This window comes from Amblyomma mixtum, chromosome 6 (assembly GCF_055824585.1).
Source record: "Amblyomma mixtum isolate Tamu chromosome 6, ASM5582458v1, whole genome shotgun sequence".
NCBI lineage: Eukaryota > Metazoa > Arthropoda > Arachnida > Ixodida > Ixodidae > Amblyomma > Amblyomma mixtum.
This window is the reverse complement of record NC_143017.1, coordinates 108724078-109012435: the sequence shown is the minus strand read 5'-3', so window position 1 is coordinate 109012435 and position 288358 is coordinate 108724078. Positions and strand designations below refer to the sequence as shown.

The 288358-nt window shown below is 47.7% G+C and overlaps 2 protein-coding genes, 1 long non-coding RNA gene and 1 pseudogene across 5 annotated transcripts in view; 2 read left to right on the top strand and 2 right to left on the bottom strand.

The window, feature by feature from the left end:
* The window catches only part of LOC149339991 (uncharacterized), a 3436-nt gene extending 1597 nt beyond the window's left edge, over window positions 1-1839 (bottom strand). The window contains exons 1-2 of the mRNA XM_089551038.1: window positions 1114-1839; window positions 1-338 (exon numbers count right to left, since the gene is read on the bottom strand). The exon at window positions 1-338 is cut by the window's left edge and continues 1597 nt beyond it. Of these exons, the coding sequence (XP_089407164.1) occupies window positions 1-338; window positions 1114-1839 (1064 nt within the window). The remainder of the gene's footprint in view (window positions 339-1113) is intronic.
* Window positions 1840-55907: 54068 nt separating this feature from the next.
* LOC149339988 (CUGBP Elav-like family member 4) lies at window positions 55908-218431 on the top strand. Its single transcript, XM_089551037.1, has 2 exons — window positions 55908-56202; window positions 218292-218431. The coding sequence occupies exons 1-2, from the start codon at window positions 55968-55970 to the stop codon at window positions 218429-218431; spliced, it is 375 nt and encodes a 124-aa protein (XP_089407163.1). The 5' UTR covers window positions 55908-55967.
* On the bottom strand, window positions 182175-197047 carry LOC149339989 (uncharacterized). 3 transcript variants are annotated; one of them, XR_016283578.1, is made up of 3 exons: window positions 196901-197047; window positions 192841-192894; window positions 182175-192771 (listed from the first exon to the last, which is right to left on the bottom strand). It is a non-coding gene; the product is annotated as an uncharacterized LOC149339989 (long non-coding RNA). The 3 variants fall into 3 exon arrangements; XR_016283579.1 differs by lacking the exon at window positions 196901-197047 and having other exon boundaries at window positions 182175-185343; window positions 188048-192771; window positions 192841-196557; XR_016283577.1 differs by lacking the exon at window positions 196901-197047 and having other exon boundaries at window positions 192841-196557.
* Window positions 185940-190176, top strand: LOC149339990 (uncharacterized; annotated as a pseudogene).
* Window positions 218432-288358: the final 69927 nt, after the last annotated feature.

The window sequence follows — 288358 nt, the reverse complement described above, 5'->3', positions numbered from 1 at the left end:
GAGTCGCCGTCTTCCGACATCACTTTCGCTAGCCGGGAGATCCTACCCAGCACGGCCTTGAACGATGCCTCGCGCACGCTCAGCTTGTTCGCCCTGTGCCAACCGTCGCAGACGAAGCGCGCGAAGCTGTCGCACGGAGACACGCTCTCGTTGATCGAATTGCGAAGCCGCCGCGAGAATTCGTTGCAGGCGTGGCTACGGCACACCTCGTGACCAGCGGGTGGTCTCCGCCTGATGAGGGAGACGGCGAGCAGAAGTACGAGGCTCAGTCCCAGAGCTGCCACGCACGATCCGCTCCAGAAGGTGAGCACCAGCAGGTGACTGGCCGTCTTCGTCTCCTGAAGTCAAAAAAACAATAGCAGGCTTAGATGAATAGATGTATGCTAAGACTCGCCATTGAAGGGGGATGGTGACGCGTGTGACCAGTCGTGGTATTTCTTAGGTGCCTATATTTTTTACCAATCTTTCAGTATAAAAAAGTACTATCTTGGAATTTACCTCTCACAAATACAGATTCCTGTGACTTTTGAGCAATAACGATATATGTCTTGAACTTCCAGCTCCCTGCCCTGCTTTTTAATTTATTGCTTTATTTTTGTTTCGGCTCGTGTATGCAAATACCAAACTTTGCGTACTTCCGGTGTGTACTATTGTGCATCACAGGTTTCTTGCGCTCAAGGCTATACAGTTGGCGTGTTTTTACCAGCTTTAACTAAAGCGGGGCGCACGGCAAGCCATGAGAACTCCCGATTCAGGTATTTGCTTCTCCTAGGGCTCGTTGACGGAGTGTGAGACCCAAGCACACAGGCATTTTTGAGTTTCGCCTTCACCAAAACAAAGTCACTATGTACGCAATTAGAAGGTGCAAGAAGTTCTGAGGTGTGCAATGTGGTCTCGCGATGTCACAGTGGCGGGTACTCTCAAGGAGAAGGCACATATTTTTTTTTTCACATTAGTCCCTCTGTGTAGAAACTACGATACTTTTGTTTTTTGCAACACTAAATCCGCTGCAGTTTTTCTAATATAAGAACTATGGCGTTATTTGACGGAAAGACCAGCACTCTTATATTATGCCCAATCGCAACAGCTCAAAGGCTTTAGGCTCGTACTCACCCTGTTACTAAGCTGTCTGCGGCTCGAACTTGTAGTCCCCGGCTGCTGTAGGGTTCTGTTGATTCCTTTCCCCAGGACTTGACCTGACGCACGGGCACCATGAAGCTCGATATTTTTCGCTTCTGCAGTCGTCCTTTCTTCGTTAACCGGAGCGTCTTTCCATATTCCGGGTGAAAACCGCTTCTGAGGCCCTTCCTTGCGACTGGATTCGGACGAAAGAAACTTTCCGGAGGCACTAGCTTCGCGCTCCTTATGCTGAGATGCAGGGCACTGCCGATGGTTGTAGACATCGGTTCTCTTATCACCCAACAAGGAGAACGTCCACGCGTCCTCCGGGAGTGTCACTGGCCCTGACGAAGGGGCGCTGCAAGGGGTCTTGGTACCATGTGGAATCTCGGCAAAAGCGCTCGCTCCCAGTTCGTTCTCAGAAAGTTCTGCAGCCTCCTCATGAGCTGGAATGCTGCCTGCGGCCGGAGCTTCCCCAGCGCGAGCAGAAGAGGGGGGCGAATCCCCCTGGCTTCCAGATGACGGGCTTTCTGAGAATTCCTGGCCGACATCCTGGTCATGACCTGCCCGGGAATGGTCATGCGTCTCCTCGGTGCGCACTGGACATGTATCCGTGGACGGCTTCTTCTGCACGGCCTCCGGTGACTGGAATGAAGCTCGTTTCGTGCCAGATTTCTTGGACGCTACCTTCGAGCCGAGTCCAGTCGACTGGTCGTCCATGGAGTTTGCCCCTTTCAAGACCGCTGACAGAGAACCTTTTCTTCTCCAGCTTTCTCACGCGGCCGGCGCGTGCCCTCCCTCACGAAGAGCACCGCTCTTCGCTTTCTTCGGTTCAAGATTTTAACGAAAATCACTCTGCTCAAAGTTTAAATTCAGGGGTACGTTAAAATCTTTGTATCGACATTCGCAAAACCCACGTACATTCTCCTGCATGCTCATAATTAACACCAGACACTTTTAGTCTGCGCTTCTATCTAAGGAAATTTAACCCAAGCCAGCTTGAAAAGGGAAGCCTGAGCTGTAGGCGGGTGCGTGAAAGCTGCTGGTGAAGCAGTCGCACTGTATCACGCTGATTGGTCAACGCACTGTTACGTCACCGATGACCTCACTGCAAAGAGCCATGGCACGGCAACGCAACAGGACGCAACCTCACGCAACCTCACGGAACCAGTGACGGACTCCAAACCAGCATGCAGAAACTGCACAAGAGGGAGGATCGATAACATCGCCAATCATAATCTGCACACGACGAGAAGACACAAAAATGCTAAACATAGTATTGTGTGTGTTTCCCGGACATTAGGGGATGAGGGGCAACGTGGCAGCAGACGAGTTAGCTCGAGGGTACGTCAACCGAGCAGACTCAACACTTTGCACAACGGGCACCTTTGACTCAGTTACCCCCACGTACTCAGATATACTCGATCATTACAGGGGTCAGTGGAAACGCTACCCCTGTTGAAATGGAACCAAATGGGAGGGTTGAAATGGAACCAAAAATGGTGGGGAGGTTCCTCGAATAGGGCTATGGAAGTAATTCATTAGAGTGAAACTGGCCGGCATTGAGATTCGGACCCAGGACCTCTGCGTGCACGCAGAAGTTTGAGCATAGCTCTGAAGGGCCGAGATCCAGTCCCTCCAGTAATGCCCGCTAGACTTTAATGCTTGAACGGGAACTGCAAGGTATTTGACAGGGACACCAGACCATTAAATTCCAGCATAATGATTCGGCATTGATCCCTATGAACCGAACCACAGACCCGAGCTTTTAAAGCTATTCATTTGAGCGCTACAGACTATGCCAAACAACTCAATATTGGTTATAGTCGAAGAGTCGTTGGTTCGAGCGCGGTAGAGGGGCACCTAGCCAACGCGTTGTGGTGCGTATGACTTAGTAACGTGTGTCCGGGATGTGTGCTGATGTTGTAGCAATAAAAAAAAGTAAACCCAAATCTAAATACGCTAATTAGGCGTCAAAAATTGCGTGCAATGAAAAGGCTGTGTTATGGTGCTTCATTGTATTGATACAAATGGTTTTGCTGCGTTTCAGTATGCCGGGGCGTTGTATATCGTGCAGTGTAACGTAGATAGTGATTGATGATTGGTAATCGTTAATTGTGATTGGTGGTTGAGGAGAAGCCGCTATCGCGTCTACTCTTACGGCGAAGCTTAAGCGTCCTCCTAAATTTTTTTGTCGGTTGATGGGGTGAACTTTTCAGAATCTGCAGAACCTAAAAACGCTGGACAAGGTTACTAGTGCATTTTCGCCTGAGAGCACCGTTAGGTGAAAAGGAATGTGTTCATTGCCAAACAGAGTAAAATAATGTTTTCTCAGTTTTTGAAATTTAATACCTAAAAATAAGACATGCGCGAGTTCGTCACCACATAGTTCGCACAAATGTTTGCCGTATTTTTCACAAGAAGTTATGTGCAAGGTGCACGATTGAAAACACTGAAAAAGCGAAGTTGCTCTGCTACAAAGGCTTCCGCCCACCTGACCTCATCACAATTACCTTCTGAGTTCATGATTAATTTACTTTGAACAGCAGCAACCTGCTGAAGCCGAAGCTTCTATTAATAGTTGGCCAAGATGATTCAAACAGAACTTGTACGGTCGTCCACACAAGTGCACAGAGCACTAGAGCTGCGATGCTCCGTTGTGCTTCGCAGCGCTCGAGCGACGTCTAGCTGGAGCGCCTGGTTCGAGACAGGGCATCTCTGAGGATAGTGTTAGCATCAGACAGGTCTATGGGCAGGTGTATGGACGACTGTACGAGTCACTAGCTACGAGATCATTGACCAAGCTCCACAGATGCAGACGAGGATTAGGGTTCTTGTGCCAGCACTGGGTAACTCTCTACTACGGCGTCTCTCATAGCCTGAGTCGCTTTGAGACGTTAAACCTCATAAACCAACCAACCAACACTCTCCTCAGCCAGCAAGTCAACGAGAGTTTCGGTTAGGATACACGACGACGCCAACACCGGGTACTCTTGATAAAGCACCTTGTACGGCTATAGGCGAAAATTCAACGAAAAGAAAGAGCAGGGAAAATTTCAAGTAATAAAATTGCGTTCTCTCCTGTTTTCTTCAGAAAAATAGCATTGGTTAAATTTTACCAAAAAGATCGAAGTTAAACTTTTTTTTTTGACCTAGAGCATTTCCCGTTTGATCTCCGGTCGTATTTTACTTACACAATTCAGCGCTGCAATAAAGTGATTTAGCTTAGCGGAGGTGTACCGGAGTATACACATAACGGGTTACCGGACGCCGGGTGCGAACGCGTAGAGGCTCGGCCTTGCCCCACCCTTACCACTCCGCGTGCGCAGGAATCGTCCCGTAATCGGGCATACATGTCGGCTAATATATCTCCACTATGCCAGATCTCCTTATTGTGGGCGTCGTAATATCGCTGTTCACGGTTGAGCAGATCAACGTAATGTTTGAGTGCGTGTGCAAAGATAACAGATGTTGTCGACATGCGTTGCACAAAGGCGTAGGAGAGAAGCAAATGCTCCAGTTAGCACAAGGACCGGCACAATTGTGTCGCCTCGGGAGAGGTGGAGACGGGCGTACAGTATAAACTAAGAGTCGCACACTGAACAAGTTTGTAGCACACCAAAATTCATTCCACCCGTACAAAATAAGGTGGGACAGCACGAACGTTCAGCTGGTTATTTGGTCAAGTATGGTGTCATTTATGTGGCCTCTAGCGTAAGCAGCACATGTATGCTTTCAGCGGGTCGTTAGGCCTAAATACATATAAATTGGGTGGCGTTAAGCCGCTGCTGCATCTGCTGAGTTCTTCTAATAATTTTCATCGCCGCGACTTAAAGTAGGCAAAGTAGTGTCTGGTGCCGGACAGAGTTGGTCGCGCTCAGAATCGGGGCAAAGAGCCGCGCGATGATTATGGCAGCCAGCCTCGTCACTCACCGCAAGTCGCCGCGCTAAACGACTACTGGTGGCGGCTATCGATAACGGCGGCCCGCCGTTGACTTACTGCCGCTGCTGGGCGCCGAGAAGGGATGAGGGCGAAGCGGCCCTGATCTCTTCTGCGTCGGCGGATTATCGGCGCCACGTGGACGCGGGCGCATCCATCGCGCCTGACACCCTGCTCTGCAGGCCCAAGGAAAACGATCGGGGATGGCTTCTAGAAGCCCGTCATCAAGTTGTCCCCCACTGCAGTTGTCGCGGTTGTCGCAGTGCCTTTTCGTGCATTTTTTGTTGGTGCTATTGGTGGCGTTCAAAACGCGTAAAAGCTCGTCATTTCGGTTACGAATGGTGAAGGAAGATTACTAGGCAATTGCTAGATAAACGAAGGACGCTTACTGCGCGGTTCTAGAGCGCGTACTCCAAGTTTGTGCCATTTGGTCGACATACATAGACGAGGCCCTTTAAAAATGGTTACTGCATCTTTCGAGAACTGCTTTGAGGAAAAGAGACTACAAAGATAACGGTCCATTGGGAATTCGAGGTGGTTAATGGGACAAAATGGCCAGTCGCAAGACAACTTGTAATGGCGTTTGTGTGAATACAAAACGAGAGTGGTCAATATATTCAAGCACAAGGCCTGCGCCGCTACCACGAAAATGAAACCAGAGTCATTGACCGTGGTTGCCTGGAGCCTGGAAACGTAACCGGTACGAGGTGGTAATTTTATTAAATAGCTAATATACGCGATGAAGATATATGCAGCGCTTGAAAAAAATGGCAGAATTTCAAAGCAGTGGCTTTAATGAAAGCACGTGCGCTCTGAGCAAAGCACCCAAATTTTAGTGTCCGAAGCTGAAGCACATGATTTGAATATCCCGAGCCTGCACTTTTGGATTACAAACTTTTTTTTTTCTCAGGATATGGAACTTTGCATCTACTATAAACCTTTTACATGCCTCCATTTATCAAAAAAAAAAGAAAACAGTTTTATACGAAACAGTGTTGAATATCTGGATGAAATGAAGGTTTCTTCTTGAGCCGTAGGTCTCTGCACCTTTGTTTGAAGCCCTAAGCTCAAGGCACGTGGCAGCTTAGACGCAGGAGGTCAGTTTATAAGAGCACCACACGTACCAGAAGCATGCGGCTTGTCTAGGCACCTAAAATCCAGTGCTGTCTCTGCTTCAGGCTGCTTGAAAATTGTGCACCGTCCGATATACTTACTTGCCTTCGTATATAAATTTACGGAGTGTCTAGCGTTCCGTCCAGACGGAACATTTGCTGCTGCTGCAGTTCCGTCCAGACGGAATATTTACTGCAGCTAGAGTTCCGTCCATACAATAGACAGTTTTAGTTTCACGTACACAGAAGCTTCACGTAAGTAGAGCGCTTACGTGTCACCAGTGCGCATGCGCAGAACGTGAAGTGTCTGTGTGGGTCGCACGGACGAACGTGAGATTGGGATCTTTGCGTTGCGGTCTTCACGTTGCTTGCGTACGTGGCGTTGGCAAGATGGCGGCGCCCTGCCCGCCCGCTTCACAACGATAACAGCTTCGTCGCTAATCCTTCGACGTGGTATCGTGCTGTGCTGTATTTGCCTTCAGTTGGTCCATTCTTGCTCTCGCATGACGTTTTAGGTGAGAACTAGCTTTTGTTTTCCAGATAGAAATCCGTTTCAGCAGCTTCTATGCCTGACGGAGAAGCGTTTGTGGTCGTCATAGCAACGAGTGTGCCGACGGTCTCGCGAGACCACGCGAAGCTCAAAACCTAGCGGGATATCGCGAGACCCTCGGCACAGTCAGCGGGAAAAGCAAAACGGTGCACGTTTTGGCTCCGTACGCAGACGTCAACATGAGTGGGACACCAGCGCGCCTTCGCTTCTCGAAAAGCAATGATTTAAATATGATGCGGGGCGTGAAAGAATGCCATCCCTTTGAAGGTAACATGCAACATACAGTTCGGTGGAATAAAATCGCTCAACGTTTGTCAGAAGACAAGGGGGAAGGGTTTACCGCCCGCACTACGGCTTGGCCTGGCTCCGCTCCAAGCAGCTCGACTAAGCAAAATTAGTTTTCTTTATCTGTACTAGATGGCGCGGCTCAACATGATAGCGCATTTTTTAGGTTCTATAGGGAACCGCAGCTCAAGTTTGCCGTGTCGACTGCAGCGCCTTAACACACAGCATAGCGAGAGGAGCAAGCAGTTCTGGGGGCGCTCTTGGTGCTATTCCACGCCACCTTCCTGAGCTTATTGGCGTGAGCTTCTGCGCGCTGTCGAAGCCACACGTGGTGCGTGTCAGTTATCGGGGTTATGTCTACAGAAGCGAGGCAGATAGTGCTATCAACCAAACGCGGGCTTCTAATCGTTCAGAATGTGCCCTCGCGTTTGTAGCGGCCCAAGCGACTGACGGCAGTAGTTTTTAGACGAACAGTGGAATAACTGCAGTGCCACCTGGGCAGCGCACGTTCCCTATGGCAAATCTACACAGTTTGCGTCCCGCACGTGTAGCTAAACTGTACGAAGCGACACGAGCGTACGCTACATAGACTGCTCACGTTTACGTGCGTGAAGGTTCTACGTCTACAACTGTCTAATGTCCGTACGGCCCATGCTATTCAAAATGGGTGATTTCTACCCACATAAAGCATTCCTTTGCGTCTGGAATAACCAGTTGACCAAACTGTATCCAGATGTTCTCTCTACGTATGTATACAGCACCAAAATATCTGTCCGCGTACTGCGTTTAGTGACATCCTCGAAGGTATAACTTCCGTGCATGCATGCAGGATCAGGAAAATGACACTGCTAGAAGCAGAGTGCAGAAACTCTTCGCGAAGTGATGTGAAGCAATGTCGCTATTTGTGCTGCAAGATGACGTAGCGCGAAAAGACTAAGACGTACAAAAACGGTCAACAAGCATCATGCGAACGCACCAACAAACCCAAGCCAAAACTCGATCTATTGCCATTTCTCACTGACTGCTTGGAAAATAAAATGATGCAGCAGAATATCCTGTCACACATTAGGCGGAACAGGATTGCCACTTTTTTAAATGGACATGCAAAAGTCTGCAAGCAAACTGGTTTCCCAATCCCTAACGCCAGCTTTAATTCCGTCTTGACATAACTCTTGTGGCAGATAATGCTGGACGGAACTGTATGGTGTCAGATACAGTTCTGTCTGGACGGAACCCCATCGGTACATGCAGTTCCGTCTGGACGGAACTTTGGCGCAAGTTGTAGTTCCGTCTAGACGGAACTCTAGCGCAAATCGTAGTTCCGTCTGGACAGAACTGTAGCCACAGCCATAAATTTAACGAGCCCTTCATTTCTGCTGTTCCGGCTAGCACGTGCGTGTATGCTTTTGTGCTCACACTGTAACGATCTAACCAACATTGAAATTCCTACTTTCCGCGTGTTTCTAGAATAAATCATGATCTGCGGTTATTGTAAACTAATTACGCATTAATAAATAAACTTTATTTCGGTAACTTATTCCAGTTAGATTTTTCTCTCTCTTGTGGAAAAATTTCAAGCAGCCTGAGATTGTTTTGCAAGTGAAAAGGATGAAAACTCGTAAAATTTAACGTTTAAACATAAAAAAAAATAGTGAAGTGAAATAGAGTGACTAATTTTTGGTCAACAGTTTAATTCATATTGTAAGTGCTATTTCAGTTCGGAATCCGCAGGATCTTTTACGTAGTTTTAATGTGTTTATGCAGGAAAATAATTGAACCTTGGAAACAATCTCTCCGGTTGATTGCTCAGAAACAGTCCAGATGGAGTTCGCATAATTTCCCGGTGGCGTACACCGAGATTCTCTCCTTGCCCGTGCATCACTTAATCAAAGGAATAAAATACAATGCAATAGACTACCGTACAGTACAGTACAATACAATAAATTAAGAAGCAATTCAATGCACTACGATATTTATTCTCCATAAACAGCCCCACTGGCTTATGGGTAGTTCTGAGAAAAAAATGTGCGAAAGCAGTTTGGCAGGTCCTAATTATCCAGGATTCTCACCTACTTGCAACATGCCAAGCACAAGCCAAGCACTTGAATAGACCAAGGGAGGGAAAAGCATCGCCATGCACACAAGCATGTGAGGTAGGACTCTTCTGGCATCAGGGATGCAGCTCGAAGAGTAGATTAGAGAGGGCTGTACTTATCGCAAAGAGGGATTTTGACACACTCAGCAACCTTGGAAGAAACTGGGGAAGTTGGAACTACCTCACGCAAGAAGTTCGACGCGCCAAAGAACTTAGTAGACGGAGCTGGTGCCTGCATTCTCCTCTTCCTTGCCTGTCCGTCAATACATGAAGTCTGTCACTGCGTGCATCAATCTCTATGCAGTGCTGCCCTCTTACTGAATGCTCCCAATATCCTAGGAATTTTATCTATGGTTCATAATTCTCTTCTGTTTCTTATCTACACTTCATGAAAGGATCACTTGCCATTCCGACGATTAAAGCTATACAGTTTCCGCACCAAAGTATCATTCAGTTTTCATGCCGCAACAATTTCTTACTACCGCATTGAGCAACTACGGTAAATTCACGGTTGACTTTTGTGTCACATTTTCGTGGAATTCATCGCTATTTTATTGGAAGCAGTCATCTAAGAATCAGACTTCCAAAAGCAATTTTCAACCTTTTCTTCAATCACGCTAAATAACTTTTCTTTGACAACAGCATACGGAGCGCTCACTTGAATTGTTTTCTTCAATTTATAAATTTATATCATACTTATCCAAAGTGTATTTCATTTAGAGTTTGCGTCGTTTTGTATGTTTGCGTATTTATAAAATCCTTTGATGTAAGAGTTGAAATTAGTTTTCCACTGTTTGAATTTAACATTTTTATGCGCCCTTCTAACAGGACATCCCCTGTGGAGCCGTTGACTTTTGGACCGGCTCCTATATACTGTACGAAATGGGTGTGTGTATACATCGTGGTCGAGTGTCATAATTTTATTCTGACTCTGACCACAACACCTTTCAGCGGTGGGAAGCGTAGCAAGAGACAAGGTAGAATAATAATTATTTTGTGAGAGCCCATGACGCTGTACCCTGCTTTGTTTCTATTTGACTGATGCGCACGAGTTGTGTGGCTGCGTAGTTATTTCCCTTGCCAAAAATGTTTCTGTTCCTAGTTGAGCGCTGTCTCTTGTCTTTCTTGTTGTGGTCCACTTTGTCAAAATACCTGTTTTAAATATCCGAAAAACTATATCTGGCTCGAAACGTCATTTAGTGTCACTAAAATCTTTTTTTAACTGTAACGTAGTTGTCTATTCTTGTGACTCTTCGGCGTCTTTGTCTTCTTCACTGCATAGACCAGGATTAAGGGTCGTTATACCAGTCTTGACTGATTTTCCACGGCACGTTGTCTTTGGCGGTGGCCCGAAGTGTATACCATCTCATCTAACTAGCAAGATCACCTTCCTCACTTTTATAGCTTACTCGAGCACAAAGTGTCTCGGATCACTCCCTCTGTGCTCTTTGGTGTAGCTGGCTACAACCCGGCAGCTCCACCTCTCAGGCTTCACACCCGTTCTCGAGCAGAGAAAACTACTACTCCTTCACTTTCCGTCACCACACTAAGCAGTAAAGTACTCACAGAACTGTAACATGAATCACACATAGTATCCCTAATGTATCTGCGGCAGTTTCGAAAACTGCAACCTTTAACGTGGCAGCGGTAAGAAGCTCCTGTCGCATAAAATCCGGCATTGCAGAAATCCGGTGAAGGCATAGTTAATTGTGAGCGAAAAATGCACGTAAAATCTCCAAAGAAACAACGCAGGTGGTAGGAGAGCCACCTAAGTCACGAGACCATGCAACGTCATCAAAAACTGCCCACCGGATTGTGAGCAAACTGCACACCGTGGCAGGTGGTACATAAATTAATGATTGATGGATCGGGAAGAGCAGCCTGGGTCTTACAAGGTCGAACAGTAGCAGCACCTTCCATCACAGGGCAGTGGCGCATCAGTTAACCGCTGCACCACTGCGTCAGGAGTCGATCGAGAACTCCCAAGGGACCAATAAATGTGGAGAATGAATAATTCTGCATATAAGAGAATTTACTCATTACGCTATCGCGTCATACTCTTAAGGCAGAGCTTAAGCCTCCCCTCCAATTTTTCTAGAAACTTCTAAGGTACAGAAAGAAGTGAAGTGCAACCCGCTGATTAACACCGCCATGGGGACGTCAGTGAAATGTCGCCAGCAGTTTCACGCGAGTATTTGTAATTGTTTTCTTGGCGCTTTCCTTTATAATTTGATGTGGTAGGTACTGCGAATTGTAACGGAAACTCCGCAGAACGACGCCCGCACTGCTTCGAATGGCCCTCTGAGACTCGGGCCAACGGGTGAGCTCTGTTTTTCCGCAGCTCGCCTGTACCGCGCTCATGAGAACCTCGCAGGTGCCAGGGCCGAAGCGGCAGCCCGGCAAGAAGACAGATTTAACCAACGCCTCGAGTGTGGGGCTGGGATTCGCCGAAATTGCACCGGATGTCGGTTTCCGGCTGGCGTGATTTGGGCCCAGGCACGCCAACCAGCTCACCGTGAGAACCGCGTTCGGCCCGCGAAGCTGGTGTGGCGTGCACCGGTCACCAAGCTGCCTCGTCTGCCCGCGCTCCCTTGGAGGGCACCAATGGAAGCGGCAGAGTTGCACTGCGACCGCGGGCCTGTGCTTTGACCGATACACGATACCCATTGCCCTAAAATAAAACGCTCTATCTTTTCCTGCTCTGGATCTGCTGGCAATGGCCTCGTGTGCCTGTACCGTGTGCGAGCGGATCCCCGGCGGTCACTCGAGACATGGCTCGAAATAGCGACAATATTTAAAGCTAACGCGAGTCGCGATCATGCCATAAGTCTCGGCTGACAGCGCAACGCAGGTCTTGTTTCATCGCATTTGTGTTTGTGCCTTTGAGCACGCAGAGAAACGAACTAGGCGGAGTTGTATTTGTTATGACTTGCTTCACCTGACGCTAGTACAGAGATCTTTAAAGCGAACATGGTAGCATAGGTAGGACTACGATTTTTTTTTTGACTGCGTGGTGAGGAATGTGTTACTGTTATGAGAGGTTTTGGAGAGATCGAAATAGCGCAATATTTAAAGCTAACGCGGATCACGATCGTGCCACGAGTCTCGGTTGACAGGGAAACGCGGGGCTTGCTTTTGCCTGCACGGGTGATGAAGCGACAGCAGCTGCGGTGGATATCCACCCTCCTCACACTACCTCTCCCTCCAGACACGTCCCCAGAGGCTGCTGAGGAAGCCGCCATTGCACTTGCTATCACTCGCACGGAAGCCCGGTATATTTTAAGTTAATGTAAAACTCCACTTATAAATTTTGCTCGAGGCCGAGTTCATGTCCCTGCTTTTGAAATGCTGGACTCACCCGATGCACCCCCGCCCCGCCAAGTGGAGCTGATATGGGTGCCTGCGCACTCCGAGAATCCTGGAAACGAGGCCGCCAACCTTTTAGCCCGAGGTTCTTTAAACCGGTCTCAGGTGGCCTCGGATCGGGGATTCACGAAAGAGCGCATGCACTCATTCAGTGAGCTGACACAGGCATACAGAGCCTCAAGCCAGCTCTACCCCCCGCCCCACCCCTCCCTAGATAACAGACACGCAACACTCTGGCGCTGATTACAGACACACAGTCTCCCCTCGCCCCTTACCCTAACCCACTATCATCCCTCCTTCCCCACTCCTGCTTGCGCCCTATGCCCAGAACCCTTCGCTTCTTCCCTCCACATCCTTTCCCTCTGCTCGGTGGACCGTCCCCCGCGGGACCTAGAGAACCTCAAGACCTGGGAGGACTGGGAGACCCTGCTGCGCTCGGAGGACCCGGCCGTGCAGACCATCGCCACCGGCCGTGCTGCCAGTGTTATGGACCTTAGGAACATAAACACTTGAGTGCAGTGGGGTCGTGCGGGAACCCTGGGGCGTGCCCCGAATTCCTGTTGAAATAAAGTTTTTCTCTCTCTCTTTCTGAGCGCTTTTTTGTTTGTGCCTTTGAGCACACAGAGAAACGAACTAGGCCCAGTTGTATTTGCTATGACTTGCTTCACCTGACGCCAGTAGAGAGATCTTTACAGCGAAAGTGGTAGCAAAGATAGGACTGCGAATTCTTGATGGCTGCGTGGTGAGGAAAATGCTACTGTTATGAGAGGTTCTCAAGACATCAAGTATAAAAACAGGAATATGTTAAAACAGATTAGAACAACAAAATAAAAATAAATTAATAATTATACCTACTTCATACGTTGGCCTCTAGGTTATGTGGGCGTTGAATGCCACTCTTGTATATAGAGACAGATAAATTTCACTTAAAGTGCTCAAAGAGAAACACCCAGATCACACTTCGACAGGCTAGTGAGCAGACAACGTAAGGAAACTGAGGAGTTCGTAATGACATATATGTGAAGAAAAACAAGTCTCTGACTGCATGAAAAACATCGGGAATATATTTTTTTAGTTTCTGGCGCTGATCAATAAAAAATTTGTTACACCGTGAATTTTTGCCTGTAAGATAATTGATTGCAAAGAAAAAAAAGGCGAACACATGCTGCCGGTTATTTCCGAACCCACGACTTGCGCGAGTAACGTAGCGTGCTCCATTAACTGAGTTACGGCGGCGGCTCTCCGACCTTCTACTTCCGAGTTTATATTGCACGTAACTTACCATTGAGAGTGTTCAATAGCGCCAATCTCAGCCACTGCGGAGAAATAGCACTACCCTTTAGTACCACCTGTAATACCACAATTTCCACGAAGAACATGATGTTGCGGTGAGAGCGAGAGTTGAGTTGTGCAAAACCCTCTTGTACTACCCATGGAATCAAGACTGCCAGTACCGAGGCCCTCGTTATGATCTTGAGTATACAACAGTAGGGAAATTAGGTTCTCGTTATGATATACATAAGAAGGAACCCAATAGTCAATCAACGCAAGCAAAGCATAATGATTTTTTTTATTATATTGATCAATGAGAAGTTAGTCGCGTAATCATTTTTTTATCGAGCCGCCGCGGTGGCTCAGTGGTTATAATTCTCAGCTGCTGACTCGAAAGACGTAGGTTCCACACCGGCCGCGGCGGTCTTATTTTAGGTGGAGGCAAAATGCTAGAGACCTCTGCACTTTGGGATGCCGGTGCACGTTACAGAGCCCCATGTGGTCGAAATTATCCGGAGCCCTCCACTAAGGCATCCCTCAAAGCTTAAGATGCCTTGGGGCGTTAAACCGTATAAAATCAAAACGAAACTAACTATTTTTTACCTGGAAGATAATTTTTTACATGGAAGATAATAACCCAGAAGACACGACAACCACATGCAGGCGGTGGGATCTGAAACGCCGCCCTCCGTTTTGCAGGATCCTCCTCGCCCATCTCTATGGTCGAAGGAGGCGGTGGGGAACACTCTCAAGGCTACATTTCACGCAACATAAATGCTATCGAAGGTAGAAGCTTGGACAATCGTTGCCGCAGCTCAGGTGGTGGAGAACCATAGGCGACACACAGAGGTTGTGGATGCGGATGATACCAACGGAAAGCGGCTTTGTTTTCTTCTACTTTTTAAGCAGTCACCTTTTAGGTAGACAATGACTATGCGACTAATTTACTATTTATCTGCACAAAAAATTTGAGAAAGAAATTCTCCAATGCTTTTCTTGCATTTCATTATTGCTGGTCTCCTTCCGTGCCGTTCGGCTGGCGGGCATGCCTCGGTTACCGATGCTCTCAGATGTTCTTCGCTACCCGCCATTGAGCACCAACGCAACCCGTATGACATAAAAATGATTTTTCACTCTCATCGCAATCGTCACCATCATCAGCCCAAGCACCTATACCGTCGGACAAAGGCCTCTCCTACGTGCCTTCAGTTGATCCTGTCGTATATCAGGTGAAGACACCCTATGCGCGTAAACTTTATCTTCTCCGTCCACAACACTCTCTGCCACCTAAAGCTACTTTTGTCTTCGCTTGGAGCCCACTCTGTCACCGTAAAAAGAGAAAGCAGACGTGCCACGTGTAAGCCTCACTATTCCTTCTCTTCTTGCCGGTGGCAGATCAGGCGTTTAAGGTCTAGGCTTGCAGTTGAGTCTCGGTGAAGAAGCGCGTTGTAGGCGCCTTTTCAGTGTTGAAGTGACCAACATGGCAAAGAAAGACGTCAGAATATAGCGAGGAAGGCAAGACGTCACGTGTTCACACCTGGACAACTTTCCGACCACGTCATCCCAGGCATCATTAAGAGATTACAGAACACTACAGGCAATGCCGGAGGTGTTTTCCCCCTCCAAACACGGCGCTAAATAGGAGTCAGGCGACGGCGTGGAGACGCCTGCAGACTGGAGTATACCCAAACCCAGTACATATCCGATCGGACTGCGAGGATGATAAATGTAAAACGTATGGGGCAAGAGGAAACCTCGACCATATAATTTGGGAGTGCCCTTACTCCCCAGGCAGGGCGCAAAACATTAGCAGTAGGGAAGCCTGGGAAACCTTGTTGTGGAGCTCGGACCCTGAGCTCCAACTCACCGTCGTCCAACTGGCAGAAGAGGCCGCCGGCGAAACCAACCCGGCCAGCATCGAATGCGACCATCCCGTGCGGCTGGGCCGCTCTTAAGTCCCCTCCCCCGTCAAGGGGGGTGGGACAGAGCGGCCCAGGCGGTGTGGTCCTTATCTGTTGGAAAATAAAAGTTTTCAACAATAACAACAACAACATGAGGGAGGGGTCATCCTGATGCCGACGGAGGCCGAGTGCACTTGTTTTTATAGCCGCAGCCACGCTGTTTTGCGTCTGTAGGCATGAGTTCCACCCAATAAAGAGTTAATTTTAACGCTGCACAAGTCTGTCCTTCTGTCATAGCCGCTGTCAAAGCTACGTGACAATATTTTCATACCCTATGCGTTCTTTAATAACATGAGACCAGTGACAATGACGCGGGTGAAAAAGATTTTCGTCGTCCTCCCTCCATTTTACAATTCTGCTCATACAATTCTTCCTGTTTTTATCGGCAGGTCTCTGTTTCTAAGATCATTGCTGAAAGTGTCGCAGTGTAGCAGCAAGTAGCGACTAGCTTTCATCTGTAGGCATTACTGTATAACCACTTTATTTAAACATCTTTGCTGTACATCGTAGCAATAACTCTTCCGTTCATTTTTTAAACAATTAGTACATTATCCTCGAGGCCCTTTACCATGGGGGCTAAGAATTGGGCGTTCTTGAATATGCGCCATATAATGTAAGGTGATGCGTGTGGCCTAACGGTATACACGCCTGATAGCGGGCCTTTCCTGGGCAGGGCGAGGTTGCTGCGCAGTTATTCTTATCACATGCTTCTATCGAACAAAGGACCGCTTTTTCGTTTTTTTTAGCAGCAGGTGTGTCCCACATTGGCAAATAAAATAATTTACTCGTAGCTCTCCTGCTCTACTGGGCAGCAGTGAACGAGGCGACTTCATGTTCGTTAACGAGACTGAAACTGCAACACCACTGCTGTGAAACGTTTGAAAAAATTACCATATATAACCACGGGCTGATGTTGCACGAAGGTCGTTTAAAGCGGAATTATAGTTAAGAATTGAACATTTCTTTCTAAATGTTCATTCTAACGCAAACATCGCGCCTTTTCACACTCCAAGCTAATCTTACACTGTACAATAACCAACTAAGTCACAAAGAAAAATAATCTTTATAAGCGCGCCGTAGCTCTTCTGGGCATACACGCTGCCGCCGTGTCCCGCGTAGACGTGCGTTATGCCGATTTGTCGATTCATCTCCTTGCCGTGACAGCAGGCGGAGTCCGCGATGAGGCATTAGCGTGCCCGCGCGTTGACACGGGAACAATGCAAGCGCCTTTTTCGGCCCGAGTGGAGAGACGTAGCGTCAGCAACTCCGCGTCGCCGATCGATTTGCTGTCGCCGCGCAAGGCGACGTAGCTGTGCCCGTGGCAGGTCCTCGTTGGCTGTCCCGGGACGTATTTCCCCTGTGCTAACTACGGACCGATTCGCGCACGCAGCGTATGAAGGAACCAGCATGGCAAGTTTCGACACAGCGTTAGTAATAATAATAAAAAAAAAGGAATTCCAAGATTATATTTATTTTAGGAAGCTTGGTTTAGTTTTATGAGGTTTAACGTGCCGAAACGACTCAGTCTATGATAGACACCGCAGTGAAGGGCTCCGGAAACATCGACCACCTGCGGTTCTTTAACATGCACTGACATCGCACAGCACACAGGCCTCTAGAATTTCGCCTCCATCAAAATTCAACTGTCGCGGCCGGGATCAAACCCGCGTCTTTCGCTTCAACAACCGAGCACCATAACCACTGAGCCACCGTGGGGGCTGCTGTAGGAGGTGACCATAACCAAGAAAGACTTCAAACACGCCACGTTGACCATGCACCCGGGTAATTTTGCTGTTGAACAAAAGGGTCTGGGTTTGACACTCGACAGCGGTGAAAGGTGTTTACGATTTACGCTAAATTAAGGCTCAACTCTCCACTGACGTCTCCCTTGCTTGCTCATCGCTGTGCCCCAGCTCTTCCATTTCGGCAGCTGCCATCAGCTCCTCCCCTCCATACCGTCTGTCTCCTACGGCTCAACGTGCGCTTATTGCCTGCTCCCAACGCCACCAACAGGCCTCCGGCCTCTTCTGCGGGTACCGAAAGTTGGGAACGTTCGGTGACATACCTGGTTTTAAGTAGCGTGAAGGGAAGCGTTCATCGCCTGCCATTCGCGCTATTTTTGTACGTCCCTGGCTTCTCGATGCAATGCGTGGCCAGAGTGTTCCTGCGCCGAAGCCGGTCGCTAAATTGTGCTGGTATTCTTATTAACCCTGAAAAAGCTCTCTTATAAATTTGATTGATATAAGCAATGTACCGTAATGAATAATAGTTAATGAGGTGGAGGCTCGAGAGAAAAAGTATTTCTATGGTGTCCGCCAAAGCAGTTCGCAGAAAAAGAAGATGGATATGTACGCTCCATCTGCCTGAACAAATACTGGCTTGTTAAGTAGCCAGGCAGCGCGTAATTTTATTTTCTGCACAACTGCATGCTGTGCACTCGTGTTCATGACTACATCTGTGCTGGCAAGCGATGCTACAGTGTTGGCAATGATGGTATTTCTATCGGATCTTTTGCACCGTCTTGTCTTGGCCGCTTTCACCTAGCAAATCTGGTTGGAGCGGTTAGGCGGGTGTAAGGAAACTGTGTAGGATTAGGGTCGCAATCGTCATGATGCAAGACAGCAAGTTGAAAGCGCCCGCTAGTTTCAGAATTCGTTACAAATCTGCAGCAAGTCTAGATCTATCAACTCTTTTTTTTATGTTTCAAAAAGTGAAATTGTCGCATTCATGATGAGGCAATTAAAACAAAGCATGGCCTTTACCTTGTCGCTCTGTTTCATGTAATACACGCGAGTGCAGACCTATAAGTGCGTCATACGTGCGCTACTCTCTATGTGCAAGTCCCATGGCGATCACAGTCTTGCCTGGTATGGCGCCCGCCGGCGCACGCTCTGTTATTCTAAGTATCTGAGGAAGAAAATAGTCCTATCGAGCGTCACTGCTGCAATTTTACGTCATCACAGGTGCCCTGCGTTAACTTTAAATTGTGTTCAAAGGGAGCATCGGAGCACCTGCGTTATCTTTAAATCGTGTCCAAATGGAGCATCACGTGTGTCTTACGCAGCCTGATACCGGAGCCCAGCAAAAGAAAATGAATTACAAAATAATATCGAATGAAGACCACTCGAAGTGTGCTGTCATTAAGAGGGGTAGCTGTTCAAGGCAAAAGTTTAGTTGAGGGAGAGGCATGTGTATGCCAAAATGGGGACACTAACCAAAATAAATTACAATCTTTAAGCGCTCCAGTTTCCTCACGAGTCCTGTGTGCTTAATTTCTTACAAAGCTGCAGCTTTGTTCACAATGCAAAACGAGTAGCTGTTACTTTTTTCTAAAGGTATGTTGCCGTATAGCGAAGACCTCCAATCTCTTAATCGGCACGCTTGATGAGGTCTCGCATAAGTAGCTGGAGCTCATATGGGAATTTTTGTCTTGAAATAAGCTTAAATATGTGGAACAATGCTCCAGATAGACGTCGATATCGGGAACTACGTTCCAGTTCAGTTAATCTTTATGTGGAATATTTGTTACATGTGCGTATCTAGAGCACCGTTCCAGCTATATTACGAAAGTGTTTCTGGAACTGCAATCTAAGTGGCCTGCTTAACGGGTTCAGCCTCCACGTGACCTGACGTTTCCCTGCCGTGCGTTGGTACTGGTATTGTGCAGGTGTGCCTGACCATTCTTGCAGTTTGTTGTCCTCACTTAGTGCTGGCGACGTTCTGAGCACCGATTCTTTGGCAGTATTCGGCAGGGCTCAACTTAGCTACAGCTTTGTGCACGGAGATACGTTTTTAATTGGTTGACGATAATTAGGTTAGAATACCGTTCGAAAACCCAGTGTTCGAACGTTATTACAGCCTGTGACCAGGAATGATAGTCCCCGCATTACGGTACATCTCGTGGTAATTTTTTGTAGCAAGCTCTTAATACATATATGAATCGCTCTGAGTAACTAGGGCGTGGACTGATACTCAATTTAACACACTGGTGATAAAGTACTTACGAAGACCAAAGCAGAAAAACATAATCAGAGTAATATAAATTAGAACAAAACGGGACGCTGTAAAACATTACACCACTCGTCCGTGTTTATGTAAAGAATACATATTTCAGGACCAATATTTTTGAGATGAAAAGAGAAACGAAGTTTCGAACATTTTTAAAGCAGTTGTAAAACAAGTAACGTTCCTAAGTTTGCACTATCACACTCGACCATATATAGTCCGACTCGGAACCATTATCTTTACACAGCTATATATTTCTCACGGGTGGAAAAACGGTCCTCTCCAAGGCACAAACAAAAGAGTTGACTCTTTTAGACAGATTCGATCTGCACTTCACGGCTGATGACAGGCGTCCTTTGGGGGCTTGAACTTCACACGATGGCGTTTAATTTCTCCTAACGCAAACATAAGAGGGGCATTTAGTGCATCCACTTGGAAACGCTCCATGCGATTTGTTGGTAATTTTTGATGTCTGATTATATCGCGACGCTAAAAAAAAAGTGCTCTAGAAGAGCAATGCGAAAAACATGTCTGCCCAATAAGTTTAAATGGAGACAGGCTAGCTGACACCGCTGCTAACCACGTAAAGAGGGTGTTAGAGGAACACTGGTAGATGCAAAAATATCAAAAACCACGACAAGTCTTTTGGGAAATCGTCAGTTTATAAACATAACCACCTTTGTCCAGCGACCCAAAAGAAGTGAAAATAGCCTTTGCTTAAACCACTTACTCTTCACGGACGCCAACATCATACCGTGGAGAAGGGACGGAATCAATTTTAAATGTCGAAAATGTTGTTTATATCTTCACTTCAGTGATTTTTTCGGCTCTCTAACCTACATTGGAACTATCGACCACGGAAAAACGTTGCTCCATGGCGTATCTGCGTGAGTGGTATATTTATTTCAGAAATTTAAAAATGTCATGGCATCATTGTCAAGAAAACTCCATTTGTGTGTCTTGCACTTTAACACCATCGAAATTCCGAGCACCTGCTAAACAAGCGAAGTTGGGCAATAAAACTCGAGGGGACGCTTAAGCTACACCGTAAGAATTTCAAGCGATAGCATTAATGGGTTCCTTCAGCGGCCTGAGCTCCTTTTCGCCCAGCACTTCGCAGACACGGACACGTCTTTCTTTCACCATCGCATAACGCTTAACCTACCCTTAAGAGTACAGTGTGATAGCATTGGGGATCCCTCCCATGCAGTTATTTCTTCCATGTGGCCTGTCTTCTGCCTAGATGCATATACTACACGCGGAATTGGTCATTCTCTGCTTTACATTCATAGATCGCGGGAAGTCCTCGTACCATTCCTGGCCATGTGGTGCACCGGTTAATTGATGCGCCACTGCTCCGATAGGTGGCTGTTTCAAACACTGCCACACCGGTGAGGCTTGTGAGGCCCTGGTTGCTCTCCCCGAACGACCTCTCACGGCCAATCATTAATTTAACGGCAACGGGGGGCCGTTTGCTCACAATCTTGTGGGCAGGTGGCATAATACGGATATTCCACTCACAACGCCGATGGCGACGACATCGACAACGCCGGATTTTCTGCACAACAGGGGTCTTCTCTCGCGCTAAGACCTTGGACTAAGACTGAGGACTCTGCCCGAATACATGGTGCAAACGACAGCTGACCATGAGGTGTAAATTCATGGCAGCTTGGCCAGCTGTAAGTGGTGGTTTACCAATGCATAGTTGCGTAAATATTCAGGCAGCATGCAGTATCGGAACCTCGTGCATGTAATGCCGCTTTCCTTGATGAAATGCAGTGGGCAGACGTGAACTGTTGACAGTTCTTCACTACTGGTAAATTCTTGGCGGAAAGCCGCAGTGAGTTCTTCCTGAACATAGGTAGAGGCCTTCCACCTCTTTTTTTTTTCCTGACTTTAGGATGACGCTCCGTTTTATCTGAAACCGAGCAGCCAGCTGATTGAACTGCATACATGAAGTATATTTTAATTTAATTTTTTATTGCACAGATTACGTTGCATGCAGGAAAAACATTATAGCAGGCATACTTCCCCCTACAGCTCGGTCGAAGGTGTTTCTGCTGTCGGAGTTAAATTTTTTGCAGTAGAAAAAGGCATCGCAAAAGAATCCTTCACAGTCGTTTCAATGAGGGTAAATTAAAAAAATAGAAACCATTTGTCGCTGTGCGATCGCATTTGTTATGCTTCAGAAAACAAATATATATATAAATCCAGCTGCTTTCTAGCCAACAATGAAATCATTTTTCTGTAAAGTCCAAAGCGCCAGCCTATCTCGACAGTGGCAGCAGCCACTACCACGATAAAAAAATACTGGCAACAAATTTCAGATATCCCAAGTTTCACCTGCCTCACGCTGAAAGTTTGACAAATACATATACAAAGGGGAACCTCCTTCGATAAGTTTGATGGTAATTAAAGAAAGACCTTAGAAGTGCAGCGATGATTGAGCTTCCCTGTAGTCGGCGAGGAGCAACCTTAATGCAGGAGAAAGCAGTCTAGAGAATTTTGGTACTTTACAATAAGTTTAAGCGTCACTTATTTGCCAAAGGTATTTTTATCGAAGTCGGTCTTCGAAGGAAATTTTCACGCGAGAAGCATGTGTCTCGTCGTAGGCACGCGTAGGTACCAGTTTGAATAATTTCTCTGGGCAATGCAACTCGCTCAAACACTGCGAAACTGCATCATCGAGCTCGAGAAGAGCATCAAACAACATCTGCCTCGCGTAATTGCAAAGAAAAGTCAATGTTTTACAGGTGAACTAAACAACAGCCGTGCCGAATTGTGAGCTGCAGTGCAATGTAACAACGCCCTTAAATGCAATACTAATTTTTGTTGCAGTGCAATAATTATACACGTCAGCGGCATTTGCTATAGAATCCTTTGTTTGAATTTGCAGCATGCTGCTAATTTACCCATGCGCGTGTGTGGTTCGCCGGCGTCAACACTAGATGCTGTGCTTCGGAGTAAAACACTTGAAAATCTTTCACTCACTTATATGCGACATTTCTGATCATGAGATGGCATGCTTTTCATCTCATTTTAAAAATGCAGCCTTAACAAGACAAAAACTATTTTTCGAAAGTCTTCTCACATGCCAGAGATGAAATCGAGTTAGATTATCTAGATACACCTAAGGAGCTTTCACGATAACGACTCAATAAAGCTTTGGAATGGGTTCAAAGATGTTATCACTTACTGTGTTGAAGAATTTATTCCAAGGAAAAGTAAGAAAATAGCTCGAGCTATTTCGTAAAAAGAAAATAGTTTAGAAGGGCACGGCAGAAATGTTGAAGTTTGCCTGTATCAGGACTGCCGCAGTGAAATGGAAAATATGCTACTTTCACTGAAAACGAGTCTTGTTAAACTAGGAAGGCAAAAAAAAAAAACTAATTACAAGTGTAGCCATCATTGGCCAGTTTAGCAAGTAAACAGCAGTGCGTCGATATCGTTTTTTTTTATGGATACCAGAGGATAGGCTGTACCGATTTCTAGATTTTTACTTCACAATAGTGGTAACGGAGTTCTTTTCGGTGTGGACGTCAGGGGGAAAACATTGTATGCAGTTTTCTCAGCAAAAAGTGCGACTTCTACTGCCGGACAAACTCAAACGCGGCCGGAAAGAGCCGCAGAAGAAATTTTTACGGAGAACAAAGTGGATGCAGTTAGGCCTAGTGTCCCTTTAAAACGCCAGAAAGCCTCGCACATCCCAAATCAACGCTCAAGCTACATTAAATTTACCTGTTCAGTCCACTATATGGCGATATTTAAATCTCATCTTGACGAAATTTATTCGTACTGCACCGAGAAATTCTGCATATTTATGAGTAAGAAAAACAAACTTCCGTAACAAATAGTGGACGATGCCGTTTTTGTTGAAGAAAAAGAAGATATTGCGGAGCATCTCAACGCATACTTTCATAGTGTGCTCGCCAGTCTCAACGATTTTTCACTTGATAATTCATTAATGTCCGACGTACACTTTTTTTATGTCTCTGGTGCAGTTCCTATGCACTAATCTCAAAATTAAAGTTGCCACTGGGCCCAACACATACCCAACGTGCTTCTGCGTCGACATGCAGAAATACGGTCTCATGTCCTTATAGTAATATTTCGTGCATCATGACCCACAGTAACCATTCCTCTATGGGTGGCACGTGTAGTTCCAGTGCCTAAGAATATTGACCTAAAACAGATATATCAGTGTAGGGTTACAAGGATATATCACTGTAACACAGTAATATCAGTGTAACTATCGTTCAACATCGTTAACGCCATCCGGCTGTAAGATGTTTGACACTGTTATGGCCAATTTCATAATTCGTAAGTGATAATTTCGCGCTGTCACTTGCGCAGCAAGGTTTTCGACAACATTTTTGTGTAGTACCTCAGTTAATATCAGTCATACATTTCTTTGCAAGTAACCTAGACAACTCTAGTATAGGAGGAGGAGGAAGACGAGGAAAGGCAGCGAGGTTAACCGGAAAAATATTCGCCCTTCTTGCACTAGTAATTGGGTCGCCGCGCACCTCTCTAAGCGAAAACCCTTTATCGGTACCGGCAATTACTGCTCTTGCAGGCTTTTTGTTTTTAACATGTATTGTTGTGAACGATATTACTGAAGACGTTAAAATCACATTATTTGCTCACGATTGTCTGCTGCTGAACGAAGTATCCTGCTGCCAAGGTCAGAAAACTCAACACAGGACTCCTCAAGTTGTTCCTCCCTGGTGGAGTGGCTAGAATGTAAAACTAAATGATAGTATGGAAGAAACTAAGAACCCAAAAAATTTTTGTTTTCCTTACACTGTTGTTTCCACCATTGACTCAGAGAGGGAATACAAATATTCTTACTTTGTACTAACCAAAAACCAATAGTATAGAATTCAGGTTTCCGACGTATGCGAGTCTGCCTTTTTCAGACTTGGCCTTCATCATAAACTGAAACAAACCCTCACTGAAGCTTTCAAACTACAGCAAAAGTTTAATACGCACGCATGGTATAGAACCCTTACACTAAGACTAGCATTGCCGGGCTGCACAAGATTAAGCATAAAGCAGTCAGGCTTCTTTTTTCGAACTTCCGCATAACTGATTCCCCGACTGCGCTAATCAAACATCACGGTATTCACACAATGGAAATGCGAACTCAACTCCAGTGCTTAAAATTTCTTTTTCTTTGTAAGCATACTTTCACCCTCTGCCCAATCTCGATTTTTAGGCAACTTCCCAGACCGAACACGACACCTTCACGTTGACTCCTTGTAGCAATAGCACGGGTACAAATATTTTCATATATTTATTTTTGTCCAGTGCACACTACGGGCTAGAGCGATTTGCCTCGCTATTTACTAACCGGTATTCATTTCACTCAATTTTAGAGTTGTTGACACCATAGTTCTGTTGTAAAGTATTTATTGCGTAACGCTATCTGTGTTGTTCCTATGCTTCGCTCAAACTTTCTCTTTGGTTCACTGCTGCGTAAGTCTTTTAATTCACATATTTATTTATTTATTTATTTATTTATTTATTTATTTATTTATTTATTTATTTATTTATTTATTTATTTATTTATTTATTTATTTATTTATTCGGTGTGCCTACATGGCCAGTAAGGCATCATTGTAGGGGGGGTTGAATACAGGGGGGGTCACACAGTGTCAAAATGTTTGCCACTGAGTGGCGAACTTTAATAAACACTGAAAGAAACAGTTCTCAAAAAGCAAGCAAAGAGTACTATAACTTACAGTAAAATAAAACTTGCAACACATGTTAATCGGTTATGGCCGTATGACAGGTCTGTTAATGAATTGCAAAATATTTATTTCGTCAGAAAATTCAAATGCAGATGAACCGTGCTAGGTGGCATCAGCCCACGGCTGACAGCGACCTGAGTAGCCAACTCAACAGCCCGGGTTTGAACGCCCAGGTCTGAGCTGAGCAACGCGGCCGCCCATTGCTCGAGAGTAGGAACTTGTATTAGAGATTCCGGTGGCGGCTTCTCTTTAATGTTAATGACTCAATGTCGTCAAAAACAAAACAAAATCTAAACAAACTTCAATTCAAAAATGCCAAAAGTTTCAGTGATCTCTTTCGGGCCTATCTTCCAGGTTGCATATTTGAGTGGTTTACTGTGCATTGCGAATGTTTTTATTCTTTATTATATTTGGACGCTGTTTTTTTTTCTAACGTTTTCGTTCATACTATTGTAGTCATGCTTTCTTGATATTTTATGCATCTCCAGCTGAGGCCCTACTAAAGCCTGCAGTATTTTACGAATACAAAATAAATTAATCCATAAACCTGGACGGGTCTTTCACGCCCCTGGCGTCTCTCGTGTGTTGCAGGCTGGGCCATGGGCTCTTTGCTCTTCTCCGGCAGCTTCCTCCCTCCATGTGAGCCGCTCAGCGCGGAGCTTTTGCCGCACAGCCTCCTCGCACTGAGGGTGAATCTTGAGTATTCTCACTGTGGCGCGCTGGCATGAAGTCAGCAAGCCTCGCCCAGGGTCATGCCCACGGAAGCAAGAGCTGCTTTTGTGTCTGTCCGCTCCACTTCCTGAAGCTAACTCCGGTAACCCTTGAGAGAAAAATATCCGAAACTCTCCTCTGCCAGTCGTTCGAAACGGTGCTAAGAGTTCGGGGAGATTCACTTCTCCTATGTTTTACTTACCTCAACACGAAGCGTATCATACAACGAGGTGCGGTCGTTGGGAACTGTAGCTTTGCAGTAAAATAAATCCAGCAAACTTCTTTTTCCACTCGGCTCACAAGATTTAGGACAAGTGAAGCCGGCCAGGGCACGTGCCAGGTCAATAGCGCGCAAATACTACCGCCGCACTACTTTCAGCTTGACCTATGTGGATTCGCCTCTACGGCGCGTTTTGCGCTTCCGAAGACAGCAGTACTCTAAAATGGCATTTGAACTCGGGTTATTCTATGCGGAGAGCTCCAGCGAAACCGGGGCAGGCAACGCCCGCCCTACTTTTCATCTTGCGGTGTTAGCCATCAGTGAAAGCGCTAGCTGCCCTCGGCCATCGACTATCGACTGCGCACGACACAGCGAATCGAGCTTGAGGCAGAGCAGCGGTGTACATCAGGGCGGATGCATAAACTTAACGAAACTAAATTTTTTCACTCAGAGAGAGTGGAACCTATTTGCTGCATTTGCTAGCAAACAAATAAAAAACCACTAGAGGAAATCAGGCTCAAGCTGGGTCTCCGAAATTTCCTTAACGCCGTTTGTAGTTAACCGCTGCTCACAGTTAACACACATTTAATAGATCAATGTACTAATGTTTCTCATTTGCACTTTTTCAATTAGTTAATTTCATATTACCAACCTTTCATCGACTGGTACTCACTAATAGAAAACGTCTTTGCTATGCTCGCCTTAAGTATATCAGTATCTACAACTTTAGCGCAATTTGTGATCATGTTATTCGTGGTACATTGGGGTAGTAGACGGCGGAGCTTGTCCAGGAACGCTGTCTTGAACTCTCGGCGGCAGGTTCAAAACGTCAGTCATATGTGACCGAAGGCCTAAGGCGCGATAAGGAAAGAGGTAGTATCTACAACTTCAGCGCAGTTATTGATCACCGTAATCGTGGTACCTTGGAATCGTGTAATACAGCATCTGGCTCGTATTGAGCCCTACGAGTGGGCCTCGCCGTAAATTTGTATCTGTAGTTTTATCATTAAAACAAGTAAGTGGACAAAACAGCCCCTAAAAGAAAGGAACTTTGTAAAAATTATTCACTTTAAGAAAAAGAACACGTGCCCTCATTCCCTCGTGCACTTTCCTTCTCCCTGATAAGGCCGCCACGGTGGCTCAGTGGTTATGGTGTTCGGATGCTGACCCGAAAAATGCGGGTTCGATCCCGGCCGCGGCGGTTGAATTTCTTTGGAGGAGAAATTCTAGAGGCCCGTGTACTGTGCGATGTCAGTGCACGTTAAGGAACCCCAGGTGGTCGAAATTTCCGGAGCCCTTCACGACGGCGTCCCTCATAGCCTGAGTCGCTTTGGGACGTTAAACCCCATAAAACCAAACCAAAACCAAACCTTCTCCCTCATAACTTACGAGATTTGAAGAGGTGTCTCCTAAAAAAAAAGGCTGGGATTGCTCTTGCACCGTCGGTGGCACGCCAATGGCGCTCTCCGGAAGATTCCGGTCCCAGAACATGCCCGATGTTTTCTATGCCGGCTGCAGAGGTGGATGTTCGCCATCTACTATAAACTTGTGCAGGGAAAAATGCGTCAAGGATACCAGGATTACAGGAAGTGTGACTCAGAGCCACAAGGGAGAAAGACTTCTCCAAGTGTCTGACGGTCAATAATAAGAGCAGGAGCCTGGTCAGGTTCCTGCATGAACTATGTGGCTTTCTGTAGTATATAGCCAGCCGAAAAGTATGCCTTATGGCCACTATTCGATTAGAAAGAAAGAAAATATTTCGATGGCATTAAAATACAAGTTTTAGCAGGCAAAAGTTCTTGCGGTAATAATTCGCACACGTTAGAAATTATGAAAACTTTTTGCCTTGAAGTTTGTGCATTGGAGGCTGTGCATTTTGCACATTTCTTTGTTCATCGCTGGCTCTGCGTGCAGTTGTCGCATATGTTTGTTTTGATCCCGCCGTATGGCTTCAGTCCTCGTCAAGCTACTCTGTGAGTGGCGATTCCCATTTTCAGAAATATAAATGCTGAGAATTGGAATATGAGAACCGCACAATCTTTTCTTCTCTCGGCCTCACCACTTTATTTTTAAGAATATATGGTTATGGCGTGCAAAGAGGTAGTAGCGCTATTTTGAGCTACAGATAGCAGTTACATGCTTAGCAAGCGCTGTAGTTTAATGGAAACAGCGCCCCTAAGGGCTTATAGTGCCTCGGTATTAAGATATATTTGGAATAAAAAAGCACCTTAATAGATGCAGGTGAGCCACCCGGTGTCATTTCATGTGATTTGTGCTCTACTGACACTGCGCGGGCTTCCATTGAGCCCTAGCGTTAGTCACTGCTGCTCATATGTTCTTCAAAGCAAAAATAAAACTGCACATCTTTCTTGACATAGTAAACGGGTAGTTTAGGGCTTGTTAGTCACTGCTCTCCCAAAAACTGAATGCTGAGGCTTCAAGTTTGCCGTTTTTGCCATATAATTATACTCATCATTTTATTGCTAGTTTGCCAATTTATGTTCAGTTCTCTTGCTTGTGGCATTGCGTTAAGCTTTTCGGCAGCCATATAGAACAGGGCGTAAATTGCAGCATGTCAGCACGATGGCGTTGACGTAATTTTTTTTTTCGCGAAACTGCAATTAGAGTTAAGTAAGCCCAAACGTTGTCATGAGTACTGCAGGTTTTGCTTCCCAGACTTCGCTAAAAAATGCGGCCTCCTCTGGAACACAATTTTAACGTTTTGTGGCGTATAACGGTAAGTGCTTTCCTCCTCATCCTCCCCCCTCCCCCCCTCCTCCACCCCCTCTACCCCCTTATTCGTGCATTCGGTAGCTTGTCCCTTATCCTGCCTTGTGTTCTGCCGTTTTTTTCGTGCCACAATGTCGTCGGTACTTGTGATCTTACTTCAGGATAATGTCGATGGCAATAATAATAGCGTCTTTTAATGGGCCTTGCGCATGAGAGGGATGTTCAATTTGTTCAGGGAAGCTTTAGATACTTTCGTGAACTGAACGCTGGGAAGAACAGTAGAAAAGGAATCCATTCAAATAATTACTGCCTTCGCACCCCGCCAGCTTGGAATATCTGTTTGAATTCCTGCTGTTATCAGGAGGCTTGGAAATGCAAACCGTAAGCCTTGGAGCGTTGTATGTATGCCTAGCGGAGGGTACACCCGTACTTCTCACAATGATCGAAAGCTTGAGGCTTGCAGGCGTAATGAGACAAAAGGGAGTAGGAGACGCTCACCAGGTACTAAAATGATGCCCCTTTTGATAACGAAGATGCTTTTTTCTTATATGAGCAGGCATTAAAATGCATTGTATGCAGTTCAAGTTGATGACTAATTTTTCTAATATTTCGAAACCAGTTTATGCATTCGAGGAATATAAAATGCATTGTTCCGCACATGCGCTTTTCTCTTCATCATTTTTCAGCATCGTCAACGCCTTCCACGATTTGACTTTGGCTTTTACGTGCTTAATAAGAAGCAAATAGGCCATACTTTCGTAGGGCCATCTTCTACGGGCACCGTAAACAGTTCATTAAACTGGACGCACGCTGCGGCTCAAAGTGAGGCCAGCTCTCGGTAATGAACAGTGAAGCGTGGGGCGTACACGCGCGACCACCTTTTCATGATTGACGCGTTGGTGAACTGATACAGCGTGCACCAGCCTCGCGGTTGACCTCTGCGCCGGGGGCGGATTTTTCCACGCGTCCGGCCGCCGCTTGGCTTTGGCTCGGCCACGGGATGAGTGTTTGTACACACTGGCGGCGACTCTTGTTGTACACACACGTCGGCGGGCCTGCCCAGCGCAGCTGTGCCCGCGGGCTCAGACTGATCGATGCCAGGCTCTGACCGCTGCTTATGGAAGAGCTGGGCGGCGCGCTAATTTAACCGGACCCGCAGGCCGCGAGCGCTGCCAATCGATGGCCCGCTGCCGCTTGTGTTTTGTCACCGGCCACGTCGTGGAGAACCCCCCCCCCCCCCCCCCCCCCCTCCTTCTCCATTAGGCTCTCTGCGCCCGATGCACTCTTCCGTCGTGTGACTTTGCTCACACGTGCGCGGCTACGCTGTTCGTCTTTTTCGTCTCTCGCGGGCCGGCCTGAGCTTCGCTGGGAGGAAAGCTCGAATGATTTTTACGCATGAAACTACTACTTTGTTCACCAACAGTTGTGTTGAAATATTTTGCTTTCAAATGACAGAAAACGGTGATTTTTTTCACGTTTAAGCGTGAGACACTGTTCTTTATAGCGCACGACAAGATAGATGTACCACCAGTATAAACGCACCGCCAGTGGTAGAAGCATGAACTAAATGGCAAAAGAAATAATTCCGGCAACGGAAATTATGCTCCCAGAGAAGCACGTGAGGGAACTCTCCGTCACTGTCCCTTCTGAATAAGTATTTTTTGCTTTGAACCAGGTGAGCATGATGTCAGTATGTTATCTGCGTACTACGTGTTTTCACATCTCTTGCTTTTATGTGTTGAAGTGGCATTATCTTTGTTCTTGCGTCTTTTTTTTACTGGTCCGGAGTCTTTGAGTCAATAATGGCGCAGTCAAAATGATTTTAGTTCAAAGTTGCAATTTGTCTACTGCGTATTTCTTTCCTCTTCATGATGTGCTGCAGGGGCTGTCTGTAGAGTTTCAACTAGGAGCAATTAGTTTCTTCAGGATTCGGGATTTAAACTGCGTGATTAGTTTCATTCATTAGGTTCCAGTTCTGGGCCAACAACAAACCGGCCGGTTCTGCAACCTCTTCAAGCAATCCTGGGCCTGGTGCCAAAAATTTTTCTGTTGCAGGGGAACCTGGTGCAGGTGTAAACTGCCCACAGGGCTAAATAACTTGATTTGTAAAGCCCGGTATAAGCATCGCAATGATCAAGCATGTTGGTTATGCAGGTAATGAAACACAGCTTGGCTTTCTAAGTGACACTGTGAACATTACCTTATTTCGAAATGAAATAATATACAATACATTTATGCATACTCGCACCAATATCTAAATGCATGAAAGCTAGCATTACTTCTCTGAAGGCATGAAAAACAGTCTACGCAATGAAGTTACTGCAACTACTTCTGACTGCTAAGACCGGTAATTCACCATCTTCCGCATCGAGTGCAGGGGAATTGATGAAATAGATGGCAATAAGTTGAGGGTTAGAAAGGGCTTATATTTCATTTTGTTTTATCGCTTGCCTAATATTGTCTGTGATGAGTGGCCTTTCGCAAACCTATCGTTTTACGGCCTACAACGGCGCCAACTGCGTGTGTCTTAATGTTCGAAAGTGAGATTACAAGGCAAGTTGGTCCTTGTAACCACCTAATGTCCATGCTTCACTTCTTAGAAACTTCGCACGAGATTATTTCTGCGCAGCAATCATTTTGAAATTATTCTTCGATATTTACCCACAAGCTACATGCGTCCCAATAAAAAGAACTGGTTTTTGTTGAAAGCAAATAAGAAACCAGGGGTACTGAAAAGAGACGGAACATCAGAAGGCGAAGCCTAGTTGCTGCTGTCAGGAGGAGCTCAATAGACGGTGTTCAAATCACCATATTATTTTAAAATGAAGAGTCGATGCCTTGGATACCTTGATGAAGGACATTTCTGGTAGTTGGCAGGTTTCGTGCATCAGCTGCAGATGCACGAAACCTGCCAACTACCAGAAATGCCCTTCATCAAGTTATCCAAGGCATCATTTCGTGCGTCTGCTGCAGATGCAAAGTCCTACGCATGATTGGTTGGTTTGGTTTATGGGGTTGAACGTCCCGAAGCGACTAAGGCTATGAGAGACGCCGTAGTGGAGGGCTCCGGAAATTTCGACCACCTGGGGTTCTTTAACGTGCACTGACATCGCACAGTACACGGGCCTCTAGAATTTCTCCTCCAAAGAAATTCAACCGCCTTGGCCGGGATGGAACCCGCGTCTTTCGGGTCAGGAGCGGAGCACCGTAACCACTGAGCCACCGCGGCGGCTCCTACGCATGAAATTATGAGGGAACTATATGATACAGCACACAGTGGTGAAAATGCTATTGCGCTGCTGAAATACTGTAGTAGAGAACCAATATCATCAGATCGGGTACGATTGAAGATTGTAAGTGGCTTAGCCTAAAAAGGGTCAGTCATTTTAGGCTGGTTTCTTTGCATGAGTTTTCCAGGCGGCTCGCCTTGAAGGAAAGAGATTGGTTCAAACTTCAGCTGACATTTTTGTGCGTCGCTTCCATAGCGCACTGCCTTCTCGGTATTGCATCCATGCATTATTTCTTTGCTTGACTCTGCGCTTAGACAGGGATGCTTGCGAACAAAAGAAAAAAATAATTTACTAAGGGGCTGCATTAGCGGCAAGCTTAGTCTTGGCACTGTGCTTGGTCACTCTCTAATTGCACTTCTTTTCTGGGCTGCCCTCCTGCCGTCTTCGAGAAACGTGCAAGTTCCCAAAGGCGGTCGCCTCACTCAAGCCGGGGTGGTTCGAGCGGGGTAAGGTTTATGCAAAATAGGCCTCATTAAGGCAGCTGTCCGCTCATTATTCTCGCCGAAAAAGCTGCTCAGGTTTCGGGAGATAGATTTTCCCGCATACCTTCTTCGTCCACAAAGTGTCAGAAATGATAGATGGACGCCGCCGAGCAGCAAAACGGCGGAAGCGTCTACCGGAAACTTTTAGGTTTTGTCCTTGTGCTCACAGTGGCCTCGCGAGGTGCCCGCAGGCGGCTGGAAGAAAAGACGGCTGGCACTGAACTGGAGAGCAAGGAAGATAAAGCGTATGCACGCCGACTATTAGTGCCGTGCGGGAAGCCATCGTATCAAGCGATTTGCCTTTGACCGAACTGAGTAGCATGCTAGAACCAGCGGACGATGAGAAACAGTGGAGTCGCACAAATTTTTGCAAAGAAGGCGTAGAACGCACCTCATGATCGTCGCTTATTTTTGCTAAATACAAGGGCTGCTTTCGAAATTTCATCTGCGTTTAGTTGCGGATTAGGAATCAAAATTATTCCCTTTGGACTAAGCCCTGCCTGTCAAAGGCAAAACAGGTTTCAGTCAGCAATTACCTCACTTGCTCTTCCATTGCCGAAAACGAAAGATAGGGTGATATAAGTAATACTGTTTTTTAATTACAAGCGAGAAAAAACTCTTTGTTATTAAATGTTTCATGCCGCCAGTATTAATGTTTTATTTGCCATCATACATATTACATGGGCGCACAGTCCCTGGCTTGCTTATTTTAGCAGAAGCAGCTCATCAGCACATCAAAATATGCACAAAATCAGCAAACAAGTGAAATATATCATAAATGTAGTAATGATCGTATCTCGCCCACACACAAAAATTCTGATTACAATACAAACCTCGAAATAGCATGCAACCACAAAGAAAGGAGGTATTGAAAATAAAGCACTGTACATACGGTGAGAGAGCGCTAAGGAGAAGAAAATAAATCAAAGCCATCTAATCTGTGGGCATTCAAAAGAGAGGGTAACGATATCCTATATGGCATTAATATGGGGAGTAGGAACTAACAAGCTTTTTGCATAGCTAGTTGGATAGTTGGATAGCGTGGTAAATTTTCTTGAAACTTTTCAAGCAGGCGTTAAAACTAAGGTTTTTCTCTATTTCCGATCAGAACTTGACGCTCAGAGGGTATTTATACAAGCTATGTATACTAATTGCTTTGGGATTGCTAAAAAGTTGGGCAATCTGTGATCGGTATGGTGCATTATAAACATGATGAATTCATTTTTCATGCAAGAGATTAATGGGTTGCAGCTAGAGGATAATGAGGTCCTCTATAACAGTTGGCAGTAGTTGAGAATAACAAAGCTACTTATGTAAGGTGATTTTTGAACGTCACATATTTTTATTTTAAACACTATGAGAGGTACACCGGGGAGGTCTGCAGGCCTGGATTGCACAACGCAGACATTGTGTACCTAGTAGGGATCAATAATTAATCTATTGTTTAACTAAAATTAAATTATAGACTTTATACTTTTGATTTTGGTAGCAAGTTTATGATGCTAAATTTGTGACCGTGAACATAGAAAGTAAACTAATTTTCTTAGTCGGAAATGTGGTTCGAAATATCAAAAGTCAGAAATACGCATCTGGAAGCTCGTTAAGTTGGCTTTCTCGTATTGCATATTTATAAAATGCCGTATCTCACAATTCTTATGCATGAAATACAGGCGCATTTGATTATACAAAAGAAGTTAACTTCATTTCTGCATTGATACCATGCGAGGCGAAGCCATTTCATAATTAGGTAATGCGAAAAAGCCAACACTACAAGCCTTCAAACGGGAATTTTTTATGTTCGGTATTTCGAACTACATTGCCGATTAAGAAAAATTAAAAACAGTGCTCACCTTCAATGTTGACGGCTAAAACCATGACCCCTAAAATAAAAAATAACGAGTATATACGTAATTTAGGCTACTTATTTGTCTAATTCTGATTCATTTGAGGTAAATAATGTCCGCTTTGTCAACAGACGAAATTGACGTATCTCCCACACTTTATAAAATAAAAACCTGTAAAACTTAAAAAAAAAATAACCCTGTATTAAATCAGTTTCGTTCGCGTGGATAGTTTATTAGGCCTACCAAGCCAGTGATTGGAGCTAACTTTGCTGTCAGATAGTTTATATGGTCGCTCAAAGAAACTTGAAAGGAGAATATTACTCAAAACATTATGAACTCTTTGAAATATCAATATTACGATGATTCTGTAGCGAGATAATTTTGTTTGCTGGCTGGAAAATGACTGCCTTACTTTTCTGTTCATTTATGTGCATGGAGCTTGATGTTGCCCATTTTCGTAGCGTTGTCAAGGTATCGTTAAATCCGAATATTATTTCTGAAATACGAGTATTTTTCCACAGAAAAAACATGCTAGCATCATCCTAAATAATATTGAGCTGTTTACGGTGATTTGGTTTAGAAAATATAACCTCACCTCATTAATAACACTCTCCAATGGTACAAAACTCTATATAAACTGTCCACATTAAAGAAAGATGAGACATAAATGCCTCCTTCGGGAAACACTTTGTACTTTTTAGGTGGTTGGTTGGTTTATTGGGGTTCAACGTCCCAAAGCGACTGAGGCTATGAGAGACGCCGTAGTGGAGGGCTCCAGAAATGTCGACCACCTGGGGTTCTTAACGAATAAACAGCTTTATTGGGAGATTAGAAAGGAGGATGTTTGGCGGGATCCTTATTTCGGGACTCCAACGGTTGCCACTTATGTTCATGCTGGTGCTACGAGGGTCGTCTGGGTCTCGAGACCAGAGCTGGACAGGAGGAGGAGGAGCAGAAAAGCATTTATTTTGTAATGTACAGAGAGGTGCTCGGGGAGAGGCCCCTAATGGGTCTCACCCCTTACAATACTAGTCGGAGTCCCTCATTCCGGGATCCCGTTGGTCGAGACCGCTACACAAGTCCGCCGAACCAGGGCCTGTTGGGCCGATAGTTCCTGACAGCTGAGCAGGGCCGCCTCCCAGTCCTCTCGGGTAGGGGAAGGGGTGATTGGGGGGAGAGAAGGATTTTTTCTGCATGCCCAAACCATGTGGAAGGTGTCCGCCACCTCCCCACAGAATGAGCAGCGGCCGTCAAAAGAAGGATTAAAGTGCTTGAGAACCGCCGGGCACAGCAGGGTGTTTGTAAAGAGCCTGAGGAGAATTCGTTCGCCAGCTTTACCCAGTCCTTTCATAGGAATTGGGTATCGCCGGTGTTCGGCACGATAGTGCTCAGTAATTTCTTTAAAAGAAAGGAGAGGGCTGTGGTCTGGGTTAAGCTCCTCCCAAGGGACGCCTGGTGCCCGGTGAGTGAGTGCGCGGGCTGCCTCATGGGCGGCTTCGTTACCTGGCATGCCTTGGTGACCGGGGACCCATATGATTGAGCGATGAGTTGGATCGCCGTCGCGAGTACTGCGGTATAAAATTAGGTGAGCGAGTGGAGTGATCCAACCGAACTCAAAGTTACGACAGGCTCCGCGAGAGTCTGTGAGGATGAATTTAGAGTCGGGATGGGAGGCTGCGAGGGCGATCGCCACCTCCTCCGCATGCGTTGAGTTGGGCGCTCTGAACGAGAGGCCGTCCACCTGTTTTCCCTCGTGTATGACTGCAGCCGTGTACCATTCCCCCCTGGAGCGGTAGGGGACTGCAATGTCGACGTAGAAGACGTGTTTCTTTGAGCCATAGTGGCGGTGCAGGGCATTCGCCCGCGCCTGGCGCCGGCCATTATGGTCCTCCTTGTTCATCTTAGTCGGAAGGGGCCGAACGTAGAGGGCGCTTCTCCACAGTTCTGGCACTCGAACCCGTTCCATGGTATGGTGATCATGTCTGATATGTAACGGGTCCAAGAGGCGGCGACCGGACACGGTCTGGGCGAGACGCGTGTATTGGTTAACGAGATGCGCCTCGCGGAGTTCTCGATAGGTGTTCACCACCCCCAACGCGAGGAGTCGCGCGTTGGAAGTGGATATCGGGAGGTCGAGGGCTCTCTTGAAAATTTTGCGGAGTACAATCTCCAAGTTATCTTCGTCATGTTGCCGTAAGCGGAGGTAAGGAGTCGAGTACAGTACTCGACTAGTTACGAAGGCATGCGCGAGCCGCATCGCATCCTTACTTCGCAACCCTCCTCGCTTGTTGGAAACGCGGCGAACCATTCGGCCCACCTGGTCGCCGACTTTGCGGAGTTTGGCAAGAGTTGTGTCCGCCTTACGATGTTGAATAATGAAGAGACGAGTATTCGTAGCTCCTTCGCTTCACGGATGGGGCCGCTTGCGAAAGAAAGCTGAACGGAGATTTTGCATTTCGGAGAAGATCGAATATGCACAAATTCAGACTTGGACGGGGAGCACTGGAGGCCGCAGTACGTGGCATAGTGGTCAACTATGCTCGTCGCTGCTTGCAGGCATTCCTCCATCTCTCCTATGTTTCCCGTAGTGGCCCAGATGGTGATGTCATCGGCGTACAGCGCATGCTGAACACGGCCGACAGCCGCCAGCTGTGCCGGGAGATACATCCCAGCAATGTTAAAGAGAAGCGGGGACAACACAGCGCCTTGTGGTGTGCCCCGCGTTCCCATCTCAAACGGGCCGTACTCGGTCTCTTGTATACGTATATAGGCTAAGCGGTCTGTTAAGAAATCTTTGATGTAATTGAATGTACGAGGACCACAGTTGATCTCGCTAAGGTGCTTTAGTATGACGCCGTGTTTAACATTGTCAAATGCACCCTTGAGATCGAGTGCTAGGACTATTTTGTCGTTGTGTGTGTGTTCTATGGGTTCGAGAACCTCGTGATGAAGCTGTAAAAGGATGTCTTGTGCGGACTTACTGGGTCGGAAACCGAATATGGTGTCAGCAAAGGAGTTCTTGCTCTCGAGATATTCTGAGAGGCGGTCACGGACCATCGTTTCCATCAGTTTTCCTACGCATGAAGTGAGGGAGATGGGCCGGAGGTTGTCTGTGTTTACCGGTTTCCCCGCCTTTGGGATAAAGGTTACCAATGATGTCTTCCAATCCGGTGGCAACGAAGTGTCCCCGGTCCAAATGGCGTTAATATATTCGAGTAGGGTTTCGTATGCCCGATCAGGAAGGTTCGCCAATAATTTGACTGTGACCTTATCCCTCCCGGGCGCCGTCCCCCTGCGCATTTTGGCAATAGCCGCGCGAAGGTCGTGAAGCTGGAAAAATTGATCCAGTTCCGGATTATCGCAGCCTGCATACGAATAATCCTGCCCGCGCGGGTCTTGATCCTGATTGAGGTATTGTGAGCGCAAGGTGTTCGCTAGCTGCTTCGTGTTTCCTTGAAAGTTGTGTATCGCGCGATTGATGTGTTTCTGTGTTTCCTAGCGTGTTTGTGTGGGGTCTATGAGAGTCCTGAAGAGCCGCCAAGTGTTGCGGCTGGACATATGTCTTGCTGCGCTGTTGCATCGATCTACCCAGTTAGTGTCTGCGAGCTGGGCAGCATACTCGGCAGCTTGCTGGGTGAGGTCAGAGATGCGAGCGCGGAGTTTACGGTTGTGTTTCTACCGCCGCCATCGCTTAGTGAGGCTGCGGCGAGCTTCCCAGAGGTGCATCAGGTGGTTATCCACGTCAGGTGCACGCTCCATAAGCTGGATATGCTTTTCGTGCGAACGGAGTGTTTGTATGAGTCCGTGTACCCAAGTGGAGTAGTCCTGCTCCATGAGAGAAATTACTGGGAGGGCCTGGCGGAAAGCGTTCCAGTCGGGAAGTTTGGCTTGCGCAAGGGGGCGACGTAAGGGCCGAGTGTAAATGACAGTGTTCAGTATGCAGTGGTCGCTACCGAGGGTGTCCTGGGTGTTGATCCACTCTGAGTGTTGTATGTGTTTCACGAGGGTAAGGTCGGGGCAAGTGTCCCGAGTGACGGAGTTTCCTACACCTGTTGGGTGGACCGAGTCGGTTAGAAGAGTGATGCCCAGCGTAGATATAAGTTTCGCCAACTTACGACCACGCGTCTCTTCCTTGCAATAACCCCACATGAGACAGGGCGCGTTAAAATCGCCCACTATCATGAGGGGGTCGCGACCCGCGATCCTTAGCGCTGCGCTAAAGATGTTAGAAAAAGTGATGTTTTTGAGTTTCGGGGGGCAGTAGATATTAAGTATGTGTGCGGGGCTATATGTTAGCCGCAGGGGAAGGACAGAGACCATCACGTACGAATATTCCAAATCTAGGTCGAGATCAACCTCCTGCGCTGTGTAACCCTTATGGACTAGGATACAGGTGAACGGGTCTCGTTGAAAAGTGTTATAGCCCGTGAGCTTAACCGCATCTGCGGTTTCTTGCAACGCAAGGACTTCGGTGGGGTGTTCGAGGTTGTCAATGTAAGCCCTTAAGTGGGCGCGTTTGGTCCTGTTTTTGAAACCCCGACAATTCCATTGCACAAGGGAAAAAACTTGCTGTCTTTGCGGGGGGCGGCGCCCTTTAGGGTGTTGGTTGGGAGGGGACGCAGCCATGTTGATTTGAAGGGAGACTGCCTTGGAGAGCCGGCACAGGTTCCGTCCCCTGCGGCTGGATCGGTTCCGGCTCTTCCTTGAGTTCGGTTAGATCGATGGGGCGGTTGAATATTGATGGGCGGTTTGCGTCTTTGAGGGGCCCCATTCGGCGTAGAAGCCTGGGGTTTGACTCCAGCCACGTCTTAATATTGGCCGTCACGGTGGCCGTAACCGTGGCCGTGAGTGACTTGAACAGGTTTTCTTGAATTTGGCCGAAATTTGACATCTGATTCGCTACTGCGGCAACGGCGTTTTCGAGGGCGGCGAAACGCGCGTCAGAACTAGATGATGTCGCGTCCACCGGCACTTGTTGCATCGGTTCCGGAGCTACCTGGGAGGACCGAACCGTTTCTAGCGCATGAATTTTGGCCTGGAGTTGAGCATTTTGAGCCCGGAGAGTCTCGAGCTCACGGCGGAGGTCCGCAACCTCAGAGTTAAGGGGGGGGGGAGGAGGAGGAAGGGTTGGTGGAGAAGAAAGTAGGGGAGTGCGGGCGGACGGAGGAGGCGCGTCTCGGCTGCCTACCTTTGGCTGTGATGTCTTCTTTGGTGTGCCAAGCGGACGGCCCTCGAGAGGCGGAAAATCTCCGTTCTGGAATACGGGTGCGCCTGGATCACGTGACGACTTTCGGCTTGTTGATGGAGGGGACTTGGAGACACGCCCGGGCAACGCGCCCGCCGGTGGCGCTGGTACGGATGTGCTTTGCACCAGCTTGTTGCCAGGCGGGGGAACTTTTGGAGTAGTGTCAGCTCCCGGGGGCACTGCACACTGACGTTGCTTTCGTTGACCGGTTGGGTTTCCCGGTCGTTGCAGCCGCCGGAATTTTGCTTTGCAGTCTTGCGAGCCCGTAAGGTGGCCGCCACCGCAGACGATGCAGGAAGGGGTGCACTCGTGGGTCTCCAAGTTGCCGTCTTCGAGGACTGCGACCGTTTGGCCGCAGTGTCCGCAGCGATTGCGTTGAGGATCCGGGCATAAGTCCACACGGTGGCCGATGGTGCCGCATCGGAAACACGCGGGAATAGTCCGCTTGTATTCGCGTACCAAGGTCACCACACTGTTATAGTGCACGTAACGTGGCACTTTATGCCCCACGAAGGTGAGCAGGGCAATCGTCGACTTCCCCAGCTTGCGGGTGAAGGCTATCTCTCCTCCGCGCCACTGGACTTTCGATTTCAGGGTGGTAGAAGTTTCCTGCTCATGGACGGTAATGATCCCCCTGCAGACTTCACCGTTGACTTTGGCGTGACCGACCATCGGGATGGAGCCTTTGGAAGCTTTCAGAGTAAATTCACGAGCGAGCGCGTTCGCCGCATTCACGTCTTGAGTGGTGGCGATAACGATATTCTGGTCCCAGATGGGCCAGATACTAAGAGTGTCCACCGAGGAGGCATTAACATAGGCGGAGAGCAAAGCACCAAGCTCACCGTTCTGAAGAACCGTCTTCAGGGAGACCGTCATTCTGGGCTTGATGACGATCGTGAAGTCTTCTTTGCGGAGTCGAGGCATAGCGGTAGGCCGCCATTTCGTCGATCCCGCTGTTTGCGAGAGCTGATGGTTTGAACTTGAAGTATTTGGATGCACAGAAGCAGGGGCACTCACGGAGGGTCCGTTCACTGCCGAGGTGTTCAGGCGCTGCTGGCGTTTGCGAAGTGCCACCAACGAGAAGAGGCCTTCATCCACGATCTCCTGCGTCGGAGTGGAGGTTTCAGGAGAAGACGGTGCTTCTGCGACGACTTCAGTCCATGCCATCGTCTCGGGATCGTACCCGCGGCGAGCGGAGGCCGCCATGGCGTCCGCGGAGAACGCTGGAGACCGGCTGCTTGGCTTTAGGCCTGGCTAGGGCTCCCACGGGATGAAGACATAAATGGGCCTAAAAGGCCCAAAATTGGCCCACCCGGTCGAGAGCGATGTCTTCGGGTGCCGGGTGATGTTAACCGTCGAGTACAAGCAAAATTTTCGCGGTCGTAGGGAATTTTTCGGTAATCCGGACGAAAATTGTCGGAGCCGAAATGAGGCGCGTCCGCTCGAGACGCGGCCGGCGATCACGAGCTGGACAGAGCAGCCTCCCACCCATCAGTAGTTGGCACTAGTGCACTGCACGGGCTCGGGCCGGCCCGAAAGCCCGGGCCCGGCCCGGCCCGTGGGCCGGGCCGGGCCGGGACATGATTTGTTTTGCCGGGCCTGGGCCGGGCCCGGGCCTGAAGTTGCGGGCCCGGGCCGGGCTCGGGCTTAAAGCTGCGGACCGGAGCCGACCTTCGGTCTGTACAGAAACGGCTGGTGTCTGACTATTCATTCACTATTGCAGAGTGAAGTACACAACTGCGGCATTGGAGCAGCGACAGGGACGAGCTATGGGTTATACTACGCGCTGAAAAAAAAACTAAGCTTTATTCATTGACTTATTTATTTCCCTATTTCCGCGCCGCGGTGGCTTAGCGGTCATGTTTCTTGACTACTGAGCCGGTGAACCAGGGTTTGCTCCTAGCCTCGGCGGCCGCATTTCTATTTAGGCGGCAAGCATGACAGCCATGCACTTTGTAGTATCATTGCTCGTTGAAAAAACCCAGGCGGTCGAAATGATCCGGAGCCCTTTGCTTCGGTGTCTCTCACAGCCCTAAAACATAGCTTTTATTTTATAGCTATATTTTTCTCCTGAGAGGAAATTCACAAACTAAAGCGCGTTTGGTTTTCTTTTTGATCAGCTGACCGGAACATCTCGTAAATTAAATAGCCACAGAAGCTCGCGAAAGTTTGTAAATCTCATCTCATAACCATATCTATCGCTCCTCGCTTCTTCAGCCTGGTTGTCATGACAAGTGTTCTGCCCTATAAGTTATCACGTGGTTCGCGCGTTATCTTCTGCTCCACCAGTAAGAGTAAAATTCAACCTGCCTTAATTGGTCATTGATCGTTCGTCATCCCAAAACATATCTATACACTATTAGAAATGCATTCGGGAAGAACATATAAGTTTAGGACGCTAATAGTCTTCAGATACACACCGCGAAATACTCAAGCCTTTTAGCTTTTCGTTTCTGCTTAAAGGCGACCAGTTCGGCTATGAGTTCAACCTGAGAGATCGCGTTCACTGAAAAAATGTCATTCGACTGCTTGCTAGGCAGCTTTAATGTTTATACTTCGCGGGCGGCAAAGTATAACTGATTAAAATCATGGGGGAATGAAAAGTAGTCTATTACGCTCGTATGCAGCCCTTTTTATTTGGCTCTCGGAACTTCGGAGTTTATTTTTGGGCACGTACACGAGATCACTGTCCAAAAGAAGGGCCTGGCGAGCGCTACTCTTAATCACTTCCTTCTCGGTTAAAAAGAACCAACTTTCTTCAAGCCAAACTGTGGTTTCAGAACCTTTGTCGGCGAGTTCCTTATCGGTCTAGTCGCAGTGTGCTTGCCCAGAGTGAGCAGTATACCTCAAGCGTTACTGTGATACGGGCCGGGCCGGGCCCGGGCTGGGCCTCACTCCGGGATTCACGGGCCGGGCCGGGCTCGCTAGAGCGATAATTTAGCGGACCTGGGCCGGGCCTGGGCTTGAAGCCGCGGGCCTGGGCCGGGCTCGGGCTTCAGGTCTCGGGCCCGGGCCGGGCTTGGGCCTCAGATTGTGGCCCGTGCAGTGCTCTAGTTGGCACTGCGTTTGGGTCGTCATCTGAAATATTTTGGTCCCACAGCAACCTGTACCGTCCTCTCCGCTCTATCTTCGTCAAAGCTAGCTTTGCTGCAAGGCCACCAGTGCAGAGGCAGAGCCGAAACAACAAAACCACATGAACTATCTTTTTTTCTTTCTTTCTCCAACACATAGACTAACAAAACGAAAATAAATTTGTAAATAAATAAGGCTAGAGTGGGGCATTGACGTCTGCGTTCCGTCGTACTTTGTGGTACTTGCGGTCACATTCTTGTCTTCAGTGGAGGTGCGTGCCTTCTATTTAGGTGATCATGTGAACTCCATAAATAGTCTGAACGAACAGCGGCGGCTCTGTTCGTGTGATACAGGTAAAGAAAGGAGAGCCGCCTCTGCTAATCAGCCGTCGAGGCGTATCCGATAAAAGGGGCCGCCAGTTAATCAGTGGTCGTTCTTTGAAGCACGAAAAGCACAGAGGGAAATTTTGTTTGAGCAGAGAACAAGAAACATCGATCACAATAGGTGGGGGATCAAATCCTTCACGCACTTCAGCAGTAAAAAAGTGGACACGGGGCGGAGGAAAAATGACTACAATCTTACGAAAGAGTACACAGGAAAGAACGAAGGAAAGGAAGTTAACGGGAACATAAAACGCAAAGTTCACGAATTCGATACGGCTAAACAGGGACAATAAATGGAAACAAAAGATTCATTGCGTGAATTCAGGGCCTGAAAGAGTGATCTCTGAAGCTTCGTTCTGCTGTCTGCTTCCTGCACAGCTTCCTGCAAGCAGAAAACTCTGCTTTCTGATGCTATATGAAATTGACTTAGAACGAGGCAATATAAATCAAAGTATGAACACAGGGAAGATATTTAAATGGCATGTAGGAGCAGCGCAGAAAACATGAAAGAATTTCAGGTAGGCTGTAAAAGTATACATTCCGATATCAATGAGGACGTGGTCATTCTTCCAGAATCATTGTGTTTTGGGGGTAGATCCTCTAAAGTTAATCCGTCAGGCGTAACAACGAGCAAGAGAAGAATAGAGTAATAGTGGATTAAAAGTAAAATGAGCAACTTGCACGAACCATGACTGAAATCTAAAATATTTCTTTCAGAACACAAAAAGGCTTAGAATGGCAAATAAACAAGGATAGAATTAAAAGTTAAGAGAGAGAAAGTTTTGAAATAAAGAAAACACTCATTATAGATAGGAGCGGGCCAGGTGGCGCATGATTCTGGAGACAAAGTGCACTAAAAACAAACAAACTCGACGAAGACTATGAGAAGACATAAACAAGCGCTGACTAACAAATGAAGATTTATTGCAGCGCTCCAAATAAATAGCGAAATAAACAGTCAGAAAAAAAGAGAGGCCCTGATTTGTAATTTCTTGTCATTAATTTGCAAGATATTCAGTTTCCTTCCTTGTCGAAGCCATAGATGTGGTTGTTACATTTGTCGCACCGTTCTTTCCAACGACGTAGGCTTCATATAGCTCGCGTTCGCGCTAGTGATTATACCTGCACAGAGTACTGCAGCTTCCAAGGTGTGGTGCGCGGTCATATTCAGACAAATGGTATGTCAGAGGGCTGCCCTGTTTCGCGTAGATAACAACGTTGTGTTATCTTCGATGGCGACTAACACAGCTTTCTGTCTGACTCACATAAGACGCTCCGGTATACAGCGGAATATCTTAAACCACATCATTGTCAGAAGGCGCGATTTTTCATGCCGGTTTTCACGTCGCATTATCCTTAGCAGTCGCTACTCACCACCTTGCATTGCGTACAAAGCGTTTTGGGCGTTGTCAAGAATACATTTACGCCAGTCCGTCCCAATGTTTTCTTCAGCGCATTGCCGATGCCGTGCACATGCGGCATGCCAGATGTATTCTATACTTCCTTCTGTAGCCTATTCGGGTGGCTCGATTGGCGAAGGTGTTTAAAAAGCATGAAGGCAAGGCTTTATGTCAGGACATCCGGGAAACCATCTTCGTATAAATGTTTCAGTTTCGCTTCAGCGCCTACTGACTGTGATGCCACGATCGCTTAAGGACATTCTTTAGTGCGAATGTAGCCACTGCTCTTTTCCCCATCCTGGGGTGTGATGACGAGTATGGTTGAAAACCTTTCTTTGGTACCTGGCATAGCACAAGCATATGTGACCCTTGCGTGTGAACAATCCCAACTCGAATCATTCGATCTTATCCTCACTGGCACTTCTTGCGCCAGTTTAAAGTCTCCTAGGTTTTCGGGTATGATGTCTTGCATATACATCGACATCCACAAAAGAAGAAGGTCGCTTGCTCCAAAAGCCATGCCACGAATGCGGCTGTGTTTGCTGGTGAAATTATTTACGGGATATCCTTTTCCTGTGGTTGCACTCAAACAGTCCAAACAAAATGCTCAGCGAACGAGGTACTCCAAAGACACAAACTGCGTCTAAGATGAGATGCCGATGGCTACATTTGGGACCCGTGTATGTGATCAGGTTACACATAATAACTGAGCAATGTTAGGGCCCCACTGTGTGGTAGACACCAAAGTGAACGAAGAACCAGGAGATATTCAGAGCAAGAAAAAGGTGCATGACCCCAGATTCTGTTTTACGTTGAGATAAAGGACTAGTCTTTATGCGTACCTCTTGTGTCTACTGCCTTTTCAGTCAATCGTGCAGTTTATAATGGCTGGCTTTTGCGTTTTTTGTTCTTTTTTACCATCGAATTTCGCTGTACTGTTTGCTATACGGTTGGGCTTGCTTTTAACACGACTCGTTTACGTATCTGCCCAGTTCTTAGGTCGGTTTTACTAGGGAGTTCATTGATTTTTTCTTTGCTGCACTTTTGCAGAGAATAACCTTATTGTAGGCGCGCCTGTCACGCGCTCTCTGCTCACTCGCCGCTCCCAGTCGGGCGCTGCGAAAGGGTCATGTGACCCTCACACCGCTGTGTGAAGTGCGCTCGTAGGTGCGGCTCGCGCTCTTTCTGGTCGTGCGGTTTCAGTTTCGGCTCTGTGCAGCTGCAAGATTGCTTACGCTGTAGCGGCAAAGAAAATGGCTTTTTCGAAAATGTAAGTCCTGGTAAGAATATTGGATATTGCTTACAGTGGGCTATAAACCTCTCAATAAATAAGGAGCCTAACCGTAAAAGTTACAAAGCTAACTATTCAATAATAGTTAACGAGACTGCTAGTAAGTGCGCTCAGCTTTATTGTGACACACTCCAGCGCTGACAATGAAATTACCCCCCTCCCTCTCCAAATAAAAAAGAAAAAACCCTCTTGTACTTATAATACCTATATTTAAATATCGCTGAATGACTTAGGTGAAACATCCTGCATGCTTTTTTGTGTTTGCTCTCCTTTTCTAGTTTCAGCTTGCATGTGCGTGTTCTGTATTTTCATTTTCGACTAGATGCCTGTCAGCGTTTAGAATATTTTTTTGTTTAATTATGCGATAAATAAAGTAAGGAGCCCATGAAACAGTACTGAAAGCGGATATAAAATGAGAGGAAGTTATTGGTGCGAAAGCACTGTTCCAATGGGTAAGCCCCGAGAAAGATCTTGCAGACACGTACAAGCGCTAAAAAAAAACACGGACAGAGAAGAGACTTGGACAACACGAGCGCTTACTTTCAACTGAAGGTTTATTGATACACAAGCACAATTTTATACACCTTGCTGCATGACATCAAATTGATAGCTCTGCCGACATCACGTGGCTGCTCCCAAAAACATTATTTCCTTTTTAGTCAGTGTGACAGATGGTGCGCTGACGCAGGATGGACCGGCTTTTCTAATCAAATCTGCCTCTATTAACTCTCTCACATCCTGACAACTATGTTTGGCCACAATCTTGCATGCGCTGAAGACAGGTTTACATGGCTGTTTGTGGGTGTGCGCCAAGTCCAATGTACGATGTTTGTGGGCTTGTGCCAAGTAAAACAAATAAATATCCGCGGTGGTGCGAACAGATCAGCTTCGCTGGCCACTGCGCATGAGCGCTGGGCTATCGCCGCAGCCGACCACGCCTCGCGTTAAACTTCACCACACTCTCGCGCTGTGCACTGCACATCATCATTTTCATGAATTTATGCTACTCTCAAGCTATATATTCAGGCCTTGAGCGATGTGGTGGCAGTGAGAGAGAGATGTGCGCTGCATGCGTTGGCGTGGACAACGCTGTGGCAGAAACATGGCACTAGAGCAATGCGCGTTGGCGTTGACAACTCTGCTGCTGAAACGCGACACTGGACCATAGGCCGCCGGCGTACATTAGGGTAAATTGGCTTAGATGACGAAAAAGTTGAAGACGCGCATAACTGTCTCCCTGTGCCTGTGGACACCTCAATCAGGCTTTCAGGTATGTACGTGGCGGTAGTGTCCACCTGGACAAACCTGTGCATTCGCGGAATATTTTGAGCTCAGCAATGCTGAAACGCCATAATTTTTTAGACTAAATTTCATTGAGCGTTTATACCGCGCACAAGTCCTCAATAATGAATCGGTTATTAATACAGAATTAATTATTTTAAAATTCGCATTCCCAAGCTTCGCAATGGCGTGCGGTGCTCGGATTTCGCGCGAAACATGGCATGCGACATCGTGCTGACAGCGTGACGTAATTGTCTGGCCAAATACCACGACGAACTTCGTAGACGAAGCAGGCAAAGAACACCGGGCCGGCATGATTGACTAGGGACGGCGGCGTGTCGCTCACCCCCAGAATCTCCTTTATTGCTATGCCATAGCGAGGGAGCCAACGGCGAAAGAAAAAGTAAACAACCCAGGCGGGGGTCGCGTTCCTGCGTGAAGCGTAGTCCCAGCGGTGTGTCTATTTTTACGCCGCGAGCAGTGAAACTGAGCTCTCATTGGGCCTTCGTGTTTCATGGTCCGTAGAATGTGGTAGGTGTCTGCAGACACCTGTCGCTAGACACTCTAAACATCATTATCAGCTCTAAGACTCTAAGCATCATCATCAGCAGCAGTAACCTGACTATATCCGCTGCAGGGCAAAGGCCTCTCCTATATCGATCGAATTAATCCTATCGTGTGACAGCTGTGGCCAGCTTATCTCCGCAAACTTCTTTATCTGATCCGCCCGCCTAACTTTCTGCCACCTCCTGCTACACTTGCCCTCTCTCGGTATCCAGTACGTTACCCTTAACGACCATCGGTTATCTTGCTTTTGAATTACATGCCCTGCCCAAGCCCATTTCTTCGTCTTCGGCTAGGATGTCATCAATGCTTGCTTGTTCCCTCAGCCACAATTCCCTCTTGCGGTCCCATAACGTTGCATCCATTATTTTGTCTTCCATACCTCGCTGCGCTATCCTCAATTTAACTTGAACCCTTTTCGTTAGCCTCCACGTTCCTGCATTGTAGATGAGTACTGGTAAGAAACAGCTGTTATATACTTTTCTCTTTAGGAATATTAGTATAATACAATTCATGATGAAGAGAACCTACCATTTATGATCCAAACATTCTTATTCTTCTAGTTAATTGACTTCCATGATCCGGATTAGGGGTCACTACCTGCCCTAAGTAGACATACTCCCTTGCTACTTCCAGAGCCTCACTGTCATTTGTAAACTGCTGTTTCCTTCCGAGTCTGTTGAACATTTCTTTTGTTTGATGCCTATTAATTTTTATACCCACCGTTGTTCTCTGCCTATCTATATTATTGATCATGGTTTCCAATTCATCCGTTGATTGACTTTGCAAAGCAATGTCATCAGCGAATCTCAGATCACTAACTCTTATTGCCAACTATTCACAATCCAAGCCTCAGCATACCTCCTGTAAACAGGCGATAAATAGCAGTGGCGAGATCGTGTCGCGCTACATGACACCCTTCCTTACTGGAATTGTATTGCTTACTTCATGGAAGACCGTGGTGGCTGTGTAGCCGTTATATAGTATTTTCACATAAGGCTCATCTACACCCTGATTCCGTAATGCCTGCATGACTGCGGAGGTTTATACTGAGTCGAATGCTCTCTCGCAATCTATGATGGCTATACATAAGGGTTGGTCATATTCTGCAGATTTCTGAAGCAGTAATGCTTAGTGGTTTGAGCATCAGCCTCGCTAGTGGGAGGTGTGGGGTTCGATCCCCAGTGGCGTAGGTTGCCCACCGGTGATGGATTGGGTACAAGCTTTCTCCTGGCCAGGTAGGTGCTCGGCTTCTGTTTTGTGAATTGCTTGGGAATTGGGTCTTTGACCTCACCTTGAGTAGACGAAAAACACCTTGTGCCATGGCGCTCTTTGGCCACAGATGCCCTTGGGCCGTATAAGTTCATCGTTCTTGTTCTGCACAGTTCTATATCGCCTGATCTATAGTGTGAATATGGTCTATTGTCGAGTAGCATTTACAAAAGCCTGTCTGATCATTTTGATCATTGAAGTCTAAGGTTGTCCTTAGACTTCCTTAGGCTATAAACGACGAAGCTCAGATCTGCAGCACAGTCGTCTCCAGCGCTCTGAAATCAGAAATATCGTTCTTTTTTTCGTTCTCGGTACAGCGTGTATTCTGAATCTGTATTTGTTACCAAGGGCTGATTTTACGAGCTAGCTTCCGAACAGAGGCTAAAAGCGTCACGTGTTTATTGTCCATATTCACTGTACTACTAATGACAACGCATGGCAAAGCGACCCTCCTTGGTGCAGTTAAGTTGGTAGCCAACACAAAGAAAGCGCGCATTATTCTAACTGCGCTTGGGAGCAGCTGAGCTTCAGTGAGACGGTATCTCCACGCCAGCGCCGCACTCGCCTCGCGCTGCTTCAGTTTGAAGGAAATCGAAACTACCGCAGCAGCAAGTAGCAATGGCAAGACAAAGGCTCTTCGTAGCGTTCGTTGCCATAGGGGGCGAAGGAGCAATGCCTACACTATCGTGAGCAAAACTAAGAGACCCCTGCCAGCGCGTGCCTATCCATGCCAAATTGCATGTGAGCTCTTCCCGATGAAGCACGCACCCCTGGGGCCGAGACCGGGGCGCAGCAATGCGCAGTTTAGCCGGTCTCGGCACCAAGAGTGCGGCTTTGTCCGAGAAAGTGATTTTGATAAAGAGCATACACTCGGTGAGAACTCACCTCAGGAATCAAGTCCCGCCCTAGTTTTCACTCCGTCCAAGAGCGGTCACCACCATTGCATGCTGCACTGGACCTAGACTGCGGCGACCGTGACCGTCTGCGCATGTGAGTGCTCGGCCTTCTCCGTTTTTTGTTTGCAGCCCGCGCGAACTCTGTCTCTCAGAGTGTTTTTTCTGTCGAACAAAACGCGTAGTCGGCCGTGCATTCGGGATTTCAGGCGGCAGCAAATAAAGTCGACAATTGGAGGAATGCTTGAGAATCATTGGGAGATGTCTTCCTATGTATATGGTATTGTATGTGGAACGTTAGCGTTCAGCAACCGAGGTTCGTAAAAGCATGTTGTCTTGTGGTATTGGGAGCAATGCATGGGGTCACCATTGTGTTAATCATATCGAGAACCACCTTACGCTTATTACTGGTCGCAGCCTGAAGGTATGTACGGGTGCATACGTATAATACAAGTTCTCTGACAAAGTGCCTCAAGGTAGTCATTTAGACAGACGGTGTCGCACTCAGCACAAGACGCCGCAAAAGCTACGTTTCGCACTGTGACGGAAAAGTGGATAAAATCAGTGCACTTGTTCTGTGTTGTGCCGCACAATTACACAACACGCCTTACAAGAGGTAAGCAGCAGTTAATACAGTTAATGCAGCGCCTCTGGCTGCTTCAGCTTGGCGAGTGTTTGCGCAGGTGCCGCCGATCAAGCAGCGCCCATCCCTATTGAGGCTCTGCAGCGCTCGCACACAGACACGTTCGCTTCAACGCTGCCGCTCTTGGAGATATCCTCGTGGCCGGCGAGGATCAACAAACCAGCAGAACCGCGCTGCTGATTTAATTATAGCTGTCTTTGATTTCCGGCGAACAAACACGAATGGCCGCTCTTGCCTCAACTTTCTGGGAACCACTGCGAACGGCATTGGGACTTCCAAGTGCGGCCCTTATTTACCTTAGACTTAAGCACCTAGATATCAGATGCTCCTGATTGTGCTCGGCGAAGGCTATCGCTCGAGGCGTCACTCTTTCGGCTGGTGCTACGCGATTGCTCAGAATCCGAATAACTGTGCAGCACTGCTTGCCCATGACGCTTGCAGGGCTAGTTCTGCCTGCCCTGGAACCAGTGTGGACTCCAGTTGTGGCTCCTTGAACGGAAGTCGAGTCGCACGCTAAATCTTCACTTCTTTTTCTTATGGGTGCAGCACTGTCAGAGAATTTATTGACGGATCCTAAAGCTCCACTGAGGACATTATTGTATGCAGATGTGTGAGGCAAGTGCATGAATAGACCTCGTCTTGAATAGAACATACCGGCTGTGCATCATGCGCTGCACGTGGCTCTTGTTCTCCTGAAGCGGCAGCCACCTAGGGTTCCCAGTGCTGCCAGCTTCCATTCCGGTAGAATGATTTGAAGACGGTTCAATCCCGGCTAGATGTGGGATTCGGCAAGGGTGACAAAATAGAGTAACCGCCACATGCAGTTGAAGGTCAGCCTCGAGTGAAAGTCAGGGAACTGTACATGATGGAAGATGAGCGCTAACTTCAGAAATGGAGAAATGTGGTCCTTAGATGTGGCTTCAGAGCCATCATTTAGCTTAGTAGTCATATAAGTTGAGAGCTGCGGCGCAAAGCTTTGCATTACCCGGTGAAGGGCTGCTCCATGAACGTGCGAACGAGGTCACTTCGTGAGAAAATGTACAAAGGATGAGGAGAGTTATCAGGACCGGTCTGTAGTGACTGATAGAGAGCTGTATTGATCTCATTCCATTTCAAAACCATGAAAACGGAAAAGGGCAGCTCACCGAGTAGTCATCGTTAACTTAGAAGACAGTGGGGTATTTATCGCTCCCCGGTTTCAGTCAAACAATCGAAGAGAGTGCAGCAATGCATTTTGGCCAGCACTTCCGTGTTCTCGCATCTGACGTGATTCGTGATAAGTATAGGAGCCTGCATGGTGAGCACCACCTGGAGAAATAGCAAAGGCCTCGGGCCGTATTATTTAACAAGCCATTTCATGTACAATTCATTCGGCCCTCTGCAATTGGTCACTGCTCCTACTGACGCATGTCATTGATCATGACGTCACGATGGTCGTGGCTGGAACATGCCCACCATGTTCGATCTTCTTTATGCATATCTTGTCATGTGCACAGTTAATCAAAAAATCGCTCACTTCTGCTACTGTTCTTGCCTCTTGGAAGTCGGCGAAAGCGCTCCCTTTAAGTACGGTGAGAAACAACTTCTTTCAAACTATAGATCCATTTTCCTAAAATCTTCATCATGAAATATCTTGGAACGCATGATTCCGACACGTATTATAGAACAAATAACATCTAATCGAGCGTTTAGCATTGTTTCAGACGAGGGATTAGCGTCAAAATACAATTTTCTGCATTTGTTTTTGACATTTCTTCCAATCTAGGTTTAGTTAATCAACTTGATCTAATACATGTCGAATTCTTTAAGGTCTTTGGCATCATAATTCAGTATAAGTTCCTGTTCAAGTTTAAGCTCATATTAAAAATGCAAGTTTGGTAAATTAGATATCTAGTTTTTTCTCTGCCTACTTTCAGTGTGTGTAGCGTGAATTTCAAGTGAATTATATGTGGCCCCGGTCCTTTACGGTGGGCCACAATGCTTAGTCTTAGGACTCTTACTGTTCTTATTTTACATTAAAAACCTACCGAATGATATATCTAAGATTCTTATGTACGCAGAAAATAGTGTTCTATATGACATCATCCACTAAATTTAGTATCGTTATCTGCTTAAACAATCACTTATTACTTTCTGTGCAGGGCGCAATAACTGGCAGATGCCAAAAATTTTTGCAGATCTGTTTTCATGACAATTTCTAACAGCTCCTCACTCTCCGTTTTTGCCGACCAACTTGTATTGGTCGAAGCATACTTCTTCTGCAGCAAAGCCCTCATGAATATAGGATATTTAAGACGTACTTCGGCTAGAAATCCAAGAAAATTTAAGTTAATGGTGTATAAATCATGAATCCGTCACCTACTTTATTATGCTTGCGTTATATGGAACCTCAAAAACAAAAACAGATATTGCCAAAATATTTGTTGCCACAACCGCCGAGATCTGCCTCCTATTTCGGCCCTTCCTTCATTGCATCTAACAGTATTATCAAATCACCGGCATTTGAAATCATTGAACTTTCTTTACTCTGTTGTTCATGCACATAATCGACTTTCATTCTCTAGTTTTACTACTCCAGGTCAACCCACGACCACAAAGCATCCCCATCCCCATGACCTTAACCTCTTCTCTTAATTTGCTCGCAACAGTGCATCTAATTAGTTCTTCCCGCGTACCACCCTGGCCTCAAGTATGCTTCACAGCTCATTTCGGTCCTTTGTATTGCACAAGTTTCTTTATGTAATAAGTCACCGATAATAACTCATTTCATTAACCCCACTCAATCATTAGTAAATTTCTGTTTTATTTGGAGGTTGCTTATTTTTTCCTGCTCATTTTAGTCGATTGAAGGATTATCTAGCTTTTGTTTTTATTTATGTACACCTTCGACTTCTGCTATATCTGTAGATGGCGATGCAGTATTGAAAAACAAGTCATTAAAATAGGAGGGGACACTTAAGCTCTTCCCTAAGAGCATATCGCGATAGCGTTAGCGGGTTACTGCCCATATATGCGGTATCGGCCATTCTTCTCGACTTCAGATCCCTAAGAGTCCTCATACCACTCCTGGCGCAGTGGTGCAGCGATTCTACGATGGCAGCTGCTGCCACCGGTGGCACTTGAGAGAATCAGGTTACTTTTCCGGAGCAAGGTCTCGCGAGCAATCATTAACTTATGGTGTCTTCGACTGGTCGCTCCCACGATCCGGTTCGGATTTGACAACGTGAGAGCCGCTCTAGCTCCGAGCGCACAGCGAGACCGGTCAAGCCGAATGGTCAGCAAGTTTTCAGAGCGAAAGCGCAAGAAGGAGGGAAAGGACCTAACTTCCGGAATCGCCACACCGCAGTGGCGCTGCGGCTGGTGTCAACGACAGCAATCACACAGTCTGCACCGCCCACGCCGCCGTCGCCGCTGAACCTGTATCGATGCACCAGCAGTTCTTCGTCTCCGGCTCGCGTCGAAAAAAAAAAAAATTAGTGTCCCGTTGTACCACTCTGGATATGCCGCGGCAGCCCCCAGATGTGACAGCAACACAGACGGCGTACCCAGCTTAATGATTCGTCTGCTTTTCGACATTTCCCCTCACAGAGCCACACAGCAGGGACGTTTTAACTGCGTCTAATACCTAAAGCGCCAAAACTTGCTTCTACGGATGCGTAAGAATGCCTCGCCAGACCGGTCGTGATGTGCCCTGGTTACCCTGGCTTCGCATCCGTCTCCGCGAAACGGCGGAAGTGGCTCTGTCACGTGAACACATCTCGGGGCCGCTCCGACTTTTTTCTCGGAGCGCCTCAGAGTGCTCTGAGCTGGAGGCGGGCGCTCCGAAAGAACCAGCCGAATGTAGTCGGAGCGCTTGATTTCGACCAGCCTAACGTGCGGCTGCATCTCAGAGCGCTCTAGAGCGATCTGAAACGACCAGTCGAAGACACCATTAGAAGTGCCACCTGCCACGGTAGGCAGTTAGCTTACAATTCGGTGGCCAGGTTGTGATGACGTCATAAGGTGACGAGACCTAGGTGTCCAGCTTCCACCTAGGCTGCTTCTCTGGAAATTTTTCATGGATGTTTGGCTCAGAGCTAATGATGCCAACGACAACGCTGACTTTTCTGCGGCAAGTACAATAGCATTAAAATATTAGAGATGTCCCCTAAATTGCATAAAAGCGCGCAATACTCAGATCAGATGTGCGGACCGGCGCGTTCACCGTCGAATGAAAGCGCAAGACCACGCGTTTAGGCAGGCATGTCGAGAAGAAACTGGCTGTAAGTTCTGCGACTAAGTGGCGCAGCGTGGTCCGGGGAGCTCAGCCGGACGGGATGTGGCGGCAGTACGGCGGCCAGCAGCTACGTTGCAACCAGACCGGCCGTACCTCTGAGTGGCCTTTTGCTTCTCCGCCTGCTGTTGCTTTCGTCTTGATTGACATCACAACAAAATGAAATGGGAAAGAAATGCGTCGTTACAAAATATAGCGCCTGCCGGTGTGCGTGTCGAGTATTAAACTTGCAACAGAGGCTTGTTGAATATTTGAGCTGAAATTGCATACGCCTGAAAAGATGTAGACGAAGAAACGGAAGTCTTATAGGGGTCGTGTTTCTTCCTGCCGTCTACGTCGAACTACATTTCTAGGCGGCAGGATAAAGGAACAGGCTCTTTTCCCCAGCAACGGATACACACTGTTGTCAAGACCCATTAGCAACAACAATCGCAAAAAAATGTCAACGAAAGTGGTCACCGTTTTCCACGAAGTAACTACTTGCCCGCCTTGCAGCGAGGGAATAAGAAACCTAAAGACTCTGAAAGCAGGCGACCTTACGAAACGCGATGTGCAGTCGAGGCGCTCGGACGCCGATAACCATGTCAGCGCACCGGGAGCGCCAGCCTGTTTTCCCTTCCTCCGGTTCGGGATGCGGGGAGAACACCGCGCGAAACTCACCGCGTCCCGCGCTTCGAATGATGCTGCTCGGCGCGCGACGAAGGGAAAGACAGAGTCGGTAAAGTCACGTGACCTACTTTCGACCAATGGGAGCCCGCGCGGCGTCCGTGCGCGCATGCGCGCGCAGCGCCGGCGGCGCGCGGCCCCGTGCGCGCGGCTCGCGGACAGACCGCGTCGAGTTTTTTGCGAGCCAAGTGTGTGCGTGCGAGTGTGCCGCTGCCTGCCGCCCCCGCGCCTCCACCGACGGTCGCATGCATGTTGTGCTGTGAGTTTCCAAACATGGCGCTGCACAACGGAGTACTGGATTCGGTTGTCATCCACAACGGCAACGGCGAGCTGGCACCCGTCAAGGACCACGACGCCATCAAGCTGTTCGTGGGCCAGATTCCGCGAAACCTGGATGAGAAAGACCTACGGCCGCTCTTCGAGCAGTTCGGCAAGATCTACGAGCTCATCGTTCTCAAGGACAAATACACCGGAATGCACAAGGGTGAGTCAGCGGGCTTCGCCGCCGGGCAAGCGACGCCCGCGCTTTGTCACGCTGCAGCGCGGTCGAGGGGCGAAGCCGTCCTCGCGTTCTCCGCCGGCGCTTTGTCTGGACCGCGTGCGCTGCTCGGCGTCGGCAGCGCGGGACGCTCGGAGCGTAGCGCCCCTTTGTTTCGGAGGAGAGGCCGGCGGCGGTCGTTACGTCACCCGGGGTCGGGCCAAGCCTCCTCCCTCAGGCGGGCACACCTGCGCCCGGCTGTTCTCCTTGGCGCGGGCAGACTCAGCTGACTGGCAACGCAGAAACTAGCGTGCCTCGCTGGTTTGCTCTGACGCCTTTGCGTGCAGCCAGCTGGCAGCCGCTTTTACGGGGCTGGCTTTGCGAAGGAAAAGCGAACAGCTAGAAGAGCTCTTCAATGCTGCGCACTGCGTGATTCAATCTTTTATTCATTTAGTAAGTACTGCAGGCCCGTGTTCTGGGCCTTAGTGAGTGAGGATGCCGAACAAACACCAGGTGCAATAGAAAAGAAAGAGCGAGCACGCAAAATGGTATGCGTACGTACAGTACAAAGAATGCCGGAAAAGATAACGCGGAGCCATCGAATATTTTGTCGAGCATGAAGACAGATGCACGCCGCATGTTTCGTTGAAGCCCAGTGATAAGAAGTCGGCTGTCTTCCACTGACAACATTTGCAGATGGGACACACTTTTTTCACCATAAAAGATAATAAACAAAATAAAAACGACGGCTTCAAAACAAAATTTGCAGGAGAACTCTGCAACTTCTCTTCGACTCTTAGTACGCGAAAGGCAGCGATTAACAAAATCAGTGAACGGGAAGGTAAAAAAAAGAGAACGCCACATTGAAGACAATAACTCTTTTTATGTCTTCACGAAATATTTTAATATGTTATTGGTATTATTCGCCTCCAGGAACGCTCTTTAGAGAGACGACAGAAGCGTGTTTGTCGGTAATACTTATGGTGTAATTTTGGCTGAATGTTCAAAATATATTCTTTTCTATAAAACCGCCTCTTATTCTTTATTTTATTCTAGCGAACAATTTTACATTTCACATTATCCACGCGTTTGCACATGCAATAATGCTTTGTGTTTGCTAGAGGAAGGCTGTAAACAAAGTGAGCAGAAGGCCATGAATAGTTTAAAACAGTTCTTTGGAAAGTTCACAAAAAAATTCAAAAAAAATTATTGAATCTCACAGAACTTCTTGCGTTCGGTCCATTACTGGGAAGGAGCTCGAGTCTTTTTTTTTTTTGTGCTTTGGCCGGCACCAACGATATGCTCAATTTTAATTCATAGTTGAAAAGCGACCGCAAAAAAATTTAATGAACAATGTTACTGTAGCTATTGGGCCCCTGTATCGCTGATTTCTGACTACAAATTTTTTAAGAACCCGCGCTGTTTTCCTTTCTCTATATTAGCCATATTCAACCTAGTTATTCAAGTAGGTTAACTGCATTTCGCAAGCTTCACTGGTTCCTTTCGAAATCTATAATGCGCGCTTCAACATTCATAGTAATTTCGGGATTGAAAGAGACACCCCGTGATCTTCGGTAATAAATTGTGTAGTAAAACAAGACGCGTATGTTCCTTTCTTGGGAATTTAAGGTGCCATGCTCCTATGTGGTTCTCCAGAACACTTTATTGTGTGCTTATTTCAAGAAGTAATCCGCGAAATAATGTATGCAAGGAAAAAATGAACAATATGCGTTGACCGAACATGAGAGGTGCTTTTTATCTCCGATTACCGGTCCAATTTTGCGCAATAAAGTTTTATACTACTCCATCTCCGATTACCAGCTCCAAGGACCCTTATAATGAGGTTCCCTTGTGCACGCTATGAATTCCGCCCAGCAGTATATTTTGCTCGTCTATTCGTGGAGGAATGGCTGCGATATCTATGCTTGAATAATCCTTGTCCGGTGGGTACTTTCCTCACGTCGCTGGCTCATAAACTACGGCTGAAAAAACAACAACAACAAACTGCCGCCTTCACGGACTGCTTTTCTCGTTGTCGCTGACGCAAGCAACAAGGAGGTAGATAAAGAACAATCCTAAATGCTCTTGGCTTGCTGTGTGAGATGCTTCTGTTTATTCGCACGCTTACAATCGTTTACAATTAGATTCAAAACATAGCAGTCAGCCTATAATCTTCGCCCGCAGTTCACTACGACTCTCGTGAATTTTATTTTTCTACCTGCAAAGCTCCTTTCGTTGCCGCAGGAAAGTCATGTAAGTGGCAGTGGTGATGGTGATGGCTCCTACGTGCTGGTGGGACTAGCTTTACAGTGGTCTCTCGGTAACTGCTCTGCCTAGACATCTGAAGAGTCACAGATCCAGAAATAACTTCTTCATATCGCCTAGCGTCGACCACGGCACTCATAATCTGCATTTAATATTGGTACTGAATTCAGCGGAACCGGCCATAATAAATAGTTATTTCATTTGAGCAGAAAAAAGTCTCTTAAGAAACGGCGCCTAATTTACTCGTCAAAGGGAAACTAAGATTTGCCGTTTCCTACTTATTTATTCGCTCCGACGCCCCGTGCTGAATACTGAATGAAGTGAATTCAATTATGGAAGCGGGACTTCAATCTGTAATGCAGGTGTTTAAGTAAACGGCTCGCCCCACACGATAGATTCGCCTATCACACAAGAAAAGGAATTTAGATTTTCGCGCATGCATGAACAGTGAAAATGTTGATAATACATAGGAAGCGTATTAAGGCTGGCCTCATTTGCAGCTCCTGTGGCAGCACTGAATCGTAAAATTTCTACAAGCCAGGGTGCGTGTGGAAATGTGTACCGTCCGGGGAGGTCGATGCAAACCATTGTATTGTGACATCATCACCTTCCATCTGTACTCTGTCTTTTCCTTTCACTTCTTCTTTAGCCTAGTGCGCAGTAGCAGACTACGGTCACGTTTCCAGCGGCCGACCTCTCCCTCTTTCTTGTCGTTATGGTTTTCATTCTTTCTCGCTATTCTAGAATTTCTACTAAAGTAATAATAAAGCGCTCTTATCAGAATGTATATGCTCGATCGACGAGGCAAGCGGACACCATTAAGATTTGCCGATTGCTTGCATCAAATTTAGCTAGGGATAAAAGATAACATTGATGTACACATATTACATGCAGTCAAACGTTGGACGTAATCTCGCCTGGCGAGAGAAATTCGTAGCGGTTTGAAAAAAAAAAATTCACTGACTACAAGCTGCAAGGAAAAGAAATAAAACTGTTTTTCTTATCACAATGGGCAAGTGAATGTTTTTGTCAAATCACAAATACATACGTACAGAATATAACAGAACTTCTCCCGATGTCCTTTCACTAATGACTGCCTTCACTATCTGTAAGTTCAGCCAGGCGTTCGATAAGTCCCGCAGCGACGCACAAGACCTCATGCGTGCAGGCGTAAAACACACTACACAATTTATCACTCTCCGCTGGTATCGATGCAGCATTTAGGGTGCCAACGGGCATTTCCTATTAGTTCCGGAAGCCCTCGAATGACTGCCATACAGCATTGTCCTTATCTACTGCCCCCGTTGCCTTGCCTGCGATATTTTCATTCCTCTTCGACAAGATGAACCCAAGAGCCCCAATCGCTGTTGTACCGCGACAGGCAACATTCTAGACTTCGTTTCATTGCGTGTCTCCTGTTCATCCGAGACATTGAGAAGTAAGAGTGAAATGCGTCCTGGTGATGCACGGCTGGCACATATATTCGCCCTGACTCTATCCGCGCCCAAAAAAGTAGCTCATCATTATCGAAAATTATAATTATCGCAATCAGAGTGTTCAATACCTGAACTCCTGACTACCCTGTCCTTGGTTTGCAATCACAACGATGATATTTCATACCGCTCCTTGCTTGAGAAACAGCAGCAGGGAAAAGCAGCATGACCACCGAAGAACACAGGAAAAAAACAGCACTACAGAGCAGCGCAGCGCAGTGCGATGCAGTGCTGGGGGAGGTGTGTACTATCACAGCGAACTACAGTAACAGTAAACAGAAAACTAAAACCCACACGGCAGCGGCGTCGATAGGTTAGGCTAGGCTAGGATGTATTGCTCAGTACTTAGGAAGACACCTTTCCTCTTTGTCACTGTTTTTTTAAATGGTCTTTGGAAATGCTTTGGGAATTGGTGGTCTAAAATACGACAGCACAACCTCCCATTTAGGAATCGTCTAGAGGCTCGAGTCGTATGGTTAATATGTAAGCACCAGACTTCATTACTATTCCTGGTACCCGACAATAACTGAGGAATAATTGCGTTGTCTCGATGAAAATGAGTTCACCAAAATTTACCCGGCGAAGTGGGCTAGAGAATGGAAGTAAAAAGAGAATGGCAGCGCAGAAAATACGATCCTTAAAGACTAGCAAGTAGGACCGCATAACCACTAGTTCTGCCCTCTACAAGCAAAGCTTGCACCATACGGCGCTGCGCTGTTCTGTCGGCGGACCGTTTTAAGGCATGCTGTTTTTGCCCTGCGCTCTTTCATCGCTGTGCTATTTTTTCGTGTGTCGCTATTTCATGACGCCTATTCCGTTCAGAGTGATATTCTCTTGTGGGAACACTACTTGCGTAGCTTCCACGGCATTGCATGCTAAGTGTGAAAAGGGGTATAGCACTGTGATTGTTCAGAATTCTTCTCATACAGAGCGGACACAATTACTGCGACGGCTCAGTTAACTCCACCAGTTATGCATGGCCTGTGGTCATCCCGGCTAAGTCCATCTTGATCAAGGTCAAAACAACTTACCACACTTCCTCGACGGGTGCAGAACTAGCTGCCTTTTAGGCTGCCGTTCAGTTCGTAATTCAATAAAATCTTGAGTAATGGTCCGTTTTTCTGATTCCAAAGTAGCCTTCCAAGGTTTAGAAGCTGCACTGCGCCGACGATCGCATGTAGAACTGTTTTCAGAAATCTGCAAAGTTTACGGCGGTGCAATCAACTAAGGTCATGATACAACTTTTTAACGGCTTCCAGGGCACTGCGGCATCATAGGAAACCACCGCTCGTGCGAAGTTGCCATATCTGCCCACAATGACGGACTTCACGTGACTGTTCCTGTATCAAGGGTTGATGCAGCTGGTAGACTTCGTAGGCCGGCTCGAAAGCTCACACTTACCGCATGGAACACGTTTCTTAAACGTCCTCTGTATAGATTGGGCAGTGTACCGCGTCTTCATATTCCACCTAACTTACCACAGCGTAAAGCAACATTGTTGATGCGTTTACAGAGCAATATTCATTCCGCATTGGCATGGGCGACAGCCCGTCTTGTGTCACATGCACTCTAAATACGAATACGCCTATATGGGAGTAAAAAAGGGCGTAAAATTGTCCTCTAACGCACTCCTTTTCACAAAAGGGAGTGAGCTAGAGGACAGATTACTCTTTTTTTACTTTTTTTTTATCTGAGTGTGTGGCTGTGAGGAGACAATCGGACGTCTACTGTGTGAATGCCCGTTTCTTCAGCACCTAAAGACATAGACTATGCTGGGCTTTGCCGCCTCGATGCTCGCCCTGTAACGAAGGGTAACATACTCGGACCATGGCCACAGCAATTGATGGTCCTGAATGCCTACTAAACACTGTTTAATTGCCTGAAAGCAGCATGCTTGCGTGACCGATTGTGACTTTGTCCCTCGCCTCTTCCCCCTTTAAATCCCTTCATCCCTCTTCCCCAGTGCAGGGTACCAAACCCGAACAACGTTCTGGTTAACCTTTCTGCTTCCCTTTTCCTCTCTCTCATTTTGTCTCTTTACATCATTTTTTTCACTGTATGCGCCTTAGGCAGCCTTCCGTCTTTGAAGCAATACTCGTGTCATGAGAATTCTGGTTTTGATAGTGTATCCATCTTTCCGGTGCTTTGCATTGGCTTCAGAGCAGCGCCAACTTGGTGGAAGCGCACTAACTTGTTTTCAGTACAACTAATGGAGGATGCGTATCACGTCTTTATATGGCAAGTAACATAAACGCCAGTAAACTCGGCACGGACCATATACTGCTCGGAACGACTACTGGTAGTCACAGTGAACTATTTATTATATTCGTGCACAAGCCTTCAGAAACTGAGAAGGAAGCACTTCTTGCGGTTTTACTTTGAATACATTGCTTTCCACCAATGTTTGTTTTAAGGAAAATATTTTTCATCTCTCCTTAGGTTCCTCGAAGAAATTAAGGTTGTATAGAATCTGTAACTTAAGAAATTCTTACTTGTCTTTGCTGAACAGAATAGCAAAATTAACCTTGAGTTTGGCTCATGATAAACATGATATGTATGTTAGAGTCACTGACTCTAACATTCATAAAGTTTATTCCTTGACAGAGGCGCGTAACTTCTACGCAACTCGTGCGTATTTATTCAAGTACGCTGATTTTCTTAGCCGTCCTAATAAAAAACTATTGTTTTTTTTTTACTCCGTTACTTTCTTGTTTTCATTATACAGGTTAAGAATTACGCTCAGTGTCGCGATAAACACTCATTGGTATAAGTTTTTTGGCGCTCTTATTTACGTGCGTGAATTCTTGCAATTTTGTGGCCCTTACTGGTGTTTTCTAGGCAGTGCCTACTGTTGTGAAATGCGAAACAAAGATTGTAGATATTTCTGGACAAAAAAAAAAGTGCGAGCCTAGAAGACCATGAAGGCCAAGCAATCTTTCGCCATCGTTCCCCCCAACGGCTTCAGCAACAATTTGCCGAAAGCTGTCCTGTAATGGTGCTCTAAAACTCTGCCGATTCAACAAAGGGTGGATGCTCAAGTCGAGTGCAGTACTTGTCGGAACACTAGCGCATAGACGGGGTTTGCTAGCTCGTACATTTTAGCTGCTCCTCCTAAGCCTTTTTACAGCTGTGAAACTGTCTGCATTTTAATACAGTTATTTTTTAACGTGAGTATCCCGGCTGCGTAAAAATTCAAAGCTTTTACGTCAAATGGAACTGGAAACCGAAAGTGCGTCACATTTGGAAGCCTGGCTCATGGCAAACTTGAAAGGCGGTAAATTGTGAACTGCGCACTGATGCTGAGGCAACATGCATGACCTGTACTCTCCGACCCTTTAGAATCATTAAATGACGAAATTGGTTTCCTGCTTCTTTTCACAAGCGCACTTCAATCTCAGTCGCATAGATCGTCGAATGAAGTGCGAAATTACGAGGGACTTTAAGATCCTCTGACGGATATCTTTTTTAAATCACTTGCTTAGTTTTGTTGTCCAATAAGTAAAGATGAATTCAAGTGAACAGATATAAAAGCAACATGCTCAAAGGGTAAACAAGCTTATGGATATCTTTATTTTAAGGATGTGTTTATTATTTTTTTCTAGTTTCGACGCAAGCATCGTGTCTTATCGACTCGGCGATAAAAGCGACGGCCAGGAAAAATATTGCTTGTGTTGCGCAACTAAACAATTTCGTTGCGCCTAAACTGGCGGAGCGCTTTTGACACTACCGCGCTAAGAAATATGGCTGTAGAACACATTGCGCAATAAAAGGCATTTCAGCCTGCCTGTTTAGCAGAAGTAAACATGAAATTGATCCAAGCCGGATCTGTAACTGTATCCTTTGCGCGCATCCATTGCGTATTCGTCGCTATCATAAGAATTTCTTGCTGTGAAGCAAAGCAATTTGTTCTTATGACACTGAACGCATACCCAACGATAGCTTCAGCACGGCTAATCGTATACTGTCTTTGATAGGCTTGCGGCAATTCTGGCGCGCTGTAATCGAAAGGAGGCGTAAACAGAAATATGACCGGTCGTAGGCTGTCCTTGCAAAAGACTCCAAGAGCAGCGATACATCGGGGGAGCATGGCTGACGAACGGTTTACGTCATCGATGAGCATTTCACATATGAATCTAGTCGGACGGATTCCGGAAAGGTTGGACGCTGTACGCGAAAACTTACCTTGCCGAGCGATAGCTTCAAGCTGAATGCAGTTTTCGTGAAATGCGTTACGCCGCTTTTGGCTTGACGGTGGCTAATTTCTCTGGGGCGTCAGGATGCGCTGAACTAATTGTTGCAAGTAACAGAGAGCGGAAGCAGATGAGAGCTCATTGGTCGTCGGAGAGGGGGGGGGGGGGGTGAGGGGTGGCATGCAATGATAGAGACTGCACTTTATTTGTTTTTCAAGTCACATGTTGATGACAACTTATTAATGGGCATGCAAAACTAACCCCCATGAGATTTTGCGGGATGTGCTCCTACTGCATATTAGGAAGATACTGTTGGCAGCTATTGACAAGCTTGTTTCAAAGAAAAAAATACGGGGGGGGGGGGGGGGGACGTGGTTAACGAGAGGGGCAGAAAAGCAGAGCATTAACTGGGACATTCACTGCTGCTCGAGTGCAAAACATGCAGAGAAATGCACACGTAACTACACTTAACGATATGGTTGGATTATGGGCATGTAAGGCGGCATGTGTTGAATCACACGCACATCTAAGCCTGCGTGTGTACACAACTGCGCAAAACAGAAAGTAGGCCTAAGTTTTTGTACGGAGACAAAACCATGGCAGCGGAGACGCCATGGAGAGCGTTTACGCAAACATTAATGCGACTAGAAAGTAAAACGAAACAGATTTTAAAAAGATAGTATTTATTTTTGTACGCCAAGAAAGCATGCTGTTGGAATGTTCGAGAGCCGTAAAAAGCGCTTTCCTGGGAAGCGACGAAGTACTCGGCGTTAGTCAAAAGAAAGCACCAGAAAAGTGTTTTTCTGTTGACATTTAAACTAGAAAACCCTGTGTTGAAGAGGAAACAAGATGTAATATAATGGTTATTTTGTGCCCCGAGTTCCATCTGGCAGCCGAGATAAAACTGCGCACATTTCGTTGAAAGCTCTTTTGCAAAAAATGAAAAAACGCCCTCCACATTTCGCATTCCAGCTGACCCACGAAACTTAAGCAGAAGGGTAAAGCTTCGATTAATTGAAGAATATAAAACTAATCTATTAAGAAATTTGATTTTTCCCCCGTGAAGAGTGTGCGCAAACTTTGAGGCAGCTATCTGAACCAGCGTCCACTGTCCTCGTGCAGTGCGTGATGCAAGTAGGTTTGGTTTGGTTTGGTTTATGGGGTTTAACGTCCCAAAGCGACTAAGGCTATGAGAGACGCCATAGTGGAGGGCTCCGGAAATTTCGACCACCTGGGGTTCTTTAACGTGCACTGACATCGCACAGTACACGGTCCTCTAGAATTTCTCCTCCAAAGAAATTCAACCGCCGCGGCCGGGATCGAACCCGCGTCTTTCGGGTCAGCAGCCGAGCACCATAACCACTGAGCCAGCGCGGCGGCGATGCAAGTAGGATAAAAAATCCATGATAACTTAAGTCGGCTTGAAAAACTCTCACTACTCAGCTGCACATGGCAAAGCTGCGCAGCCTCTTCCCGGGATATCGTTGACGAACTCTACACTGTTGAGACCGGGAGATGCACACAGGGACTCTATCGACAGGCATTTCGTGGATACTACCCTACGGCCACCACAAAGCGCGATAATGAGGCTCGCACTATACTCAGTACGGGCTCCCTTCACGAACCCTAAAACACAGCGACTGTGTATGCGAGGGCGGCTCAAGCAGACGCTTGCTCAGGACAATATTCACACTTTGCCCATTATGCGATGATGTGCCACGCGGAAATCTGCCTCGTCGGCTCTTAAAATCCGCCTAAACTCAAGACACTGCAAGGTGCCTTTCCGCGAACATTATCGACAAATAAGTCGATTTGATTTGATTTTATAATCAAAAGGGAATAAAGAGGAAAGCTGCTGTTAGGACCAGTTGACTAAGCGTGCATGTTGTGCCGCACGTACTGAGCTCACCACAGTCTTTCTTGTTTCATTTTCATTTCATTTCATTTATTGAAGCCTTAAGGGCCCGTGGGCATTACATAAGGCGGGGGCAAGAACAGTGTGTAACATATGGTACCAGCTCAACAAAAACAAAAAAGCAATGAAACGAAACAGAGCAAAAAAAAAAAACCATTGAAGCAGACAGTAACACAGGATCAGATTATTTGATGAAGCCGAATACATCACGTAAGACACAGTTGATTTGCTAATTCAGTGCGGAAAATTGCTCGATCTGTGCAAGAAACAATATTATCAGGCAGGGCATTCCATCGGGCTATTGCATCTGGAAAGAATGAATCATTCATAGCTGATGTGCGGCCTTTCATGGGAGCTATGGGATGAGTGTGGTTTAGGCGAGGGGATATTCTTGATGGCGGCTGCAGTAAAGGATGCCTGTTAATAGGGCGGTAGAAAAAGGAATGAAGGAGGCATAGGCGTGATACGGTGCGACGTGACTGGAGACTTGGGAGGGAAAGGGCTCGTTTTAGTGCAGTGACACTACTATCACGCGAGTACTGTGACATGATAAACCGTGCAGCTCGATTTTGAACGGCTTCTAATTCATTTGTAAGGTATGCTTGCGAAGGGTTCCAGATGGATGAGGCGTATTCAAGCTTTGGGCGTACGTATGTCTGATAAGCTAGTTGTCTGATTTCAGGTGGTGCTGATGTTAGGTTCCGTCGCAGATAACCAAGAGTGCGTGAGGCCTTGGAGCATATTGAATTAATATGAGTGACCCATGATAAGGATGATGTCAGGTGAACGCCAAGGTATTTGTAAGAGGAAGTTCGGGCAATGGGAGTTGAATTAATATGGTATGTGCAGTTAATAGAGGTTTTTTTACGAGAAAAGGACATGAGTTGACATTTGTCTAGGTTAAGTGGCATGTGCCATTTTTCACACCATGATGCAATTGTGTCTATATCATTTTGTAGCTTAATGGTGTCTTCAGGGGCATGGATGATGTTATAAACGACGCAGTCATCCGCAAAAAGTCGAAGTTTGGTTATTGTGTTAGATGGGAGATCATTTATGTAGATTAAGAATAACAACGGTGATAACCCTGCGCCCTGGGGGACACCTGATGTGACGTCAGTATGCGATGAGCTGCAACAGTTGGCGAATGTAAATTGCACGCGCCCTTTAAGAAAGTGCTCGAGCCAGATAAGTAATGTTTGCGGGATTCCAAGTAAAGCAAGTTTAGCTAGCAGATGATTATGCGGAACACGGTCGAATGCCTTAGAAAAGTCGAGAAAGATGGCATCAATTTGTAGGCGATTGTCCATGTATTGAAGGATGTCGTGAGTGAATTCGGCGAGCTGTGTTTCGCATGATAGTAGTTTTAGAAAGCCATGTTGGTGCGGGTAGAAGTAATTTAGTGATTCAAGATGAGCGATTAAATTTGATGCTATAACGTGCTCAAGGAGTTTGGACGGGATGCTGGTGAGCGAAATTGGTCGATAGTTGTTTGGTTTTGACCGATCTCCTGATTTGTAAATAGGAATTATTTTTGCTTTTTTCCAATCGTGAGAAACTTCGCCGGTACTTAGGGACTGTGAGAACAACAGGTATAGTATTTTACTTGATAATGCGGTAGTATTCTTCAACAATTTGGTGCTAATTTGGACACATCCAGCTGACGACGATAGTTTGAGGGAGTTAATTAAGTTGGCTATTCCATCGGCATTAATTTCTATTTCTGGCATTGAAGTCACTGGAAAGTCATGCATGGAAGGGACAATAGCGCTAGTGGAAGAAAACACTGATGAAAAATACTTGTTAAGAGCCGTCGCGCATTGTTCTACCTCGACCGGTTGGTCTTCATCTCCTGAGAGTTCGAACTGCTTAGTATGGCTTTTGGGAGAAAGAATTCGCCAGAATTTACTTGGGTTTGACTGTAATATTGATAGCAGATCAGAAGAACAAAATTTCTTTTTCGACGCCTTCAATTCTTTAACATAATTATTTGCACTAAGACGGTATCGCTCCCATGCCGTGCAGCTATTAACTAGTTTCGCGTGCCTGTAGTGCCGTTTTTTCTTGTTAAGGAGGCTTTTAAGACGGTTGTTGAACCATTGGTTGTTTAAATCAGTCTTTATAAGGACGGTGGGAATGTAAGAAGCTTGTAAATTAAGCATCATGTTTTTATATAATTCCCAATTCGTGTTGACAGAGCGAGATGAGTATATAGTACTAAAGTGTTCATAAAACTGTTCAAGTTCCCGGTTAATTGCTTCAAAGTCCGCTCTCTTATAATCAGTGATAAGCTTTTGGGTAGGGGATCTCTTTTTGATTGGTAATGAGATGCATATATGAAGTAGGCTATGATCGCTGAAGCCCGGTAATATGTTTATGCTTTTAATGTCGTCTGGATTAGATGTCAGTAAAAGATCCAGTGTATTGTCGCCTCTTGTTGGGCATGTTATTACCTGATGTAAGTTGAAATCTAGAACTAAATCAAGGAACTGTTTTGCTTCGTTTGATTGTGATTTGTGAGGTTCTGATAGCAGAGGCCAGTTGATAGTCGGATAGTTGAAGTCACCAAAAAGAAAGAAGTCACCAAAAAGATTCGTTCTGCAGTCAGCCTCGATGCGAACTTACGGCGACCGAGGATGACCGTGAATGTCTACTTTTGTTGAGTGCAATACGCAGTTTGGGTTCTTTTGATAACGAAGCATTCTTTTCAGTTCGTCTTTTTGTGCTTGCATGGCAAAGTGGTCCCTGATATGGAACGAAAAGAATGTATGCTTCCTTCCTCATCTGCATATTATTAGGCTTGCAACAAGCTATAGGCAGACGTGACAAATATGCATCGGCAGTGGACGAGCCTTTCTCATACTTTCGCGATACGATATTGGTCCCACAGAGAACCGACGCTTCTCTGTTGTCTCTTCATGATTTTGCTCGAAAGGTTGTTGCGCCGTCGACGCCTATTTGCTCTTGGTCTGGTGTCTCGTCGAGCCTCTTAGAGGCGCCGAAGCCACGCTTATCTCCTATTTCCGCCGGTGCTGGATCCGTCGGCAGCCGACACTTCTCAAATTGACTCCCGATGTGAAAAGCGAGCCGAAAAAAAAAATGGGCGAACAGCAAACAACTCTCCGGGATGATTGCCAATTCTTTCGGGCAACAAGGACGCTATCTCCCTGCGTCGCGCGGCTCTCCGATGTCGCGAACAATCTGTTATCCGCTTTAGTTGTCTCTTTGCGACTCTTTTCTTCAAGACAATGACAGAAGTTGTCTTTCTTCGCATTCAAAACGCGATCAGCCAGTGATACAGTGCTTTGTGCTCTGCCCCTTTCTGGCCGCTGAGGTTTTCATCGCTTTGTTAGTGTCTCATAGTGTGCCGGGGCACATTGCTTAGTTTCCGCCTTTTATTTTATTCTTTGCTCTTCTATAAGCTACTGTTTTTTGCTCTGTCTCCCATTTTAGTTATGATTACTTTCAAATGTGCCTTATTTTCCGGCAAAGGAAAGGAAGAATTTAAGACCATTAAAAGAAGATATTTTGTGCTATTTCCGACTTAGTCACTTGAATGTTTTTCCTTTGTATTAAAGATTAGAAGTTTGTCGCTTTTTGCTTTTTGAATCTTTTTTTTTTTTTGCGGGAACGACAGGATGACTAATACTCTAGCAGATTATCAGAAGCAGATGGCACCCACTCCTCTGGCCCTGTGGTGTGATATACAACTGTAGGACGTTCAATAGAGAGTCTTATTCTGACAAGACAATTCAACCACTAAGCTGTTCGCGTTGGTATAACGGCAGTCTAATAGCTGCTGGCAGATTGAAGATTGGCATACAGCACAGCGAACAGAAATTCTCATGAATTGGAAACCTGTTGTGATGTCCGCTGTAAACATTTCATACTTAAACCTTATGCAGTGAGCTGCGTACTACCGAGAATCCAATTACTGCGTAATGGTCAAGCCGACAAACCTATTGAGAAGTTAGAAAGTGGCAGTATGTAATCATATGTTGGCTGCTTGCACAATGCCATGAGCGTATATCACTTCGGTTCTCCCTCAGTTCTGTTTTTTTTTTCTCTCTTCCATTGCTGTCCAGCATACATCTGTGAGCTGCTTTTGTGAGGGGATGAGCTTGCGTAAATTTAGGTGCAGAAAAAGTATTTTCTTTTTTTGACAGGCAATGGAGGTCGTTGTGTAGTGAAAGTAAGAGTATTTACTTTTCTTCCACGAGTCGATTATGTAAACTTAACGTCGTTCGAAATGTAATTTTAATTGCTGCTATAAGCGATGCTCCGCAGCGTGACCTGGCTGAATGTAGTACCTGGAGCAGAATCCATGTTTACTTCATGGTACAATGCGTCAAGTAAAAATCTTGCACGGACACTGTCGGGCGTCGTAACACTCTTAACTGCTACAAATTTCTCCTTATCGTAGGTTTTTAAGCGCGGCTATGCTGTTTAAGACTAACGTGAAACAAAGAATTGCGCTAGCGCGTAAACCTTAATACAGAACGTGACAGCGGCAGTGCGTTATCTTTTTCTATTTTAAGCAGATGGGTATCCTTCATTGTCGAATAAACTACTGTACTCTACAATTCTGCAGCGTTTCTTGGCGCGATAACAATATTTCCTCAGAACTGTTGTCTGGAACTATTTTCTACTGCCATGTTGGTATGCAGAGATTAAAAGCGGGACATACACAATGATAATCCCACGGAAAGGGATAAGCTGGCACGCAGAGCCCTCATTTACAGCCGGCGTAATGAAAGCCGTCACCAGGTAAATGCTGTCTTCGCTACCAGCTCTCTTAACCGAGGTTGAACGCTGAGGTAATTCGCAGTATGCGTTCTCAACAATAAGGAAACACCCCCTTGTATTACCTTGTATTACCTTGGAGGACAATTCATTCAGTAAGGGCGCAGCGCTTATGTTCACTGACGCTTGCTTGTCCTGGCTTCCTTACCGACCATCTCGGCTCGCAGAGTTAAGCGCAGACATCTGGGTAGCTAAACTGGTCTTGAGTGCTTAGGAGTAACTTCGAAAGTTTGCTTTTTCTCGCATTAATTTGTTGTTTCTTAATTTTTAATGCTGGCGAGGAAAAAGTAATAAGCACTTCATTATTTTCGGCCGAATCAGATTTACGCCAGCAATAACAGCTCGCTCGATTGTCCTACCCTCAATTTTATCAAACCGCATTGAACACAGTTAAAAAACTGGCTTTGAATCATCAAGCGCACAAATTTTCACTCAAGCGATCATACTTTGTACCGCACGATAATGAAACCGCCTTCCCGCAGAAGTCATAAATATTAACGGTAACCAAATTTTCCGTGCTGCTTTAGTTAACGCAGCGTATTCAAGTTCTCACTAATGTTATATATTTTGTAGAGTACATTCAGTTTTCTATATTCGTCATTTGTATCTTTCTTTTTCACCACTCCTCCTCTGTAATGTTTATGGCTCTTAGGGATAAAAAAAAAATTTTCTGATTTACATTTTACCGGGATGCGCTTATACTATACTTCGTCATCTTCATTGTCCAAGCCTATGGCCGTAACAATATTGCGAGCAAACAGAGGCTCCTGCAATTTTGCTCGCCAGCAGTTGGTGGCATCACACTCTGCGCAAGCACCGGAAACATGAAATTCTCGCTCGTGTTAGCGTCCGCAACAGAGCATTGTACGCCAGTGTCCCGACAAAGACGCATCATTGGAAAGGTTCTTTAGGGTATCGTGCCCCAAAAAAAGTGTTTCCAGCAGCCGACGGAAAACACTGGCACATAATTTTGCTAATGATCCATGCGTGCAGATAGTCTTCGGTGAACGGACCCTCTTGCAGCGCTAACAAAAATGTGCAAACGACGCAAGAAAAGCAGACTTCAGGCTTACAGATTCCGCACTGTGATCGAAGCGATAAGAAAATCTTTATTAAATAGAGGCCGAGGAAGTGCACCAAGGGGCGAGAGAAGCCCGCCGGGGGACTCTTAACCAGATTTAACGCATTTATGTACGTTAAAAGTTGAGCGTGACACTATCATCTCTACTAGCACCGCATCATTGATGGTGAAGATGGACAGACTCTGGAAGAGTCTTGCTACCTTTAAATACACACTGCATGACCCCACTTTTCATGCTCTCTGTGGCCCAATGGTTTGAGCCAAAATTTTGCTTATACGTCGTGTGCATAGGCAAGGAAGTTGACAGACTAGTATGCGCTAAAAAGTTTACTAGAATTTGTTTTATTTAATTACAACACTGTCGCAGCAGAAATGATCAGCAGTTTACAATAGTTGTAAGTTCCGTCTTCTATTTCGGCTACCAGCGGCGATGGCCAATCGATAGCTGCTAATTGAGTCAAATATTTTGTTTCGACGTTTGCACAGAGTGAACATATTACGATGCCTCCGCTGTTTCTTCCATTCAAAAACCTTGTATGTTCCTTAAAGGAAATATGAAACCAAATATTTTAGTTTCATATGACTACGGTAGGGAGGAATTATTTAGAAAGCATTCTTGTAAGTTACAACAAGTGGTCCTGTGCCACCGCAAATTCTAGCTTACTGTACTCAAGAATCTTCCTTGCCAAGCGTCGCACAAGTAGGGAAGGGACACGTTCGTTTGTGATACGTCGGTTATTCTCTTTCAAAGAGAACTGGTGTTGTTTAATTAGAGGTAATATCGTTTGTTATGACGACAGCGTTCTTCAAGTATTTTGCTTCTGCAACAGCAGCGATTCTTCCTCGTTCGGCTCATTTCGTGTGTGTGTGTATTTTTAACTCTGTTACGCATTTTTTATCTCGTAATCACGAGTCTTCCCGCTTACATGTCTGGACGTGCGCGATGCTTTCCTCAAGTCTGTTTCTGGAAAAAAACCTTCAGCTGCCAGTTAGAGTTCGTATCACTCTTCCTCCCTCGTCCTATAATAATAATAATAATAATAATTCAGCACTCCAACCGGCACCCATAATAATTTAAATAAAATTTTGACGGCTTCGATGTGTGCTCACTCTTTCCGTCTATGTAACCTAACAAGGCCCCTCGTCCTTTCACACTTACCAGCTCAACGGCGTCCTTCAGCAGTTAATATTTTAAGCAGCTCAGACATTCGCGTTGCGTTTTGCGATGAACAAGACTTCGCCACCTTCGTGTGGCGAAACGCGAAGCTCGGCCTGCGCCTCGCCCCACTGAGGCTAGTCTGTCGGCCATCGGCAGCTCATCATTATTCAACGCACCGCAGTGGGCGACGCGAGGGGCAACAAAGTGCGGATGCGGTTCTCGGTGGCCTGCTCGGTGCAGCAGCAGCAGCAGCAGCAGCCTTCTCTGGGCGCCCGCACCGCTTGCCATGCAGCTGCGGTGGCGACAGTGTCCCGCCGCGTCGTGGCCGCGCGAGGAGGGTCCGGACGTGCCCCCCGTCGGGTTGCGGGCGGCGCGGGCGTTCGATTCCGTCCGCTCTCCCTTATTGATTAAGCCGCGCTCGTTCATTGTTCTCGCAGAGCGCCCACTGCCGCCACCGCCGACGGTCGCGTGTGGAGAGGAGGCGTCGTCTCCTCGGAAGACGGGGAAAAAGTTGCCGCTGTCTGGAAAGAGAGCGAAACAGAAAGCGCCCGGAGACCTTAGCACGGCATGCCAACCTCCTCGTCCCCTCTGGTGGGCGGGAAATGTCGAGCGCACGTCTCTCGTGCTACCCTCTCGCGTGGCACTTTTCTGCCGTCGCCGAGATGATCTCACTTGTGCTTCCCGTTTGCCTTTGGGCGCTTTCTGTGGACTGCCTCATTCTCTGTCCTCGCGCGGCTTGTTTCCGTTCTGAGCACCCTTGCCCCTGCTTCGTACTGCAGCCAGGACAAAGAGCGCCGAAGTGCGGAAGGACCAGCCCTACAGTTTCGGTCGTCAAGGCTTGATTGGTTGGTTTTGTCGCTATGTGGCGGCAGTTAACACGAATCCATCTCCCTTCCTCCCTCTTCTTCTCGTTCTTAGTGGCAAAGAAAAAAGATTAAGAGACTAGTGGAGGATTTCGATTGCGCAAGGGTATCTATTCTGGAGGCTCCCGGTCGCCTTCGCATGCAGACGATGGGATCAACGGCTAAAAGGAAGCAATTTGATGGCTGGCTTCGGGGAAAGACGCTTGCTCAATTACACGACATTCAACGCAGACTGGCGTGGGTTGGGGAGCCTCCCAACCCGGGAATTAGAAAGCGGAGTAAAATGACAGCTTGGCCCCCGCTGTACTTGTGATGTGTGGCTTCCGTAGTGTACGAACTGGAAAGAGAATGTAAAATTGCAATTTTCATAATGTGCAAAGTAGAATGTTGGGTAAGAAAACCTGAAATAGGAAAGAACATCGCTGCAGTACGCATACAGTCTGAACTTCGAGCAAATCACCGTGACACGTACTGCGATAGCAGTAGCACTGGAAGGATATCACTGCATGGTGGATGTCGTTAATGAATTCTCGAAACCAGCGACGCAGTTGACACGGTAGTTCGGAGGTACAGCACCTGCTATTATGCATGTGACAACGCTACCGTATGAGCCATTCCTTGAATACCACGGCGTCTGTTATGGACACTAAGTTGTAGCTATTCCACAGTCGAACTGCTCGCTCAAAGTTCTGGGATTAAATCTTTAACTTAAAAACAAAAAACATAAGAGAGTCGAATGAGGTGTAGCTCAAGGTCTCCCTGCTGCTGAAGAAGATGACACCAACCTTTTGCCAGCGGGCAAACAGATGTAATTTGTAAAACTAACCTACGAAGGCACATAAGTACACACATAGACATTTATGCGACGATGGTAATAAAGCCATGCAATACAGTAAAATTCTGTCAATGCCGAAGCGGGAAACCAGGCGAACTCAACGGATGGTTGAGTTGTAGGCCTACTGGGACAAGCGACTTATTTCACTGGCCCTGTTTTGCTGTTATTTCTTCTGGAATTCCTTGCTTCTTCTTTGTTGCTCTTAAATAGGTATCTCCGCTGCAGTTTTCATTTCTTGTGATGGCCTAGTATTTAATTACCTACCTAGTATTTGCATTATATTGCTCTTACTCTCGTGTCTTTGTGTACGTGCAGTCTCAACTATTTCAATTGTACCACCATGCTATCAGTAGCTCGTTGATTTTGGGTTTTTGTAATTCTTGAAGTTTCTAATATTACACTCTACACTAGCCTCTCCCCTTTCCCACCTCCGTTCCCGTGCAATACTCTCCTTTAGTGTATCTCAAATAAAATAAGAAGAAAAACGTCCAACACCGGATAACATGCATATCACACGAGACAACATCAAACGCTGCTTGCCTTTTCTCAGTGGGCTCGCACTACAATACCGGCTGTGCATTCAGACTGTAGGGTTGGTCAGGGTGTAGTTGCAACTTTTAGGAAAACGTCTGGAGTCCCGATTTCACTTGGCCGGACAGCCAGATTCCTAGTTCGGACACCCTTGGACTTAAGAAAGCCGACTGAACATGCTACAAGCACCGTGAGCCAGACAAGTCTAACGACAACACACGCCATATCGCCCCTACACAGTCCAGCATGCAACCAGTATAGCCACGCGAAACCAGTGGCGTTCATTAATTTTCCATTGGGGAATTTTCGCTTCGTCAAGGAAACCGAGTGGTAAAATTTGGCGAGACGGAAACTTTTAGAGCGTGAGTGATGAGGGGCTAGTTGGTAGTACATGATTACAAAACATGATACTGAGCAGGGGACAGGAGACAGGAGAGAAGCAAACAGGACGAGCTCACTGTTTTAGGAAATTTCAAGAACCAAATTTGTCTCGGTTCTTCCAAATTGACTCCGTCCTCAAGCTTTCGCAGGAAAAAAAAAAGGCTAATTAGGAGAATTACCGCCTACGGCATGAAACATCAGTGGTGACGTCACGCATTGCGTCCCTACCGCAACTGTAAGCCCGCTTTTTTTTTTTTTTCGCTTTTCAAAAGTAGCTCGTGTAGCGAAACTCCGGCTTTGCTTTTTTCACAGACTTTGTTGCCGTGTCTACTTCGGCTGTTAGAGCGCTCGCTGTTGATGCAAAGGTTCCTGAGCAAAGCGTTCCCACGACGTCGTTGTCAAAATATGTCACTGCAGCCCAGTGTTGCCAGGAGGAGGGGGGCACCCGCACGGGGTGTCGCTTTACGGTGGCGCCATCACCTGACTGTACCTGTACACTGTGCCGGTGCCTGGGCCTCGCAGTAGCTTTCTCGTAACGAATATTACCTGGAAAGGCATGTTGGGGATCGTGGACGTTGTTTTACATCCCTGTAGCCGAGCGTGGCCGAAGGGAGGGAGGCAGAAGCGATAGTCACCCGCACCGGCACTTCGCACGGGCGGTACTTTTCTGCGTGCAGTCATTATCGCATGCGAGCTAGCGCTTATTCTTCGCGCTACCAATTGTGTACTCGCCATTCGTTCTTTTTTTTTGTTTGTATGCTGTGTTCAAAGAATCTGATTTGAGAACTAGCTAAAATATGACGTGAATGACGCTGAATGAATGAATGAATGAATGAATGAATGAATGAATGAATGAATGAATGAATGAATGAATGAATGAATGAATGAATGAATGAATGAATGAATGAATGAATGAATGAAAATTTTATTGGGTTTCCTTAAGTGCGCGGTTGGTCATTCTTAGTCCCGGGTCCCAATGGCTGGGCTGCTTCTCGGGCTGGGGTGAGCAGACTGCGCTGCTGAGGGAGACCCATGTGGGCCAGCACCGCCTCCTACTCTGTTTGGCTAAGTGCTCTAGTGTTACGCTTGTCTAATTGTTCTCTGCAGTTCCAAATCATGTGCATGACATCGGAGATTCCTCCGCATGGGGTGCATTTGTTGTATTTCACAAAATGAGGCTGACATGAGAGCCAGGCAGAAGAATCGAGTGCGCCCATTGGTCACGCGGCTGTCGGACGAAAAAAGGGAGGAGGCACCGCAGTTTGCCGATTGTAATTTCGGTCATTTTTTCTCGACACAAAGCTGTGTTAACCGACCGCCAAAAAATTGTATTCAGGGCTAAAAATCACCACATAGCGGCAATAAAAAAAAAATATATTGCTAGCGGCGAAGCGTTGTTCTGCTTGAAAAAAAAAAATGTTTTCCTTTTCACCCTCGTCTAGGATTTGTCCACTGATGAGTTTCCATGCTGAGAACAGCTACTAATAGTTTTATTTCCCTCGCTGCTCCACTGAGAGACATTTCAACACAGCGTTCGCTTTGCATGTCTTAGTATTAATTTATCTCGCGTCAGACAATGCGGATTCGAAGCTTTTGAAAGGACTTCGTTTATTTCCGTTGGGCGCCTCCTGTAGTAATATTGCATCATTGTATTGCCCGGGCGTCTAATAATTCCGATGAGTGCTTCACACTAGTACGTTTCTGCGTTCGCTATCCTTGTCTACATTCTTTCTATGGCGACGACAACGTCCTTGAAGTGCTGCTACCACGCAAGCTGATTGGCTGGACAACCTCTCTGTTTCTGTGCGCAGTAATGACTTCAGTTCCAGCCCCATTTTCATGCGCATCACTTCGCTGCAGCCTCTAGTGCTGCTTATCCTAGCCTTGTTCGCCTGTCCATCTGAATGTTATATTGCATTGATATGTACATATATGTTGTGTGCTTGCCACTGTTTCCTTTGTGCTATTGTCCGAAACAGTTCTCAAGCGAAGCCAAAGTGAAGCAAGTGATACAGGCTGCGTGAATGGCTGTCGGAGTTGTTGCTGAAGGGATGGAATGGCACACACTTCCTATGCTTTTAGAAATGTGGTAAGGAACCCGTCATTACCGTATGATACGAGGCGCGCTTCGTTAACGCGTCCACGGCTGTATAAACGGTCACTCGGTCCGAGCGGGTTTCCACGTGAAGTTAAGGGACGACTGCCGAGGAATCCCAGTGCGTGGAGTACTGCAGTACGAAGAATGTACAGACTCCGGGTTACTTTTTGCCGGTGGCGCGTCCTGTGCTTGCATGCTTTGCGCAAATACTGCTGCTTCTAAAGCCCCGAATGCATTAAGTTGTTTAATGCGTCACAATTCATTGAGTACTTTCGCGGTTCTTACGGCTGACGATGCGGCGAACAAATTACACCATTTCAGGTATGTCGACCATTTCTAGTGCGGACTTTCCGAGAAAGAAAATTCATCTTTATAACTCGTAAATTGAATAATGCAGGGCGTTCATATGCATTGACACGTAAGCCACTTGTATGACTGCCTGCGCGTTTAAATTATTTGCACTTACCTCTTCTAACCACTACTACCTCGTTAAACATCGATCTACTGAAATGCGTACTCATGCGTTCTTACTCCAAGACTGTGCGGCGAACATTGGTCTTTGACTCCGATATCATCTTGCGTAGAACCGAATGGCGTTCTATTTTTTTCCTATCAGGCACAAGCGACCACATTAAATTTCATCGCATCGGTGTAGCTTTCATAAAAGGCAGCGGCGGTGTCTATGCCTGTTAAGAAGAAATCGTCAGCTGAGCTGGGCCGCTACACGTAGGGCCCGGCCGCGGTGGATCAGTGGTTACGGCGCTCCGCTGCTGACCCAAAAGACGCGGGTTCGATCCCGGCCGCGGTGGCTGAATTTCTTGAAGGCGAAATTCTAGAGGCCCGTGTGTTGTGCGATGTCAGTGCACGTTAAAGGACCCCCGGTGGTCGAAATTTCCGGAGCCCTTCACTACGGCGTCCCTGATAGCCTGAGTCGCTTTGGGACGTTAAACCCCAATAAACCAATCCAAACCGCTACACGTAGGCGCAAAACGCCCGTTATGACTGCACCTGCAAACTTGAACGCGCCCACGTGCGAGTGACAGTGCTTAGGTCATTGATCGTTGTATTTCGCACATGCTGCTCGAAAGGACGAGACAGGCCGGTCCATAACTTTCCTTATCAGTTCGGCGCCCGTAAACGGAATACACGCATCCCGCTGGAGCGCTCAGTCAGTGTGCTCCGCCGCCCACTGCTGACAAAGCAGCGGTCTGCGCGCCGCACCGAAATGGTGCCGCGGCCGCTCCGCAAATGGGGGAAGTCACCCTCCTTTTTTGCCCCCACTCCCTTCTCCCCCCCCCCCCCCCTCCAACGGGAACAAAGAGAGGTTCGCTCCCCAAATGCCCCACCACCGAGTCCCTATATACGCGCGCCGACGGCTTGTTTGTACGGCGTGTTCCTCGCGCGCGACTCATCGTTCGCTCCTTTATCATTTCTTTCTTTCCGCGGTGAGCTTTATTTTATTTCCGACGCTCACTATAAACGCTGTTCAACCCTCTGTGTCTGCGCTTCTCTGTGTTTTCTTCTTTCTTCGCCGCTGTCATTCGGCCCGTGGCCGGCGACCGCACGTCCTTTGTTCCGTGTGCGGCGCCCATTTGCGGTGGCCCCAACGCCCGCTCGTCAAGAACGCCGATTAAGAGTCGTTGTACCGTGCAACCGTCGCCCTGTGCGCGCACACTGCACAGACGGCTTGCCGCCTTGCGCACGCGGCGTGGGTCTGCTCGCTGAGCGTCTTCCTGCGCAATGTTTAACCAGCATGAGTTCCTTGCTTCGCAAATACTACCTTGCCCGGATTTTCTGGCCTCCCCTGTTTGCCGCTTGGAATTAAAAAAAGAAATGAGGCCGGTGCTAACGATTTTTTTCTAAAGAGATGATGCGGGAACGTGCGCCGAGGTGGGACGCTAGGCTCGCGTCAGGGCGGTGTACAAAAATTCTGAACTCTTTCAAGCCATTCGTGAAAATAAGCTAGCCCAGAAGAGGAGTAGAGTGTAAATAAATGTTTGCCGCACTCATTCGCGTTATAAAAAACCACGTGGCGTAATACTGCCTGAAGCAAGCTTAGTAATAAAAATAGTCATGAAATATTGGTCGCAAAAGACAGCTCTGTTTGGTAAAGTGCAGAGTGCGACTGCACGGTTTCGCTGATTCCTGAGTCAAGCTGTTGAGGAAGAAAATAAACTTTTTTTTTCGTTCTTCTCTTTATACCGTCTCTTCTTCCTATGAGCGGCTGCACTCTATATAGGATGCTCTTAGCAAACAAACCGAAACTGATATTCAGTGCTGCATTTTCAATGCTGGATAGTTTACTTTCGAGCTGCTTTCCTTCAAAATAATCCAATATGGTTGTGCTGCACGCGCTTTCAAGTACTGAATTTATTGGAATGTTTGAGGTTGAAATTGGTACTTATTGACTGCATGTGTAGGTCCCATCGTGGGGCGACGTTTTCAGGGGTTTCCTCGGGTGTGAGAGTATGAGAGGAATGCGTATGCTGACAACAATAGTGTTTCCGGAGCACGCTACCTTGCAGCGCTAAGGATAGCTTTTCCATTTTGCGCAGGCATATCATTTGCGTGCTTCGTCTCAGGGAGTCATACGCTGCGCAGTTGTGAAGGATCGATGGGCTGAAAACACGGGTCCACTCGATCTTTTTGGGCACACTCAATGCGCGGCCAGTTTCTGTCCTACTATTGCTTCTGATGCGTTGTTTGTTGACGTATGTGGCACAGCAGCAGCATGCAACTGATGTGCGCGTATGCCTTTCGGCAGCCAGAGAGCCCGATTCCTTCGATTGCTGGGAGCAGAAAACAAACGGAAAATTAGTTTGCAACGAGAACCTTAATATAACATCGTGGTTGCCTAACCCAATAATTACGTAAATGACAGTGTGCCCCAGTGCACGTCACTTGTTCAGAAGAACAATAATTAGGCACGTACTCGCAAGCCAGCCCTGCCCGCCAAAAGCAGACGCGAGCCTCTCAGTTCATGGCGTACCGTTGCTCTTTTCGGCTTATGCATTTCCGCCTTGATGAAAGTTCGCAGATTCGGTGCATGCTAAGGTAAGCAGTAGTGATTCGGGGCTTATATTCTAATTTTAGTGATCTAGTTTTCGCTGAGCTAAAACGCCGTTAATGAATCTATTCCAAGCAACAGAAACTCATTTGTCGTTCCTGCTTCGGTATAATGAAGCGGCTATGCGAGTTGCGCACGCGTCTATACTTGCATTTCGGCATGAAACTATCCGCGTATATGGGAAGGAAGTCCCGATTTTCCTCTCTGTTTGTACTCGTACATGTTTTCACCGCATTTTGTAGGACGCATTCAGGAATTTATTTGTGCTCATCGTAGGCTTGCCTTGTTCAGCTGACTACATTTTTGAAGAAATAATAGCGCAAAAGATACGCACGGAAAGGCTGCGAAAGACACGACCAAACGCTACTCACATCCGCCGGCACCATAAGGCATTTATGAAGGCAGAAGGCAGTGTATGTATTTTGCACTGCATGTTAAGACAACAATAAAGGTAATATACATGCTTACTTGAGACGATGAAGTTGATGATTCACAGGCAAAACAGCCCGCATATATTAAGAGGTAGTCGAGCAAAATTTGTAGGCGGGCAAGATAGTGCATAGCTTTTGGAAGCATCCAAAACTGCAACGCCAACAACGAGTTTTGTTTAGCTAGCTATATGATGCTATTGTAAAGAGGAAGATCATCAGCAGTCAGAGCAGCAGAACCGAGGCGAGGCGCGAGACGAGAAGACGACGATCGGCAGCTGAAGCAGCAGAGTCGACGCTCGGCGCGAGACGAGAGCGTGAACTGTTCCGGGTCCGGACCTGTCCTTGCTCGCTCTAACCGGCCTTCACAACTGTCAATAAAGGCCGTTACATCTTGGTGGAGGCTGCGGGATTCCGTCCTGGAGCTACGCAACCGGACCATCGCTACCCCCATGCCTGCCAACGCCCACCAGCCAGCCGGCTCTTCGCCGGCACCCGTTGCTTGCCATGGTGCGCTCCGCCAGCGCGACCCGGCCGTCTTCAGCGGCACGGACGACAACGACGTGGAGGACTGGCTGTCATCTTACGACAGGGTGAGCGCTCATAACCGATGGGACGACAGTATGAAGCTTACCAACGTAATCTTCTACCTGACCGGCGTTGCCCACCTTTGGTTCCAAAACCACGAATCGGACTTCACCACTTGGACCGAATTCAAAACCAGCTTCTCTGACATCTTCGGCCGTCCGGCGGTACGCAAACTTCGAGCCGAGCAGCGTCTTCGCGTTCGTGCACAGCAAGGCGGTGAATCATACACTAGTTACATTGAAGACGTCGTCAATCTCTGCAAGCGTGTCAATGCGTCCATGGCAGAGGCCGATAAAGTTAAACACGTCCTTAAAGGAATCGAAGACGACGCTTTCAATATGCTTGTGGGCAAGAACGTCACCTCTGTTACCGATATATTCGACCACTGCCAAAGCTACGATGAGCTTCGCCGACAGCGCGTTTTCACTCGGCAGCCGTCTCCACAGACAGACACAGTTACTAGCCTCAGCATGACGACAGAAGACAGCTCGCTACTGCTCCAGATCAAGCAGTTTGTCCGTGAGGAGGTTGCGCGGCAGCTGTCGCTTCTTCCTGCTGTTCCGAGTCCTTCTAACCTAACTCCGACACTTCAGCACGTCATTCGGGAGCAAGTGTCCGAAGCCCTGCCATCGGTTTCCTCTTCGCCTCCCGTCGCTGCGCCACTTACCTACGCCGAAGCCGTCAGGCGTCCCCGGCCAGAAACGTTCGTTTCGTACCAGCATCAACCGCAGTCGACACCATTTCGTCCTGCCCGGCCACCACCGCAACGTTTCCGTCCATGGCGGACACCGGACAACTTACCCATTTGTTATGCCTGTGGCATTCCTGGTCACGTGATGCGTCACTGCCGCCGCCAAGTGTTGTCCCCTGCTGCCGCTCCCGACCCTCGAGGTTACGCCTACGCCCCTCCCCAGCCTTTTCACCGCACTATGCCTTCTGAGACCACTGCTTCCTCCGATCTCAGCCCGTCTAATCGCCGCCGTTCTCCATCTCCGCGTCGCCGCTCGGTTTCCCCGATGCGCCGTCGTCCCTCTTCCCCTTCGGAAAACTAGTGCCCGCAGTTCCGGAGGCAAGAACTGCGTGCTCGTCGCCAAGCTCAAGACCTCGACTTTCTCCGACAAATTTGATCGCGGTTTCTGTGGAGGGCACCGATGCTTTCGCGCTTGTTGACACCGGTGCTGCTGTATCTGTACTCAGTGAGAAATTGTGCCGCCAGTTACGAAAAGTGATGACTCCGCTATATGGTTTTATGCTTCGCGCCGCTAATTCGCAACTTATCGCGCCTTTGGGGGCATGTACAGCCCGAGTTACTATTCAGGATGTTCTTTATATTGTTGAATTCATCGTCTTCCCATCGCCGTCTCACGACGTCATCTTAGGCTGGGACTTTCTCTCCCAACATGACGCTGTCATCGACTGCACTCGTTCCGAAGTCGCCCTTCTTCCATTCGGCGACGACTCGGTGAACGCTTCCACTAACTTGTGCTCCAAGCTGACTGTGGCTGATGACGTCATGATCCCGCCGTGCTGTGCTGTGCTCGTCTCTGTTCATTGCGACTCTGCATCCAACGGCCCTGTCATCTTCATCCCGTCCGACTCCTTCGCTTCTCGCCACTGTCTACCCCTGCCATTCGCCGTGCTTACCGTCTCCGCCGGCTGCAGCGCCTTGCCCCTGACGAATCCATTCCTGTGCCCCTCTACTCTTCTTCGCGGTGAATGCCTGGGACGTGTCCAGCCCTTTGCCTCCGTCGTCACCTGGGACCCCTCTGAGGACGACTCCTGCCGCCTGCAAGTGTCGTCACTTACTTCTTCCCCACCGTCTCCTGATCCCGCTGCCGAGGCCGTCTTCGCGGGCTCAATCGACGCGAATCTTTCGCCATCGGAGAAGACCCAGCTTGCGACCATGCTAGATAAGTTTCGGTCATCGTTTGACTTCTCTCACCACCGTTTGGGCCGCACTTCAGCTGTTACCCATCGGATCGACACAGGCGCCCATTCGCCGTTGCGCCAACGCCCATATCGCGTCTCGGCCACCGAACGCCAGGTTATCGACACCCAGGTGAATGATATGCTGCAGCGTGGAGTCATACAACCATCACACAGTCCTTGGGCTTCCCCCGTCGTCCTTGTCACCAAGAAAGACGGCTCTATCCGCTTTTGCGTTGACTACCGGCGCCTCAACAAAATCACCCGAAAAGACGTCTATCCGCTGCCCCGCATTGACGACGCACTTGACTGCCTGCAGGGAGCTGAATTCTTTTCATCGTTAGATCTCCGTTCGGGGTATTGGCAAGTCCCGATGGCCGACGATGACCGCCCTAAGACAGCCTTTGTGACGCCTGACGGGCTGTATGAATTCAACGTCATGCCCTTCGGACTATGCAATGCCCCTGCCACTTTTGAGCGAATGATGGACACCATACTGCGCGGCCTGAAATGGAAAACCTGCTTATGTTACTTGGACGACATCGTTGTTTTCTCTCCAGATTTCCAGACGCACCTCGTTCGCCTAGAGCACGTTTTGAGATGCCTCGCGGCAGCCGGGCTTCAACTCAATTTAAAGAAATGTCGCTTTGCTGCTCGCCAGTTGACGATTTTGGGCCACGTCGTGTCAAAACAGGGTGTTCTTCCTGACCCAGCAAAGCTTCGTGCTGTCTCTGAGTTCCCGAAGCCCTCTACGATGAAGGAACTTCGCAGTTTCATCGGCTTATGTTCTTACTTCCGACGCTTTATCCGAAATTTCGCTTCTATCATCGCACCTCTGACTGGCCTTCTTCGTGGCAGTAGCGACTTATCAAGCTGGAGTCCTGCCTGTGACGAAGCGTTCACCACGTTGCGCCGTCTACTTACTTCTCCACCTGTACTGCGCCACTTTGACCCTGATTCTCCAACTGAAATCCACACAGATGCCAGTGGCGTTGGTATCGGTGCTGTTCTTGCTCAACGGAAACCGGGGTGTGCGGAGTATGTTGTTGCATACGCGAGCCGCACCCTGACGAAGTCAGAGCAAAACTACTCCGTCACCGAAAAAGAGTGCTTGGCCATCGTTTGGGCAATCGGAAAATTTCGACCTTACGTATACGGCCGGCCTTTCGCGGTCGTCACGGACCATCATTCCCTATGTTGGCTGTCCTCCCTCAAAGACCCAAATGGCCGCCTCGCCCGATGGGCCTTACGCCTTCAGGAGTACGATATTCGTGTGATCTATCGCTCTGGCAGGAAGCACAACGACGCCGACGCTTTGTCTCGTTCACCTCTAGCAGCCAATGAATGTGCCTCTCCTCCCGCCATCGACTGCGCCCCCTTGTCATTGGACGATATGCCCAACGAGCAGTCCAAGGACGCGTGGATCACTTCTCTTGTACGTTATCTTTCAGACCGTTCTGTCGTGTCGGTACCGCGTGCAATCCGCCGTCAGGCTGCCCACTTCACTATTCATGATGGGATTTTGTACCGCCGAAATTATCTCTCTGATGGCCGCAAATGGCTCCTAGTGATCCCTGGACATTTACGCTCAGAAATATGCGCAGCCTTTCATAGCGACCCACAAGCTGGTCACGGCGGTGCTTTCAAGACCTACAACCGGCTTCGCCTCCGCTATTACTGGCGCGGCATGTACAACTACGTTCGAAAATTCGTCCGTTCCTGCCCTGATTGCCAGCGCCGCAAGCTCGGTCATCATCATTCGACCGGCCCTCTGCAGCCTTTGCCTTGCCCATCCAGGCCATTTGACCGAGTTGGCATTGACCTGTATGGACCCCTTCCGTACACTGCTGCAGGAAACCGCTGGGTTATCGTCGCTGTAGACCACCTGACACGGTACGCTGAAACAGCCGCCCTCCCAGCTGCTACAGCGCGGGATGTTGCCACCTTCTTCTTGCACCATTTCATACTTCGGCACGGAGCACCGCGTGAACTGTTGAGCGACCGTGGGCGGGTGTTTCTGTCAGACGTCGTTTCATCTCTCCTGCAGCAATGCAACATTACTCGCCGCACCACTACTGCCTATCATCCCCAGACGAACGGCTTGACTGAACGTTTCAATCGAACATTAGGTGACATGTTGTCAATGTACGTGGCGGCCGACCATACTGACTGGGACGTCGTCCTCCCCTTCGTCACGTATGCCTACAACACCGCTACGCAGAGCACTACTGGTTTCTCACCATTCTTCCTTCTGTACGGCCGTGAACCATCCTCGCCGCTCGACACTATTCTTCCTTATCATCCTGATTCGTCAGAAACCACAACCGTATCTGAAGCCTCCAGACACGCTGAAGAGTGCCGCCAGCTCGCCCGGTCATTCACGTCCGACGACCAAGGGCGCCAGAAATACCGCTTGGACCACTCCCATGGCACCGACACTTTTCAGCCGCAATCCCTTGTTTGGCTCCGTGTGCCGTCTGCTGCACCAGGTCTCTCTAGCAAGTTGCTGCCGAACTACCAGGGACCCTACCGCGTCCTTGAGCGCACTTCTCCCGTCACTTACGTAGTTGAGCCCGTGACGCCATCACCCGATCTCCGACGACGTGGGCGCGAGACCGTCCACGTTTCGCGATTGAAGCCGCACTACGACCCCTGCGTCGTGTTGACCCCCTAAATCGCCAGGATGGCTCTTTTTCCCCCGGGGCCAAATGTAAAGAGGAAGATCATCAGCAGTCAGAGCAGCAGAACCGAGGCGAGGCGCGAGACGAGAAGACGACGATCGGCAGCTGAAGCAGCAGAGTCGACGCTCGGCGCGAGACGAGAGCGTGAACTGTTCCGGGTCCGGACCTGTCCTTGCTCGCTCTAACCGGCCTTCACAACTGTCAATAAAGGCCGTTACACTATTTTCTTTTTATTTGTTCTAGGAGACGAGACATTACGTAAACACACGGTTACTCTTTCGTGGGTGTGGTGCTTTAATAACGGCATTGTTCGTCAAGTTTCTAGGAGCTCCGACACGCCTCTCGTATGTTGAGGAGATTCTCGATTTATCTCTGAATGTTTCCTTCTCGTGGCACTGCGAACAAGCTAGATGGTACACAGTGGCAACCCGGACCTCACCCGCGTTCATCGCTCATTGGTGCGCCTGTTTGCAGCGTCTTCTCCTAAAATCAAAAGCTCTTTAAGTGAAACCTCCAGCAAATCGCTAAGCGTGTGCGAAATTGGGTGAGGGTGGAAGAGGGGAACTACAAATGAGGGAAAGCACGGTGGAAGCTGGGAGATGAGGGTGAGGTTGCGTGGGCATGATTTCAGCAGTGGTGGTATCAGCAAATATCATGCGAAGCCGCAAAACATACACAGCGCGCAACTGCAGTTCAGCTCTCATTGAGTGCAGGAGATTAAGCGGCAGGCCGTAAATTTTGTCAGCTTCTTGAAGATATGCTAATGAGTCACCCGCAGTCCTTGCCTCCTGTACATGATGACACACCAGAGGGGTCACTTTTCTTTTAGAGTTGTCACAGAACCCGTTCCAATATAGCGTTATAATATAGCGTATTCTAATATAGCGTATTAGTGCCAGGAGATTGAAAAAAAAATCAATGCGTCGGCCAAAAGTCTCAGCCAACACGGATCGTATAATGGCCAGGAAAGCCTCTTAAGCATTTATCTAGCATTCAAAAATAAAGTTATTGTTGTCATCTCAAAGAAATCTAACAGGCTTGTGGTGAAAAATGCTGAAAGGCGTTGCTGGGTGTACTACATCAAATGGCTGCCCATGCCTCTTGAGCACATCGGCGTAATAAGCGAGATTTTAGATGCAAGGCTCGTTGTACCAAATTCGTTGTCCAGCCAGTGCGGCTGCATGCATTTTGGATGAAGTGGTATTCAGCATATTTTGATGCACGTCTTGCTTGCATCGTTCTGTTCCCAGCAGCAGAGCTCGAGAAACTTTTGAAAGCTTTCGGTGTCAACCTAGTGGCATGTTGCGCAGATATCATGTTTCATTTGCGTCATTACTTTCGTTGAGTATCCCTTCCTAACATTCCGTGTATCATGATGTGCACGAAGGAATCGCCTGATAACCCACTAATCTTTTTGAAATTCATGATCCCGTTTTTTTTTTTCGCAATTTCCAGGAGCCGTATTTCCTTCACCAACGGTATACAGTTACGTTCAAATCATAAACAAAATGTGCCGCAAGAAACAGAATGCAGTTTTATGGTTGCATTTGTAAACAACCGGTAACTGCTCGGGTGGCCTTTACTCGGACATCGACGAAATAAAATAATCACGTACGAATACAAATTCGGCAGAAACATGTAAGACTGCTTACGGGAGGTTGCGGGTTCGACTGCCGCTACTGCGGGCCCACCCAGTCGGTTTTTTCTCAGATGGGTACTAGCTAGTGCCTCTCCCGGCCAGGCGCTCGGCTTTCTCGGGGTGTGAGACGATTGAGAAAGGAGCCCGCGCCTAGAAATTCCTTCGCCATTAGTGAGCATTCTTCGTCGCCGTGGTCGTAAGCAGTAAGACTGCTTACGTGTGGGAATGCGAAAGCGTTGATGGGTCACTGTTCACTGCACGAGCACGCACACTACCGGCCACAATGAAATCCAGGGACGAAACTGCGCGCCGCAGGCAGTGCGCTCCGCTGTCTGCGCCGTTTCCGGTGGCGCGATGCATGACACCACCCGGAAAGCTGTACGACGAACGGTTGCATCACAAATTTGATATGACAGTACGAAAAGGCCTACAATTGGACGTGCATATGTCGTTCGTTCGAATCGCTGTCGTGCGTGTGTGCGGACCTCCTAAACAGCCAAACGTATACGTCTTGCGTCCACGACGTGCTAACTGAGCCAACCTCATCGCCGTGCAGCGAGAGGGTCCGAACGTTTGCAGTCTCGTGCGGAACCAAAGCGCAAACACAAACTCGTAAAAAAGAACTTTAATCAATCTACAAACATTAGGCGTGGCATTGTACCCAAGGAGAGTAACGATTTCTCATTCGCACACGTCAGCAGTCTTCAGTCGCTCTGCCTAATTTTTAATTTCTTGTGCATTCTCTCGTTTCACCATTTTACGATACCTCATGCTCTCATGCATGGTAGAGGCCTTTGTCTTGCAGCGGGCATAGTAAGGCTGATGATGCTCTTGCACTGACGGCACAGGCTACCGCCTGACGTTCCCACCGCGGCACTTCTGTACAGAGCCGTCGTTTTCGTTCTCGCTGTCGTTATTTTCGCTCAGAGCTAAAAGAAAGGTGCTCTGCGTCGGATGTCGCGGCGGTTCGCTTCCACTGATGGCGGCGGAGCAGTGGCGTTTCCCGTCCGACCGCCGTCAGGGCGTCTCAATATCCGCGGCATTGGAGCGTTGGTCCACAACACACGCTCGTCTCTACGGCCAAGGATCCCCACCTCACCCCCCGTTGCCTTCCTACCGCGGGGACCCCAACGAGGGGAGCCGATCGAAGCGATCCTCCGCGGAGAGGGGGGACACCCAGCAGAGATTGAGCCGCTCGGATCAGCTCCGCAGGCCCATTATTTTCCGCTGGGCCGAAGGAAGCACCCCCCCCCCCCCTTCCACCCCCCCGCCGTCCGGTTTCCTGCCTGTATTTTCGCGTCCTTTTTTTTTTTTTTGCATTGCGTCCCGCTCCCTGCGAGCTGCTCACCGGGGCCAATGTTTTAGAAGGATTGATTAATGGCGCCGTCGAAGCTAAAGCGCGAGCAGAATGAGTAGGCAACCGTTGGTCTTTCTTTCGGTGGATCGCTCCATTCTTACGTATTCTGCTCGCATCCATCTCTGTTTCCTATTTTTTAAAGGTAATTTTTTATTGCTGTTTCCCTTTAAGATTTCATTAAATTTTGCTTCATTCATTTCTTTCTTTCTTTTCTTCCACTCGGCTGTGCTCTCCGCTTCTGCGACTGCCTTTGTTCATTAATCTTTGAACAGTGCGGGTGCTGAGATGCAGAGCGCGCGTTGGTCGCCGTTTAACGGGCTGGTCTCCGGCCCATTTATATACTTCCGCAAGCCTGGGCCACTGCTTTGGCATCTTTGATCACTGTCAGACCTCGCAAGCATAAATTTCGGGCCTTAAATGTGCGCTTTCAGGTTGAGTGGTGCCAGCCGTGAAAAGTTCGGAAAGCCGAAAGGTGTCAAGAGAACTTTCAGGGAAGCGCAAAACTCAGGGAAGAAGCCGGCTGAAAGAGCGAAAGCAGATTTTGCACATCTGAGGCTTTCATTTTTGAACAATACATTTGAACAAAAAAAGAAAGAAAGGAAAGCTGTGAACGTTTTGCTGCATTTTGCGGAACGCTGAATACATTTTCTCGCACACTGTTTACTTGACAGTGCAGTTGAACTTCCGGTGCTTGATGCACTTAAAGTGAATCTGCGAAATACGATTGGACGTTTCAGTTTTAGAGCTGCAGCTCGTTTACGATATTGGTAACACCCACAACAGCTGAACTGCTGAAAGGGTGATCTAACGCTCTGCTAGAACATTATTACGAGGTAGGAATCACGACTGAAATTTGTGATTAGCCTACGGTCAAACAAAGCATGAGTAGAATAGTAATGATTTTAGAGTGAGCGTCGTGTAGACAGTGCACTGAAATCGAAATGTACCGAGGAAGGCATAGCTTGCATCGTTAGTTCATTAGCGTCAGCTCCGTTCCAGCAGCATTATCGCGCAAGCTTCATCCGCCACGCCAGCATCTCGACGTGTGGATACTGCGTGCTCTGAAGTACGCACACATACCTCTTACGTACACCGCAACGAAACAGGGACTGTGCGTCGTTGTGAATTCACGAACACTAAGCTTAGATAGTACGCGGATCACTCTTTTTTATCAAAAAATAAAAAATAAATGGCCTCGGCATGCATTCTAGATCAGAGACGCTAAGCTCAGGCTTTGTAATGAGGGAGCGCATCAGCGTGTTTCCCTACATCAGGCTGCCGCCCCACACCGCGAGAAGGCTCGTGTTTTTTTTTTTTTTTACGCTTTTCAACGCGCGGAACGTATTGCATCGGATGTGCACTCACTGACACGCATCAAAAGCACGTTATGTTCAGAGCGCATCGGACAAGAAACCTGCCCTCGTCGCCTGCACTGCGGCTTCTTTTAGGCACGTAAAAGCAGAGGGTGTTCGCTTTTCCATGGGGCAGCTGTCCTCCTATGCGCTCTGTTATATCTCGCCACGCGGTGAAAATCGAAGGGCGGCAGCCCTTCGATTATAACTTTCGCGAGTGGAGGATTAGATGCCCGCGCTTTTATGTGAAAGGACCCTGTGAGTCGAAGTTGTTGATGGTTTTACAGTTTGCATGCTTACAAATTTAGTTAGAGACTACAGTACAACTTGATGCTTGCTTAGTTGGTTCTGGCGTTTTTGGGGTGTTCTGTCGTTTTTGTGTCTTTGTGGTTGTATGAGATTGCTCTGGTTACTACACTGTTACGACACGAGCAAGCCTAACGGCAAAAATAAAAAAAAGGGCTGCAGTTAAGATTTGCCTTAAGGTTATGAAGCGACAGCTTACTTTCTTTCTTAATTGTTACCTATTTTTAGTTCCACTCATTAGAATACATCAGTAGGCATACTGAACGACGTGATACACCACAAGACACACAAGGTCCACCTTTAACCAAGTCGAACGAACGTGCGCCAAAGTCCTAATGCCACTTTCCGGTTTTCCTCACTGCACGGTTTTCCTTGCAATTTCTATACAGTCTATCCAGAAGACAGATGGCAAAAATTGTGAATGAGACGTTACTTGTACCGATGTATTGGCAGCCTTACCTCTCTTTTCTAGACAAGTGTATTAATGCGGGCGCAACGGATGTGTGTTTAATCGGCCGCAAAGACTTTATTTTCTACACTTCAACGTCAACTTTACGTGTAAAAACGTGCCTTCTTGAAAAAGGGACTTTTGTGCCATGGTCTGTGAACTGTCGCTTGGGCCAGAAGCAAAGAACTATTGATCATTGCTTTGTGTTTTGTCGTGATGCCGTGTTTTTTTTTTTTTTTTTTTTGGGGGGGGGAGGGGATATTCTTCAACAGACTGCCAAAAAGGACATCGAGATTGCGCCCAATACTATAAGATTTTTTCCTGCAATGGAAGATTCTAAGGTTCCATGTGATATTTTAGTGCTCATAGGACTCTTTAGCCTGTGCAAGGCCACATGATAGATCGCTCCGCAGAGCCGCCACGTACAGTCTTTGTCAAAAGTAACCAGGCTGCATGGTTTGCTTCTAGTTTGTATAGTGGATCCCTTGTGGCTTTCCTAGAGATCAAAAGGTGCTGGAAGGTAAGGAGACTCCCAGTCCTCACCTTTAACGACCATTTCAGCATCAGGGGAGCTGTAAGGGCTGCACTGTACGAGCTAGAAGCAAACCATGCAGCCTGGTTATTTTTGACAAAGACTGTACATCGGCATCTCTGTTCAGAGCGCAGTGGGCTATGGTGGGGGAGGGTAGGGGGGGGGGGGGTATATGCTTCGCAGGATCGACCTCCTGGCTGGCTCCTTTTCCTGGATGAATGCGTATGTATCCCAGATTTTCGATGTGCTGACAAAGTGTGAGTTGGATGCTGGTGTGATTGTGTATGACGGGTTGCGTGATGCGACCTGGTTCAGTCGGACTTGAAGCCTGTCAGGGTGGGAGTACTTCGACGCAATAAAAAAAAAGTCGCCAAAGGCCTAGGGGCCGCGTGTCAGACTCGCAACCCAAGGGTCATGGGTTCGATTCCAAACTAGTTACCCTAATTCTTCTTCCGCGTAAATGATTTGCTTTACGTTCTAATAAGTCACCATAACATATCATTTATGCTACGACCTAATAGTCGCAATGTAGTAACTCGAGTTTCTAACATTTGCATTCCACTGCTAAACGTATGACGTCTAAACCTTTTCGACCAATCTTGAATTAGTGTGACAAACGCTCGCCCTAAAGCTGTCGCTTTAAAAGAACAGGCCGATTGTTTGGTTGTATTTTCGTTCCCGGTATTGGTAGGCAACAGCCCCACGGAAGGACGCGTCATCATATTGACGTAACGACGATCCGCAGTTTTATCAAGGACGTGGCACGAATCCAGTTGAGTGATTCATTGAAAATACAATCTGTCAAGAGGTCTCCAGAGAACACAAACACACAACTCTCCTCTTTCGAATGTTATAGACCTGCTGTCTACCAGCGGAAGAATACTGGCGCAAGGGGCACCATATGCCAAGGCGCTACTTGCGCTGCATAACCATTAAAGAGCAACATGCAAGTGATGTCCTCTCTCGTTCTATAGTGCGGTGCATTCAATAATTATTTAATATTACCACTGTATTAATTATTCCGCATTGTTTGCGATAATGCAGAGAAGTTCCACTATTTAATAAAGGTAAAAAAAACTGTACAAATTACCTCCTTCTCGGCCATGCATGCATTAAAATACATATTATCGCGATTTATATTTGTTTTGTTCTCATTGTTCCTCACGATTCACACAAGACGCAGCATGATATGAGTAAAGAGCCACTCCGGTCACTAGGACTTTCAGTTCTATCAAAAAACATTAGGTTTGTTTTCAGAATATGCAGCCAACCCTGCTGCAGGCTAAGGCTTTCCCTTGCTGCACCATCTGTCACCGCCAGAATCGTTTAGCGCAGCTAATAAAGGTGGAGCTATCGCCCGCTCATCGGGAGACAATTAGCGAAGTAATTCTGCTTGCACGTAAATGCTCTTTGCATTTGGCCCCTTCTTAGCTTGTCGCAATAAGATATCCTCCAACGTTGCGCAGTTTACAATTAGCATACTCCGCTTGAGAAACAATTGTATTGCAACCTGCTGACAGCATCGTCTTTCAGGTTGGATTCGTGCAGCGTATTCTCGGGCTCTGTCTTACATTTTAAGTTTCACGTACTCCTGGGCGCATTGCCTGTTCCACTTTCTGATGGCTCCTTTTCTCCTGAGCAAAGCGCTAACATCCGGGTCTTGCAGACACAAAGAGAAACACATAATTGCCTTGCTTTCGGAAGTGGCCGCAGATGGGTGCTTGTTGCATCATTCAAGCGCACCAAATCAGCAACGCAAAAAAGAAGAGCTGCATTTTTTTTTAACGCTGTGATGAAACACCCAATCTAGTCGACTGCATGTAGGATCAGTGTTTCATCGTTCCCGCTTGTAACCTGCACATTTCTTTTCCCGTGATTCTTGGAATGTTACGCAAGAGAGCGATGTCAGTGAAAAAAAAATAGCAAAACAGTTTACAGCAGCTTATGCTGCTGTAAACTGTTGCTGCTTGTGAGTTTAAAAAACGGGCATGTAATTTGCAGAAATTGGAAACTTTTACTGCATTAGTAAATTTTTCTTTTGACAGGTCAGTTTTACATATACAACGCTAACTTTTTATGGTTGTAACTGTTGCGATTACCCCGTCAGTAGAGAAGTTATGCAATGGCTATTGCTATTTTCTGCGCAAAGTGGCGACAAGTCCAAAGTGTGAGAGAGAAAAACGTCATCAAGACATAAGAGAATCAAAGTGGTACAAGACAAAGAGAACAAAAAGCAAACGAGGTTAATATTACCGCTGCTATAAGTTTTTTCTCTCCCTCTACTTTTGTACTTCTCCTGCCGCATTGTTTTCCAGTTATTACTATAACAACTCGATCAACTGGCTTGATTACTGGCCAGTGCGAACTCAAAATTCCTGAAGAAACCCGACTGAAATCTCCCGGGACTGACACACTATCCGATCGCAAATAATTAACAGCGATTGAAGATGTTTTGAGGCGCGACAATGTGTCATTGCTACCAGTAAGTTTGGTTCGTTTGGTAGTAGTGGCATAGAATCTTGAATGAATTCTTGCTGGCGTACCCCAGCAGATCGAAATCAGAGTTTCGCAGCTTCTCACTGCTCGCGTGACTGCATGGGAGTGAAGGCGAGACTGAACAATGGGAACATACGCCAAGAGTTCTTTCGTTATACTAAAACAAGTCGCACTGACAAGAACTGCTGCATTTCACCAGCTGCACTCAACGCAATCCCCGGGTTTTATTACTGAGCACAAGCTCATGCGCTCACTTGCCGCAGCGAACAAGCAAGGTTCCGAGCTAGGCCTGCGGGCATAAACGCATTGTGCGCCGCGAAGAATAGGCTCTTTAGCGCCTGCACGCGTGGTCTTGCAATGTAGGAAAATTTCGCAATGGGCACTGTTCTTGAATTCGACTGATGTCACTTCCTCTTGTCATTCCCGTTGTACCACTCGGCCAGGACGTCGTTTCTTGGCCCAAGGGGGACGTGAGAAAACCCTTTTTGTTTTCGCCATCCTCGATTCGTTTTCGACTTTCAAGTTTTCAAATCAAATAAAGCAATCGATCCTGTTTCTCCCAGGACCGGGTAAATGGCGACGCGATAAGCTGTCATTACAAAGGTGCAGAAAAACATGCCAGCTTTCTCCTCTGTCCCCGAGCGGTTATTTTCGCCCTGTTTTGGCAGAGTAGGAAACGTTGTGCCTGTCAATGCGTGTTTAAGAAATCTAACCATCTAACCTGCGTTGGGAGCCCTACATCAAATCCATTTGCTCTAAAGCAGAAGGTAAATTACATTATTTAAGGAGAAAGCTCCGTAACACGCCGGCTCATATTAAACTCAGTGCCTATAAAACTCTTATAAGACCTACCCTAGAATATGCGGATATAGTCTGGAGCCCCCATCAAAAAAGTTTAATCAACAAATTAGAGCGCATCCAAAAACTAGCAGTGAGGTTTGTCTATTCAAAGTATTCACGTCAAACTAGCGCTACCAGTCTAATAGTTCAGTCAAATTTACAAAGCCTGTCACAGAGAAGAATCATTTCAAGATTAAAGTTTTTGTTCCAACTTCTTCACGGTCACTTCGAAATAGCCAATTCACAATACTTACACCCGCCATTCAAACACTCGTCTAGAACAAACCATAGTAAAACACTTCGTCAACCAGTCAGCCGTGTAAATATCCACAGGTACTCCCTGTTTCCAGATGCTATATCATATTGGAATAAATTGCCTGAAGATGCGGTGAAGTGTACGTCCGTGGAACCATTTCTTAATTATATCGAAAAAATTGACTTTTCTGTTTAATTCTCTCCTAATCTTTTTGTGTTTGGGTCAGAGAACATCTCTGTATTTTTGAATTTTTGTTTTTTACTCTGTTTGATCAATGATGCATTGTAAACACTCCTGCATGGGCCCGAAAAGGGCCTGCAGTATGTTCAAATAAATAAATAAATAAATAAATAAATCTCAAGAGGCAGAGTAGATTTCCTCCGCCAAGCTTCCTGACAAGACAAACAGCATTAGCGCAGTACTGAAGCTATAAAGGATAGCTGCATTTATTTCTACGCTCTCAAAGGTGAAGAAAAAGTTTTATGGCCGGAGAACAAACGCCATACTTGGGAACTTAATTTTGGCAATTCAGCCCTCAAAAAGACTCTCCCATACAAGAAAAAGGTAAAATAAACAAAGAGCTTGAATTCATCACGGCGTCAGACAAGCGCGTTTTGGAGCGGTCTGAAGGTTGCGTGCTTCAATGCAGGCAATGCATGTTGGAATATGTGCTTTTCCCGTTTAAATAAGCTATGTATAACTCACATTGGCTTAATTCTGAAGAAGAGCGAAATAGCCTCATCCAGCTAACTAACTCTTCAGAGCTATGACAACTCAAAGGGGGAGCCTTTGGCACAAATACGGCGGTGTAATGTGGAGTGTTTTGACATGCGGGCCTTGTACTCACGAACTCTCGGCTAGTCCCACCGTAAAAAGAACAAAGCCAAAGAAGAAAGCTGGTGTTGCCCAGTTATCGGGAGACCGAAGAGGCGATGCGAAAAGCACAGCGCCGCTTTTGCGAGGCCGAGGCCGACGGAGAACAAAACTAAGACGCTCAGCAGCAAAGGAAAGTCCGGACAAGCGCTAATGGAGCGTCGGCGCAAACAAGAGACGCAGGGTTCGCCGACGTCGAGCGAGCACGGGCCGCGGCCCTGGTTAGCCCGGATGATGAGTTCTTATAAGCCTCCCCATTTGAATGAGGCCGGCCCCGTTGCTTCATTACCGAAGCTGCGACACGCGCACTCGCGCGCAGTTAACATCGATTTTCCGATATTGAGCGCGCGTCGCGAGAACAGAGCGAAGTTTTTGTTTCCCACTGCGGGGCTGCCTCGAAGAGAACGAAGGAGACTGCTTCGCCGCTGCCGCTGGTTCGAGAGGAGTCCCCGACTCCTTCGCTGGGTGCCGGCTGTGGGATCGTCGGTCAGCGCCGCATGCAGGAGGCAGTCCCCGATTATGGGCAACTTTGGGGACGAAGCGGTCCTAATTGCGGATTAGATTTCACGAGCATTTTCAAAAAAAGAATATAAGGATCGATGCGGTTTTCTCACAGAAATACTGACGCTTGGGGAGGGCGGTAATCTCTTCCCGCAGAGGAGACGGGACAGCACTGATGCGAAGCACTTATTTGAATGGCCCACCCCTGCTTCCGACATCTTCACAAGGAGGATGTAGGATATCAGGCTTAGCTTCGTTTAGCATCGTTTTTCCTCCTTCTTTGTGTCGTCTTGTTGCGCTTTTATTCTTGCCAGCTATGAACCAACATGCCCCGGAGTGTGTTTTACTATACGACGGCACGTCGGACTAGCTACTTTCGGTTCCGATGGATAGCGGTGCCAGACACACGGTTCACAAGACAAGAACAACACCCGACAGGCTCCACTCGACAGTCCCCAATCGATCAGTCGCTCAATCAATCGGTATTACTCATGTTCCCTTTGTCTTGGCGTACCATATTCTAGTGTTTTAGTTACGACGTGTTTATTCAAAGGGAAAGGTTGGTTAGACACCACGCTATTAAGCCTTTCCTGGCACAGCGCCTACTGGCTTTCGCTCGACATATGCTCTAGGCGTCGACCCGAGCTGTTCTAGTTCATTCTTTTTCCCACCACCTTTCATGAATTAAGCGTGAGGGAATCCCCCACGCGAAGACTGAAACACTTGCAGTACCACTGCTCGTTGAACTGACGGCTGTCCCGGTTTATTTTTCTTCAGGGTGTCCTACTCTCATTTAAGTCTTGATTTCAACTTTCGCGCACCTCCTGTTCGGTTCCAGCTTCGAGTGTAATGTGCTCATGGAAACGGGTAGTTTTTCTTTTCTTCAAGGAATTAATAAGCAGTAACATTCCTACGAGTAATGTCTCTTTGCATGCAGACGTCAGCGAGAATCATTGCCGTGCTTGTGTTGCTCTCTGCTGCGCTCCTTCGACGTTTGCATTCCGCGTCGCTGGTACATCTCCTGCCTAAAAGTTGAGCGCAGTACTGGAGGCCGCCGTTCCAACTGAGCTGTATGTGAACTTCCGCTGCCCGCTGTGAACTGGCTAGAACCTGCGCGCTCTAGCTGTAATCCACTTGTGCTCACCACGTGTGCCGAACACATGTGCAGCGGCGCCTAAGAAAACACCCGTGCTTCATGAACGAAAGAAACAGTAAGCGCAACGCGAAGCTGCGATGTAACTACACTGGCGCTTGCTAAAGTAAGGCTCTGTAAGTTTGTGCACAATCGCAGCTCTAAATCTTTCCAGCAAGCGAAAACTATGCTGTCAGAATCCACGAAGTCTGGTTTACTTCTGAAGGTACTTCACCTCTACGACTTCACTCTACGAGCTTCGTCATGTTGCCAAGTAGCACTCCCTTCAAGCTAGTGTGCCATAACCTTTGGAGGAACTTACGTTACCGCCTAAGTTGGACGGCGACACCAGTGATATGTCACTCCATCGGTTCGGAACCTCGAGATCCTTGCTCAGCCAAGAATGGCTGTTGAGGTTACCGAACCCCTTTAAAGCTTTTACCATAAGTCACTTTTAAAATTTTGTCTTATATTTTTACTATGCACGAATTAACTTTTTAGGCCCTTTACACCGCCGTTCATTTAGACTTTTGTATGACATCCTACATAAAACAATTTTCTGTACTTTGAGCTTGGCGCATGATAGCCTCAGTCGCTTATGCGCCATTAAACCCAACACAACACAACACAGTGATATGTCACTGAGAACCGCCGCCTACGCGATGCTAAGCTGTGTGTATGCTAAAGGGCTGTTTTCCATAAATACTGAGCCTAGAAAACGGCAGAATGATGCCTTAAGAACACTGTCGACCAATACCTTATGGTTGTTGACGCACCTGGAGAATGGGTCGCATTTGGCTTCCTCAGCGTCGCCTTGGCAGGTACAAAGCCCTCATGCAGCGTGCCGAGTGTTGGCCACCATGTGACCACGTCGGAGGTACAGCGTGGTCTCAGTTGACACTGCTGGCCACGCTCCGAGATCATCCCTTCCACATCGATGGGAACGTTCTCTACCGGACTCTTCATACCGTGCTGGCCCGTATGGGCAAGGTGCATGAACCGACAGAGCCGTGTGAAGAGTTGGCGCTGTCTTATATCTTGGCCCGAAGCGTCGTTCTCGTTCATGCGCTAAAGCATCCCTTACGGAAATGCGTAGCCACCCACTAGGATTGTACATAATATTTTTTTGATTCGTGATGTTTGCCTGAAGGCATAATGTAAAATGGAAAGAAAGTTATAAGAAGGAGTGTAAACAAGCCTCGATTAAAAAGTGGCAAAAGTTCACGATAAAGTGATTATCATGAGTCCACTTGCGATAGTCGCTTGCAACGTCCCATAATATGAAACGTGGCGTCTCATTTTGCCGGATATACACAAAGCAAGCTAACACATTGTTTCTATTCTCAATCGTCACTTGGCCTTTCAACCTTGATGCGCAGCAGCTGCGGACTGCTGGTGACGTCGCATGACTCTGACGCAGCATTGAGCGTTACCGAATGCACCGGTCGGTAACGGGTGGCGCATCAGCAGCTTGGTGTGCAAAAAGACGAATGTAGTATTTTTTTTTTTAGTCCAAAGGATCACACTACAGTCGAACCCGGGTATATCAAATTCGAAGAGAATCGCAAAATAGTTCGATATATTGACAATTCAATATATAAACAACGGATATAGAAAAGCCTAAATTATTCAACAGCTGCTGCTAATGGGTCCGTACAAGTAGTCTTTGTGCACACTATACGGGTAAATTTTGAGTCTAGCATTCAGCGTTTTTATGGCAACGTCAAGCATTAGGGGTTCTGAAAGACCTCCAAATGCTCCTCTCACACAAGTCCCGCCACGTGGCATTCCACGTGAACCGCCACTTTAGTTTACTAGGCAAGGTAGCGCTCGCCACCGACCCAATTCAAAGAGAATGCAATAACATCCATCGATCGATTCATGACCATATAAGGAAACGCTTCCTACAAACTCCACATTTTCAGGCAATGTGCCGCTGCCCTCTCTCGATGGAAAGAGACGGAGAAGAGGCGGCGGCCGTACTCCGGAGGCCAGTGGCAGAACTCGAAGCAAGCTGACCGCAGTCCAGTGGAGAGAGCGTGGTGCCTTCAAGCGCCGGCAGCGGCGGCGGCGGTCGATAGCGCAGCCGGATTGCCGACGTGTAAGCTTCGTCGGCGGAGCAGCAGCCTGTGGGGATTTGGACAGCCTTCGGGCGCGCCGACGTACGTGCCTCGCCACCCTCGCCACAGCAAACTGCCCTCTCCCCCTTTCTAAGCATCTCCATCCCCGCCTTCTGTAATCCGGTTGTTGTTGTCTTGGCAGCGATGACCTGCCGAGACGAGAGGCAATCCGCGATTTAGCGTTTGCCCTTTGTTCTAATTACGACGTCAACGACGTCGGCTGGAACTCCGTTCTCTGCTGCTGCTGCTTTCTGCAGCTCATTTGCGGATTCGCCGTTAGACCTCTCCACCAGCGGCCCCTTCAGGGAGCTTTTTTTTTGTTTTCCATTTTTTTTTTGCACTCAGTCGGCATAGCAGAGGAGGCTCGCATTAGTCTCGCGTGTGGTGTGCTGGAGTTTTGTCTGAAGCCGTGTACATTCCCACTGGTGTGGCCATCCGTTATCATTAACAGCACGGGCGCGAACATTCAGCTCTTGCCGGTGCTCTTCATGGAAGCGCAGATACAAGCTGCAAACATGCAGAGGTGCTGTGCCCTTATGTGCAGCAAGGTAGCGTTACAGGAATGAAAGCAAAAAATAAAAAAAAATTGAGCGTCAGGTCGCACGAAGCACGAAAGCAAAGAGACGGACGCACGAGTCATTTCTAATTCAGGCATGTTTGTCTATCATTGTGTTCCGGTCATTTGTACCGGTTCCGCCTTCACATCGAAAGCAGTGCAAACGCTCATAGTAGAGATGCTATTCAACTAGCTCGCGTTCTGTCAAATAAACAGCATCACCTTGTGCTACACGCAATGTGCTTCGTATTATTACAAGAACACTTTGTTCCATATGTGTATTCTTGTGTAAGAGTCACCACAGTCTGAAGAGCCAATCAGTCGTAATGGCAACAGAAAGCCTAACGCTATTGTCAGGAGCTTAAGCGGACAAGTTTTCTTACTGTAGGCCCTTTCGGTTTGTAACCCTTTTGCAGTGAAAGTTCACGAAGTCATCCTAAAGTTCTCTCGGGGTAATACTCGTCGGTAATACTTCACAGGGATAAAGTCATGCTCTGAATACATTTTTTGGCTATTTACGTGTGGTTTGCTTCATGAAAGCAGCGTGGATTCTACACGAGACATGAACAGGACGGACGGCTCACAAATCGGCTCTGTCCCTTCTTCTGTTGTGTTTGATACAATCTGCATCCATGGGCTCTAGTCGCACCTACAGTCTGTCTCACTGAAACATGGCCGTATTGTGAGAGTGGTGGTAGTGGCGTCAAGGCTCAAGCGGAAGTATCCTTACATTGGTTACATAGGCTTTTGCTCCGCCTTGATGACAAAACCAGGGGCGGAAAGAACGCGCAAAGGAGAACGCTATGTGACTGTCCCGGGACCTGGGCGGTCGGACGCCCAGCGCACTGCACAGCCTAGTTCTTGAATAATCGCGGATCATTTCACAGCCACTTTAATCTGTGAAGGACGAGAATGCAGAACGCAATTTGAATTTGTTAGTGCCAGCAGTAGCTGCCACGGAGCGACCATAATTTAGTAGGACGAAGTACACCGATTATTTAAAGACAAAAAAAAAAAGCTAACTTTAGATAATAGGACTAGTTTTATGTCGCACTATGCCCGAAGACCACCACACCGACCTGTTATTTGCACTCTGCTCCCTACTCTGCTACGGCACTGTGGATTCGTTGTCACATCAGGATTGCCAGCAATTTGCTGAAAAATCAGCTCGCTCGTGTGGCTCTTTCCCGGACACCGGAACTTCCCTGCACCTAGTAGGACTCCTTGAAGGACGCCTTATTCTGCAGACGAGGCATCAAGGCCCAACATCTCAGAAAGGCTCTCTGCGCATTTCTCTCTGTTTGCCCGGATCTCACCACCATGCAAGTTTACATTCTGCGCGAGATACAAACGTCACCATAGTAACTGATGGTACTCTTCCTTTTACGAAACCAGCAGTCCTTGACGGTCAAGTACGCGAACCTAGAGTGCTGTCCCTTGCATATCTATTCGCACTTCCCTCTCCCTCGCTCGGCATACCGTATTCACTTCGTTTTGGTTTTTGTGAGCGTGTTTTGCTAAAGTTTCCTATTTAAATTTCTCTTCACATTTGCTTGGTATTCAGGCCCACGGTTGGTCGTATTCGCTCTTACTGTGTCGTATTTTTGTTTTGGTACTCACAGCATGGAGTGCTTTGAGATGTTGTGGGAGAAAATAGTAGCGGAGAGTCTTCGGTGCGTTTTGCGAAGAGAAACAGTCCTCTAGCCAGATCAACCATTGGCGACCGTTTGCTGGGGCCATCTTTCATACTAGTATGGAAAACTGGGCATGTGTGTGTTATGTCTGTCTTGTCGCAGAGTAAAAATACAGGGGGAACCAGGACGTCCTTGTCTAGTCTATCCATCATTCGTCCTGTTTTCTGCGCTACAATAATCCAAGAAAAACTAAGAACTATGTCTTAAGAGCGCGGTACGAATTCAAAGGCATAGTATGCATTGCGTTGTTGAATTTTCGCTACCATGCTTTCCAGCAGAATTTTTTATATGCTCCGAACTTTAATGAAAATCTTGGTGTGCAAATTCTTTATTATAGAGCACATGCGTTCACGCTGGCAGCATCAGCCGCATCCATCATCAGCACGCGGCTGAACACTTCATAGTATTCGTCTTCAGTAGTAGAGTTCATAAACGATCCCAATATACCTCCAACAACTTCATTACGCTACAAAACAAGTGAAGATAATGACAGCTGTCTTGGAATTTCTTACTGAAAAAATTTGCGCAGAAAAAACGAGGACAAAGCAAGACGAGACAAGGACGAGCGCTAACTCACAACTGAAGATTTATTCCGAAACACAAGCACATATAAATAGGAAAAACAATACAAAACATACCAATCTGACATCAAGAACATCACATGTCACTCCCTGTGTACCCCAGTGATTTTGCCAAAAAGCGGAACTCCCTATCAGAGAAGCGGACAGAAGTCTGGCTGATGCATTTATCTCCGCTGATACGCATATGAAACGCCTCCATGAGTTCCCGCACAAGTTGGTCCCTGTGCCTGAACAGAAATGTTGCTTGGTCAAAGAGCGTTTTACACTGCAGCTTCTTATCACCGGCATCACAAGTGCGGCAATGTTTTGGGAGGTTGTCAAGGGAATCTCCCCTGAGTAATCTTCGGTGTTCACCTAATCTTTCGTTGACGCATTGCCCTGTTTGGCCGATGTACACCGAACCACAGGATAGCGGCAGCTTATACACAACTCCCCTGGCACAAGGAACGAACGGGGCTGTGTGCTTGATAGTGCACTCATTTTTTCTTCCTTTCCTTCTGCCGCCTCCTTCCTTCCGGCTGCTCACCTGGGAACAGATTGAAGCCGACTTTTATGGATATCAACTCTTATGCAATATGCATATCAACCAACTCGCCCAGCTTTCTGCTCTTCTAATTGGAATTTCTTCTTTCATTATAGTCCTTTCGTAATATGCACAACTCTTTTTGTGTCCGATTTTACTCGGACGAAAGCTATCAAAGTTTCAGAAGACGCTGACGCAGAAGTAGACCACACACAGCTTTCAGAGGCCGCTCATCCCTGTCGAGCATCAACGCTTTGCAGGATCCCACCGCGTTCGCGCGTTGTTACACCGCTGACCGCAAGCATCCCGACTACCGTATTTCACCGCGCTCATTTAATGTCTCTGGGCGGTATTTTCAGGCAGCGCGTACTGTGTCTTCATTAAACGCGTTTCGTGGCCCCGGCTGTGCCTTGTATAGCAAGGCTTTATCGCAAGGAACCTTGCAAGCCCTTTCTCCCACCCTCCACTCGGGGGCCATATTATGGAGCGCGAGCTCCCTTCGGGACGGTCCCCCGGGTCGCTATTATTAAGGCACGCTTTTTCGCTTTTGCCCGGAGTGCTACTGCAGCGCCCCCTTTTCCTGCACGTCGGCGGCCCACACTGCCTGGCGCAAGGTGATTACACCACCGCCCCTACACGGCAGCACGAGGTTATACCACAGCGCCCTCTTGTATACTTTACGCGCGTTCGCGCCCGCACGCTTTATTAACCCGTGTGCTATTCGTAACGTTTCTTGGTCCTCTGCATTCTTCACTCTTTTTCTTCACCTTTTCTGCCTCTTTCAATCTTGCTGCATGTTTGCGGCTGCGGCCATGACGTCCGTCGCTCGTCCGCTCAGTGATTTCTCGCCCACAGTGGCTTTTCCGCGCAATGAAATTTAGCCGCGTTTTGTTTGCCTCAGCGGCGCGGCATAAGCAGCGGCGCGCGCTCAGCTTCGGCTTGAACGAAGCTGCGGCTTGCGCGGAGCCGAGGCGTGCAAATGACGACGCGATGCCGCCGTCCATTTAGGCTGGGAGCGACGTTGTCTTTTTATAATTCACTGGAAGGCGCGCTGCGCAAGTCTTTTCGGGAACCGAGATCCAAGTCTCAGCGCTGCCGGTTAAATCGTGCGGGTCGTTTTTAATCAAGCGTTCTCTCTCGCCTTTTATGTAAACTGAGATAATCACAGCCTTCAAGATCAGAGCCTCCACTCGACGTTGAAAAAACAGTGGTACGAGGAAGTAGTCTCGCGGCATGGAGTACAGGCCGAAACTCTCTCTTTCCCGCATATTTTAAAAAAGTGCATTTGTTTTTCATCTAGTCTACTGGTCTGCGCTGCGCTATAGGGATTCTTACTTCAGAATGTTCATTACTCAAGTGCATCACAACACAGCTGCGATATAGTAGAACAGGCAGTACCAGTGTTCTTAATTTTCCAGGAAGAAGCTTCCGGCTCTTGCGTTGCTTTGGGCACTTCATTTGCCCAAGTAAATCCCTGAGGTATTGCATTTGTCGTGGCTGCAAAGTGAGTTTCTTCTACTCTTCCGCCTTAGCCAACCACGGACAGTGTCGCACAAAGCGCGGCCCACTTCAGAAACTTTTCCTACTCGCACCGCTGGAAACAGTAAACCAAGCCAAAATAATTTTTTTTTAGCACTGCTGAGTAATTTTTGTAAATTATTGTCTAAAGGGTTGATGCTTTGGTGCAAAGTTTCGTTGTTATCTTTGATAGCTCATCTCGAAGCTTCATGAATCAAAACGCTTGCTGCTGACACAAAACGTTACACGTTGTAGGTCTGTTGGAGTATGTTGCGTTTGATTTGCGTGAGAGTGATTTCCCAGAAGCAAATAATGGAAATGCATTACACAGGAGATCAATTTCATGTGGAAAGTACAGCCGGAGGCAATGCGCGCACGCACAGGGGTCGCAACTAGTGGAATTGTACTCAAGAAAAAGGTTACTGCGGCATAAACACGTCAAATGTGAACAAGGCGGCTGAAGGGCTTCGGAAAAATGAGATCTGAGGGCGGTGAAAGAAAATACTTGAAGAAAATACTCAGCGCCCGCTGCTAAAAACTAAAAACGCAGAAGTGAGTTGATATGTAATACTCAGAACCTTGTCCACGTCTTAACTACATGAGAGTATAAATCCCAGATGCGAAATACTTTTTTTTATGCGTTTGTTCCATATCATAGAGGTTGGGGTATAGTCTTCGTCTACATCCTGCGCTTCAGCTGCGCTTTAGTTTTGGTTTGCTAGCGTCGGATTATTGCGGAAGAGGAAATGATTGACGCTGCAGCTTCAACGTTCTTCGTGGAGCAGTGTTGAATTCACTTTTCGCTCGCGCACTCGAGGCACGTGGCTTACGGTGCCTATATAGTCAATAAAAGTACATTTGCTTTCAGCAGGTACCATGTTTTGCTAAGCCCAGTTATTAAATTTGTTTGCGAGACCTCTAGCGAACTTCTGATAGATGCTTTTAACGCAAAACTGGTTGCATCGACAGACGCGGTTTTGGGCTTTGAATCACGTTTATTCGCTTTCAGTGGCCTCGTTCTGAGTGTATAATGCGAGTCTGTTTGTGACTGCAAAATGCTTTATTTCTTCAAGGGGGTGAAACGCTTCCTGTAGGCTCACAGGCATCATATTGATTCCCTTTTATTCCTGGTTATTTTCATCTCAGCTCGCTTAATGCGCTTGCTGTTGAGAAAGCATGTTTCGAGAATAAAATCAGGCGACGCTGAAAGTCCCGATAAAGCGTCAACAACGCAAGAAAGAAAGTATTATTCGATGCGAAGGGAAAATGAGAGGAATGAAGAGAGCGAAAGGCATGGGCCTCATTCGATCTTCACAGCACCATCCATTTTTCTATCCGCGGAATTAACTGAGGCTTCATTTCCGCGGCGGACGCCTCCCCGTTCTCTTTTTCTGCTTGTGTTTAAACCACTCGTCGGAAATTCGTTTTGTAGGCGTCGTTTCTGTTTATTCAGTGTTCGTCGAATGAACAACATCGTTTGTCGATACTCATCGCATGACGCATATTTAATCCCGAGCTCGGCTCTAGAAGAACTGTTTCTGAGGCAGCCTAAGGATCGCATGACCGGTGAGCGCCGAGCACCTTGCCAAACGCCCTCAAGAGATCGGGTCCGCAGGCCGCTGCTAATATTTCAGGCAGGAAACGGGCTCACTGAAGTAAACCTTCTATAACATGTAGCAACCTTGGAGGCTGGAGGCGTTCATTAAATACCACAGGAACGAGAAAACGCTTTTAACCTCGCATCTATAAGAAAAACAAAAATGGTAGGTAGTTAAACCGAGTAGGCGTGCGAAAGCAAGTGTTCATTCTTCACCTCCTCTTTCTGGCATATGGCCGCCGCGGTGGCTAAGCGGTTATGGTGCTCGGCTGCTGTCCCGAAAGACGCGGGTTCGATCCCGGCCGCGGCAGGTGGAATTTCTTTGGAGGAGAAATTCTAGAGGCCCGTGTACTGTGCGATGTCAGTGCACGTTAAAGAACCCCAGGTGGTCGAAATTTCCGGAGCCCTCCACTACGGCGTCTCTCATAGCCTTAGTCGCTTTGGGACGTTAAACCCCATAAACCAAACCAAACCAATCTTTCTGGCATATGCATGTGCACGCACCGGGTTTCTCTCTCTTCATCTTCACACCCTCTTTCCACTCGGCGGCAGCTGGCGCGACGCCCTCCTCCCATTGGCTGCAGCTGGCGCGACGCTTCTCCGAACTTACCCGAGCTTCCTCCCATTGGCTGCAGCTGGCGCGACGCTTCTCCGAACTTTCCCGAGCTTCCTCTCATTGGCTGCAGGCTGCACGATGCTCCTCCGAACTTACCCGAGCTTCCTCTCATTGGCTGCAGGCTGCACGATGTTCCTCCGAACTAACCCGAGCTTGCGCGAGTTACTCCGAGGCTACAAGATTCTTCCTTGGTTTGGCTCCGTTAGGTAGTGCTTTCGCACTAAAAAAAAAATGGCTGTCGTGGTAGAATACTAAGAAGTTGTAAGAAATTGAAGGCGAAAAGAAGCCTCCGGCGCCGCTGTCAGTCTCTCCTTCGTCGGCACACAAGTTCGTGTAAAATAAAAAAAAAGAGAGACAATTTAGTGGAGGCTTGTCGACTGGCAACATGATGGCCACTTTCACTGCCTTGTGCAGATGGGAGATGGAGAGTGGAATTGGGCGTGTGGAAAAGGGAAAGAAAAGAAGTAATTAGACTCGCGTCACAGCACACAATCAGATCAGGTACCACCTTCTCTAGCAGCCTTGCCTTCCATTTACCGGGTGGCACAAAATATTGTTGGTCGAAATCTCCGGAGCCCTTAGTCGCTTTGGGATGCTAAAACACAATAAAGTAATAAATCAACCAACCAAAATATAGCAAGAATAATAACTGGGGCCAGCACGAAAGTGGGTCTATTTTTTTTTAATCCCTAGAAAGGTTGCCTAAGCTTTGTGGAATCAGACATACCTCCAGTGAAGCTACACTCATTACTGCGTAATGATGCACTGTAACAGTTTCGTATCATTCGCGGAGTGTGGTGAATTCTTCTGACATATGGCAAATGTTGAAGGCCACACGAGCAGGTGTCTCAACAACGGTTTCTTCAGCCTAGGTGCTATGCTTACTGCATGCACGACGGGCATCTAGCGGTGCACTATGAACGCTGTGAGAGCGTGCGACGTTTTAAAGACAGCGAACCACGTGTACATCAGCTGAGGCCGTGATGACCTAGCCCGGTTAATAGTCAGTGCAGAAAACACGGAGAAATGGAAACGCTGGTGTCATTTATCCGCCCAATAGCTAGTTGAAAACGAACATCCTTTTCTACAAGCAGTAAGGTGATGGACCTTCAGTAGTGAAGACGTATTTTGGTTGTCTGCAAATCAAGTATTTCCAAGCGTCGCTCGAGTTCACCACCCACTCTATCTCCGCTTCCCTACGAGCTCATTTGTTCTGCTTGGCACAATAAAAATGAAAATAAGCTCTTCGCTTGAGTATCATTGAGCCATTTGAGAGAAGTTGCCTTCGGGGAAATACCCCCAGCGGTTAGAACGTATCGCATACAGTGAGATGGCGCAGGTTACGGTACTGTGCTCACGCTGGTGATAGGTTATAGAAGCGGGATAATACCCTCGTGTTAGGCTGACAATATATACGTACTTCCATTATAAAGGGACACGTGAAAGTGGTTCGACGCAAGCTTTTATGTCTCCGCTTTTCGGAAGTAAGATCATTGAACAATCCGTGAATGGCTTCAGGTGTAAAAACTCACTTCCTTTCAAAAACACTTGACTATTGTCACATTCTGTCAGTTATCTCAAGATTACTGCCATATGGAAGAGGACAGGACCTATGTAACGGAGTCTGACACATCGGCTTTTGAGCTTGCATGAAAGGACAACTTCGACATTCCACACAGCAAAGTCAGTGAATTTTCATTTTGATTGCGTTACTTCGGCGTAACAAATGCCAAATTGTGCTTCACCAAGTTAAAGCTCAAGTTTTGGAGCTTTGTATTGTTTCTATGCCGCCTTCGAGAAGGCTGACAGACAGAAAGTAATTTAATGAAAAGTGGAGAGGTGGGCTGGCGGACCCTTGCTCGGTACTTCACACTGGGGAAGAGGAAAAGTGAGAGTAAAAGGAGAGTAAGGGTGCGAATGGAGGGTGGTGTCACAATACAATGAACTGCTTGGTTATAGAGTTATGGGTTATAGAGGAGACTACGCACACATTAGGTGGCAATCATCTGGCAATCATCATCTTCCACATGCAGCTCATAAGTGAGGAGGCTGCTACTTGCTGTCAATGAGGATATGCAGTAGTGTCAGCTAGACATTTAAAGGTCATGACAGAAAGAGCTGTGAACAGCTTTTTTAGGGATAGCTTGGATCAAAATAGCTTTTTTCTAAGTTGTCGAACCCACTTTATTAATTTAAACAAACTTCACGATACATAATGCAGTGGTGGTTCGATCAAAGCAGCCTACATGCCTTCTCCAGGTATTTCACTGCACACAAGGCCAACCTCACAAGAACATAAAAGGTTCATCATGTCAGCAGTCATGATGTGTGCAGCTGCGACGAGGCTTCAAAAGTGTGCGTTAGAATTTTGCATCAGCAACGAGAAAAATCTAAACGCAACTATATGAGGACCTAGCTTCTTTCAATTTCATTGATTGATTGATTGATTGATTGATTGATTGATTGATTGATTGATTGATTGATCAATTGATTGATTGAGTTGTCAATCTGTTATTTGATTGCCTGACCAATGAGGGTCGAGTGATTACTGCATGGGTCTCGATGAAAGATAAAGCATTTGTGGCTGTTGTCGCAAAGGTTTCCAGAGTGCGGTCGACCTGGCCAAAGAAGAATCCACTCTAATTTTCAATCTAGAGCAGTTTTCTATTGGATCGTTCTGGAAAGAACTGAAAGAAAAAACGCTGCTGGTTACTGGCACAGAAAAGAAATGCTTATTTTGTCTCTCAATCTAAAGGGGCACTTCATTCATACAGACTTCAGAGCGAAAGACATCGGCGCCACGAAAACCGCTCGCAGCGCGCAGAAATGAAGAACGAGCACGCTTGCCTCGCCGCACTCGCTCTGTCTTCTCTTCCGCCGTCTGCTTCCTTCCTTGGAGGCTTCGGCCGGACGCACAAAGGGCAAAAAAGAAAGATCGGACGAGGCTTCCTCCGACATGTTCGCAAGTGGTCAGTTGTTTTCAACAATGGCGCCACGGCGAGGTTTGATTTATTCCCCCTGCCCAGCCGGCCGAACTAGGATTGAATCGCCAGCGAGCCGCACAAAAGGCCGGCCCGGTTGCGCAGCCTGGGACTCGGGGCCACGAGCTTTCCAATAGGTACGGCGCTGTTCCTTCTTTGTTGCCTGCGTCACGTGCCGAGCGGCGGTTCGCGGGCACAGAGTGCAAATGAAATTTCCGAAGCCGTCACTGGCGGCGGCTGTGATGGAGTAAACGTTGTGTGCGGGCGCGAACGCCGAAAGCCCAGCACCGGGCGCGCGACTCTTTGTATCGCGTGCGAATTTTGGGAAGACGTCGCTGCGCTATTTGGCGTGAATGGGAAGAATTGCGCTGTACTCCACCACCTGAAATACAGGTGATGGAGTGGTGGGAAGTAATGAGGTGGCAGGTATACGACATTATCGAAGGCGAGCGTAGCGGTTAATACAAAGGAATCCTACAAGTTCTCGGGCGGATACAAACAACCGACCCTTTCGCCCTGAACCACAAGACATGTGTTGGCACCATCGCTTACGTGCCATTACTGCCAATGTCCTCGCCAACTTCCGGGATGTAGATTTTTTCGTTTGTCTCCTGAAGTTCATTAGGTGTTCCGAGCGCTATGCGATAAGCGCGCGCGCTTCAGAATTTTTTATAGTAAAATACATCCAAACTTTTAATCTCGAAAAACGTTAGCAGAATCGAATTTCCTATGTTTCATTACTGCTGGCCCCTACATTGCGAAAGTGTAAAAAAATGCAACATTTAATTTCTTTTAAAAGTTCTAAATATGCAAATAAGAATAGCTAAGTATGATAATCCCTTTGCTTCTGAGAAGACTAAAACTGCGCACAAATATTGAAGGGTATACAATAAATGTTAGACAATTTAAAACCGTCATCACGTGTCAGTGCAGCAGTTACCCCGTTCCAGTTGAATTTTGCAGTCAGTGATCTTCCAGCAGCCTTCTGCAACTTTTGGGCTGAAATATGTCATTCATTTCTGTTAATTAAAGACAGTTTGTGCAGTAATCTCAGGAATTATACACCCGCGAGCTTATATAGAAACAATTTGCCTTTTTGCAGTCTGTATCTCACGTGAGACGCGGAACTTTGCATTGTTCAGCGGAACCAGGCATCGGCTATTTTTGTACTGGTTACTGATCAAAGTCGACTCTCTCAGGCGGTGAATCGCGTGCATGTAGTGTGCCTTTAGTAAATGGGACCGCCATTTTGTTTCCTCAGTATGATGACTCTCGGATGAAGGGAAGCGTCCTCGTGTCTCTTCAATAACCCGCAGGCCTCAAAAAGCGCGGTACCAGTCTGAGGAGCATCCATGGCTTTCTCTAACTGTGATGAAGCGCCGACCTACAAATCGAATGACCGCCACACACTCCGCGCCATCGGCCGTTCCAATACTTTGACGAGTAGCGAAATCTTCTCTTCGAGGTTATACAAAAGAGCGCGGGGCAAAACTCGGAGCCTGGCTTCTCGATGAGGCCGTTTACGTGAACTCCCGACGGATGTATGATTAAACGGGGGCCACCGAATGCGGCCGTAAATCTCGACGAGGCGGCATCTCCTGTCGATGGCCCGGCTGCGACGTGACTGCAGCGGCGCGTCCGCTCTGGCTGCCGCCTCCGGGCGCACGTGACGCCATTCGTGAGCGCCAAATTGCGCGCCGGATGCGAGGCCAATAATTCCGCTGCGGCTTTGTTGCCCCTCCGCATTGATTGTCTCCGGCGAAGTAAAGCACGGGAAAAGAATAATCACCGCCGCTCGAACGTCGATGCTCTCCGCGACCTCTAGTGCTTGGAGTCTCGATTTTACGTCAATGACAATACGGATGCTCATGAGAATCATGTGGAGCTCTCTAATCTTAAGCCGCAAGCGCTTGTGTCATTCAGCAATGGGATAAGAAGAAATTAATTAGATTCAGCGCTTGTGTTGTGTACGCAGGTGTTGCTAAAAGCAGAACTATTTTTCATCTTCGTGTTATTGCAAGTGAAGGGTGATGACATGACATTCGGCGTGATGAAATTGTTAAATGCTATTGAATAACGTGCAACATGTCTCATTTGACCGGGAGAAGAAAGAAGCAGCAACTCTAACGCTATCGGGCACAGGTTTCGAATTCATGTATGTACAGTCTTTGTCAAAAGTAAACAGGATGCACGGTTTCGCTTCTCAGTCGTATATTTAAACTATTATGGCAGCCCTCAAGCTCTAAATCTCTGTTTGGTAAGGAGAACCCCTGCCCTCACCTTCAAATGCCTTTTCGACTTTATGGAAAACCGTAAAAGCTCTACTATACAAACAAGAAGCAAACCATGCAGCCTGGTAACTTTTAACAAAGACTGTACGTAACGCCACGCTGAAGCAACCTGACACATTTGCACAGAGCATCTACAGAATGGTCCATTGTCCGGCACTTCACAGGGTTCCTTTGATGAAGCGGACAGGAAGGGCAGCGCTTGTCACTGCAGCTGTCTATAAATGCGATGATAAATACCGCGTTTCCCCTTAACACCCTATAGGCGCTATCAGCAGCCTCTGTGAGAGTAGAATTTCTTAAATTACTGCTCACAGGCAGCTTCTATCGCGGTAAGAAGTCTTCACTGTAGAATATACGCGTTGAGGTTATTTTTCCTCTTTTCGTGCGGTTACGATGACGTCATGTGTCCGGAACACATGCAGCCAAGTGCAAGGAAGGACGTTTACACTTCGGTTGTAGGCCTTTAACTTTAACATGCGAACCGCATTTGGCGCTGTGATGGCACACAGATCAGAAATTTTAATCTTTTCAGATACAAAGTTATCGGGAGTTGCACCAGATCGTCAGCTAGTTTCCCATCTCAAGAGCAATTGTCTTCATCACCAAGCAGCGATTACAGGAGTATAACCTAGTTTTAGAGCTGATTGAGAAGCTGCCCATTAAATACAGGCAATATACGGATTCGTATGTTCCCTGCAGTATCTATTCCTACTACTTCTGACAGCATACTGCGGGCTTTTGTTGAGAGTAATGGAGTGGAAAAGTTAAGCCTATTTTTGTAGCGGCAACAAATTCCTGTGTTACAGCTTCACGTTTAGTCACTCTGAATTTTATCGAGACCTGCGTTGTCTTCCATAATAGTTACAATTCTTAAGTAGTCAGAACGTTTTATATAGCATATCGTCACACTCGACTAGAAAGACCAGGAGGCAGCACATAACACTAGCCATGTTCTTATCACCACTCTTTCATAACCATGTAAGAATGAATGACATATAGGTCAATCGAAGCAGAAACTGACACCCACTTCGTCAGGAAAGCTCTAAATGTGCAGAGTTGAAGCACATTACCCGTAATAAAAAAAAACGATTTATTCGCACTTACCTGTCACTGTCATTTTAATCAACGATGCTGCGTCGCCACAGCCACCTAAGTGACTTCACCCAAAAAATGTGATTACCGCGAAGATGGCACCGCTGCTTGTGTTATTTTTCTTTTCGCGCTCTTTCGGGGCGAGCCGCGGCAAACTGAGCAAGCAAAGTGATCGGACGCCGCGTTTCAGTCCGGGCTTGCGGCGGCGGCGGCGTCTCTCGCGGGCCCAGTAAAGGGCGATCCGTCTGGGCACCCAGCGGGGCGGCGATCATTCACACGGTGCGCGTCGCTTCTGCCGTGAGAAATTGAGATAAGGCATTGCCGGCACAATGCCGCCACAGCCGGACGAGGAACGCACCCGCATTGACGGCACCCCAGCGACCGATACAACCGGCTCCGTCCTGCACCGATTGTGCGCCATCCGGGGCGAAATAAAAGCGCACGAGGCGATAGCTTTGGCCCCGCAGAGCGAAAGAGGAAGAAACGGGTCTCTGCTCGAACGTACGAACGAATGTGCTGCTCCGAAGAGAGAGAGTGAAAAAGAAAAGTTGGACAGGTTAGCGCGGCTTGTAGCGTCAAACTCTGTCGACCGGTTAGGGGGAAAGAAGGGGGGAACAATACAGTAAAACAAGAAGAGGGCCTAGCTGCCGAAAGCTCTATTTGCATGCTTGTGCAGCGCAGCCCTTTACGACTCGTTCGGGATCCGCCTCGCGCGAACAAAAGGCACAGAGAACTCGCTCCGACGCGTGTCAGCGCCCGGTTCCCGTGAATTTTCTCTCGTTTCGATTATGAGCGTGGCTTTTTCTGGCGCGTTTAATTCTGTCTTTATTTTCCTACAAACTCGCGAAGCGCAGTTTCCTCTCGCGAAAGCTGACGGCCGACGGCCGTAACTGCCAACAAGCAGAGACTGTTTAATTTCCGAATGATTTCGCGCGATCGGTATTGACCTTTAGAACGCGTCCTTTGATATTATGCTGTCTTATGGCCCGTTTTTTTTTTTTTTGCTTTCGATTCTGCTGCTTTATGGCGTGTTTAGTTCCTGCTTTGCGCCTTGCGATCGTCCACGTCGCGGTGTTAATCATCGTTGCATCCGCGTAAATAGCAGCATTAAATTCGCGACCATGCGATAATAACCCAGTGCAAGCCCATTTTCTCCTTAGGAATGTAAAAATAACAATGTTACCGAAGAATGTTTTAAAACACACATTACAAACGTTAATCTCCACTAGCACTTGTTCTCATGCGTTCTCTTTTGAACTCCATGTACCATTAGTTTGCTGCAATGTGAATAGCTGTTTGCTTTCGCATTATAGTCAGTTCTTTGCTCCTCATAGTTTTTTTTTTCAGCATTTTGTTGTTGGGGAATGAAAATGCAAAACACCACTACAAGGTATGAATGTAGACTAAACTGAAAAAAGGAGAAACGATTATTCGCGGAGGTTTAGGCAGCTAATCTCTCGACTAATTGTTTGTCGTCGTGCACTTGCAGAATATTTTTGAAAAAGAAACTGCTGGAAAAATGTAACATTTCAAATTGTCGCGAAATGTCAATACATCAAAGGCATGTACAATATACAACATCCGCGCAGGTTAGGTGGAGGAGTCGTTGAAAAACGGCTACATATTAAGCACATGCTTAAAAACAATATTTACTGCCGTTCCTATAATATCGTAACGACATCATAACCTGCGATGACCTGCGCATGCGAGCATAATCCTCCAGCTCCTCGATCTTTACATTGGTCTACTGGACAGGCTTGATGTTCACGGTGGTAAACATAAAGCCTAAAAAAGGGCTTGAGAAATTCTGGCGGAATGACGCAGGGCCGACAGCATAAAGTGTGTGCAAGTTGCAAAAAAACGAGCAAAACTTTAAAAAAAATACACACACAATATGCATGTTAGGAAAAAGGGACAAATTCGCGAGGCAAACGTGTTATTCTTACTGAGCAACCATGTTAGCTGCCTCAATAGAAGTAGAACTAAACCAAGTAAGAGGTTTCGAAGTCGGAAAGGTTGCGAACAACAGCCTTGAAATGTCAAGGCGGTCCTGTCGTCCTTGGCCGGTGAGCTTTCATGGGCTCCGATTTTGGAGGGCCGCCTCTAGTGAAAATAACTCCCCCCCCCCCCCCCCCCCCCCAAAACAAAAAAAAAAAATCTGCGGCTACTGCGCCCCCTGGACATCCTGCAAACTCAGACGAAAGACGGCGCGTCAGACGCGCAGGTGGACAGCGACCTTCCTGCTGCCAAGGCTAGCCGTGCCGTTTCAAGCACAAAAACAAAAAATTCATGTCGAACGAATTCGTTCAGTTTCCTGCGTCACAGGCGCGAGGAAGAGGCAAAGGCGTTGCGTAGCGGCCTCCGAACCCAAAGCCATCTCTTCTTTGCTTTTTATTTCTTTCTTCCATGCATTGGCCAGCGACAGCTGAACCAGAAAGAGGTGTCCCTAGAAACATATAAGACTTCCTCCGGTCTTCGAGGCGCTTGCCTCGAAAATCCTTATTTGAGCGCGCCTGTCCGGTCTGTTCAAGAGAAAAGAGAACAGAGAAAAAAACGTCACTGTGTTTTTCTCCCTCTTGCTTTCTTTTTCTCGTTTGTCTGTGTCCACTAGAGCTTTGCACGAAAGATCAAGCGCGTGGGCCAGAAACGTCCACCCAGTATGCAGAAGATGTCTCGTTCTGGCGCCGGGCTGGTATTGAATGCTTCCGTCTTCGCGACGGCCTTAGCGGATTTTCCCGTCATTGTCTGTTTCAGGCAAGTCGTCATTCATCTACTTAAAAAGAACCAGAATATCCTGCTCTTTCGTTCCAGTTTTCACTTTGAGGATGATCACGAGGGTTCGTATCTTAATGAATCACCTATTTTCTTGTCGTCAATAGCTTTATAAAGGCAGTCTAGTGGAGCTTTTTCCAGAGGCGTATTTAATACAGGAGCAGGGGGACAAGCGGCCTCTTAAGCGAGAAATCTTCGGTTCAAGAGGTACTCTTAAATAGTTACTTAGCTACTCTTAGTAAAGCTAAAGCAAGAAACTGACAACGATTGCGACTCTCGCTAGTATGAGTTAACAGCGCAGCTGATTCGAGATATTGCTCGTCGACAGGTGCGATATGTTGCCTTTGGTCACCGACTGCAAGCACGACCGACGGAACTGCGCCCACGAAGGCCTCTTGCAGCGCGCCATCTGTCCCATCCGAGCCACTCTCACTCGCGCTTCACTCGTTTTCGCCTCTCACCTCGCCTCCATTTTCTTCTGAACCTTATTCGAGGCTTCAATGGTGTAAATGCACCCGCACCAAGTCAAACGGCAGTCGCATTCTGCGGCTGAAGTGGTTTGGCGTCTTCGCGTCGACGTGCTTTAGGAGTGTTGGCATTTAGTTTTCATCACTTCTTGTTTTGTAGAACGAAAGATCTGGCACCAGTGAGCAAAAATTCAGGGGGGCACTTTGTTGACCTAGAATGCGGTGAGGCGGAAGCCTTAAGCGCAGTGTTGCTGCTTGGGTCACTGATGTGTGGTTAAGATGTTAAGCTTCGCCTCTAAGAGTGGAACGCAACAGCGTCTTGCAACGCTGCCTGGGAGTTCACTAAACGCCATCGCTTGTTCGGCTCTACGCCTTGCTCGACGGTAAATTGGTTTTTGAGGAAAGGAAACGTATCTGTCTCGCATATCTCGGTGGGCACCTGAACCTCGCCGTAAGGGAAGAGAGGAAGATGGGAGTGAACGAAGACGCCGTATTACATTCGAAACCATCGAGCTCGCACGGCGGAGTGGTTAGCATACTCATCTCGCACTCCGGAGACCCTGGTTCGATTTTCTAACTGGACCAATTTCCTACTCGGTTTTATTTGTTTATGCATCTGAAACGCCGACACATTTGCTAACGCGTCTTGTTCACGACAGTATGAGGCGCATTATAGGTTTTCGCCCTAATAACTACAATGCACCGAAGTGGAGCAGTAAGCGCTCGTCGTCATGCTTTCTTGGTTCGGCACGGTCACGTTTTCGGTGCGTCGCTGTGGAAGGGTATATATAAGCACCATCGCAGCAAGGTATTGTACGTGCTGGGTACAGATCCTACCAGTACTTGCTCATAGGATCCGCGCTTGAGTGGAATTCGGCTATTAAGCCCAGAAACGCAGGGTCGAATACTTACCGCAGCGGTCTCGTTTGGGAAACGCTAAAGATTGCCGCGTTGTGTGCGATGTCAGTGCTCGTAAAAGAGCACCATGGGGTAGAAATTTAAATGGAGCTCTATAGGCGCCACACATAGGCCACGCACAACATCCGGACGTTAAACCCCGCGTACAACACAAGAGATGTGACATTGTTGATAGCCACGCAGTCTGGCGCCTGCGTGTGGCCTGCTTCTCCAGTCCATATGGTAAGCAGCTGGAAAGCACGAGAGAGACATCGTTCGTTAATATACCTTTGGGTTTCGCGACCGTTCGCTCGGTGTCACTTCTGCAGCGGACTTCCTTCTATCTGGAGCCTTATACGGTCATGAGGACTAGGCGAACGCTGCCCAGCCTCAGTTACGAGGCTTGAGGGATAAAGGAGAAGCCGTTGCCGCCCGCGAGATGTAAACTTGATTTATGCAACACTTCGTCGCGTGTAATTCAGTTACGCTTGCACAACAGGGAGGAGCCATTTTCCGAGACGCTTCGGGTCTCTTTTTTTATTGTTATTATTCTCGCCCCGGCTTTCTAATTTTGGAAAATCTGCCCAGAAGACACGAAGCCCGCACTAACCTAATCAGCCGGGCGAGAGGACCTTTTCGCCGTGCCACCGCTGACAACGGTAATGACGGCACGCTGCTCCGGCAATGCCCGTCGCGACTGCGTGTGGTCACTGGGAGGGCTCGTTTGCTCGCTACGCGTGCCCGAGGAGCGACAACGAACGACGCCACGACGCTCGTCGGCGTGCATCTTTCGCTCGCTGTGCGGTGCGGTGCGGTGCGTGCGTGTGTGCGTGTGCGTGCGCATGTGCGCACGTGCGTATGCGTGCGTATGCGTGCGTATGCGTGCGTATGCGTGCGTATGCGTGCGTATGCGTGTGCTTGTGCGTGTGCGTGTGCGTGTGCGTGCGTTCTGCTGTGCTCTGTGCGAGCGTGAGTGAAAGCGGCACGGAGTGAAATGAACAGGAAAAGCCATGGCTTACGGCATGGCTGTTAAGCAACGGGCGTCACACCTGAACTATTGGGTAGTATGAGAAAATATGAGTGCGCAGTGCGTGCTGGCAAAGCAGCCGTCTTCGAGATCCTGTCGGCCACACATGGCCTGTGTGGGCCTAACGAACATGTGCTGTGAGATTCGTGCCCCAGCTGCGTAAGGTGGGCCTTAACCAGACTGGCTAAACTAGGCTACGCTTCAGTTGAAGCATTCGGTCGCCGTGTCCCGTCATTTTCTTCTCCTTAATTTTTTCATTTGTCTTCTCTCCTCGTCTTTTCATTTCTCTCTTGACGGCGGCTTCCTTCCATTCCCCCCCCCCCCCCACACTTTTTTCAATCTTCGCGTCTTCATCTTCTTCTTCTTCTCCACTTGATCTTCATCTCTTGATCTGGGCAAGGCTTTTCGTTTGACGTGCTTTCGCTTGGCACCGATTCGCTTTGGCGCCAAGACAAGCAAGTTACAACTACTACGGCTGCAACTGCCTTCAGTTAAGCAACAACTCAGGGGGGCTACAGCTAACGGCTCTGATGAGATGAGATGAGATGAGATGATGAGAGGATGAGATGAGATGAGATGAGATGAGATGAGATGAGATGAGATGAGATGAGATGAGATGAGATGAGATGAGATGAGATGAGATGAGATGAGATGAGATGAGATGAGATGAGATGAGATGAGATGAGATGAGATGAGATGAGATGAGATGAGATGAGATGAGATGAGATGAGATGAGATGAGATGAGATGAGATGAGATGAGATGAGATGAGATGAGATGAGATGAGATGAGATGAGATGAGATGAGATGAGATGAGATGAGATGAGATGAGATGAGATGAGATGAGATGAGATGAGATGAGATGAGATGAGATGAGATGAGATGAGATGAGATGAGATGAGATGAGATGAGATGAGATGAGATGAGATGAGATGAGATGAGATGAGATGAGATGAGATGAGATGAGATGAGATGAGATGAGATGAGATGAGATGAGATGAGATGAGATGAGATGAGATGAGATGAGATGAGATGAGATGAGATGAGATGAGATGAGATGAGATGAGATGAGATGAGATGAGATGAGATGAGATGAGATGAGATGAGATGAGATGAGATCTGTCTGAAGCGTCGTATAAGCGAGCGCATGTGCGGGTAGAAGACGGTTTCTGTGCAGTATAACCTCCCCGCCTATCCTTCTCCTCTTCCTCCTGCTAATTTAGTAGAAAAAAATAGGCTCCAATGATACGCTAAATAACGCCCCACCAAAGTTCGCAGAGGTCAAAAATAATCGGTTAGTAAACTCATTTTGGAGCCGAAACTGACACGAATCCGGCATTTTACTTCTTCTTCGCCGACAGCGCAAAGTGGCGAATGTGTTTTAGTGTGTGGTCCTGTTGCTTAGTGTCCTTCGTGATGTCGGTGCGTGTTACATTTAAGATATGTCTGTTGTGCCATCCTTAGTGCCAACTAGACCACAGTTACCTTGCATACGCTGAACCCACTGTAGAGAGAACTTAAGCCTGAGTGCGCCAGGACACACATTTTGGCGCTAAAGGTGTTACTGTTCCAAGCCACTACCCCTTAATACTCCGCAGCCCTGTGATAACAAATTTTAAGGTAGATGAGCGCTAGCGATTTCTCTTAGCGGGATTCCCCCACTTAAATGAAACAACGCTGCTGGTCCGGTGGTAGGGGATACAGAAAGAGCGGAAAGCCCACCTTAATACTTTGTTACAGAACACAGTGATTACTTCTGCAGCATGAAAACAAAATCAATCCTCCAGGTAACAATACAGGGCTTATGAAGCCATTCGCAATAAGGTGAGGTATGATGTATTTATTATATATATCAGCTATGCTGGTAGTGGAGTCTGTGCGCTGCTTATAAATGTTTCATCAACTAGCCACTGTGCAGCCTTTCTTGGATGTATATCAAGATTGGTCCCAGGTTGTGTGTGACGGGACGAGCGCTGTAGTTCGGCGCGGAGATAAACGACTACGAGAGGAAACAATTTTGCCGGACTCGCTTCGCATTGCCTTCTGTATTCGTCGCTTGTTGTCGCTGCTGCAATGCTCGCAATACACCACTGCTTTCCAAGTGACGCGGCAACAACACGTTCGACTTCTTAGGGGTTACTTCTGTAGGCTAACTTGTACGATGAGGCAGACTTCGCATAACGTTTCAGCGCGGACAGCCATGTGCTCAGGTGTAAAATTCGCAGTGAATCTTTTCGCTTTTCGTTTCGTTTGCTTTGCTCTTTTGTTCTCCGCCCGCGGTGTACATTTCGCATGTTGTGTGACCCTGTTTGTTCGTTGCATTAACAACAGGCCTGATAGGCCTTCACTTGTCTTCATCAAGCAAGAGCATTATTTTTTAACCGTCTCTATCCTGTTCGTGCAGATAATGGCAATGTTACAAAATGGCCATAGGCTTTACAGAGCGGTAGTGGTGAAAAAAAAGAAGTAACATATCGCACACATCGAAAGCTGAATGCATTGTACAAGATATGCAACCTTACAAAGAACCTAGATATACAATGCTAGCTAAAACCGCGCGAGAAAGTTGGTTATCGTTAGTACTCACGAGTTCTGCGGGAAGGTTGTTAGAAAGCGCGACGGTAGAAAAATAGCTAAATTTTATCAACGGGCTTCATAGGACAGAAGGAGGGTTGTAGTATACGAGTAGGGGCGGAAATGCATCTCATCCGATTTGAGGGAAATAAATGAGAACGGAAAACCAGGGCAACACCCCATCGCAGGGGTAAGTCGCTCAGAGGATGCAGAAGAGAGAGAGAGAGAGAAAAGGACGGAAAGGCAGGGAGGTTAACCAGGCGATGCCCAGTTGGCTACCCCACACTTGGGGAGGGGAACAAAGGGGAATGAAAAAGAGCGGCAAGGAAATGAGTCTTCTAAGTGTCCAGCTACCACTATGTCACAGGGACAGAGGGCGCGCACTGAAAACTTAAAGATTATAGGCGGGAATGCAACCCCGAGTCCCTTAAGAAATTCAGGAGCGCTTTCACCGCTTTCCGTTGTCTGGAAGGATGTGTCCAAGGCCCCAGAACGTTAGACTCTGTTAAAGGACGCGAGTCCAAGCGGAGCAGAGAAGCACTTAGGAAACCGCGCTCTCGCTCAAAACGAGGGCAGTCACAGAGGAGGTGGCTGATCGTTTCGTCACAACCGCGCTGGTCACACGCAGGAGAGTCAGCCATTGCGATGAGATGGGAATAGGCGTTTCTGAACGCCACTCCCAGCCACAGGCGGCACAACAGCGTAGTATCACCGCGGGGGAGGCCGAATGGTATATGATGTTGGAGCAAGAGGTTGAAGTGATGCGAGCGGGGTGTCCAACCTCCAGGGGCAGACCACGACGTTACAGTCAGGTTTCGGGCGAGCAGTTGAAGGTGCCTTGCAGCGTCAGCTCTTGTCAGTGGTATGCGGACAGTGTTGGTTGTATCGTGAGCCGATCGAGCAGCATCGTCAGCTAAGGCGTTACCAACAATGCCGCTATGGCCTGGTACCCACTGGAAGATGATTTCATGATCTTGTTCGATTGCCTGGTGGTGCAGATATCGTATCTCCGCTGTAAGTTGCTCATGGTCGCTATGTCTCAAGGCAGATTGAAGACATTGTAGGGCAGCTTTTGAATCACAGAAAAAAATGCAGAAGAAAATAAAAACAGTGACGTGGTGGAACTAAGAGCGTTATACACTGCCTTACTTCTAACGGAGGTGTGCTTTGGGTTTTGAATGCGAACTTGTATCAGAGGAACCACTGGCAGCTCGGTCAAAATGCAGTCCCTCTAACCAACGCGCATACTGCACCCCATTCGGAGAGAGCTGCCTTCAAGTTGGTAGTTTGCGTCGCACAGTCTTGCTTGGAGCACATCAGATGCCCCACCCACTACGTCGTGATGCAAACACATCACTTCCCAAGACGTCGCTTAGTGCTGTCGATTGGCGCATGCTTGGAAGCAGGGAAAGAAAGGCGAATTACGAGGACGCTAGCTGTAGATAGTGAATAAGCGGGCTCGTTACTGGACAGCAATGCACACAAAAGAAGCTGGCTGTCCGGTAACGAACTTTACGTATTACCTCATCAGTCTATGTTTTTACTTATTGCCTGTGGTTCATATATTGCGTTTATAGTTTCTTTTTATCTCTATGAGAATTCTCTGCTTCCCTTTCATTTTTTATTCACTGTTAACATTTTTAACGTGTGCGTTATATTCTCCGCATTGTGTAATGTGTGTGGTAGTTGGGTCTTGTTCTGTGTTTTATCGTCAGTTCTAGTCTTATTTCTCGCCCGTCTCTAAAAACCAGTAACCACCGCTGCTGTTAAGACACAAACTTCTCCTTACATGTCCAGATAAATAAATAAAACGGTGCACTGAAATAAAAATACAAAAGGCCGGAAAGCAAAAAAATAAAAGCATAACACTGATTCGATAGGGTATTTTCATTCCCAAATGAAGAAGCCAAAATACTGGTTCCCGCTTGACGTGGCAAAATGGTAAAATCAGGTTAGGAGTTTTTTTTCTTGAGTGGAGCCGTAGCTGTTCTTTTTGTCTTCAATTCGTGACGGAAAGAACAACCCATTGCACACGGCTGCCTTGCTTCACTTATTTGTTTTTTTTTTTCGTTTCGCGTCGCTTTCCTGCTGCATTGCCTAAGCCTTTTTCATGCGGACCGCGATTCTCCGAAGCATCGGTTAGTGACAAAGCTTTAGAGCACAAGACAGGACCAAGAAGAAACAAGAAACGCACAACTCTGCTCCAAAGAATATATTGAACGGCGCCTGAACGCGTATTTTTTTATTATTACAGTTCTTCGCCATCTTCTGAAGTGAGGATTATTTCGAAGTTCGTGTCGTCGCATGAAGTGACAAACCGCGAGAGCTATGCGAACGGATCGAACACCTGTGACGGCACCATTTCGCACCGTGACAGCTGCTCTCATCCCGCTCGACCGAAGGAAGCGCTTTTGTCGGCGTCATCAGCTAAACTCCGCGCGTTGTATTTTCGGCGCAAAACGTCCAGCCAACAAATATTCTCAAGGTGACTTACAGTGTAAGCATGCATGCATGCATGCGCCTTCACAAAATGACGAGGAGCTAGAACGGGCACTGTACGGGGACCACTGTGCGCCAGGTCACCCGCAGTATTGTGGAGGGCGTCGACGATACACCACCTTCGTTTTTTTCTTGACATTCAGGAAACTGGCAGTTTTCCAGATTCGATAGTCAATATTAAATGCGCTGCGCTAATTTTTTTCTTAATGCGAAAACATTATACGGCCCCTTAGCACGAAACTCGGCATATGTCACCGTCCATGGCACGACACTTCTCAGTGACGTCCCCACGCTCTCGCATGCCGTCAGTAGTGAGCCATAAGGTCGTGACGTCTACTGCAAAGAAGAAAAATAAAATTTCTTCAGGAGGTTCGGGGAATTGAACCAAGGACCTTCAGACCGCGAAGCGAGCATGCAAAACAAAAAGCTTTTTGAAAACATGGTACTATTACAGTGATGGAATGCTCTGTGTACATGACTATGTACATGAACTACATGAACTATGTACAAACTCTGATGAAAATCGCAAATCAACAGACTTCGGAGCGCTAGACACCTAAATAACCAAGCACGAGAGAAGACACAACACACGGCACATGACTGCTACATCATAATACGACACACGTAAGCAACGATGCTCTAGAAAAAGGGAAATGATGAGCATATTACTAGGAGTGGTTGTCACTCCGGTTAAAACTTTATCGGGGGCCTACAATTTCTTTAGATGAACAATCATTCTGCTGATGTGGTCTTTGGTAGAAACAACAAATTCACAGTGTCGATCCATCATGCGGGTTGTCTAGAGGTTGTGTAGGCCAATCAACAAAAAAAATATTTATAAGGGTTCATCTACAAATGGCAGTGCAGTGAGACGTCGCACAGGATGCAGGGTCAAATTGTTTTTTTTTTTTCGATGTGCATTGCAAGATTTAGCTTACAGAAAAATGCCTTCGTACACGGCGAGAGCGGAATTTTAGGTACCCTTTTCTGTGCACCATGTCCAGGTAAACAAAAATACTCAGAGCGGCACATGGGCGGAGGGAAGAGCATACAGATCAAATACTTGTACAACCGTTTCCTCGACACTGAAAACAGGAACTCGAGGGAGAAACGAACAAGCGAACGAACAGCCGAATACACCTCATGCATTAAGCCCCACAAAAAAAGGTGATGGGAAACATTATTATACACAATTACATTCGGTAAAACGGACACTAAACTGAGTTGCAAGAATGCACGCACTATTGGATGTGTAGCGACACGGAAAAAATAAAACGTGAAACTGCGTTACTATTTTGCGAATAAAAGTGAAAGGTGAACCCAGTGTAGGCGTTTCCTTACGACATTATACTAATGAATAGGTGTGTCATTAGAAAGTAAGGAACCTTTAATGCACCTCGAAACAAAGCTTACGATCAGACAATGCTTCCGCATTCTAACACGCAACGTGTCTTAAGTGTCTCTGAAGAATTTTTACTCCAGTGTCTATATCACTTTTAAATTCTAATTTTAATAAAAATAACTCCCCTTTTCATGACCGCTCTCTGCCTTCGCCCTAAAGAAAATTAAATAAATAACTAAATTAGATGAAAAAGTACTGCTTCTCCAGCAACAATACTGCGAACAGCAATACTGTTAAGATTTCTTCCTCATTCAAACCTGCACTGCTCCACTAAATGCGCCTCAAGTGGCTTTAAACAATGCCCATGTATGCTAATTGACACAGGAAGTTGAGTTCAAAAATGTAACTTGAAATTTCCTACTTTGCTTTGCTGTCTTCCGCGGTCTCGGAGGAAAATGTGCTCTTTCTTCTTGAACTTAAAGGATGGAACGTGGGTATTTCAGGAGCACCATGTTCAAGAGTAATGAAGTGAAACCGTCTTCTGCATCTAAAGCAGCGTAGAAGTGTTCTCTGCGTGGATTTTCTCCCTACATCGACAACAAGCGATAGGTTTGCGCGAAGGGACGGCAAGTTGCCATCGGCCACCGAGGGATTCAATCGTCGCAGCTCTCCCGACCGCTTATCCGCACTTGGTGTTACGGCGCGAACCGTCGGCGGCAGCGTGAAGCGACCGCAAATGAAGCGACGAGGCAGACATCTTGTGGCGCTCCTTCCCTTCTCCGGTGTTGTTCGCTTCCACTCGACCTCTTGACGCGCGCACACGAGGCCGCCTCGCGAGCGAGGAGGTTCTTTTAGGCGGCTCGTAAAAAGCGCCGCCTCGTCTCATTGAGCATCGAGCCCCGGACGGTTATATTACGGCGCTCCCCGACACCGGCGTGCTCCTGAGCGCTAAGAGGACGATTAAGGCTCTCCGCGAAGCGAGCGGCCGCGGCGTCGTTCAGCGCTAGGCCCGGTTTTTCCCTCTTCTTCCTTCAGTGTTCTCCTAAAGGCCCTCAGTCGAGGGTATTGCGTTGGTCGGAGGGAGGGAGCACTGGCACGCGAAAACACCAAAGATCAAACGCAAGCAGAATGGAGAGAAATAAACAGAAAAAAAAAACGCTGATGCCAGCGAAGGTAAGACATCGTTGTAAACTGAACGTACAAGCTAAAAATCCCGACCATAAGTGAAACTGAAACAGTAAAGACGCCGTACAGAAAAAAATACACCGTTGAGAAATATGATAAATGTTGTAGCAAAGAAATCAACAACACAGTCACCAGTGCTTGTCAGTTTATGAACTCCTGAAATTTGCTAAGGTTAACTCTCGTTCATATTTTTCATTTTATCTTTGCGGTGGCATTTTTTTCTTTTTTTTCTGGAGTCGTGCACGCTAGGCTCTGTGCAGTTTCATTGAGACCGCGTGTTCTGAAAGTAAGAGCTCACGTCAGTTAAGATGCTTTTTCCGTGATAGAACTGCCGGCGAATTGCCGGCGCGTGTTTTGGAGGCCAATCACTTTGCTGAAGGCATACTAATTTATCTTCTTTTTTTTATTCCTGCGTTGCCTATTCGCAACACACGCAATAGGCGGGCGCTGCTTTGTTTTTAAACTCGAACGCCAAAGCCACTGGACCCCGTGGCAGGTTGTTTGTTGTAAAAGCAAGAAGAGGTATGTTTGGAGTAATAATTGTCTCAAATAGCGCAGAGAAATGGAACTAATACCCCTGTAGAACAGCGTTCCACCAGTGCGAAGAATTTTAAACACAAATCTTATTACTGATATTGTACGTACCGGAGTGGCTCACTGGCTTTGGCATTCGGCTGCAAATTCAAAGGTCGCGGTATCGAACCCGGCTACTTCTCTGGACAGAACACACCCTCTGTGCGCAACACATAGGCCATGTAAAATTTCCCCCTACACTAGGCGTCATTAATCGACTTACAACTGTTTTACCAGAAGCAGTTAATAAAAAACAACTGCAATTCTCTCAAGTGAACTCGCATCTGCATTACCGCCTCTTGGTGTGGGGCTCTACCTTAGTGACTAGTAGTAACAAACTTTACACTGTAGAGAAAACAGCATTCAATGAGAGCTCATCCCAATTCTGTATGAAGAGGAATGTAGTTTCGATCGAGCAAATATATAAAAAAGAAGTTATCAGTGCACATACATAGTCTATATTGCAGTAAAAAACAAGACTTTGAGAATATCTACTTGTTTCTAATGCAGTTTACAATTTACGCCGCCCACATTATGAAATATGCTGACCTCGTACGAACTACTGTTTTCAGAAAAGGGCCTACCAAACAGCGCGAGCGTTAAATACTTCTTTGTACATCATTACTCTAATACTGACAATTGCTGGCAAGAAGTCATTCAAAAAATGACTCATGCCTTCCTTGCTGGTCCGATAGCACTTGCCTACAATTCTTGCTCAGTCATTTATTAGTTATTTATTATGTTTTTTTTTTCAATTTTCATGGAATCTCTTGCCTGTTTCTTTTTAACCGGCGTTGTGAGTATTAGCCAAGTACTGAAGAAGCGTAGCTTGCTGGGCCAGTTGATGCATGGTAAGTGGAAAAAAATTACCGACGATTAAGTTACTTCCTAATGCGAAATTTGAGCGCAGCAAATAAGCTGTTTCACCTTTTCGATAGATTGAGGCAAAGAAATCGAGCAACACATGTATGCGCTATCACGGAATTAAGTTCGAGCCGGCGCTTTGACAACCGGAGACTCGCAGGAAGAGGGGGGAGGGGGGCGGCGTGTACACCCAGCGGCAAACGATGGGGGCAGAAGCGCGCGCAGCAAGCGGACAACACGATAAAGGGAGGAGGGAAGAGATAGCAGCTACTGACTGATGCCGCTGACGCCGATAGTGAGTCAACCCCAGCTGCGGAGTTGGTTTCAGGGACAACGCCGCCGATGCCGACACAAACAATATGATACCCTCGCTTCCGCAGCGCTAAGAACCAGGTCTAGCCGTGGGAAGGTGGTCACGTATTCGTCGACGTGCCGAGGCCTACGTGAAATAACCGGCGCGTCGGCAACTGAAGAGCACCCTATCCGCCACACAAGAACAGGGGGGGGGGGGGGGGGGGGACCCTTTCCTCCTCTTTCTGCATGGCGGCGACGGTGTTCTATGCAGTCACGTTATCTTGACTCTCTAGCGGCGTCAGCGGCATCCAGCGGTATCAGTCGGTCGCTGCTAGCGCTGGGGGGATGAAAGGGGGGCGGAGCTGGTTACGGGGCCGACGACGACGCGAAACCCAGGAACGGACGCCAAAGAGCTGCGCTCTAAAACAGTGGAAAGGACGCGTTCACAAGCAGGAGAAGTACACAAGACAACGCTGGACAACGAGTATTAGCCGTAATTCACATGCAGTCTCCTTTCAGTGACCGATTGATTCTTGTGTTGTGTGAGCTGATACAAATATTGTTTTCACTGCATTTGCCAATTATCCTGTTTGCGATTTTCCTGGGCCCTCTGTGCGAAAATGTATACCATGTGTTTCAGCGAAGACTTTAAAAAAATTTGAAAAATAGGCTTTGTAGAGTAAAAGTATAGCTTTTGCGGCATGGTATTGCCAGGCCTGGCGGACACCGGAAAACCAGTGAATCATCTTAACTAGTAGGCTGGTTAACTTATTTCTAATAATTAACCTATTAACTATTAGCGTTAGACGCCTTATTGCAATGAAAGATCTGTAGCTGCTCGTTAGTAATAGCGATATCTCTTTTTAGAATTTCAAAAACGCGATTACCCTAGGCACTGTGGCTCGACAAAATTTGGCTTTTTTGACTGGTAACGCGCACTGGAGAGGTTACTTTTACTGCATGCTTTCAAAAGCGCATGCATTTTCGCACGATGCAGCCAGACTTTGTCGAGCCACAGTGGCGAGGGTAATTGCGTTCTCAAAATTCTAAACACTGATATGGCTATTACTAACGACCTGCCACAAATCTCTAATTACAACTAGGAGCCTCACTCTTAATTAATTATTAAAAATTAGTTAACCAGCTTACTACCTCGGACAATTCACCGGTTTTCTGGTGTCCGCCAACACTGGTAATGGTATGCTGCAAAAGCCATATTTTTACCCCAAAAAGCCTATTTCTGAAAATTTTTGAAAGTGTTCGCTGAAACACGCGGTATATTGGCGTCTTTCTTGTTGTCGGTTGCCTTGTTGTTTTGGGGGGACAGGGATCTGTCAGGTGTGTAAAACACCTTTTACCTGTCTTACTCTGGTTTGATTACCCAGTTGTAAGAAACTGAAATTAACTTCACTTAATATTTCGACGGAGGCTAAATGCAACCCCACCCGTGTGCTGCGCGATATCAGCGCTTGGTAAAGAACACTAGGCGATCTAAATCAATCCGGAACCCTCCACTACGGCGTCTTTCAAAGTCTGTGGGTCGCTCCGGGTTATTAAACCATACATACGCGCACTTAACAAAACAAATGCTTTGCTTGTGCTTCAATTCATGGCGGTTAGTATACAGCTGCAGCGTAGTTCGATTGACGCGCTTGAGTCCTTCTGTTCTACGTGATATTTAAGCCGATCTAACCAGGGCGACCAGTAGAAGTCCGTATTCGTGCTTGGGGCGTTGTCTGCAGCTTCACGCTTCTAAATGAAGTCCTCCAAGCCCGAAACCGCACAGAAATTAGACAGAGAAGTAGAGTATGTTGCTGGTGTTGTCTGAAAATGCTTGATGGAAAAGAAGCGCAGAAGTGTGCGAAGGCACAGACGAAAACACCAGGGAACGAATCGCGCGTTACCAGACGTTGAAAGAAAAACTTTCAGGGTTCTGGAGAACGAAAAAGATTAGTTTTGCGCACGACTTCCCCCTCACTGGCGTCAGAATGTGCGCAGGGCAAACCCGCCGTTGACGTACTGAGTATAATGAGTACCGGAGCAAGCGTGAACTTTCGTGAACAAACGAAGAGGGCACATAACATCTAACCACCCGCTGTCGAGTCTGCTCCTGCCAGCCTCATCTGTCAGGCGCTGAAGTGTTACAGAAGTGCCATTATATGATTGCACTCGAGCTTGAAGAACCGTTTTGTGCCATTAAGAGGAGAAAGTAATGTGTTATCAGCACGCCAGTGATCATACGTGAGAGAGAATTATTCTGGATTTCATTGTACAGCTATGCGATGATATGGGTTCTGTTGTATTTTGTGCAATATGTCACAAACTGTAACTGTCACTTAAATGAGTCCGTGTCCCTGCTTTGTGTTGCCTTTTTTTTCTTCCATGAAGACGGAGAAGGTCGCCATGTCACTCAGCCCGATACCGTAAAACGGCGCACAGTCGTCCATAGCTTGAGAAGAAGGGCACAGTGTTCTTAAGAGATGTGCAGTGGATGTCAGCAATTAACGATGTCCTTTCCTTTTCACCTCGGGAGAAGACACAGAAAGAAACATAAAAGAATGAAACAGCGGAAAACACAAAAGCCAACTGAAAGCGTCGCGGGTACCTTACTGTAGCAACGCTTAACACGTAACAACGGCTCGCTTCGATCTTTTTAAGAGGTATGGCATTTTCTTTTCGTTGAGAGGCATCGATGGCCTACCAATGCAAGCGATATTTTTTTCCCCCCAAAATAATAACCTTTGAGTTTTAATCTGCGCACGGGTCTTTATACGAATTCAAAGTGGTGGAACTCTCGAGAGGCACCACCCGAAAAAATCGCACCGTATTACAGTCTTGCTAATGGTAACGGTTGGACATTATAACGATTTTTAGAGACCTGCTAGGCCAGACTTCACGCCTAAATTCATCCCAAACCTTTTTTTTTTTTTGCTATGCGACTTTTAACAGCTAGAGGAAACCATAGAGTATTGCAACTGAGCTACTGTTTTAATTCCTTTCTCTTTGTTAGTATTGAGCTTTGATTTTCGTGTTTCCAGTTGCCCGGCATAGGTCTGTAGGGTTGCGTCATCGACGTAGTTCACATGTTTATGATTTAATAGAACTGTAGAAGAACTTCTTGCTGGGCGAGTTGGTGCATAGCTTTCTTACACATACACATACACATACACAGGAAAGAGCAGAAGACAGATTGACCGCAACGCCATCCCAGGAAAGTTAGTAGAACTGATTGGTTTATTGGAGTTTAACGTCCCAAAGCAACTCACGCTATGAGGTACGCCGTAGTGAAGGGCTTCGGAAATTTCGACCACCTGGGGTTCTTTAACGTGCACTGACATCGCACAGTACACGGGCCTCTAGAATTTCGCATTCATCGAAATTCTGCCGCCGCGGCCGGGATCGAACCCGCGTCTTTCGTGTCAGCAGCCGAGCGCCGTAACCACTGAGCCACCGCGGCGGGTTAGTAGAACTGAGGTTTGGTTAAGCAAACAAGGGAAGGGGATTGAGGGGCTCGTTATAGATATGACAGAAGCCAACAGCCACAGATACCATGGGGCACAGGGGATTTTTTAAATTTATTTATTTATTTTGTGCTGTTGATCAATTTAGAATATTACTGAATATATTATCGCTTAAAGCTAATTGATTAGAAAAGCAGAAGAAAAAACAACCACATGCCGCCGGTGGGATCCGAACCCACGATCTCCGAATTACGCGTCCGGTGCTCTACCTCTGAGCTACGGCGACGGCTGTCAAACCTTCTGCTTTCGGGGGTATTTATGTTTACAAGTAACCTAACCTTGAGAGTGTTCATCAGCGCCACCCACGTTTATAAGCGACGGACGTAGAACGTCCTGAGTTACCGCAGGTGTGACGTAGAACGTCATCGAACGGAGAGGGTGGAAGCTGCGTGAGAACCCTCTTATGCTTCCTATGGCGTCAAGGCTGCCAGAACCGAGGCCCTCGCTAAGCTTGGTTAGGTTTGGTTAGTTATACGTTAAGGTTTGGTTAGTTATACAAAGACACTCAGAATACGTATGTGTGTGAGCGAAAAGCTGTTATTTGAACCTATGTTTGTCGTCCCCGCCAACTTCTTTCTCATTTGTTCGCGCTTGCTTAGCCTCTTTTGCAGTCGCATGCTTGCAGTCACACACGCGCGCGCGCACGCACACACAGATACACGCACGCACGCGCACACACATACACGCACGCACGCGCGCGCACACACGCACACACGCACGCACCGCCAAACGCCGGCACGTCTTTATTAGCGAATTTGAATACCATGCAACGAGCCTGTCCGGCTGCAATGTTTCCACCTTTCATGCCGGCCTGCAGCTGCTCCCTCGTAAGCGGCTCGACAGATTCTCTGGGCAACACGCGCCCTTTTCCCGCTGTCCATCAGAGCGTTGCACAGGGACGGCAAGAAAACAGGTTTCCACGAAGAAAACGAGAAAAAGGCCGGCGGCTTACGAGGTTTGATCGGCCGTTAAAGTTTGAGATGCGGAGGTTTTTTCGCAAATCGACTTGTTGCTGCTGACAGGCGGGCGCGCCGCAGTCCGCTTCGCTTGAAAGGCGCGTGGGCAGCTTGTTTACACGCCCCGCGGGGTCTCGTTTTCCCGCACAGAAAAGGAGGGCCTCTCTGCTTTTTCCCTGCAACCGCCGGTCTCTATGGCGACGCGAGAGAAGCCACGGGCTCAGAGCGCGCGGCCGGAGACTCGTTTCACACGGCCACGAACATGCGCCGCGGCAGCAGTCCTTTCGGGCTCGGTGAACGGCGGGGAAGGGGGGGGGGGGGTGCTGAAAAGCTGCAGCATGCCACTACGCACTACACGGCCGCGTTAGGCAACGGAAAAGTATCGAGGTCGCAGAGAATAATGGGCCAGCGCGAAGCAGCCTGCTGGGGTCTCGCTCGTAAAGCGCAGAAGAAAGGCGGCGGCGTTCGTCGCTAGCTCGAGAGGACGTGTTCTCCGGCCCGGAAGCCTTCCTTGCTCGAGGGGTCGTGAGCAGGGATCAAGTGACACGACATGCGCGCTCTGCTGTCGTAGGCCGAGTTTAAATTGTAATCACTCGTTTTATTTTCGGGATACGATTTGCAAGCGTCCGCTTCGGAACCGTCTTTTATTCATGCCGTTTCGCGAGGCGCGGAAAAGAGGAATGAATTTGTCTCTATTTAATTCGGCATCCAGCTCTACAAGACTCTATGCATTCATGCAGTTGTTTGCCGATGCGCTACATGTCCTCTCGCATTTGTATCCCATTTGTCTTCTGCGCTTCCCCTCTGCCGTCTGTCTTCTTGCCATTTTCTCCGCATTCCTTTCAGCCGTGCCTGGGGCAGCCATGCGGGCGCCTTTTATCTCATTTTTTCTTTCTCCCAGCAGCGAGCCCTGCTTTCCGCGAAAAAGCGATTCCTGGCAGATCTCCTTTCGCGGATTGTCGGTGGCATGCTCGTGAACAGGCACTGTGCGCGATCGTCGATGCACGGTACATAATAAAAAAGAAGCAAAGTGATCCGAGAAGCCCGAGGCGCACCAGACCGCGCTTCCAGCTACGCGGAAAGGTGCGCGCCGGCGGCGCCGGGAGTCGGCGTTTCTTCGCCAGGTGTTCATCTGAGATGCGAACACTCGTCGTTGCCGTGTAGGGTGCTCCTTTCTCTCATGTTTGCCCTCTCTCTCTCTCTCTCCCACCTTTCGAAATTTGGTGCAGCCAGCCGTCCGCGTATACAGACCACAGCCTTCGTGGGATGTAGTCTACCGCCTAGGCAGGGATTTAAAAAGCCGTAGATGCTGTGGTTCCCGATTCGGCTCATTGTTTGAGAATATACTGCATCCAAGCTTGGCACGTGCGTTCCTAGAAACAAGACTGGTTATACGGTTTCGCTTAAAATGACCTTTACTACTTACAAATGCGCCTCACTTACACTTTACCGAGGTTAGGTCACCTAGTGGCGTTATCTAGTTCATTATTTGTCTTTATGCCCACGCAGAAGAGAATGAATGGTAAAACAGGATATGGATGCATACGTAGAAAAGTAAGAAAAGTGTATAAAGGAAGCAAGTGGTTTATGTGAGGATTATGACTCTTAAAAAGAACGTAATGGCGAAGGATAACAGAATCAGGGTGACGTTTGTTTCATCACAGCATTCGCATGCCGGCCAGGAACGCGCATTTAATCTGCATTCAACTAATGTCACCAATGAGCCGCTATGATTAGCTGAGTGTTATGTAAGTTGTTTTCAGACATGCTCTATATACGTTTAATTATTTTGCCAACTCTGGTATTATTTTACATGAGTGGGATTAATTTTCCCCGCCGCTGAAAAGGAAGCACTAAGAAAGCACAATTCGTGGAAATGCCAATGAGCCAAAATACACCAGTAAACAAGAAACTTGCCAGTGAGCCGTATCACAGATCGGACAGCGATAGACAAAGAAGGGTTTAACGTGGCTGAAAATAGTGTTTATATGAATTTATTGTTTCTTCCATTTTTGTTTATTCTAGGGAAGATAAAGCAGGTTGGTAAGTGTGCGAGGTAGAACGTCCCAAACTGACGCTTGGGCTATGAGGGACGCCGCAGTGGAGGGCTTCTTGCTAACTTAGACCACGTGCTCTTGTTTAACGTGCACTGGGATCGTGCAGCACGTCATCCTTTTAGAATCATAGCTCCATAGAAATGCGGCCGCCATGGCTGGGATTCGATTCCACGACCTTGAGATCAGCAGCCGAACGCCGAAACAGCCGAGACAAAGTGGCGGAGAGAAACATACCAGACGAAACATAAGAGAAGATGTACCGTTGCGCAGACGGTATACAGTTGAGCGAACTCTGCTACTCGCCGTTAAACAGTCGTATAGAGCTAAATATATGACGCCGTTCAAGTCGAGCAACACTAGAGTACGCTGTGGCTGGGACAAAACCTAATATTGGTTGCATTACGACAAAAGCAGTTGCCTAGCGTGAGGAAAAGGCGACGTGTTTCGTGTTGTGGCACACAGTGGTACGAGATGCTGGGCCGCCGCTTTTATTGTTGCTGTTGCCGTGCCATGGACTAATGCGGCGAGCCATGCACCTAGGAGCGACTACGATGTGTTACTGGGCTGATTTTCTGCGGTTTCCTTGTTGCTTCGTAAATATTTGTTTAGGATGCAGCACAATTTTTCTGTAATAAATATTGCGCTGTAAAGAGAGAGAGAGGAGGAATCCTGGCCGTGTGCGACTTCGTAAGGATGACTGTAAGTGCAGAAGTCCATCGCGCTTTATTTCTAGATGCGACGAGCTAGTCTTTTCATTGAATTCTAATCTTATGCACTTATTTCGCTTTATCCGTTCGGAGTATTCAACGTAAGTGTAACTGGCTAGGCGCGCAAATCTGCGGCGTGCTGAGGCCAGCAGGGCTGGAAATCTTATTTGCATTGACTGCCGTAGACTGCGCGGCGCGGCGCCACGCGACGTTTCGTTTTTTTTTTCTTTACACGACTTGAGACGTCGCTTTAGTCGGTCGAGAGGAAAGAAGTAAAACTAAAAACAAAACAAAAAATAAACACAGCGCGCCGCGACGTATTTCGCAAGCAGCTGAGAGCTCATGGCGAAATTCGAATCCACCAACGCCCTGCGTCTGCGTGAATTCACAGTGGCGTCTGTTAGCTCTAACTGTGCTTTCAAGGTAGGTTCGAGTCAAGAAATAAGAGCAGTGTCAAATGGCAAACGAAACTGTATAAATCACTGCCTAGCGAAAATCAGATGGAAGTGCGCGTTGGGTAAGAAAGGTCAACTAGATACACACATCGCCGGAATGGCGCCTACGATTCATTTATTTCTGCATGCCATTTCGAAACGGGGTGCCCTCTACTTTGTGCCGCATTATACCGAACTCTTAGGCGACGTCGGTTCTGCCGCGGCTGGTCTGGAGGAGTGTAGGGTAACGGCGTTTCACGCCGGAGTGGCTCCCACGCCCTGCGGGCATTGGCGGAAATGATGGACCCGGGCTCGGGCGGCGAAACATTTCGCGCCCGCATTATGGGCAGCCGTCGCGTGGCTGTCAAAGGAGGGAACTGCGTCGTCGCAAAGAACGCGTTTCTCTTTGAACCGCTTTCTTAATATTTCTTTTTCTCATCCCGTCACATTCGCCCAACCCCCATGGCCGGCCGGTGCCCGGATCGCCAGTCGCAGAACACGAATCGCGGCCGATTCCCCAGGCGACGGCCGCGGCCGCTAGGAGACGTAACTTGAGAGGTTTTCTTTCCACTTTGCATTCTGAGCAACACTATTATGCTGCGGCGGAGTCTCTTGTCGTTGTGAGACCTGTTCTTCTCTTCGCGTGGACTTAAGACCGCGGCACGAAGCAGTTTGTTTTCCCTTCAAAATTCTTGACCGCACTTCTGTACACAGATACCCTCCCCAGGGCGCCTTCGTTGGCAAGGGACATGCTAGATGGAGAGTCAAAGGGGTCCGCATGCTGAGCTCGTCTACGAGACGGAGAGCTACGATGTCGGCATGCAAGCACTGTTGCTGGGCTCGGCAGTTGTTGCGAATTGGTTAGCTACAGTCACGATCAGATGCAGAGGTGGTTTCGTACCTTTGAAGATATTAAGCGCTACAAGGAGGAATAAATGCGAACCGGGTTGTAAAACCTGTAATTTTCAGCTTCGGTGGTTTATGTCTGCATCATGATTGAAATCATTTCCTTGTCATGTGCTGCTTCCTGCGTATGTGCCGCATTGATAATAGTAGTTCATTAATATGCTAATCGAAATATTTTAATTGCTATAAGTAGGGTCATGTTGCAGCGTTCGATTGATGCTACAGATCTACACAGCCTGCTGGAGAGTGACAACGGAAGTTGTTCGCCATCAGCAGCACCAGCAGCATAAGCACCAACAGCCTGACTACGCCCACTGCAGGACAAAGACCTCTCCCATATATCTCTAATTAACTCTGCCTTGTGCCAGCTGCGGTCACCCTATCCCCGCAAACTTCTTAATCTCATCCACCCACCTAACTTTCTGCCGCCCACTGCTACGCTTGCCTTCCCTTGGAATCCAGTCTGTTACTCTCAACAACCATCGGTTCGCATTACATGCTCTGCTCAAGCCCATTTCTTGATTTCGAATAGGATGTCATTAACCCTTTTTTGTTCCCTGACCCACTTTGCTCTCGTCCTGTCTCCAATTGTTACCTTCTTGCAAACCTTTCATAAACATGATGAAAAGAACGAAAAGGATTCTTCCTTAGCACCTTGCGGATTTGACTAGAACGACTTTTTCGCTTTGTGGACTTGCCAATTCTGGCATGTAAGCATTGTTCCTTGTTTTAATAGAGAAATGCGCTCGCGTGCTGCAGCTGTCAATTTTCGATTCCGCAAAAAACTTCCGAATTTCATCTAGTCATGGCCTTGGGGAAAATTGACAGGTGGAGAGAGGAAGACCTCTCTAAGCATCCGTAGCATGTGGAGGCTTCATACAGACGCCGACACCGCAGAACAGTTTCCGCTTTTATGGTCTTCTTAATGCTATTGTATTAAAAGCCATCTGGCAAGCATGAGGCACCGGATGATGAAGCAGTAGCGGATAAACGAGAAGGTAGCTTGACACATTGCACGGACTTATTTCGGCAAGGGAAGGCAGGGCCTTCCTGCAGCACTTGCACCCGGCGTTTCCTTGTGTACCTTCAATTTTCTCTCTGTCTTTTGGAAGTGGCGATGAAGTCATGACTCCCACGTCTACTAAATCCTTATTCGTAAGTCGGAATTGACATCTCAGCCTGAATATCATCGCAGCTCATCTCTCTTGTAAAAGCAATCATTTAAAAAATCGCTATACGTGTAATCTTTTATTTTACTCTTCTTTTGTAAAAGTGTTCTTTCCCAGCCATCTCCCAATATGTAAAGGGGGCCAAGGACCACTCAAGACGCCAACATGCTGCTTTTGCCTTGGCCTCTTCCATTTTCTTGTAAATGGACACAGATACAATGAAATGAAATGAAAGACACCACGAAAGCGAGCTTTGGCCCAAACATGTATAGAGTGCAGCGAATTCAGAGCTGCTTTTTAAGGAAAGGTACAACACCTGTGTTTGCTGCCAGCGCGCATTCGCCTGGCTTCATCGGCTTAGAAAATTCCCTAAAAATAATGGACGGATTAAGTTTCCAGGGAATACTTGCTGCGAGCGTCGGGATGGGAGGCGCAAATAAGGTGTCAGGATTATGAACATGCAGATCTTTAAATTTATCAATGATGACAAAGCTTTCTTTCTCTTTCTTTCTTTCTTTCTTTCTTTCTTTCTTTCTTTCTTTCTTTCTTTCTTTCTTTCTTTCTTTCTTTCTTTCTTTCTTTCTTTCTTTCTTTCTTTCTTTCTTTCTTGCTTTCTTTCTTTATTTCTTTCTTTCTTTCTTTCTTTCTTTCTTTCTCTCTTTCTTCCCTCCTTTCTTTCTTTCTTTCTTCCCTCCTTTCTTTCCTTCTTCCTTCCCTCCTTTCTTTCTTTCTTTCTTTCTCCCTTTCTTTCTTTCTTTCTTTCCTTCTTTCTTATTTTCTTCCTTTCTTTTCATTTTCTCACAACCTGCTCGATTCATCAAAGGAAATCATTTAAACCTCGGTTTGACCTGTGATACAATAATGAGGGCGTATTACGGGAGCAATTACTAATTGGAATCCACCCAAGCGCAGCCATACAGCTACAAAGGAAAGTTATATGAAGACCCCACCACAGTGTAAAGCTCAATAACATTATTAGATAATAATGATGCGTAGTTCTTCAGCACATAGCTGGAAAGCTGTGTTACATTATAATTTCTCTTCTTCACTTTATAATTGTTACCACCGGAGCAGGATCTTATCATTTTGCGCATATCACAAAAAAAAAAAAAAATCTCGGAGCGAGCTGACGGGTGTTTACCAAAGATGCCGGTTGCTCTATTTGGATTCTACATGATTTATTTGCATAAATTAGGTTACCTGCAAATTCCGTGCCGTGTTCAGATCGATCGCATTCTACAGCTGCCTGCATTCTGACTCACGAATGACAAAAAGGGATAACACTCTCTCTGTCTCCGAGATATTGGTAGTCATTTTATTAGTTCTTCGTTTCTTAGGCAGCAACTTAGGCAGCTTATTTCTTAGGCATCTTATTTGCTAGAAGCAAGTTCTTTTAACGAACAGTTCGCAGTTCAGCACGGCTATATGCCTAGGTGCCAGACTTTCGGTCGCGGAGCAGCGGCATTCCGAACTTGAAGCCATATCCGTTGGGGCTTATGATTTCTTCTAAACACTGTGCCCGTTTGATGCCCTCAGTTCGCGCCTTCACCGAGCTTAAGTCAAAGAATCTTTGATACACGCACAGCTGCATCGGCGACGACGAACGGCTTTGGGCCTTAAATCACGCTTCACTGTCATTGCACTTTGCTTAGCTGGGAAGCTTTCTCTATTCGCTCACCACTAAAGGCGCGCTGTGCGGACAGCACCAATAGCCGTGCACTATATGATCACGCGTGTGTATGTTTCGCCTCATAAACGATATCTTAAGGAACTCGTGGGCTTGCCACGTTGGCGTACGCCGTAACGACCAGGCCGGTGCCGTTGGTCTGGCAACACGCACAAGTGCGCCAGAGTTTCGCCTGTATAATAAGCCGGAATAGTGGCGCCCCTGGGCGCCTCCTGAGTGCTCCGCGAACTAGCGGCGTGCGTCAAATTCAAACGACTAGACACGAAACATCACGAATAATGAATTTCCATTCGTGTGCGGCGCTTGTGTGGTCGTGCTAGGCCATGCTTGGCGAGCCGGGCGAGATCCTTGTGCTATCGCGAAACCCGGCTTTTCTTTTTTTTTTTTTGGCGCGCTTTCTTGAAACTAATCTCGTGATTGACATCCTCCCTCCTTGCCGGTAAGCGACCAAGCCAGCGGCGGAATTTTATCTCCACTGGCGCAACATGAGCCGCGAGCGGTGGTGAATGATTCGAAGGAGCGTTGAAATGGGCGAAAAGAGGTGCTTCAGAGCCCGTTCAATGCAAAATGACGCCCCGTGAACTGTGCCCGTTGCTCAATTCATCGCTCGCTAAGGCTGCGCTTTTCTTTTCAAGCGAGTACAGCTTGCATAATAGGGCGAACTGTCGACACCCTCCATTGCCCCATCGGCGCGCCCGACGGGGACGAAAAAAGGACGGTGGAAGACAATGAAGTAGCCTCATTGCCAGAGTCGCTGATGCGTCTGATAGCTGCTAACCCGACGTTGTTCGCAGTTCAGCGACCAACAGTAACTGCAGTAAGTGCAGCAGAGGGCAACGATTGAATGCCGCGACAACAAATGAAGGAAAAAGAAAGCGAGGAGGGTCGTACTATGGCTGCGGGACTATTTGCGTGCAGCGGTGTTGAATTGTGTGAGCGTTGTTTAACCGCGAGCGAAAGGCGCGATCCCAGGATCTGAGGATGCCAAAAAAAAAAAAAAGAAAAACACACAGAGTGGGCGGAGCATCGGTAACAGTTTTTTGTATTAGAAGTCAGATATGATGTACACAAAATTTGCTGGGAGGCTAGTTCGTAGACGCTACCCTATCCATCAAACTTGGCGCCTTACTGCATGCTCGCCTCAATCAAGTCGATAGCGCCAGAGAGAGGAGGCGCGTGAACTTTAAACGCTGATGCGTGTCCGTACCGCTGTGAGCGGGCGAAAAACTGCGATCTTTCTGGGCACCGAGAGAAAGAAAGTAGCGACAGCGAGATATGGGTTATCTCGCCCCGGATCTACCCTTTATTAGACGCACTGCGCAGCTGAAGCTTGCTCAGCACTGCAGAGAAATACGGAGAAATGGACGGGGCGGGTCGCAAATCCCGTGTCCAGAAGCGGCGACGCTATGCCCCGAACGATTCCCGCTTCAAGTGGCCGGGTAACGGAGTCGTCCCTTTCGTCCGGAGGCCGATGCCGTCAGCGCCGAAGCAGTGGTCATTTCCCGCTTCACTGGTCCGGATTAAAAGAGTGCGCCGCGCAGGGCTCCTCGGCGCATCGCTCGTTCCGCGCTTCGAGCGTTACGTCCGACGATTCGCCGAGTTCTTTCGGATGCCACTGAGCATTGAGCAATGAGAGTCTTAGGAGTTTCCAAAGACTCTTCCCAGGCACTTAATTACTCGCGACGCACTAAACCAGAGCAGATTCCGTTTTCTTGAACTTAACCGGCGGTCAGCACTCGTGAGGGGGCCGATGAAATTGGCTGGAAACGAGGCCGTTTCTTGATACAAAGATGATGAGGTAGAAGGGAATGATATTTTGATGCAAACAGAAATAACGTTTTAGTAGTTTGGTATGATTATTCTTCATTAAGAAATACTGAAACAGGAGTGTTTTCGTGTTGTTGAAGTGGAATGTATGATGTATGCTCATGTGCCTGTGTAAAGACTGTAGCCTTACACAATCATTGTTTTTTGTCTTAACTGGCGTTTCCTACTCGTAAAGGCATCAAGTGATGTTCTTTCTTTGATCGCGCTGCTTTGATATACCTTAAAATTCCGAGCAAGCGGCGCCCTCACCCGTATAAGAAAGAAACCCCCCCCCCCCCCCCCCTCCCCCCGCTCTCCGACCCCAACTTCACTCCTAAGTTCACATTTCCGCGCCGTTCTGTGAAAGCGCCAAAACAGTGCAAGAATACAATCCAGTCCAATCCTGCTTTGCAGGCCGATCAGCCAGTCGCCACGTGCCATTTGTCGTTTTGTTTTGTCGGTGTCAGGTCGGCTATGCATTCCTACAGTGGCAAAGAAAATCGAGGTCATCAAGTGACATAGAGAAAATGGGAAAAACGGAACTTGAACGAAATTTGGCGCTATTAGATTTGATTTGGCCGGTCCGTCTTAGCGATATCTATACCCTGTCTTCTCCCGCCTTCGCTACATTTATGATACTTGATGCTTTTCTTTTTTCCGGATATCCTAAGAGCCATGTTAACTAAGGGGTCTGCAACATCCTTTTGCCTGGCTTCTTGGGTGAACCCTGAAATTCCGTGAATAAATAAATGAAATAAAAACGATGTGCCGGCGTTGAATGGTTTTCGTTGAAGCGTTTCACAAAATTTATCTCCACCTCTTACAAATCAAGCTTCAAAATCTGAACATACACTATTAGCTATTGACGTGGATAGAGTATTTTCTGAATAACCGTCGTCAGTTTGTGTCTGTAAATAATGTCAACTGCCTTGTTCCGCCTGTGAGGTTTGCTGTGATACAATGCTCGGTGTTAGGTCCTCTTATTTTCCCAATTTATGTTAATGACGTGCCCAACTTTGCCCTCTCCTATTCTCATATTTGCTGACGACTGTCACTATAGTTAAAGTCACTGCTATCCAGGGGCCACGCAAGCCGTGTCACAGCTATGCAAATAAAAAAAAAAACATTACTGCCACTTTTTGAACGACGTAGGAAGGAGTCTCTACTGGGCTTATTTTGTAAAATTTTTCATCATACCAAACTAAAATTTATAGTGAGCTCACCGCACGTCCATTTTATATTTCAAGGCGCATCGATCGCGTTCACAAAGTTCCCATTGTGACTTGTACCAGCAAGTATTTCTTTTACTCACTCATCCCGCGCTTACCATCTATCTGAAACTAATTTTCCAAACGATGTGGTGTCTATTATTTGCCCTGTTATTTTTGCACAGTTAACTATATGTCACCTTTCTGTAGCAACCTGCTTTAGCCTACCATCACATTTTTGTACGTATTGTTTGATGTCGTGCATTTTATAATTTTATACTGAGACCCCGTTCTGTGAGACGTCCTGTCAGTTACACATACATTTTTTTTTTTCATAATTCACCGTGTCACCTCTGTTATAGTACTAATTATATTTCCGTCCGCACTTTTTCTTTTGTTCCGTGTTTTTATACTTTTCTATTTTTTGCTACCTCTTCCGACTCTAATGCTTTTATGCAATTGAGGGTGAATAAAATAAAATGAAACCCCGTCTAAATTATACAGCCAACTGCGCATTGAGAAAGTCGACTTGTTGGACTGGTCAGTCTATTTATCACAGTGCTAAAGCCTCTGTTTGCTGCTTATCGACTTTCTCGACTGCGGTTGCTGCTTACTTCGTAGTAGTAGTAGTAGATAGAATTCGAATAAAATGTATTCAAGAAATGTTACGGATATGCACAATAATTAAATTATTGTTAGCCACGTGTAAGAAACTACTCACATCACTACATAAGACACCATATGTATAAGCGCCTTACTTATTAGGCATAAGAGCAGCCTTTTATACCAGGTATGCTGTATAGCTATTGGTTTAGTTTTTGTTACCTGTATTTCTGTTCTCTACTCACGTAATTAATTGTAATTCACAGTGTTTTAGAATCTGTGGAAGTCTATTTGTGTTATATTTGTGCATTCTTATATATATTCCCATCCCGTAAAAATCCCAATAGGATAGACAGTATCTGAAATAAATATTAAATAAATAAACAAATTTATACAATCCTCGAAAATTCACCCTCTCAATGGCTTTCATACAGTGAAAGATCTGGCAGAATTTTGACGAAAAAATGGGCTTTAGAGGGCCGAAGTGCGGGGAATGGGTTCTCCCTGCGCTATGAAAGCCTTGTTTATTCGCTTAATTTCACGAAACAACTGCGTGTTCGGCGAGTGTTAACCATCAAAAACGTTTTTGTTGGAAAAAAGCATCAGATGCTGGATTCAGAACCTCGTGTTCTAGTCGCCGATGCAGAAACGTGCGATTCGGCATGTGTGAGCACTCACCAGAGATCCTGGCTGTCCCAACGACGAAACCTCCCTTGACTAGTATACTGGGACGGCCATTTCTAAGCTATCTCTTGGTCTCCATTCGTTTCCGGAGAGCATGGAGCCCTCTCTTCTACGCCTATCTTTAGTATCGAAGCATAAGTATGTCTTCGTCGATCCCCCATTCATACCATACTCAGATCAAACACTCGAGATCAAAGACGCCTGTACGAAGACGGCAGCTCATGAATGTCGAAGGTTCCGGCGCGGAAAATGGGCCACCATCGTCTTAGGGAATCTCTTTCTCGTCGCAGCTCCCAGGGAGCGTCCACGTCAAAATGTATTTATGCAAGATTTCTGAAAGGAATAACCAACACAACTGCAGCGGTATCGAGATTGGTAGTGCCTAAGGTAATCCATAACGGCTGCGTAATGTTTTAGATCAAGTGCTGAGTTTTTTAGACAACATCATTCGTTTTAATTATTATTGTTTTACATTTGAATGTGAAACACAGGCTGAAGGGAAACGAAACGACCGAAACTGAAAGCGGCGTCTCAGGGGGCGCCAGGCTTGTCTGCTGACGCCCACAAAAAATGAAAACGCCAAATAAAATAAGCAGAATCAGCCTACTTGAAACAAAGGTGGTTCAATAATAAATGAAGCAACCATGTAGTAATCCGCATACAAAGTAGTGGCTCAGTAATGGAGGTAAGCGAAAGAAAAAACTGCACGAACGCAACTTGTATGAAACCAGATCGAAAAACACGAAATAAGTAATTCTTACATAACAGATTTTCGGAGTATTTTGGGAGAGGAACTTGCAATGCCAGAATTTATATATATATATATATATATATATATATATATAGCGAAGTATTCGCTTCGTTAAAAGAAACATATTTATTCGACTCGACGTTTCGATCGGAAGACCGACCTTCTTCAGGAGTGATTTTACATTGTTAATGCATCCCCTTTGATAGGGATGGGCACAGAACAGGTAAGTGGGAAACACAAAGCACATAGCAGAAAAATACCAATAAAAAATTATTAGAGGCAGTGCTACCCACACACAAAAAAAAAAAAGAGAGAGAGAGTGCGAGGAACAGGTACTCAGTAAGAAAATACAACGTCCAGATGCGGCCTCTGCTTTGTTAAGCACTACAGGCTTGCTTATTGACAGGCGTGTCCAGCTCGGAGGTGCTCGACAGGTGCGTGGCCGTTCAACAACTTTCGTAGGAAAATGCGAAAACTTGTTCCTTCTCCTGGCCGCGAGGGCAAGAAAAAAATAAAAAAATAAAAAATAAAAAATCTGACCCTCCAACAGAGAGAGCAAACAACAGAAACTTGTGGTCAACTTGTGGACAACTTGTGGTCAAAATCGACGTATAATCCAGGCCTTTCGGAACTGAAAGAATTTAGCACCGGCTTCTGATTGGGATGTAGTACACGCCTCCATACAGATATTCTTTGGAGTAAACAGGGACATAATACGCTGTAAATCTCTCAAGCATTGATTCCATTCTAATGTTCGCTATTTTAAGCAATTTTTTCAAGTTCTGAATGCGTGAGATGAACTGAACTGTAGAAGAAAACATGTTTCTGTTCTCAATGTGATGCAAGGGCATTGAGACGTATTTAGCGCAAATAATGAGGGAGTATATCACCGTATGCGGGCTATTAAGCGCAAAGCAGGGAGGCAGTGGTGCTGGGACTGTTTCATGAAGTCAGATAGTGAATTGACTTTGAGCACGTCGCATGCGCTAGCATACTGCGGTCGGAAAGACAATGGCCTCGAGTGGCAAGTCGCGTCCTTCACGAGAGCAACTTTTTAGTACGGCACATTTATGTAACGCCTTTAAGCCTGTGTACAGACAATTTGGAAACCACCAGATGAGCCATTTCGTTAACGTTTCCTCAGCGAAATTGCCGTGGAAATTGTTGTTTTGATTTTCGATGAAATACAAAAACGTTAGCATGCTTCTTGCTGGGACTAGAGTGTGGCGAAGTTGAGACGCGAAGAAGGCAAAGTCCGCTACGACCCGTCAGCAATCTGAGCATTGTTTTGCTCAGTCCGTATGTTTGCGTGCCTTGTCGTAACGAAGCGCGGAAGGGGCAGCAGCGGAATCACTCTCATCGTGGAATCGAAGTTTTTACTTGTTTATTTACTGCACAATCCTGCAGCGCTCTAATGCATTATTGCAAGGGGAAAGGACAAAAACATTACATATACTGGTAATGCGAAAAAATGAAAAATAAAACAAAAAGTAAGCAGCTAAAAAAGTAAGGTCCCGCTAGTCTCCTGTTAACCGAGGAGCCTGGTGTTTAGTCAGCAACATCGCAATCCTTTGGCTGCACTTTTTCACATGACAGTGGAAGCAGGAGGCGCATGTGTAGTTTTATTTCTGCTTGCGCTAAACTTTTACACCATACGCTGTCTTATTTAATGCTTTTATGGCACGGTACGGGGTTCATCTTGCGAGTGAACATTTAAGGACGAATTTCTCACGTGACGAAGTTTATCTCTTCGCTGCTGCTACATTCAGGATTAGCAGTGAATACCTTCCGGCTTCCTTTTTGTTGGTGCTGAAGCATTTTACGTTTTTAACCCTGCAATGACCAGCGTATCATATGTGATAGACAGTTCAGAAATTTGAATGATTTCCATTTATGCTCACAGAACCACATGAATTGCTGGCATACTTGAAGAAACAATCTTTTTCATCATATTGGCGAAAGATCGAAGTGTCAGCTGCCATAAATGCGGGAAGCCTTTTGAAAGAAAAAATTTATGCAAAAGGTAACCTTAGCGGTAAAAAAGCCTAACATTTGTGTGGTCTAATGCTTCATTGGTAGACCATGAAGCAGTTTCGAATTTTTCTCCAGATTTGCTCTGTGCGTCTGCACTTTTCTTGTTCTTTGATGGCAACATTTTTTTCTAGTGTCTTCATTTCACGCAGCAGTTGTGCTGATGTATATGTGGCGATCTTCCATCAATAAAACAGTTCAGAATTAGCATCTTTGTGTGTGCTGCCTTCCTTGCGGCGTGTCTATGTTCGTGCCAAGTGTTACAATATCCAGATGCACCAGAATATTAATTTTAACCTTTTGTATTGCGCCCGGTTTTTATCTTCATGAGCAATTCATAATTCATCAGGCTTTCATCGTCTTTTTTTTTACTGAATTTTTCAGTTTCTTACATTTCAGCAATCACCCTTAAAAAATCAGTATATAGTTTTGATATTATTATGATAAATTATCGTAACTCATCAGAAATTAATCACAAAAGCAACATTTGTTGTATTGTTGCGTCAGAGCGACATGAGAATTTTTGGATGAGTTTCTGCATAAATTTTTTGCTTCGCACTGACATCACAAATTCTTGAGGAAGTTTTGCATAACGTTTTTGCGTCACACTTTAGTTATAAAGCCTTGATGAGTTCTTCATTAACAGTTTTGATCGAAACAATGTTTCCACCACAAGTTATGATGCATGAAGGCTTCAGAGCAGCATGTCCCTTCACTGCATGAAATCAGTTCTAGTGTGCCTTTTTTAACATCTCGCTGTGTAATTCAGGGAATATTTATGATACTTTGAGAAAGAGGGTTGAAACATTGATGCGCCACAAAAAAAAAGAAAAATATGGTCGAAATGAGAGAATCCCATGAGTTGCATGAATTGGCGGGGACAATGTTGTGGCAGAAACATGGCACTAGAGCAGTACGCGTTGGCGTTGGCAACACTGCTGCAGAAACGCGGCACTGGGGCCCAGGCAGCCGGCGTACAGTGGAACTGACGATGAAAATGATGAACACCGGTTAAATTAGAGGTTAGAGCCGGGTAGATCCGTTTAAATGGTGCGTGATGATTGCAGTCAGAAAACGTCTTCAAGTTCTGCGACGCAACGCGGGTCGAGAGAAAAGCTCGAGCAGTTGACACTGACACTTCTATTTGGGCGCTCGCAAAAGTCAGAAGGCATCCGTATCCATCGTTAGTGGTGAAGAAGTAAGTGCCGCCCTAAGCAGCTGTATGACCTGGCCAAGACCAGTTTAAAGATTGCGGGTTGTACCGGCCAGTGAAAAAATTTGCTACGCCTGTCCTGCAAAGAAATTCATGCTGAAACCTACTCTGGGCGACAAAACCGTATTTTTTAAAGCGAAAGCTTTACTACTTGCACTTTCAAGCCTTTGCCGTGACGCGGCGGTGCCACCATTGACCTTTCGCATGACCTCTGTGTGACGCCACGCCGAAGACCTGGGCGACCATCTCGCGCCGTCTGCGAGTAGTGGCGGTGCCACCACCGGCGACCTTAGATTAGATTGGATTAGATTAGATTACATTGCATTAGATTAGATTGTATTGGATTGGATTAAATTGGATTGGATTGAATGTAATTGGATTGGATTGGATTGGATTGGATTGGATTAGATTAAATTAGATTCTATAACCGATGCATCACCACAAGTCTAACCACAAGCACCACCACCAGCTACACTACCAGCTGAACCATGGCGTAGGTACGGATATTGCTTTCGCAATTACCGGGCTTAACCAAGCTAAGCCACCGCGAATTTTTTCTGTCCGAAATAAACGCGACGCACTTGAAAGACGAGCACGAAAATTTCGTGTCGTCAAATTTAGCGAAGCTAGCGCACGCACGCACGGCAAGGCGACTCGGGACGCTGCCACACAGCCATCGCAGGTCTTCGCGCTGCCCAAGGTGCGAAGAGTCGCGGGCGAGCCGTGTAGTCCCAGCCGGTCGACAGGCGTCGGCCGGGGCTTTGTGAGCCGGGTCACGTTGGCGCGCTCGTTTAATGCGATTAGCAGCCGTTCAGCTTCTGCGTTGCTGCAGCAACACGCCGTACTGAACCAGCGTGCGCCAGGGGTCCGCCGCGAGCCGGAGTAAAGGTCGCCCTCGTCTTATAAAGTCACTGCCGCCTTCGCTGAGCCCTGGGGAGCCTTTCTTGTGCTGCCGCCGCGCTGGTTTCTAACGTCTTTGGTTAGTAATGGAATGTGTGTGTGTCGTCAGAGGCAACTTGGGGACGAGAGTTTCGTAAGGGGGCCTCCTTTGCTCGAAGGGAGACGGTAAAGTGGGTCTCGGGTCGCGTAAAACGAGAGCTAGAAGCGGTCGGCCAGAAGCAGAGTCCAGTCTATTGCCGAAAACAGCTTGCGTTTCTATGCGAGTAACACCACGTGGAGCTCGCATGACAGCGATGGCGGACAGTAGCGGGCGCTGTTTCGAACACGATTAAGCCTGGCTGCTCGATTGTGTGCACAGTCACGCAGCCAGGTCTGTCCACTGCTACTGTTTACAACCACTACACTGCCGTCTCTAGTTTGAATTAAGCTGCTTGCATTTGTACATCGAAGCATACTTTCCGGATTTTGCCGTTTTTTTTTTCTATAAATTTATCGATTGAAAATTTTATAACACCCTTATCTTTCCTTCCAAATGCACTTCTCAAGGTATCAATAATACCGAAACTGCTTATACACCCGATGTCTGCGCTCCTGGGAATCTGTCTTCGTTTTTCATCAGGACTAGCAAAGACCAGAGTGGAGTTCCCATCGAAGACAGGCTCTGGCGCAACCCCCGTTATTCAAGAACAGCCGCAGAAAAAAAATCATTTACTGAAGTATCAACGCTGCCCTCTATGTACAACATTTGGGTTCTTAGAGGTATATTTTGAAATCAAACAATAGCTGTGAACGGATTGGCTTCTGAATGGCAGCCAGATCGATCGCAACCGTGGCCAAGGAAGATAGGATAGAAGCATTAAGACTAAACTGAAGGATCGGAAGACAGTTTTCTTAAAAGGTACTTTTCTAACCGTAAATTGACACCTGCAAACGTGCGAGCACCCGTGTAACATATACAGGAGCTCGAATACAAAGCAGTGGTGGCTCCTACAAGCGAGTGTAAAGTGCACGAGCTGCGCATTGTCGACCTTTAACCAATCAGATGCGCTATCAGAGCTTGTGAGGGAAAGTAGTCTCAGAGCTTTTTTTTTCACGACTAAAATGTACTTTTTGTTTGCTGTAGGCTGAGGAACACTTTCTCTTACGAAGTTGATGACCCTCAAAGGATATTCATGAATTCATGGCATTCAAAATGGTCTTGTTGTTGATTAATATTGTACGCTGCAAGAGGAATGGCTTGTTGCTAAGCACATCACAGTACTGGCACCAGAATTGTTTGCTCGAGGCTACCCGTTTCTGGTCGTCGCCACGTCGACGTTCGCATTGCAACAAGGTCGGTTGCTGAGATAGCAGCCTTCGTACAAGTGTGATAAAAGGAAGCGAAGCACATATTATCTTCCAACATTCTCTAGGCGTTGCTTAATTAAAACTGGCATGCAGCTCTAGTATATGCATGCTTGAAGTAGACGCTAATTCGCTCTCTTATGGACCAATATACATTCTTTATGTCCGATAGGGGAAGCATGATTTCAATTAGAATGGAATTGAGTGCTCCGTTTACTGATGTCCGCACCTGTACGTTCTCCAATCACGTCAGCCTGCGTGTCAGCAGTTCGCAAACAGGACCCTCTTCCTGAGATATATGACAGCGTCGTACTGTGGGTTATTATTTATGCATATTTCCTACTGATAGTTCCACCCCGCCAATCTTGATATTCCAAAATCAAGCCAAAACAGCTCTCCAACAACCGAGGGCAGATTCCGTCACCTGTGAGACACCATAGAAAGCGCTGCGGCTTTCCTGCAATGTTTTTAATGCTTATACGACGAGAGAAACCGCTTTTTTGTTTCCTTTGATTAACATTTCCTTCAAATTTTGCGCGCTTCCTATCTCTGCAATGTAAATTTCGTGAATGTGTTTTCGGCACAGCCTGCTTGGGCAGTCAATTTTCTGATGTCATTTTTAGCTTATAACGAAAAAGCAGCCGAGTGCAAAAAAAAAAAAAGAGAATATCTCAAGTACAGCTAATCGAACAGCAGCCCTCAATGGCAGAAAGAAAGTAAAAGGCGAACGCTAGCTCCGCCCTCGTGTTTCAGGCAGAGGCCCAGTAGGGTGCGTCACGTGAGATCATTATTTGCGTTGCTCCTCGTTTTATTTGGCCAGTCTCTGGGCGCGCCCCAAGCCTGGCCTTCCCTCCACCTCCGTGGCGTGTTGGTGGCGTCGGTTGTGAACTGCACAGAGAGCGAGGGGGGGATAGAGAGAGAGAACGAGAGAAGCGGCAACGTCGGCGGTGCACCCTCTTCAGCGGGTCGCCCCCGTCCACGGTCGCTGAACATCGGTGCAGCCGGCCGAGCGCGAAGCGAATGGATGCCGATGCGATCGGCCAGGCGCACGGACTGGCGGGGCGCGGACCCCCGGCTGCAGCCTAGACATCGGGAAAGGCGGAACCTCCGAAGCTCGGCTCCGTGTCTCGTCGCCCCACGAACGACGCGTCCGCGCACGCATCGCCAGACGAGTCGCTGCTGCTGCTGGCACTGCTGCTCTCGGCTCCCGCCGGGAGTCGCTTCCGCAACGACGCCGACCTATCGCTTACGTAACGACGCCGACCTATCGCTTACGTTGGCTGCCCCAGAGGCGCATTTGAGCCACATCGAAAGCGCACAGCCATCCGGTGTCGCGCTTCAAGCTGAGTGCATAAGCGTGCGTTCTGCGTCAACACAAGAATTCGCCTCAAGCACACCCTAAAGTCCGGTGCACGCATTTGTTTGCAGAACGAGTGGAATTTTGTCTGAACAACGCAAACATCACTATGCTCTCACGAAAAGAAGGAAAAAAGCTCAATGTTGCTCACTGGGAGACACGACGGAGAGGCGTGAGCGGTCACCGTTATGAACTACGCTCAGTGACCACGCACTGATTTCTTTTTCGTTTCCTTTATTTTTAGTTTTTGGCGTCTTCATCCTCATCATCTTCTTTTAACGCCGCGACATTGGCCATTTTCTACTTTACATTCATAGGCAAATGGTAGTCCTCACACCACACCTGGCGCAGTGGTCCAGCGGTTAAGCGATGCGCCGCTGTCCTGAGATGGAAGATGCTGCCACCGGTGGGCCTTGTGCGGACCGAGTTGCTCTTCTGAAGGAGCCTCTCGCCACCAATCATTAATTTAACTGCCACATGCCACGGCGGGCATTTTGATCTCAATCCGGTCGACAGGACTTCACTCCAGAGCTTCACTTTTAGCACTTCACTTATAGAGCTTCAGTCCTAGAGCTCCACTCCTAGAACTTCGCTCCTAGAGCTTCAGTCCTACAGCTTCACTCCTAGGACTTCTCCTAGGGATTCACTTTCTCCTCGCATCTCCCCTGTAATGCTTACGCATTAAAAAGTGAACCAGAATGATAGCAGCAATGATAGCTGTGCAGCAAAGTCGATTGGTTATGTTTAATGGATGAGGCCGACCCTCTTATGTGGACGGAGTAAGACAGGCTTTGAGACGCAAACGGGAGTTGCAGTTGCAACGCTAGCTCATTTTCTACAAATATGGCTGAAATAGAATCTGCTTCTGAAATTTATAAATTTAGATATCTCCACTCACTCACTGAACACTTTCTGGCGTGTAGTTATATCGGTAGTCCGGCAACGCACGCAATGCGTCGATTGCGCAACAGACTTCATTGGGAAAATCTGTGCATTTTAAGCTAAGTTTGTGGCCTTGGTGTGAAAATTCAGGTGACTTTCTGCCGTCTGAGTCAAAACACTGGCAATTTTAACCCCTGTAGTGAGCCTTCTTTGTGGCATCGGAGTCGATGTGGACGTCCTGCGGTAGAGCATCCGCCTCGTATTCGGGAGGTACTGGGTTCGGTTCTCTGTGTCACTGGGTACCGGCTTTCTAATGGGTACAGGAATTCTTCCGCCTTGGTGCTCGGCTCCTCTGCGGTTAAATGCTTGGAAAAGGGTCTTTGGTCACCTCACCCTTCCTCGATGGAAAATCTAACCGCGAGATACTGAAATCCGCAAAAAAGAGAGAGAGAGAGAGACCGCTGCGGCTTTTGCCGCACAAGGCAGATTTGGGTTCCTCGCGGATAGATTTTCCTTCAAGGGAGGGTTAGGCTCATTAGTTACGCGTGTTTTGAACATTAAACACCAAACATCGGGCTTTGTCCACTAGGAAATCTTTTGAATATGAATTGGCTGTTCTGAGGGACCACTAACGAAGAAATGCGAAGAAATGCATATATGTATGACGACTGCGGCTGGAGGAACGGAAATTCAGAAGCGTCAATGATTTACTCTGGGCTTCTTATCTTCTTTTTGCTATTATTACGTAGGGCCAGAGGGTATGTTCATTGGAATCATGTTCCCTATGCCATCTTGTTTGTTTGTACAAGTTCGCTGTCTTTCATTTGGTTATTTAGCCGTCTTAACTTTAAACACACGATTCAGCGTGCGCCTCGGCTTTCAAGCGGGAGAAGCAGCTGTCGCCCCTATTCTCTAATATTTTGGGCCTTAACTGGTCTGCCAACAGCTCTCCAATCATTATGTGGGGCAACAGCGCGAAATACGGGGACAAAAAAGAAGAGAGAACACAGGACGAGCGCTGAACAGAGCCTGAAGACTAGAAATGAAGTTAGCACTATAGCTAAAGAGGCGAGTGAGTGCAATCATATTGCTCCACTGTATTGTGCCGTATGCCCTTCAACTGCTAAGGGCATATAATGTCACTCCGGTACCTCACTCAGGCTCCAGAATTCGGAAACGTTTCTACGGGAGATTGGTGTTTTGGGATTCTCCGTGCACCGGCAAACCAAATAAGGATCCAAGTAATGCCGAACCAATTATAGGGGCAAAGAAGTACGAACGAACAAAGCTGTGAATTGGGATCCTGGTGTCCGCGTTTCGAAACAGATATGAATAGGCGATGATTTTCTCAAACTTACGGCACGTCGATTCCGTTAGCGCCCTCCAAGATGGATAGCGTTTGGATAGAAAGTTTTGGAATGCTCAGCCTAGTGCTTAATGTTTGGCGCCAGGTTCTTTGACGTCATGTACGGCTTCATGTCGGGCCTCAGGTTAGCTGCACTTTCAGGATGATGTTTGCTCGACCGAGAGTGGAAGCTATAAGCATTTCATGCTTAATTCGAACTCATTCTCGCTAACTCCGAAGCAATCGCCCGCTGGCTGGCGTCACACAGCGCTAAGCACCGTCCCGCGCGTTCTCTCGCTGCTCGCCTGCGGTTCTCGGCAGTTCTCGAGTCGCGAGTGTTTCTCGCGTGTTGCCCTCGAGCGAATATAAGCAATGGCGATTACTCGGCCCATCGATCGGCCGCCGCCGAAAGCAGCTCGCGTCTCGTTTGCACAGTGCCCGCGGTGCACATCGGCAAACAAGGGGCGCACCCTTCCTCGCCAAACGGGGCCAACTTCGCTTTTATTCTAATTGCGCATCGTGGCTCTTAACGAATTGCTTCGAGCGCACTATGCATGGCCCAAGATCGCGGCAGCGGAAGCTCCTTGAGGACGAGGGACGATTGTGCCGGCGGCAAGACGGTCCATAGGTACGCGCCGAAAGTCGAGTGTTTTCCTATCATTCCGGATTCACCATGCCCGATCGTCGGATTGCCTCTTCGTGCATACACAGGTTGGTTCGAGGACGCTGGAGGAAGTTTGTCTGAAGCGAACAGACCCAACTAAGGGCCATAGCGACGCTGCTTAGAATCGGTGGATCGGCTTTGCATTGGGAACCCGAACTCTCTGTCTGCCCCTCCTTTTACTCATGAAATTGCAATGCGTGACAGGGCTTTCATGGAGGAAGGAAGATGTCAGGTACGTAAGTTCGTACCGCTCTCGACACGCGAATGCCGCCCTTGTGTTTTCAACTTCGCATTATTGCTTGTTCTTCATATTCATAAGAAATGCATGAGATATCTGTGGGAACAGCGCAAACAATTGTTGGTGGTCTATAAAGCACAGCGCCAACAGCGTCAATATTCGTGTGCTCATTTCCTTAATGCGACCCTCTGGGCATTCATCGAAGCAGTAGATGAAGCCTAGGAAATACGTCATCAACAGAGTGTGTAGGATTGTGATAGCAGCTGAAAAGTCGAACTCCAATGCACCTCCGTCTGAGACAGGATCGTTAAGATTGGACGACGAACAATGAACGAAGTTATTGATCAATTGCTAGCCGTTCCGGTTCACTCAATTGATAGAGCCACTGCAGCTGTGAAGTTGCGGTCCCGGGTTCGAACCCCTCAGCAGGAAGAATTTTTCTTTAACTACGAAGTTTCTGTGGAAGCTGTATCGCTTTCCTCTGTAGCCGTATGGCTGCGCTTGGGAGGATGGCAACGAGGAATTACTTCCTTATTACAGTGTGAAACCGTGGAACGGTGTCCGCATGAGCAGACCTGAGGGATTGACATGTTGTTACATAAAATTCTCCGCAGTGCCAGCAGTAGTCTGAACACTCCTGAGGGAGAGCAATTTTATTTTTTACTGAGAACCAAGGGAGCTTCCGTGTTTGGGAACTGAGAGGCACGGCATCTTTAATAGAGAATGGTGTTTGCATATTGTGCTGTACTTTAGATGAGGACGATGGAATGTGAACTGATACACACACAGAGCAGGCAGGCGCCTCGCATGCGTACATGCACCCTCGAAGTTGATAACAGGCAGCCATAATTGCGCCCCGTGTGTCGAGGGGAGGACCGAAGGACCTCTGTTGCGCCTGAAACGAAGGCTACGAACGCCCACAGCCCCGGAGAAATCATTACATCGTGTTGAGAGGCGAAACGCAAATTACTGCTTGCCTTGATCGGTCATTTTAAGGGAATGAAGCGGCTGCGAGCCAAAATGGCGGGTTAAAAGCATGCGCACACATTCCATGTCGGGCGCATCATAAGGCACCGTCGTAAATTGACACATGCCTCTCAGCATGGACCGTGGTCATCTCCAATTCTTCCTAATCACAAAAAACGGCACTACCAGTAAAGTCGCCTCTTCGTTTTGTTGCGAAAGCAACACTACGCTAGTCGCCGAGCCATTTCGTGGAGCCGAGGAAAGGCCATACTGCGCGTGCGCGAGGAGCAGTGACATCACACGGTGCATAGCTGGCGCGCCGCCGCCGTCGCTGCTCCACGCGCATGCACAGTATGGCCTTTCCTCGGCTCCGCGAAATGGCTCGGGGACTAGCGTAGTGTTGCTTCAGTGACGTCACACGGCGCACAGCTGGCGCGCCGCCGCCGTCGCTGCGCGGGTTAATCAGAGGTGCCGCCGCCGTGCTCGCCAGTTGCGCATGCGCAGTCGCGTCGCACAGCTAGCGTTCCGGGGCCGCCAGCAAGTCAGCTGCGCGTAGTGACGCCACTTGCTCCTCGCGCATGCACAGTATGGTCGATCAAGAGCACGCGAAACAGCGAGACTGTGGGCAATGTAAGCTCACGCAACAATACATGGCTACGCGTAGATGTTGGCTTTCGCAATCCTCCAGGTTTCATCATCATCACCATCATCAGCCTGACTACACCCACTGCAGGGCAAAGGCCTCTCCCATGTCTCTCCAATTAACCCTGTCCTTTGTCAGTTGCCGCCACTGTATCCCCGTAAACTTCTCCAGGTTTAACCAGAGCTAAACACAGCTAATTTTTCATGAGGTTTTAGTTTCTCAGTATGCACACTGGCCAATTTGCATTACATATAAGAAGCCAACAGCCGACCTTGTTATTTATGCGTTTTTTTTTTGCTTCTGTTTTGTCGAAATCTTCACGACGTCGCTTCCATGGAAAAGAACTCGGTGCACAAGAGAAAAATCTGCGACTCATTCATTATCCTGACAGGCAGTGCTCCGTGCTTTATTTTGTGCTTTTTCGGCTGACTTATTCTTTAGATTTGTGTAGTGTGCGGTAGCTACTATGTTCCCCAAAGCTTCTCTTCACTGGTATGCTTCCTCCCTAGCAACGTAAAGCAGCAGGCTGGGCACACGTGCGTAAAAGCTCCTCCCATCAGGTATTTTGGCGCTGCGCCTCGGATAAGGACAACTTTTTCTCCACCTACGCCTATTGTGAAGAAGTCCCAGCTTCCCTGCAACTATGTGACGGTGCTCAACACGGTGCTAATGATGGTGTTCCACTTTTACTGGCGCAAGGGCAGCTCCCAGAGACCAATTTCCCAAATATTTCACCTCAAACAGGCCGAGCACCACGACAGGGAAGTTCTTTTACAAACTGTAAAGCCGGTCGATATCTGGCGCCACTGGGGACTGAACACAGCCCGTCCCATATACGCGGCGCATGGTCATACCACTCTGCCACCTCTTCGGCAGGTAGGTGCGAATGAGTAGGCTAATTGCGTCCTTGGTCGAAATCAGCTCCGCATTCGAAAATTCTCTTAAATATATACTTAGGGCCCTCAGTTCTTGGGCTGTATCTTTATCGCAATTCGGAGAATAAAAATCGTGCGATGTCTTCTTCAATCAAATTAGGAAAGAAATTGGGTCATCCACCGAAAAGTACTGTGCTTTTTATCTTTCGGCGTCATTTCTTGCAGCAAAAGGTAATTTTCTGTAAGCGCTCATTTTGCTGCGAAACAAAGTGCACACTTTCTTACTAATCACTGCACAAACAATATAGAAGTGGCTGGGAGCCCACAAAAACTGTTTACAAAGTTGGAGATTTCTTTTTTTTCCTTAGTTATTACAATTATTTTGTTGCTGATATTACCATCTCCTGCGCGGCATTTCCACTTCCACGCAAGACCTTTCTACTTTTGTTTGTGCACTTATAAAGCCTTTATTCACCTCCGCAATGGCCCACAAGCACAGACTTTGTCAAAAGTTTAGAGCTCAAGTGGCTTTCTTCTGTTCGCACCTGTTCGGACCTGTTCGGCACTCATCGGCTCTGTAGGCATAAATAAATTAGTAAATATGAGGCTAATCAGCTACACCCCATGAGAAGTTTGGCCCTATGAACGTTTTGCGTAGGTATATTTCACTAGTCTTCACGTGTTCCTTGCTGTGAACTGCAAAGCGAGTATATTGAAGAGTAATAGCCTTGACAGAGATTTTGGCTCTGGTTATGAGAAAGAGCGCAGCACTACAAGAACCTGACCACGTCGGCTCGAGTCTCCCTGTCAGGATGAAAGTGTCATGTACACGCTAGCGGGTCGAGCTGAGCAGCCGTCGGGTCGGGTCGAGCCAGGCAGATTCCAGGGAGTACATGTTGAGGCAGCCCAACCGGCTTGACAATGTACATGTGCACACCGTCGTGTCAAGGAATCGTGTTATCGGTAGAGTTGAGGAGAAATAAAGAGCTGCTTTATGCTGGCGCCGTTGCGCCTCCAAGAAAGCAGTGGAGTGCCGCGCACTTTGACGCCGCCTTTGCGCACTCGCACTGCACTGCTTGACTCTGAGCGTCAGCTGCCCTTGCCGTGAGCTGCCGGGTCAAGTTCATGTAACCGTGCAATGATGGAGTCGTGTTGACCACCCTCAGCTCGAAGCCTGACTCGACCTGCTCTTGTCGAGTTCATGGCAATGATTTTGGAGAGAGCAGTATAATGTGATCAAGAGGCTGATTTTTGAACTTGAGCGACATGGCCGACTCGTTTCTAAGGAACACTGCAAACGTACAACACTCCTGAATTGGCATGTCTACACAAAGTTATGGCAGCGTTTACTTTGTTGCAAGGTGCATGATCACCCAAGAGAAACCACTTAGATTAACCAGTGCGCAGTAACGAATTAGTCGTTAACAGTTTGACATCACGGTTTCGGTTTCTGAGGTTACACCGTTTGATGAACGTTCGTGTGCCATAACCTTTCAAGGGCGGAAATTCTGTAAGGTCCACGCATGTTTGGTGTGGCCAGCATGGGCCTCGGAAACTCGCACATTGTGGACGAGCCGTATAGGAGGCAAGCATCGTTATATTTATTAATTTATGCTTGCGCATTAAACTCTAAAAAAGCCGCTGTAAACTTGTCACACTGGGCTTGCGCCCTCAGAAAAGCAAGTGTGCAGTTGGAATGAGGTAAACAAAAATAAAAAGGAGACATGGTCTGTAGCTTTCAGGAAAAAGGAAGCACAATAATTAAAAGCCGAAGTTTTGATGCTAACGCGTTTTTAAACACATCGTGACACACTAATGAGCCACACAACTTTGTTTGCTCCCTTCGCCTGCGGCTCGAAAATGCAAGGGGCCCGCTGCAAACGGGCTGAAGGCGTAGTGGGCAAACATGCGGCGAGGAAATCTTCCCGTCCATCCAAAAAACGCAGCGCCTTTAAGTTGGAGTTGAATAAGCAAATCTCTTGCGGAGATAGCCAGGCGCACGAATGACGTGTTGCTCCCTTATTTTCAAGCGGCCCATTCATACAGCGGCGGGCTACGCTCTTCATTCTTCTTTTCTCCTTCCGCCATGCCTTCCTGAAAGAAGGGGTCTTTTAAACTTGCCTCTGTACTTCAACCGGTGCCTGCTCAAGGACAAAGAGCGGCAAAAGCGGCGTTTGTGGAAAGTGAACCGGCAGCAGACTCGTGCTGTGGGGAAGGGTGAGCGATCAGCTGCGGCCTTTGTGGTGCTGTGCTTTCTACGATCGTCTCGCCATTTACAGAGGTGTCCCGTGCCACTAAAAGTAGGCAGCCCTGCGGAAGTTACAGGGTGACGTCACCTGATCAGTGGTGGCATACAGAAAACTCCTTAAGAGTTTTGAGTGATGGACAGCGCGTGGACGCTTACTAATGGAGACGTTAACGGACGATAGCCAAGGTTAAGGCCAGTGCCGAGATCTGGTCACATGCCAGGGTATCTGAAAACCAGGCTATGAGTGTCGGCACAGTAGAGTAGAGGCAAAGCTGCCCAGTGAAATAGAGAATATAGCTTGACACACTTACTCCGCCATTTCGCACCTCGCCTGCCCTGGAAACGAGAGAACAGAAGCGCGCCGCTGGCGCTACTTTTTTCCCGTTCCGCGCACAGTTGTCGGGCTGGCGCGCTGCGATTCCCGCTAAGCCAATATACCGCTCCTCGAAGGCGGCCAAAAAAGACAGAAGAAGCGGCGGCGCTGGACAAGAGTGCTGCGCAGCCAATAAGAATCGCTGCTAAGCTTCGCCTTTTTTTTTCCTTTCTTCTTCGCGCGAGGGGCTCACTAGATCTGTTCTCAGCAGATGGGAGGCACAGATGGCCTTTCTCTCTTCCTCACGGCAAATGGCGAAGGTAATAGAGATGCCCGCGCGTTTTGGCTGCCACTTCGCAACTCTCGCGATGTTCTTCACCCTGCCTCCCAGCTTTTCTTCATTTCAATAACGAGGCAAAAGCGCCTGAGTGGATGATTCTAAAACAGCGAATAGCGAGGGTCCGGAGAGAAATAAAACGAAGCAGATGCAGCGCATTGCTTGTCAGCACATCGCTGGCGGGAGATACTCCTGAGAAGAGGTGCTTTCCAAGATTTACAGTTGTCGGTAAAATAAGAGAATCCCAAGCGGCCGCAGCTTTACAACCCATGGCTTTCTCCTCGTGAGCACTTTGTGCCATTAATTAGCAGCCCGTGTTAACCAACAAGCTGCAGCCTAAATTATTGCTAATTGTCGCGTTCTTGTTTTCTTTTTTCGTTCAGTTAATGGCATTTCCGCACGACACTGCAAGATAACGCTTCCTCTAACAGCTTGTATAGAAACCGTTGGTTTCACCGTCAAGTGATTTAAGCGGCTGCAAGATCCTACATGCCGCGCTGTCCATAGTAACTTTATTAATGCATTCGACACGTTAGGAGCATCCACCTCCATAATGTTCGAATTTCCGCAGTGCCGTAATGCAAGCCACGCGTTTATGCCTTGATGCAAGCTGTTTGCGACGCAAGCAGACGCGCAGCGGATGTGGCGTCACGTCAGCAGAACAGCCGAGCAGACGATGCTGCAAATGGCAAGCGTTCTGTGCGCATGCGTGTATTCTCGTCCGTTTCGCCACTGCGCTCCTGCGTTGGACGCTAAATGTCCGTCTGTTCGACGTTCCCATAATACTGCAAGAATTTGGAGAGCTGTTCATAAATACAGAAAGGCGACCATGTGGTGTACACTGGATGCATGGTTGCGAAGGGAGGAAGCTAGGTTATCCATGTTATCCAGCTGTGCTTGGCAGGAGAAGGGGATAAACAGGAAGAGGTCGTACGCGACAAGGAAGCCTGAAAGAGTACATAGCCTTTACGGGAGCTCCCTTGAAAGGACGCTGAGGATAGCTCTATCCAAATTTTGTCCTTAGGGTTGTCTGGTTCTTTCGCTCTTTCTGAGAATTTTCACGTTTGCCTGGTAGCAAAAGACGTGTTTACAGAGGACAGAATTGCATTAAAAAGTCTTTATTGCTCGAGCACTGATACCCACAATCTCAGATTTCGCCGACGTTTGTCTGTCCGAAGTCTGCCTTCGTGGCCTTCAGACTCCATCGACTCAAACAGGCGAGTGACGTCTACACAGAAAAGGACTCTGTGACCACTGTTGTTGGAAGTGAATGGTTGTGGACCTAGCCTATGGGATCCGCGCCTAAAAAACTACGTCGACAAACTGCAGTTCACTTGCGATATGAGCTTCGTTTCAGACCGAATGGTCTCTTGGAGATTAAACCGCGTTGATCAGTTATGAGCGGGCGACTTCAATTTGTCCTTAGTGTCCCTTTAAGGGAAGCGCTACGAAAAGAAGGGAAAGGGCCCCATGCGGTAATGTCCTACTGCGTTCCGCGCAGTGTGGTTGGGCACGCGTTCTAATCAGTGCGCTAGTCCACAGCAAGTATTTTTTCAGCCTTCATTTATTTGTGACTTCACTTCTTTCACTGTCGTCATTACGGTTATGTTCCGCCTTTTACCCTGCAGTGTACTCTCGCTAAATCTAACCCGAAGGGGTCCGGCAATGTGCCTGATTTATGCGGAGTTGGAAATAAGTGGCGACTTTTTAACGCCATCGATGCATCAAGCGGCCGCTTCGAAAAAAATCGAACGTCCGAAATTAGCGAGTTCGACTGAACGACACTCCGCTGTATTTGGCTTTCTTGTTCCGGATGTCGTTGATAATATTTCTTGAATAAGCTCCGTACGAAACCCACCAGAGACTCCACCGACGCATTAAATTCGAAAGCGCGCAATTTTACCGATGAAAAAAATTCCGAGTCTTCTAATTAGGCGGCCATGAAGGCAGCTCCATTACGGAAGAGTACACATTGTCAGCACTGAACGATTTATTACTCCATAGTTATTAGTGAAAGAGCGCTCCTTTTCTTCCTTTGTTCTAAATATTCTTCCCCTGGGCGCATAATTACTGTGAGGAATTTTCAACTGCAGAGGAGAAGTGAGAACAGAATTCGTTTTAGTGCCCAAGCCGACAGTTACGAACCTTTCATACTGATGATATTACGTACGGCCGCCGCGGTGGCTCAGTGGTTATGGTGCTCGGCTGCTGACCCGAAAGACGCGGGTTCGAACCCGGCCGTGGCGGTCGAATTTCGACAGAGGTGAAATGCAGAGGCCCGTGTACTGTGCGATGCCAGTGCACGTTGAAGAACCGCAGATGATGGAAATTTCCGAAGCCCTCTACTACTGTGTCCCTCACAGCCTGAGTCGCTTTGGGACGTTAAACCCCATAAAACCAATCCAATACTACGTACAGTCTTTGTCAAAAGTAACCAGGCTGCATGGTTTGCTTCTCACTTGTATAGTAGACTCTTCACGGCTTCCCTAATGATCAAAAAGTTCTTTGAATGTGAGAAGAGGGGTTCTTCTTACCATTCAGAGATTTAGAGCTTGAGGGCTGGCATAATAGCTTTAATATACGACATAGAAGCAAAACGTGCAGCCTGGTTACTTTTGACAAAGACTGCACGTCGAGCCACGTACGAAAGGGCAAGCAGTCAGAAAAGCAGATTTTTAGGGCTGTCTTGTTCCAGAGTATTACAAGTCGATCGTGCTGAGCTGCAGCAGCAGCTCGTGCGTGCATATCCTCTGTGGCGCATTCTACAGGGTTTCTGCAATCCTCTTAGGGAACGCTGCTTGCAAACAAAAAAGAACTGAATGCACCGGACGGCTGTTAAGGAACGGGCTGACTCAGGACTGCCGCGCCGCCTAGTGTGACAAGCTTCGTCGTAAGCGCAAGAGGGCTTCTCTGCAACGCTTCTAAGTCGTACAGCTCAGCGCCATGTTCAGTCGCGTCCGAAAAACGTCCCGACGGCTACAGTACGCAAAAGCGGCGGGCGGAGCGTGAAGGGGAGGCCTCTGACACGTTGGCGAGGAGATACGCAGCTGTAAATCCTCGTCGAATGCGTCGAGGAGATTGAAAATGCATGTTCGCTCGGCAGGGCTTGTTGTAGAGCTGAAGGCTGGCCACGAGGCGACCGGAGTTGTGATATGTAAGGGACCGGTATGTGGATGGGCTGTAAAGAAAACCGTAACCACGGATGGCACGTGCCTTTTGCGAATTGTCTTTCTGTGAGCTGTGGCTGCATCTGCGAACGTTAGTAGAGTGACGCGAGAGCCTTTCACATAGCGTCTGTCGTAGCCCGCCATAAATCGGTCATTTTGACAGCAGTGCTTGCAAACAAGATTGATGCGGGAATGCTAGTGACTGAGTACGTTTATGAGAACTAATGAGGAAAATAGCAGTTAGTTAGCAGAAAAAGACTGCTGTGTCTTTGGTGAGAGGACTGTAGGCAAATGTTTGTTATTTTATTATTATTTTTCATCTTGCTTCCGTGCTGTTTCGATGTACGACTTCGTTTTCATGAGGTGTTTGTAGATGGGAAGTACCTACAGGTCCACATTTCTATTTTTTGCACCCACCAATAACCACTACTGACTTTTGGCGCCCCAAAGGAATCATTTAGAGCCTGGTTTTACTTTCGAGTGCACTTTCGGCGCGTTTCTTGTTGCCTGTGAGACTTCGCAGCGTTGCCTGTTTCCAAGAATGAGAGGTTCGCGCAATCTATGTTCTCACCTTAAAATGCACGTTGGAGAACCCCAGACGGTCGAAATCATTCTGGAGCTCTCCTTTGCGGTGTTTCTGATAACCCATGCGCAGTTTTAGGATGTTAAACTTGACAAACCTAACAAAACTTAACAACATAACGTAGCATTTCTTGTTTTCGTAATGTACTGAGGATCTGCAGTACGGAACCAGGCCACGTTTACCAAGAAAACACAAAAAAATAAAAGTATTGGTTTGAACAATGCACTAGTGCACGTAGCTGACTCCTTAAGTGGATTGACGGGAGTAGTGCGAACAGGCGCCTTGAAGGTTGTGCTTAATAAAACACGCAGCAGAACTGGACATATATCTTTAGCTACCCTCGGAAAGAAGCAGTAATTTTCCAATATGAAGTATTTTAATACACCCGCAATCGGCGCAGAAAGCGATTGGACAGCGAACTGCACACTTATTTATTTTCTTACCGTGCACAATAATACCATCAACCTTCATTTCAATGTCATTACAGGGAGGAAAAGATACAAAACAAGAATGCGCAACACAGGGAAACGCAAAAAAACGTAAGGCCATTCTCACTACTGCTCAGCTACCCGATATATAAGAGAATTTTTGACATTCAAATACGTGCACATCCACGGGTTTCTCATTTCTAGATGTAGTATTTAACTGCATTCACAAATGCTGCTCCACTTAAAGAGTCAGCTGCATTAGCGCGGCAATTTTTTCCACAGCTCTATGGGAGCAGGAAAAAAATCAGCAAAGAGAGAAATTAGTCCAGGTCTTGTATGATCGGTCTGGTATATGATGAATCAGGACGAAGCTCAATCTACCAGGAGGTTGTAAATATATATCCATATTAATATTAAATACATCACCAAATATTTGACACAAGATTTTTAATCTCAGCTTTGTACGTCTGGTTTCGGGCAACTGTAAACCTCATGAGTCCAACACGTCAGTTACTGAGATTGTTCGTTTATATTTATATTTTGAGCAAATGAACCATGCCGCACGTCTTTCAGCCTCTTCTGTTTCACCTGATCGAATATTTTTTACCTTGGCGCATGGTTTACTTTGTTTACCAAAGTTTTCCTTGGCGCACAGGTCTATCAATTATCATCGTGCCTTGAAGACAATCTTCTTTTGATTTCATAATGTAAGTAGCTCTAAAGACGTGGACAAATGGAAGAAACAATACACGGCACGAGCGGTACGTCTGTTGTTTCTTCCTTTCGTCCCCGTTTTTCGCCCTACTCTCAGCATGAATCCGATTCAACTCGTCCAACATTACACCTTACTTCACTTCCTGCTTATTTGTTACTTTTATGCGTAGCATATTGCAATCACTCAGTTCAGCCCTTGGGCGCGGCCGGGCAGCCACCAAACAAACGTCACGTCACGTCACGTGGTGACGTGACGTCACGCGGTGACGTGACGTCACCAATCCACGTAAAAACAAAACAAAAAAACAAAAACAAAGAAAAGAAAGAAAGAGAAAAAAAAAGAACGGCTGAGCATGGTGGCGGTTGTCACCGCCCCGTTTCAAAGGGGGCGCTCCTATCCATCCATCCATCCATCCATCCATCCATCCATCCATCCATCCATCCATCCATCCATCCATCCATCCATCCATCCATCCATCCATCCATCCATCCATCCATCCATCCGTCCGTCCGTCCGTCCGTCCGTCCGTCCGTCCGTCCGTCCGTCCGTCCGTCCGTCCGTCCGTCCGTCCGTCCGTCCGTCCGTCCGTCCGTCCGTCCGTCCGTCCGTCCGTCCGTCCGTCCGTCCGTCCGTCCGTCCGTCCGTCCGTCCGTCCGTCCGTCCGTCCGTCCGTCCGTCCGTCCGTCCGTCCGTCAGTCCGTCAGTCCGTCCGTCCGTCCGTCCGTCCGTCCGTCCGTCCGTCCGTCCGTCCGTCCGTCCGTCCGTCCGTCCGTCCGTCCGTCCGTCCGTCCGTCCGTCCGTCCGTCCGTCCGTCCGTCCGTCCGTCCGTCCGTCCGTCCGTCCGTCCGTCCGTCCGTCCGTCCGTCCGTCCGTCCGTCCGTCCGTCCGTCCGTCACGGAGGAAAAGATGCTGAGAAAATCGAGTGCCGCCAAGGAATACCTCGCGCAAAAAGACCGCGCAATATGCAACGCATACTTGGCTCAACCAAGCTAAGCCTGGGCATTTTTTTTAATCCGTGCGCTACTTTATGAATATATGGTATGACGAAAAGTGGTTCTTTACCATTTCTCTTATTTGTTATTTTCTGCTTGTCATTATTTACAGCTGTTTTTCTGCAACTTACGCTATCACAGTACTAGGAAAGCTACTATATCAAGCAGCCTCCGAATTCACATACTGATAATAGCGGAGATTTTATGGTCACAGGACTTCAAAATGCCCAGTAAAATGCAGGAGTGGACAACTATTCTCTCAGCGTGCTTATAATGCCTTGAATCGTACCTCATGAGGCTTTTCTCGCTTTTAGTAGTGTAGCTGCAGCATGTGTGTACCTTTTGCTTGCATTTCTAGGTCTAAGGATCTCAGCTTCGACCTTTCAGGTAGCTAATAGGAGAAATCTAAGTCAGGGAACTCATGTTTAAAAACTTCGATGATCTCTTCTGCATCAATCGCACTTACCTTTTCTGCCTCGAACCACACGAAAAAAACTTAATTGACATAATAAAAGCATGTCAGCACTTTCATGCTGGTTAACTAAGGTTTAATGCTGCGGTGTCCTGTTTCCATGTAGAAGTTACTTAATGCAGGAGCCAGGCATGAGCCACGACTTATGCTTCCGCGTGGTGTGCCCATTTTCCCTTTAGTATGGACATATAGAGATATCCAGTACCAAAAAAACAGTTCCGAAAATCTGCCGACGCTCGTCCCATATTAATCATAGAACATAGCAGGCCCAAAGTACACGATCCTTTCTTCTACTGCCGAAATCTCTGCGTCTTGAGGAATTGCGTAAAGCACATCTTGTACAGACATGCACGACACTGGGCGCCCTTCCTTCAGGAACCCAGTAACCTGCTCCGATACTTGCACAATGTATGGGTCATCCAATGTCAGCTGAGACAAATGTCTCCTGTACATAACGGTGTACATGGCTTTTCCACGTGTTCTTGCCTTCCACTACAACCCTAAGAGGATTTCCTCCCTGGCCTTCTGCCACTCGCACAGTCATTGGACCGGTATTTCCTGCACAGCCACCCCTTGTGCGACGGATGATTTGTTTCTTTTTATGACGTCACACCGTGACGTTTCTCAAAGCACTCATATAGCTATCGCATGATACTGAAAGAAATTAGTGGGATTTATCACCATAATATAGTATCTATGACTGCCCCTTGTATACGTAAAACAAGTTTTGTACCGATTCTTTACACTTTAAGACGCTCTTTATCACCATTTAAAGATTGATGACGATGGAGCACCTTAGTTCAAGGGGCTACATATTAAGCACTGAAAGCAGGAAACTTTAGCAGTCGTTCGTGGTGTCAACTTGAATAAAGCATATTTAACTCAGATCCACAGCTGCGGACGCGTTTCATTTAATAGCATTCCCGGCCTTCGCGACTGTTTATATGATCGCCGATGAGCGTGCCGTTAAACTTGAAGCTTTCGTTCCAAACACGCGACTGTATGAGTTCAGTTTGCGACTCCGCGAAACACGCTTCAGCACCAGTCAATATTTGTATACACAGCTAGTGACACCTCACGAGCGGATCTAGTGGGCTCATGATCCAGGAACCTAACGCTGCGGTTGAAAATGCTTGATTAATTAAGAATGCGGCACGCATCTGGAATATATTCATCTCAAGCCCTCGTGATAAGAGGAAGCTGAAAGGTGGAATTCGACAGAAGCTGTAACGTTTATTCGCAAACGACTGGCATACATTGTAAATATATGCAATCGCATCAACGCTGCAGGCAAATGTAAATAAAATAAGCACACACCACGACACGCGCATTTAAACCACGTTCCAAAACACTTGGTGCCCCGCCGCGGTGGCTCAGTGGTTACGGCACTCGGCTGCTGACCCGAAAGACGTGGGTTCGATCCCGGCCGCGGCGGCTGAATTTCTTGAAGGCGAAATTCTAGAGGCCCGTGTGCTGTGCGATGTCAGTGCACGTTAAATAACCCCATGTGGTCGAAATTTTCGAAGCCCTTCACTACGGCGTCTCTCATAGCCTCAGTCGCTTTGGGACGTAAAACCCCAACAAATCAAACCAAACCACTTGGCCGCTACGTTTCGATCTCAACGTAAATTTTCGAGCATTCTTAGATGCACTTTTTGTGTACCGCGGATATATTTTGACACATTTTGATGCAAAGTAAGTGGAAAAAGGTTGATGGATTGAAATATTTGTGGCATTTAAAAATTGCGGGCGTCTCTCATAGCCTGAGTCGTTTTGGGACGTTAAACCTCAAAAACCATAAACCATAAACCATAAAATTTCGGGTGACTCAGATCGATCATCAGGAAATTTATATTACAGCGTGGTTTATAGCTGTCAAATGTCGAATTCGGCATGTCAAATTTTATTAATAAATACACGCCGATGTGTCTGCACATGGGTTCGTGTGTCTGTGCTTTGGAATGTATTCCTTCGTCGTCGTCATCATCATCAAAAAAAGAAATACAAGCGTAATTTACCATAATTCTTTCCTCTTTGAAACTTTCGGGGCAGATGAGCGCCTCTTGCGTTGCCGTACGTAGATAAGTGCAGTCTGCTATCCGAGTTTAATGCCAAGCACACCGAAGAAGCTCTTCTTGAAGCTGCCCTATGGACCGAAGCTCGATTCTTTCACGCTGTCGAGGGAGCCAGCTTTTCCTGGAAGGCCTGAGGCACTCAGCCACTTTTTAGGTTCCCCGAAATCTTGCTCTATTTACTTCGTGGTGCGTCTGCTGAAAAGTAGGAGAGAAGATGCGCAAAAGATTTAAAGCTGTCGTCCACATCTCGCATTTTCGATTCGCAGATGGAAACAGGTACAAAGTGTGGAGGAGGTGATAGCGTGGCTCGGCCTGTTAAAGACGCGAAGACTCACTGAGCTCTTCACCTTTTCTGTTATTTCTCTTTTCTAAACAGCTTATTTTCCGGTTTGCAGCGACATTTTTCTGCAGGCCGCTGTGCGATGCGGCTGCTCTGCGCCTGCGATCGCGGGGCATTTCTTCGAATGAAATTGATTCTGAACAGAAAGGCAAGTGTCGCCGTTGATAGCGGGCTTTAATTTCACGGAACCACGGCGAATTTCCTTCACTTACAATGCACCATTGTTAAGAAATGAAGCGTGTACGAAGATTGCGAGCTACTGCGCTCAGAAAAGAGCTCGCTTTCTCCGCTCAGAATCCAAGTTTACAGTTTTTATTTTTGCTTCGCTAGGCTGTACTATATATTGCATTGGGCGAATGTGAGAGAAAAGGGCTAGGTCTCCTGTCAAGAATGGGGAGCGCGATAGAATAGAGTACGAAGGAGATGGATAGATAACCAGAAGAAAAACGATCTTCGCACGGAGTGTGCTGAAGCCGATAGTTTTGCTCTTCGCTCGCTCTGCACACGGTAGAAACTTGTCCGGAAGCACATCTGCTCTGCTTTAATCCACTGGCTCTCCATCACAAGACTGTCAAGTGAGCTGAGTAGGAGTTCTAAGGTATCACATTCGTTTAGCATGTTAGACAGTGTAAGTTATATGTAGAGTCTGTGAGAAGTATAGGTAAAGATATTGTGGGGAACGACACCGGGTAGCAAGGGCGCAAAAGCTAAAATGCATTAAATAAACACTCTCATCCCTCTTGATGTCCCAACAGTGGCCGAGAGCCTTCCCTTCTTGGCAATAAAGGCTTTATTCGTTCGTTCTTTCTTAAAGGAGCATGTATTGACACCTAATTTTATGGCATGTTTTCTTCTCTACAATGATACGTGACACACTACTATATATGCATCACCATGTGGTATTCGCCTACGAGAGCTAAATAATTTATAATTGAATTTTTTTTCTCACGCTGTTTTGGTTTCGGTTTCAACAACCGAACGACGGCTAGGACGTCAAAGTGTGGCTATATGTAACCTGAGGCATGGAAATCGGCAGTATAACCGCTGCTTCATCGGTTTAATGCACTAGAGTGCTCAAGCCAGCCTACCTCGAGAGCCGGAATGACAATGAGTGTAGAAGCACCAATTATATGGTAGTTTTTTATGCCTCACATCACCTGTAATCATTCTTTGACGTCACAGTCATCGTTCGGCTGTTGAAACCGAAACACGACGAGAAACAAATTTGATTATAAATTATTTAGCACTCGTAGGAGAATACCAATTGGTAATCCGTGCAAACAATGGCTTAACCTTCATTACAAAGAAGAAAACACGCACCCAAAAGCTAGGTGTCTATACTCCTTTAAGTACTTCACAGTGCTACAGCTTTTGTTATTATTAGCCGCCGCAGTTACAGCCTTCTTTCTTCTTTTTTTTCAGAGCAGTATTAACGCATAGATCGCCTTATTGCTGCTAGTGAGCTCAGAATGGGCTCAAAATTTGTGGCGAGAGCACCTTCGTAACAAAAATCACTATTTACGAAGAGATCAATTGCATGGGGCGGTACACTGCTCATGCTTACGCAGAAAAGAGAGCGTTTGACTCAAGTGGTGTCGTTGATACGCTGACTCGATGTAGAGGCCGTGCCAGCGATTGAACGACCGCGTTAACACGCCTGAACACGCTTGGTTTTACGTAGGAATGATTCGGAAATGGACGACTTTTGCACGCCGCAAGTCACCGTCGTAGTCATCTTTAAGGCAGCTAGCGTATGGCGAAAGTAACGATGGCGAATTTGGATAGACAAGGCCACGACAGCCGGGGCATCAGCCAGACAGGCATTGGTCTAACGCTTGTACGACTCTGTGAACATGAACTGCAACTTAGCTTCCGTAGTGACACCGAGTTGAAGCAGACTGAATACAGTTGGCAGCATTTCGCGGAAACTATATCCCTGACGATGTCTTTAGCCATTTAGTTGGACAACGCGTCAATGCAAGTGCTCATCTATTATCCCAGTTGGTTCGTTCTTACAAAGTCTGCAGTAAGGTTGCTAATAATACGAGTAACTTTATCGTCCGCCATCCATTTGATTTTTGCGTGCCAATTGTGGAAGCTTGAAGATTATATGGATAAGGTATGATTACTGAAAGCAGGATCCCATGAATTTGGTGTTTTAATGTTACCATGCCTGGAGAAAGCGTAATACAGCCGCGTTGTATTGATAGCTAAATTAGGGCCTTATAATGCTTTAAGTCTGTTCGAGTTGTAATTTTAAACAACCCCCGTGTCAGGCCGCACCTCGTTTACGGCCTCGTTAGCTTTGTATTAATTACATTGGCCTGAGGACGCTGTGCCCCTCCGGACATCGCAGAGCTTTCTCGAAGCTGCCTGCCCGCATGGCCGTGCAGGCATACCCAAATGAGCGACGCATTCCGAAGTCATTATCGGCTTAACGGCGCCGCTACGACGGGGGGTGTCCTGCGCCAGCACCCAGGAAGGAGCACGCACGGCGCGCAACGAAAGGTGGCCGTTGACAATCATCTGTGTCCAGGCGGGCCCGCTGCCCCCTTCCAAACTCTTGTCTGTGGCTTCTTCGTCAAATCTGCGAGAACACCGGAGCATGCAAGACTTCTCAGTTTCTTTTGTGGCATTTTCGGGACGTCTCCTTTATCTGATGCGTCATGACCCCTAGGCAGGACGGTGGCTACCTCCATCGCGCCGCGTCCATCGGCGCCGAAGAAACTAATTAGTGAACGTCTCTGCCCCCCGCAAGTCTCAGGTCTGCAAACACGCTGACAACCGAGGAGAACTCGCTGAAGATAAATTCACACGTCAATATCCACTGCGTCCGGCTTGTGGGGGAGCAGTGGCTGCATGTCAGAGGCATGGGCAGACGGCAGCAAAGTATAAAGGGAGAAACCCACGTGTGGGAAGGGGTTTCGAATGTTTTGGTGATTTATTTGTTTTCTTTTAGCCCTGCCCTGGGTTCAAGGATGCGCCAAACCCTTAGAGGCTGTATGAGAATTTCATTTGTTCATTGAAGCCTGGGCCGAATCTCAGGAAAGAACCAACCCAACTCCTTTGTTTCGCAAGGCTTTAAACACGCAAGAAAAAGCATTAAACTGCAAAGCATTAAAAACATTAAACTGCATCGACGGGGCCTAGGCTTTAACTGTTTATCAGTCGACGAGCAAGCCTCTGTAAACGTTACTCTGTGTGAGATTGTCTTGCCTTTATGTTACCGTTTGTATTCACTGTGTGAACTCGCTTCTGTCACTTTTGGTTTGCACTTTTGTAAATTTTGTAAATGTATTTCTTCAATTTCATCGTCTGCATTATTTCCTTCTGCTTTATTACGACCCAGTCGCCACGTTTGGAGACAATGGAGCTCTGAAAGGGAACGAATCTTTCAAATTCACTCCGTGTTTTTCAGTTAGTAATGTATTAGTCATAACCGACCGTAAGTTTTAACAGACGCATTAAACTCCTGAATTACCTCATTGTGGAGTATATTTTTGATGGGGAAAAGCAAAAAAAAAATAGAAAAGAAGGTGAGAAAATGTCTTTCCAGCATAGCTATATTAGCCTTAAACCAATGAAAACAAATGAGCAGGAGTTAAAAAAAGGTAAACCCTATATGAAATTTAAAATCAATTGCTGATTCGAAAAAAAAAGTGGAGTGGTATGCTTTGAGCGGAAAGCCAAAGCAATTGCCGTAAGACGCGCACAAGATGTTTGCTGATGCGAAAAATGAAAGCCAGGCGGTAGGCGCCATGTAAAGAGGAAAGAAAAAAACGGAGTAAAATAAAGCGATGTGCACTGAAAGGAGATAACAGGTGAGAGCGTAAAAGTGCGAGACCAGCTCGAATCACGCGAAAACCGAAATAACAAAAGAGAGCAGGAAAAGGAAGGAAGGAAGAAAAGGGGAAGGGAAGTTAGTCACTCAGTTCCCTGAGTAACCAACAACAAGCGAGACTAAATGTGGTTCTCGCTATATCGACACTCGCTGAAAAATTTACCTTCATGTTACTCGAAGCGCATTTTAATGTAATCAAAAGCCTCAAAGTAATGGGCCTCGGTTTCAGAATCATTACAGGAAGCGAAATAAAGAAAAAATATATATCCTAAAACATTGAGTTCAGGAGTTCATGTAAGTTTGCCGCGAATTGCCTTTTTATGACCGGCCGCTATAAATCAGAAGTGGACACTGTGTGTTTTCGATAACAAGACGTAGTAGCTTCCTGGTGAAGTTCACCAGTTCTGCAGTTCTCTACATGTGCATCAGGGAACATTATCGCTTGTAAAAAAACAATACTTTAGCTAATAATGGGACATAAAAAGAGAAATAACCTAGTTCAACGCCCAGTGAAAAGGGGAAATGAGGAAGAATTTTTATGCATTTCATCCTCAGTGGAGCATCGGCCGGATTTTATACTCTTTATCTCGTACCCATTAGAACAGGCACGACAACTTGTAATCTAAATAATTACAGCATACAACAGTTACGGCATTTGAATATAAAGACCGCTAATAAGTGCTTCTCCCACAACAGCACGTCGTTCAGGTCTTGCTCCCGGCGGAGCATCATCGTCTAATTTGGTCACGTGTTTTTAGGCAATGCTGGTACGGTGCATGGAGCCGGCCTGTGTGCCCACCGTTAAAGTACAAGGAACAAAGAGTAGAACGCGTTTCTTCGCTGGCCAGCACGAGTGTAGTCCCCTGGATTTCTCCTATGTCGAGGCATCCCTTGAGAAAACGCTTATTGAATTCTTCATCTGTGCGAGATTGCTCCCAGCACAAAGGCATGATCACGGCCAGCAGAAAAGAAAGAAGGGCTCTTTCCCGCAAACACGCTCTTGCACGTTTGCGTACTTCTCGAGCTTCCATGAAATGAACGCCGGGAGAAAGGAACTAAAAAAAGAAAGCGCCGGAAAGTTGAGCCCAGCTGGTTGAATATTCATAAGGACTGCACGCATTTAGAGAAGGAGCTGCAACCGGGTTCCAGGGTATTGTTTAGCTTGGTCGCTCGTTGTTCGTTCATTGTTTCCTTTCTTTTTACGGCTTTCTTACGGCAACGAAAAGAAGCCCGAAAAGAGGCGCTTCCCTTTGTATCACTATTGCAACAATAATCCAGTTTCCAAAGCTTCGCATGTGTATATCCTGTGTTTGCTGAGTCGACTACGCGAGGAAAATTATTAAGGAAGCATTCAAGATGACCCTAGCATGCAGAGAAGGGGTTAAGATGAAAAACGGAACTGCTCGATCTTTATCCGGACTCTTGTGTGCAGAAACACAAATGCGGCCGCTGCGATTACCTGACGCAGCTTCCCGCGTTATTGCGTTCGCGGCAGCGCACGCATTTCTTTTAACACGCGCATTACAGTTCGCTTATTACTTCATGCGCGGTTGGACAAGCGCTTTTCCTCCCTCATTTCCACATTGCGAAACGCACTTGGCACTGCCGGTCGCGTTTCCGCGTTAGCAGGATGAGAGGGCTTTCTATGGCGTGAACGAGATCTTTTTCAGGGAGGAGGATTTATCTTAGGCCGGGGGTAATTGAATATATTTTCTGGCGCAGACGGTTGCGCAGTAAGCGAAGGAAGTTTATGCCTAATTATTGTTTCAGATCCCATGAATTGGACCGTTAAACAATATATCAGGCGTGAGTGAGCAAGCTTAGCCCCACATCATGCGCAAGTTGATTTCCTTACGTTTTCAATAGCTTCGCGTGCTCGTGCGCGTGTGTGCGTACTTTTTTTTTTAATAGGGAATGGAGGGGGGATAATAAATTTTTATTTACAATAAGATGTAATACAATACAGTACAATGCAATATAATACAGTGCAATACAATACAATGCAATGGAGTGAAAGACAATACATTGTAATGCAATGCCGTTTCTATTAGAAAGAAAACCTTTCACAATTTTGCAAGCGTGCGTTTCACCCGAGACCATGGCAGTATGGCACCGGAGTCCTTCGATGCATTCAAAGACTCTGATGGCGCGCAGGCCGGAAACAGGAACAGTTAACATGATGTCGCGCCGCTGTAAGAATACTATAACCCAAGGAAACGAATAGAATTTATTGAAACTAACTGCCCCCAGTTAGAATGTAGTCGATCGAAGGGCAGCGAGAATGTACAAAGGTTAAACAATATTGCTGCGAATATTATGGATCTTGGATGCCGTTGCTGACAAATGGTTGTGGATACGCCTGCGCAGTAAGAACGAGTGACGGGATTGTGTTTGAATCCGCGTGTACATCACGCCGCATATAGCATAATTTCACAAAACAGTTTCTAGCACCAGTTCGTGCTTGTATCGTGCCAAAGTTGGGGGTTGTCATCATCAATTAGTAATGCTGGCATACTTAATTCGCTACATATTATTCATAGTTAGTGACCCCAGATTTTGGATTCCGTCTGCTCACAGGACGAGGAACCGGTCCTTGTATAGCTGTGACTTTGAGTTCTTTTTAAATGACCGTCACGGACCTTATACGTTCTTGGTTAAGTTAAGTGACATGACGCACACATTCCAAGAAGGGACAAATGGTCGCATCTGTCTTGCAGGATGTCCATCATCGATTACCACAAATATTTCTTATGCTACTGGGGTCTCGTTCAGAGGCGGTCGTTAACGTATTTCTTATAGTTCTTTCAGCCCACAGGTACACGGGCGGACAGAATGAAATGAGGTATACATCGCTCAACTGTAATACTGCAAAAAGCTATAAAAATGTAAGTGAATACAAGAATCCAAGACCTACCAGCGCTGGATAAGTAGGGAGCGTTAACAGATTATTTCGAGTTTCGAAGCTGTGCAGAAATGCGAATCAAACGTCTGCTCAAGAATGCACAATATCTCACGCGCTGTGTTCATTGTGCAGAGCTAGACTGTTCTCGTACCTACTCAGTTTGGTTAACGCGCACCACTGCGTATACGATGCACTGCACGCAATTAGCGGTCAGCACCGCGCGCAGCGCCTATTTTTCTGGAGAGCAGATTCGCGGTGACAGGCCCATTTATCAATGAGCCGCCGACGTTATCGCTTGCGCGAACACGTGTACGGATCTACGACGCTTTCTTTTACTACTTTCGATGCCGGCATTACTGCGAGAGCGAAGTTCTGAGAGCTGCCCCCCCGTTTTTTTTTTTGTTTTTTGTTTTCACTCTACTGCACCCACGTGCTTTCAAGAATATTGATTGCATGGCGGAAACCTGGCAGGTATCGACATTAGCCCTGCTCCTTTACTTCTGCTTTGTTCTTATATGAGTCCAATCTTTGAGCGTTGCTGCTTAAGCTTCGCTTTATTCACCCCTACATTGCTGATTAAAAGAAGAGCCTGGTAGCAGCCTGAGCGCTGTCACGTTAAGAGCAGCACAACTAACGTTCATGTTTTCCCACGTGGGGTCGTCAGGTGAAAGTAGTGAAAAGAAAAAAAAAAGGAGGAGCTGAGATATAGCAGGTCGCTTCCACAGAGTAGATATGCGCTACGAGATTTCTACAGGAAGGCAGCGCCAAAGTGGCGTGGTTGCCTCCACCGAGGGGCGTCGAAGTCGAGACATTCGTCGTTAGCTTGACCACAACCAGCCCACACAACCCGGGCATGGGGCTAATCTGTGCATGGCTAAGAATATGGGGGTGTCCCGCAAGTACTTAGTACCGTCGTTTAATTTGCGGGGAGATGTCGGTTGTATGCAGTCACTGGCGTTCTTCGCAGTTCTGGTATGGTTTGGTTTTGTGGGGTTTAACATCCCAAAGCGACTAAGGCTATGAGAGACGCCGTAGTGGAGGGCTTCGGAAATTTCGACCACCTGGGTTTCTTTAATGTGCACTGACATCGCACAGTACACGGGTCTCTAGAATTTCTCCTCCAAAGAAACTCTAGCCGCAGCGGCCGGGATCGAACCCGCGTCTTTTGGGTCAGCAGCCGAGCACCATAGCCACTGAGCCACCGCGGCGGCAGTTCTGGTATGTTATGGCAATGCACGGCATAGGATGGTAAGACATGGCATGGTATGGCATGGCATGACATGGTATGGTATGGTATGGTATGGTATGGTATGGTATGGTATGGTATGGTATGGTATGGTATGGTATGGTATGGTATGGTATGGTATGGTATGGTATGGTATGGTATGGTATGTCGTGTTTAACGTCCCTGTGCTGCGCAGGGAGGCAGTAGTGGAGGGCTCCGGATTAGTTTCGACCACTCTGGGTTCATTAACCTGCACTAACATCAAAAAGCGCACGGTTAAACCGCTCCACTCGACCAAATTCCGCAAATTTTAGGCCAGCGGGCTTTCACACGTATTCGCATGGTACTGTACTAAAGTGCATGCGCCTAAAAAAGTTTTGAGAGCCGGAAATCATGAAAATGCTAAACAAGGACCGCATTTCTTGTTCACGGAGTGAAGTGACGAATACGTTGCTCAAGCGCAAGCAGTGGGCGGACGTCGCGTTTGTGTTATGTCTCAGAGACAGAATAGGATTATGTGGCTGGTGAAAAAAAAAATTTAAGGGCGATTGTGATAGACACTAAAGCGAAATTTCAGCGTACCTCCATAGATGTCTAAGGCTATCTGGGTGTTTCAGGCTTTGTAGGCTCATTGTTTTGCTTTGCTGGGTCGTGTGCACGTTTGACGAAGATATTTTAGTATTAGTAAATGAAGACAATGACGTGCGACCCTTACAAGATAGACTCTTCCTACACTTTTGCCTATAAACTCTATAGTTTTTCTATAGACAAAACCTATAGGCTAGTCTTAAGGAAACACAAATTCTATAGACAGTCTATAGACAATCTATAAATTTATGGCCATACACTTTTAGTGGATTCTTGTCTATAGAATGTTCTGTTTGACTATGCACTGGCAAAAAGAAATATCTATAGAAAGGCAATAGAGGCTATTAGAAGTCTATAGGCTGTCTATAGGTCACTTTCATGAGAGGATGCACAACGCGTAATAATGTGTAGTTGGATAGCAGTATTATTAGAAGAATACGACACTTTGCAATGCACAGTGGGAGAGTGTGTTGCCGTTTAAAGTGATCGGCTGCGGTAATAGCTTAGTCCTGTCGTGCAGAGACCCGCGCGGCTAATCTGTTTGCGGCGCCTCGGGATTGAATACCGGTTGCAACAAACTTTGTTTACTTATTTATTTATGGTGTGTCTTGGTTACACCGATGGCGGCGACGCGGCTCAACCCATGTACTGCGCTCTAGAAAACACAAAACAGCGCTCGGCAGCTTTGGCTACAGTGGGAGCGGGGCGCTGATCAGGTCCCTGCAGCCACGTTCCCTTCCGTTGTGCGAAAGCAAAGCGCAGGCAGCAGCATGTTGTCCTCGAAGCCGACCGGTGAGGCTCGCAGTGAAGTCCGACACTGACGGCGAGTCGTATGGTGCTCGATAAGCACATGCGCCTTTGGTTTCGCTGCCCTCCAGGGCGCGCGAGAAGCCCGGGAACGAATTTTGCGCTTCAAAAAGAGTGCACACCGTGATTTCGGTCGCAGTTTGTAATGCAGTTGTTAAGTTAAATAGGACAGATAAGCATACATTTCCTATCGCCACCCTGAGGACTGCCGCCGTTCCCTGCTTCCTATCCCCAACCCCTCCCCAATACATTAGAGTAGCATATTGACATCTCTCCCTTCCCTTCCCCCTCCCGTCATGATTGCAAATAAAATTTACAAAATGTATGATCACCCAACCAAATGGCTGATTGCCCCAATCATGGCTGTCCCAACCGTGGCTGATTGATGTGCACTTATTACAGCCACTTCACTGTCGGTCATTTATAGTGTGCCTTCAGCGAGTGCTTTTGCAGAGCGGTGACTTGAGCAGTGGGGTGGCTGACAGCCTTGCTTATGAAGCGTGCTGTTTACTAAGATAACGGAGGAGGTATCGCGCGGTGCAAATATACTCTTCAAAGAAAAATTGGGCGGCAGTTTCAGATGGTGTTGGGCTCCGCCTGAGCAATCGCGTGTGACCAAGGTAGTTAAAGAGAACAAACGCCGCGCTGCCACACCACGTTTTGCACGAGTACAGAGCAGACCGCAGCGTGGATCTAGCCGAGATGTGACTGCCTCAATCAGTTTTGTGCTGTTCTTGCGGTGCCTATGGCGATCTACACTGCTTTGCCGTGTGCGGCCCAGACCATAACGTGGGTGGAGAGGAGGTCCTTATCGTATTTTAGCAGCTGGTATCCTGCTCGTAGTTTTCAGGAACGACTAAAGTGAACACTAGAATCAATAACTGTGCCACGAAGGGTGACTGAGCAATTATCAGTATCTTACTGCAGGACTAGTTCCTTTGGAAGCCATAAACAACTTGAATCCCAACTTTAAAGCGGCGTTGCACAAAGCCGATTACCAAGAAGGTGCGGTGAGACGAACTGAGTGAGAGAAGTTACGAAATAAGCTTCTTATAGTTAGGCCCTGTTTTTGCTTAAACTCTGTTTATCAGTCGTCCGGTGACAAGTGAGACGATTACGCGTAGTATTTGTAACTTGACAAAGTATCATGTGTTTAAGGAAGTTCAGCTTGAGCATGCGAGTGGAGAGTTGGGCTGGACAAGAAGTCGAATAAAAACAAACAAACAAAGAATGTCCCTTCATCGTCCGTGGACTCTATATTACGTTCCGTTAATAATTGTGACAAAACAGCTGACCGGAACGCCTGCCGTAGATTCCAGTCGTCCGGAGTAATTAATTAGAAGCCCAGCAAAGGGAGAGAACGGCGGGAGGTTGGAGAGGACGTGATACAGCCGGTGTGCTACGAAATTGAGGTGAAAAGAAAGACAGTGGAAGGCTCTCTCCGTGCCGTCGTTCCCTAGTGACGTGCTCATTAGGAGCTGGCCCCGTGTCTTTACTAATTATGACATTGCGCTCTACGCGGCGCGCGGATAATCACTCTCTTCTACGAGGCGTAACAGCGTACCCGCTCTCCTGTTTATAGATTGGAGCAAAAAGCGAAAGCGCATGTTTGCTACACAGTCCGGCGCAAAAGACGCGAAACGCACGCTCAGCAACGGCAGCCGCCAACGCCCACGTCGAACGGACTGGACGTCGGGGCGCCGCGGCAACGCACGCAGGCACAAAAAGCGGACGCAAGCTGTGCGCACTGCTACAGCGCCGACCAACATTTCGTCGGGAAACCAGCAGGTTGGGGCGCGTGCCTGGACCGGCGAGTTTCTTTCAATTACGCGGCCGCGTGTCCGTAATTAAGCCGCCACGCACGCGGAGACGAGAGCGCGCGCACGAAAAGCCGCACGAAGAGCGCGCGCGCGGTGGTAATAATAATAATAATGGGGAAGCGGTCAGCTTTAATTTACCACCCTCTGCGTTTGCTTTGCGCTGGTGCCGTTGATGATAACGGCGGCGACGGCCGTGCTCAAGAGGCTCTACGCAAGCGTGTGCACGGGCAAACAACCTCGCGCGCTGTGCGATACACAGCTCGAGAGGAGAGGCCGAAGCACCGCCACTCGAACGCGCGCACTGTCGATTGGAATCGCCCCGGGCAGGAGGCTGCTTGTGACTTGGGGAACAAAGAAAAGAGAAGAAACTTTTGCGCGCAGTTCGTTCTCTTTGCCAAACTTGAGTGCTCGACAAAAGATTCCCTGCTGCTCTATACTCTTGCGCTAATGTCTTGGCGAAACGCGAGAATTTTCTGTACGAGCATGAGGCACAGAGGAAGAACTGGAAGTCCAAAAGCAGAAATGAGGCACATACGTCGAGGTCTGCCGTTATTACAGCCAAGGAGAGAAGCCTTAATTGGAAACATGAAACTCTGACCAGTAGCGTTACTGCTCAATGCTTTATAGCTCTCTGATTAGCATTTCGTGAGAATAAAGTTCGACGGTATACAGCTGCATTCAGCGAATGCAATACTTGCACAGCGGTTAGCGCAAGTGCTAGAGGGATTATCTGAGTGCTACTTCAGGAGAAAAGCGCTATTGAGGAATATGACTTCAAGTCAAGTGATCAGTGTCGACGTGAACAATCTTCAAACTAGTCGATCTGGGTCAACTTAACAAGGATGCTTGAAAGCTCGCTTTCCGACACGAAATGTGCCATTCCCGAAGCGTCAGTTGCAGGAGTTCTGAGTAAAAAGAAGTAACGCATGAAAAAAAGTTTTACTCCAGCACTACAAGCCTAGACTTGCAAGCATGGGCGTCCGGAGGGCGTATTGCCAAACCATATCCCGTAGACGCACTCGAGCAGACGACGCCCAGGAGTGCGATCACGTGACATCACGCCACTTCCGTCGGCTGAAGCAGCGCTGGCGGCGCCTAGCGTTTGCAAAGCGACTCTAGAGAAGTTTCGGTTTTGGTTTCATGCAGGGACTCGATTCACGCGCACTGCCTCGGCCCTCGTCGCATTTTGTTTTTGTCGTTGCGCGAGGGTGCGCCCAGCTTTTTTTTTTTCCTCTTTGCGTGCAACGCGGCGCTTTGTATTCGATTCAAACGCACTGCCTGGGTTCTCGTCGCGTTTTTTTTTTTTGTTGTTCTCTTTACGCAGGCGTGGGCGCGACGTCATTGCACAGCTTTTTTCTCTTTTTGCGTGCAGCTCGAGCGAGCTCAGGCTCAGCACAGAGGAAAACCACATCCGCTGGTGTCCGTGCAACGTATACCAGTGGATGCAGTGATACGTACAGGTGCCGTCAAAAGTAAATGGAAGGCAATATTAACGAAAAATTTAATAATTACGCCCCCCCCCCCCTTAATTCATGCATCCTTGAATACATATGTGCAGACTAATTGTGGTTGCGCGAATTGCACTGTCCACCAACAAACATGGACCATTATGCTTTAGATTTAAAGAAATTAATTTTTTTGACAAAGTCGCCTTCCATTTACTTTTAACGGCGACTGTACATACCTTTTCTTTTCCGCAGGCTTTCTAGGGGGCATGAGGTCGGCGCCGATAGTCAAGCGAGATGTTGTCAACTCTCTTTGATGAATATAAACGCTGTTAAAGTAGTTAGCTTGTTTTTTCCGGGCATCACGCGTCTGATATTTGCTCCTATAGCGCCCGTTGTGCAGCATGTGCTACTATTTAGTTTTTTGCTGCCTTCAGTCAGCGCCTGAACTCTGTAGTGCTTTAGCACAATGAAAATGAACGTGTAACCCTGTTTTTATAACATGCACGTGTTGAACCCTTTTTCTGGAAGCATGCACCAACTAGCCACCTGTTGGAGACGGGGGGGTCCTGGAGTTGACTGACTCGTTCAGCCCCGCAGGTCCCAGCTCCGAAGAACGATGTCGAACTCCGATATGGAGGAAACTGTACATAAGGTTTATTTTACATATTTACAGACGAGATGGGAGTGTGGTGGTTACAAAACAACACCCCCTTAAATGCCCTTGGTATTCCCGAGATCTCTGACTAGGGAATAAAGTTCGGAAAACGTTCTCCAGTCAGGTGGACAGTTGTGGGCGCTGGCGGTACCACCCACGTCAAGGGGCGGTGCTGAACTCTCCCGCAGCTCGGTCGATGGGAAAGGGGAAAGCCAGCAGACCTCGAACACTGTCGTGTCGAATTGGCAGGTGCAGCACCTCCGTGGGAAAGGAAGGCCACGCCGTTTCCCAGCCGGTGGACAGGGGGAAAGACACGTCATCGAAGGCTGTCGTGTCGATTCAGCACTGTGTTGAGATCGGTGCCCCCTGGGAAAGTAAGTGCGCTGCGTTTCCCAGCAGGTGAATGCGGGGCCTTGTACGCCCCCGCCTGATGTCCGAAACGCAGGACCTCAGTCAATGTAGCAGTCGCCTTTCAAGTAAAATCAACAGCGTGACCTTTCACGGCGTCACTCCGTCCGGCGACCCGTGGGCAGACTTGGCCACCTGACGCCGCCGCCGTCACCGCTGTTCCCCGCCGCACCTTTGTTGCATGACTCACGTCTTACTGGAATTCCTCCCAGGCCTGTGTTCGCCGATCTTAACATACCCAACAAGTATCACTAAGGTAATAATAGTTGAGAAGCTAGCTGCACAAGACTTCATTTTCGAAGAATGCCTGACATGCAGTGCGAAAAGAAACGACTGAACGCACGAATGGGCTGAAAACTGGAAAGCGTTAAGTTTAGTACGCATATGTCGATCAAATGATATGTCGCCAGTCGGATTATGCAAGCAGTAGAATGTTCTGCAGTCTTGCGCACTGTTTTCCAGAGAAATTCGCAACTACACACCTACCAGGTGGACTTCACCACATAATGAATGCACCCTTGTAGGGTAGATTCACCGCATGGCAGCAGTGTCGTGAGGAAAGTGGGCACGTCAGAATGACAAGACCATGACTCATTTTATCACCAGGAAATGTTAAGCAAATCAGTGTACTACGTGGTATCTTATTTCATGATTGCCCCGACAAAAGGGGGAAGGGGCACTGCTCGGCTTCTTGCGAACTTCTGGCCTGCATGACAGGCTGTGACTTCAACGAACGCTGACTTTCCCTGTGACTTCAATTTTCTGTTACCCTCCTTTCTCTTTCTTTTTATTCCCTCACCCCCTTCCCCCCGTGTAGGGTAGCAAACCGATTATTCTTTGGTTAACCTCCCTGCCTTTCCTCTTCTACCTCCTCCTCCTACGCATTTCGCACTGCCCTCCACCCGCGCACTGTACTTTCGTGGCCGTTTTCTAGGTACAGTCTTTGTCAAAAGTAACCACGGTGGTGCTGGTGGCAACAATGGCTGGTGCTGTGCCAATAGCGGTGCTACTTCACAATGAGCAGAGCACAGAAGGCTACATGGCTGCATTTCAACTTCTAAAAGAGACTCATCCTTTCTGCTTCGGAGGTCAGGCCGTAAGTAGGAAAAACAATAACACTGCCTTTAATTTGTGCATTGCAGAAGCTAACTTCAAGAAAATATGCCTTCATGTTTCCTTCCCCATTACTTCATCACCATAAAATGTGGTTGTCTGCCAAGCATTGCAAGAGGTTGTAGGTCAGTGTTAGAGATGCAATTCTAGGCTGCCATATTGTTCACGAAAGCACCCCATAATGAAAAATGTAAGAGCGATATTTCAACACTGTGCTAGACAAAACCCATAACTTCGCCATATGCACTCAGTGAGGGTGCAGTTACGGCTCAAGTTTGAGTGAAGAATAGAGGGGAACAGAATGTTGCAGTTTACTAACATGTCTGCGGCACGAAAGGGAATGATATCAGTTCCTGTAAAATTGCAATGGTCATACAAACATGCGAACAGCCATTTCTCTAAAGGTAAAAAAATTGTTGTACAGACTAGAAAGAAAGCATACGTAACTTTTTGGGCCTACAGTATAAAAGCAAAAATGCTGAAATGTTCACATTACTGGCTACTTGCGTTCTTCAGAGCACACTCAATTCTCTCCATATTAAAATTCCTTATGACGGTTACCTTGCACTTATTGATTAGCTATTCCGTATTGATTCTATTCCGTACCTGTGGTTAGAGGCTTTAATGCTTCAGCGTTTCTGAATCAAATATTCCGTCTCCTCAGAGAGCTTGGCAGTAAGCAGTCTACCATCCTACCTTCTACTTCTACTGAACACTACGTAATGATAGATGTGAGACTATCGTCCAATGCCTGAACATTAAGGTCGTCGCCCTTGGTTACAGCCGAATATCTGTTCTGCAGTGAGACCTTTACTTTCCCTCTTACCGCTAACGCGTTAATGGGCTTCCGTCTCACTGTTTTTTCCCATCCCTTCAAGCATAGGCTAAATTGAGACCTTACCATCCTGTGGCCGCTACAACGCACCTTTCTGAGAACTTCCACAGCCTGCACGATACCAGGATGAGCGCACAGTATGAAGTCTATTTCATTTCAGAAGGAATATGATCCATAAATTATTCCTCTCTGCAAACTCTACTCATAACTCCCCCCCTGCTGTTCCTAGAGCCTATACCATAGTCGCCTACTGCCTGGTCTCCTTTCCTACCTTGGCATTGAAGTCAGCTATCAGTACACTGCAGTGTGTTTTTATTTCGTTCTCTGCAGATTCCTCGTTTTCATAGCAGCTTTCAGTGATCTGGTCATCATGGCTAAATGCGGGTGCATACGTTTGTACCGCCTTCAGTTAGCACTTAAGGTTATTTACGATAGCTGCCACCCTCTTGTTAATAATATAAATTCCTCTATGTTGCCAGCTATATTCTGACTGATAAGGAACTCCACACCTAGTTCTGCTATCTCCACTAATCCACGATAGCATAGTATGTGCCCTCTTTTAGGACTGTATATGCCTTATCTGTCCTAACCTCGCTATGCCCCACGACATCTCATTTAATGCCTGCTAGTTCCTCAAAAAGCTTTGCAAGACTAGCCTCACTGGATAAGGCTAGAGTTAACAGTCACCAGGTTCAGTTTCCAGCGGCGGTCTGTACAGAGCAAGAGATTCTTGGCACCCTCTGTTGTGTCACAGGCCTGGCTGCTGCCTTGGTCAGTTGCTGAGCTGCCGCTGGAGACAGGGTTAACTAGTGTATTAATACAGGAGGTTTTGACCAAGTACTACACCAGGGCGGCCAAATCCTGCTCTGGTGAGGAAGTGCACTGTCGGTTCTGGTCACCGATATCGGACCTAACCCCAGGCCTGGTTATGCAGTTCCATCGACAAGCAGATTGGGTTATTTCTACTTAACAGCAAGCTAGCCATGGCATCTATGCCATGGATACTGACCTTTTTCTTTATTTTTTTTTTGGTTTCAACCGAAAAGTCCAACCCCTACTAGTAAGCCAGGGTCCAGAGTATGCATACGCTGTCACTTCTGCATAGTGATATTATTTCAACTGCTTTAAACTGCGGCAGAATTTTCTTGTCTATGATCCTCATTACAACAGTCCTCTGAAAGCAGCGGATATCCGCCAGGATTCACACTATGTGCAAATGTTTGGCAACAGATGATGTAAAGTCAGATTTCTAGAAGAAAGCTAGCCACAATATTGTTAATCAAAAAACAAAGATCCAAGGATGAATCCTTGCAGGTCACGTGAAGAACAAACACTAAAAGCTATCAATTGTTCTTGGCTTGATAGGCGTGCTGAAATCGGCTATTGTTATCGCTGCAGGCACCACACGTATTTATGACAGACAACTCCAGTGCAGAGAAGGCTGCACTGCAGGAAACATGGCCTCCAGCCAGGCAGCTTCTGTGCCATTTTCATGTGGCCCAGGCAGAGTGGCGCTGGCTGACAGCTGCCCACAACCATGTTGGCAAGGACCAGAGACGGCAACTAATGTCAACATTCCAGGAGCAAGTTTTGTCCAAATGTAGTTCTTTTTTAAAGAGGGGGACTGTGCGAAATTACAGGCACAGCGTAAATGTGCATATGTGTATGTGAAAGGCACTGGCACATTTCTCACTAAAGGATTCCAAACTCCAACTACAGGTCATGTATGCTGACACAGAAGAGAAGCTGGAAGCTGCGAAAGCCAGGCTTGGGTCTGAATCCCACCAGGGCTACATAGAACGGGTGAAGGCATTCCTCAAAAGGGAAGAGGAGTGGGTGCTCCTTTTTCGTGCAAACATCACCACACGGGGGCACAACACAAATAATTTCTCTGAGGCCACCATCCGTATCCTAAAAGACATCGTGCTCAGCAGAGCAGAGGCCTTCAACGCCGTTGCACTAGTGGATGCAGTGGCCGTGGTGTGGGAGAGATACTTCGAGAGCCGCATCCTCCGCCATGCTAACAGCCGTGTTGCCAGTCATCACCTGGCTTACAAATGGCTCCTTTCCCGGATGCCATCAGGAGCTGCTGACACCATACGACTAACAGGACACAACCTCTATGCAGTGCCCAGTGCCACACGCCAAGACACAATACATGAAGTGTCAGCAGATTTTGGAATGTGCAGCTGCGCAGCAAAAAAACAAGGTGCTTTTTGCAAGCACCAGGCGCTTGTCCATGAACCTTTTGGGAGACTGTTTCCCAATGCTCCGCCCCTGAACACAGGAGACCGGCATTAATTGGGCAAGCTGGCCTTAGGCAACAAGTGCCCCCCTCTGGATTTATTTATGCCCTTCCTGGAAGGAGAGCAGCCTCAAGAAGAGCCCGACCAGGCAAGCTGCAGTTACAAAAACCCACAGGCTTGTGAAGCAAGCCACATGCAAGACGACTGCCAGCCCTCCACATCAAGACAGCTGTCACCTACTGCGCAAGACTGTGATCAACCGCAGCTTGCCCAGGTGCATATTCCCTGTAAATTTCCTTCTCATCCTAAATCCTTCTTTCCTCAGCAATGCCAGTGCAGGTAAAGACAACGAACATTTTTTCTGGTTGATCTTTGCAAACTTGTAGAAAAGGCACTTTTTAGAGTTCATGCTGAAAGTAACACTAGTGTAGAAATACAAATTCTAGAATTCTGTGCGATACATATTACCTTGCCGATGTTAGTTGCACATTCAAGTCTGCAGCTTTCCATTCAGATGAAAGGCTATACCAGGCAAGAATGAATAAATGAGCCACAGTTTTGTCTGTAAATGCTGGGAACATTTGCAACGGACCTATATATCAAGAATGTTAAACTCAGATTGTTCCACTGACCAGGTCTTTACTGCATATGCATGAAGAGGTATGCCTTGCTACAGTGAAGTTTCATGTCCAGCAAATGAATATTCTGATTCAGCTCAGAGCTTACTGCAAAGATAGCAATAGGGTGCCACGGTCATAATTGGCTACTTGTAACAATTTCAGACAAGTTTAGTTTAGTTTATGAGGATTTAATGTCCCGAATCAACTCAGGCTATGAGGGACGTCGTAGTGAAGGGCTCCGGAAATTTCGACCACCTGGGGTTCTTTAATGTGCACTGACATTGCACAGCACACGGGCTTCTTAGAATTTCGCCTCCATCGAAATTTGACTGCCGCAGCTGGAATTGAACCAACGTCTTTCGGGTCAGCAGCCAAACACCATAACCATTGAGCCACCGCGGCGGCTAATTTCAAAGAAGTGTGCATGCAAATAATGAGAATGCTAATATATAAAAAGAAAGAAAACCAACATGGCAATCCTCAGCTGCTGTAGCCCAGCCTGCAACTAGAACTTCCATCACAGGGTAGATGATAGCTACAGAGCTTTGAACATTCGAAACGCTCAAAGTGGACGGAATCTAGTCATTCAGTTCCACAACCTTTCATGCAGGAAAGAGAAGATGTGTACCGGAGCTTGGAGTCCCAGCTGCGCCGCCTGCATGCCATGAATGAGCACAACCCTGCATATCTAGAAATCCTGCGGTGTCTTGGGCATGAGCTGGACCGCGTGCCCAATGGAAATGACGCAGCTGGGCTTATGCTTGCCTTCAAGGCAACTGCAGCAGCACGGAGGCACCGGGGACGTCAAATCCGGGTGCAGCCTACAAGTATTGCGAGACGCCGGCCGGGGTTGACAAGGGGCTCCAAAAGGGTGCCAGCTGGACACCCACCAGGTCAACCCTGTTCCAAGAGGCCAAAAAAAAGGCCCCACTCCCTTCGGAGTAATGTGCTAGAAAATGTCCGAAGTGCAAAATTGCACTGAGGACATTTCTCGAGAAGATCAAATGCAACATGTCTATTCTTGATAACACACTTGATTTTGAGGGGCGTGTCATGTACCGCACGCAACACTGTGCACTTGCTTGTGATGTCAGGTTTGTGCTGCGAGCTGGACACGCATGCATTTTAAGAAGGAATTTTGCACCACACGATTGATGCTCATGAATAATTCAGTAAAAGTACGGTGCATAGTGCCCCTGACAGTGGCCTTATCCTGAAGTCTTCCTATTCCAAAATCTGATGTGAGTTCTCATGTGTGCTGTTCTCATAATTCTTGATTTTTTGGTTTGGTATGGTTTATTAGGGTTTAAAGTCCCAAAGCGACTCGGGCTATGAGGGACGCCGTAGTGAAATTCCGACCACCTGGGGGTTCTTTAACGTGCACTGACATCGCATCTCGGGCCTGTAGAATTTCATCTCCATCCAAAATTCGGCCACCGCGGCCGGGATCGCACCCGCGTCTTTTGGGTCAGCAGCCGAGCGCCATAACCACTGAGCCACCGCGGTGGGGCCTTGATTTTTTTATCGTCTTTTAACAGTCCGGCAGACTGCTGCAAACTGCACTGTTTGGTCATAGCTATGCTCTTTTCTGCTTGAAAAGAGTAGCATAGCTCTCTAACACTCCAAAGGTGACCACAGCTCTGAGTCTGCAATTCTGCTGGGTGTTCTTGTGCATGTTTGTCTTTCCTTGGCATTTTTCCTGACTCTATGGTGCACTCCAATGCATCACAGGCTTTTGTACACTGCAACATATCTTTGGTTTTTTGCACTGCTTTGCCAGTTTCTTTTTAAAGACACACGGTGTTTTCAAGATCCTTAAGACAGCCTTCAGCGACCACCTCTCTGATTTAACCACTTCCCCGCTGGCCATGACACAATCAAGCAGCAGGTCTTCCGTTACAGTGCTGAAGTTGCACTGGTTAACTTGCAACCTTGCAGCTGCCAGTCTAAACTTTTCACCTTTCCCCTCCTTCATACTGTAAAGTTTTATTGCCCATCGCATGGCCAAGTTTTGTTGAACACTGTAAGGTGAACTTTGCTTTGAGGCTTTCTTCTACATTTTGTGCGTTGCCTCAGCTTTAAGCCTGCTCGGAAACACAAACACGGCTATTTGCCCTTCAAGTGGGATCTATGACAGCTGCACGGCTCTATATCATATGTACAATCGAAGCCACTGTTACCACATTTTCCTGTAGTTGACAGATTGAGAGGATTTGGCTGTGTAACTACGATTGCTTTTGCGTAAAATGTTTACGTGGTGTTTCTTGTGCACTTGCTAAATGGCAGAGGTGCTGCCTCACTAAGTGTAGGAGCAGTGTGCATAAACAACTCTCCAAAACTGCTAATTCCTCCATATGGTTTCATCGAGGGGTCTCACTAAGAGTAGTTTTGTATCTTATGAGCAATGATGTTAGTCAACTGTGTGTGGCATTTGCTGATGACTTTAAAAAGCTGTTTTGAAATGTTCGATCACTATCTGTCCGGACTATTCTGGAATTTCTACAATGCGTTCTGGGCGTTCTGGCGAATTTCTGGGCGTTCTACAATGTTTCACCTAATTCAGATGCTTTTGAAGTAGCTGTGAAATAATTTGTGATTGGAGTTAGTCAAGGTCATTCCAAGAAACATAAAAAGTTATCATGAAAGCATCTCACTGTGGGAAGCCAGCACTTATTTATTTTGTTCACTGTTCACTGTTGTCTTCAATTCCACCATTCCATGTGAGCATATTAAAAAGTGTCCCGGACTTAATTTAAACACTCTTGTCTCATCTTATGATGACACCTGCGCAACACATGAATCACATACCTATGAAATCATCAAATACCAAAAAAAAAACGTGCCACCGTCTCCGCTTAAAAGGAGTGCCTAACGTAGGGCCGACATGACGACCGCAAATTCACCACAGTGCTCTCAAACGGCCGGCGTGGCTACTTGTTACAGATTGCACAAAACAGCCCACTGATCTCGGAATCAAGTTTCACAATCCCGAGCCTCTCGCTTAGTGAACACACAAACCGATAGTTCAGAGCGGTTGCTGTTGTGAACAGCGCGTCACAATAAAGGGTGCGGTCGCAAAACGAAAGCATGTTTTCACACTATAAGGTCCGTTAGAGCTACTTCGTTAAACTGCATGTAATAAATGCGCTTCCACTTGGCCAGCCTTCACAAAACAAGTTTGTAAACAAGTTCCATGTACACCATTTGACAACGCTAGTCCCCAAGGCTGGAGGGTGTTTCGCGATCGCAAGTGCTCTGTGAAATGTTTATGCAGTAAACTTTCGCAGCCGTGACTTCACATAATTGCTTGCTGTAACTCAGCCAACATTACGCCCCGGCTTTCGCAACAGTGCCACTGTGGTCCCTAAAAATAATTGCAACCCTAGTATCACCTCGAACGGAGAGCAACCGAGCAAATGTTCCAATATTACACACTACTAGCTAATTGACAAACTGCAAGAAAAGGCGTACCCAGCATCCAACGGCACTGCTTGCATAGATCCTTGGCATCACATATTTAGAACGGCATTTGTTTGCAAACCAATGTCTTCTGGCAGGCTGGCTGGTGCACTTTGTTCATTTTTAAACTGTGCAAAACAACGAGGACCGAATAAGGTAAGGAGGACATACGCTCACAGCGCAGAAAAAACTCTGGTCCACTTGCCACCACCGAGCTCAAAAAACGCCATCTTTGCAAACAAATAAACATAGTGGCGTCACTTCCGGCGACTGTAGCGCTGCCTAGCGTTCGTGAACTGTCGTGGAAGTTTTGGTTTCGCTTCACGCGGGACTAGGAGGTATGTCGTGTCTGGTCGTGTGTTTGTGTGTATGTGCGCGTGCGTGCGTGATCACGTGATAAAACGAAGGACGAAGACAAGTCGCAGCTTTCTTTTACAACCTCTGTGTCGATCGTCGACGTTCAACTTTTTTTTTTTCTCAAGCAGCTCTGCGCATTGTTAGCTACCTCATCGGCAAAGTGCGTGTCTTGGCAGCACGAGCTCCGGCGGTGGAAAGATACCGAAATTTCCACCTTTTGCTGGTCGCATAAGCAACAATATAAATCCGATGTGGACAACGACGCGCTGTTTTGCGCGAGCTCAAAATCAAGGGAAACTACACCTGCGGGTGCCTGTGCTGTGCAGACCTGCCTGCAATAACATATGTCGTACTTAGATTTGTTTTCCAGGGCTTTCCATGGGGCATGAGGTCGGTGAAGATAGTTAATGAAGTGATGTTGTCAACTCTCTCTGATGATTTGAAACATTGTACAACGTATTTTAAATTACTTTCTTTTTCTAGGCATCACACAGCTGAAATGTTCGCTTCTCGCGCCCGTTGTGCAGCACGTACTGCTACTGCTTTGCCTGAACTCTGTGGTGCTTTCATGCACTGGAAAAGAACGTTTAACTCTGTACTTATGATTAGTATATGTTGAGTGTGGAAAGTAAGAGTTGAGAAAGCAAGCTGCACAGGACCCATCCATATTCAAAGACCAGGAAGCCTGTCAGGCATGAGAAACGAAATGACTGAGCACACGAATAGCAGATAATGAGAGCATTAAATTTCGTTCAGTGTGCATATGTCGCTCAAATGATATGTCGCCAGCAGAACCATGTAGGTAGTGGAACATTTTGCAGCCTTGCGCAGCCTTCTGCAGGAAAATTTGCGACTATGTATACACGCCTGCCAAATGGACATCACCACATAACAGCAATGTCAGGATGGTCATTTGGGCCCTTCCTGAACCCATCTCGCTCTTCCAAAGGGCTCCTCAACTTTCAGGGGCCCTCCTAGGGTGCAAGAAATATTTTATTGTTATTCCTTTTTATGGATAAAGTTTACTCCTTCCTTCCTCTTTTAGGGTGATTTACCACATGATAGCAGTGCCGTGAGGAAAATGGGCGCGCTGGATAGACAAGACGATGACTATTTCACATTATAACCAGGAAACGTTACCAAGAATCAGTAAATTAATGCACTAGCTGCCATCTTATTTACTGGTTTTGACATATTAAGTATAGCTGTGCATGGACTTTTCTTGAACAAATTTGCTAACCTGCTTGAGTTCCTCTTGAGGTTGTGGAGTGCAGCATGTATCTTTGCGTATTAGTGTCACCCATACATCATGTTCACGACATTCAGGGATAGAAGAAATGTTGCACTAGTATAACCCTTGTATATGAACTTCATAAGTTATAAAAGAGCACTTGGCTGATTGAAAATGCTTGCAATCATATGCACGCATAACCACACTGCCACAATTCTTCAGAAAATTGTTACGTATCACGCATGGAGGTGCACTTCCCAAACCTTATTCACTCCCGAATTCCAATATGTGCTCAGGGCAATAAACTGAAAAGAATGAGGTATACAAATTAGTGGGGAATACCTCGGCAACCTCTAGTTTGCTAATGACATTACCTTGTTGAGTAACTTTGGAGACTTGCGGCAAATATTTGAGGAGCTCATGAGGCACTGCAGACAGATAGGTTTGAAAATTACAACATGTATAAAGTAACTGTACTAAAGGTAAGGTAGTGGCTGGTAAATAATTTCCTCAAAAGTGGGAAAACACTCGAAGCAGCCCTTGTGTGCAATTACATGGCCAAGTATTCATTGGGGACACGAATAATGAAGGATTAGATAATAAATAAGAATAAGCTAAAGCATATCTGGTAGATATTCCGACATGATGAACAGTAGCTTGTTAATATCAGAAAATACCATTCTGTCAGAGCTCACTTAAGAAGTGCAGACTTTAAAATAAACAAAGTATCTGGAATTGAAACTGTGAATACTGGAACAAGTGGTGGGAAAAAGATCAATAAATGTAATTTTAACAGGTAGGGAAAAAGAAACCTAGATCAGTGGTCCTATATTAAACTTAAGGAAAAGAAGTGGAGTAGGGCACATCATGCAATGTGTACAACAGATAACCAGCTTCCAGTTTAAGCCACAGAATGTATATCAAGAAAGGGCGAATATAGTAACAGCCAGCAGAGGTTAGCTACAGCCATGATATATGGAAATTCACACAAGACAGGGGTAACTGGAGAACACTGGGAGAGTGGGTTTAATCCAGCTGGAGATGATCACACATCCATTACAGGCCAAGCACAGTCATGAGCAACCCAGTGCCCCTTATCATTTCAGATAACGTTACTAAGAGCAATGTAGTAAAACCTCGTTGATGCGTTCTTTTTTTCTAATTACGGGGAAAACTCTATTATCCGGGAAAACGCATGATCCAAACCGCCTAATTCTGATATATATACCTGTTGAATAAGGTAAAAAACATGTACTGACAATTTCACTTTATAAAAATGTCAATTGCCATTTCTTGGCACAAGAGCTAAACAGACCCTATTCCAGTGCTCGCTGAGTTCAGTCCGCGTTCGTGCTGTCTTTAACACAGAAGGAAATTCTCAACACATCAGCTCCGTCGTCGGCAATGACGAAAGTAACCAAAATCTGTTCCGTGTCATTGTTGGATGCTTCTCCCGTTTGCACCTAAGTACCGTGGGGAAGCCACCCGATTGTCGAAGTGTTTTTGCTTTTTAAGCTGCGTTTCCCAGACCCGGAAAAAAACTTCTTCTTGCCCTTATGCACCGCGATGAAACTTCAGCGCTTCTGCTCTTCACATCACGCACTCGCAGGAAAGGCCATCGCGAATGCTAATGCGTCGTTTTTATTTTTTGTTTTTGATGGTGGTGCTTCGCCTCATAGCAAGTAGGCACTGCAAAGACGTCACCACTCCGCAAAAAAAAAAAAATGTTTGCACATGTGCGGTTGGTCAATATACGAATTATACGACCACATATTGTCGAAATTCTAAACGTAGTAGTCAGGAAATCGAGTTTTCCTGGAATGTATACATTTGTAAATAATAATAATAATAATGTGTTTAAGAAAAATAGTGTAACTCAATGGGACATTTTAATGTCTGCGATTTTCTTCCTTTCTTTTATTGATGTCCATTTTTACAAAATGGAGGAGGCCAAGGTAAAAGCTGCGACAGTGCAGCTTGAGAGGCCCTCGACCCCCTTTACACGTGGCAGCGCGGAGAAGCACAACACGCAAAACATAACATACACAGGTAACCTGTGTACGAACCCAGAAACCGTATAAACCATGAATGTATCAACGAGGTTTTGCGGTTAATGTCAACAGCACTGACCTAGGCTTGCTTATACACTGAGGGCATTTTCTCGCGTGCATCAATTTTATGGATAGGAAGGCCAAGGTAGTATGCAATACTCCTTTGAGACTTCAGCTGTGTATTTAAAAGAAAGCAATTTGTGAAGACATAGTGCTGTAACTGCAATGAAAATTCAGAAATATTTACGGTTCTGGCCATATTCAAAGGACTCAGTGCAGCAAATGGATAGAAGATTGAAAAAGGTGCAATTAATCTGGTGCTTAGCGTGATGCTGTAAATCTAAACTGTGTCTCTAAAAGAAAGGGCTGTTGCCGACAATGTACAACTGAGCTAATGGAAGAAAATGCACGTTTTGATATGAAGAGCTGTGCTACAGACATCTTTTTATCATATATTATTGCATATAGGCTTTCAAAAGCTGATAACGTAAACAAAATCAGTTAATTACACTAACAACTGGCAAGGTTATGAGCACACAAATAATGAAACTAACACCAGGGGAGAAGAAAGCAGAAGTTGGAACATTACATTAACATTCAGTACCCCACAGATTTGCGTACCTCATTCTTTTCATTCTATTGCTCTTAACACGTACTGAAATGCTGCAGTGATTAAGATTTAAGAGGTACGTGTCTCCCTACGTGATTAGTATTTTAGTTTTCTAAAGCAAGAATGGGTAGACTGAGATCAAGTACAAAAAGGTGGCCTCTCCTACACCAATGCTGTATTGTGTGCAGGAGATAAGAGAGAGAGAGAAATACTTAAACAGGTTAAATCAAGGCCTTATACGTGCTCTAAGAGCCAACTGGGCAACTTGGCCGCCAAGGCCAGCCATGCCGACCAGCAGGAAGGAGGGGCTTGGGGCGGTGCAGAGAACGGATGGACATCTCCTTTTCACTTGCGCTTAGAAGCTTGACACAAGAGAGGTGATACAAGGAACATAAGACTTCAACAACTGAGCATTTATTCCACACATAGTGAAATTTAAGGAACCAATGAAGAAACGATCTTTTGAAACTGCTGCAAAATAGTTTGGACCTGAGTTTGGTCATGGCCATTCTAAGAAGCACAAGTAGGAAGTTATCAGCTTATTATGAAAGCACCTCATTGTTGGAAGCCAGCACATTTTTTGCTCAATCTGAAATGCACCATCCCATGTAAGCATACTCAAAATATATGCCTGCACAATAAAGTATGCATCTTTGTTCCTTCTTAAGGTATGGCGCCACACTTGAAGGAAAAATGTTTTTGATGGGAAAATATTTATTTTGGTATTTTCCAATATTACGCATCCCAGGTTACTGTCATTAGCACGTAATCAGCTTAAAAAAACTTTTTAAATATGACTTACTCTGAAACGTGCTAAATTTTCCTCTCATGTCAACAGAGATAACTCGTAAAGTAAGTAATGTACAGTCTGCATCACCCTCATGTCGAGCACTAAACCAGTGGCCAGCAGGCAATAAAAATTCATACTAGACAGCAACCCATGACACCTGGCCAAAGCTGTAGTGCCCACATTGCTTGTGGGTCTGCGAGGCTCTACTGACATGGAATCATTTCCTCTATAATCTAGCAGGTACGACGAGGTGTCACTTTATTTGCAGAGAAGTGTGCCGGCTGAGCGCTCTACACAAGGGTGAGGCAGGCTGTACACCATAATGATTTGGCACTAATGAAGGTCTACCTGTTAGATGAGAAGTGAACTACAATAGTCTGTGATGGATATGCAGGCAATCATTAGAACAACTGAAAGCATACATGGGAAAACTGCCTTTCTGCAAGCATGGATAATTTATCATGGCGCCTGACCAGCACACCGATCACATGTCTATGGATTTACGAAATACACAAAAGATAAACTAGCATCTTCTCTGCTTAAAGGTTGTGCCTAGCGTCGGGCCGGCATCCCCGACTGCCCACTCGGCACAGTGTTCTTATTACCCCTCACTTTGAGAAATAGCGGTTTGGCAATCCAAATTTATGCTATCAGCACCAAGAACACCGTTACCACCAGTCCGGAAAAACGGCTACAGTAAGTGCACTTTTCATTGGGCCACACTCGTCAAAACAAGTTTGACGCAAGTTCTGAGAAGTCTAGCCTTGGGGACAAAACGCGCACACCGTTGTTGCTCGAAAGAGCACCGCGAGCGCAGTGCGCTGGTGAAAAGTGAGTTAGTTTAGTGAGCAAAACTTCTGCAGACGCGACTTCACACAACCGACTGCCGAAACCACTTCTGCGTTAAGGCCAGCTTCCGCAAGAGCTATATATCGCGAACCAACGCTGTCACGAACAGCGAGCATCGATAGAAAATTACACACGGGCAGAGGGGCAGGCTGCGAGTCCGACGATACAGGGCCCGAGGGGCAGGCTGCGAGACCGACGATGCGTTTTCCAGCGTAGAACAGCGGCACGGCGCGGCTTGCATAGCTCCTTGGAATCTACGCACTTTAAGCATTCGGAGCCAAGTATCCCACGATCCAACGAGGCGGCTTTCATAAAACTGCGTAAAACCGCTCGCGTGAAACTGCAACCGCACGTAGGGTCCCTACCGCACGCATACGCAAGGCGCCATTTTTTTTATGACGGCGGAAGTTGCGTAGGGTCACGTGATAGCACTCCTGGGCGTCGTCTGCTCGAATGCGTGTACAGGCTATGTTTTGGCAATACGCGTCCGGAGGGGGGGGGGGGGGGGCAAGGGGGGGCGGCTGCACCCCCCTGGAAAATCACTCACTCGAACCGTGAGTGATGGCCGCACGCCAGGGGCGGTGGTGCGCTCAGTCAAAAGGGTAAAAGCAGCCCCGCATGGTCACATCTGCGAAATGCCGCGTCCGGGCGTGCGTCGTTCCGCCGTTTTCAAACCACGCCATCGTTAGCTCTACTGAAGGGCGACCTGTTCCAGACATACAGCGGCACCGGCGAGCATGTGTTTCGAGCCGCCTTGAGATGGGTGTCTGTTTCTTTGATCTCTAGAGAGATAGCGACACGGAGGCAGACAGTGCACGGGGCATCTTGTTTTCGCCTATCGTTACGCCGGTCACCGATGAATTCTTAAGGAGGGAAGGTAAAATCAGCCGTGTCCACCCCCGCTTTGTCGGGCTGCTCAGGGGCAAGCGGGCGATGAGTTGGCGCCGCCGCCGCTCGCTGTCTCCTCCGATCCACGGGTAGCGCAGTTCGGTAGAAGCGCCGCTTTCAGAATCTCCGGCAAAGGGGATTAGCTGCTTTTGTTCACGGCGACGCAGTCTCCCGAGGCGCCCCCACACCAGCGTTCTTTGCGTCTTCTGCGAAAACCAGCGCCTTTGGTCAACGCAGCCCGATGGTGCCTGCCTGGCTCGCCTGTCACCTCTGGCTGGGCCTCAAACCACAACAGCGCCCATGTACTGTGCGTGTCAGTGCATGGTAAAGAGACCCAGGTGGTCGACATTACCCGGAACTCTGTACTACTCCATCCCTCATAGCCTGAGTCGTTTTGGGGCTCTGAACCCCATAAAAACACAAAAACAAATTTTCCGACTGGAGTGGCGAGTGTCCCTTCCCCTCGGAAGTTGCGCGGCGTTCCTTTCACCCCCAAAGTGCGCATTCGGGGATACTGCGGCAAGTAAGCCCTTGCACGTGTGCGCGCCTCTGTGTTTGTGCTTGGGTGTTTTTAGTGGCCGGTTGTCAGCGAAGCTGAGAACAACCAAGACAGCGGACGAGAAAACGACGAGCGGAGAGCAGTGTGTGTGCGGTTGCTCGACTGTGCGGATGCGCAAGCAAGATGGAGCGAGGTGTATGAAGCTGCGAGCGTGCATTTATCTTGTAAATAAGTTTTCGTTGTATATATAGTCATCTTTTGTTTTCAACGTACGCGTTCAACAGTTTTTCCAATCAATGTGTATGATGAGTGTGCACCGAGAGCGTGTAATGAAGCACAGAAGTGAATTTATCACACGTGTAATTACGCAATTCGCCCAGAAAAATCCGAGGCGCCTACAGTTGCTGTTCAAGGAAGACTGACTGAGTGACTGTAGTTGCGTGTTTGTGAACATATTGTGCTGTGTGCTGGTCATCAATCCGGGTGAGTCGAGAACCCGTATGCAGCAAGACTGAGCACTCTTCTCCACGAAGTGATATAGCATCTTTTTGCATTTTTATTAATTTTAGTTGTTTCTTCGTTGATATACTCCAATGTACCTCTCCTAGCCGCGCTTTAATTTGCTGTTTGTAATTTTTCTTTCATGTGTGCATTTTGTTTAATTTTTATTTATATATAAATAAATAAATTTACTCCGCAAATAGCGCCTTTCTGCTACGAACATACCCCCCCCCCCCCCCCCCCCCCCGGGGCACCAACGGGGCCCCCCCCTGCAAAAAATTCTGCGGACGCCCTTGCTTGCAGGTGCTGCACTCAATACTCTTAGGCACGGAAGCCTTACCCTCAGTGAACCTGGGATAATGAAGAAATCATTTTTGAGGAGTAAAAATGAAGTAACTACTCTTGTAGCACACTCCCTTTCATAAAACAGAGTGCGCTAGGTGAGAGATTGCTCCCTCTTTACTTTTATATAGATGTATTCGAACTTAGAGCGTAGGAGAAGGTAGCGGTTTGATACTCTGCCCTCAGGGAGAGGGACAATGGAATAAAAACGTTAGGAGGAAAGAGAACAGCATGGGGGACGCGGGAAATAAAATGGCCAGTTTGAGAAAAAATTTTCAATTTCTCAATTTATTTATTTTTCATGACCCTCGGGTCTTCATCTGCTTTGTGCGCAAAATTATAGCGAACATGCAGTATACAGTTCGAAAATTACATTTTCTTGATGTGTATTGTTCGAAAATTGTGTGCGAATCGAGCTTCTAATGGCTCCGTCTCATCGCGATTTTCGCGGGTTTCTGACGACGGAGGACCGCCATTTTGCTATAACCACAAAGAGGTCAGATCAGAAGATCAGACTGGTTGCAATGCTACATTTCTCTGAGCAAAGTCAAAAGCCTACGAAGCCATAAACGAGGAAAACGAAGGAATGAATTTTGGGGTTGATTTCTAAGCTTTGATTTCTTTTTCTGCGCTTGCTATCACTGATTCCTTCGGGATTTCGTAAAGAATAATAGTAGAATGATTCTGTTTTTTGCACATTAATTCTGAGATGTAGAGAAGTGCACTAAATCTCTCGACTTTTCTGCTATGCTTGCAGTATATTTTGAAATCCATTTTGGTAAGAAATGCTTTGATATAAATAAGAATGCTGCAGTTTATTTCGTTTTATTTATTTATTTCCACAATTACTTTTACTTTTACTTCCATAATTAGCATGCCCCTCAAAAAAGACCGAATAGCTTTATTGTACAGCACAGGGTTTTGTGAATCTGCTGGCATAAAAAAACTGGTGCAATTTCTTCTTAATCATTTAACGCCCTCGAGTGGGTTACGGAAATGTTAGTTGTCATTTCTTAACAACAGCACGAGATGGCTAATAATAAAATGCAGTCCTGAAACGTGCATAAAGCGTTACACATTCGTGCCAAAGTTGCTTACATTCAATGCGTAAATAAGGAAAAAATTAAACTCCTCGGACACCAACGCCTCGCTTCGCGTGGGAGCTTGAGGCGCTGTGAACGGAAAAAAAGTTTATTCCACAATGCCTTCCACAACATTACTGTCGCAGCTGTAGTTGTGCTCGTGCCTCATTATTCATTGCGGTCCAACGAATAGCACGCACATTTAGTGATGAGCACGAGGTCACGGGTTCGATTCCAATTCGCGTTGCTCGCATTTCGATGGAGGCTCAATGCAACGGCGTTCGTGAAGATTCGGGCGCAGAAAGCAACAAAATGTTTGCTGCGAAATAAAATTATTGTGCGGCCTTTTTCACCACTGTGCCTCAAAAACACATGTGCGCTTGTAGAACATGAAGTACAGTACTTTTATTAAGGATGCTGACCTTGCGTATTTTTGTAAAAACTTAAGCTGCTGTTTTGAACGGGGGGTTGCACGTCAGAGAATCTTTGGATGGCAGTTAACGTCATTCTAGCCTCTGTCATTCGGGAGAGCCTGCCCTACTTTTCAATCTAATAATAGCTTAGCGCTACGTCCACGATTTTACAGCCACGTTTCTTTTCGTTCTTTGTTACCTTACAATTTAGTTTTCAAAAGCGCGACCCTAAGTCAAAAGCGTTGTAATCCCTTTCTGCGCGCACACTGAAACAAACATCTCTTTACGCGCGCAAATAGAAGCGGCAATCCTGTTTAAGACGGCATTTCGCTCCCGCGTCTCCCACTACGGGAATCGCATTTTCCCATCTTGGGAAATCCTGTTTAAAAGAGTGAAGTAACGTGTAGGCTCGACGCGAGTGTCGCGACACGTCAGGACGGCTTTGACAGCCCCTCAGACGGCGTCAAGCAGAGCCGCCCACGTGGAATGAGGGGGGAAGGGGGGGAGGGGAGTCAAGAGGCGCTTACCGCCACACGCGAAACACCGCCGGTGGTTTTGCTATAGAGCGCGCCAGCTGTCGGCTTTCCTCGCTGCGTGCGCACGCTTAGCAGCGAAACTATTTAATAAAACCTTGAAGGACAGCAAGTGCTGGGTTGACGGTGACATTTTTTTTTTTTTACTGGAGTATTTCAGTCACTTAATTTGGGCGCACCAGTCAGGAGAAACAGGTGGCATGTTTTGAGGGGCACGCCAGCTGAACTTTTCACGCCAAATCGCCTGACTTTGCTGCCTGTACCCGGCCTCACAAAAACCCGTGCAACATTGCCCACGCTATATAGCCGGAGTCAGCCGGTCAGATGTCGGATTAAATCAGCTGTCAGCACGTGATTAGCAGCTTGTGATTATGATTGGTCGGTATATGTGGGGTACTCAACCCCGATAGCCAACCGGTAAATATTGAATGCTCTATTCACCCAAAGACTTCAATCAGGTGATAAAAGGCCCACGAATAGAGTGACGCTCATTGTGGCTTCCACGACGCTGCTCGCATTTAGTGACGGGGGAGTACCAGAGTTCTGGCAGCAAATCATGGCTTGCTGTTCGGCGAGGCGAGTCACCCAAGCCAGGAACATTGCGGCAAGCGAACGAATGGTTTTGAGAGAAAAAGAGGTGTATTTTTTTTCCCATAAATTGCATAAGAAGTGGAGTGGAAAAAACTGCATGGGCCAGCTTGAAATGCTCACCATCACTGGTAACACATGGCAGCTCTGGAAAACAGACATATGGTACTTGTGGGCAGCGACTTATCAGGAACACCAACTATTCGCAGAACAGAACAGCAATTTTTTTTTAACTGTACATAGAAGCAAATACAAAAGAAAACGCACTGAAGTGCATAGTCTATAACATACCATGTAAATAACAAAACACTTGTATAGAAAAAAGAAGCCAGAGACTCATCCGTCGAAAAAGAAGCATGCTCATTCGCAAAAACCCGTACACCAGACGCAAAAAAAAAATATTATTTCCAGGAAATGATTATGGTTTGTTTTAATGATAACCACGATACGTCAACATGCTGTGCGTCAAGTTTGTTCAGAAGGCGCGGTAATGTATTTGACATGTTTTTAACCGAAAGTTCGCTCTACACGTGGAAACATTCTGGAGTTGAGGTTTTCGACTTTGGTAGTTTGGCACATTGAGTGTGAGATTAACAAGCCTTCGTAGGCTATCCAGTTTTCTTGTGGTGTTCTTTGCGTAGCTCTCCATTAATTTTACGTCATGCAATTGAAAAATTCTGACCATGTCGTATTTTTCTAGCAAATGAGCCATGTGAGACCTAAAATCAAAATTGGTAATGGATCGCAATGCACGCTTCTGCAGAGGAAAAATACTTTTTTTGTTAACTGTAGTGGTTCTTCCCCAGACCAACTGCGCATAGTTTAAATATTACATAAATAAAGATGTATACGACAGTGATTTAACCTTCGTCGGCACACAGTAACGATGCCGACTCATACCCCTACAGTTGTTGGCCATCCTATTGATTACAGCATTTACATAGTTGCCCCCAATTGAGATGACACTAAAAATGAACTCCCAATACCTTTACAGTTTCGCCAACTTCTTACCTCTCGGTTTGGTTTGGTTTGGTTTATGGGGTTTAACGTCCCAAAGCGACTAAGGCTATGAGAGACGCCGTAGTGAAGGGCTCCGGAAATTTCGACCACCTGGGGATCTTTAACGTGCACTGACATCACACAGTACACGGGCCTCTAGAATTTCTCCTCCAAAGAAATTCGATCGAATCGAACCCGATCGAACCCGGATCGAACGTTGTACACGCCAACGTTTGCAGCGCACATCTCTCTGTCCCTACCGCCACATAGCTAAAAGCTCGAATATTAGTTTGGTAGCAGTATTAGTTGATGAAGAGCCGCCGCGGTGGCTCAGCGGTTATGGTGCTCGGCTGCTGACCCAAAAGACGCGGGTTCGATCCCGGCCGCGGCGGCTAGAATTTCTTTGTAGGAGAAATTCTAGAGGCCCGTGTACTGTGCGATGTCAGTGCACGTTAAAGAACCCCAGGTGGTCGAAATTTCCGGAGCCCTCCACTACGGCGTCTCTCATAGCCTTAGTCGCTTTGGGACGTTAAACCCCATAAACTAACTAACTAGTTGATGAAGAAGACGATGCGCAATGCACAGCGCGCGAGTGTGTTGCAGTTTAACATGAGGCGTGATCGGCTACGGCGACAACCTAGTGCTCTCGTGCAGCGGCCAGAGAAGCCGCTCTGTTCGCGCGCCGTGTATAATTTTCGCGTACTTGATGTGAAACAGAGAGGCAGGTATTGAAACTACGAAGCCAAATCATTTGAATGGTGTTGCTTGTTTTGTTCCGCTTATCATTAGTGGTAAAGCAAAGAAGCGACACATGCAGTCCAGCAACTATGCATGATTTGTCGTCAGGAAATGCGGCTTTCGTTGATTATGAGGTAATTTTTTTAAACCCTGCTCGCACTTAGGGCATGAATTCATTAGAGGTTTTTCTTCTTATTCTTTAAATGGGGGTGGGGTCGGTAATATCTGTGCGCCAAGTGCAGCTGAACGCCACACTAGCCGGGCTTTCAGTTTACCTTTTCCTTCACTTATCGATGAATGCCACCTTGTTGACCCTGGTTTCACAATGCGGCCATAATAATTTTTAACAGGAAATGACAGCATTTACCAGATGTTAGTGGGTCAGCCGTCGGCGCTCCAAGCCACTAGATGGAGTGCGCATCCACTTTCCAGCGCTGATGGATTCGGAACATGCCTAAACTCAGCGCGGTGTCGTAAAACATCGTCAAAGCGTTATTCCTGGATCCATATACGACACAGCACTTTGTCACTGCGCCTTTATGTTCTTATTTTATTCTAATTCGTCGTGTCGCCGTTTCGCCGCTGTCCTCACTAAAACTTGCTACTCGTGGTGACCACGCTGAAAGTTACTCTCCAGAAGACAACTTTCTTGCATTCTCTGAGACAATAGCGGCGCTGTAAAAGCACCGGATAGAAAGTGCTCCGGGCGCGCAGCTCCGCGGCATCTGTCCTCTCGCTGTGTGTTCTGTGCGCGCGCTTGGTACGCTCGGGGCCGCGATATTGCCCTCCTGCTGATCCCGTCTCCCGCTCCCGAGAGGGTTTCGGCGAGAGCGCGACGCGTGCGCGGGGATCACCATGAATTCTGGATTGCGAGCGGCCGCCGACGCGAGGCGCCACCGCGAGCAGCACTCGCGGCGAAAGCAACAGACCCCGGTCTCCTTGTTCCCCCTCCGTAGATGTCCGTGCGTTTCGTTTTTCCTGTTTTTTCTCGCTCTCTTTGCTCTTGTGGATTCTTAACCCAGTGCAAAGAAAGGCCCTTGGAAAGGCTCGAGTGGCCTTTCAGTCCCTCGCTCCCACGTGAGCGTTCCGTGTCCCACCGCATACACGCCCCTTTCGCGCGTGAAGTGCATGTACGCCGCTTTTCCCCTTTCCCGTCTGGCCCCGCCACGCGCCCACCGTCGGCGTCCCGCGGTTCTCGGAACAGCCCCCCCCCTCCTCCCCCCGCTTCCAGTCTCGCCACTCCCTCTCACCTTTTTTCCCCTTTATCCCACGTTTAGCTTCTCTTGTTCCCGCCGCCTCCTGCTGGGGCTTATGAATATTGCATCACACACACACACAAGAACAGAACAAAACGCAGGGGAATGCGCGAAACCCGAAGCAACACACAACCGAAGTGTAGGCAGAAAAAGAACGAGGCATGTACGTCACACGCCACTTCACAGCGAATAAAGGCGGCGAGGGACTCTCAGCGTAAGCGCGCGGAAGGTGTATGGGAACACACTTCAGAAAGAAAAAGGGAGCACTAATAACAGGGCAAAAAAAAAAAATCCCGTTTGGTTATTTTCGAGATGCTCTTTGATGTGAACGATTTAGCTTTTTTTTTTTGCAGTCTTTCATTATAACATCACTATTGCCTTTCCCTTGCACCCGTTCTTTCGAAATAAAAAAAAAATATGCCGCTAAAGCTTTAAGCACTCCATCCCGTCGACAGAAATCAAGAAAAAAAGAGCGACGGCAAGACGAAATATAAGGAACACTCCTCGCTTCCTGCCGTGCTCGATGCAAGGACTCAGAGAGAATATTGAGCAGCTTCCGGAAGAACAAAAATAAAAGGAAGAAACGAAGGAAAAATGGACGAACTAAAACCAAATTATTACCCGCAAACTGAATACTGGTAAGAAATCGCGTGCGCTGGTCTCCTAAGTGGATGAAGATAACAAAGCGAGCGAAAATCTTAAGAGATGAGGGAGCGCAATTGATTGAGTTTCGAGCGCTGAAAAACAAGCTGCTCTTACACGCTAGCAGGAGAAATTTCCCGTGATTGCGTGACAGATTAAGCTTCTTCGGTGGGTGCTTTCTGTTGCCTCGCAAGAAGGAGTCCCGCGGCAGCGCGCTTTCCTCCGTCCCACCTCTCCGTATGCTCTCTCTCGCGCTAGCCCTCTGCAAATCAATTAAAAAGGGAAAGAAGGGTATTCCTTACTATACATTAACAAGCGAATCAGGATTAAGGGTGACTAGAATATGATTTAGAAACTTCGTGCAGGTCAGGTTCTTAAGCATTTCTTTTTTTTTTGCGCTTGGCTGCTTAATGGAACTGAAATCAGATCAAAGAATTAACTGTCTTTAGCGCATGTCACAAAAAAAGCTGCAAAATTTAAATTGGCTTTCAGTTTTTTCCATTCAATTAACGGAGCTATAATTGACTCAAGTTGAACATTTTATGCTCGTAATGTGTTCTCTTTCCGCACTTTGGAAAGCGCATGGTCACCGGGCAGCGCTTGTAAATACGCGTAGTGTTCTAAGAACAATATTGCCGCCAGAGTCCGTCCGTTATCACTGTGTTAACATGCAAGAATGCTACACGCTAAACACAAATCATTAAAATTCTGGGTTAGATTAAGGGTCCGACAACGGGCTGCTGTAACCAAATTCTCGTATTAAATGGAAATCTTGTTTGAAGCTTGGATTCCAAAAATAAATTGACTTCGCTTTCGCTATATGTATCTTGAGCCGCGAAATTCAGCGAAAGCAGATGCGCGCGTTGCGTTGATTTTAAATTTCTGGTCCTTTTCGCCCCTTACCTGATCCCTTTTTTCACCGTTCGATCCAGGCGTACATTCGCTTTAAGACTGGTACTGCGTCTTTCGTGATAACTGCTTCTAACCCGTACGTAGACGCGCACAAGTGTCCGAGAGGCGCTTCGCAGCCATATGACAAAGAAGGTTGCATGATGCGCGAGACAGAGCGGGCTCCGTGCACGCGGCAGGCGTCTTTAAGGCGCATCTACATGGGCCCATCCGAGGCGCACGGGCGCAGCGCCTACGCGTACCAGCGTACGCCGGAGCCGGTCTGCGCATGCGCGAGGCGCGGACGCGAGGTGGCGCTGGTGCTTGCCAAATATCTGCCCATGTCAGATATTTGCGCCGCACTCGCGCCTGCGCCGGAAGTGTCTCGCTGGTTTCCGGTCGGTGTACACCAATCAGGGAACGCAGTTACCTCGGCATTCGGTACGGCCCTTCGCGAGCTGAGCGCGTGTACCAGCGACAGGAGGCGACAGGCCATCGAGTTGCGTATGTTTTCCGGCGCTTGTCGCGGCGCGGTGCTGGGCGCGTAGGCGCTGCGCTCGTGCGCCTCGGATGTGTCCCTGGAGATGAGCCTTTACGGCGAGTGAAGAGTTATACGCGTGGTCAGAGTGAGGTACGCGTGGTCCGCGGGTGAGGGTCAGCGCGAATCTTTACGAGCTTAGCGCGTGTACGCGCCGGATGCCCGCCCAGAAGTGGCTGCCACTGTAAAAGCGGACTGAGGAAGACCTGTGATGCGATAATAAATTCAATATAAGACGACAATTTCTTTTCGCCAAGGTTGCGGTAGCAACGCGCTGTCTTGTGGACTGCAGTGGGTAGCTTGACAATCTAACTTAGATATATTGAACTCGAAGGGGATTGCTAAATAGTTGGACATATCAATAGTTTAATGTGCATAAAAATGTCAGTGGGTAAGCCTATCTGAAAACTAGAAGCAAGGATACATTGCACCGATGCTAGTGACGCGCCTCTTGCAACGACGTGCTATCCGTGCGGCGCGGCGCTAACTAGTTGTTGCGAGACCTGTAGCCCGTTTTGTATCGAAACCGCGGGGAACGATGCTTTGGAACTAGCGACATAAGATGTCTACTCCGGTTGTCATTATACTATAAACAGAACAATCGTTTCCGCAGCGCCTTCTGTAGCCAAGCAAGCGAGGCGCCCAGATGAGGGCCATCGATATATTCTTTAGTCACTTACGCCAGCATATCTGCATGCAGGAAAAGGATGTGGTGCAGAAAATTAGTACAAAAGACGGAAGCCGCCAGCACCCACAAGCACTCGATATGCTGTCCTCGCCACGCTGTTTCACAGCGTTATCAGCAAGGTGCCTAAGACAGCGCAGCCGACCCGATTAAAGACTGCCGTTAGAAGAAGGGCTACTTGCAGGTCCCGACATAGAGTTCGATATATCGAATGTCCGGCGAAATTGCATTGCGATGCACTGAACGTCTTTCTTATACTTTTACGCAGGATTTTCAAGGGGTAGTCCGTTGTGTTCAAATCAAACAGCCGACCCGCTTGCTCGCGGGAGGATCGCGGGGTGTATGAGAAATTAATCAGCGTTGAGTAATTCGCAGCGCAATTAATACCTTGGCTTAATTCGCAACCTGATAGCTTCAAACATCACAATATAAGGAGCATGCGCGTTCTCGCTGTTCTTTGACCACGGTTTTGTTGATTTTGGCGCTGCCGTCGCTTACGCCCGAGAGTAGTTATGGGTTGTGATCGTGCTCCACAGACCCATTTCGAATGGCGCATGGGCCAGCCGTGCGATGGCTACTCGTAGCTGCCCACGGCTACCTCTAACGACCCCTGACAGGGCCTGTGAGGGCGCGATGGCGCAGAACATGACAGTAGACCCAGCGTAATCCGTTGACAGAGCCATAGCTGCATCCGCGGTGATTTCTGCATTTTTGTGTGTGTGGCGATTATATGCGCGAAATATTCTGTACCGGCAAGTACTGGGTGATCTGCATGACGGGCTAGACGCCAGCATGGCCAGCACTAAACGCGCATTTAAAGCAGAAAGTGCTAGCAAGGTTCGACGTCTGAGAATACGGGTGAGCATGCTGCGCTGTTTTCAGTCAGGTCCTTGTATATAGCCTTTTACATAGAGCCGGTACAGAATAACTTCAGAGCGCAATTAGCTTTTCTCAAGAGATAAATAAGTACTCCGTGTTTAGGTCTAATGTACTGTTTATGACATGGCTGGTCGAAAAGCATGCTGGTTCAGGAAGAGAACTGATGTTAAAGAAAAGGCGTTAAAACGAATAACCGCAACGAGACAGGACAGCTTAGGGAGCACTCAGTAGTGCGGAGCTAAGAACTGAAATCTTCTTTGAAACGAGATATTAAATATGTCGGTCACACAACAAACATAAACACTGGAAACGTTAATACGACAATAAGGTCCCGCTTAGTTGCGCTCGTTTCTGTCAGCGGACCAGTACGAGTCTCAATGGTCGCTTTCGTGATAACGCGCTTCCTCAAAGGTATTCGTGGGACGTATTTTCCAGCCAATTGTCTGAGCTGTGGTTGTTACCTCAAACTTAGTGACATAGAAATTATCCAAGCCATGAAGGGAAGACTGCAAACTGAAATTGCTGGGGCGCAGTCGGGCGCTTGTATTAATGTGCTTTCTGTTGCATACAGAAAGCTTCTGTTGCATGTTGCTTTCTGTTCTTTGTGCTTTGTAGCTTTCCCTGAATGTGCTGTTTTTTATTGCAGAAATGTCCATATATGTGTCGGTTTTGTGTCAGAGAGAGGTGCTTTGTTGCATTTTAGTTTGTTTTTCACTTCTCATTCACTTTTACGTTCATCTACGTTATAGCTTTCTTTACGATGCACATAATCTGCAACGCGTTTCGGTAGATATTTGTATTTAGCACCGCATGTTTACCTGCCATGTGCTCATTGTGGTTCTTTATTTAAATAATATTCTGCTTAATGCCCTCCTAAGTGAACTAATATGCCAACCTGAAAAAAAGAAATAGCGACTTCAGTGGTTGTACCTTGATGACACTGTCCATTCAGTATTTCGGGATATGAGGTGAGATTTCTGTTTAGAGCCATGCTTTGAAACAGTACTGAGTGCGAGGTAAATTTTCATTACATTGAGAATTTCGGTTCAGCTTCGCAGTGCCTGTTAAGTTGTGCCATTCTATCTCACCTTAAGCCTGTAACACCGCAGTGAATTCGCTGTTTTTTCCTTGAATCATGTGATCTTATCTACAGTAGGATTTCATCGCTGGAATTAAGGGGAGTGTGGACACAGCCCACTTTTCGGTTTGTGTGGCTTATCACTCATCCACCGGAACTCGCACGCAGACACAAGGCACGCAGAGACAATCTCGCACGCAGACTATCCATCAGAATTGAACGGGATCGAGAAATCGCGAGACACCCATCAGCAGGCTTTGGGCAGGCTTAATGCGATGTAGAGGATTATGACCAGCGGTTCGTCTCGTGTGCACTGCGCTTTAGGCCGGGCCGCCAGTACCTTCTCTGAACTCTGCGCTACATCCAATTGGGCGAACGGATTTCAGGGGCGTGCTATTAGGCCCGGGAGCCTCGAATCATGCTTGCACGAAGTTTAAGCTCATCGTTTGGGAGCGCTACCCCGCGACTTCATCGTCTGAGAACGGGTTTCCGGAAGTAATTTGGAGCACTAAGAAAAAAAAAAAACACGGTATCTTCGTTACGACGCAACGAAACCAACGCCTAACCACGAATGCGGAGAGGGGGTTTTCTATGCCGCATTGTTGGCACGTACACACCGGCGGCCTCCTCTGCTATCGAGCAGGCAGGTGGTCAGGGCCCCACGAACAGTGCGAGGGCTGTGAGTCTGGCCTGCCATTCTGCTCAACAACGTCTTCAGAGGAACACGCGGCTTATTAAAACCGCGCCTTGTAAAACTTGAATGCCGCCGCCGCCACCGAGCCCTGCGGCCACAACAGGGCCGGAAGAACGCCGAGATAAGCGTAATGAGGTTCGCTGGCACGCGCCGGGGCCTTCTTCAGGATGCCGACTCGAGGAGAAAGGGAGGGGGGGGGGGGGGGGGGGGGGGGCGTTCGAAAATGCTGGCCGTGCACATTCGTAAACTTCGCAGAGCGCTGCAGTAAACAAAACCAGTTTACGGCATCGACCGAACCAAAAGGAGCTTATTATTCGTGCGGAAGTTGGCCCGGACACGCTATGGCTCTTGGAGGGAGACGAGTTAAATTCCACTCGTGGTGCCGCCGATGAGGTAGAGAACAAAGGTAGATATGCAGGACTGATTTCAACAGCCTGTTATTTTGCGTTGGTTCTGCTGTAACCGGGGGAAAGGGACTGAAATTTTTCCGAACCGTCAGCTTTAATGGCACCTGCGTACGTTCAGGCAAAAGTTGTCTCAGGTTCGAACAGCTTGAAATGAAACTGTATGACAATTAACTTTATCCCGACGATCTATCAGTATAAACTGTAAAGTTCACTTCCACGCACAAAAAAAAAGCGAAACGCCGAACGATGGTCGGGGTCAAAATAAAACGAACAAATGAGCTTACTATACCAGACCAGACGAGGTTTCGTCAGACTTTAGATTTCGAATTTTTAAACTCTAATTAAAACCAAACCAAACCTTAATTTATTTTTAATTTATCCATGGGGGGGGGGGGGTAGTGGTCATTAGTGTTTAGTAAAGACCTTCATATGTTTAAGAGAAATGGCTTAAGCCATTTCGACAACGCACAACATAAAACCATCCTCAATACAAACTTTACATGTTTAAAACCAAAGACGTAAAGAATTGAGCAGTAACTGCCCTCGTCCCTGTCTGTTCCTTCTTTGTCCGTGTTTTTTTTATATGCCTTCGAAAAATCTCAAACGTGCACCAGCTATCCGGATCCGCCACTCGCCTCAAAGCGGCAGTGAGCGGGAGCGAGATCCAAGCGCGAGTGCGGCAGCGCTAGTCGACGACTGCGGTGGCAGAATTTTGACCGCAGGCCGCAAGATTACTTAACACAGAGATTTTACAGGTGCTGTGTGAATGAACATTTTGATGTTGTAAATATTTTTATAGAAGTATTTTAATCGTGTCAAGAGAAGACCGTTTGCTTTTTTATCTCTGATCTCCGAACGACAACATGTAGAAGAAGGGGCAAGGTTTTCCATCAGTGTGTCTGGAAATTGTAGACATTTAAACCGCAACGCAAAGCACGTCCAGTGAATACTCTGCTCTTCAAAGACTAAAAACAAAGGCTACTATCTGTGATAGCCCATGACTTCAAATCATCCTTTGAGCCTAATAGCATAGCCTCTGTGCATTAGGGCCAGACAGAAGGTTGTGTCTGGATCCAGAAATCCATTTGACGAGGAGTAGCCGAGCCGAAAGGTATTAGGCTAGGAGAGGCGGCGTGTCGCTGACAGCCGAACAATTAGCCCGAACAACGAACTGGACAAGACTGCTGAATGGAATGCCAGCGGGGCCTGAGAGCTCTTGGCGTTTTATTTTCTTTTTTTTTTCATTATTCCTTTACTTTCATCCTCAACATGCATGGTCTAGCCGCGAGAAGGAAGATGCGCCATCAGACAACTTTTTTTTGCCTTTATCGGAAAAGACGGAAATATAAACAGTGGTCCTCGAATCTTTCGGATGGAATGGCGCATGTGCCGCTCTTGGTGGGACCGTGACTCTGGTCAGCGCAGCCAGCGCGCCCTGGAAGTGGTAGTGCCGTTGCGTTGAATCTGTAGCTGCTGCCGACAGCGTACTGGTTGTTTCGTGTTGCGTAGGATTGATATGTCATCTGTTTCCACCGTTATCTGGTTTTCGGGCCTAACCAGGTTGATAACCCAGCCATCCATGCTGCCTTTTAAATATAGTACCATCATGTTGTTTGATGTAGAGTATGTGTCATATACTTAGAGGGAACACGAGCAATGGTTAAACCGGCTCTTAACGTGAGAAAAGTAAGTTTGTCCGCGAAGCTAGAAGTTCAGACCAGAGTTTGAGAAGAGCATCCCGAAGCCGCGCTTCCGCTTCGCAGTGAAACCTACTTTGCTCCACTTTGGGAGCCGGTTTAACCACTTCTCGTATTTTTTTCTGAGTATGACACATGCAGCAAATCTTACTGTTGCTTCTGTTTCCGTCGATGACTTCCTTCAGAGACTCTTAGGATCATGTTCAAGGGAGCTGTGTAAAAAACCGGCAAAGAGTCTCGTCAGGTACTGGAAGTGCTGTTCTGAGTCTCCCTCCCATAAACATCGCTGCCGGCGAGTGCCCTTTCTTGAGAGGACTTGCGTAGTAGACCGCCAGTAGCGTTGTGTATGGGTCTCCTATCTTCTCTGCTAAAAGCTTGAGAATCTTCACAGCCGCTTCCCCGAATCTATCCCTTTGCGAATATTTGGGGCTCTACCTTACGTGTTTGATGTTGTATTCCCACGCAACTGAGAATGCAAAGGCACAATCGTGCGCCTTTGAAAATTGTACTCTGTTGTCACTCACGTCTGCTTCCTGTATGCCATGTCGCGCAAATATGAATTTGCAAGTGGGTGAGAATAGATGGCGTGGTTTAAGTGGTGGCTCGTCTTCTTCCTCATCGAGACGAGACCACGCGGGCTTCGCGGGCTTTTCTGACGTTTTATCCGAAAAGGGACTGTCGAGCGTGGTGCTTGTGGTGCACGTACTTCAAAAGAACACGATGTCGGGCTAGTTTTTGCATTTGTTCAGATATTCAAAGGTACAATCGAGCGCACGCTTTTTTCGTTCGCACTACAGCAGCGCGCTTCACTGCCATGCCGTTTTCTCACTATTTTTTCTTCAATGTGTGAGCCCACAGCAGGTTGGATGAGTAAGGAGAGTAATCAGGCGTATAACGACTTTTAGTAGAAGTGCCCATACTTCAGATGCGCCTTGAAGCAGCATTATGAAGTATGACGGATATTATCCCTGATCTGAATTCACTTCCATAACGCGAGTTGTGTTTTGCGATACGAGCATCGCGTTGAGTTCTTGTCATTCCAATAAATACCGAGCCGCCTAACGAAGTGAGGGGCTGGCGATTATTTTAATATGCTCTCTTGCCTTCTATTCGCTGTGCATATAAAATGCTCTTAAACTAATGAGCACATTCTCAACAGGTAATAGCCATTTACTTAGCTGACTGCACGATGTCAGAAAGCAGTATCGTGCGCTTCTGCTTGCATGAGTGTTTATTGCCTGCTGAAGCTACTGCACGTGGCGCTTTTTATTATTTTTTCTTTTGTGTACTGGTTTTGACGTTCTGCAATAGTGTATCCATAATGTCTCGGTAACTGAAGTGGCAGTGGTCTGTATATATATTTGTCATTTCCTGGCCTGGCAGCTGTTTGATCACTATAAGAAAAAGTCACCAGAGATTTAAAAACATAACAGGATTTAATTCATGAAGTTTCCATTAGAGGACCAGCCGAATCGTCGTAAAATGGATCTGGTTAACCTTTTATATTTCAGTGACGAAAGCAAATTACAAAAGCGGAACCATTGTTACTGAACGGCATGAAAAAATGACCTCTGCCCTTTCCCAGGGGAAGTCTGATATGAGAGCACTTCACCCTTTCAAGATCACTGTTTTAATTTCTGATCGATTCAGAAACAGGCGATTTTTTAATTTTGTAATCCAGAAGCCGCTTTCTATTCTTTAAAACGACACTGAGGACATATCTAAGCACGCCTGTACCAATAGATTCTCGTTTCAAGAGACTGCTGTAATTGAAAACGGAGCTTTTATTGAATAGAAAAAAACTAAAAATGAAATTCGGGTAACGCCTCCATTGGCGAGTTTCGCAAGAAAACTGCGTTGAAGGCGGGAGAGTTTTTTTGCGCAGATCCCTGAGGCTATAGGCTATGCCACCACCTTCCCCTGGGCTCTGATCACGGAGTCCCAATCGGTCTTGGCTTCACGAGATTGAATTGATTGGCGGCAAACCTTTAACCCCAATTTTCTTGCTAAAAAATTCTTGCCTTTCTCCCGGGAAAACATCAACGTAGCAGGAAGAGCCATAGAATCGACGTTTGCAGCGAACAAAAGTTGCATGAAATTGCTTTCAGCGTCGCTCTAAGCACTATAGTCATTTTGCTCTTCATTATTTGAGGGCAAGTAGAACCCAACTCGTTCGGTGTCAGGATGCATCGCCGAAAAGCCTTGATAGTGAGAGGTCCGTCCCTCATTGAACACTAAACAAAAGCAGCTGTCACATTGCGCATCGCAATCCACCTCAGGCGCCTGCAGGCGAATGCCATCTGAGGCCTTTTAGAGGAGCTCTGGGAGCTACTGAATGGCTGAACTCACACTCGTCGAATAGGTACGGTTTAAAGGGCCGCTCTGAGGCGCCGAATAAATATACTGCCAGAAAGCACCCTCTACTCCGTATCGCATCAAGCCTGATCATAATGCCTCTTGGAAGGGAACTATGAAGAAATCTCACAAAATCGTTCAGATTTCAGCACACATTTAGTGCGTCCACACTTTTCGACACTGAGGCTTAAATAGCGCTCAAGCCGCGTCCACAAATGTGGACTCGGTGCCTGAATAAGTTCTTTAAAAAAAGTTCTTTAACATTTTTCCCTCAGCAACCTGTATAACACAGTCACCGGTTCCGTTTCGTTTCAAACATGCAGCGCACTATGCGTTCAGCTTGATATCTAATATTTGTAAAATTTAATTTCCCTACGACTAAAGATCTAAAGATAACGATGTGCGTGCGTGCACGTGTGGGTATGTGTGTATGCGCGCCGGCGCTAGTGCGTGCATGGGGATTCATGGGTGAGTGTGCGCGCGCGTGTGTTGCATGCGTGCGTGCCTTCGTACGTGTGTGCGTGTGTGTGCGCGTGCTCAACAATACACAATTGTCGCCGTCCCCAGTATCGCTGCTTGTTACCGTAACTAAGCGGCGCTCCCTCGCGCTAATCTTAACCACGCGTAAAGGAGCTTCGCCAGTGGAGCACGAATCTGCGAAAAAGAAAAGAAACTCATGTTTTCCCTGCAATCGGATGTCAGTCTGTTTTCTGCCCCGCCGAGGGCTTGTTCCCTAAGGAGAGTGAGAGCGAGTGGAAAAGACAGGAGAAGGCACGGAGCAGACGCTCGGCATAGCTGTCGTGTATCGATGTTTTCTGCGGCCTGGCTTCCTGGGCTCCTTGTGAGAAGGGGGAGGGTGCCCTGAGCGATTTGCCGAGGCGCAAGAGGACTGCTTGTTTTCCTCTCCTCCTCCCACGCCTCCTGATTAACTCGTTCTCGGCTCCGGATTCTCGGCTCGGCGACTCGCCCCAGTCGATACTTGCACCCGCTCCTGCCAATTAGCGTGCCCGCTACAACCTACGACGCCTCCCAGGACTCTACTGATTACAGTTCCTCCATTGATTTTTTGACTCGCCGAGCACCGAGTGTAACAATTAATGGGAGCTATTCGGTTTACACTCCGTTTGTCTTCTCTCCGTCTCCTGCCTGGATTTCGGCTTCCGCCTTCTTATCCTCTTCTCTTTGCTCACTGCAGTCGCATTCGAAGAAGCATGTTTTCTATGAGGGCGTTATGGGAGGTTGCCTGCGCGAGACAATCTAATAATGCATGCAAAGTAAGGCTGAGAGTCGTCAGCAAAGCTTTGATGTTTCAGACGAGTGTTTGGCTCTGCAGAAAAGAAAAAGTGTGTTTTTTGGGCTGGTTTGGTCCAACTTTTAATTGTTCTGGTTGCTATAGTGCTCCGTCTCATTTGTTGCTCCGCTTTATGCCGATTTCTGGTGTAGTTATAATGTGTTGCATTTCATACGAGTATCACCATGCTGGAAGCTGACGTATGTTGTATTTCATCGACCAGGTCTGTGAAGGCTAAGCTATACAGTCACTAGAACTACTACTTCATATTCGATTGCTACTACTGCGTTGCACGTCGTTGAGGTATATTCCAAATTTAGTGAGGCTTTTAATACGAAATGAGAACTAGGGCAGCATGAACTATTCTCATGAACTATTCACAGCTACTTTATCTGCTATGTAAAGAATACAAAGCGCAGGAATGTTGTGATCGTTAAGAACTTAGGATGCAGCTGCTCTGATGACTTCTCTTTGTCATTTGGGCCCGCCATCAGCAAAGAATGAACCTCTTGATCAGTGTCAGAATCCCGCACCTCGAGCAATCATGCAATGTAGACTTCCAATGTCATCTGCAGAACTCTGACAGATTTTTTTATGAACATGAACACGGGTCGTCTGTAGCAGCAAAATACAAAGGTTTATTTGTGAAAGCTCAACATGGAGCAGGAAGGGAACATTCCCTTGCAAAAACCAAATGCATGCAGTTTTCTCATAATGCTTAAAAAGAGCTACTATTTTTGAACAAATGAAAAGGCTTTTAGTTTCCACCAGTACAACAACAAACTCTTACGTCGTCTTATTTATGTGCCCTGGCCATTTAAAGTTGTCACTGAAAGAAAAAGACAGCATATTTCTCGTCGTCGTGAGCTTGATGTAAGCATATTCTTGAAATGGGTCTCGTCGTCTAGGTCATGCCACGCTAAGCCACGCCACAGCACACGCACACCATACCACACCACGCCACACCACACCACGCCACACCTCCCCACACAACACACACCACACGCCACGCCCCACCAAACCACACACCGCACACCACGCACCACATCACACCACATGGCAGCGCACATACATACCACACCCAACTACACCTCACCACACCATACCACACACCATGCGAGACCACACCTCACCACACCACGCACACCAAACACACCACACTAGAACACGCACACCAGGCACCCCAACATGACACCACACACACCACCCAACTGCACCTCACCATACCACTCCACATGACACCACACACACACACATACGGCACCCAACTACAGCACACCACAACACACCACATATCATGCCAGACCACACCTCACCACACCACGCACACCACACCAAACACACCACACACACCACACGAAGAAGTAGTTTTGGCGCCGACCTTTTTTAAGAGCAAAACGAGCCAACTCGAACCCTCAAGCGAAAAATGCACAGGCGAGGGTGCGCCCGCCGGACCAGCTCTAGAGTCACTGGAATAACTTTATATTCCAGTGACTCCAGCCAGCTAGCTCTTACCGCCACCCTCTCTTATTTTCTCTATTTTTATTTATTCATACTGTGAGTGAATCCCAAGAGACTCTGCCGCCTGCGGACTGACGATTGTGTCTGCCGCGGTGGCTCAGTGTAGTTATGGTGCTCTGAGGCTGACCCGAAAGACGCGGGTTCGATCCTGCCCGCGGCGGTCGAATTTCGATGGAGGGGAAATTCTAGAGGCCCGTGTTCTGTGTGACGTCAGTGCACGTTGAAGAACCCCAGATGGTCGAAATTTCCGAAGCCGTTCACTACGGCGTCTCTCATAGCCTGAGTCGCTTTGGGACGTTAAACCCCATAAGCCAAACCAAACCAAATTGTGTCTGTCTGAGACGAGACCTTGCAACGAGGTTCAGTGTTTAGAATCTGACATGCCGGTATTGCAAATCATTTCTAGCTCACCTCTGCTCTCGACCAAGAGAGATAGTGCATTATTTTATGCCATATACTGAATGCAGTAAATATTATTTCATACAAAAAAAAAAATCAGCCTGGTAGCACACCCCCTGGAAATGTCAGGCAAAGAGAGTCTGGCGTAACATTACCATTTTTTTTTCGCAAGTTCGACAGTAGTCCGTATTTTCGAAGCAGAAACTGATCTTACAATCCTCCGAATGCTTAGCTGACAAAGGCGGGTATGTGGACAGTGTAATTTGGAGGTATTGAAGACATTTTCTTTTAAATCTTGCACATGACGCTAAAAAATTACGTCTTGGTGTTTTACGCTAGAAGAGTAACTAATTCTTTTTTTCTTAAGCATAGGTATTCTATTTAGGTCCACAAATGTTTGTTTTGAAACTGAAATGCTTACGAGCGATGACTGGCAGGTTTAAGGGGCCCAGTTGGTGAAAGAACGAGGATAGTTGTAGCTGTGGGAAATGTGTGCGTTCCTGAAAGTTTACCTCGCCACAAATCAGACCAGATCTGGTTTGAACTTTCGAAATACTATCGAAACGTCTTGAATCGAACCATTTCTCACCGCGTTGTATGGTGCCTGTGCAGGTTGCGCCTTCCTCACGTACTGCGCCCGGGAGAGCGCCATCAAAGCCCAGCACGCCCTCCACGAGCAGAAGACTCTTCCTGGGGTGAGTGCCAGACCGAGAGAGAGAAGTGAAAGACCACCGGAGCAGTTATTACCCTGATGATTGCATAATTTTCTTTCAACGCAAGAATGACAGCGCTTGGGGTGATTTGTGATGAAAAAGTTGATTGCGCCAACGTGGCTGTCTTGGGTGCATCTGCGACAGTTTGGTAATAGGAAACAAGGAATATGACTTATAAGATTGGAACGATCACGCATGCAGGTATGATCACAGGCAAACTTGCGACCTCGCATGAAGGGTGCCCATTTAAAAAAAAAAATTCAAAGAAATGGCAAGCATGCAGTCTCTAATAAAGGAGGGAACTTAGGCTATCAAATGCAGGCAATGCGTTTTTCACATGTTTCTTTATTAGGAAAGTTGCATATGTGCATGGGAACGACAAAGAAAAAGAGGACAAAAAGTTAATATGTCCCAGAGTATTAGTATCACGGCATATGAAGCGTGCACATAATTATAGCGATTCAGAGCCGATCTTTTTTTTACCTTACACCAAGTTGATCCCGTGCTCTTCAGGTAGGAAGAGAACTGTAACATTCGAACTTTGCAACGCAGCGTGCCAGAAGGAACCCCAAATTTCGTGTCTCCGTGACTTTTTTTCTATAAAGGTACCGCTGTTGCAGGATACGCTTCGTGAAGGTGGCGCACTGAATTCTTACTGTCACGGAAATATAATGTTGCTTCGTTCATTTGTTTTTCTTCTCTTTCCCTTGATCTTCGTAATTCCAGTCCTCATCAGACTTATAGCAGCCCACGAAAGATGCGCAATGAGCAAAGGAACCAGCGTGTTGAATGATTTGAGTATAGAAATCGCAACATGGTGTGCTAGTTTAATTTAAAGCGATTTGCTGTGCGTTGACGCAAGCAAAACAAGTGGACGAACTAAGCACGCGTGCCGTCATTAGTCGACATACTGGGTGTTGGGAGACGACTAAGGAGCGCTCCATTTTCTTGCACTGGGACAAGTCAATCAAAAAAGCATCAGGCATCACTTAGAATTCCGTTACAATGACAGTTTCGGAAATATTCCGATACGTATCCAGACAGGATATGTGCATGCCATGGAAAATGAATGCGACGGACCGCTAGAAGTTGATAGCACTGATGTCTCTTTAATGGACAGATAAGAGCAAGCTTCATTTGGACAGCCTCCCGAGCGTCGGTATCGTCTGCTGTTTTCGCGTAGCGTTGCCGCTCGCGCAGCTGTATGGGGGAGATATTAATGACGAATGAGTGCATTTACGTACCAGCTGTCTTCTTTATCGTGTTCGCTCCTTTCCCCTTTAGCTTTGCGCTCTCTGCTTGACGCTTGAAACGAGATATCTTCGTGGGACAGAAACGGGAATAGATGATGCAAACTTCGTGTCCTCAATCGCATTTCCATTAGAGTACTTCGATAGCCCTCATACAAGAACGAATTCGACATGCATTAGAGGAAATTACAAATACTTAGCATTAGTGCTTCCTCGTGCAGGCTAACGACTTTACCTGATGAGCTTCAGGCAACGCAAGCACGCGTGGCATTGCGCAACACAGCACTTCGTGGCCTGCACCAGGCTTTGCCGCTGGTTAAGCGCCTTCTTGAATTTAATCTGCTTGCACGCACAAGAAGCTCCACCCTGACCCGCTACGCGGTCGATACCCAGGAGACTCTAGCCTACAGCAGCTCGCCGTCATTTCAGGCGAGAATTCTCGGGAGACGCTTACGGCTCAGAGTTTCGCCACCCCTGAAGGATGGATGGCAAGCGTGCAATAGTTTCTGGCCCTCAACAGAAATAAAATAAAAATATAAATAAAATTATTACTTTCACTTCCCGCGCAGCCTGCATGCTGGTAGAAGTCCACGCAACGCATTTACAGGGGATATGATGCGTGTAATAGCTAACCCGCATGAAGGGCCGTCAGATATACGTTACCACTCCTAGCAATTCCGTCATATCTATACGCACGATTCTTACGTAAGCGCCAGCCATAAAAGAGAGCGGAGGGAGGGGATCTCCTGTTTTAAAGGAGCACTTTTTTGAGTTTGATACTTCTTTGGTTTTGTGAAAAAACGGGGCTGAACGACACGCACACACACACACACATACGGACGCGCACACGCATGTACACGCACACGCATGCACGCACACACGCACACACACATGCCAGCGATTTGACCTCACTACCGTACTACATTCTGCAAAGTATTTAATATAGCTGCTTAATATATTTCCTTGCCTAATCAACACAACTCATATAAAAGGTAACATCCCCTCTGTTTTTCTCCCAGTAATGAGTGTTGGCTTCTCATGTAAATATCACTCTGAACAAGTTATACCCGTATGTTTTGCGGCGTCTCTAACTCACACCCTTGGATGCTCAGATAAAGGCATTTATCCAATACTACGGCCATGAAGAGGAGAACAAATGTGGTTACAAGGATTGCTTAAAAATTTACTTCCCAGTCTAATCCATGTCTCGCTTTGGGGCATTAGAAAGATACAAAGGAGCTGTTTCTCATACTTCCACGAAGCCCTCACAAACAGCGTTATTTACCAGAATATATAGGATACAGCAACCGAAACGCACGCTGATATCACTGGAGATCGGCATACAAAGCTTCTAAAGGTATTGTACATCCAACCATACGTGTCCGCTTACAAAGCCGTATGCTGCAAACTGTAGTGCATGGTTGTGCAACACCAATGAACTTTTAATATGTCCATCGAACTTTCACATATCCACTGAGCATGGTAACCCGAATTTCTGAGTCCTCTGTTGGAGGCGGTGGTGCCCAGCTGCTGTAAAAAGATACCTTATTTTATAATAAACCACTGACAACGCAAAAGGTGCGTCGTAGAACTGTGCACACCAAGCAGCGAGTATCCGGTACGACAGAGGAAATAATTCACGCCATATTAAATTCAGGCTGCGCAAAGTGCTCCTCATAAAGCCTAAAGACCCCTTGCATGCCAGCAATCTACCGGGGCAGATTTACAATAGATAAACCCACTCAACACTTAAAAAGAAAACAAACAGGCTGCAGAATGGGTATTACATAGTAAGGCAGACGCCCTTTCACTAAAATTGGGTTGGCGCAGATGTCAATGTTTCCTCAAGGGTGTGATTGATGTACATTGTATCGGAGCACCCATCTCCGATATTTTCTTCTCATAGCCCAGTGCGAGGACCGGTTCCGACACTCTTGACGCCGTAGGTGGCATAAAAAGCTGTTGCACAGCTGCCGCTGGCCACTTCTGATCGCGTTCTCTGTGGCACTTGCAGTCCAACAGGGCGCATGCACCCTTCCATATTGGCTTGTCTTAACAGAGCAATAGTGCCACTGGGCAGTGAAAAGAGCCTTCGGATAGGCGGATCTCACAACATGACCATAGGCAGAACAATTAAAGTGAGCGTGCGCTAATTCCCGGCGTGAACAGTGAAAGGATGTGGTTGTTTGGCATGCGGGCCAATACTCTCATGAAACCGCCACACGTAATATGAACCCCTTCGAGAGAAGGATGCGGGACATCCGCTACCGTAGCTCTGTTTGTAGAGATACTGCACGCGTCATGCAAATGTCTTCGGTTCGGATCCACCATCGGCAAATGGCTGCCTTTTCTCGTTCTTCCCGTAAAATTATCCCGCACCGAATTCCTTTCGTTTCAAGGACTGTCTGACATCTTTCGCGCTCGCACGTTCGGACGTGCGTGTGTGCGTGCGCGCAACATGTTCACTTAGCTAGGACAATACATTTGGCATGAAGTGAGCGAGCACAGCGTCGGCCGTCGCCAAGTTGTCAGGTGATCCACAGGTCCCAGTAAGGGCAGCTTCACCGCGTTTCTTTTCCGTCCGTAGGAGTCTGGAACACCTGCAACATAAACTTCACCACATAACCTAAAAGTTATTGATAAGTTGGCTTTTCTGCAGTTCATTTCTGTAGTTAGGTGAACGGGTACGCCAGACTCCCAACTACCACCGCCACGTTACGACCTTCTTTGACGGCAGAGGAAAAAGTGGGGGAGGGGTGGGGTGGGCGTTCACCGGATGGGCAGAAGTGGGAACAAGGCGGCCGGCTTTGGGAATCTGGCCGCATAATCGCTAACCGTAGAAGGGGTCGACGGTTTTCCAAAGCATGGTTGCACCCCACATTGAGGGCAGTGAAGTCTGACGATAGGTGACTTTCAGCTCGACATATTTTCCCACTTTCTTCCTGCTAGAGGTCGCTACGTTTTTTTGTTTTGTTTTGGTTGTAACTAATAAGTATAGGAGTGAGGAGTGCCGGGGACGGAGCGGGCGCGTTGAGTCGGCGAGCCCCGCGCAGTCGGTCGCGGAATCGGGGGGTGGAGGGAAGAAAGGGTTCGGGGCGGGCGTCTCCGCGAGGAGGCCTACGCGAGACTGGATTGTGTTTGCCAACGCACGGCCAATATTGACCAGGCGCGGACCGCCGCCGACGCGCTCCCTTTCGGATTCCCCTTCGAGAAGGCGAGGAGAAAAGGGAAGCGCTGGAAATGGATCGCCTCACGCCGGCGAATGGAGAGAGTGAAGGAAAACGCGGGGAGTAAGATGGCGGCTGCTGCTGCTGCTTCCCTCTCCCTCCGCCGGCTGAACTCCAGAGCGGCGCTAATGCGCTTGCCGTCGACGCCGCGCTCCGGAGGCGCTTGGAGTTGTTCCAAGCACGCGGCTGGGAAGAGAGGGCTCAATTGGCGCTGAGGTGCATGCCGGTTGACGTGAAGTGAGCTTAAATTAGGCGAACACGCAGCGGAAAATTCATAGTGGCAGTGGAGCTAATGTTCGCCCCATACGATCTTAGGCCAAGGCATTGCAGTAATCTCACGAGGAGGACAGAGGTCTTTCGTCTTCGTGTATAGCTTCGAGCGTTCGTAAACAAAAAAACAACGAAACAGCTAGAAAAGAACACCAACAAAAAAGGATAGCCGCGGCCAGCACTGGGGAGGATTAATTGGAGAGACATGGGCGAGGCCTCTTTCCTGCAGTGGGCGTAGTCAGACTGATGGTGATGATGCGTGCGCTATCAATGCACTTAGTTGACGCCCAACTCCATATCTTTACATCCTCTTGCCTGTGTGGCTGCTGTGCACAGCCGTGCGCTCACTTATATGGGTGCGACTATATTAAATGTCTTTTAAGTTCGATCACATCGGGGGATAAGAAGGCGGATTTTGATTATTCTTGACAGCATATTTCAGAATATGCCACATAAAATTATGTTTGATCATTCTTCCGTTCTAGAGAGCATTTTTTTTTATTTCGAAAGCCATCAGTAGAAGTACATTCCGGTGATGCCATGGTTGCTTTCGAGGAATTGTAGCTTGACTTACGCGATACCGGGTCAGGTGGTGTTCTCGTCAAGTTCGCTTGATTAGAATGATTACACCGGCTGGACATGCCACCATCTAACACAGCGTAGACAAGCAAAACCAAACTAGGAGACGTATATAACTAAGACTGTGCGAGAAACTCTTTGTAATTGGTTTTTGAGGAAAGGAAATGGCACAGTATCTGTCTCACACATCTCGGTGGACACTTGAATTGCGCCGTAAGGGAGGGAGGAAAGTAGGAGTGAAAGAAGAAAGCGAGAAAGGGGTGCCGTAGTGGAGATCTCCGGAATAATTTCGACCACCTGGGGATCTTTAACGTGCACTGACATCGCAGAGCACTGTGACACGGGCGCCTCTTGCGTTTCGCCTCCATCGAAACGCGGCCGCCGCGGACGGGTTCGAATCCCGGTACTGCGGCTCGGTAGACGAGCGCCTTACCGCTGAGCCACCGCGGCGGGTCCAGAAACTTATTCATGCGCGTTTTCACAGTGGTATCACGCATGATAGTCCCTCAGCACCGAAAACGCGTGAATTCTTCCATGAAAAGTGCGCTATCAATCTGACGAAGTCATAGCTGCATGGAGGGCTACTGCTGTGCAAATGGCGTCGGCGTCGTTTGTCACAATACAAAAGAGTAGTGCTCACCGGCTGGAAAAGCAAAACGTTGGCCATACGGCCGTGCCGTCTGGTGCGGTCCCTGTTTCCGCCGAGGTACGGGAGACAATTACTGCGCCATTTCCTTTCCTCAAAAACCAAATTTTGTTTTTCCGTGCCGTAGCCGCCAAGTGCACCGGCGAGAACGTGCCAACCGGGGTCGCATGATCCAAGCGTGCCTTTGGGTTTCGTCCACGGCAGTCCTCGCCGGAGGTGCAGGAAAACCTCTCCCGCCAGCCCTTCGCACCGGGGGAGGGCGAGAAATCTGAGGGGATATCCAGGGGTTCACCTCTGAAGAACCACCACGCGCCGCGAAGACGTGCCAAGAGGAGGTTTTACTGCGTTATCAATAGAAGTGCTACTTCTGAAAACGGCGTGGTCCGTAGTCGAAAGCCTCAACCTACCACTCATCCATCCATCCAGCCGCCCAACTCTTCCCTCCAGGAGGGCTCCATCCACCCATCACAAACCCACTCCGCACCGGAACGAAAAACACGTGGTGAAATCATATTCAAAGACGTGGTAAGACGACGGTCATACCAAAAGCGCGAATGTAAAACTAAAATTTGAAAGCGATACTGCTAACGCAGACCTGTCGCATCAGATGGTATTATCACCCGTGCGCTTTTTTTTTTTTTTGTACAGCGAGAACCTTAGGGGTGATGGCCCTTACAGAGCACCCTGTGCTGCGCAGTCTCCTTCGCAGTTTCGACCCTAAATGAGACTTCCATATGCTACGCGGCCTGAATGAGCGTGACCGCTCATGCGTGCATAGGATTCCCCTGTGTGTGGCGCATACTAACTACTACTTATTTAAAATCGAGCAGCCCAGAGCTCTAACTTGTGGAGAAGACCTCTAAGTTGTTAATTTGCATCCGCAGTCGTTTTACATTCCTGCGTAGGACAATGAAGACTAAGCTACGGATGCGTCGCCGTGGATGCCTCAGCTGGACTAATTCTCTCGGTCATTGGGACAGCGCAACATCAACGATGCGTGCAAATAGCGCCCTTTTAAAATTCCTCAGGGGCACAGGGCTTGCAGGTACCCACCGAACAGTCTTGTAGATGTGTGTATGAGTATGTGAGTTTTGTGAAGGTGTGTATTTCTGGTGTTTTCTGTGTGTACTATTTCGTCTCTAGCAGTGCCCAGTTTACGCTATCATCCTCGTCAGGTAGAGTTGAAAGCAGACATCTCCACCCCCATTAAACTGTGTCCGCATCTGTTTCTTTTAGTTATGTTATGTTATTTATTTATGTATTTATTTATTAGTATTATTATAGGGTCACTATTATTATTGTAATATTATTATTATAATTATTGCTGTTTTTTGTGTATTACCGAAAATTATCGTGGTCACCATCTTACCAAGTGCAGAGAGGGTTATCAAGGGTGGCTGCATCGGGTGGGGCGACGCAGGTGGGCCCGACCCATGTTCGCCTTGTGATCGGCGTTCTGACGAAGCTGGCATTTTGAATGAGGGAATAGAGAGAGAGAGAGAGAAAACTTTATTTACAAAGGAATTCGGGGCACGCCCCAGGGTCCCCGCACGACCCCACTGCACTCAAGTGTTTATGTTCCTGAGGTCCATAACACTGGCAGCACGGCCGGTGGCGATGGTCTGCACGGCCGGGTCCTCCGAATGCAGCAGGGTCTCCCAGTCCTCCCAGGTCTTGAGGTTCTCTAGGTCCCGCGGGGGAGGGTCCGCCGGGCAGAGGGAAAGGATGTGGAGGGAAGAAGCGAAGGGTTCTGGGCATAGGGCGCAAGCAGGAGTGGGGAAGGAGGGATGATAGTGGGTTAGGGTAAGGGGCGAGGGGAGACTATGTGTTTGTAATCTGCGCCAGAGTGTTGCGTGTCTGTTATCTAGGGAGGGGTGGGGCGGGGGGTAGAGCTGGCGAGAGGCTCTGTATGCCTGGGTCAGCTCACTGAATGAGTGCATGCGATCCTTCGTGAATCCCCGATCCGAGGCCACCTGAGCCCGGTTTAAAGAACCTCGGGCTAAAAGGTTGGCGGCCTCGTTTCCGGGATTCCCGGAGTGCGCAGGCACCCATATCAGCTCCACTTGGCGGGGCGGGGGTGCATCGGGCGAGTCCAGTATGCCAAAAGCAGGGACATGAACTCGGCCTCGAGCAAAATTTAGAATCGCAGTTTTAGAGTCAGTTAAAATATACCGGGCTTCCGTGCGGGTTATAGCAAGTGCAATGGCGGCTTCCTCTGCAGCCTCTGGGGACGTATCTGGAGGGAGAGGTAGTGTGAGGAGGGTGGATGAAGAGGAGTCCACCGCAGCTGCTGTCGCTTCATCACCCGTGCAGGCAGCGTCCACCCATACGGCGTCCGGCTGGGGGCCGTACGCTCGATGGAGTGCCTTCGCACGGGCTCTGCGGCGCTGCTCATGGTGGGACGGGTGCATATTCCTCGGGAGCTGCCTGATGAGAAGCTCTCGGTGAAGGGATCGTGGGATGGCGAGAAGGGTTGGGTCGTTGGCCGGTATTTTGATTCCCAGGGAGTCCAGGATATAGAGAAGGACTGAAGAGTAACAATCATGCCCAAAGGTTTGCGGGATGTGGGCTCAAGGAAAATAGTTTATTATTACGCGGTCAAGCAAACGAGGTTCTGAAAAGCGTACAAGAATGAATTTTTGCCGCCGCGGTGGCTTAGTGGTTATGGTGCTCGACTGCTAACCCAAAAGACGCGGATTCGATCCCGGCCGCGGCGGCTAGAATTTCTTTGGAGGAGAAATTCTAGAGGCCCGTGTACTGTGCGATGTCAGTGCATGTTAAAGAACCCCAGGTGGTCGAAATTTCCGGAGCCCTCCACTACGGCGTCTCTCATAGCCTGAGTCGCTTTGGGACGTTAAACCCCATAAACCAAACCAAGAATTAAGGGACATGGATGCGCCAGTCGCTGCAACAAACACGAGCCGACTGACTAGCGAGGTGACGCAGGGATGGTTGCTCACCCGGCGATGGCCGTTATTGCCGAGGAAACCCAGCGGACGTGAGTGTCATCGCGTGGCTACATCCGAGAAGTGGGAAGGGCAGAAGTGCGAAGTTAGAAGGCAGCAGAATTGGTTATGAAGGAAGCAGTGGCGTAGCCAGAAATTTTGTTCGGGGGGGGGGGGGGGGGGGGGGGGGGGTTCATGTTGCAGCACGGCCTCCTCATAGAATTTGTGGAGGGATCAAACGCAAGAATAATAACTCAGTTACCATTAATAAGTTACCAGTTAATAACTCAGATAACGCTACCCACTGTCTAGACAAGTGAAATATGTTTTTTTTAAGTAAAAGAATGTATTCGTATGTCCTAAAAATTGTGGCAGACATAACTTATACCAATGCTTCCATGTTTTTGCGTATTGAATAAGTCAAGAATATATAACACGAAGTCTAGAACTATATCATTCCGAAACCAGCAATGCAGTACATGCCGCTGATATGAAAAAGTAAAGGCCATGAAATGAGCAAGTAGAGGACAAATATATTAATGAATCTTTGTCGTTCAAGAACCTTCATATTTCTGTACAAATGCAACGGCCAGGGAAAAATCTCAATGACGCTGTCAGTGTCCTGCGCAGCAGCAGCTGTCACCGGTTATGTATTGCCGTGTAATTGCACCGAAATTTTTGTCGAAACAGCGAGCACGTTTATAAACGAGGAGTTGTGCAAAATATACATTAGATCGAAGTGCGAAGATAAAATGGAGATAAAAATTTTGACCAACACAGTTCCCACTTCGAGTTATTGATCAATTCGCTCTCGTCCTACCATAAGCTTGCCGTCCTGGTTAGATCAATTGGTACAGCGACTGCTCCGGTGAAGCGGTGGTCCTGGGTTCGAACCCCGGAGCGGGACGAATTTTTCTTTAACTGCGAAGTTTCTGAGAAAACTGTATAGCTTTCCTTTGTAGCCGTATGGCTGCGCTCGGGTGGATGCCAATGAGTAATTACTCCCTTATTATAAAATGGAGTATTAGAAATGCGAAGATACAACCTGATAAAGGACAAAAAAGTGTCACTGGAAGTAGTTTCTTTAGGTGTACTGAAAACCTTGAAACAAGATATTTAAATACATGTATGTCTCCATTAAATCTACGTATCTAAACAAAAGTCACTCTATATAATGCGTCAAACAAGGCAAATAAACATCTTGCACAATCACAGATAGTAAACTTTACACACGGAAAGGCAGACGATCCAGACAAGAACAAAACTATGACAGCAGAAGTCGCGATATGTACTTGGGTGATACTGCGGTCGATGACAGTACGAAAAAATTTCGAGGGAGGAGAGGGGGGGGGGCACCCCCCCCCCCCCCCCCCTGGCTACGCCCCTGGAAGGAGGGAAGCCAGCCTTGCCACGCCCTACCATGGTATCGTACGCAGTAGGCGTCAGGTAATCTCGTATACGCCTTCGCTATGCTAAATCTCTCTATTTTAAACCACCTGGGATTCTTTGACGCACCGAAATCGCAGAGAAAAATCTCGCATTTCCCGTCTCTGTACTTTCGCCTCCATCGAAGCGGGGCCACCGCGGCCGGTATTTCATCTTGCGTCCTCGTGCGCAGCATCCGAACGCCGTTTGAGACGCTTCCATGGCGGCAGCCATGACATCCTGGTCGAAACCAAGAGGAAGAAATGGGCTTGGACAGGGCATGTAATGCGAAGGCAAGATGACCGCTGGTCCTCAAGAGTAACGGAGTGGATTCCAAGAGGAGGCAAGCGTAGCAGGGGCGGCGGAAACTTAGGTGGACAGATGAGAGTAACAAGTCTGCGGGAATACGGTGGCCGCAACTGGCAAAGGGCAGGGTTAATTAGAGAGACATGGGAGAGGACTTTACCCTGCGGTGGGCGTAGTCAGGCTGACGATGATGATGGCGGTAGCTGTTTTATGCTCCACATGTATAACGGTGACAAAAAAACCAACCACGGTGCAATCGCACATTCTGATATTTGGCGTTTGCAAAGGACATTGGTATTAATATGGACTTTCTGAATTTTGCCACATATTTCAGTTATCACATTCCTATTAAGTGCAGTAATAAATTTCGGTTACCGCCGCAGTAGGTGTTGAGCGGAGTGACTGGGTCTAGCTGTTTGCAGCCGAGCGTAGAGCATAGTGCGCAGTGCATCGGCTGTCGCCGCTTCTCCTTTGCAGAGTTGGGCAAGAAACCGGGAAACTTTTTTATGCGAAGCATATTACTCGAGCTACACTACAGCCCGTCGAGCGCGGAGGTGGAGCTACCATTGACCTTTAGCATGACCACGTGACAACATGACGTCACAGCAGAGGAGAGATGGGCTGCCGGCTCGCGCGGTCGGCCGCGGCGGTGGAGGCTCCACATCAGAGGCGCTGCAGCTGACCACGTGACGCTACAGCAGCGATATAAAGCTGAGCTTGCCTCGTCTTTTTCCTCTGATCTCTTAACTCTTCTCTATCTGCACGTGGCAGCGGTGGTGGCCTGGCTCGAGCCAGTAGCAGGCCCGTGCAATTTCCTTTTCATCTTTCTCTCAGTCACAACAACAACAACTCTCCGGGCACTTACGAGGCGGCCAGGTGTTGGGATGCCGCCTGGAAGCAGGGCTGATTAGAACGAGAAGCGAAAGCTTCAGCGTGCCACAGAGACCGATGAAGAGCGGGATGAACGTCTGGCTAAGCGGCGTGCTCAATATGCGGCTCGGTGACAACGTTCTACAACAACTGAAGAACAAAGCGAGGAACTTTACCAAGCCTAGCCATCAATATGCTTCGCATCTGACTAGGCTTAACCTTAGCTAAGCCTCAGCCATTTTTTTCCCCTCAGGGAGGAATGGAGCAGGCGAATAATCTGGGAGCGTTCCTTTCATCCCCAGGAATGCGCCTAAACACGCGTGTAACGATGTGAAAGTGGCGCGCTTTATAGAGAGTTTCAGCTCTCCTTTATAGGAAGACAATAACCGACGCATACAGGCGCATTAGTACATATCTTGTCGACATGCCTGAAACACTCTTGGGAGCGCTCTCCTACGCTGCTTTAATTTTCTCCCTTTCTTGCACAGCCTGTGCTGTTCTGGGTGACCTTTGCAGCATAAACGCGAACATGGTGCGAACATAGCTCGTGCGAGAGATGGGAGGCACTTCCACTCGCTTTTCACTGGAAGAGGGGAAAATTTGTACAGATAAGACTACAGGCTTAGCGCATTAATCAGCGAAAGCTGGCGGAGAAACGCATTCTTCCGACAGTAGATGTGGCCGCGCGCTCGACCACCGTTGCCGGCATCTCGGTTGAAGCATTTCCCTCTTCGCCACACGCCGTGGCACCGTCGGTCGCCTCGCAGCACAACCACCGTCAACAGAACCGCTAGCGGTGCGGTCTTGAACTTTTACCTCGGGTACCACGACGCTTACGACTTTCTCGTCGGAATGGAGAAAAGAAAAGTCTAGAGACAGTGTTTGCTACATTCGAATCAGTGCGAAAGCACGGATTTGTGCTACGTTGAAGACGACTACGAGCGGGCAGTGCCGCGGGATGAAGCGCTCACGCTAGGCCAGCCATACACTCGGTCATACACTATGCGATTTTGCTAGGCTCTGAACCTCCAGATTAATGCTGGCATCTTTTTATATTTCAACTCATTACAAATTGGAAAGACACAAATTTCCACCAGCTGACAAAACGTTGGATAAGGCGCAAGAGACCACCTGGAGGAGACTCCAAACGAGGTCCTTTCTTGCCCCCTATCTATTATCAAAAATGTACCCGGATGACTATATCCCCGAGTGCAGGTTCTGTGGCGAAACAGCCACGTATGACCACATACTATGGCAATGTAAAGAAGAACCTCCACCGGAGGATCTGGTACGAATTCCTTCTGTTGAACGATGGGAGGCCGTGCTGGTCAGCTCGGACCCGGGCATTCAAGCCTTGGCCACCGAGTGGGCCGCTGAGGTCGCCGCCAGCCATGCTTTGGTGGCCATCTAGCGCGGACCGTCTGCATCTGCATTTTTGACGGAATAAATGTTTTCCGATCCAGATTAATGACACGTAGAATAAGACGAAGATATGGCAGTGCCGCGGGACAGAGCGCTCGCGCTAGGCTAGTTTCTCGGATATGCACAAGACGATTTTGCTAGGCTTCGAGCCTTCCGATTAGTGCTTTCGCACTAATATTCCCTTCCGCCTGAATAGCGAATCCATAAGCATCCCGCGGCGAACACCTTTCGCGAACACTTGTCGTGGACTACTGCGCATCTCGTCAATGCGCCATTTAATTGCGCGGCTGCGTCTTTTGAGGAAAGGGAAGTGGGCAGTAACTGTCTCAGATCTCCGTGGACTCCTTAGCCGCAGCCACAGCTGACAAGGCGAGAGGAAAGGGAGGGAAGGAAAGACGCAGAACAATGCCAGGGGGGGGGGGGGGGGGGGTGAAGGTTGTTAGGAGAGTGGGAGTGAAGAAAGGAAGAGGTGCCGAGGCTGCGGCGGAGCACTTCACTACGGCACTTCTTTCTCCCTTCCTTATTTAATTCCCTCCTTTATCGATGGCTGATTCTGACTCACGTTCCCAGCACTGCAAGCAAGAGCATCGGCGGCCTTAGCGAGTTTCAGAGACGTAGATGCGTCTTTGCGAGCGTTGTTGCGCTTCTGTTGCCATGCTGGCGTCCCCTTTAAGTAAGCCCCCCGGGTTTCCTTTGAAGTCCCCAGTGATGGGCGCCACTTTTGCGAGCCGTGTTCGTGCACGCGCGTCTTAATTGGCCAGCCGTTGTTAAACGAAGCAGGCAGGCAAAGCACGGCTGCCTTGTAGCGAAGGCTCCGCCAAATGGCCGCTTAGTTTCTCTTGCCGGGGCAAGTTTTCAGCGTGCAACAGTGTCTGGCTGATACTTAAATCAAGTGCCGCGCGTGCAGCCCTTTCGGTTGACGACAGCTGGTGAGTGCCCTGGCAGACTGAACTAGAGTATGAGGAGTTCGCGACGACCACTTCTCCAACGAAGCCTTGCTGACCAAACCGGTTAAGCCTCACCAACACAGGACGGGCTGCTGCGATTCTGCATCTTTGTTGTATCGCCGCATCTCAGGTCTGGCCGACTGACCTAGCAGTTGAATCAATTACGGGCCCCTCATTTGGCTATCGGCAGGATCTAAGATTGAATTTCGAAACTTTTTTGCCGATTTTCGTCTTTCTAGCATGGAGCGCTTCCGAACTGTATTCAGTGGAGCGTGGACTGGAACATCGTTTTAGCTGCGTATCAGCTCTTCGTGCTCAAAGCTTTGTCCGGCAGGCGACCACGATGAATCAGCGCTTGTACCGTCTGCTTCTTTCCTTCCTCCGTGTTCATTCGCCAGGCTGTTTTCTATCGTGAATTCAAACCGACATACCCATCTTTCCACGCTAACCTGTCTACGATTCTGGTCCGATGCATCTGCTCCTCAGAAGAACAAACATCACCTGACGTAGAAATCTTTAACGGACGAAATTCGGGCATTCGCATAGGTGCGGCCCAATGCCAGTTTTTACACAGAAGCTGTTAGTGACTCACTGAGGCGGGCGCGTTGTCGTCATTGGCCTAACATTTCCGTTGATATACCATGGATATACCTACAACGTCACGTGTACGTGGTGCGATCATCACGTGACCGCTCATGTGTCATCGTCAAAATTCGCCTGACCTGACGTCATCGTTATGTGAACAGCGTCTCGACGACGGCATCATGGGAAATCGTGTGGCCGTGACGTCACGGTTGGCGACATCTCCATCACGTAACTGGTAACATCACAGACAGCAATGACCCTTCCGAGCACGCTCCGCGCAGCTTTTATTGAAGTCTCTTCATCTCATCGCAAACAGCAAGAAGCCTACGATTTTGACGGTTTGTAGGTTTGACATTTAAGCGGCTTAAATCTAGAAAGCGCTTACAGGAATAATCGCAGTGGAGTTTTTTTACCCTCTATTTATTTCTATTTTCAGATACGAGGGCAGAAGCTTTGTATGGCCAGCGTTGCACCGAATCGACATCCGCGGGAAACATTACCCACGCACTAGCGCATATCGCAGGCTGTGTAGCTATATATATGTAAAAAAAAAAAACAGAAGGACGTGGAGAACGAGGTTTCTCGGCGTCTTCGGTGGCTCTTTCAAGAGAGACACTTCTAGTGGATTTCCGCTGCACGTCTGAGCAGCAGTACCGCCGCTACAGCCGCCGTTCTCACGTACGATCCATTCTTATCCGGCTGAGCCGGTACAAGCGGCTGGAATTCCTCCCGAGGAAGACTTGAAAAGTGCGCCGTGCTGAGAGGCTCCGAAATGCACTGAAATATTGAGAGCGCTGTTTTCAATGATGCAGGAGCACGCGGTGGACGGCGCCGTGCGTCTCCGCCCACCGTTGCGCTTCCCTTGCCTGCCGTTCCGTTTTCGCATAAAGGAGCACGGGAGAATCAGCCTGCTTCGCCGAAGAACATTGTGCGTTTCCTCGGTTCACTACATCTTTCCGTTCCTACCAGTGCCGTGGGGGTCCGCGCAGTAGGAATGTTTGATATGATGTCTGCTGCTCTCATTGCAACAATAGGAAAAGGACGAGTTGAGAATGTTTTTCGTCTGCGCCTAATTTTAGCGGCACAGAGTGGATCCGAGATCGGATCAGCGCCGTCGTTATACTGCTGACGAAAGTATCGAAAACTGATTTCAAAATGGTGTGACACAAGCCCCATTATTTTATTTACACCCCATATATGTTGCTACTGCGGACCGTCAAGCATCACGATGCTTCATTCAAATCTCTCTGCTGTGAGGGAATATTTGTTTTACTCTTCGCACAACAATGGAGAGCTCACCGAACCTTTGTAAGGTTGTCCCTTTCCGACTGCATGCCGAACTTACTTTTTCCCGAACGCGGGGGCAGATTAAGCATCACCATGTTCCTAAGCGTACTTCCTTTTGGTGCAGCTTGCTTGGAAAGCGAAAATGCGCGCTCATTTTCCTTCAGGTAACGCGGATTACAGAGGCAGCTTAGATTTTCTGCTTAGAATTCTTACCAATCAGTGCGGTGCGATGCCAATACTTCATGAGTGGCGTCATTTCTCTTTTATCAATCAGCGGGGCGTGTTTTCACGACGCCGCACGTCATACCACTCTAATCTAACAAAACAGGATGCCGCTTTGTCATGTCATCATATGCGATGTTACTTCATTCAGATCAGTCAGTGTGCTGCGTTTTAACTAGTGTGACACTACGCTGACAACGACTCTGCAGAAACAGGCCTGTAATTGCTGTCGCTGTAAAAAAATGCACTCGCAATCTGCGTTCGACAGAGATCGCAGTCTCAATCCAACGCGAAGCATGGTGTGCGGACTATACGTGTAGGACGAGCTGCGAGAACTCGAGCGCTGGACCAGCAAAGAGCTAGGAGGAAAACGGGCGATTCATAAAAAGAGAAGTTTGCGAACAGCGCATGGCATGTTGCCAAAAAAGTGAATAATCCACCCGCACTCTGCGCCAGTGCGGAGATCAGCGGCACCCGAATGAGAAAACGTGAGTTGCGCGATGCTCCCCATTGTGATACAAACCGTCCTGACAATAGAGCACGGTGCAGTGTTTCTTTCGCGCAATGTACCAAACACCGAAAGAAGGTCGGTTTCATGTCACTGATAGCCCTTTGTGGAAATTAATTTCACTGCCAAAGCCGCTCCTCATGCCTTTGTAGCCAGGTGATTGTGCAAGCGCTTTAGCCATTTAAACGTCGCTCCTTCCTTCTCCTCACAACCCCTCCCCTCCCCCTTTCCCCCGGAGACACACTCGGCTTCCAGCTGCTCTATACAGAACCACTGAATCCTGCCTACTTGTCAGCCTCATTGTTGTTGTTGTTGTATCTTCCCGGATACAATTCACCAGGTGAATCTCATATTAAAGTTGTGTTGTTAAGTAACCTGCGGCGGCAACGTAGGTAGGAACGACACCACTTAAGGGAGAGAGAGAGGCAGATAGGTATTTCAGAGGCATATCAACTAACTAGAATGGAGAAGTTAGCTTGGAAGGAGGAGACGTTGGCTGCAGTCGTACACTACAGTTGCACCGCTGCAGAAAAGGAAACGGATCGGACTTGGAACAAGGAGGAAGCGCGTCTACGGTCGAGAGGGCGGACCGAACGAGAGCTTACAGAAAAAGGAGGGCGTTTCACAGGTCCTAGAGTCGATACATAAGGAAGGACAAAGGATACAATGTGTGCTAGTAGCACGCTTGTGTGTTGTCAAAAGCCAGAGTTGACGATTTTGTGCGACTTCGCGCGAATATGTGCACTACATACATGCATTTTTCATCGCGGTAGACGAGCAGTTTGCGGAGATTGGGTGATGCACCTCTTGTCCCTTCATTTAGACTAATATCACAAGCTCTACATTACCCCGTCAAAAAATATTCGCGTCGCCTTTTGTTCAGAGCATATCTTGTAATATGTTGTTCCTTTTTCTTTACTTCCGTCTTTAGTTTCGCTTTTGGGTACCAGGGAATAATATGAAGTGTTTAATTTTTACTTACAACTGCAGTTGCTCAGGCGACTTTCCGGGTATAGGCGTTTCTGGGTATAGGTAAGGATGTATCAACCAACTAATCGATTGGTTGATACATCCTTACCTGGCCAACTTTAAGGTATTGGGAAGAGGTAAGGATCGAAAAAATATAAAAACCGATCGCGGTGCCGACTGACTCGAAAAGGACTGAGCTTATATGCGTGAGAAGCAAAAGTTCTCATCAGATATTTTGGTGCACAGCGCTGGGATGCAAAAACACGAAAATGATAATTGTCGTGTGGGCAATCATCGCCAGTCTCCTCAGGTCGCAAGGATAGCCACTTTCGACGAAGGCTGGCCGTGTACGCTCGCCAAAGGGATTTGTGGTAACTTGCTGTGGCACGTATTTAAGGCAGATGCACAAGCAATCAAAGCGCCAGTAGAGAAACTCAATGTTTTCAAGGTAGGACTTAATTGCATAGCTGAAATCAGAGGACGAGAAATGTGCATGGACATTACGTGAAATGCGAAGGTAAGATAACCGGTGGTCTCTCAGGGTAACAAAATGGATTCCAAAAGAAGATAAGCATAGCAGCGGGTGGCAGAGAATTAGGTGAGCGGATGGAATTAGGATGTTTTTGAGGATAATATGGCGACAGCTGGCACAGGACAAGGCTAATGGAGATATATGGGAGAGGTATCTGTCCCGCAGTGGATGCAGTCAGAGTGACGATGATGGTGAGTCGTGGTACCGATCCCACTCCGAACATCCACATCAGAATAAAGACGGATGGCAAGGGAGGGCGTCATGATTTTACTTCGTCTTTCTTATCTCGTCCACGATAGCGGTGCCACCGAGGGCAGCGGATGGACGTTCGACGCCGGGTACCGGCGGTGGAAGCGGGAGGGCAGAAGCTCTACGCGGCTCCCTGAGCTGGGACAAGCGCCGCAGCCGTCGCGGGACACCGTGACCGATGAGCTCGTTTACAGCGGGCGCAGCTTGTCGGCGCGACGTCCGCTCATCCGCAGCGGCAGTCGTCGACGACGATGTCCCCGCTGGACGGTCGCCCTCGGAATTCCGCGCACGGCGCGGACCCCGCGCCGACGCCTCTCCGCCCATTGATTACCGCTGCGCGGGCGCGACCGCTTCCCTTTTCCGTGCAGCGTAAGCCGAATGCGAAGAGCCCGCCTTTCCACGAACGGAAACAACGAATGCGTTCTCGGTAGGGACCGCGCAAACGTTTAGCAGCGCTCTCTTCACGTATGGTGTGCTGGTAAATTGCGCTTTCATTCCTCAGAGATCGGAGTTGAAGCTTGAATAACTTTTCTTGTCGCACGAATGCAATCACGTGATGACTTCATCAAAGCGGTGATGACGTCGAGTGTTCTGGTTGTTCAGTAAAACGAGTTTTCGGGCGAGTTGGTTTAAATCCTGATACACATTTTACCGCGCAAAACCATATTTACATTAAAAAGACACACGTTGTACACAACAAGAATGTTGTGTACGAACGTTGTACACAACAAGAAGGCGTGCGGATTTATAAGACCTGCATGGAAAGTGCGCGCCCAGACAAGCCGAAGAAAGATGGCCACGTGCCAAGGGTGAAAATGCACACACTGTAGAACACCTACCTTATCTTGTGGGAGAAAACAGCTCGTCTTCCGATCTCTACATTGCAATCGAAGCAACGCTTGCGAAGTCAGTGCCTTTTTTCCTTATGTAATAAGCCTCTAGCACTTTGGACTTCACCTTTGCTCTTTGCACACTACTAGGAAGACCTGCACTGCACGAATAAATGTACATCTTCGTGAATCTATAAATTTCGTTCGTGCTGACTTAGCTGGTCGTTGACACACTTGCCTGTTTAGCCGATATGGGTTTTAACGTACAACAGTAGTATTTCGGAGACCACTTCTGTTTCGTACTTATTAACATATGACCTGGTATGCTTTTTCCACATCGGTTTCGCCTGTTCTCTTTGCCGGGGATACGAGTACATAGTCTCGATAGCTTTAAGGGATCCGAAAAAACGAGCCGGACCTGCTCTCAACATGGTCTTCAACTTTCTTCATGGTGCGCGGTACCTTGAGCAGGTAGGGGACTAGTTCCGGTCGTAAGGTATTTTCACTTTTCCTCGTTACAGCTTGAAGAACCGCACAACAAGCCCTTTATTATCCGAGTGTCAAATCCTTTGTTTGCTGGACTATTCAACATTCAACAACAAAATCTCACTGGACGCCACAGAAATGTTTACGTTTGGAAACGGCATGTGATAACGGTACCTGTATTTGATTTTTTGCTTTTTGTTAGTTTGTGACAGCTCTGTTTTCTCTGAACGATGCCTCTTTGTAATTAGAATGCGGTAGTTCATTAATCTAGACTAACTTAGATTTGTCCTCAGCGCCTCAAAGACCACTCAAACACTTCTACTTCTCCTATTGTTCACGACTTCCTTTATAACACTTGGCATCGGTGCTGTGTTACGTTGAGTAGAAAATTATTTCAAAATGTGCACGTCTGAAAGTAAAGCAACACTATTGACCGTTCACTTGCCCTCTTGGCATTGGCACAGGCAGTGTTATTTTTTACTGTGGGATCAAAGGTGAAGCTTTTATGATAAATCGATGACTGCATGCATGCTTCTCCAGAGGTGCTGTTGTAGCCTCGCGGAAAAGGAGAGGAAAAAATCAATGGGAAAATAAACTGCATCACCAGCCAAAAGAGATTTGGCAGCCCCTGTAAGCCCGAGCATACTCTGTCGCGTGCGTTAAAGGATGGAGACAGGATATCATGCGTGACTAAAAAAGAAAAGAAGGAATGAAGCAAGCTATCCGAGAACGCAAGGCTGCGGAGAATTCGATCCGTGTGCGTTACGTAATGGCGTGGGGGGCTATCGGTTAGGAAGACCTTCGCAACAGAGATCTTAGCGCGCCATTACATAACCTAAACGCACCAAAAATTTGAATGATCTTATATTTTAGTTCATGTTGCCGAGATGTTTTCTTAGTAAACTGATGTGCATTTTGTGCACAGTGCCGCCATCGTTTCTGTCAAGTTTGCACAGAAGATCCTGAAATGTATTCCTGGAGGTCACTGTAAAGTAAACCATCTTTATTGCTTTTTGTTTCTGTGGTTATACTTGTCAGGTTTGACGTAGCATACTGTCTTCTTCTGTTTTGATATGCGGCATGAGTACTCAGTTGAGGAAACGAGATTTATAGAATTGCCCTCTTACTCACTTACCATTGTTCCAGATGTGGCTCAGGCTGAACAGGTAGCTACCGTTCTCTGTGCGAAGTATAGGTCAGTAAAGCGAAACATGAAATTATTAATTTAACTGGGAAGGAAACAAACGCGAATAAATGCTTACTAACCCTTTAGTTCTGATTAGAGTCATTCATTTGAACAGTTTCGCTCACTGACGCTGTGCTCTACGCATGTCATAATTTGTGACCAAATTCAGTCCACAGAAGTTGCATATGGGACCTGAATACATTATACGTTACAATATTTTCACTATCTTATTTTGCCTTATTTCTTTCTTATTTTGACCTAAATCATCTAAATTGGTCGTGATACTTTCTACTTTTAACGCACGTATCTATCGAGAGACGGCTAAATGACCACTTTAAGAAAATACAAGCTGCTTGCACGCGTCAGTCACATTTTTAAAAGTTTAAGAAAATGATGTGTTAAGGCACCTCCATTTAGCGTTTTGTTCGTTAACGGACGGGAAGCATTTTACCATGTCCTCCTTCACAAACATTTCGTTTTCAAACTCTTCGTTTTCCTGAACCACTTTTTAGATTATTTGCTTTCTTTTGATTCTGCTCCTTTTGTAAACACTTTCGCGCACTTGTAACAGAATGCTTGCGACGAGAAAGCACTTTTATGCCCCATGACAGACTAAAACGCGTAGAACCTTGTGCGAGCATTTTCCTCAAAATATGCGCGAACGGCCAACGTTTACAAAATATGTACGGCTTTTCTGCGGTGTTCGTTTGAGAATTGAGAAGGGCTCAACGTAGGTAATGCTCTTTTCGAAATAAATCCCCTAGAAACGAACACGCGAATGTAAACCCTCCTTGAGTGATGCGCATCGGAAATCTGTCAAAACATGTCCAGACACATATACACTGTTTCATTATAAATCTGTACAGTGTTGGGAGGGTAGGTCTGCTGTTAGTTCGTCACGGACTGAGTTTTCAGCCCCGTTAACCACTTTGGTTGTTTCGTGACTGATCTGCGGCCAAGCTCTGCCCAACTGCGAAAGCAAGCAGTAGACACGACTCAGCCTTTGGTGATAAAACGCTTGCGTATTTGGTTTGTGGTCAGCTGACAAAATCTCTGGCTTAGACAGCACTGAACGGCTTTAGTGAAACGCACTGTACAGTCATGCCGACAGCGAAAACATCAACTTCACGATATTGGAAGCCTCCTCACGAAGGAGCTACGACGGCTCGACGTTTGAAAAAGAACTTTGGCGAATGGCGGAAACGGTGGTCTGATCGTGGGTGTGAAAGGCTTCGTTTCAGGGAACGTTCCGCGCACAATCTAATCTATACACAGTGGATATGGGCGGTTCAGACGGAACGCGGAGGAGTCGTCGCGTGCACGGAACGCATTGCGCGCGCTGTGGGCGGGGCACAAGGACAGAGGTAGACGTCGGAACGTGCTTTTGTTCTCCCAAAAAAGCTCTCTGTCGCGTGGCGTTGTTCGCAAGCTCTGACAGCTGTTCAGGGTTGTCTTTTTTGTTTCTATCTTTCCTTTCTTTGTACGAATTCAAGCTAGAGAAAGAACATCAAGGCACGTGCCAGCTCCGATCTCTGCTGAAAACCTCTGCGTGATCGATACCCGGAAGTATAGCCAAGCAACGTGGGCATCACATTACGAACTGTGGTCACATATCTTTGTACGTGAAATTCCTGCTGTTTTTCCGTTGTCACCATACAAGCCAGCTACCATAAGAGAAAAAAAAAGCAATTGCTGAAGGTGGAGCCAAAGAATAAAAATGGGGGAGGTACGGGGCTAAAGAGTTAGATTTTTTCCATTCTTCAAACAAGTCCTCCCGAGTCAAACACCACAAATATTGTTTGCCGTTTGGAGTTATTAGAACGAGTGCTTAGAGACGGCGAAGCAGAGCTCTTGATTGAGCCAAGCTGGGCCCAAAATGAAAGATTATATTCCCCGGTCGTAACGAAACAAAGGTCGGCTGTCGATGCAAGGCGTTCTCGTTGAACGGGTCAGTTAGCCGTAAAATTTGCGGAACATCCTGCGACAGAATAACTCTTTTGTCGACGATGCGTAACCCTACGGGCGCGATCTGGCAGTGCGGGCGTCAACGCTGTTCATACTTGTCGTTCCTCAGCGTTTTTTGTTCATATTAGTTTCGACACTCCATTTCAAAAGCCTTCCACTGCGAGCGGATAGTTTTCGGATCCGATGGAAGCAGGCGCCACTGGTGAACGCTCATGGCGCCAGGTTTGTGCGCCGTCCTGCAAAGCAGTTATTGGCATTTTATTTTGCACTCAAAGGCGAAGCTAAAAGCTGTAAAAAGCGGATTTTTTAATGAACAGCGTGCCGAATACTGACACATGAGGTCTGTCTGGAATTTCAAAACGTTGCGTCTAAGTGGCTTTGAGCCTTGTGGAGCCACCACCCACGGACACACGCCACTAGCGTTATCACGTTTTCGAAATTTTAAAAGCTGATGCGGCGATTAACAGCCGCCAGCAATTCATCATCTCATCTTTATGCAAGCGCATAATGACAGTAATTGAAAAGGTAATCGCCAGAATTTTCTTAACCAGCTGACTAGTTAACTCTAGCGATGAGCGAACATTCGAAATTTTCGAATAGGGATTCGAATGTCCTCTTATTTGAATCCTCGAAATATATGTAGTGCATGCTCAATATCATTCGAAGCTAACCGAATATGTTCTATATTTATTGAATGCACTTTTTAATAATTGGCATGAAGTGCGAACAAGGCACGCTATTTTTTTTTTATTAGGGGACTGTTAAAATAACACTGGTCACCATGACGTCGCATAGCATGCAGCGTGGCAGCACTGACCCGGCTACATCGGTATGCGGGTTGATGGAGTGTTTAACCTGAGCCTCTGATTCAGTGCCGCTGAACAGTTCACTCGAGTCGCGATGTTCATAATGCTCTCACATGGCCTCCGAGATTGGTTGCCCGGCAGGGCATAGCAAACCTTACCATGATGCGCAATCTCGGAGGGCGTGGCTATTACAAATACCCAACTCGGAGGCCGTGGGTAATACAAATACCATTCGTTTTCGGATAAAGCCCAGTTTTACTCCATTCTTGCACCCCGAGCAGATTTAAAAAAAAAAATCGTTTAGTAGTAGTAGAAGACTTTTATTCGACCATAATTTACTAGCCGAGCACGTCGACCGCCTGGGCGACCAGAAGTCTGTTCTTCCTCCCGTTCAGAGTGTTAAACCTGATTTCTACGTGCAAGTGCGCCTTCTAGAGAACGTAGTTTTTCTGTGCACAAAGGTGAAGACACCGCAAGGACATTAGCTGATATCTAGCACTTATTTCAGAGAGGCGTTTGTTAAATTTAAGACTTTTTTAACGGTGTTTGTTGGCGACGCGCCTCAGTTCGAGGATGCGCTTGAAAAGTACGCATTTTAAGCAAGATGCCAAAACACGCATACTGAGCAGACGTCTTATTGGCCTCAGTGTATCAAGCGCTACCGAAAATAACGATGTCTTGCGCCAAAGTTGTGCATTCAAAATGGTCGCTGTTAGGTTGAATGAACGCTTTCAGAGTTCAATCAAAGGCAGGTAGGACTTGCCAGGAAGCCTAATTGCTGCGAAAAAAGCCGTTGTGTACGCGACAAAATAATCGCCATAAATGAAAGAAAAAGGAACTATCTGATTTGATGTACTATTTCTCAATGCAACCTGCCATTTTAGTATTGTTTATGAAATAATGACTAAAATAAGGCAATTTTATTTGCCACACAAAGCCGAAAACTAGTGGTAAATTATTTTCTGTTGCAAATAACGACCCCGATAAACCTCAATTGTCGAAGTTGTGGCTGAAAAAAGAGAGTTAACCTAATTTGAGCTCAAGGAATATCACCCGATTTTGCCTCCCCCAAATCCGGTAAGAAAAAAAAAGCCCAGATATGAGGCGCTCTACTCGTATGTAGCTCTCGCCCGTATAGTCTATTAAGACGTGGTTCCAGATTATTTGCTGTTGTCAACACCAAATAATCTAGCTGCTAAAAAATTGATAGGGCCGTGTGCAGGGGGCGTCTAGCAAAGGATATGAACAAACGCTACAATGCTTCGCGGCAATATGAAACTGCGGAATTGATGTAGACCATGGAAGCCGCAACACATCGTACAGTGCGTGAGATATAAAGACTGTCGTGCACTGATGTCTCATTCTACATTAAAAATGATACCTTAGTGCTGGAGGTCAACCAAGAACTTCCACGGCATACGGCGTATTGATAGCTTCAAGGCAAACCTAATCACAGCAGGAATTCTTTATTGCCATACATCATGTCCGCTCAGTTTCTTCTCAGTTTCCGAACACGGAAGAGCATATGTAAAAACGATGCACACATCGATAAGGAGGCATAATCAGGAGGGGCACATTTTAGACGTGGGGACCTTTTTCCAATATTGTCTTACTAATGACCGCTTTTATTGAGACATATGCGTATTGCTAAGTGATGATTTAATATGCATGGCCAGTACATTATGATGTCGTGCAAGTTCTACCTCCGCCATTTTTTCGTCTTAGTCATTACTCCACGCCCCCTGTGTCAGCAGGATTAGCCATGGTAAGAATCGAACATAATATATTGGAAAATTTTTTTCATATTATCGGCATTGCACTCACATATACTTTTCTCCTACTGTTTGCGAACAATACAATAAAGAGAGTCAAGCTGAATGCAAGTCAAGCGCTTGCTACGAGGAAAGAGTGCGCGCAAAAATACGACCTCTCTCATTTTGATTTCCACGAGCGAACATGATTAGAAATATGTGCCCTCATTGAAATACTTACGTGTTTAATAATATCCATCGGCACGAGAGAGTATAAAAGCTAACAGGTTAATAAATTAACATACATAAGACAATAATTGGCAAACTTTTTTAGTTGGTTTGTTCGCTGAGCGAACAGAACGATGAAAGCTGGGACTTGCTTGCCGTCAGGGGCTATACAGACAAAGTTGTGCTTCCAGTTTCTGCATATATTCACTCTGCAAATCGAGATCATTGATGTTGTTGACGTTAACTTCTCTCCCAAGCGCGCGTCTTCGGCCAACGACCCTTTTTAAATGCCGGTTGTTTTAAAGTGCCTGCTAGCGATTTCTTCCGTCTTTTCATTATTTGTTTACACCATCGAAAAAAAAAGGAAAAGGAACTGTTTGGAGGAAAGGGGTGGCCACCGTGGGCGAACATGCCCGCGCGCGTCTACCATGCAATGCCAAAAATTACTGATTTATCTAGGCCACGGCTTAGTGCAGATACAGAGTGAACAGTCTTGTCCATTTGCTTCTCGACGACAGCGTCCTCCTATTTCCTCCCTCCTTCTCATCTTGCTCTCGCCTTCCTCTCTTCTTTTTCCTTGTTCTGTGTTCTTGGTGTTCTTTCTTATTATTTCGTATTCTTCTTCCGTCTGCATCTTTCTCTTCTTCTACCCTGGCTGCTTGAATTGGCTCGGACTTCTTGGAGCGGTGCCAAAAACTACAACGGGCTTTGGTCGTACGCTGGCTCAGGGTTGGCTCCCAACAACTGTTCTTCGTAAAAAAAGTTGGCTTCTACACATGTTAACGACAGAAGCCCTCCCCTTTGAAGCCGCCATATTGTCTTATTGAGGCTACTTCTCTAGATCACTAAAATCGCCAGCGCATTCCACCGCCGTACTTGGGTGAATGTTAATATTACTTCGTCGTTCGGGGTATTTAACGAAAAAGGAAACTGCGAAATGTTTTTTTCCATCTGCTCCTTTGTCATGAGTCCACTCTGTCTATTTAACGTATTTTTTCTTTTTGTTTTCACAATAATTAGTTGCAGAAACAAGTACAGGGTTTGTTTCAGTAGAGAAGAAGTATTATGAGCCGATGCAAGAGCAAAGAAATTGCTTCGGGAGCAGCGTTGGGCTTCATTGCGTGCAGCGAAAACAGGCATTGTTATACGGCCTTTTTTAGAGGGCTCGCTTTAGAAATACGCCTGTACAAAGGGAAAAAAAGTCTATATTACTCCAATGGATAAGAAGGCAAGGTTGCGCGCATACACTGAAATCAACGAAATTGCCGGATTCCTCGGCTATGTTGCGATGGTTGGCCTATGCGTATTGCGTTGCCTCAAAACCGTAGCCTCCCAGGACAAAGGATTTATACTATCTCACTCAATTTAGTCCGTGTGGAAACTTTAGCCGGGGTTTCAGAAATAGCAAGCTTAAATCTCCGAGCTGCTTCCAAGTTTCAGTGGTCCGTTGTAGCCGCACGTTGGCTTTCGTCACCGAGGCCACCACGATTTCTGATGCCAAGGGCGAGTTCAAGTCTCGAGTCGCCTTTGCGTGCGACGTGCTTAAGGATTTTGACACCTAATTAGCTGTCGCTAGGCTCAGGTTCCACCTCAGTGACAACGAATTGCAAGAAAAGATGCAGAATTGTGAGATTACTGACGGGATCATTCAGAAAGCCTGCGGAATTACTGACAGATAAGGGGCTGTGCGCTGATTTTTGCAATCACCCGATTACGGAACATTCTATATTGTACGCCAAATAATATAATTTTGAAATTCAGATGTGAAACCTTACATGTTCTTTGCAGAGAAAACTCTTGCATGCCTTAATCGGCCTGCTTCAGAGCAGTGAGTGAGAGTGTGGATGGCAGAAGAAGCTATTCGTATACTTATAATTGTGTAGAGGTGAACGTCGGTTTCCAACGCGTTTCTAAATTAACGGCAAAAATGCGGCAGGAGTAAACAGCTGCACTATAACACAGCCAAAAAGGAAACTTCTTTCTTCGAATATTGCGCCGGAAGCGAAAAGGGACGGCCGCAACATAAGTTCTCTACTTTTTTCCCCCGTCCTTCTCGGCACTTTTAAGTCCAAAACTTCGCTGATGCCGACGTCGCTGCGTCTTCCGCTGTGTTGAACTGTAAATTTTAAGTACAAACGGCAGAAAAAGCAACCCCAATAGGATCAGCACAAAATCATTTATTTAAACGAAGCGCTAGGTCCATCCCGGACGGAGCGCCGCGTCACGGACGCATGGGCTCGGAAGGCGCTGTTATGGAGAGCGGGGCCCTCCATCCGGCGCGCGCATAGAGATTCAGGTCGGCCGGCGTCAATGGACGGCTCCCCTTCCCCACCCCTGGCGGCGGCGTCACGTTTTTCCGACAGCTGTGCCCCGGAGCGTCCCGGCTCGGGCCAAGGTGCAAATTTCAGCGCCCGCCGGCGAGGCAGAGCCGCTTTCGCCGCTGCTGGAAAGTGCACCGCCGCCCCCCTCGCTCACCGGCTTGGCAGCGCTGCTCGAAGGCAGAGCTTTCGGTGGGCTGCACCCTAACGCGTGCCTTCAAAAATACAATACAATACAATACAATACAATACAATACAATACAATACAATACAATACAATACAATACAATACAATACAATACAATACAATACAATACAATACAATACAATACAATACAATACAATCTCTAAAGCGCAGATCACAGCAAAAAAATCGCAAAGATCACACCAAATAAAGATCACAATGAAGATCACAATCGGATAAAGATCACAGCAAGTAAAATGCCGTCATGCAAGGAAGTAATTACCTAAAACTTCGAGTCAGCGCTTGAAGACAGCGCACTGAGAGCTTTACTATCGGTAGCCTCTGCATCCACTTACACCGAGAAGGCTAAATAGAGCCTCTCCGTAACCGGGAGGCGAGCCTTGTAGATAGCGGCGCTGTGGATACAAAAAATTCGTTGTCCTATGGCACTACACATCGCGACAGTAAGCGTTTACAGGGTGCTGTCGCATCAGGAACGACTGTGCGATTGTCACTGGAGCCACACGGCGCTAAATGGTACAGTTGAGAATGAAAAATCTCGTGCCCCCGATTTTCACCCCAGTTGCAAGGAAGTTGAACTTTTCTATGCGTATCGATACACGCCATTCTTGCATGTTTGCATCTGCTCCCAATTTATTTTCTCTCTTAAGCTTCACAGTGAGATTTCATGATATGCATTAGTTCTCCGCACTGAGCGTTTGTTTTAGGTATCTTTTTTTACTAGTGCTCCGTTAAATAAACGCGTTGCGCTTGTTTTTCAGCTTACCACAACAATAAACATGTAAAAAATTTGGATGGCACTTAACCTACCGATAAGAGCTTGCAGTGCGATAGCATTCGAGATCCCTTCCAAGCAAGTACTCCTGTTTCACAGTTTAACAGATGGTAGGGAGTACTCATACCACTGCTGGCGCAGTGGTGCAGCGGATAAGCGATGATCCACTGCCCCGGCAGGGGCTATGTTAAACCCAGCCCCCGGTGGGCCTTGTGAGACCCATTTTCCTCTTTCCTAGCTCCCGTAAGGCGTAGTGCTGCGGTGCGCAGGTGGCAATTGCACTGAATTTATTTTAATTGATTTTATTGCCATCACCATAAATTTTCAACAAGGGCATTTTTTTTCAACCGGAAGTTGTTTATCTACGCAGCTTTTTCACATATCATAAGGTATCACCTTAGCAATCTGTTTACCTGCAGACGCCTCCCCGGGACGCTTGCAGTTCCGCTAATTATTGTCAAAAACGCTATCGGTGGCAGTCTCAACTACTCGGTGCAAGTGCAGAAGGAAGATTAAAAGCGTGACTTTACTACATATCGAAAAATTAGGCCATTCCCAATAAATATGTTCGTAACAGTATCTTATAATATTTCACAGTTGTATCCATTCAGAATTATCAAAAAGGCGCCCCATTGATTTCATATGGCAGTCTTTACACGGTACCAGCACAGGGCAAACTTCGAAAGAAAAATTCTGCTGCGCACCGAAAGATTAGACCATTCCTATCAACAGCCGTATATTATACAATACGTATTCTACAGTTGCATCACATTCAAAAGTGACAGCCAAGAAAGCTGGTCTCGCACCTGCCATGGTGAGCAGGTTGGCCACAGCCCGGTGGGCCACCTGCTTTTTCATGACACGGACGGATGCCGGCTTTTCTCGTGGACGGGGTCTTTAATGCTACCGCATGAATATAATGACTAAGCACTGTCTCTGTTGTGATGTTAAATTGTTCTGTCTGTCGTATGGTGCAGAGCGAGCTCCACATTAGAGCAAGGCATGAGGATATGCTGCAGTGGCGTGAGGGGGATGCGCTGGGCCACAGCACCAGGTGCCGCTGAGTCTGGTGACGCCTGTGTGTGGCACTTCCGCTTCCGGGCGCCAGACAAGAAGCGGACACGATTGCCGATTTTTTGTCCACGTATTATCTCGGCATACAAACATCATCAAATGTTCATGCTCATCCCAACACGCCGCTCAGTAGCACGCATCCCATTCAGTCCGAGGCTAGCTAGCAACTGCAGGAGAAGATAGAGACAGCCCGAGCCGGCCGCTGCATTGTGTTCGGAGAGCCGACATCGAGAGGGGGGCCCCGATAGTGGCTGGCATGTGACGTGGCTAGCCGGAAACAAAATCGGAGAGCCTTCCGACGCTCACGCCGGCTCCCCGGTGGTGGTGCGAGGCCTCTCGGGATCGCCGTCGGTGCGCTAAGAGCGCTCAAGAGCCCCACGCGCGATGGAGGGGACCGTCTCCTCGGTAACCAGATTAGGAACTGCTCTCCAGGCCCTTGTGTGCTGCTGCGAGGCTTTCTGCCTGACATATACCGCCTCTGCGGAGGCGGCTTCAGGTCCACCATTGTCCTTTCTGGGCGCGCGTGTATTCTTTCGCTCGTGTGAGTTACTTACTGACGGGCAAATTGCCACACACGTGGCCTTTATTGCAGGAAGCAGCAGACGGCGAGAAAAATGTCCGTGGCAGCAAAGATATATTGCGTCGAGGCCACGGGAGCTAGTTGTCGCAGCCAAATGGAGTACCTTACTTCATCGCGTGGGAATAGTCACAGCATGGGAATGTATTTTATGCTTACTGTCCAGCGTCCGCAATGCGCCTAGCAAAAAACTTATTTCCGCTTCATCTACGATTATCATCGACTACTTGCTGATTCGGTTACCGACTCTATGCACCATCGCCTCTTTTGCAGTTCCACAGAACATTGAAAACTTAACTAGGATTACGTGATGACTATTCTTAGCCTGGCAAGCCTATTTGGATCCCGGTGTACTGCAGCTTCTGTGTTGCATGCTATGAAACCCATTTCAAAATTTGTCGAGAACACAAGCCTTATACGCACCGTGCGAAAATCCAGTGCGTGCGTGCGTGGGTGCGTGCGTGAGAGAGAGAGAGTTTGGTGCCCATGTGTTTCATCTTTTTCTCCCTTATCTGGAGCCTCTCAGGTAGCCAGAACACTCGTTGAAACTGTCTGGAGGCAAAAAGAAGACACCCTTTGATAGTCACTAGATAGGCTAACCTGTCCAGTAATCATTAAAGAGTGCCTCATTCTTGCCTCCAGAGTGTTTTCCTGAGTGTCCTGTTCCCTGTCGAAATATGTACATTTCGTGCAGTTAGTGCAATAGAAAGGACACTGAAAGAATATCGAGGATAGCCCCATCTGCGCCCTGAAGGGAACATGCTAACGAGTGCGAGTGCCAATAACACCAGGAGCCATAGTGTCGTGTAAGGAAGATGCTCGTGCACTCAGGGGTCCTAGGATGACTGATACATTCAGTGCATCCATGAAAAAGACCCTGTCTTTATCTACCTCACCTCGTAGACCACGGGCCCTGTTCGGCTACCTCGCAACAACCGCTTACGCTCCTCCAGCAAATCAGCGACCGCTCACGTGAGCCAATTATGGCTGCGTTCGAAGTTAGAATACGGTCTGTGGTTTCTGCCTCGTGGCATAACTTCTCGGGTGATCACTGCAGCCTGCATCTCTTTTCGGGGCTCGATATTCCGAGCGGGCAAAGTAGCCTGATCGGGAGCGCGGGGCAACAGCAGCGTTGACGCGTGCTGCATTAGCTCGAGCAGCACGCACCCGGAAAAGGAGGAGAAAATAATGTCGCCTCCCCCAGCCCGAGGGGAAGTTGGTCGCCCAGTGCCGCAGCGTGACTCCCGTGTGCCGTCGTGCCGTGGAACAAGCGCGAGTTGGCGTCTCTCTCGACTCGGCAGCGCGCTCCCGTCGCGCAGTAAAAGCATTTTCGTATCCATTACTCACTGTCGACCGGGGCTTCCCCCCACTCTCTGCCCCTCTGACGCCCGAGGCTGGACCGCCGGTCTGTACCACCCGAGCCCGGGTAGCTGCCGCGAACGCTCATTCGGCCACCGGTCGCCGCCAAACCTCCGCGATGTCGCGTCCAGTGCGTGACGAAACTCGGAGCGACTCTAAATTTTGTCAACGGAGATAAGTCGCGCACCCCCTGGAGTCGACCTAAGTTAGGGAAAACAAAAATGCGACAGAATAAGAGGCTCTGGTGATTTGGAAAAGGGCGTTCACTTCCCCGGCATTGAGTCGATCCAAGTCGCGATTTCTTCCTCTCACTTTCCCTCTTTCTCTCTCCTTCTTGCTGCTTTCCTTTTCACTACCACTCCATGTATATACGGACCTATATAATTTTTTCTCCCTAGCTCGGCTCCGGACGATTGACGCCCATCGCCGAGCTGTGCGGAAAAATTGTGCCGGTCGATATTCGATTACCTCTGGAGAGTGATTGGTGGGGGGGACGGCGACCAGGGTTCGAAGAACGCGCCCCGGGCCCCTCGAGAATGGGTCCGAACCGGATGAGGAAGTAAAAGAAAAAAAAAAAAGAGCAACGCGCCCTCCTCCTGCGCTGCTCTTCGAGAAACGAGCCAAGCTGAAGGCAGAAGGCCGACCTGCGCTACGCTAAATTGTCGCTCCCTCGACGCATTCTTCTCCCTGCATTTCGCTTCGAAGTGTTGTCCGAAGTGTTCTTTGCAATGCACAGAACACAAATTGACGGCATGCGCTGTCGGAGTGGCCGTCCCGGTATTCACGCCATAATTGCACGGTTTTGAAAGCCTGCGTGCAGAAATCGTGGTTCTCTTTTCGCTCTTTTCGTGAGTCACGAGTGACGATTACGACGATTTTACGCACCTATTCGTGAAGCGCGGTTTGGCAACGAAGTGGCTTACTAATACATTCTCGTGACAGACTACGACTATTGCTCTGACCAAGCCGCTTGGCGCAAGCTCGGAGAATGTCATTACTCCTGCTAGATCTTTCCCTGATTTTTTGTGAACTGATCCAATTAACCTAAAGACAAGTTCCTTAACGCTCGTGTCGAATGAGCTGGAACCCGTGAGAGGTGAGCACTGGTGCAGCTATGTGGGGCTCGCGCGAGCCATGGAGCCTTGAATTCTGACGCGTGTTTGTCTTTCCCTCTGATAACAGTCGTCTTCTTATTCCTTAAGGGCGCTATTAGGAATTATCTAATGTAGGGCGGAGCACTAAAAATTTGCATGCGATCATATTATCCCATTCATTACTAAGCATATAAAAGCAATAGACATGTAAAAGGTATGGGCTAAAGGCTAGCAGAGAAACGAGGCCTGAGCGAAGGAGAGCTTTCCCTACCGGGGCAAAATCGTGTTGTGCAATATAGAACTTTCACCGGCTATTCAGTGGCCTGCCTGAAAACAATGGCGCGGAAAAAAATATGTAGAAGAAAAATACAATTGGCCCTTGTCCGCTGCTACGGCGGTCATGAGTTAAGACGTAACAAGAGCCAATGCGTCAGCTAATCAGCCACAGTTCTAACGTTCGGGAGCGCAACTCGTTTATGGCTGATTCCAGCCTCGGGTTATTTAACACTATGCAGTTTCAGTGATAATCTGATTAGCATGGTTCATCGTTTTGCCCGCAAACCTTTATTCATTGTTTTTCTGGGACAGGGACGCGCCTTTCGTTATGTATCTAAAAAAAAAAAAACTTCCGAAGAAGAAAAATGTCGCTTTCAGAAGCCGCAACCGCTTCGGCGTCCCTAGGACTTGATCGACATTTCGGGCCAGGAAGGTCAGTGAACTTGTAGCGACCCGCGCGGCCGGCAGTGGTGAAATGCCGAAGAGAACAAGGTGTCGTTAGCATGCGCTAGAGAACGCCTTGAGAACTTGGCCCCCGACGGACGCTGCCGCCTCTCCGCCGCTGTCTCCTTTCCGGCAGCCCTCTAATCAATGTGGCCGCGCTCGCCTTCATGGCTACCCCCACGTTGCGATGAACCGGACGTGATTCGAACACTCAGCCAGCCAAAATACGGCTGGCGTGATTTTACTGAAAGCCGCTAACCGTGTCGCAAGTATCTCCGTGTGATATAGCGGAAATTCAGGGCGCTCTTCCAATGCTATTAATACTCTACCGGCATTGTCCTGAGTAATTCACATCCCTTCTTTCCCTTTTAGTCCTTTCAACTCGAATGTCGTCCGCGTCGCGGGCGGTTACCGAAATGGCCCGCCAATGCCACTCCCGGAGGGGCGGCAAACGGCGTCACTGACAGCGGTGACATTAGCGCTTCGAGGCCCCGGCAAGAGAGAGACGGGGAAAGCTCAGCAAGGTGGGCGCAGTCCCGACGAGCCTCAATTTGCAATTCCCGCTCCCCGAAAAACGCGCCGCTTTCCCGCTCGGCTCTTCGGGAAACAGGAGCCGACGGGGCCTCGTTCGACTCGTCCCCAGAAAGGGGATGGCGGGAAGCTTTTCCTCTGTCGCCAATGATGAAAACGAGCCGCAGACGCACAAAAGAGAATTCCCGTCCCGCAAAAAAAATAAACGTAAGAAAGATATATTGCGGAGAGCGGACAGCCGAGTGCGCGCCATGGAAGAGAGAACGGTGACCGTGGCAAACAGCTATCTATATACATTTATCGGGAGTTCGCCGTGTCGGGATCGGGGCCAAAGGGAAAGAGGAATAGGATGTGGAAAGAGTCAAAATACAGAAAAACGGGGCGTCAGCTACTGTCGCGATGCTATTGCGAGGAACGCCGGCTGAAGAGAAGCGCAGGAAAAGCAGAGCGAAAAATTGGAAGGCGCGAAGGGTGGCAATAAAAGCAAAGGGGAAGAAGGGACACACAGAGATCGAGCAGTCCGCGCCGCCGCCGCACTGCTCCGCTCTGCTCCGATTCCGCGGAGCACTTTGTGTTCCCGCTTTGTCTCCGAGACCGCTGCGACCGCTTTTCCCGCTGTCAGTCTCTATTCGCCCCTTTTGTTCGCCGAATCCCCCGAGAGAAAGACAAAAGAGGGAAAAATAGGTACAAGCGAGCGCCCGAGCACGAGCGGTGATGTCTCCTCCGCCCCGCGCCATCCCCCTCCAAGAAGAGTCCCGCTGCCGCTTATCCTTGCCGCGGAGGGAGCCGCCCCCCCCCCCCCCCCCCATCCTCTTTCTCACCGGGGGGGGGGGGAAGCACGCCGGATGAAAAAGAAGCAGCGGCTCGCAGAAGTTGAGCGGGAGCAAAGAAGGAAACGCAAGAAAAATGTAGGAGTCAGTTCCACCGGGAGGCAGAAGAAACACCACGCTTACGCGCACAAGTTTCGACTTATCGCGTCTCGTTCACATAGACACGGCGGTTTCTTTTCTGCTGAAAGGAACGGCGCTTGTCGCCTCACGGAAAATTAGACAGGTCGGATGGACTCGGCTCTCTTCTTTATTATTGCGCGCCGAGTGTATTCGGGCCGATATGCTGTGTTGGAGAAGCGAGGATTGAGTGTGAGTATAGTAGTGCCCTTAAGCACCGCTATTGTCATGAAGCAGTGAGTCCAGGGGCGAGTTAAAATGTATTGGGTTTTGTCAGCCCCAACTTGTTCATATCAAGTTTGTGTTCTAGATAAATGCGATCGACAGAAAATGCTTGGAATGGAATACCGTGTCAGATGTTATGAAGCTCGGCGTTTCCTGACATGGGCAGAGGGAGACCAGGAAGAGAGACAGGAAAGATAGAGACAGGGAGAGGAAGAGTTGAATGCGTGGACACTCCACCAGTGTTAGGGCTATCAGCCTACATCCCAGCACTATTTGTAGCAGAGCTGGCCGGAATTTTTTGGATTCAGTGCATATATGCATCGCAGAAATATGTACATTCTGGAATAGTCAGTGAGGAAGGAGTACTTAGTGTAGCTCAGCGATGGCTTAGTAGCTTCAGAGATATCTTCATTGGTCCTTGGTGTTCTTGGAATTAAGAAAAATGTGCGAACTGCTGCTTTCTAAAAACTCTTATTACTTTAGACTAAGCAGACATTTTTAATCCTGTGGTCTCCACATGATGGCGTTGGCCATTTATGCACCGTAAAACCCAGCAACATTATCCAGCCCATAGAATATTGAGGTATGCGCCAGTTCATTCCTTGAATGCGAGAAATGAACCGAACGGCTGTGGATACAAGTCTCAAAGTAATAAGAAAAAGGAAAACACACCGTCAAACTACCTCTGAACGCCACTTTTCTGTGATACCTGGGTTCCCAAAGGAATGCACGAATGCATCTTCAGTTACGGTTGCGATGCCGAAGTCCTCAGCGAGTTTGCGAAATCTTCGGATGCCAAGAAACTATGCAGTGCCTCGTTTGCCACTATCCCTCCATCGGCATTCTGACTGTCTCTTAATGCGGAGCTCTACACCATGTAGATGACTTATTCCCTATATATCGTTTTGCCCACAATACCGCTAATATTTGCTTGCACGCCATTTTTCTCTTTCGTCGAAAAATTATTTGCTTTTGGGGAAATGGTCGTACTGGGGAACGTTTGATGAATATGTTGTTTGTTTCTTTGAAAAAGCTCATTGTTAACGACAGATGAATGTCCCATTGTTTCAGTCTACGCGCGTGCAAAATTACGGCGCATCAGCGCAAATATTTCGTGGCTGGGCAGTTACATATCCTGCTGATTCAGTACCCTGTCTTCGTTGATTGAATAGAGTCGATTATTCGTAACGGCCTAGGGTATTCTGAAGCAAGGGATTACAGGAGACTGTACTGACCCGGTCTTTTTTTCGCATACGCTAGGAATTATTGCAGAGCATTTTGACTGTGATTGCGGCAGTCCTGTTGTGTCGTCCTTCTTGTGTCCTCATCCCTTTCGCTTATTCCATCGGAAAGCCAGTTCGGTTGAATCAAGGCGCGTCGTATGCATAGAGTGGTTGCCATTGTTGATACCGCAGGTGGCGTACAGTGAGGAAGAAGTGACATCGACATAGCGCTCATGCAGTAATATTTCACTGGCAGGAAATACAGCGCGACCGCATGGAAATTTGAGAAAGTAGATTTTGGAAGCAGCGCAGGAAGCAAGAGACAAGCAGGGAAAGCAGGCCACAAGAAGCACATTTGAGGTCCAACGCTACCTGCTCAACTTTCCGCCTTTGTACCTAAGAGTAGCACACACGCACCTTTGACAGTGCCTATTCCGTTGTTGTAAAGTCGAAAATATAGGAATAATTACGTACCCGTTGATATATATATATATATAAAATAGAACTACTGTAACAGGAAATAATGAACGTTATAATTGGCTGGTGTCAAGCGGGATGCCGTTGAATTGGCACTGCACTGCGTCCGTCATAGGAAGCGCATCGAACGGAAGCCGTAGAGCTAAATATATACATGGTGTCCCAGCTAGCTTGGACCAAGATTTAAAAAAAAAACTAAGCTTTCTTCAGAGCTGAAAGTTCGTGGATATCCTTAGGGTGTATCCAATGTTACAGTACCATTTTCTTCGCTCCTCCTATTTGAATGATTGTCGAAATAAATAAATTAACTTTTTAAAAACAGCTTTAAACGTTCAGGCGCCAATAGGAAAGTTGTGGAGCTCCACAAATATTGTCCAACCCAGGCACTTCCAACGAGATAGACTTAGGGTGGCCGTTTTTATTCGAGGAAAACGAAAGCCCGCGGAGTTTAAAAAATACCATGTTACAGCGCGCTCCGTGCGCCCGAAAGCGCCGCGATTACAGCGCTCTCATCCGTGCTTTGCAAAAAACATCACTCGCTTCGCGCCTTTCGTGCTGCCCAAGACAGGGCTTCGCGTTGCGCTTGGTTCTAAGATAAGCGCCAGTGGGTTCGGGCGGCAGTTGAAAGAAAGCCACAGCGTGCGGGCGGCATGAGAGAAAGCGCGGCTCCTGTTTTTCAGCTTAATTCACACGACTTTATCAGGTTTGTTATATGCGTCTTTGCTTGTTGGGATCTTGCTCGCAAATTCTAAATCATAAGATTTTCATAGTACCTCCACATGCATTCTGCAAACATGAGTGCGCAATTATCGCCGCAGAAACGAGAGCTGCGCTTTCTTTCAACTTCCGCCCGTACCCTCTGGCGCTTAAAGGGAAGCTGAAGAGATTTTCGAATTCATTAAGATGCTCACGTATGGATGTGGGAACCTTAAAAATCATGCGGGTGAATTTTTTTTGCAGATTAATCACTTAGGAGCGACGTAATCGCCGTTTAAAATTGCGCGGTAGCTCCGCCCCCCGCTGTCCGCCGAGCTCTGCTGATGACACTGACGATGCGAGCCGAAACCGGAAACCGTGGGGTGGTGACGTAAACGTTGGTGTTCCGTCGCCTTGCAGCCTCCGCGACCGTGCTTGTTTCTGCGTGCGTGCCATCATAAGCTGCTTCGAGCTGCCGTGTGTTTCTTTATTTGTGCGTTTTTATGTTTGTGGTGACGTACAGAAACGTGTGCAGCATCGAGTGAAGCGGTCAACCATCATGCCGGCGTTCTGCGCAGCCTTCGGCTGCACTAACACCAGCGGCCGCGACGATGTGGTCTTTCATTGTTTCCCGCAAAATAAGAAGCTTTCCGCTAGGTGGGTCGCTGCTGTGAAGCGAAGGGATTTCAAGCCCTCAAAGACTACAGTGCTATGCTCTGACCACTTTCGTGATGAAGACTATAACCAGAGCTTGTCGATAATGCGTTCATTGAGCCTGTCAACAAAGTTAGCTCGACTGAAACCCGGCGCAATACAGTCTGTCTTCGCGCACAGGAGCTCGTCACCGCCATCGAGGCCAGCTTTCGCGAAAAGGAGAAAGCTCGAGGTAAGAATTTGTGTATTAACTCTATGAGAATTTGACTGCGCGAACCGGTGTTCTGTGTAGTGTATGGCGCGTTATTTCGTGGATGCAAGACTTTCGGTAGTAGTGAAATGAACGGCGCTGGAATGACAACGTCAGGACGGCAGCAAACTGCAGCTTACAAAATAAGTGCTTAGCTTTTATGCTTGCAGGCATGCATCATGCATCTCGTACAGCATTACTCATATCAGAGCTCGGCCCTAAATTTTTTGGCTGAATAAAAATCTTAAACTGCTACTAATACTGCAAGAGCTGGAGCGACGCGAAGTGCGCCTCACAACCGGAGACTGCGCACCGCGCGTGAGCCGAGAACTTCGTTCGGTATGCGAGCATGTGAAAAGACGTTATATGCAGCCTCTTTACTCAATTATGTTGGAGCTCACATATTCTAGGATTCATGCGTAGCCCTCAGTGGCGAGAACATAGGGAGTAATACGCGGCACATTTTTCTTCGTGCTCGGAGCGCCAAGAAAACTCTTTGCAGATGTTTCTGGTATACGGGCGCACGGCGTTTCGTTTTCAATTTGGTTTCGCCTGGGGCCTGGCTGATAGCCGCCTCGTCAGCGCCCAATGTGCGCAGTCATGGCGCTTGCAGTCCGGCCCCAAAGCGTACACTTTTTTTTTTTTTTTGCGATCTACGTCGGACGCGCCCGCTGGCGCTGTGTTAGCGCGTGATGTTGACTGCCAGGGTGTAAGTTTTTAAAGAGATATTTTTTGCTTGGCTATAGTATTTGCAGGAGGTGCTTCAAATCTGCAAATACAACATAATATGAAAATGAAAATTTAATTAAGATATGCAGTTTAGTGAGCTAATGGAAGCCTTCTGCCTATTACTGGTGTCTTCCATATCCCCCAATATAGCCTCAGGGATAAAATTAATACAAGGTTAGTTAACCATTTTTAAAAATAAATTTTGGACCTTCTAAAGAAACACCTGGTATATAATAAATGACCTCACTTTGCACGGAGCTCGCCAATCAACAAAATGGTTTATGAAATAAACCAGAAGATTTTACTCATACTGAAGCACACTTTTGTTCTGTTTGCAACAATAACATCATATGGCTTATGCCTTTCAGGTTCTTGCCGATCTGCTGCAAGATCAAGACTGCACACCAGACGATAGTGCAAATCAAGAGTGCATGGAAAATGACATCCCACCTGGAGGCTGCACACCAGACAGTCAAGAATGCACACCAAACAGCAATACAAATCAGGACTGTGCAACAAGTCGAATGCCATTGGCAGATGCTGCTGAGGACCCTGCACTGAACTTTTGTAAAAGTGCTGACAAGTCTGTTCAAGTTCTAATGCAGCCAATACCAGTAAAGTGTTCTGCCAGGAATACATTTATAATAACACATGTTGTCGTAAAAAATTGCCGAGTGCAGCATGGCTTCATACATTAATAATAATATTGTCGCGAGTGGAAGAAAAAGACGAGGAGTGTTTACCCCGCACCTCCACCAAATGTCACGCTTGACGTACAGGCCGGCGGCGAGAACACTTGAAGACAGGGAGCACAGAAGAACAGGGAGGTCCACCAGCAGCAACGTCGTCGTCGGCGCGCGGCAAACACTCCTCGTCTTTTTCTTCCACTCGCGACACTTCGCATACTTCAGGCGTTTCGTTCGGAACTTTGCCCAGATCGCGGCGCCACTTTACCGCCTTACGAAGGATAGCGTTGTCTTTGAGTGGACCGAGGAGCAACAATCAGCATTCCGCCAATTAAAGCGCGCCCTTGCAACATCCCCCATACTAGGCCATTTTGATCAAGACGCCGACACTGAACTCCACACGGACGCCAGCAACAAAGGACTAGGAGCAGTGCTGGTGCAATTCCAGGACGGCGCTGAGAGGGTTATTGCGTATGCCAGCCGAGCTCTTTCGCAGGCGGAGGGAAATTACTCGACAACTGAAAAATAGTGCCTCGCTGTCATCTGGGTAATCACCAAATTCCGGCCCTATCTGTACGGTCGCCCTTTTCGTGTCGTCACCGACCACCATTCGCTGTGCTGGCTCGCCAATATTAAGGATCCAGCAGGCCGCCTTGCTCGGTGGAGCCTTCGGCTACAGGAGTACGACGTCACCATCACCTACAAGTCCGGCCGCAAACATCATTATGCTGACTGCTTGTCTCGAGCCCCTGTGGAGCCGGCACCGGGAGGCGAAAATGACGACGAGGACGGCTTTCTTGGGGCATTGGACACGGCAGATATGGCTGCTCGGCAACGCAGTGATCCTCAGATTGCTCAGCTGATGGCGCACTTGGAAGGCCACGAATCTGCGGTGCCTCGCGTTTTCCAGCGCATGCTGCCGACGTTCAAGATAATGCACGGCGTATTGTACAAGCAGAACTTCGACAGCAGCCCGAGGTCGTGGCTCCTTGTTGTGCCAGAAGACCTGCGCTCCGAGGTCGCCCAAGCTTGCTACGACGATCCTACAGCTGGTCACGTTGGCTACAGCCGGACACTTTCACGTATTCGAGAACGGTACTACTGGCCGACACTTCCCAAGTACGTCCGTCACTACGTAAGAACTTGTCGAGAGTGTCAAAGGCGCAAAACACCGCCCATACGACCAGCTGGTCTTCTGCAACCACTCGAACCACCACCTGCTCCGTTCCACACTGTCGGAATGGATTTTCTTGGTCCATTTCCGACGTCGCATTCGGGCAACAGGTACGTTATTATAGCGACGGACTACCTAACGCGATACGCGGAGTCCCGAGCACTTCCGTCTGCGACAGCTGTTGAGGCAGCCAAATTTTTTATTGAGTGCATAGTGCTCCGACACGGTGCCCCTGCCGTTTTGATCACTGACCGGGGTGCCGTGTTTCTGGCCAAGCTCACACAGGAGATCTTCCGTCTCAGCTGCACCAGCCACCGCCGAACTACTGCGTACCATCCGCAAACGAATGGGCTGACGGAGCGGCTGAACAAGACCATGGCCGACATGATCGCCATGTACGTGGATGTCGCCCATCGCAGTTGGGACTCGGTACTGCCCTACGTTACATTCGCTTATAATACCGCTGTCCAGGAGACGACCGGTATGACCCCTTTCCAGCTGGTCCACGGCAGACAGGTCACCACGATGCTTGACGCTATGCTACCGCACGAGCCGCCTGTCGACGTAGACGATGGTGCCCGACTAGTATGCGAGCGCGCGGAAGAAGCTCGGCAACTCGCTAGACTCCGCATCCAACACCAACAGCATGCCGACGCTCGTCGGTACGATCTCCGTCGACGCGACGTCCATTTTTACCCTGGAGACAAGGTCTGGGTGTGGACGCCGGTACGCCGTCGAGGTCTCTCCGACAAACTCATAAAGCGGTACTTTGGGCCGTATACAGTTCTTCGCCGCATCGGTGAACTCAACTACGAGGTGCTTCCCGAAGGAACCCGACCGTCATCACGTCGTTCACCCCGCCCTGAAATTGTGCACGTAGTGCGGCTTAAGCCGTACTACGCGCGATGATCGTCTGCCCCCGAACGGATTTGCCCACCTCCTCCTACACTGGCCAGCAGGAGTTTTTGTGCGTGTGTGCGGCTTTCCGCCCTGTGCCTTTGCTTCCGTGTTAGCATCGGGACGATGCTTCTTTATAGGGGGAGGTATTGTCGCGAGTGGAAGAAAAAGACGAGGAGTGTTTGCCGCGCGCCGACGACGACGTTGCTGCTGGTGGACCTCCCTGTTCTTCTGTGCTCCCTGTCTTCAAGTGTTCTCGCCGCCGGCCTGTACGTCAAGCCGTGACAATATATAATTGTGCGCCACGTGTGCTACAGCCAGCCTTGCGATTCGGCCTGCTCGGTTGCAGCCCGGGGCCATCGAGTTAGTGAAAAAATCACTTGTCGCTTGATCTGAGAACAGCACGATAAAGGCGGCCGCAAGCGGATGGAGATATTCCTACAAGGGCTTGCAGTATGATGCAACTCGCCTAAACAAGGATTTTAATTTACTGCCAGATACCATCTTGGCACGCAGAACGGAAGGCGCACGTTTGTCACCTCGACGAGTTCTGCCGCAAAGCGCCGCGAACTTCTGTTTTACGCGTGTGTTATGAACCGAGCCGGCACGCAGCGACCGTGAAGCGATGCCAGCATAAAATTTGCGTGCAAAAAGAGCCTGATAACTTCTTGCGCATGTCAGTGGTCTGTGTGGATTACAAGCAGATTTTCGGCAGCACCGACAAGCGGCAAGACAACAGTGCCGACGATCGTATACCGCTTACATTGCATTAGGAAAATTTCGTGGAGCAGTGCTATACAACATTTGCTCGCTTCAAAATTAATTTATTGTATCTCTGAATGAAATTTGCCTAGAAAAGTATGCTTACGAAAGGACATTTCCAACACGTGGAGATGCTGACACTTCGGTTTCGTTCAAGCCAAAAGCACCGCTTGCGCCAGCATCGTTGCTTCCTTGGAGCGGTTTGCTCTTTGCGATTGGTTCTTACATGTAAGGGATGACGCCAAGATCCTCCTGGTAATCTTCGATGTGTTCCATTGTGATATAAGCATCAAACCAACAGCCCGAACCACCGCGCGACGCGCTTCATGTACCACAGCGGCGGCGACCGAGCCGGGCTCACCGAGCCAACGCCAGTGTTCACGTCACGAGGCGCCCAACCAATCACAGGCGGCAACGAGGCGCGCGAGCTGGCCCGAGGCTGCTGCTGCACTTTTCGCCAAAATAAAATAGGTTTGCGCTTTCCTCTGCCTAATTTCGATGAGAAATTCGAATTCCGAGGGTGGAAAACTGTAAAGTCCATCTCTTCACTCAATTTTTTTCGGAAACCTTTCAGCATCCGTTTAACTTGGAACTAAGCACAACGCGAAGCTCTGTCTTGGGCAGCACGAAAGGCGCGAAGCGAGTGATGTTTTTTATAAAGCATGGATGAGAGCGCTGTAATCGCGGCGCATTCGGGCGCACGGAGCACGCTGTCACGTGGTATTTTTTAAACTCCGCGGGCTTTCATTTCTCCGAATAAAAACGGTCACGCTAAGTCTATCTCGTTGGAAGCGCCTGGTTTAGACAATATTTGCGTAGCTCCACAACTTTCCTCTTGACGCCTGAACGTTTCAAGCTATATTTAAAAAGTTAAATTATTTATATCGACTAATTATTCAAATAGGACGAGCGAGAAAAATAGTAGCGTAACTTTAGATAAACCCTAGCAACATCCACGCGATTTCAGTTCTGAAGAACGCTTAGTTTTTTTTTATAAATCTTGGCTCGATATAGCTGGGGCGCCCTGTATATTGACTCCAGAGCGAAACCAGACTTTGCCCTCCCAAGCGATGGCGTGCATACCCTCTCCATACTATTTCTAACCGTGGCGGCGGCCATTTTCCTAACGCCAGCCGTTACTCTCTTGACGAATCACAGGGCGACCATGATATTTTAATATTGCGTGATTCTAACCACTACCAAGATGGCTGCTATTGAGAGAGCATTAATACAATGTCTTCGAGATCACGGCGCTAGCAAGTCAAAAGTGAAAAAATATCTGTTCAAACAGATTTCAACGTCTGCTGAAGTAATTAGTCGTTGATTTGGCGCCTCCATTTGTGCAAACGCTCTTGGCACTACCATGATGGCTTCGCAGAGGGCCAGCGCAACCTCCTCTCCACGCTTTATCCCTCTGGCAGAAGAGAAACGCATACGGGCGCGTCTGACCTCTCCGGTGCCACAGGAGGCGCTGGCAGTTACAAGCCCCGTGCAGGGCACGCTTTGTGAATACGCTTTCCGGCAGCCACCGCCCTCGTTCCCGTCTGGCTGGGCCCCGCGGTGCGAGCTGTTTGACGGTGCGGGTCCTGCGGTATACGTGCAGCCGCGAGCGACAGGCAGCGGACGCGTGACACGCGGGCGTAACTCTGCCAGCCTCGCCCCAGCCGCCCGCCCCGACGTTTCTCCGGTGTGTCACGACAGAGGGCCATTTGTGTACCGCGGCTGGGCCACCGCGCGAATGGCGGGGCCAAAACCGCGGCTGTCTCCCTTCCCCTCCTCCCTCATCGCGCGGAGGCCGCAGCTCTCTGAGCTTACGCCTTGCTTCTCTGAAGTTGCTACCATGAAAATGCACCCGTTAGGAGAGTTCCAAATTGTTCTTGCCATCTTACGCGCTACGTTTGCATCAGCGACCCATTGTTTCAGCGGCACCACCCTGCAGCGTGCGGTGCCAACAGGTTTACTACCACGACAACCTTTGTTTTCGTTATTACGTCCCCCATTCGCCACCTTCGTAGCAAGAAAAGAGGGGGGGAGCTTTTGGGCGCATGTCAAAACTGCAGGTGAACACGACAGAGTATTGTACGTTCACAAAGGTTTGGTTTGGTTTGGTTTATGGGGTTTAACGTCCCAAAGCGGCTCAGGCTATGAGAGACGCCGTAGTGAAGGGCTCCGGAAATTTTGACCACCTGGGGTTCTTTAGCGTGCACTGACATCGCACAGTACACGGGCCTCTAGAATTTCTCCTCCAAAGAAATTCAACCACCGCGGCCGGGATCGAACCCGCGTCTTTCGGGTCAGCAGCCAAGCACCATAACCACTGAGCCACCGCGGCGGCAACGTTCACAAAGCATCAACGGAGTTCCATTGACGATCCCAATCTTGTCCATTAACATTCCTGGGCGGTGAAAAAGAGGGCATTCTGTGGCGGCTAAAATTATTGGAGAAGTCAATGCGCTGGTATACAAGCCCGGTAATCGCTGGAGATTAATTAATCTATAAGATTCAACGAGAAAAGTCTCAGGAACACAAGCTGAAGTCCTTAATATTCAAGATACGAAGAACAACGCTTCATCTATGCAAGCATTCAACGCTAAAGAAAAAAAAAGGAAAACAGAAGTGGCAAATGTGAATAAGTTAGGACAAGTTGCTGCCGATCCAATGCCCAATTGCTAATTAATGTTCGGCGAACAGCTTAAATGACTGAGCGTCCCTTGTCACGGCAAGCAGGGTTTTTTTTTTTTTAATCTTTGTTAGTGCTTGCGCATTGAAGAGGCTGTGAAAGGAGCGCTAATAAAGTTGCAGTATACCTGGGGTGTTAGAGGACGCTGCCTCGTAAATATTGCCGAGCAAGAATTTTTAATTCGCTTTGTAGAACCTGAGCTATCTTTTGTCAACGTCTGAATTTCAACGTATTCGCGCCTTTCCCTCTCATCTCGTCTCTTTTTGCACGCTGAAAGGGCGGCGCTCTTTCGCCGGCCCCACCTCCGGGAACGGAGCTTCCTTACCCGCCGGTGCTACGCGGGTTACTGTCCGCGGCCATAGTAGCTGCCTGAGGTATGAAAGAATCTAACCAATAGTAATCGCTTAACTGGTATACGCAGGAGCATGCTACGGAGGAGGGTGCAAGCATGAAAAAATCGCCGGAAAGGGCCTGCCAACTTTCACGCGTGAGTGTGGGTTCTCTGCTGCGTGCAGAAATGTTTGGTTTTATGGGGTTTAACGTCCCAAAGCGACTGAGACTATGAGAGACGCCGTAGTGGAGGGCACCGGAAATTTCGACCACCTGGGGTTTTTTAACGTGCACTGACAGCGCACAGCACACGGGCCTCTACAATTTCTCCAAAGAAATGTATTATTTGTCTCAGGTGTTCATGACAGCACAATGCAGTGATTTAGCGAGTTTGTGCCTCTCCTCGGAAGGTGTTTCAGCGCTCCTTTAAATAACTTGCTACAAGCGCTTATACTAGTTCATGCTAAGGGATTCAGACTTTATGTGCGTGCGTGTGTGGTGATGCGACCGTGCAGCTGTCTTTCTGAATCATCCCAACTGGCCCATATAGCAGCCTTACTCATCTGTAATGCGACGACGTCGGGAACTGATGCTAGCAGTTTATGCACTGGGATGCACAAATTTGTGCTTCATGACGCTTTATTACGTTGAAAAAGCTGTAGACGATGATACACTCTGCTATGCCACGCTATATGGCACACATCATTACCCCAAGCGGAGTATATTCGTCGACAGGTAGAGAGAAAAGTGTGCCTGTGCACGCATAGCTTTCACTGTAGCCCTGATAACGTGTTCACAAGTTGTGCGCTCGAAGCGACTTGTCGCAAAGGGCGAACCGCGCTCTCTCTTTTCTGTTCGAGAGCACCGATAGCAAGAGCGCACGCTATTCGGGAGTTACTGACAATCGCCGAACAGCGCGTACCTGTACTACGAGGCTGTGTGTCGAAACACGCTGCCGTATGTCGAGGCCATTAGCGACCAATGACTGAACTCCGCGCAGTTGATGCGCGGGCACAAGAGACGCGCATTGCAACGTTCCCTCGGAAAGCGAGGCTATAGGCTACGCGTATCTATCGCATGCAAACCACTTGCCGAGCGAGAGCGGGGCGCGCAGCACTGCATATTCGCAACACTGCACGCAAGAGCAGCTATAGGGCTCACACGCAGCACTCTCAAATTCTGGCCCGTGCCGGTGAAGGAAACAAAAGCAGGAGAAGAAAGAGGCGAAAGACAGGCGAGGTAGCAGCAGCGAGCCTTTCCTATCGATCATGTCTCAGGCTCACTGCGGCGTGGAACATGGCGTCCCTCTTGAAGTGCCGCCACCGTTGCGTGCTCTCCCTTCGGTTCTTTCTTTCTTTGCTATCTTCTTTTCGTCTCTTTCTGATCTTTCGTATGCGCCGAAAAATGAAATATGAAGCGATATCGAATGAGCTTCCTGGGGCTGTTTGTCTAGATTCGGTCTGGCGAAAGTGGGCTGGCGCCTCTATTCTTGCCCGCTCTTCTTTCTGTGTTTCGCGGCCGCTTCTTGCGAACGTGTCGAATATGCTTGTCTGTTTTCGAGGAAAAGTGCAGAGAGGCGAGGGGAATCGAATAGGGATGCAACGGGGCGTTCCTGTGATGGGATGCGGTTCGTGCCCTCCTCTTCTTCCTTCTGCATCTCTCTCTCTCTCTTTCTCTTTCTTTCTCTTCCTGGGAGCGAGGCACCGCCTTTGATAGATAGCTAGATTTGGAGGCGGCAGGTGCTTGCACAGCTGGGAAAACTTTTAATGATCGAGTGACGAACTTTTGATGACGCGAAACATTTGGCTCAATGTGCAGGGTGGGATTCGATTTCGGGCGTTCATTCTTTTTTTATTTCTTGCAGCTGTTGCAACCTGAGCTAGCGCACGCCGCGCAAACATAACCCGGGATCGTGGCTGGGGTAGCCATGGTAAAGACTGGCATCAATCTGTTTCTAATGAGCAGCTGACATTCGTCACAGTACGGTAACGCGTGCGCCTTTTTAACAGCTAATTTCGGTTGAGTACTTGTACGTCACTGGTATGGTGCACGTGGGACTTAACCTCCCGAAGCAACACATGTGATGCGCTATTTATGAAACCCTCCGGAATAACTTAGACGACGTGGGCTCCTTCAACATGCACCCACACCGCGCAGCACACGCACTTTTTTTTTGCATTTTGCTTCCATTAAAATCCGGCTGCCGGGACTATGATTCAAACCCGCGTCCTGGTAGGGCTGGGCAGCCGAATCCCATAACCACTAAAACATTGCAGTAGGTTTCATTAGTTTTGCATGTGAATAATGTACGAACACTTAAAAGTGTGCAACTCAGAGACTTCTGTGCAACCCCACGGAGACTGCGCTGCTCAGAACAGCCATTCTGGCAGCCCGCATTAGCGTCCCTCAGACATTCACGTTTTCGGAGAGGGCCCTCAGACAGCGCGAAGCTGCGTTAAAAACGATAACGGCACACGTAATTCGATTCTGTGCAGACATTCGCTTTGGCAGGGCGCCGAAGAAACTAACACATCTATTTCTTGTGCTTCATGCTCGCTTAATTGCAACAAATGCATTTACTTGCGTCGAAAGTTCGAAGCGGAGCCTCCAACATGTCAATACCCCTCTGTGTTCCGCTGTTTTTGAAGTGCTGGAATATATGAGTACTAATTTACGTTAGCTTTCTCCCATCCTGCTAATGTCATTGAGTACTGAATAGCACGAGACGATTAAACATCGTTTCTTTCCGGTGAATAAGCGTTGTCGCAAGTTATCGCTGCTTGTTTCAGTGTGTTAAATGTTTTTGAGCTGCGACTCAGAATGCTGTACCAACAGCCCCAAATTTAAGCTCTGCTTATGGTATATGAGAAGGCCGTAGAAAACAATGCATAATCATCTGGGTTTGACAGCACGAGCAAGTTGCCTATTGACGGAAGCCACGAAGAATACGACACAGTTTATTCAGCAGGAAAAGTTCTTTGATTGCTGAAAAAAATAGGTTTGTTGGCCTGAGCTATTATGAGGCCATAAATTCTTGCCAAGTGAGATCTAGACATTGTATCTTGTCAGCTGTAAATATTCAGAAGTTTGATGCGACGTAGCGTTTAGTATGTGAAATCTTATCAGTAAGGCTCTTTGCTGAAGGCACGGTTTCTTGATGACTACAGTTATTAACAATAAAAGATAAGAATCACTTCCAGTTCGTGTTCGGATAAGAAATGTAATTAAAGGATGCATCCCTTAGCTTTTTTTGCGTTTTTCTCCTCAGTTCAGCAGAAGAGCCTAAAGTTCGTAAATCAAAGCTTGTTTAAAGAAGAGGGAAAAGGGAAGGAGAAAGGGGGGGGGGGGGGGGGGGGGGCTGCGCATTTTTTATTACTTGCGCAGTATTTTAAACGAGGGCTAGTACAAAAAAAATCTGTCTGGTGGTTTAGCATTGCTAGCCGTTAAATATTGTATGAAAGCACAGTTTTTTACAAGTAGACACCACCGCCACGTATTTGAAAGCGTGACTGAGATGTCCACTGACCCAGGGAGCCAGTTATGCGCGTCTTCAACTTTTTATCGCCAATGCTAATTTACCCAATGTACGCCGGCATATGGTCCAGTGCCGCGTTTCTGCAGCAGTGTTGCCAACGCCAGTGCGTATTGCTCTAGTTCCGTGTTTCTGTCCAAAGCCAATGCATGCAGCGCACATCTTTTTTGTCAGAATACCGCCATACACATCTCAAAGCGCGAATATTAGTTTGATAGCAGTATAGTTGATGAAGGAGACGATGCACAGCGCAAGATTGTGTCGCAGTTCTAACTCGAGCCGTGATCGGCTGCGGCGATAGTTCATGTATATTTATCATTGCATCACTGTAATAAATACCTTGCTTAAAAAAAAAAAAAAGCAGGTAGCCCTGTGATGTCGTGCAGTGGCCAGCGAAGCTGTTGTGAACGCGCCGTCACGGTTCGAATCCCAGTTGCGACAATATTTATTTTTGTTTATTTATTGTTTGCCCATGGTCGCCTTCAAGGTCAAGCATGACACAAACCGGTGAGCCGGTTTTGTCCTCGTGAAGTAGTGGTTTCGCACTTAAAGTGCCAGGTTTTATCCTGCAGCTTGTACATATATTTCTGAAATCTTACTCCCCAAATGATCCGGTGCACGCAGCTCAAAACGAAAGCACCTCGAGTGAGTCACGGACATTGACAGATCTCCAGCAATCGGTCGCGCCAGGGGCGTTTATGAAGAGTGAAGAGCAAAATCCCTAATCTAAAATTATTTTGCCTGCGATTATGTACTTTCATATCATGTTTGGTTGGATAACAAATCAAAATAAAGCCAGTATCGATTCCTCCCAGCTTTTTAGCCCATACGGTGCCCGCACTAGTCAGCCTTCGAGATTTGAACTGACTCTTAAGCTGTCTCGAAAAGCACCCACTGGAGCGAAAACGAAGGATGGCTCTTCAGACAGCTGAGAAGTTCGGCCACCGTATCGATTGAATTCGTATACGCTCTGCTGTGGCGCCCGTTTTAGCACCTACGTCACGCAGACAATTTTCATCTCTTCCTGCGTTTATCACGCGAAACCCTTGTCAATCTTGCGTGTTCCCCGAAATACGTGTAACGTAAAGAATGACAAAAGGAGAATTTGCTGTGTACAGTGACTTCGGCTGCCACGCCTGAGAGAGGTCTAAAAAATTTAGCAAGTATGCAAGCATGGGAGTGGCGGCGTTACTCCCTCAATGCTCCTCTCGTTTTGAAACTGAAGGGCGTTGCCCGAAAGAAAACAGGTTTCCACCTGCGATGTCCTCGCTTCCGGAGTAGATCAAATTTGCCGGATGAAATTGAAAAAAAAAATCAACAAAAAACACTGTTATGAGCCATCGCATTACGGCAGATTAAAGACAGCTGTTGTGCGCATTTATGCTGCAATACTCGTTGATTTGATATCGATTATACTTCGCTGCAAAAGTATGAGATCTTATTACGTCGTCTAGAGGGTGATTTCGCTCCTGAAGGGAAACTAAACCTAGCTTGGTTTTTAAATGGAGATATTGGTTGTTTGCTGCCTTGGGAGGCTGTAAGTACAACGTAAGCAAAAACATTCTCCTGCACCCCGATAAACAAGGCGCTTAACCACCATGTGCTGAAATACCGTAGCAAAGCTTACGATTAAGTACGTGCCGAGAAACTGAAGCGGTTGGAATGTCCAACGTCGAGGCCTACCCCTGCGGAATAGAAACTAACAACACTAGAACCTACTTGCGCTGGGCGGGAGAAGGCAAGTTCGCGCACCTCCCCGATTCCAGCGTGGAGAGGACCATTGTTATTTCGTTGAAAGTAACCGTGCGAATACGCTTCCATCAATCGTTATCGCCTGGAAGAAAAATGCGCCTCTCGCCCCGGACAACGTGTGTCCGCGAAGCTTCGTTCTTCGTATCGCTCGCCCCACGGGCAAGGGTTGACCACGGTAACAGGCGGGCAGCTAACAAGCGCGCCGCACACACCGCCCGAGACGGCGTCGCAGACAAGACGCGTGTGGCCCAAGTAAAGGCAGCCGGGGCGCGCCTTGCCGCCTCATCATTATTCATAAGAGCGCCGGTAATGGCCCCTCCGTAGGCCATTACCGCCGCCGCAGCGCGCAGTTCTTCGCGCGGTCTCAACCTGTCCGGCGCGCGACAAACTCGATCGACCGTGAAGATCGCGGCCTGGATAAGTGATGGGCGCGTTTGCGGACCGTTAAGCATTGATTTATCGCAAGCCGCCGTGGAGGCGATGTTTCTGCTCGGGCTTCGATGCACTGAAAGCCCGCGCAGCCTCCCAGTGCGCCTCGTTATGCGCTTGCGGCGCGAAGCGCGCAGTTTCTCGGAAATTAACGAGACGCAGAGAGTAGCGCCGAATCGGACGAAACTAATTTGCTGTCCGCTGGAGCGCGTAAGACGCGCTTGGGAGAGGAGGACTTAACGATTGCCCGCTAAGCGGTTTATTTCGCCACATGTGCCTGTAGACGGGACTCCACTGACCGTATATGCGTAGAGAAGAGGGAGAGTACGGAACGGAAATGTCCCGATTTGATGAAGGTGCGCGAAGTGCAAAAAGCAGGCGACTAGCGCACAGTTTCTGCCGGCTTCGCTGGAACGCCGAAAAAGGCTGCAAGTAAAATGTCCACATTGGACGAGCACAGAGAGGAGTGGCAATGGGAGCACGAGCACCGTAAAATTAGGATTTCGAGTTATCTTGTTCTCAGTAAAATTGTTTCTTAAGCATTCGGAATATTGAAGAAGTCATTTCGCTGAGCGTTCCCTTGAAAGAAACGTTAAAGTGGTCTCAGAGCTACAAAAATGAATGTAGAAAGCATATAGCTCTAAACGGAAGCAGCGGATCCAGATGGCCCTTCGGAATGGGTTTCGAAGCTCTCGGCTACCATTCGCAGCTGCGTCGGTATTGAAACATACTTTCAGCATCGCGTATGAGACGCAGTTCTTCAGCGGACTCATCCTGAGCGTAAAATATCAGAATAATCTGCGCAGGGACTTATAAGCACGAACAATCCCAGAATTTCTGCGTGCGCGCCGTCTTTTGCACTAGTTCAAAACAACAGAAAAAAAAATTGGAGGTATCCCGGTCGACTACTATCATACTTGAAAAAATCACCATCACCTGCAGTCAAGGATGCAAGAAAGGACGGTATGGATGAAATTTGCGGGAAGTTTAAGGTTCTCAATATGTAATCCACTTCGAGTTTTCATTTGAGCGACGTCTTGCCGTACCCCGCAACGGAACGGCACAGGCACGTGTCCAAACAGAGTGTAGCACACTCGGTTACTTTACATGGGACTCCTCGGCGGACATTTTAGCATAACTTGCCCAGCGCCGCCATGGTTCGATGAACTATGCTAAAATGAAATAAATTCGCGGATGCAAGTGCCCCAGAAATGCATTCCGTCGGTTGCAATTGCAGATGGTGATAGATTACAGCACATTTTTGCTGCTATTCTCGCGTGACACACCATAGAAGCCCCTGTATTGTTTCGAGACTGCTGCCGTTGTTGTTGTTGTTGTTGTTGTTGCTAGCCTTTGAAAAGATGGCACATACCCACACTGGGGGATCGGCCAAGAATCGGCTGCCTTTTTCGTGAACTTCTTCCTCTTCTTCATCCTATCTATTTCCAAGCCATGCAAGCGGCCTATGCTGTGTTGTAGGCTTGTAAGAGAATTTGTGCTCTGTAATTTATTCATTTATTATTCCTCAAAGGTCCACAAGGACATTACATGAGGGGTGGACTGACAAAATTCTATTATTTTGGACACAGATGATCTTCGATGGCGGATTTGAAATGGACTGGATTGATGGTCGCCACCTCGGATGGAAGGTCATTCCAGTCGTTGGCTGTTATAAGGAAGAAAGACTTCTGATATGTTACAGTACGAGATTTCTCGGGGTAGACCTTGTTTGAGTGGGAGTTACGGGATATCTGATGAGCGCGTGTGATACGGGGGGCATCGCGGTTAAAGGTGTGAAAAAATCTGTGATACAAGGAAAGACGGACGATTTTGCGACGGCAGGCTAGCGTGGGAAGACTGAGCTGGGATTTTAATGCATCGTTGAATTTCATTAGCCTCAGCCTGGACTCAGACTGTGTTATCCACTGAGCCCTGCCGTGTGGGCGCGGAACATTCGGTCTGCAGAAATATCAGTTATATCAATATGAAAATATCAATAATGCATTTTCGCATTAAAAAGAGGGAATAAAACACTACCATTCGGAAAGAAAACAGAAAAGTCATTACGCTCTGCTACTACGAGGGCCCATTGGCCAAGCGGAAGTGTTGAGGGGCTGCTTGAATTCGCGTTAACGCCATATTTCTTCGTGTCCCGAGTAGAGCGCGCGTTCGTAACGCTGGCACGCGCTTACGAGTCCGCACAGCCGGGCGTGTACCAAAACCCCGTGCACGCACTCGGTGCAGGCTTCGCGCGATGATGGCGCACCTCAGCGCCTCGGCAGTCATCGCGCCTAGAGAGATAAGCGGCCGACGCGTGACCCAAAAGTGGGCGCAAGCACCCCGTACACGTTTCGGCCATCAGGCATCTGCAGCGCCTCCCGCGAGCGACGTCGACGCCACTACGGCCCCGCGCTAGCGCTCGCTGTCTGACAGCGCCGTTCGCCTGCATCCTTTTTCCGCGCGCGCAGCGCAACAGAGCCTCCACGTCGTCGTCGTCGTCATCTGGGCCGAAATCGTCGAGGCGACGGCTTTGCTCGAGGATCCCGGGGAACATCCGAGCCACTCGCGCTTGCAGCCCCCGCTTCCGGGCTCTTCGTCGCCGACGGAAATGTGCCGAGCGCGAAAACGCGCGTCGTCGTCGTATAGCAGACGCTTTTGTTTGCGAATGGGATTGCCCCCGCCCCGCTGGCACTGTCCGCTCTTCGCTCGTCTTTCATTAATCTTTTCTTTTCCCTCGTGCATTTTGTCTTTCGCCGCTGCTTGTGCGTTGCCGACGCGTTTACTTGTTGCGACGGCGGCGCCCGTTTGAGGGCGTCGGGGTTGTCTCGCTGGCGGCGCGGTTCACAACAGAATGACACACTCCGCTCGCCCAGCCGGTCGCAGGATTTTGACGGCCAATGCGCGTGATGCGCTTTCTTTTTTTCTCGTTGTCGCTTTGTACCGCGCGTGGGCCATCGTTGAAGCGTCCCGGCTTTGTCGAAGAGCTCTGCATTTTCTTTATGGCTCCGAAAAGTGAGCCGCAGGTGGCATATTTGTCAAACTGAGTTCTCTATCGCTCGCTCGTGAGAGGTTTACCGCTTTGACAAGCGGATGCACCGTCGCAAGAGCATATATCTCGCTAACACTGAAAGCTGGTGAATGTGAGCAAATGCTTATTTTTGCTTTGCTTCCTGTCGCTTTTTTTTTTTCGAATCTAAAAGCCGAAGCTGTTTTCTCTGTAAGATGGCCTACGTTCGTAGCATGCCTTACACCGGTATTGTAGCTGTTGTGCGCGTAGTTCCAGACGTCATTTGGAGGAGAGCAAAACGAATGCACATTAAACTTGGTCCCCTTCCCTTTATTTTAGTAAGCCCTTTTCACTGCATGAGTTTGCCGCATGCGTTTTGCCTACTGACCAAATTTCTGTAACTCCTTTTTCTCCCGCACTCTTACATCTAGTCATCCCCTTCTCCCTGTGCAAGGTAGGAAACCGGTTTCTTTTCCAGGTTAACCTCCCAGCCTTTCCTTCTCCTCCTCCTTCAGTATCTAATCAATCCAGCACTACATCTCATTAAATCCACCACGGAGCACGCGGCGAAGTATGCCTCTAATTGGGCCAAGGCTAACTGGCACTACCTCGGTGACTCTTTCAATGGCACACTTAACCTCAAGGTAACCTGGTGCGTGCTGAGATGCCTGAAGGACCCAACCCATGAAAGGGCAGAAGGAAGCAGAAAGCAAATCTGCTGAAGGTCATACACAACTTTAACGGGGGCGAACGGGAGCACATTGCGGGTCTTAAGAGGAGAATCATACAATCGGAGGATGTCGATCTGGAAATGGAAGACTACATGGGCAAAGAGAATGAGGAAATGTACAAGGAGGTCACAACCTAGGGGATACGAGCCGCACTCGTGGGTGTCAGGAGGGATACTTGCCCTGGGGGAGATGGCGAAATTCTAGCTAACTTGGACGACCAGTCATTGGAGGTATCATGGTCTTCTTTAATAATGTTGGTCGGAACGAAAGGTTCCAGAGGAGCGGAAGACGACAGAAGTTCAGCTTATTCCAAAACTCGGTAAAGGGATCAGTATCTAGAATTTGAATTCAATATCGGTGACGTCGGGTACCGGTAAGCTGAGGGGGAAAATAACATATTGTTACGTGGCCGCCAGCCGAAGAATGAGGCGTGGTGAACCATGGGCGAGAGATGATTTAATGGCCGCTGGCCCAGCGCGAGCGCTTCATCCCGCGCCACTGCCAGCTTCGTCTTCGTCACACTACCCGGGGCCTCCGAGCGATCGTCCCGATCAGTGACAAACATACGGCGAAATGGCGATGGTCTTGAGTGGGGGGTTGAACAGTATGTAGAAGATGGTGCAGTGCTGGCCGCCACGGTGAGAAAGATGAGAGAATGAGTCCCGGTCCACGAAGCATCCGGGCCGGAGGGTGCCAGGAGCTGACGGCCGAGGCCCTTGGACGCACCGAACGGCAGGAGCATGGGGGCGGTGTCCTCATGTGTGGGCAGGGTCTTCGGTCGTTCGGGTCTTGGGTCTTGTGGGTCTTGGGTCTTGTGGGTCTTGGGTCGGTTGGGTCTTGGGTCGTCGTGTCTTGTGCTCCGGGCGGGGGACGGGGCAGGGGTGAGCGGCGAGGTCGCGGTTCAGGTCAGGCGGGCTGGGGCACGGCCGTGCGGGGCGGACCAGGTACTCACGGCCGCCGTCCACGGCAGGCGCAGGACGCCGAAGCTCCGTGACCAGGATGGCGATGAAGGGGCCCCAGCACCTCACACCAAATGTTACGTGGCGGCCAGCCGAAGAATGAAGCGTGGTGAACCATTTACGAGAGATGGCCGCTGGCCTAGCGCGAGCGCTCCGTCCCGCGCCACTGCCAGCTTCGTCTTCGTCACAATATCAAGAAATTTACTGACAAGTCGACAAGGTTGACCTCCTCCCAAACGTTATGTTCGGATTCAGACGAAACCTTTCGACTCAAGATGTACTTTCACAACTAAAAGAAGAAATCATCGACCTACCTAGAGGCTATCAGGCCAGGACAACTCTAGCATTAGACCTCATAGACGCCTTTGATAATTTCAATCAAGGTATCAAACAAAAAACTTACAAGAATGCAATTGTGGAGCAGAGAGTGAGAGTTTCCCTCGAACCGAAGAGTTAGGCTCAGTGTAGCAGTAGTCACTCAGAGTACACGAGAGTGGGAAATCGGGGCACAACGCAGGGGGGCAGTGCTACCCCCTGTCCTCTTCAGCATTGCCCTATTAGGACAACTGAATAGACTGAACAGCATACAGGGTGTCTAGCACGCGCTCTGTGCTGGCGACATTACAATTTATACTTTCGGAGGGTCAATGTGGAGCATGGAAAAGAAACTGCAATGTGCGGCAGATACCGTGGAAGAATACTCTAATAGCTGTGGACTCCAATACGTACCCAACAAATCGGAATTACTAATCTTTAGGAGGGAAGGAGTCTCGGACTCTGTTATAGTATTAGCAAGGGGAGCGCAAATTCAGGATATACCACTTGCGAAAATCTTAGGTCCCTTAATAGAGAGCAGGGGCAACAACGGGGAAGTGATTAGAAGATTGCAAGCAGCACCTGAGCAGGTGGCGAGAATGATTAGTAGAGCATCAAACCACAAGCATAGACCTTGAGAAAAAGACACCATCAAGTTAATGCAAGCTTTTGTTGTGAACAGAAGCGCTTACACAGCACCATAATTGAAATGGAAGCAAAGGGAGAAGAAGAAGCTTTCTAACACACAAAGCGTATAAAATAGCACGTGGGGTTCCGGTCAAGGTGGAAACAGAGAGGCTGCTAAACACGGGCATTCATAACACTGTAGACGATATTATTGAAGACCTTGCTATTTCGCAAAGAATAAGGCTATCAAGAAGTACGATGGGAAGGGGCGTAATAAATATACTACAGCTCCCGCGCATGTGGTCTAAATAGGTCAGGGAGGACTTGGAAGAACAGTCATAGACGCAAGATGGAGCTGTCGCCCATTCCGAGAAACATGCACCTCGGATTTCATAAGAACAAAGGCCAAGGTGAACGCCGTCAGGAGAGTATGGGGCGAGATGGAAGAGGCAATTTACGCGGGCGTGGCGCGACCGGTAAACGGCATAACAACCGTAGGATGCTGGAATGATGAACGGAAATTAGTTGATGGGGCATCAATTCAGTGACAGGGATTCGCCCAGGCGGAGGAGGCGGCGGTTGCTTTGGCGATCGTTTCCCGGAAGCTCTTACGCGTAATTACGCACTTCCAGACTGCGTGCCGGAACTCTACCAGAAGAAGGATTGGTAATCACGCGATAAGAGTTCCGCATAGTAGAGAAGACGAAGAATTTATAAATCCACCGTGATATGGACCCCAGGACACTCTGCGCATGTTGGAAACGAAGGCGCTCACGCCGCTGCGCGCGCGCTATCTGCCCGATCCCACAACATTCACAAGAACATAATTATTGAGAACCATTTTTAGGTCAAGGTGAACTACTCCAACATTTGAGATTAAGGACGAAAGCATATGCTGAACTGCACAAAAATCTGAACAGGGAGAAAGGGGTCATTCTAAGGAAATTCCAATCAAATACCTATATAAACCCAGCCAAATTCAGCTACACGTTTCCAAATTCGCACGGTCCGCATTGCGCCTTCTGCGAAAAGTGGCTAACTTTTACCCCATGTTGAAGGCATTCCAGGAAAATCCAGCTATGCCAAGAATCATTAACCCAACAACTGAGGACTGGGAGGCGGCCCTGTCCATTTTACATTCGCAAGGCCAGCTTTCGCTGGTGAATCGGACAAGAGCGGCTGCAAAAGCCAATGGGCTCCTGGAATGAGGGCCCACGCGACTAGCCTCTACTTATTCTGTGCGTTAAATACTTTTCACACACACACAATCTAACCAGTAGGTGAATTTATACTGCGCGCTCCCTTTACACAAGTATCAAAATCGCTAAAAGGTGCCGAAAAACACGTGATTTCAGCGTAGAAAAGAACGTAATGTGTGTTCTAGATTTACAGGGGTTAAAAAAGATGTCAGGGCGCCGTTTTGTGTTGTTTCGCAACACATGCTGTTTGCAGTAATGAAATAACCATGGTAAGAGTGACGTGCTCTTATGCTTCGCCATTTCGAAGAGTAGCGACCAGGTGGCATGCGAGCTTTCCGAGACGTTTTTCTTCGGCAAAAGAGGAATTGGTTGTGAAAGCGAGGTTTCTGCTCTCTTGCACAGGCAAGAAAGCGGGCTTCTGAGGATCGCTTAAACCATTAGTTGTTGGCAAACGTTCGAGTATATAGGCATGCGTCGTTCGTTTTCGTATAAAATCAGTTTTGATTGTGCACCCGCGCTGTTCTTTGTCTCGTCCATCTCCTGTTCTGTGCAGTTGCTTCGTTCACTCGTCTAACAACGTGCTATCTTGGACTATTCTGCATTACATCAAAAGTCGATTACCGGATCTGCACCTGTAACAAAGACGTTGTTTGACATTTACCAACAAAATATATAGCACAAAATATGTAGTGCATACGGGCAAATTCATAAACATTAAGCTATTCCGTACTGACGGAGAGGAGAGTCGAATGGGCAAACAACTTTCATATACACGGCCTAAAACAGGGGCAACTAGTGCGAAAGTGCGTTTAAACGATTGCGCGTAGAACTAGAGAGAGAAAGAGAGAAAGTGGAAAACTTGCGATGCGGGGGTCAAGAAATAATTTCAGAATAAAAAAAAGATTTTAAGGCTTAACTGTGTAAGCAGATCGAAGAGACGCACGCCATTCATTTCAGCTGCTTCTAACATATGCAGTTTGGCAGTTGTCCTCATGTTGTACCCGCCGCGGTGGCTCAGTGGCTTTGGCGTTCGGCTATCGATCCCATGGTCTAGGGATCGAATTCTGATCACGACGGCTATATTTTCTTGACGAAATTCGCACTGTGGGATACCAGTGCTTGCTTGAGAACACCAGGTAATGGAAAATAATTTGCGGCTGTCCAGAGAATGGAATCGCTTCGATCCTTTAGTCATTAGATGTTCATTATATCAGTTCACGTAACGGATGTAATTCGCATCAACTAACCCTTTGAAGGTTTTTGCCGTATATGTACGGCGGTGGTTTTCTGTCCCGCAAGGTCTTTGCCGTACGGGTACGGTTTCGATCTTCCCTTTGAAATTTTGCGCCAGAAGAACAGTGCGTGCTCACTGGGGTGTGCTGCCACCTCTTAGGACTTACAAGAAGTGTTTGAATTTTGTGCTGCCTTCTTACGGAGATAAGCAGAACTTATGTCTAGCTTTAGCGCGGCGGCACAGACTGCGGCGACACTCCTTTTGTAGTTTTGGTTTCGCCGCGTGATCGCAACGGAGTCGCGCGAAATTTGAGTTTTCCTTTTGTCAGCACTATCTTGCAGAGGCTGCCGAAGTTGATTTCTATCTTTATTGGCGCTGCTCTTAGCTTGCTTATCACCGTTACTCGCGAGGTATTCTCGCTCTCTGCGGCAAAGCGCCTACGCGGTTTTGATCCCGCCGCGGGATCGCAACGGAGTCGCGCGAAACGTGTTTTCTCTTTTTTGGGCACTCTCTTTCAGAGGCAGCGGAAGTTGATTTCTATCTTTATTGGTGCTGCTCTTAGCTTGTTTATCACCGTCGCTCGTGAAATTCTATTGAACATTCTCCAGTTGTGAGTGATGCTGTCACCAAAGTACTGTTCCTAATTTTTTTTTACTATTTATTCTCGATTATATACATTTTGTAGATTCAAGATCCGCAATAAAGTAATTTGACCACCTGGGAAAGTTTTCTTCAAAATAATTCGACCCTCAAAGGGCTAATCAATAACTCAGTCTTGTTTATATTACAAACGCCTGTCAACACTTTAATGAATAGTTAATTCATCGTGAAGAAAGTACATTTTTATTCTCATTCTCGTTTGTTGTTATTTCGTTGACGTTTTCATTCTGATACTGCACATGACTCTGAGATATGTAATGCTTTTTTATTCTTATTTATATCTTCCTTGTTCTTTTGTGTGCACATTTTTATGCCCTTCTCACACGTAATTCTGGAAAGCAATGTTTGAATTCCGAGACCTGCTATGGTCTCATATTGTCTGAAACCCGCTATGGTCTCAGACGAGTCTGCCAGTATTGAAAAGAAATAAATAAAAAGGCTTTGATTCTCCGTATTACACCTTTAGTGATCTGAAAATGTCGATGGCACCAGGAGCCTTCTAACACATTTTTACAGAGCACGATGAGACAAACCGTACCGCAGAGCATTTTCTTAAGTGCCATTCATAATCTGCCCTAATTTACCGTAAATGCCACTGTAAAGCCGGACGGCTTTACATGTTTAAACTTTTAAATTTTTTTTCTATGAGCACTATCAGCAGGTGCGGGCCATACAGTACTGTCTTCTTCAATGTCAGCCAATATAGCATGAAATGCCCAACTGGATTCTGTGTAGTGGCTGAGGACAATTTCGTAAAAAACAAATTTTTTTTCACCCAAAATTGAGCCTTGTGAGGTGTACACGGCCTGTGCGCTGTATGTCGGAAATTCCACGTTTTCAAACGCGTGTACCAGGGCTTACGCTCAACGGTTGCTCGAAGAAATACGCCGCCACTTTAGTTGCTGTGCCGCCCCTTTACGCATATTATCCCAGTCCGGGCATAAGAAAATGCAACTTCCAAATGCAAATACAACATGAAACTTGAAACATGAACCTTGTTTGCTCCTGCCGGGAGCCAGCGGTCCATCTCAGGCTCCGTCTAACTGGACCGAATATGAAAGGTAGATGAAGCTGTCGTCATCCGATCACCTCTCGAATTCACAGCGCTGTTTGCGCGCGAGAAGATTTCGTTTCACTTTGCACCTGTGCGCCTGTCACGGAGAGAAAAGAGCGACGTGATGATTACCTTCCCTCCGGATAGTAAGCAACGATTTTACGGGCGAACAGCTTTGCCAGTTGGGCTCTCGATTAGCCGTCGCCGCTCCAACTTTCAAAGTAGTGCATCGTCACAGTGACATTCTGGGCCTTCGTCTCAGGCTTGACTGCGGGCTCCCTTCTCGGCTTCGCTCTGAACTCTCAAGGGAGTGTGCCAACGCAGTGTTCCGCCGGATCAAGACAGGCTGCAGTAATCACCCTCTAAGCACCAAGCAGGCCGCTCTTCCGAAACCCGGCGGCGTCTGGGCGACGGCGGCCCCGCCTGCAAAGGCCTCCGACTCGTTCGTTCCGGAGGCTAACACGACAATGGCCCCGAGAGCCACTGGTGCGCCTTTTGTTCGCCGAGGCATAATAACGCGGGCTCAGACAATTAATCCTGGACAGGCCTTATCGAACGACGCGGAACGGGCCTCGCAGGGACAATCAATTGCCGATTCCATCGGGTCGCTGTCTGCGTCGGAATCTGCGTGCTGCTCCGAGCGCACGCTTTCTTTATCTGATGTCCGGTTTCGTTCCCTCTGCTTGTAATGCTCGCTGCTGCCACGTGTGGGCTCTAATGAAAGGCGCTCCAGACGCAAGCCTGCGTTGCGTCACTGGCCGATAGTCAGTTTCTCTTCGTACGTTGTCAGAGCTCGCAAACACGGCAGGAAGAAACTTTGTGATCTTTCACGCTGTGTTGCCGGCGGAACTCGGCTCAGTGTGCAAACAACTTGACATATCTTTTGTAGAAGGCTTGCGCAACGGAGCTGGAGTGACTTCAGTGTTCCCAAAAAGAAATGAATGTTAAAACGTAAAGGAAAGTCGACTCAAAAGCAGGGCATGTAATAGAAAGGCAGCAACGGCTGAAGTCTGTTTCAGAGGAGCCGTTTCTTAACCCCAAAATTTATTCACTTTTCATAACCTATAGTTGCACATTGTTGGGACGGGGAGTCCGAGCCAAGGAACGGTCGAGGCGACGGTGAGTAATAGGACGTTTATGTACAGTATGTACAAGGGCTTTTACATGGTACAAGGGCCAAGAGCACCACGGGCGAGCACAAAGAAGAAGGGCGGCCCCGGCGGCGAGCGTAGCTCCGGCGTGATGGCTCTTCTGCTGCCCGACTGCTGCTCGGGTTCAGCGCGGCTCCGCTTTTAAAGCCGCTGGAAACGGTTACGGCAGCCAGCCGTTCAAATCCTCCAATCACTGGCCACCGTTCAAATTAGACCAATGGTCGAGAGCCGGCGAGCGTCTGAGGAGTTCGCACCGACGGAGAGGAGGGAAGGAGGAAGGGTCCGTGTCGGCGCCGCGGCGGCTGGATGAGTCACGCTGCATGTCGCGACTTGTCCGAGAGAGTCTGGGCCTGCTTTGAGCGACGGCGGGCGCGCAGCGCTTGTTTCCAGAGAGGCCAGCCAGCGAAATGTGGCTCTGGCACTACAGCACCACCGCCGCCAGACAATGCGCCGCGAAGACGAGCTACTTCCGCGTGGCTCGGATGCGGGGCGCGCTCGTACGCCAGGCTCCTCCAAGTTCTCGTCCGGTGTTCAGCCGCAGGTAGCTCCAGGCTCCTTTCCATGAACAGGTCCCGCTCGTCAGGACAGGATCACTGCTCCGCAGCTTTGTCGTCCAGGTGCCGGGACCAGCTTCACTCGGTCCTTCGGAAGAGCTTGCTTCTCAGCATCGGCCGTGGATCGTTCTGCATGTTGCCAAGAACCGACCGACAACAGGCAACACCCAACACGAGCAAGTGCCCTCCGTCACCCGTCAATACACCAGACTTGAAAGTCACAAAACTCTGTTGGCTACATTTCTGTCCCCTTTTTGTTCCCTCTTCTACAAGAGACACATGTGGGATACAAGGACTTCAAAGTAATTAACTCAAACAAAGCGTCAAACACATGCAACACTTGGAATGAAATGAATGCAAAATAAATTCGCTCTCTTGAGATCACTCGGCCAGAAGAAAACACAGCTGAGGCCACAAAGGAGGATATCAATTTTTCCCCCGATCTACGAGCGAACTTAACAGCTGTTCGCGAAGAGACAAAATGTAGGTCACGATGACGCGAAGGCAGCCTTGCTTAGAACACACGGCTTAGTGCGTCTACATTCGCGTTTTCCTCGCTTATAACGGACGGTAAACGACACCCGCTACAGCGGAAACTAGTGACTCTGCCTCTTTCGCTGTGCTGCGCTTTTCAATCTCTCTCTCTCTCTACTACCGTGGTAGCTAACGTCTCTGCCTCTTTCACGGTAGACGCGCTTTTCTTTCTCTCTCTACTACCGCGGTAGCTAATGTCTCTGCCTCTTTCGCGGTATACGCGCTTTTCTTTCTCTCTGTACTTGTCTTTCCAGTTTCTACGGGAGCTACAGTACGAGTGCGATTCGCTTTCATAGACTGGCAACTTGTCCCTTTCTTTGCGCTTCGAGCGCCAGTCGCGACGTCCCATAGCGAGTGCGCAACGCTTCCGATGGGACCGTTCTTTCTTTCTCTCCGTTCGTGGGGGCAAGTCAGACCTTGCACGAGTCTTGACTTTCTCGCGCACCCGTTTGCCTTTCCGCTCGATGTGTGGTTCGCCTTTTCCCAGCCTTTTGATTTTGCACCTACTAAGTGGCGTCAGTTCCACTCGCGGCTTTCCATCGCGATACCTAAGCTTTGTCGAGCGCTTAAGCAGTTTCTTCTTGCCAATTTTCCTGCCCCTGTCACTGCGGCCTCGTACAATCTTTCGCTTTTTGAGCCGTCCTCGCGTTTTCCCTGTGCGCGCGTGCCGCTTTCTGTGGGAGCGCGGTTTCTCCCGTGACTGCAGCGGAAAGCGAGAGCCGTCCTGAGAACACGCGCCTTTGCGCGTCTCGCTCTCTCTGTGCTGGCGGCAAAATTCACGCTTGTCCCGCTCCTTAATTTTTCTCCTCCCGGGCAGCGCTCTCTTGAATCTCGGTTTGATGCCTTGGTGCACTTTTCCGCGCGAATGTTTGCACGATTTCTTTTTGCAGTTTATTCTACTGCCCAGACCTATGTGCCCCGACACACTTATGCGCTTCGCTTTGCGCGATAGTAATGCCTCGCACATTTCTTTAGCTCTGGTTCTGACGCTAGTTTCAGGGCTGACAACGTGACTGACTTTACTGAAGTCATTTTGCCGGCGACGCTGGCGCTTCCGATGGTGGAAACCCGTTTTCGCGCGTTTGCCCTTTCTCTCTTTTCGGCGGCGCCTGTCTTTCTTATGCCTGCCTTTCATCTTTCGGCGCCACCACTCTTTCTTTTGCCTGCCTTCCATCGTCTTTCGGTGACAGCTCTCTCTCTTGAGCTTGCCTTTCCTCTCCTTTCGACGGCAGCACTGTTTCTCTTGTTTCGCTATCACCTCGTGGCGATAGCTCACATTCCTGAACTGGCGGTGCCTTTCCTTCCGGTTGCAGCTTTTTATCGTGAGCTTTCCTTTCACTTTCGCCTGTGAAAGCACATTCTGCTTCCGTCGCCTAAGTTTCTGCTCTCTGACAACGTCGCTTTGATTGTCAGCTGATTCATATGTGCTACCTAGATCAGGCCTGTCTTTGGCGCCTTTACTAGCCTCCTCCAAACTGCGTTCTTCCTTGTCAGCGTCTCTGAGTGCGCATTCGACCTCATCTTTCTCGGACGGGCTGACGTCTACCGCCCCTATGTCGTCTGGAACGTTCTGTTCTCCACTGTCGTCCAGCGCCTTAGCTTCTTCAGGCACTGACGAACCAGTGTTTTCTCCTGACATTAGTGTTGACACGCAGCTCGCGTCGTGCTCCTGGCGCGTTTCAGCTGATAGCGGATGAGGGTCGGCTCTGCACTCAGTCGCGGTGTTCCCGCTGTTGCAGCTGCTTTCTGTAAAGTCGCAAAGCTCAGAGCAGAGCGAAAGCACGGGACTCGTTTCGCATCGCTCGCTGCAAACACTAGCGCACAACTCCGCGTCCGCAATCTCTATATGCGTCCGCATCCGTTGATCGTAAGTGTCGGGTTTCTGCATTTCTGCCGAACGCGCTGCACAACACGGTGTGCCGACCTCATCTACTTCGCTTGCGTCGGCGCAGGCACTTTCATTAAGGTCCAGACGGACATCCTCTCTGCCCCGTTCGGCAACTTCTCCTGCTTTCGACACGCTAGGAGATCCGCTTTCCGGTAACTCCGCCACAATCTGAATGGGCGAGACCTCTGTAAATGTATCGTCCGATGCTGTGACTACCTTATCCGATGGCATAGAGGTTTTCTCGGTTGGCGAATGCGGGACAATTCCCACTGTTACAGCAGCAGTTACATCTGCCAAGTACGGACTACGTTCCTCTGTGCCGCACTGGCAGCTCTGCTCTACAGCTACGCACTCTACCTCTGTGTCACGATCCTCCGACCCTTCAGCATTTTCGAGCCACTCTAAAATGTCGGCTTTAAACTGGTAGGGAAAATCGTAAAACGATGGGGTGCTATTCTCTCGCAGGTACCTTTTTCGAAGGTCCATCGGTGACACGTTATACCTCGTCAGTAAGAAGCTTTTCAGCTCATCGTAGTCCGCCAAGCCGTCGTCCAACAGGCGCTTCACAACGTCATACGCTTCGCTAGAAAGCAGGGCTACCAACTTCTGTGCCCAACCATTCCGCTCAACGCGCTTTCTCTCGCAGACGCGCTCGAACTCCGCCAAATATTTCGCCATATCTTCGGCGATCACGAAGGGCTGCGGCCTGTCTCTCAGCTGCCGACCGTTAGTCTCATGCAGAGCGGACAATGTTTTATATCTTTCGAAATCGATCTCATGCGCTTCAAGCTCGAGGCCCCTCAGTTTCCTGACACGAGCACGCTGTTTTGCCTCAAGCTGCTTCTGTTTTTCGGCCTCTTCGCGCTCACGGCGTTCTGTGATCTCTTCCCAGGCCTCATTGGCTTCCTCAGCCGTTACATCCTCTTTCCGCATGATCTCAAGAATCGCATGCTTTTGTTTTGCGGGTCCCAAATCAATGCCCAACTCCTCACAAATTTCGATGAGTTCCTTCACTTCGAAGTTCTCCATCGCGCACAATAGTCTCTTGCAGCTTGCCCTTTAAGAATTCCCTTGCGGTTCACTACTATAACGCTACTAGCAAGACACGCGCAAGTAATTCTTTCCAACAACGCCTCGTTTACTCCCTCTGCACCAGCTTTCGTTTCAAAGCGCTCCGACTTGGCTCGAAACAGCAAAGCTTTCTACAGTGCTACGCACAGCCCTACTCTAAACTACAATCACGTGTGCTAGAGCAGTCTGGCGAATTGAGGGGAAAACATCAGGCACTCACCGCGCCGAGGTAGCTGACGCCGGTCGATCCCGCAGCTGCCATCCACTGTTGGGACGGGGAGTCCGAGCCAAGGAACGGTCGAGGCGACGGTGAGTAATAGGACGTTTATGTACAGTATGTACAAGGGCTTTTACATGGTACAAGGGCCAAGAGCACCACGGGCGAGCACAAAGAAGAAGGGCGGCCCCGGCGGCGAGCGTAGCTCCGGCGTGATGGCTCTTCTGCTGCCCGACTGCTGCTCGGGTTCAGCGCGGCTCCGCTTTTAAAGCCGCTGGAAACGGTTACGGCAGCCAGCCGTTCAAATCCTCCAATCACTGGCCACCGTTCAAATTAGACCAATGGTCGAGAGCCGGCGAGCGTCTGAGGAGTTCGCACCGACGGAGAGGAGGGAAGGAGGAAGGGTCCGTGTCGGCGCCGCGGCGGCTGGATGAGTCACGCTGCATGTCGCGACTTGTCCGAGAGAGTCTGGGCCTGCTTTGAGCGACGGCGGGCGCGCAGCGCTTGTTTCCAGAGAGGCCAGCCAGCGAAATGTGGCTCTGGCACTACAACATTCTATCTGAGTCGCATTGCAGGAATACCAGACGCGTTGCTATCCGCCATTTCTCTTCCCGCCCTGTTTGCAGTACAAAGCGTTGCATTTTAGCTAGCAGAAGTGAATGTGTCCGACGAAACCTTAAAAATTCGCGGCAGATGGGTGGCAGCGGATGGTGGCTGTTGTTACGGGGAGTAAGCGTCCAACTGCCTAACGAGACTGGGACCTACACAATGTATTCGACTTCAAAACCCCACACTCCACAACAGTACCCATGTAAGCTGATCCTACCCCCGCTCAAAAAAAAAAAAAAAAACATGATTGCTTGATGGACGGGCAAGTGCTATTTATAGGCATTCGCTTTGGAAAACGCCATAATTTTCTCATCCGAAAATAAAAACAAACAGAGGAAACTTGCAAACTGCCAGCTTTAGTGTTTCGGTTGGTGTGCTTGGTCGAAAGATAGTGCTCAGATGAAGTCACCATTGACCAGCGGTTTGATCCCACCGCCTACTGTTGCGACCATACTTTTCACGGGCTAATAACACTTAATTTGCACACATTACTGCAGAGCATGTAGAAGAATCGCAGAAAAGCTGTCATGACGGCACCTTCGCAAGGTCAGAGCCATAGACAATAGCAATGCCAGCTTCAGAATTGTAGGGCTGAAAGCGATACATTCACAAAATGCAACACAAGTTACAACGTAAAGCTTCTGGACGCAAGCAAACAAATAATGTAAACTACCGTCGTCAAGAATACCGACCGCAAATATAGCCAGATCTGTACCGAAGCGTTCAATGAGGGCAGTATGTGGAGTGCAGAAACATTGACAGGACTGCGCCAGCATGTGTCCACTCACACGCGTCCGTTCACCAAATATTTTAAAAATCCTTAATGGTACCGCGGAAATTTTACTGCTTCAGGGTAACCTTCCGCTGGCGTAAATGGCCTCGGCGTATTACGTAGCGATCGAAAACTCCTGTGCTCGCTTTCGACCCAAAGATAATATTTCACATTGGGGCCTAACACTTTCTCCAGGAGTTGACGCTCTCAAGAATGTGCCGCGCGTGATCAAGTGCTCCGGGTCGGTTTCGGAGTGCCAGCAGACGTGGGGAGAGAAGCTGCGGTATGCTGAAGCAGAGGAAGCGTGTGCGATTTGCGGAAGGTGGAACCACGGCCGGCAGGCGCTCTGTAAGCCTAATCCGCCCAGCTCGCAAACAACGCCGCCCCAAGAGCGTGCGTGTGCGGGTGGCTATGACGAAAACGAGAATCAGCTGCCCGCGCCGTTAACTGCCGATAACAGCGCACCTCGACTATCGGGCAGAAATGACGGAGTAGTGGAATGAGTTGGGCAGCCCGCTTCCGGCGATCCGTCCCCGCCGCCGGCTGAGCGCGATGTACTAGCGACGACGTCGTCGTTCGCCGTCATCGCAGCCGCCAGCCGCGCTACTCTATCATTTGCGGATCCATTTCGGGGCTGCCAGTCGCGCCGCCGCCCCCGGTGGAGGGCCGCGGCGCACCACGCGTCACGCTTCCGCTGAGCGCTGTCGTGCGTCGCGTCTACTGCGCTGGGAGAGGTAACACAGTGGGAAAGGAAAGCTGTAAGGAAGTGCAAACGAACGGCACAACCTTCTTGAACGACATAATGCGCTTGTCTCGCACATTCTACCCTTTTACCGTCTACTTCCCAGCAAGCCCTTCTTTGTCCCCGTCTTTTACCGCAGTTTCGGTTCATCAAGACCTGCACTGTTACTGTTGGCAGGGGAAAGGGGCCAAAGCTGTATGAATTGAAGTCTGCAGCCAAGTGCCTTCTCTGTCGAGGCACTGACTTTAACTTAATCAGCACTGGCACCATGTTCACGCCTGAATTGTTGCTCTTCTGTTTTCTTGTGTCCTGCCGATACAAACAATGACCGGAAAGATGGAATGGTGGCGTTTTCTTTATTACTTTTTTTGTTTGCAATTTCTGATTCAACTGAAGTCGTGCTCATTTATTTCCACGGTAATAAGATATAGCGGATGGGGCGTGCGTTATGATGGGAATTAAAATTAAAAATTTAAGCTGATCACTAAATTTTATTAAGCATCTTGAATAAACAGCGCGAACGAAGACGAGCACAAAAGACAAGAAAACGGACGACACAGCGCTGTGTCGTCCGTTTTCTTGTCTTTTGTGCTCGTCTTCGTTCGCGCTGTTTATTCAAGATGCTTAACCAACTAGCCCGCCAAAACGTGTTTATTAAGCATATTTCGCGGAGTGGCGCATAGAATATTATACCGTTTGTTAAAAAAAAATCAAAAGAAGAATTCGGACAGGTCCGACTAACTTCTGGACGTGTTTTCGAGAGCCCTGTTTCAGGCCTCATTTAGTGCCTCATAAAGCACTTCCTTAGGTACTTTCGATGACTGCTCACTGATCTATGTCAAAATCGCATCGTATCTCTCCGCTTCGAAACCTCTCAAAAACAGGGTGAACATAACGACTCATAAAGAAAAGAATCTGGGCGAGCAAGTTGTAATAACGTTGAGTGGAAGCGCGTTTTATGGTGGCGGTCAAAAGAAGCAAGCGTAGTGGCGATCATTTCAACAAGCGGCAAAGCCCTTTAAGAAGTTAGCGCTCGTAACAGTGGAGGCAACACA

What these genes read in the sequence shown, in the direction of transcription:
- LOC149339988 (XM_089551037.1), top strand. Translation starts at nt 55,968, where the DNA reads ATGTTGTGCTGTGAGTTTCCAAACATGGCGCTGCACAACGGAGTACTG. An exon ending in ATACACCGGAATGCACAAGG is followed by an intron (nt 56,203 to 218,291) that starts GTGAGTCAGCGG and finishes GTGCCTGTGCAG; the next exon opens with GTTGCGCCTTCCTCACGTAC.